Raw genomic sequence first — 288,358 nt, 5'->3', positions numbered from 1 at the left:
CCCCACAGCTTTCTCTGTCTGTCTGCCTTTGTCTTTCTTTGTGTTACCTGCTACTTTAAGGTGAAATGCTGGGTTTAGTAGATGAAAGTGTTTATTGATTTTGACCAGTTGTAGCAGTGGGAGTGTAAGCCCGTCCATTTAAATACTTCCTTTCTCTCGGGAGCGAGAGTATTTTCCGCACCACAGACATTGTGAATGTCCATACAGTACACGGTAGATCTTGGGCTCACACTAAATCCAGTTGGATATAGACTCAGATTAAGCTACTGGGGACCTACTTAGCTGTGAAATCAAGTCCTCAACTGGCCCACAATCATTTAGGAAAGCAGGTAATAGTCATATTCCAGAGGGTAGTGAGTCCAGACAGGCTTTTCAGCACACAGCATCTATACCAGATACTGTCTACTCAAAGCTAAAATATGAAACTCTCTACATGCTGTCACCATCTCCGGCAGCAGGAGGTGGTTGTTCAGACAACAGCAAAGATACTAGACTTGTTGTAGAAGGTTGTGTGGAAGGGCCACTGTGATACAGTACTACTAAGCTCCTGCTGTCAGTTTCTGTGCGTTAAAATACAAACTCGGAGTGAAACATTGCTTTGAGTGTGCTCACTTTGTCTTGAAGAGTTATTTGGCAATGTCAGCCTGGACAGGTGTAAATCGATAAGCACATCATCTTTTAGGAGAGTTTGGAGAGTGTCGCCAGCAATGGTAATAGTGCCAATTTTATACTGTATTTTACAATACTCAAATATACAGAGGGATTAATTCATTATAAGTTCTTAAAAAAAAAAAAACACCATAAATACATCCTTTGATATAGTGAAGCTGTTTGTGCTTTTTCTGTTTTTGCCATTTGAACAATTAAGACTTTTGCACAAATAGAAGCTATTGTCATCATAGATAAAGGAGCCAGACTTTTCTAAGCTTGGCACGTTAACTGATACTGTAGCACTTGCCATGTTTATGTACGCATGTTCAGAATCCTTAAACACTTTCTCACACACACAGAGACAACATGCATCACCAAAAGACAAATATACATCCCTTATAATTATTTAAAGCTGCACTAAACAAAACAGCTATCTGCTCATATATACAGTGCAAAACGGGCTTTTATTCCCTCACAGAGGACCCTGGGTTTCTGAATAAAAGAAATGGCCCATTTTGACTTGCTAAATGTTCGACTTAATTCACAAGTTACTGGTTTACTTTAGCCGTCTACTGTTACTTCTTGAGTTCACTGAATGGATGAAATAGAATTTGAGTCAGTGTTTAAAGATATTCCTTAATACTTCTAAAATATGTTTGTCAAACTTGGTTGTACTGTAGTTGTAGCTGAACTGTAGTTTACATTTACAGATTTCTATGTTGTTAATTTACTACAAGAGCTTCCTTCAAGATATGTCTGTAGCTTTTTGAATCTCTGATCCTGGATTTTACTTTTGAATGCAGAAGCACCGGTAGTAAACTGAATCGTTTAAAGCCTCTGTTTGAACAAATGAGAGTTGTTAAATAAACCTCACCACATTCATCATTGGCAAACTCAAACAAAGGCATGAATTAAGCTGTGATAAAGTGCCTTCATACAAAGTTTCGCCACAAAGTCCAAGTATTGTTCACACTGAACAACATTGTTATAAATGTAGAAACTGCTTATAGAGTAAAAAAAGGCCTCTGAATATGCCTCTATATGGTTTATACAGGTGTACATTTGTAGAGCAGTAATTTTCCTTGCTACAGCTGAAGAGCTGGTGGTGTAAATTATTCTCAAATGTGTGATGCGGAGTGAATCACTGCAGCTCTGATAGGAACTTAGCAGTAGATTTCTATTCATCTCAGTGCAAAGCATCTCAATTAGAACACTCCTCAATTTATTTCCAAGGTCAGCTTTTATGTTTTCTGATGGTGACTTTTGTGAGATTTACTGTACCTCAAACGTCATCTGCTTTTTTTGTTGAAGTATGTACAATAGTCGTCCTTTCAGACAGTCATAGAAAATATTACAGAACTGCCAAGGACATATGGAACTTGAATGGAGGACTCTGGAGTGGAAAGGTGTCAAGGAACAGCACAACATGAGAGACAATAGTTCCAGGTATATTAGATATTCGTTCTGCTCTCAGTAAGTAAGATCACAAATGGTTATAATTATGCATTTATTCAGTGAATTGAGTGGTGGTCAGTGAAGTCACCGTATGCACTTATATCTATATCACTTGTGTGTGTTGGAGAACTACAGCTGTTGCAGTTTCATCTGCATTATAAGCCATCTTAGTTTCTGACCGGCTGGACAGCTGTTGTTTTCCCCACAGTCACGTCAGGTAATGGCTCTGCAAAGTGCAAAGTACGACTCATGGGTAAACAAAACAGGACCTGAAATATGTCCAGGTGAAATCCTGGAGAGATGTGATGTTTGCTTTAGCTGCAGTCTGCTACTGGATGCTTCCTGTTGTTGTAATTAGTAAGGTGCACTTCACAGTGAGGTATTTGCTGTGTTGAAATATTTAGTTTGGAGGCTCATTAAGGTAAATTGAGTGTGTGGACTGGTGTTTGTCTGTGTAGACTCATCCGTGTGTATTACTGTATTACTACTGCGATGTTCATCTGTGACTGTCTGCCTCTCAGTCAGCATTGCCTTCCTGCAAAATTTTCATTACAGCTGGCATATCAACCTGAAGGTGATTTCATTTACTTTCCCCTTAATCAACTTGTCACTCTGCTTTGTCGTTAATCTTCATTTGTTGAGAAACAGCTACAGATCTTGTATGTTATCAGCGCTGGTCATCTCCCCCATTAAACACTGTACAGAGTGTTAAATGTCTTTTTGGATTTGGGTAGACACAAAGAAACTGCCACTGTATCTATGACAAGATAAACTAAGGCTCATCATTTATTTTGTATTTTGAGCAGTAAGTCTAGTAAACCAAGACCTCTACCCACAGAAATCTAATGCATTTTTAATTGTCACTAATTAAAAAGGACGTTAAAGAGGGGACACAATTCCTCACATTTGTATTTGCAGTCTGTCAGCTATACGGCTTAGTATAAGATTATCATCAAGAACTCATTAGTTGGATTGAATAACACTAAGATCATAGCCAAAATATTGCACATGCCTTGTTTATGATGCCATAACTTTTAATCTCAAGATGGCAGCCAGCTCCTCTCCAGTAATGGAAAATATTACTACATGCTCTTTGAATATAAGTGCAGTGCTGCTGTGCTACAGTTCAATCCTGTTCCAGTGGCAGCGGATTGGACGGTGTCCAATATCAGAGATATTAATGGGCACACGGAGAGTAAGAATGACAGGATGAAAGTGAAGAGAGTGTAGGAGAGAGCCAAATATATATGTGTGTGTGTGTGTCAGACAGAAGGTTGCGTTGACCGCTTTGAATGCAATATCTGACCTGCGTGTGAACATTAAAGTGCTTAATGTTCAGACACCGTGTAAATACAGAAGAGGAAGATATCTAATGACCATCCTTTACATGTGATTATGGAAGCACTTCTTGTCTTCCTTCTTTGCGTTGTGTATTTTAAGCTTCTGTAATGGATATGAGCCTTCAAACCGGAAGTACAATAATAATTAAAGGTTAACTAATGCAGTTTTGTGCTGACAAAGTACAAGGACGAGCATGAGGGTTAATGTTATCTACATGCTATAAGTTCTCTCCGTTCACATTTAGGTAAATGGTCCCAATCGTATCGTGTATACACACACTTAAACATGCACAACCACACAGAGATGAATAAATGAACTGCGGCCACAATCTTTCACATGTCAGATTTTCTCTTGATTTCAGATCATCTTGTATTGAATTGATGAGAAAGAATTAATGCACATATCCAAGACACAAATAATGTAAAACATGTTCCATAATGTTAGTGCTCAGAGAATTTAATCTGTCAAAGATTGTATACAACAGCTCATTATGCTTTAGATTCTGCACACAGTGGGTCATCTCCGTAAAACGAATGGTGGTTCAATGCCGATATAGCTACTAGCAAAACACATTATGCTGCCCTTGTGAGCTGGCTAAGAACAACACGGGGTGGGTGGGGTGATCTGTGCGCATATGTCTTTATTTGGGTGCATAGTGCTTTGTGGGATACGGGTGTGGCTGATCACAGCCAACTCTGTGAAAGTATGTTGAAGAAAGATAAAAGTTACCGCGCAATCTCATCCTCTACTTTGATAGCGGGCAGCCGTGATGGACCTATTTCAATAATGGCATCCATCTACTTGAGCTTATGCAAATGCAGGAAAATGAAACATAGGACATTTCAGGCAAAAGAATTATTTGTTCTGGAGAGCAGGACCATTTATCACATAAAACATGATGGAGTGGCTGTGAAAGACTTGGAGAGGTGGAGATTCCAATGAATTTCATTTGTGGGGTAGTCAGCAGAACGCCTCCACATCTGAGGTTGAGAAATTTTCTACAGACTGTTTTTAAATTTCAAACAGGAATGGAAAAGGCGGAGCGCCATTATCTCGTTCAATGCAATTACTGTGGTGGATTTGCTCAGGGAAGATTTGCTTTTATCATGTTTATTCAAATGTTTATTTTAATTTTTTGGTTTAAGTGTGCAGGTTGTTCTCGTTTCCGTTGTGTGTGTGTGTGTGTGTGTGTGTGTGTGTGTGTGTGTGTGTGTGTGTGTGTGTGTGTGTTCTGTGTTGATGTTGTTCTGTGTGGGTGTATGGTTAAAGTATGCAGACAAGTTAAAAAGAAAAATGCTATTTCATGTACACTGCCTTGGATGTTGTAGTTGCTGATTGATTTTGAAAGCTTCCATATGAATTCCCATGCGTTTAATCTTCCGAAAAACATATATATGTAACATGCTTAACAGTGAGATAAATTGAGTGGAATGCACTCCGTATTTAAATGTGATGGTGTAAAAGAAATGTAGCGTTGATCATTATGATAAACCTAAAGAACAGAAATTAGACAGAAGGGCTGTGTGGCGTTGTAAACACTCCAGAGCAGTGAATACGATGAAGACTGTAGCAATGATTTGCTGTATGCAGTGTTTCCGCGTGAGATAAAAGTCCGTTAAATGGGAGAGATGATAACGGTTCCAGTCACTTGGTTTGATTTCTTCCTTCATCAGCACTTTGATTTGAAGATGGACTGGCCTTGGCCTCACCCCACTTGGCAGATTTTTTTCTGTGTATCTCTCTCTCTCTCTCTCTCTTTCTTTCTTTCTTTCACTCACTCTCTCTATTTCTCTCTCTCTCACACACACACACACACACACACACACACACACACACACACACACACACACACACACACACCCTGGGTGAGGTTGACCATTACGACAATGTTAGCACTGTCTGTCTCGCCCTGCTTTCATAATTAGAAATCAGACCATGCTCCCCACTCAGCCGTTGTTGCTTGAGGCCACCTCTCTGTTTGGATGAAGGCTGATTAAATTCAAGTCACTGACTAGTCGCAACGGCTGTAACAGAGGAAAGGAAAGAAGAGCAGAGGAGACAAGGGCGGGGGGTGTGTGTGTGTGTGGGGGGGTGTTGCTGGGAGAACGGGCTTGGAGTGTGATGGCTGTCTCTCTTTGGGTGTCATCCCCTTTAATCACTAAAGTAGTAGCTCTGAAGAAGGACACTGCTGTTTCACTCAGCAGAAGAAGGGACTTGATTCGTATTTTGTGGATTTGATTTTATGCTTTTTACAAAGTGTACGGGGGAAATCATCCCTGTTTGAAGACATGACAAGTGGCACCCTCAGGCTCTGTGCCCATTCCATGTGTTAGAGTAATAGCAGGTGTTTTCAGATGTCCTGCTGTATTGAGGGCGCTCAGAAGACGTTGCATTCTGGCGAGCAGGAAAGGTGCCAGAGGCATACAGATGTATTTACTGCTGAGGTAGCCAGTTTCTCTTAACGAAAAAAAAAAAAAAATCTCAGGGTCGCATGTTGTATAATAAACTAAACCATCATGAACCAAACTGTACCAAACACAGAGTTCAATTTAAATTGATGGTTATCCTGCCAATAAACATCACCATGATTTTATGGTCGTCAAGGCTATAGTAGGGTGAAATCTTTGTTTTGGTTAAACCGGATCAAATTTTGGAAGCCATAGATTTAACAAGGCTTTTAAATTGTTCAGCTTTTAGCCCGAATTGTGTCTGAGTGTCACATTTTAAAAGTTATTATGTTCAAAATTTTCCTGAAGAAATGTCATTGGATTTGTCAACACAAGTGAATTGCAATGACTGGGAAAATGTTAGCCTCTAGTTAGTAAGATTACTAATTGCATCAGTTAGATCAATTAAGGTTTATTGCACACAAGATGTTCTGTATCATCACTGAGCCGATACCCACCAGCGCCATTGGGACTGCCATCATCTGAACGAGAGTGCACTTAGCGTGGTAAATGAAGATGTCAACAAGGATCATTAAAGAAAATATTTAGGGCAACTGAATGCAAAAAATATGAGGCTTGAACTGATGGGAAGAGAATCATTCCTGAGTCCATGTAACCCTTTGTAAACATGAGTATATAAAACCTAACCTCGAGGAGTAGACGGCGGAGATACGGGTGAAGAAAAGTGCATAGTGGGAGGTAAGACGAGCATGGGGAGAGGAAAGCAGCTGAGCAACCCATGATGGTGAAATCACTGCGTGGCCTGGGGTGAAATCACTAGGTGGCCCAGTGTGTGGCTGATCTATTTGAAGCCCTAGATCAGCCCTACCCCGGAGTGTGGAGGCAGAGATGACTGCCTATCTTAGTGGGAAGGTGATCGATGGAGACAGCCACACTTGGAAAGCAAATAAAAGGCATAGTCCTTTCATGCCAGACTACACAGAAATAGCTGTGCGAACCAACCACAAGCACGGCAGCTGAAAGTGCCTTTAATAGTTTGTTTTGTTTCTGGATTCCTGTTTCTGAGAGAAAAACACTAAAAAAAACTAAAAATAAAATGAAGCCGTCTCAGTCTTCTATATGGACATACTCTAGACAACTAGGCAGATTTATTTCAGCATCAGATTTGTAGGTCTTTTGTTAGTTTACTTTGTAACAGGTTCACTTATGGTGTAAGATAGCAAATATAACACAACACAAATAATGATATGCAGGATGTAACAAACAGCACGGAGTCCTGCCTTCAGCAGAATTATCAGTTCTCTAATTGTTTATCACTACTGCTAGATAAATTTTAATCCATGAACACCCCCTACTGCAGCTTTAAATAGGCCTGTCTAATTTCTGTATTTTCCTCCAACTTTATCATTTCATACTGTGCTCTTGTATATATCCACCAGATTTAAAATTCAGTGAACATCCGCTATGCACATCCGTTATCAGCACTTGTTCATCAAATTCATCATTCATGCCTTGTACCATGTTATTGATCTTGTTCTGTCAGCCTCTGTCAGTATTCTGTTTGACTGTGGATATTAAACACAGCTATTACATTCTCGATTGAATCAGCAGTGTGCCTTTAAGAGATGTTAAGAAGTGTTTGTAGTGTAAAATGAAACATTCATTAACTCTGTGTTGTGTTTTATCCGTTACTCCAACACTAATTTCCTGGTCCATGGTTTGCCCATACAAATTTCCTGGCCCATAGCTCTCATTTGTTTTCCGGGTGCATCAATAAAAGGGTGTTAGTTACAAGTAGACAAAATAGGAAATGAGCTCTGAAAATCTACTGTGCAATTTTTCAACATGTATTCAACATGTATTCAGTCAACTTTGAGCTGCAGATCACCGGCTTCTCTTGTGATTTCAGACTTCATTTTGCAGGAGGTAAATCAATTACTGCCAGACAATACGCAATTGAGATGATCAAATTAGTGGGGAGGCTGTGGGAGGATGGGTGTCATGAAGAGGTGGGTGGGATAGAAAGAGATACAGGAGAAGATGAAACAGGAAGCCTCTGCAGGGAAGCAGGTGACATTGAGGTGCAGGAAGGGATCCAGGTAGACAGATCAGATCAGGAGGATCACTTTTTTCCTGGGTTGATGATCAGCCTAACTTAATGTTTGTCACGTTAATCAAAGAAACTTGTCGACTTAAGACTTACTTCTGTGGCACCCACATGGCCTAAAGGTTAACATGCTGACTATGAACTGCAATGTCCTTAGCTCGAGTCTGACTGGGACCCTTTGTTGTATCTCTCTCTCTTCCCCTTTTATGTCATCTCTCTACTGGTGCTATCTAATGAATGCATGAAGTACCCACAAAAAGACTTATTTCTGTAAAGCAGCTTACAACAATTTATACAGCTGCTTCAGTGTCATCAGTCTCATATTTGTCATGAATGTAGCTAGATAGTTATCTAGCCATGTAGGAAGATGACATCCACATTCTTAATCTTATCTCCTAAGCTCTCATACAGATCTCAAACTGTTAATGAGCATAGTGTCTGACCTATTTGAATTACTGAACAAATCTGAGATGCTGGCAGTTGTTCAGAGGTCAGGAACCAAAGTGTATTTCTCCAACAAGACTGCAAAAAGAAATCTCTTATTGTGAGTCTTAATGGGTTCAGAAATCTTAAAACAAACTAAAAAACAAACAAACAAACAAATAAACAAAAAAACACTGGCAATAGAGTGAGATTATTTCATCTTTTCTTACCTACTTAAAGAATTTCCCAGATTCACATTCTGTTCTCTTTTTTATTCATGTACTGTCGGACTGTTTTAGGCAAAGTGTGCACTGTGCAGCTGTACTATGAAGGAGAATATATGGATTTCATTTCACTAAATTATCCAGTTGTCCTTACCAGGGCAACCTCATTCACAAACAACTAGTGTTTGCTTCATTATATGACTGGAAGTACATGGAGGAAAACAAATATCTTGTAGAAGTAAAAATTGTTTAAACCTGATAATGTGTGAACATTAAAAAGTTAGGTGTTTTGACATCTAGTACCTGTATGGATGCACCTAATACAGTACGTTGAGGAGAATCAAGATAGAGTCAGTGAGTAGTTCAGAAATGGAAATAACAAGCGGAAGCCCAGAAGCCTAAGTCTGAGACCACATTACTTGTTAGAATGGATGTTATTTTTGCAGTGTACTGTTGAGCCTATGCAAGCATCATTGGCCCACCTCATTTTACTGCAATAACCAGTCAGTAGGAGCCTTCTTTTGAAGGTCATTTTTGATATTTATGCAGAAAGAAAGCCATGATCATTAGAAACACAACATACACTGACCGGCTTATGTGTAATTTTATCTGCAGCATATAATTTCCTCCGGAGAGCAGGAGAGCTGCAAGTGCACAACTTGCAGATCATGGATCAATATGTTTGGATCTCGCTGTCTGTGTACTTGTTATAGGAACATCATGCAGGGAGAAAGAAGCCCTTTCTCTCTGCTTTCCATCAATCAAAAGATCTCAAAGTCACATGGAGATCAAAACTGTCAACAGCTTGAAGGATGAATCAGAGAGTTTCTCTGTCACTTGTGAACACATGACCATAATGGGTCAAAGGCATGGCTAAAGGATCATCAGTGGAACAAAACAGCAGATGCATGATTGCACTTAAAAACACATTGTCATTAACACACTTCATCAACGGTATTGATTGTAGCTAAGATTAGGACATACAATTTAAGCGTGCAGGTTCAAATCTTAATTAAGATGACGGTTTGTGTTGGGAAGAAGACAATTTTACCGAAAAGATAAGGTGAAAATTTAATGAATTAAAAGGAATAGATGAAATATTGCACCCTAAAGCCTTTATGATATTGTCTTCCTTCACACTGATCAATGATTTCTCTGCAGTGCTTGAAGAGAATGGAGGAAATATCTCATTTAACACTATAAGTACCAGCCTCTTTTTTTTTTTTTTAAGGTTAATTCAAAATAGAAATGTTTTCTTTCACTATGTTTTGTTCTTCTGTGTATTTTAAAGGTCTGATTTTAGAAAATTTAGCAAAATAGGCTGTAAACTGTACATACAATCTCTGTTAACATATTTAGAAGTATGAAATCATTCATTTGGTCACTGCACTGTCCTTAGAGCTGCCACATGGCGTGTGTGTGTGTGCATGCGCGCGCGCGCGTGTGTGTGTATGCGTTTGTGTATGTATTCATTGAAGATGGTGTTGATTTTATTTACAACCTAACGCTCAAGCAAATGTGAGGGCTTTTTGGCATTAAAACTTTTTATGTATTCATAAATTAAACTCTGAAATCACTTCAGCCACTGGCTCACACTGGTGTGTGTCTCTCAAGGCTCTTACTCAATGTCAGCTCGTCCTCATGGTCAAGCATCTCATCAAAATGTCATTAACGTGTGTTGTTGTCTGTGCGCGGCAGACTGCGGCTGGCTTTAATAGGCGAACAGGTTTAGTAGGAAACAGACTGCAAAATAAAACTGGAAGCATCTGGAGACTTGAATACGAGACGCAGACTCGGATCAATAGAGGCGATGGATACTTTATGAAGCGCTGAGGGCACGCAGCTCACTGCTTATGAGAGGAGAGATGAGACTGCGAGGAGGAGAGGAGGAAGATAATGAAATATATTCACCATAACAATTGAAATGAACTTCAGTCACAACTGAAATACTTTTATTATCGGTGTATATTTGACTATAAAAATTTGTCTGAATATTAGAAACATAATATAATAAATAAAATATTTGGTCATTTCCAGAATGTGCATAGTAAAAAACACAATACACTTTTGGTGAGCACCATTCATAGACAAACATGAAGGAATCCCTCTAATGTTTTCTGTCATGCTCTAGGTCACAAAATGGCAAATAAATCACTATTGCCACTGGTGAAATATGAAATAAAAAATACTCGAATAGAGTTAATGCAGCTTTAAAAGGAGTGTTAAGACACCGTGTTGTTCTTGTGGTAGTGCGGTAGTTGTAGTGAATGACGTGCTGAATTCTCAAGAGTAAAACCATGGCAACTGTCTGATTTTGAAAAAATATATGTGGTATATGACACATGTAAGATGTGGATGATTTGTCTTACCAGCACGATAACATTTGTGTTTATTTCTGCAGACGTGTTGTTACAGGGGAGGCTTCAGAAACAGACATACATACTCCTCGGTCAAAAACATTTGGGATGTAAAGGACAGTAAAAGCTCCGTCAGGATAAATCTTAAACTGACATGACATAATGGGAGAGAGACTGTCATTCCATTTCTTAAAACAGGACTTTTATGTATCTGAACAGAATATAGGTCATTTTCTGGTTTGTGAAAATAAGATTGGTGTTGCGTGATGCCCATAACGCAGCTGTCTTCTTGTCTCAGTGATGGATATAAGGAGGGAACTTGAATCTTGTTGAAATATTGAAATGCAGGTTTTTGGGGGTTTTTTTTGTTTGTTTTTTTTTTTTTTTTTTGCAAATCACTGGAATGGCAGTTGCCAGCAGTATTGTTATCAGCAGGATTTCCTGACAAAAAACATTCCTCCAGAGGTAGTGCTGTGTGCTGTCTGCTTTCATGGAATCTGTGGTAAATTATGCATATACCTGAGTACCCTCAGGGAAGAATATTGTTCTCCAGGTCATACATTATAAATGAACATGGACAACTGTAGGATACATGAACACCTGGCGTCCTCAGGTAAGGTTAAAACCCAACAGGATTCAAAGTCATGTTTTTTTTTCATAATTGTGGCCACCCAGGGGATAGAGGGAAGGACACACCAGCAGTGGAGGCCTGCCTCCGCTATTGCTCAGTATCGCTCACAGGCTGCCTGGATCAAAGAAGTCTTTCAGAAATCCTTCCCTTCTGGCAGGACAGTACACCCCAGGCCTACCTCATCAGTTTCTTGAATGTCCATAGCATTGCATCAGTTAGAGCTTTGTGAGGAACCTCCTAACTCATCTTCAGCACTGTCATATCTAGATGTCATTTTAGGACTCCCCATTGGCTGGTACCTCTTCACTCTGTTCCGTTACTAAATCTGTTCTTCTCTCTTGGATTTTGTCAAGTTCAAGGTCAATCCTGTCCTCTTAAGTCTCACCCTAGGGTCACAGTGAGCAAATGGGGCATCTCTGTTGGCCATGAGAGAGAGAGAGAGAGAGAGAGAGAGAGAAAAACAGTGGGAGAGAGTGTGTGTGCAGCTGCTCGTTGGTGTCTAGTGCAGAACTGATTTAAGGCCCCAGGCCACAGGAAGGAGGCTGCTCTACACTCTAGGCACGTCCCTGAAACCAGCAGCAGAGGAAGCACTATTGCCATTCAGCAGCCTCGACTGCAGACGCCTAAATGAGTCTGTTCTGTCCTGCAATGCCCAACGTGGCAGTCTGCCACTAACTCAACTTCTCTAGCTCCTAATATGCCCTCCCCCTCCTGCTTCTACTGCTCTATTCTCTCTTCCAGTTCATCCATTTTTTTTTTCTCTGCCTCTTTCATTCAGACCCTCTCGCATCTCCACCTTCAATCTCACTGTCTGTCTCTCCCCCACATTCATGCATTCCTTGTCTGTCCGTGCATTTTATCTTTCTGTTACCTTATCTTTACACTCGCAGTCCACCATGTCCATCTACTATGCTCTGATTGGTTGTTGTCCATTTACTGCAAGGTCTGAGCCAGACACGCCAACCTCATATGCTCAGAAACTGTAACAAAGCCTGCAAAATGTGTAGCCGCTCACCTAAATATGTAGCCATATAGCATTGGCAACAATAACAATAAAATATGTAAGCAAGGAAGCTCTGTAGGTTTTCTGTTTGCTTTGCTCTTCTAGGCGTCTTTGTGCTTTTTAATATAGTCAGAACCCTAGTGTGTGTGGCCATCCTCATGCATGATTTTCAACCCCATTAAAATCTTCACCACCATTGCATGACTGTGACTTATTAAGATCATACTTGTCAATCATAGTATCTGCCACTGACTGGCCAGTTACAGAAGGTCATAAACCATAAAATAAATCAATTCAAGTGTATCTTGCTGAAATGAAAATGCAGTACTTATAGTGTGTATGGTATGATCACGAAAACCTCACAAACTAGTTTCTAGTCCAACCCAATTTCCTTGAGACCATATGAAAATGCTTCCATTTTTAGTTCTGCTCACTGTCTATCACCCACTTTCCATTTGTTCTCTGTTCCTTTATTTTTTATAGCTTTTTCTTTCTTTACCTCTCCATGAGCCCCCTTTGTTTTACTCGCTGCACATTCTCTGTCCCTTGCAGATGTGGGTGTTGGTTTTTAACGGAAATACTCAAAAATTGTCAGTGAAAATGTTAACAGAAATGGTTCTGCAGCTAGATTAATAAACAATAGAGAGATTACTGCTTTGTTTTGATTAAATCTGTTAGCCTGTCAGAATATAATGTTTAATGTCCACTACCTTCTGTGTGGGTTTGGTAGAGAAAATGGTGAGGATTTGTTTCTTCATGCCTGCATATTTGTGGTGTCACTGTACACAACTTTTCACCTAATGTCCCTTTGCCACCTGGGGGTTGATGAAGGGGGAGCGGGGTGGGTTAGTATCAGGGACGGTGTGATGACAGCTCGTGAATTCTAAAAGCTTTATCGGTCCCCTGCAGCCTGCCTGGGCAGCTCACTGCTGCCTCTCATCTCTCCTGTGTGTTGCATTGAATATGGCTCTCCAATTGGGGTCACGGCACAGACTGATAGGAAGCTATATTCCCTCATAACTGGAGGCAGAGCTACAGAGTTCAGTATTAAGAACAGCAGCAGGAAGGATGGCAGGTCTGAACACAAGCTGACTGACAGACCAAGACGCCTTCAGATATAAACATTAGAAAACAAGAATTGCAACGGTGAGATGCATCATTCTCCAATTTTCCTTCTTTAAATTCAATCTATGATGTGCCAGTTTCAGAGCAATGCCCTCCAGTGGACAAAACCCTCTCCCAAATGAGCTCACACTTTAACTTTGAAAAGGTACTAAACAGAAGATAAGCAATCCACTTTTCGGTTTTGGCATTTATGGCCTCAGCTTCAGCTCGTCACAGTATTTTTGAGATAAGTGTGAGACCTTTTCTCAAGTTGATCAAGAAATCTCAGCTCCAGATCCATTTAGTAGCTGTTCTTGAGCTTTCAATCATATGGATGGACTTTACTGAGTGTCTTTCTTCAACTTCTGTTCACCAAAGTCAGGATTGAAAAACCAACTAAGGCTGCAATTAGCAATTATTTTCAATAATGATTTTCTGACGATTTTCTGGTCTGTAAAATGTCAGAAAAATAGGAAATATCTTCATCATTATTTTCCTTAAGTCCAATTTGATGTCCTCACAGTGCTTGTTTGGTATTTGTACTTGGAAAATGACTTCATCATTTGACAGAATAATTGCAGAAGAACCTTCCATCAGACAACCGATAATAATAATAATGTCTAGGCATTTCAGCAGTTGTCTCTTGGGGTAAAATAAATTTTTCCCCTTGTTTTTCCTCTGAAATATTCCTTGTTCATAAACACTGGATTAGTCACTCACACTGGATTAAATGTCTGATCTGATTTGAATCAGAAATATGAAGTCAAGTGTGATTTAGTAAAGAGTAGACAACCAAAGAAAGCTAAATAGCAATAAGTATGTGCTATTTTATCATATTAGCAAACTATCATACTGAATCAGCATTTGCTGTCGATGCAGCATTGGACAGTTATGTGGCTGACATGGTGGACACATGGTGATGATGATGATGTGTAGCTCCTAGGCTCAAATCGTGAGCATCTCAACTCTAATTTATGAATCAGTGGTAATGTGTGTCTGTCAAATGCAATATATTTAGATTCCCAGAGAAGACACTTAAGGCTTCTACTGCATGAGTGTGTCCTGAAATCTTTCAGTTAGATATTTCACTGGTAGTTGCAGTAATGGCAAATATTTATTTTACGGAAAGTGTGTTGGAGTGGTGAGTTGCTGTACTGCATTGTAAAGGGCAAATAAATCAAAACCTTCCTAACCCGTCACCTCAGCTGCAGCAGCTCGCAGCAGCTGTCTCGCTCATTCTCCCCTGTTTGTCCCTTTTCCCAGATTACCTATAGGGATTGATAGCCATGCCAAAGCAAAAACAGAAAAATCCATAACGCTCTCCTGCCCTTTCTATATTACATTGATTTCATGGTGAAATATCAATCTGCATATGTCATGTACTGTTGCTGCGCTTACAATAGTACAACACATGTTCAGAAGTAAATCAACATAAAGCTGCTTTAGGACAGCATTTTATCAAGTTGCTTTAGAAAACCTGTTTTTTTTTTTTTTCTTCCTTTCTCTTCTGCAGAAGCAATTAAGGAGGAAAGTCAAATGAAAAATCCATCCAATCTAAGTGCTGATGGATTTTATTCATGAAGTAAAAGCAAACTTTATGAGTGCACTTTAATTTGCAAGCACATACACACATGTATACAAGCACAAACATACATTCAGTACAAGCACACATACATTACAGTATACACACAAGCTCATGGAGTTCGTGCTGTGTTGACAGCTATGGAAAACAGAACATATAAGCATCAACAACAACATTCACTTTTCCTGGTTAGACGGTAAGCAGCCTGAGGTGGTATCAGTATCCTGGAGGACTTTGTGTCAAATCAGCTTCAACACTTGTATATATACAAGTTATACAACTGTCTTATTAGCCACATTTGTGTTCTGCTTCTCCTTTGAAAATAGCAGTTATCATTTAGATGTTAACTGAAAACTTAAAATGCGTAAACGACAAAGCACTAAGAGCATGTTTCTCTGTAAGGTCAATCAGACAAAAAGAAATCATAAATTTAGAGATGCAAGGGATGCATCACAGCGTCATTCACGTCGGGGCGTCGCCATGAGGCCCGTTAATGCAGCCATACATCAGCATGAGAGAACACACACACCAAACACGCATATAAATCTGTAATCCTGTATATAAAGTGTTGACCAGTCCATCACAATTTCATGTAAATCAAATGATGGTTGTAACTCAAGGGTTACTTCCTGTTTTCAGCAGGTGGCGCTATGACTATGACGTCATGTTAGTATGCAGAAGTCTAAAGTGATCAAATGTGAAATTTGGGGCAGATTGGACACTGTATTTTGGAGTTGCAACAAATTTCTGTTGTGAAATTTGCTCACAATTTTCACGACAGTGCATCATCAAGGTGTTTTCTTACCAAGTTTGAGGTGGGTGTGGTCAACCTGCAAGGAGGAGTACATCAAATTGTAAAACATGACATTTCCTGTTGCCATAAGGCGGCACTATGAGTATAACTGAATATTGGCATGGCGATGTCTTTAGACCGGGACTCTTATCAAACATATACAGTTTGGGGCAGTTTTGACAATGTCTGCGCGAGTTATTACAACTTCCTTTTTCATGGTGAAACAAAGAAATTCGCTGTGTTGCAATGGTATTAAGATCAGACTGATCAAATACGATGTTGATCTGATTCATTCTCTAAGAGGAGTTTGTCGGTGCTCAGGCTTTAAAAATATTCATAACATTCTAATCTGCATCTGTATCTGCATCAAACTACACATGATAGACAATCATAGGGTACTTGTGCCAGATCCTTAACACATTTCCTAAATCCAGATCTTTAGCAAAAACCATTGTCCTTTTTATCAATACATGCAGTGTTTCTTGGAATCAGTTAGAGGTCATTAGCCAAACTGCATCTTTTAGATGATTAGGGGCCCAGAATAACTATGTCCTTGCAGCCCAGAGTTATTTTGATGTTTTGAAACTTGGAAGTGGGTTGAAAACAAAATATCAGCAATGACTGTAATGTTACAGTATTAATAAAGGGTATATACCTTTAATGTTAAGAAATGCAATTCACATTTTTCAGTGCCTTTCAGGAAGTAGTAAACACTTATAGGCAGAATATTTTAAAAAAGATATAAGGAAATAAGAGAGAGTAGTGTAAAAATGTCATTAAATCATGGGCTCATCCTCAGCTTGTTTTTTATGTGTTTTCAAAACCTGTAAATCTGTAAACTACAGAGATAAAATACCTCCATACAAAATGTGACCTTACTTTTGTTTTACATTCTCCTCCCAAGTACACGTCGCAACTTTACAAGTAGCTTCACAACAGCACCAACAGTGAGACAAAAGTAACGAATGGCTATGGCTGGCATTCAGCCATGGGTGATTTTATTAATTACATCCGTGCCTTTGCCGCTGCGGCCAGTATTTTTTACAGTTACTGTACAATTTCTGTTGAGATTGTTTGAGAGTTTGCAGAAGAGTTGAAGCTTAAGGCAAATATTTTAATAATAATAATAATAATAAAATCATTTCTCAGATGCTGATGGTCCAAAATACATGAGAACAGTTTCATAAGGTCTTTTCAAAAATGTATTTATTTTTTAACAACATCATGAGCATACCAATAGCAGATATTTTTCAACCAAAGCATAATGGCTTATTTCTCTACCATACACAGTAATAATGCACAGATTGAGGTGTAGCTATTTGCAGATCTCTTCAGCACCTAGGATAATCATTGGTTTAAAAGGCAATTAGATTTTTCAAACCATCGTATAAATTGACTGCCAGGAAACTAAGCAGCATATGTCTGGCATTTTTACTTTCATGTCTACAGTTTTCAGAATGCGATTCTCTTTATTGCATTTCTGCAACTGTAAAATCCCAATCAGAGTCTACATGATGTGAAATAGATCCACATGATGACATTTAAGAGCAACAGCGCAATTTATTTGATGTGTTGAGGCTGCCCTTCAGGCTTGCCATGCAATGTCACTACTCAAAAGATGTGAATGTGCTGTATTTTTAATGGCACAGGCAAGCGGTACAATAGGGATTTTAGTCCTTTGGCCAGTGTTTGACAGGAAATAGAATCTGTACCTTTGGCTTATATACAGCAGCCTCAAGAAATGGAGGGAAGGAAGGAGAAAGAGGGGGGAAATGAGTTTGAGAGGAAAGCAGGCAGAAGGAACATTCAGCAACAATATCCTCTCTGCTGAAACTTTACATATGTCAGCACTTCAAAAGTTTCCCCATTATTATTTATCCCACAACCCCTCCAAGAACTTCAAATATTCATTTGATCTAACCTTTTATTCTATGCCTACTGTAAATTGTCTAAAAATTCTTTAAAACTCTTCTGATCTCTGAGTTCTTTCCCATTTCTTTCTTTTCTTCTTTTCTCTCTTTTTGGGGAGTTGGTTAAATGATGTTTAAACAGAAAGATCATTAAATTAGTATCCTGATTCCTGATAGAAATGTCAGTTCAGCAGCCAACAGCTCTAGTATAACCCTGGTTGAGGACAGTCAGCTAACCTATTCAGACAGCAGACAACATGGCCGTTATATCCAGGGACGAGATACGATAAATTATTTAAATATAGGATCAGCACACGAGAGAGAGGTTCAAACACTTTCAGTCTCACCTACATAAACCTGGCCAGTCAGTCACTGTATAATGTTGGCGTCCATATTGGATTGTTCCTTAACATTGGGGAAGAGTCACGCATTGATGACTATCAAACTGTTCTTTTTTGATACTACCACTGGATGATGCCCAAGTCAGGATATCGCACAGATAACGGCTTTAACATTCATAAAAGTCCAACTTTTGTTAAATCTTTGACCATCAAGCTGAGAGTTGAGTTTGATGTTAAGGAGGAGAATCTGCTTATGATTGAAGAAATAAGCACTTAACAATGTCACTTGGGTACGTCTGTATGTATGTGCATGCTTGTATGTTGTGCTGGTGTGTTTGATGTTCATATGTGACATAGCAGGTTTGGCATGTGCATCTGCTGCGAGGAGGGCTAGGACGCTGATTTCACCATGGTGCTAAGTGATTAGGTTGATCTCTGGGGAGAAGTTTAATTCTCCTCTGAGTAAGGATGCCATTAAAATGCAATGACATGAGATTAATGCTCATCTTGTAAGTGACATTTACTTTCTCATTTACTGTGGAAATTGTCTCACAATATTGTGCACTAGGCCTTGTTTTGAATGCTGATGAGTTTCAGAAGTATACACAGGGACAGTGTGAATGTTGGATGCTGAATGTTGCTATACAAAGAGGAAGGATATCTAGCTGAGTAAGGGACAAATAGTAAAAAAGGACCATCAGCAAAAAGGGATCAGGAACTTTGGTTTACTGTGCAGATTCCAAACTTACTGTATGTTGGATAAATGGCTGTCCTCAGTGTCCTCAGCAGTAGGGCTGCAGAAGATGATACCTGACCAGAAATAGGATTTATAATGCAATACCATTGTTCTGAAGTTGCTATCGAAAAATTATTGTTTACTAAGCAGGACATGTGTCTTTATTCATCTTTTGTTTTCCTTTATGCTTACATAAGGGCATCTACACACAGGAGAATTTCTTTATGTTTTTTATTACTAAAACAATGTACAAAGTGAAAATGATTGCGCTCCTTGATAATATGTTTGTGGCTCATAAAATCATATTCATGTGTGTGTTTTCTGACCCAGGTTTTCTATTTCTTTTGTCTTTTCTTCTTACAGTACAGAGCAGCGCAGCGTGCAGAGCCAAAACAGTGCGTGTGTGTGTGTGTATATATATACACACTGGTGCGAGAGCCGGGGGCACACGCTATATGTGTTTGTGAGATGAGGAGAAGCTAAGTGGCTACCACAACCACCCAGATCAGACAGCCTCCTGTGCTGCAAGATGGATTAGAGCCCCACACCTCAGGAGATCAAAGGTAGGGGAAGATGCTTGGTAATCAGCCGCCACTCACCTGCCCTGTTCAATGACGCATGCAGAGAGTGAAGACGAGAGTGAAGGAGAGAGAGGAAATAATGAATGACAATGAGTTTAGGCTAAGGTCTCTCTGCCTCCTGTGTGCTCTAGCCTTAGACACTGAGGCTTGTCACATGTATAAGACGGAGAAATGGAAGTAAAACGCGATTCATTATCCATGCAGATCAATTATCTACTGTATAGATATTACTAAAACGTTTTAAGTTAACATTAAATGAACAAATAAGTAAGATGTGCCTTACATTATTGAATGTATTCTGTGGATCAGCAGCCAAAATCTTAACTCATTTCAAGACATTTTTTTTTAGCACACCTAGAATTTAAGCATTTAAACTCTCTCCTCCCAAAGAACGCACATTCTGTAACTTCCTTTGTGTTGTGTGCAGTGAGTGAAATAAGTAGTCCCATTTTCCAAAGATACCTAATAGTAAGTCATGCTGAGATGGATGGAAATGCATAAGAAATGATGCACAAGATATTATATATAATATACAGACAGTTGTAATGATATACATACAAACATGGCATCATAGATTTGAATATTCCATTAAAAATGAGGCTCTAATACAATACCGCAGCATCTTTTAAACGAAGCAGTGGTACAGACAGAGAGAGAATCTAGTTTTGACACTGTTGTACTGTAGATCGTGGAAAAACCTTTTTTATAATGTTGATGCTACTTGAGGGGAATATCTAGGTTCAAGAGGTTAATGCGAGTGGAAAAATACCAGCAGCAGTGCAAAACATCACTAGTAAACATCAAGATAGATCTCTGAATTGCTGCCCACGTCTCCAATTTTGTCAGCAATTCCAGAAGGTCCGGTCCTGCTCTTGTGAGTTCGAGAAACAACCGAGCCAGGGAAAACACACACTTACTATTGTGATTAGTATGCTGTATTGCTCGCCACATCTATAAATAAAAGCTGTGGTGAAGGTAACAAGTCCAGGCAATTTCTCTGGGAGTTGTTGAAAGTAATTCTGGAAAATGCAGGAAAACGTTAACTGAATCAGAAGCAGATGAGACAGGTTAAAGAAAAAATAATGATGTCACACAAAATAAACTCTTGAAAACACTTAGCATTGCGGGCTGTTGATTATATTATATTAAAAAAACATAATGATAATAATTCCGAGGTCCGGTTTTCCTTTAACCTGCTTGAGACATACTTGCCGCTGCAGTAATGATTGTGGTCAATGTAATTAAAGGAATAAAAAGCTCTTTTCTGCAAGGCCAAATTAGTTCTATTTCCCTAGTTTGAAAAAATTAATTAAAAAAAAAAAAAAAGCAGACACATCGCTCCCTGCAACCTCACAGTGACACACACTCCGTCTTTTTTTGTGACCACTTTAATGCATAAAAGGAAAAGTGGACTTTTTTCCATCATCACCAAATGTTTTTACAGCACTTTTCTTGTGACAACAAAAGTTGCTTCTTGGACTGTAATTCAGCACTGTTTGCGTGAAAAGGGATTATTTTATTGAGATTTCTTCTGAGAAGTTTTTGTCAGTCCATGTAAAATGGGTCCATGAAAAATGCATTTCCTCTATACTTTACTGCCTCCCCCTGCTAAGTGGTCTTAACAAGCCTGGCGGATGAACTTTTACCTCCAGTTAACTTCTTCCATTTTCTAACCAACAATTTCAAGATGATTAATGTTTAGCAAGTGTCCCCATGCTTTTTAAAGAAGCACATATCCTTGATTTTTTAAAATTTTTTTCCTGACAACCATTGTGAGTGTCAGTCATACCACATTTTGCATAGCTAATGTGCATAATGCTTCTCTTTGCCTCCTCTTCAGCGCTATAGTTTGAAGGGAGAGCTTACATAGTATGTCAGGTTCAACAATGAGGGCAGACTCATTGTAGTCATCATGTAACTTTTTGGTCAACAAACTCATGGATTGCTTACATTCACACACACACACACACACACACTAGAAAATCCAGTAACCGTCAGCGACTGACAGACGACTAATAAAACACCACACAGTGACGGGTGATACTGCATGGACTGGTCAGAACTTATGTGTCCGCATATCAAACCTACTTGTAGTTTTAAAATTTTGTAGTTTTTCATGTTTAGACTTTGATGAATCGAATGAATTTGTAGAAGCGTTTGAGCAGAACGTCAGAGCCCTGCTTCTCTCAGGCTAATCTCCTAGTTCAAGCAATCAATAGAGATTTAAAAACAGCTATTTCAGTCTTTCTTACAGGATGTGATGATTGTGTGTGTGTGTGTGTGTGTGTGTGTGTGTGTGTGTGTGTGTGTGTACAAGTCAGCTGTAGGCATGTGGTTGGTTGTAGTTTGAAGATTCAGACCCAGACTAAATCAGCAAGAAAACAAAGTTTCAGATGACGATGTTCTGTCAACATGAATATAACCTTTTATCCTACAGCATAAAAACAGGCAGACAATTGGCGCATTCCTCTCAGAGCCACCTCTCTACTTTCTCTGTGACCTCCCTAACATGTATTTGTTGGTTTCTGACAAGAACAGCTCACAGAAGCTGCAGAAATTGTGTATTTTTAGATAAAGGTGCCAGACTAGACCCTATAGCAAATGGCTGAGTGTGTCACAGTTGTTTTTTTGTTTTTTTTAGTGCTATTTATTTAGAGGACAGGATACATTGTCATCTAGAGGCTTCCCTCCACCTGCCACCTGCTGTGATCTGAGACAAAAAACAGCAAGCGTCACAGGAGGCTTATAGGTGAATACCGAGAGGATATGGATTTTCCCAAATCATCCACATTCAACCCAGCGTGTTTTTATAGAATCAAACGAGGTGTTAGAAGCAGATGGTAGTATGCATATCCTAGTTTTTCGGAGCGCAGATATTTTACTGTGAATTCTTGTCTTTTCCACATTGGTCCTGAATTCTCCTTTAAATCCATATTAAATTGATTTGAAAGCTCCCAGATTGCATGTGTGACTTCTGGTCTTACACCAGATAGAATTGGTCAGCATGTACAAAGAATGATGGATAACATGTCTCCACCAGAAACTTTTCAATTACCGTGACAAAAGAAATCTTTACCATACACACACACACACACACACTCTCTCTCTCTCTCTCTCTCTCTCTCTCTCTCTCTCTCTCTCTCTCTCTCTCTCTCTCTCTCTCTCTCTCTCTCTCTCTCTCTCTCTCTCTCTCTCTCTCTCTCTCTCTCTCTCTCTCTCTCTCTCTCTCTCTCTCTCTCTCTCTCTCTATTCTGAAAATAAGACTACTTATTTAGCCCTTCTTATTTAGTCATATTAAAAACTCTTAAGTGAGACACTGATAGAAAAAAAACAATTCATATTCATATGGAGGATAACACGCTTTTCATATTTTTTAAGCCACCACATTCCCCCACAGGCAGCTCCAGTATGCTGTGAATACAAACACCAGAACACACAGTATGCTGTAAAGACATTGAGTTTCTCTGAGGCACCATTACCCTGTGAAATCTACTACTGACAGAATTTGAGTTTTTACTGACTTTGGCTCAAGGAAAGTGGTTTGAGGAGATGGTTTCAAATTCATTGCCCACATGTGCAATCTTGCATGAGATGCATGTATTGAATATCACTTTGGTACAGATGGTGTATTATAGCCTCTCAGTATGTGTCAACCACAGCAGTCAGTGTTGCCCCTGGGTAAATCCTTCTGCTCAGCCTTACTGGAAATGTTGAACTGGTTCTGGTATGTCACACTCATTAAAATCATCTTTGCTGCACTTTGTTTACTGCATCATTGACGCTCTTGCCACTGCCTGTAGCTAATTCTTCTTCACCTGCTTAGCAGAAACACAGTGCATATCTGATGAGCTCAGTCCCTTCTTTCCAGAGGAAGTTTGATGTTGTGTGGTGTGGGTTTGCGTAGTTTGAAATGTGTGTGCATGCATGTGTTTAATGAACTGTTTGTATTTTTGTGTTGACTGTATTCATGAGTCTGCCTCGGTCTGCTCCTCTCTGTGTTGCCGCTGGGCCACCTGCCTTTTTCCTGCCTCCTTCCCCGGCTGCTCCTGAGAAGTAGAGATAAGGCCCACTGATGTTTGTCTGCTCCCTGGCAGATTACTGAGGCAGACAGGTACAAGGACTCTGGCAGACAGCTACAGTATACTGGAGGCCAAAGGAGAACTTGCTTGGGATGCCTAAGCTGACCACAGCCCCGTTCCAGCCCGAATGCCATCTGGCTTCCTTGTGTGAGCTGCTGCTGCTGCACAGCTAATTACTGTTCAAAGAGAAACACATGTGAGTCAATGTGGGAAATATCGGCACATTTCTTTGAACTAAGATCTTTAAATGATATTGGATCAGCAAACATAATCTCCCCCATTTTCCTTTGATTTATAATCATTGAAATGTAATCAGGAAACCATAATTGCATAAATGATGAATCCAATTGAAGTCAGTAGGTCACCAACATACCAGAGATAAACAGGAAACCCATTGAACATACTGGAAAAACTCTCCATCTAAACATGTTATTTTGTATATTAAGTTCCTTGTATAAGATCTAAAATCTTAATTTTATTTTTTCTTTCTTGTTTCCAAATATTGTATTACAGAAATTTCCAGTTGATGATGATAATCAGTCTCATCGGTTTTTGATTTTCATGAGTAAATACAATACAGACAATAAGGAATAAATAATTGACAAAATTAGCCATAAAGATGAGATATTTTTCATAGTTGCCATCGCTGGAGTGCCGTGCTTCATTGCACTGTGAAATCAGTATAAATAAGGTTTACAGTTGTCATGTGTCTGTGCTGTGAAAGTCACAGTAGAAGCTTGATTATGTTGCTAATCATCACACTGGATGCTAATTTTTGTTGAAAAAGTGCTACTGGAATCTTGTTTCTCACTGCAACATCGTTCATTGATAGTCATGAGAAGACATTTCAAAAATAAAGAAGGAGGTATTTTAGTGTGTGTGTGTGTGTATGTTTTTATGTTTTCCCTTAGAGCATTAGGTTGTGAACATATGATTAAAGCACATGGTCAGTGTGAAGTGTGAAAGTGCCTGATTAGACCGTTCCTACTTCTATGAAAAACATTTCAGAGGCTTCTTGGAGAGAACATACTTGTTCCTCTTACTGTATCCACAGAGGTCAGAGGGGAGAGAAGGTAGAGAGCAAAGAGCCAAAGAGCCAGAGGTTTCACTGGGAGGCCTGGTCTGGTTGCTGAAGAGATCAGAGGTATCATCTGCATCATAAATTTGTGCCTCTGAACACTGTAGTAGTGTTTGTGAACAGAACAGAATTTTCCTGCTAAACGGTTCAGTTTAGGTTCAGTGGGTTGAGAGAGTTAAAAAAGAAAAAGAAAAAAGTATTTAAAGGTTGATGTGCAGCAGGAAATGGATCATAAAAAGGGGAGATAATGTAGCAGATGAGTTAGGTAAAAGTGAGAATATTGAGAAATGGGTCAGAGTGTAAAGAAGGGATTATAAGTGGATCATAGGGTTTTTAGAAGTTAATATGTATACTACAGACAAAGCTATTGCCATGCTTCGTCCCACTTATCAGACATTATGAACTCATTACAAAGTGACCAACTTCAGCTGTTGGTGTTATTTGAAACTGGGTTATTTGTTGGTTCATCACTGCTGCTTTGCTTAGCTCTCTGTATCTCTCTCATGCAGCTACATTTTTATTCTTTGCGCCCATTGTTTCTGACTGATTGACTCGTGTTTGATCAGAGCTGTTTAAATAGTTGTCTCAATATTTATGTGGCCATTTGTGAAGATGCCGATTATAAATTGTTCTTCGCTCCCCACACCATGTGGTAGACAGGTCCTTCCACGTGTCTGACAGCTCTACTGGAAAATGAAATTAGTGGAAAGGAGAGATGTACAGGCAGGAGCAGAGGACAAGGGATAATACATGATTCACATGCAGTAAGCCTTGGCTGTGTAGCACATCGAATATACATGCAGGAGAAAGCGTAGGGGGGATCTAAGGGTTTAGAAAGAGTTAAGAGGCAGACTTTTACAAGGTGAAGTATAGCTTATGAAGGGAGCTCAGACTGAATTAGACAGTGTAACAGCTACTGAGAGCCTCTGACTGACAGATTAGCAGAATGACTGATGAATGATTTATGGAAGAACACCTCTGAAATATGTGCATTTTAAAGTTGTGGACCCTTTACATGAAAAAACTGCTAAACTCCACCTTCATCCCGAAACATTCCTATCATTCAGTACGAATGATCACATGCTGTACCATATTGTTGAAAAGTACTTTATGGAAAAATACCTGTCTTATTGTGTTATAAATTTACTGTAATTAATAATGAACCATCTTAAATAGACTTAAGTAACATATGGTTGAAGGCAGGGGTCGCTTGTGGCGCTTTTTTCAGCTTGCAATCGGTGGCGGCATCTGGCTGGTGAGCAATAGTCAGAAGTAGCACCGTGTAGAGCTGCTGCAAGTGTTTCAATAGACTCTAATGGGAATGAGATGAGATATTTCAGTGTATACTCAGAAGAAACTGATAAGAATGGAGGCTGCAAAAATATTCTAAATTAAGCAAGCTTATGCCAAAATATGTGAGTTTGATTTGTTTTTTTAATTTTATTTTATTGCAGAATTGATGGTTGAAAAACAGCAAATTCAGCAGGTTACTTTTTCTAGACTATGATGATAGAGGCTCTGCATATCATTCAGTCACACATGCATTACTTTTTGTTAAAAAGGACCAGTGCAGAAGCAGTGCTTCTTCAAAATTCACCTTTAGCTATTGCTCTGTATTTCCTGCTGTGCAGCCTGCAAACATGGAGCAGTGATTTTTGTCAGCATTATTAACTGCTGTTGGGCTTTATCTGGGCACCGCAGTGCATAATTGGAAAATCCAAACCCATGAAACATAACCTCCATACCGTCTTCTTTGCCACCTGCATCGCTGTTATTTATGAATGTGCACTGTAATTTCTGCTATCTAGTCTTGGAAGTATATAAAAGATTAACTGTTAAACTCCGTGGCTTAAATCTACTGTTATAATTCACTGGTTTTGTTAGTTTTCTTCAGGTCGTATTTCTTTAAGTCGAGTCAATGGCCACGTCTTGCTTCACTGTGGACTACCGCACTGCCTGTTGAATGGCAATGGATATTCTCTACAGGTACTCTGGGATCACAAACAGAGAGAAAGGCAGGGAGAGATGGGTGAGTTTCAAGGAGAGGTAAAATAAGAGATCGAGAAGAAAGGAAGAACCGAGTGAGAGAAAAATTAAAGACCGTAGGTGCATGGCACAGCAGAAGAGAATAAGAGATAATAAGAGGTAGACAGAGGGGTTCCGAGAAAGAGAGAAGAGGAGACTGTCAGAGGATTTAGCAAGAGGAACTGAGGCAGGGAGAGAGACATGATACCTCAGATATTAGAAACGGCGTGAGAGGGAGAGAGGAAGCTCGATGAGTGAGTGCGATGGTCAAAGTCACCGCAGTATCTCCAGATAGGATCAGGGCAAGAAAGAAGGGCAGTGGCGGGTAGAGAGGCTAGACGCGACAGCTGGCTCCAGCGGTGTGTGGTGAGGGGTGGTATTGTTTCAGTCTTTGTCAATGCCCTCCAATCCCATTTACAAATTGGAAGGCCCACCAGTCACACTCACACAGAAACTGGCTGCTGTAAAGCTGGCTGATAGATGGCACCACTTTGCCTGGCGGATCTAATGATAATGGGGCAAAAGAGGTCAGAGTTGGATTATGATGGCATGAAGACAGTGGTTCTGACAGTACCCTGTCTACTTGATGAAGCCACTGTGTTTCATGCGATTCTGCTGATAATTGACTGTTTAAGGCTGGTTAGGGGTATTAATGGATCCAAAAATTGGATACACATCCTAAACCCAGGCCTATTCTGAAATGTCCAAAGGGTACACTGAGTAGGCTTTGTACGCAATAATGCCTATTTAACACTAGGTTAAACTTATTCACGTTCTAGCCGGGAAATTGCTGCTTTAGTAGAGAATATCATCTGTACTTGTCACCAATAAAACGCATTACGACAGAGGTGCAGGTTTAGCAAATCACTGCGTGATTTATAATTATTTGCCTAAATAACACATTTTGGAAAGCACCATTTGAAGCAGTCTCTTTTATACAATGAGACAACTGTGAACAGGGGATTTCAGTCGGCTGTGCTCCTCGCCGTAAGGGGAATGGAGCACACAGAGTAGCCAGGCACAGCTTAGTGCACACAAAGCAGCGAGAGGATTTGTCTTGCGACTTTGATTCTGTCTGAGGATGCATACTGTTAAAACTAGAGCAGATCTAGAGCTACACAGCTGATTCCTCTGGTATTGTAGGGAGCAGGTACTCCAAAGGCCCTTAGTCTGGTGTAAGATGGCACAGGAATCTGATGTGATTGAAAGTATCTGATGTAATTGCCTCTTTTTAATCACCTTTTTCAGCACTTAGGTTGTAACGCCATGCGCACAGTACTACTAGCTTTTACAGTGGCATAATATCAATAAGTAAAAAAGTAAGCAGCTGTCAACACATCTATAATACCCTATATTTATTTCAAATATTCAAAAATTTTCCATTAAGACGAGTGCAGCATATTTATCAATCAACAGTAAGCACAGCAGTTTATGGTTTTTGACATGCAAATCAACAGCTTTGATGATTTATTCCTCTAATTGGACAGGGCATACTGAACCAAAGAGAGTCGTGTGCCAACGTTAACAGTTTGGGTACCCTCATCCAGGGCCTCTAAAAATGTTATTCCCGTAGTTTTGTTGTTGCTTTCGCTTCTACCTCGCTCTCATAAAGTCCAAGACTCATGCCATTTCAAGACCAAATGAAACACAAAGCTCGTCTATGGAACTGCAAGCTAATGCTGTTACACGTTCATTTTGCCTCCAGAAATCTCTCGACTCTTAATAATCAAGGAGCATTTGTATTCAACTCTGTCACCGTCCACGCTGTCGTGAATAGAAAGCTGGGATGAATGAGCACAGCTCACGCGCCATATTTCCATTCTCGTTGGGCTTTTAGCTTTCACTGAGCCGTGAAAGGCTCTCCCATGACAGCACAGGTAGAGAGCATCAGCGAGTGGCAAAGAGACAATTTGCTGTTGAGTAACCCCGGTGTTTTGCATGTGAGTGACAGGTCCTTATCAGAGCCCCCGCTGGCTGATCAAAGTTGAAAGGGGGTCAGGCTGAATTAAAGACTAGCTAATTAAAATGTCCAGGGAACATGCCAGCCCTCATTTCATTTATCTCCTCGAGCACAGTTGGAGAGAGAGGAGAGATGTGGGAGAAGCAAGGAAAAAGAATAAATGTGTGTTATCCCACGAGTTGAACTATATCTCTGATACTGGAGGATAGATTATTTAACAGTGTCTCTGTGCGTTTGGTAACAATCAGAGATGTGCTGTTCTATGATATCTTGGTTTAAAAGTCCCACCTGTATGTGAGTAGATGGTTTTGGCAAGAGTTTGGCAGGAGTGTGTTCACCTCAGAGCAGATTGCTTTAGATGGATAGAACGAGGCCCCAGGCAAAGAAGCAAAGCATGTAATGGGACATTCATAAAAGGCCTATTCTGTTTTCAGCCTGCTCTCACTTTGTCTCTGTGGCATGGCCTTTTTCAAAGCTCCCATTTTCACAGCCTGTTGGAGAACAGACTCTCTGGGGATCGTGGTGTATGTTTTCGTTTGTGTGTGTGTGTGTGTGTGTGTGTGTGTGTGTGTGTTCATGTTTGCGAAGGACATAAAGGCTGTATCTTGGGTGGTACAAAGGTCACACTAAGATATACTGTGTAGACCCCACCATGTAGCTGAGGTTGTCTCTCAGGACGCAGTTGTCGTTTTGGGCGTTTTGGAACCAAATGATGCGTTCACACACAAGTCAGAATAAATCTAAGCCAAAGGGCATTTGACTCTGTTAGAATGAGATATGAAATATCTCAATGTTCTGTGGCATACGTCCTGTTTTTCTCTTTGGAAACGCAAGTGTAAGAAAATATTACAATTTTTATATTACAATTTCCATGATGTAGAGGCTACAGCTATTGTATCTGTCTTGTAAAGTTTCTAGTTCTTAGTCCCTAATTTCTCAAAAATAAATCTCCAATCTCATCAGTATAATGATGAAGAGGATATCGAACTACTATGAAGTACTGCTCAAAAATAGAAAATAACACTTGACCAATAACGCCGATGTACTGTAGGTGTGAGAGCCTGTGCCATCAGGTTGTCTAATAATCTAAGTGTATGTGTTCTTTCACACTGGAGTTTCGGTGGTGAAGGTGTCTGAGGCTGACTGACACTGAGAGCGAATCAGCCTAATGAGATGCCATGTAGCTCTGTGGAAATGATTACCTCAGGAGGAGAGGCATTAGATTGATGAGGGCAATCTTTTGCCTGTGTCCCTGAGCTACACCAGTGCCTCCACCACCACCACCACACCGTTTAGACAGAGACAAGTCACTCCCTCTCAGCCCAAATGACCCATGTCACTTCCTTGGAGAGTTAAAAAAAAAAAAAAAAAAAAAAAAAAGGGGGGGGGGGGGTGTCTCAGCTTGAAGTGACAAAATCAATTTAAGTATTGTGCTGCTCTCCTAAAAGTTCAATTTCTTAATGTCATCAGTCACTGCTTGCCTCTGCACATGCGTATCACCATGGCAACCCAGTGCTACCCAAGACCACTGGGGTAATTTTTGTATAGAACTTCTCCCTCTGAGCCCAGTTGTCTAAAACGTATTAAAAGGTCATTTTTTCTGAAAATGCATGCTGGGAATTTTAGGTGTACAATAAAGATGTGTCACACAACAGCAATTAAGGCATGTTTCTCCTCTAAAATTTTAATGCTGATTAATCGATAACTGAGGTTATTGATGCCATAAAGGATGATTGCTGAATGTTCCATTTGTTACTGTTTGGCCCAGCCTTCTGAGTGCGATTGCCTCCAAGGAGGCTTAGAGACCCATTAATCAGGACTTGGTTGATCGCCTCTCAGGTCAGCAGTGATCTGAGGGGGAAGCTCCTGGAGGTGAAGGCAGCAGCAGTTTAATAGCTCACAGTGGACAAGCCACGAAGCCAGCAGATTACAACAGAAGTAATAGTAGTACATGTGTGCAGCTCTGGAGTACTGGCACAATGCACGCAGACTGTGACAATTCTGATTTCATTTTTATATTTCAATGTATTCATACATTTTTTTTTAAACCTGGACACCCAAGGCACCCCTGTTTTACAATCAGACAAGTTCACAGATATAAAACAAATGAAAATAAAATGTAGATTTTAGATTCTTTGGTGCGTGAGCCTGATATTCAGTAACATTACCCTCAAGACTCATCACCACCTTGTTTCTAGATGGAGTCTGACGATGGCGGAGTGGGTGGAGGTTGGATGCTGGCATCACCTTCAGCAGCTGAAAGCAGAGCACAACAGAAGCAGCTAATTGGACTGATAACAGGGGATTGTGATTAGTGATTGAGATGAGTGGTGTCTTTGGGGTACAGCTAGACCATACATGGCAAGCAAGGTGAAGCTGCCGCCTCGCTGTCATTTTCTATTTCAAGTTGCGAATCGCTTGCGCGGAGCTTGACAAGATCACAGGTGGCGAGGGAACTGAGAGGCGGCATGGAGGGTAAAGTTCTCATGAGTGACCTATGACGCTGGGTGTAATTTAAATTTAACAGTGACATAAAACTTGTTCGTTTAAAACTGATTCACGCTTCCGCACCAGTCAACCATTATTTGTGAACTTAATCCGCAACAATTGAGTCAACAGCCTGTCAGCCTTGCAAAGGTTTGGCCTGGCTGTACTTTTAGATGCACTCAATGGTGTGAAGTGAAGCTATAAGGAGTTGCCTTTTAGATTTTAAAGTGATGGGATAATTGATGGAAACAGGGAAGTATATGAATGGATAAGAGCCAAGAGGAGTGGCAGAGAGGAAGTAATTAATGAAGGTGCAGAGGAGTGAATGAAGTCGTCTTCCGGACTGAACTTTTGCTAAGCTCCATTTACCAATTGCTGTACTTACCACTAGAGCATCAACAAAGCCACTCGCATCTGTTACTGATGGGCAAAGTGACTCTGTCACTAGAGTTTATCAACTGGATTGACTTCAGGGTAATAAAGTACCATCCTGCTGCAGAACTTTACCAAAAGTTTATACAGTGTGTGCGTTAATCCAAACATGGACACAGTTTGAATTAAACATGTTTTCTTAAAACAAAAAAAGAAGTCAGCATGATTTGTTTGAATTAACAATTTTGTGATAATGAGGTAAATAAAATCACTAAATGCTGATTTATTTATTATCTATAAGTCAAACTCAGATGATTATTGATGCAAAATATGCCCCTATTTATGTGTTGAGAGAAGTTCCTCTGTACTAGAATGCTTGTTTTTTTTTTCTGACCCATCAGTGGCTGAGTATGAAGTTAAACCCCGCTGTTGACTATTCACACAGGAGTGGACACTTAAGCTGCCTGTGTTCTAGTGGTTTCTATTCTGAGTGTACAGGATCTCACTTAGCATGCTGATCCAGCTCAGGAGCGGATCCTCGGGGAGACAGGAGGCAGTGCTTTGAGGCCAAGGCTTAACTCTGGGATTTGATGCTTCACCTTCTCTCAAGTGTGCCCACTCTCTATTGATACTTCATACAGTATATGTTTTGAAACGTTCTGCTTGAGGCCCTTATTAGTGTCAACATCCTTATCAAAGAAATGCGCTAATGTATCAGCCACCATCTTCTTTCTTCACACTAGCTCAGTGGGGAAGTAATCCATAATATATGACTTATCTTTCCAGGTTTCAGACTATATATTTGATAACAGCTTTTACTGCTGTGTCTTCTTTTTTAAAATCAATTCTGTGATACAGGTAGCATCACACTTTGTATGGAAACATCAAGATTCAAATTCAAAGACCTTGCAATCCAACAGTTCACACTAGTTATACTGTGTTTGTTTCAGCAGATTAGATTCATGCCATGAACCTGGAAGTGACATTTTTGTTGTCTGTACTCTTTTTACTTAACACTTTAGTATGCCACTCTTTTCAGAAAAGAGTGACAATAGCTTGGGCTTGAATAATAGAAGAGCATGGCACAATTAGATATATGATTTTCTCAGTTATTTATATGCAATATATTGTGAAATGAACCAGGGCAGAGTTGCCTCTCAGATTTTATTCTGATGGTATGAGAGAGAGAAATAGCAAAATGTATGAATGGATTGTAGCCATGAGCTATTGCTTATAGGGAGTAATAAAAGGAGCAGTTGGGGGAAAAAAATTTAGTCTTCCAATTGTAAGTTCCTGTAAGTTACATCAGAAAGTATTTGAAAAGTTGCTGTTCAGAGAGAGACAACTGACAAATATCCATCATTTCCAAAATTTCTATGCCTTCCATCAGCTTCACATTTTGTACATAATTGACGGAGCTTTTTCACTCCAGTTCTCCGACTGAATGAGTCGGTGCAAGATGCTGTATTGTGACAGTCAGATTAGCACTGGAGCCCATTTCATATTTTTCTGTTCAGATTTGAGTGTTTCCAGAAACAAGACAAGTCATCTCTTAAAAGTAGTTTTTCATTCCCATCAGTGTGTTTCCTGCCAAACAACACAGACACAATGTCCTTAAACTCCAAAGTTTCTCAGGTGAACAAAGGCAAGAGAGATCTCTCTGATACATTAGCCTTTGTATCCCCCTTCACTCTCTTTCTGACTCTTGTTGCCTCTCTCTCTCTCTCTCTCTCTCTCTCTCTCTCTCTCTCTCTCTCTCTCTCTCTGACACGTCGGGTCTCTTTTTTGTTCTTTTTTTGTTCTCTCCTGCGCAAACAGTGTTCTGTTTTCAAATTCAAGTGCTATTTATAGGGAATATGTGTTCCCAAAAAAGTTTCTCCAGTATGTTAAGCAGCGTTTAAAGGTTTCACTGTTACTTGGAGCATAACACATATCTAGCTAATAACCGACAGCACCTTGAGCTTCCAACAGCTCATATCTTTCCACAAATTTTAGATGCACAAGGTCATCCGCAGTAAATCTATTCATCAGTAAAATAACTGTATAATTATAATGTACCTTGGATGACAGTATTTTATAAAGTGCCTTTCAGCACTATCCGCAGTGTACTGTGTCTACAGTATTAAGCTGACAGAATGAATTAGGACCATTACATTTGTCACACCGCTTCTTTAGTGTTCAGTATCTAAACATTAGGGAATTGGCACTCTGATCACCACAGAGTACATTGGCACAAAGACCTGCCATTAATTCAGAACGCTGAGAGGATTTCTAATCCTTTATTGAGTATCTCCATTTTATTTAGTAACACACTTAATTTATTTTTACTACCACACATTTACAACATGCCAAAAGAACATTGCTTAAACCACATTTTCTTTTTACAATATAATAAAGAGGTCAGAAATGAACATTTGTCTCCATGACAACCCCCACTTCCCTGTTGTGGTGATCATTGATGATTATGCATGGTGGTCTGTTTACATCACTAAATGAAGATACATAAAAATATTGAAATGCATGCATCAAACACTCTGGCTTTATGTACTGTATATTCATAGGAAGGTGACTGTGCAGGCAGCTGACAGCAACTGCACTGCAAATTAACTTTTTTTTTTTCCAATTTTAGAGCGCTCTAAAATATTAGAATAATCTGTTCTGCCTAAAAATAGGAACTTTCTTCATATAATAAAAGAGAGGAGAGCTGTGAGCTTTAGCTGCACCTCTACCCTTAGACATCAAGAGAAAAATGTGTTTGTACAATGTTGGTCTGATTTTCATAGCTTTGGGCATCATTTCTATTGGTAATTATAACATGGCACCCATCAAATATTGCAGAGATCTGAGGATGTGGCGACAACATTAGACACAGCTTTAATTTTGGATTTCCCCCCGGAGAGCAACACGAGCAGCCAGACAACCAGACAGGTTTTAAACAAATTCCCTGTTCAGTCCAATTATCACAGTCATTTATTTGCAAAGGTGAATATAACCAAATTCAACTATTGCATTATAAAAACTACATGCACACATTACTACAGCAAGGACATAAACTTTGAAACATGAGGTAGATGTTCAAAATGTAACGGACAGGTTCAGTTTACTTTTGCTTGGTCTGTGAAAAAGGTAATAAAAGTTATATAAAATGATCAAAATATGGATTTGGTTAAACCTGTTTGTGGACACCTTCCCCTAATGATGTGTGCAGTGGAACTGCCACTCTCTTGGTTATGGCAACTTTACAAGTAATCTTTTTATTATTCTTTCTTTGTCCTCTTTGTTTGGAGCTATATAGGTCAAGCAAAAATCAGGAGGGAGTTTAAATTTTAAGAAGAAAGTTAATTGACCTTTCACCAAATGACATCAAACAAAATCTACAGTGGAAAGCTTAATAGTGTCATTCCTCACAATAAGAGGACCTCTGTGCCATTTAATCTTTTCATGACGGTTTTTAAACGTGTCGCTGATACCATTTACTGTTCTTACTGCGCCTTATGTCCTTCAGTCTATTCTTTTTTTAACTCAATGCATTTAGGCTGTACATGAATTCCTGCGTCCCATCTGTGTAATTTTGCTATTTTTTCTCAAAATAAAACCACAGTCAATTTTTCAGAGTAAAGAACAGATTATATTTTCAAGAACACCTGGTAAAATTAGAAAATGTTGTACTGTGGGATAAATCAGAAAGTCTAAATGAAGACATCCAGGGAGTGTTTTATGAACATTGCCTATGGTCATTACCTTCAGATCCGATCAAATTGATTCGGTGTGTCCAATCTAAACCCAATTTAAAAATTGATTGACTTTCTCTTCCTCCATATGTGAATCAGCAATTGTCATCTGTTTGAGCCATGCTATCTCTCCTCAAAGTACATGTCAGACTGCCACTGACCTTCAGACATGAAGAACTACATGAAAGATTGGGCAGTAGGTATGCCATTTATAAGAGGAAAGAAGTGTCCTGAAAGGAAATGAGGCCATAACAATGGAGTGTGGGAGCATGTGGGGCGGCACAGCGAAGGGACACGTCGAGAGACAAAGGGACGAAAAGGGGAGAGTGCTCTCCTTTCTCTGTGGCAAATAGATTCCATTCTCACTCTCACTGAGCAATAGTGTCCATGCTGTGGCAAACAAACTCCCATCTCTTTGTCCCTGTATCTCTGTGTAATTGCACCCCTGCCTCTTTTTCACACAGACCAGATGTATCCTGGCTGTAACTTTCACCAATGCAGCACCATCCACGAGTCTTACCAGCTCCCCTGACATCGTTCCCCCATCAGTGTGCCAGTGGCACTCCACTGTGGGGGAACTACCTCAGTTCCTACACACACATAGAAAAAAAAAGTTCAAGACCGGATATTATTAATATGACTTGGGTGGCTATGTAGTATGTGGCTATGTGGCTCAGTTGCATGGGACTGGATCAGTAGCCGGGGTTGCAGCTGGGCAACCTGGGTATGAGGGGTGTGCTTAGGCTGAGGCTGTAGTGAGAGGATGTGTTGGTCCCTGCACTGTGTCTGTTTACTCTGCTCTTCTGTTGAATGGTTGAGGGAAATGACGGAGGAGTGCTGTTTGACAGAGCACTGTCACGCCTCAGTTAGCACTTTGGGAACCCAGCAGGCACCGCACTGCAGTAGACCTACTGACAAGCAGTACATACTTGCTTTGAATTCTCTTATTTGAACTTAATGCTCACATTTAAACTTTGTTCAAACTGATTTAGTGTTTAGTTCTGAAGATGATGTGTCTGTCTGTTGGTGGATTCACCACTTTTGTCCAGACTGAGATATCTCGACAACTACTGGATGGATTGCCCTGACATTTAGCGCAGACATTCGTGATCCCCTGAAGATAAATCCCACTGACTTTCATACCCTTATCCTGTAAAATATCTTATCTCAATAACAGCAGGATGGATCGCCGTGAAATTTGATACACACATTCATGTTAGATGCCTATTTTTCTTCTGTAGTCCCTGGACAGAGGTCGCATAGTGACACTAAAAACAGGATATAACAATGTGAGATTAAAATTACAAAGTAACTGAGATCATTTATAAGAACGCACAGCAAAATTAAAAAGATAAGACAACATTAATGTTAGTAAAAAAAACATCATGTAGGACACCATTATACTATGTTCTCAAGTATTATTTAAAACACAGAAGTACTCAATACAAGGCATTCAAAGCAGTGAAATGGGGGAATATTAATGTTAATAGAAATTTGGGCTAAATTAGACAACAAAACAGCCCATACAGTACATAAAGTATATACCACTTCTACATGATGTTACAGTAGCCTCTCTGTTGGCCTCAATGGGTGTTTTGCTAGAAAGACCAACCACTGAAGTTAAGTATGGTTTTATAGAATTTAAATCATCCATCTGAATGTCTGTTTAGATGAAACCAGGTTGCATTATGCTGTTACTCCATTCCCACATTTCTTGTCCTGTTGGTTCTATACTTTATCTTTCCTTCTGACAGAAATACTTTACAGCTCCAATGCACCTAATTTATATAGTCAGTGGTATGGCGTTCATACATTTTCCATCTGAGTCTCTACCAATATTCTAAACTGATTTCCATGCTGCCCGGCAGAAACCTGTGCTACAGAGAAAGCACTGGCAGCTAGACCAAGACGGTTTGAGAAAATGAGTGTTCCATTATTTATGCTCCCCTCACTAACTTTATGATGCCGTTAGGTGGTCATGGTGTTGTCCTCTGTCTCCTTTTATTAGCTGTGGTGCACCGCTGCATTTTAATGGATACGTCAAAGAATGAAGTTTCCTTTTGGCAATGTAGCAAAGAGCCCCTTTCTCAGACTCAGTGAAACAAAAGGATGGATTCATATCATAAGATGAGAGTACAGTTTTAATGAGTTGGTTTTTCTGCCTGCCAGATTCCAACACTGAATGTGTAGCCTTTTACCAGCCAAGCACTTTTTCCCGTATTGGTCTGAAAGCCGCAGTGGTCTGATATTTAGTGGCCTCCACTGTGTATGTATAGTGATTTCTTTTATTTCATTTCAATATCCAATTTCCTCAAAAACTTGTTTTTATTTTTTATGGGCTCTCTATGTTCTTTGTGAAGTATTGATGTTAGTTTTCTTTGCAGCTTACACCAGTTTATATCATAGTCTTAATGAATACTGTTTGGCCAGAGGGTGTCCTTTAAACTCGCAGATAGTTTGTTTCAAGTGTGATCACTGTTATTGTGATGGGCTCTTTGCTTTGCTTGCTCTGTTTGCTGTTCTGAGATCTGTCTGCAGAGACTGGACCTGAAGGCAAGAAGTCCGGGCAACGGGACAAACCTGAGCCCAGTGTGCCCCACATACTGTATATGAGGCCAGAATAGTGATAAGCCTGGTGAGACCTCCTCTCCCCACACACTTCAATGTGTTGACTTTCTGTCTATTTATCTTTTGTCTTGCAACACAACACGCATGCAGCACATTTAAACACATCTACTCCCAGCACAATTAATGTTGCCTACAACCTTTGCAGCCCTGGGATTATACTGACAACTAAATCAAGTCCAGTAAATAAACAGACATGTTTTACTAGTTTCATAAATCTCATTCTGATGCAAATACTTTAATGAAAGTAACAAAAACAACCACCCCAACGTAAAGCAGGTGTTACAATGGTTATATTACTAGTATTATTACTCACATTCATTTTGTTTATTACTTATTTGCATGTAGGAATGGATAACTACTTTTATTATTATAATGAAAATGTAATGATTTCTTGTATGTTAGAGTGATATAAGTAGCACTGACTACCTTATAAAAAAAAAAAGAAATATGAGCTCTGGTGTCTAGCACACAAATCTACAGCAGTTGATAAGGAGTGGAAACAAATGACAAACTGAGAAATTACACTGCATTTCTATGGCCTTTAACAATTTATTATTATTTTTCTTTCCAGTGAGCAAGTGTCTCTTAAATTCTGCCCACTCTATACATCAATGGAACCATCCGATATCATAATAAAATATGAATTATACCCACCCCTTTAAGGCTGTTCCCCATGTCACATAAATTTTTTTCTTAAAAGGATTTGCCGTTTGGTATGTATGCTGTGCACGTACTACATTGCTGTATAGAGTCATCATACAGTGACATGGTTACTGCAGGTATTTGGGATCATAGAACCATCAGTGTTGCAATTTTAACATACTCTTGCCTATTATAATATTAAATACCCTCAATGTGTATGTACAACGTTATAGTAGCTGTGCTGGGTGTCTTTAGCAGCTGGAATTTCATACCTTCACGCAAACCTATATATTAGAGGCTTTCATTGTCTAATTAGAGATGTCAATTCAGATGTAGGTCATTGACAGATTATATCACAGCTGCAGGGAAATGAAGAGTGACATCCATTGTTTTGATTCTTCTGCTCTTACATACAGTATATATATACACATATATATATATATATATATATATATATATATATATAGAGACTCTTCACTGACAAGCATGTTTACAGATATTCTATGTCAATTCAGATGTAGGTCATTGACAGATTATATCACAGCTGCAGGGAAATGAAGAGTGACATACATTTTTTTGTTTTTTCTTCTCTTACATACAGTATATATATACACATATATATATATATATATATATATATATATATATATAGTGACTCTGGACTGGAAAACCTGTTTACAGAAATTCACTTTCATTTCCAGTCCATCTTCCCATGTCACATTGCACATGTGAATATGCAACACCTTGAGTAGAAGAGAGCACAATGCCATTATACACAGGTTACAAGCCACCTTTTGATATTTAAGTGGGATTATATTGGTATCATGCCCTGAAACCTTCAGCTTATTTTTCTAATATATTTCAGTCAAAGCGTGAAAGAGCACCAACTTTTGGAGCAGCAGTGACTGCTCATCTCACCTCCAATTCAAACATCAATATTGAATGTGTCTTAATCCTTGCTGTCTCAAGCATGCCCGTGGGTGGATCTCATATTAATGTCTCTGGTTTTGAACAGGTACTTAGCATTAGTCATTAAAAATAGATCAAGTTCCAAAAGGTAGAAAAAGAACTATGTGTGTGCAGCCAGTGGAGTTTTACCTCATGCAAGGTAATAATGATGATGATGAGAAGAATGGGCAAGAATGCTCTCCGGACGTCTAAATGCCACGCTTGGGAAGTGTTGACTTAGGCAAAATGCCATGGCTCTCTATTGACACTTTGAATGGAGTCTTTGTCTATTTTTTCAAGACCCTGTTTTTCTATTTTAACATGACAAAGACCAAAGAGGGAGTAAAATACAAGAGGACAATATAAAGTGTCATAAGACTAGACTGGTTCATTTCTGTGTACTATGTTCCAGTTCGTTTGTTTGTAATTGCTTGCATTTTATTTAAATAAAGGAGCAGCTATGATACTACCCTGATGGTTTGTATCCCTGATGCTGGCCCTGGCCCAAGGTGGTGCCCTAGGCGAGAGATCTCAACCCACTCTTGGTCTTAGAGTAGGTTGACTGGCAAGTGAGACGCACTGTGTATACAAATATCTCAACAACTTCGTTTTTATCTTTTTTATTTATATTCTTTCTGTTAAAATTTCAAATGAATATGACTGTTTTTGCATGTGTTTTGTTTTAGATTTTTCCATTGCAGTCTGTTGTGAAACATCCTGTACAACTTTCTCTAGACCCATCCCAATCTGTTTTTTTCTTTTGTTTTTTTTCATAGGCTTAGGGCTGATTGCAGGCTCTTCTTCTAGATGATGTCAGGTCAAGGATTGTTTACCACTTCAAGCTACCTTTCTTTCCCTCAGCCACATCCAAACTCTGAAAGGAGTTATTGTTGTGCTTGCACTCCTGTGTTCCTTCAGATGAGATGGGCTAGAAAATGTAGCAAACAAATAAATAGCTCTACATGCAGAGGAGTGCATGTGCAAACACTCCCACATAATGTGGTAACATGGTGTTTGAAGTAGGACTTCAATTGGACACCCCTGAACAATGTGCAACTCGGTATCCCACACAGCACATTCCTGCGCCTTCAGATCGGCATTCAAACGTTCTCCCATGTGGCCAGAGCTTGGAAGGAACGCAGAACAGTGATGTATCCATGCAGAGAGGGGCAAAGCTAACCATTTGGTTGTCAAAACAGGATGGTATCAGAGAGTAAAATGTGTTTAATCCCTTGGTATTTGTAAAGCCTTGGGATCATTTCTCAATCTATGATACCTCACAGTTCTTTTTTTCCCTTTATAATTTACTAAATAACAATAAACATTATTAATCATGTTACTCAAAGTGAATCATGTTACAAAAAGGAATTTGCACTGACAATTCTGTGTTTTGCTTTTCCATAAGAGTGTACTTATGGATGAATAGTGTAGTTGTACAGCTCATGACAGACTTTGACTTGAGTAAATGCAGTGAACAGAAATACCGTTTATACACACACACACACACACACACACACACACACACACACACACACAAACACAAACATTTCTATTAGATTCCACTTTTCAATAACCATATTATACACATGATGACCCAGAGGTCTTTACACACTATTATATACATGATGACAGGTTTTTCTTTCTGTCCTCATGAACTGAAGACATGATGACATGATTCTTTATTAAAACTACATCATATACTGTAAGTTCAATGTTAACAAACATCAATAACAACAATAACCTGTCTTGTCATACGTGGTGACACTGGAAAATTAGGCACCTAAAGCTTGTTGCTTTTTATCTGTGGTTTTGGAATTGGGACGATAGCTAGCATCAGAAGGTCGAAGAGACACACACCTTGTTCCCATTCCACTGAATGTGATCTGGTTCAGGTGCTGTAACTATTTTTTTGTGCTGCTACTTTTAGTGAATGGAGTTTTTTTTAAAATAAACTTTATACAACATGGTGGTCTGTTCTGTCAGACCTTGAAAAACGAAATTGTTTCCATATCACTGAAGTCACATGACTACCTTTCTTCGTTTTTTTTTTTTTTTTTCCTCATCATCCTCAGTGGCTCCTAGCTTGTTGTTGACCAGCAAAGCTCAGACGTGCAGGTGTCGGCATCGCTCAGCCCTAAATGATGTTGTCTGTATGTCCATGGGTACATTGCACAGTGTAATACAGACAGTTGGCTCAAGTTGTAGCTAACAGCGTAACTCACTGAATCCATGGCAACATCATTGTTCCTGGTGACAACTCCCAACGCAAAATGCAAACTGTAGTTTCAAAAAAAAGTTTTTGTCCTAATTTTGTTTTTGTTTCACTACAGTGAAATTCACACAAAAGCGGATACTGATTTTGACAGTCATAAATGAAACACAGCATGTGTAGTCAGATCTGTTTTAGTTGTGTCTGGCAGTATAAAAAAGCGTAATTATTAGCTCCTCAGTATAATATATGGATCAAGTTGCGTGATCCGTTTGTCGTATGGTTAGGTATCGTCATGATCAGTTTTGCTGGTTTTGAGTTATGTATGAAGATACATGTATTGTATATGTAAATAGGAGCTTGCTCTACTATTTGGCTTTCCATTTTCTCTTTTCTCTCCAAATTGATTACCATTTCTATATTAATTGCTAAATTAAGAACTGCTGTGACAATTACTTAATTGGTGTTCTATTAGATTAATGGTAGCCCAGGGCAAGTGGTTGTACCAGTAGTTTTATGCGTATAGTATTATGTGATTTCTAATACATATATTTTTTGTTTATTATTTGTGTCTAATGAATATAATGAGCTATATCCTCAGACTTAAAAAAAAAAAAAAAAAAAAGTGGAGGTGTATAGGTCCACATACGGACAAAAATCTGTGTGTACTTGTGAAAGCATATTATGCGTGTGGGTGAGAGAGACTGAGACTGAGAGGCAGGGAGTGATGCAGGTCATTGAAATGTAGACAAGCATTCAGCCAGATGCTGCAGAAATCAATCCCAGTGTAACAGATGGCAAGATCACTAGAAGCATGATTCTCTCACCTCTTTGTGCTGCACTACCCCATGGGATATTCAAGATGCCTGTCTTCTATAATGAGTGTATCCTATAGTACACACACATAATTTTTGCAGATGCATTCACACCTAGAAAGGAGATCTTTGTTTTGATATGCAGAGGTTTGGGGGGAATATTCCAGCATTCACTAAGATGTTTGGCCTAAAGGGGGTAAACATCCATAAAACAAGAATGAAATCAAGGTGCAAACTCTAACAGCACTGTAGTGAACCACAGTGCCTTCATCTTTTCTTCAGAGGAATTCTACTTGTCCTTGAAAAGATGATGAAGTTTCCCTAGTCACATTTTAGGGGTTGAATTGTAGTAAGTTTGTGTTTGTGTTTTTTAATGGTCTTTGAGACGAGCACATGCTTTATATTCCCTACCTATTTACAAAGTTACGAGCTACGTTACCAGTTACGTCCTTGCTTGAAGGGCTTCATGGACATGCAGAATCCTGGTGAAAAGAAGGCCTGAAATATTCAGAAAATGCTGCAGCTGCATTTTTTTTTTTTTTCAGTTGGATGAAAAAATATTCACAGAGCCTTTTCCCAGCCGCTTACTGATTTTCATATTGACTCAATCTGTAACTGAGCCAAGATTGGGTCTGGTTTCCCCCCTCTGTGCAAACCTTTGCTTAAATTGATCATTTCCCGTTCTAATGCAGACAGTTGCACAGATGTATCCTCGGAAACACACATCTCTGTTTTTCTCTGTCCCTCTCTATCTCTCTCTCTCACACACACTTTGACATGAACCTTTATAGTGTTTTTCCACCACGATAGCAACTTAACTCGACTCCACTCTACTCCACTCTACTTGCTTTCGGTACCAGGTACTTCTTTTTCCACCACAGATAGTACCCCCTCAATGCCGCGTTGTTACTATACCACGCACAAGGCTTCAATGCGACACAAACATGAACAGTCGAAGGGATACCACACGGAGAAACATCTGTGAATTTGCAGGTTGTCATACTAAAAGTATAGGACAATAACTAACAGAAATGTAACAGGCGGTGTTCAGATCGTCTTGTCTCGCACAATGATGACGCAGTGTTGGGGATTCTCTCTGACCAATCAGTAGCCTGAAGTGTCACCTTTTGTCATCGCCTCAGCTTGTTTGGAACCTCCACACAACTTTTGCCCGATGGAACACCATAAAAAGTCAAGTTGAGCGAAAATTTGAGTGGAAAAGAGCTTTTAGTGGTTGTTTTCGGAGCTGATTGACAGTCAGGGCTGTTGGACAGGCCACTTGGCCTGGCTGGTGAGATCTCATTTTCCAAGCCCTCTGTCCCTCTCTTGGCACAGCTTTTGATTTTGTCAAAATAACTGATAAATCTAATACACACAGTGGGACACGTTGCCAAGGATTTTGTTATGAATGAGGTTGCCCACTCATAGTGATGAATTGGATTTTAATTGCCTGAAGTTGGTATTGTTAATGACGATATAATATATCGCAGAGGGCTCCAGCCCACACACATTTTTGTTCTGCAGATGCCACAGCAACGACACTGTATTTGATTTGAACTCATATTCTCCTGCTGTGTATGGTCTTTTCTGTGTGACATAATATCCAAAGTCCCAGAGAGAGTATAACACCATCTATCCAATGGCTTTGTTCTTCAGACAAAAGAAAGTGTCTTGTAGGGAACTGTTATGTCAAGTTGCTCCTCGTTTTTTTTTTCTTTTTCTGCAGAGTGATATCTAATAAAGGGGCTACAGCTGCTGTGAATTCCCCCGTCGCCTCCTACACTACAATGCAACTGTACAGTACCTCTGGGGGAAAAGACACCGGTAGACAAAGCAAGTTCACCCTGGAGAGTTCGGGAATAGGAAAACAGACAGATATATGTGCAAGCAGACACACTGACACACACAGAGGCATAAATCCTACCTTAGTAAACACTATCTACAAAGAAACAGTGTTACGTAATGGTAAAGATACAGGCTTTTTACACATGGCTACCTCTTATTGCAGACAGGGGACAGAGATTAAATCAGCAGCTTGTTCTCAATTAAAATGTAGAGCACAGCAAGCTTCAACCTTCTGTCTCCTTTTCCGGCACAGTCATGCTTTAGTATGTTCTCTGTTCCCTCTTTGGTCTTATTATAGACAAATTACTTGGCTTATACTGCACAAGTGGTTAATCAAGAGCACTAATGGGCAATAGTTATCAGTCATGTTGCAGCAGCAAAACAGCTTCTATTTAAAGTATATCCTATAAAATGATACAGTATCTGATTTGCATATTTGCAATTTGCAAAATGTTCATCATATCAGCTACCCTAACATGTTCATTCCTGCAAAATATTAAACTAATATAACCCGAAACACAGTTTGCAGTCACAAGGAATCTTGTAGTTAAACAGTGCCACAACTATCTACAACTGGAGGACTGCTGCACCCCTCCTCCTACAATCTATTTGCCCCAAACTCATCCACCAGCCTGTGCCAAATATCATCTCATTTCACCTAATGATTTCTGGGCCTTGACTGACAAGCTTCATAAACGATTTGCAGTAACACTGGATGAAATCCTTAGATGTGATTTATTACATGATGCCAAATACTGTGTGTGCTGAGCTACAAAATAAAATCCAAAGGCTATGGTTGGTATTGGTTGGTGGACCTTCATGCCAACACACCTTGGGGAAATAATGTCACACTCGAAAAAATAACCCCCTGACCAACAGTCGTTTTAACCAACCACCGAGCCCACAGCCATTCAGATAAATATAATCCTCAATCAATTCAAGGTTTGGTTAAAATGGCTACTGAACAATTGATTTTTTAAAATCAGAAGGATCTTCAGTGTCGTGGGACCATGATCCAGGATCAAATAAAAAAGAATCAACATTACAATCCTCCGTGCCAAAACATAGACCTACTATTAAGGCAAGACAGGGATAGTGACATACCCTGAGATGAGGGAGAGAGCACTTGGTGATGGAAGCTGTGAGGGGGTGTGGAAGTGAGGCAGAAAGAAGTAGAGGCAGAAATCTGCAGTGTGTAGGTGGCACCCACACAGCTCAGCTTGGCTTAACTGGCCCTGCATTAGCTAGAAGGCTAGGGCCTGTTTGTCTGAAATCTCCTAGGAAGGGACAGATCAAAGGCAGGGCAAGGGGCCACAATACAGCTTACACACTTTCTGAGGCAGCACCACACATGTACGTTTATGCGCGAAGCACAAAGAAACACAGAACACACTTGCTCCCTTGGCTCCTATTGATTGCTTTCTATATCTCTCCTCTTTTCCTCCAGTTTCAGAATCCCTACAATAAAGGCCTGTCTTCACTGGCAAAGCATTTAGCATTTGGAAAAGTCAACTCCAGCCTGCAGCCAAATTTTGAGCACAATAAGCAAGAAAACACAGTGTACAAGCTTTTATAACAAAGGCATGTTTATATGGAGAATATAGGACTGTTGAGCAAATGGCAGTCCTTATGGTTGGATGGCCAAACTGCAAACCCCTCAGTCTTGGGAAAACAGGCTACTAGACCACTAGTCTTCTGCCAAGCGATCAGCTCAACAAATGCTGATAGTTTTTTTCCCATCCGATATTAACCAAAGGTGATGATGATCACTGGTAATCAGCGACTCTGCTCTTTAGTTTAAAGCAATGCATTTATGCTATGCCAACTGCCAATCCTGGCAAGTGCTCTGTGTAATCTGACAGTACCCCGCATCTCCATTCTCCATATGCCTGCTCACCCAAGCTTTTTGTGTGTGTCCACCGCGTCCGAGAGCCATGCATGACCCTGGCGCCGTTCCCCACGCTGCTCTCTATTTTTGCTGCATCTCTGAAGCATGGAATTCACTCGTGACCCATTCCCTATCCATTTCGTTTGTTGCTGACTTTGTCTGAGCACATTTGTAGCAAAACTAGATGTTGTGTTTGTAATTAGAGAGAAAGAGAGAAACTCTGTTTAGGAGTTGAAATTTTGTTCAGACATTCTCGGTCCCCAGAGGATATAACCAAGTGTCTTTGGTGATTCTCTGACTTTTCATCAAGCCCCATCGTCAGGTCAGCATAGCTGTAAACTCTTAGTCTTGTTAGTCAAAGAGCCGATTAAGTCTCCTAGGGGAAGCCATTGCATGCATCACATATTATCATGTCACAACTTGACACATCTTGCACATTTTAACATGACACCCACTCCTCATGTTGGCTTTTTGATCTCGACATAGATTAAACAAAATAGATGACAACCGACAAGACATGTGATTTGTATCGACTTCATTGAACTTTACTGGGGCGGTTCTTATTGCGTCATCTGCATGAACACTGGGATCATCCTTCCCTTCAGTGTGTGAAGAAATGTTGATTGCTTCATTTGTTCATGGTATTATGACCTCATGCGCACAGCTCTCTGTTTTCTATAGCTCTTTGTCAGTCTTTTTTATAATTGCTGTGTGCTAAATGTCATACTTAAACGTCTGGGTTTTAGGGTCAAGGACTATGGAGTATTGATTTTGGACAATGGCTTCAAGAGACTCATTGTGCAGTTTGTATAGGCTTTTGTCTCAGGAAGATTTATTCATACCACATATATGCATGCAGAATGCTGGCACTATTTTGTGTGTGCGCGGGAGGTTGGAATTTTACTTGTATTCATCTTTGATGATGTCTCTGATGTAGATGGTAGTTAATGTGGTGTTTTAATTATATGTGTCTGTGTGTGTGTGTGTGTGTGTGTGTGTGTGTGTGTGTGTCTGTGTGTGTCTATGTCTGTGTATGTCTGTGTCTGCATGTGTGCATGCCGGCCCACCTATGTGTGTCACATGTAATGAGGTAGCATGCCTCCTTCATGACCCTCCCTCTCTTGTCATCTCCTCTAAACCCTGACAAACATTAGGCTGACAGGTGGTGACAAAACATGTCAAATCCAATGATTAATACTTTTCCTTCCCATCTTTTTCACTTTGTCCATCTAGCCTCTAATCAGTTTCTGTCTTGTGTCAGGCTGGAGTGTGTGCGCGTCTGTGTTCATGTGCCACATGTGTGTGGGTCTGAGTCCTGTCACTTAACTACTCCATAGGGGTCTTCAAAATGTCCATCGGTCAAATATGACTGGTGGGAGACAGGATGAAAAGCAAATTGACCCAGAGAGGAAGCGTCTGTTTGCCTTTAGAAAAAAGGACACATAGACTCATCATTCAAAGCGCATCCTCCTTCAGGATCACAGTCAGCACAGGAGACATGGAAAAAGACTCGTTACCATCGATATTGTATTACATTTTTCATCATCTGTTTCTGTACTAAAGGTGGGATAACATGGATAACGTTGCTGCTTTGGTGCTGATAGAACAAAAGTGAATTTAAAATGAATAAATGATGTGGCATTAGCAGTTGCCTAGCAACTACTTTTGCTTTCCAGTGTTTTTCCTGAGGAAATAGTGTAACCTCCAATTACTTTAATGCTCAGAATTTACCACTGTAGCAGTATCTCTAAGCTATATAGTATATGAAGGTTTTGTATGGTGGAGGATATAGCTAATATACATGTACCCTTTCATTGTTTTGTAAAGGAAAAATGCAGATTAGAGGGCTTTAAAATGTGCTGGCATTATAGGCACTAGAACAAATAGAGACGCACAAGAGAAATTACTTGTGCTGCAACCCCACAAAAACATTTCTGATGCTCGGACATTTTTTTTTTCTGTACTTAGACAAGGGAATCCAAAGACTGAATGCCAGCCTTGTATTTGAAGGCATGGTAAAGAGCAATGTACAGATTATGGCCTTGTGTGTGTGCTTTCACTCTGTGATGCCATGAAATGCTCTGGCCAGCAGCCTCATGCCCTCTAGGCTGAGAACTGTGGGGGAAATATGAAGCTCATACATTCTCTGACACATCACACTGTGTAAACAAACACATACAGTACAATACACCTAGTTCAGACATTTCAGACAATACTTGGTTAAGACCGCAAACCATGTTCTGCCTCTCAGTGTGAATAATGGAAGGTATTTTTGGAAATAACACATTTAAAAAAAAAATTCTGAATCCCTCTAGTCCTATTAAAATCTATCAGCACATAAGAAAGTGATACAAACAACACCGGGACCCACTGATGTAAGACAGGGGCTTGAACCCAACCCAGTCTAAGATTTCATTTTCACTTCTGCTTACAAGATTGTTGAGGCCATGTAAACTGTTGCAATCCTTTGATTGTCAGAAAAGGTTTAAGCAGGTTAAGTACAGAAATATTCTTCTCACCTCCATTTTTAACTACTACTGAGGTCTCCTTGCACACAACACTTAACCCCAAACTGAAGCACTGAGAAATTTTTCAGTTATGAGTTTTGTGAAACAGCTCATGAAGCCAGTCATTTTTGCAAAATAACCTGCATGCCCAGTAAACAGTCACATTCCTTAGAAAGAAAGAAAAAAAAAACAAGTATTAGGGAACAGCATGAAAGCACTGTGTTAAGGCTTAGACAAGACTGTGAAAAGACTGCAAGAAAAAAATACTGAACCATAAATCCGTCTTTTCGACAGCCCAGTATGGGACCATTGTTGTTTTTTTTTCTGTTGTGTGTGTTTGTGTGTGTGTGTGTGTGTGTGTGTGTGTGTGTGTGTGTGTGTGTGTGTGCGCATGCGTGTATGTGTGCACATGCGTGTGTGTGTGTGTGTGTGTGTGTGTGTGTGTGTGTTTGTTTGTTATCAGCTTGTGTATGTTCAGCTACCTCATGTTTACAAGCTGTGGTCAAGATCAGCCTCCAGACTGGCTCATGGCCATTGACCAGTGTTATCCTAACAGCTTGAAAATGTCTGTTTTTTTGTGGGCTGTTGATATGAGTAACTCCACACTGGTTGTAGGTGGGCAGCAGTGCTCAGACAAGTCACTGAATTATCGTATTTATAGCCACTCAAACAAAGGGGTTCATAACAGATATTTTTAAACACAAGTGTATCTCATGATGGAAATATGTTTTCAGCACTTGAGCTGAAACACTGATTGCAACGCCGCCCCTGGCTTATAGAGAGTGTTTGTGATTCACAGATGAAACCACTAAATTCAGGCAAGCCATGCTAATTATGATGAGTTTTCATCCAAATTGAGATATCCATCTTTTAAAATACACAGTCACAGACTCTCCTGTATTGAGTGCTGGTACACATGTATATTTTTGTAATACTTCGTGACAGAACTGAAACTAGGGCTGCAACTAATGATTATTTTCATTATCATGTCACAGGCACAGGGAGTATTGGTGAAATGATTTGTTGTCAGGTCTAGGGGATTTAATTACCACTGAGCTTTATGGCTGAAATCCCAGTGAGTTCTGCTCGCTTTCCACAATCGCTCCACTCTTCCCTCGCAGCGCTGCTCACCCTCGCCGTGTGGTTGGGACCAGCTTGCTCTTGTCCTGTTTTTGTGTCGCCAACAGTGTACTGAGTTTGGCGTTAGGTTAAGAAAGAAATACAGACAAAAACTAAACCAAAATGCAATAATCGTTGTCCATCACGCTGTTATCTGCAGCACAGCAATTTTCTGGTGTTCATATCTCCTTCCCTTGCATCTTTCTCTCTCTTCTTGGTACCTGCCCTCTGACAGGCTCATGTCAGATAAGATCTGTCCTCTTGAAGCTTGGCAACCAGTGAAAACACAAATGACAACACCAATGGCCATGACAATCTATTCATCGATTTTATAGTTTAGTCTATAAAATATCAGAAAGCAATTAAAAAAAATGCAGATTGCAATTTCACAGAGCCCAAGGTGATGTCTGCAAATTGCTTGTTTTGTCAGAGCAACAGGCGAAAATCCAAACTGTTTTCATTTGCAATGATAAAACAAACGATTAAATCTGTCCTCAATTTTCACAAGAAATAATGGGAGATTATTTTGGCATCTTTGCTTGGTAACTGCGAAATTCCTGCTTAATCAGTTAGTTGATTGTCAGAAAAACAATCAACAATTCTTTTGGTAAATGATTTATCTTTTTATTACAAAGTTGCCTAACATTCTCTGAACTGTACCAACCAAAAAATCATAACCATTGTTTTCTTACATTTTTTAATTTCTTAAGTATTCTTCCAAAGAGAGCTGTTACTGGTTACCTTAATGAAGTGGAATTGCATAACAGAGTGAAAGTTTACTTTCGAGACATGGGAAAATTTCAGAGCCCTGCCACAGCTTTGCTCGCATACAAAAGCGTCTCTGACCGGCAAAAGACAACATAAAAGCTGTCTCTCCGAAGCCAGCAAAATTGGTGGACTGCATGGAGTGTGAGCTACTGATTGAGAGGTAACGCCGCTTGAAGAGAAGATTGAAACTGCATAAAGGACGAGAGGGTGAGCAATTCATTGACTACTGCAGTAGGTGCCGAGCCACCAAATGCTAACGGACAGACAGAGATTTTCATACATGGGATTACATCGACAACACGGCCTTGTCTGACACTATCCCACTGGATTAGCTGCAGAGGCTCCCAAACTAGCCTTCCTTAATGACGCTTCTTACTGGCACAGCCTCAGCGCAAGACCAAAAACATCAACTCGGAGCTAGGACTTGATCTCATTTGCTGTAGATGCAAATCCGGCAGGAAATCAAATAAAAGTGCATCAACGTTGACTCCACAGTTGGAACTCACTTCAAAACAGGTATGATCCACTGACTCTGAACCAAAGGTGTGATAATACTACGTTTGAAACTATGAAAGCTTCAAGCTTTCAAACTCCACACCTGATGAACCAGACACTATTCTTATTGGAGACTCTATAACCAAGTGTGTAAGAATGGCAAAGACCGAAAATCTAACTATGGCTGGCACATCTCTCAGGGAGCTAACAGGGCTGTTGCCAGTTATCTACACATCCATGTAGTATGAGGATTATTACTAACGCTGCGTCTTATGACATCCTACGAGGAAAAACTGGCTCTGAGAAGAAAGAAAGAAAGAAAGAAAGAAAAAGAAGAAAGAAAGAAACTTGTCCCTGCCACTGGAGAAATTGAGTGACTGTCAGTCATCTCCTTTCCAACTTTGGAGAAGGGAATCAAATCTTTTAGCAGAATCCTTGGCCTGAATACATGGCTCTCATCGGCGTGCCTCACCCATAGGATGAAGTTTATTGATAACTTTAATATCTTTTGGAACTGTAAACACTGTTTTAAATGTGATGGGGACTAGTCAGTGCCAACCTACGTCATGCTCTTGGGATGCCATTCACAAACAAACAGCCAGTGCACAGAGACAAACAGTCTGGCATTCAGAGGATGTCTCTGTCCCAGTAAGGGACCCAACGACCACACTCACCAATTGAGGAGTTAGTTAAATTGTCAAATTGATGAATTACTAAACAACCATAACCACAGACATCATCAGGTGTCCACTAATGAAGAGACAGACCACATGTCACTTCCTTAGTCATACTGTCGATCTTTAACAGCCGTTGGCATGGTCGATCCAAACACATTGTAGCAGTCACAGACCATCTGGTACCTATCTCAGTCATCTTAAATCTGCCAGTGTTGAGCTGAAATGATCTCTTTTTGATTGGCCGAGAACCGTTTTTGGTTAATGGTCTGTTAATTGGAAAGACTGTGCATTGTATGAGATCCGGCTAAACAGAGGCTTGTCAGACAAAACAGGAGAGGAGGAGGGATTGCAGCAATTTTCTCTACACAGTTTGTGTGTAATGAAACTGACCTGGGTGAATTCATATTATTTGAATACCTTGCTCTTGAGCTCAAAGCAGGATTATCAGTGCTCATCGTTACATTATATCGGCCACCGAGATATTCATCACTATTTCTTCATGAATTCTCAGACCTGATCTCACTTGGTGTCACTAGATAGGATAGATTAATCCTGAATGGAGAACCGAATATTCGTATTAATAAAAGGAATGACTCTAAAGCTATGGAGCTTTCTGACCATCACCATAACTAAAGACTAAAAGGGAATTTTTGGTGATTCCTAGATGGTAAAGCTGAATCAAAGTTCAGACTGTTTGAGCCATACAGTTATGACTGCCTTTAAATGACATGGTTGGAAAACTTAAACAACACCATGTCATCTGTCACCAAGTGCTGCTGCTCCGCTAAAGAAGTCAACCGTCAGAATCTCACCATGGTTAAACCAATCCAACCAATAACAATATTATTGAGAGTAAGAGAAGGCAGCAGAAAGAAAATGGTGGAAAACTAGGCACATAGTTCACTGTAACATATAAAAAGAAGCCATGGCTACCTATAACAAAGAAATACACCTGGTAAGAAAGGGTTATGCCTCTAAGATTAATAAACAGAATACTGGAAACTCTGTAATATTATCTCTCCGCTATTGACCGACTACTTAAAAACCCTTACAAAAGAATCCCAACCTAGATGGTAATGCACTGACCAGCTATAGACTGAAATCCAACCTTTCAATCATTAGTGAGGTACTTGAAAATATAGTTCCAGTGCAAATAAACTCATGTCTTACAAAAAAACAATGTCCTAGAGGAATTTCAGGGATGTCAGCTCCTCCAAAACTGTGCAGCTCGGCTATTAACCAGAACCAAGAGGAGAGAGCATTTAGCCGCTCTGCACTGGCTTCCTGTAACATTAAGAATTGCTTTTAAGGTCCTTCTCCTTATATACAAATCATCTACTCAATATGAGATAGGAACAAGCTACATTGCTAAATCTTTGATGTTGATGACTTGCCTTCAAGGATGCTGCGATCATCTGCTGCTTGATTATTGGAAGTTCCCAGTCAACAGTCAAAAAAAAAAAGGGGAGGAATGCTTGATTTCATAAATTGTGCTGTTGTCTTTCGGCTGCTCCCATGAGGGATTACAATGGCGGATCACTATCTACACATTTGATTTGGCAGAGATTTTCTGCCGGATGCCCTTCCTGGCGCAACCTTGGTCCAGGGGAACTGGGGATTGAATCATGAACCCATGGATCAGCCGCCAACCTGCTCTACCACTGGAGCCATGGCTCCCCTTCTTGATTTTACAATTTATATGTATTCTATTTTCATCTTTATTTTTATCAGATTTTCATTGTTATCATTAAGTGGGTTTTATTTTCCATCTTATTTTCCATTAAGTATTACATGCTATCCCTGTTATTATGACCACTCTACGTATATTCTCATGCGAAGAACTTGCATATAATTTCTTTAAAAGCAATTTCAGCTGCATTTCTTATATAAACACTGTTACAAATAAAGTTCATTATTATTATTATTATTATTAAGTTAGTTGCAGTAGTCCTACTTTCTGAAAAATTCACTTTATTCTCCAAAGAAATTATATATTGTCTTCATGCATGTGCTATATTTGAAGCAGTCGTGTATCACATCTGTTGTTGTCCACTTCTTTGTGGAAACACACCAAGGCACCATCTGTGAGACTGTTTTATACCTTTTGCACAAGTGCTCTATAGCCCATAGGAGGCTGTTGGCCAGTGATGTTCTGTCAATGAAGAGTGTCAAGGATGTTGTAGTTTCCTCTCTGGGCTGTTGTCGTTCTGCTAGGTCAGGCAGTGTGTCTTACATGACATTGCTATCCTGGGTGGTGGATGTGAACAAGAGGAGCATAGAAGAGAGGAAGGGATTTAGGGGAATAAAAGAGCTGAGGGAAGGGAGAAATGAGGTAAGGGTTGGGGGTGAGGATAGAGGTGTGTGAAGGGAACAGGAGAGGAGAGGCAAGAAGTCCGACGATGCAGGGAGAGAAATAAAAGAGGATAGGTGGCATGCTTTGATATTCTCCTGGTGCCTGGTCTAAGCATGTATCAGCGCTTCAGCTTCTCTGACTCCTATTGGGTGATGAAACCCCAGTTGCAGTAAATGAAATTTAATCAGAAAAAATTTCCACACAGGCGAGCTGTGAAATTTCATAATAAGTCTTGGTGTGTGTGTGTGTGTGTGTGTGTGGTGTGTGTGTGTGTGTGTGTGTGTGTGTGTGCGTGCGTGTGCGTGCGTGTGCGTGCGTGTGCGTGTGTAAGTACATGTATAAGCATGTGTGTTTTTTTGTATGTGTTTGTGTATGTGCATCTGCATCTGTGTCTGCATGCTGATGAATGCACATACAGAAAAATTATATAATTTTGGGCTCAAGTCAATAATAAAATGCAAAGTAGCAGCTAAGGGGTTAAGACATCACCATTGAAACCACTCGCAGTTCCCCATTGCCACTGTGTTTATCTATTTTTCATAACCTTATTGAATGGTTTTAGTTTCACTTCATAGCAGTACCTTTGACAGGCTTTAATTTCACACTGAGGAAATTGTCACTTGCAGGAAAGAGGTTTTTGGTGTGAGTAATTTTGGGTACTTGACACACGAGCCTTACCAGTTGATAAAAGGGTTTCACGACCTTGTGATCAGGGGTTAAAGTGGGATTTGTTATGTTCAAAGAAATTGTTCATTTAGGGTTCAAGAAATATCCACTATATGCAGTGATAATGGCTTGCTGTTTACAGTCTCAGATTATCAGTTGTGTTGATTAGGGCCAGTAAATGTGCATTGTCATGTCTTTCCCTGCAGTCTTTCCAAAGCTCCTCAAAAGCAGGAGCAACTGTGTCATAAATTTAATTTCCAATCGCTTGTGATTTAAGCAGTGGTGTGACATTATTCATTTCTCAGAAATATTCTATCTTCATATTCTGCAAAATGGGTCTGAAATAATTAATGGCCCTCTCCCTCCTTACTTTTCCCACAAACAGAAAAATTAATTTATAGAGTTCATAGATTTGATGTTGATGACAGGCATATCTGGGTTTGATTGATGTTTGGAAGCTTAGATAGCTCTGCTTAATTAAAAGTAATCACTCTGCATATATTTACACAAACTCATTACCATCAATTATTACATCAGAAACAAGTCAACCACTAGTGAAGTAAAACTGTCTGTAGGTACTGATGTTTTCCATTTTTAAAATGTGTACATCTGCATTTGCCTGGAGGTTCTGTCATAATTTTAGACTTTGTACCTCTCCTTAAACAGGTAAAGCTCTGATAAGTGTAGGCAGGATTAAACCTCTTCATCCTGCCTTCCAGGATTAAATTCCATAATCCTTCCTCGCATTATCAATGGCCCTTAATCAAGATGTAGGTTTCTGTGTGTTTGAAGAATGCAAGTAAAATCTTATTCCATGTTTTCCTTACTAGCCTGTTACCCTGTCCCATATAGTGCGAGATATTAACTCCTTCATACTCGTTAGTATCCGCATGAATTACACATCTGACAACAAAAATTATTTTCAATAGTTTAATTCATATTCAGTCAAAAAATGTTACTTGAGAATTATACACAGAAATACTCAAACTATCTCATGTGGTTTATCGTCTAGTTACCAGCCCAAAGGGGGGGCTTTTTGCACACACCTTGGCCTGAGATTAGGAGATTTGTTTGGAGTTTGAAGAACTATATCATCTGCATGAAGCAATAATATGATCCTGAGATCACCAGAATGGACGCCCTCCACTCCTCACTGTTCTGTTCTGTCCATGAAAATCACAACCACAGAGTCCATCACCCACCGAGAATACTCAGTAATGTGGGCGTTGCACCGGACTGTCGTGTTGAATAGGGAGCTCGTCCTCATTTCAACCTACACCTATGGTCATGAGCTTTCAGTGCTGACTGAACATGGGACATCTTATAGCCGTGTTTCATGCAAACATGTTGATCAGAATAAACTGGCCCATGTCAAGACGAAAGACCAGATAAAACCTTTATAAAAACCCATTAAAGGGTGAAAACACTATACTTCAACGTGCTTGCTAACTTAAATAAAATAAATTCTCCTGGGTAAATGCACCACTCTCTTCCATTGTTTGACATTTAAAAAACACACTCTACCTTCTTTCGATGTGGTGTATCTTTCTCAGGAGAGCCGTATTGAAAAGGTGATTTTTGCTAATTTCAGTAGAGAATTGCGTTCAACAGCTTGTGTACAGAGTTGTCCACAAGGACACACATACCAACTTTGCATTCCTGAATTTGATATTCATGTTAAGAATCGAAATCCAATGAGGCCGTATTGCAGAAAGAAACTCAATTAGCTTCCTCTCTGAGCATAGTGAGGCTAGACTGGCCTTGATTTACTGCTGCTCTCTAGGGTTAAAGAGAATACGACCTGGCATTTTACCTACATAATGAAAACCATAGCATGGTTTGCATGAATATTGTTACTCTGGAAAAGATGAATGTGGAGAGGGAGATCTACTGTAGAGCTAAGTGCCTCATCATCATTTTTTTGACAAAGGGCCAGGATTAGGTTGTAGAGAGAGATTGTACTTTCCATGTTAATGATCCTGTTCGCCTGAAGTGCATGTGTACTGTGAGACCGTGGTGCACGCAGATGTTTCTCTTGCATCTATAAACAACTGCTTCAGGCATAACAGTGCGCATTTGTTTGCATCTTTCTATCGTTCCCCTTCTCACTCTGGAATGCAAAATGGATGTGCTGTTTTTCTCAACTCAGTTGGGAGATTTTGGGCCAATATATTAGACGGCAGTCTCCATCACCATCATTAAAACACCAATAGGAATTCAAAGAAATACACATTTTGTGTTGTTTTTTTGTGTCTCAGTATTTTGGACTGCACTATGTATACATTAAAAAAATATATATAGGGGGTGGGGGGGGTGAAAATGACTGTAACAACAGTATTGACCGTCCATTAAGGCCATTATATTAATTTCTATGTACAGTTTGTCAGTGATTGCCCTCTAATTGTATTACCTTGTTATTATAGTTTGGCCTGGTGATTTCACCCACTTACCAACATATTCAGCAGAAGCAGCAGCAACAGTAAATGTGACGCACAGCTCTTTCAGTTAAGGCACTTTCTCACCTTTTGCACCCAATTGCTGCAATTTGCATCAAAAATAACAATCCTTCCTCTCAGTTCATAACTCAGCTGAAATCTGAACATGATTCATATATTTTTAGATTCAGTGCGACTTGCACTTTCCAAGGATAACATTAGGATTAGGGTTGGGATTTATGGACATTTAAATCCTTGAATTCATCTAGGAATCATTGAAAAAAAAAAAGACTCCTTATAATTCCAATTTACCTGCGAATCAGCATTTTTCATTTCTAAGGTAGGAAGGTAATCCATGGGTACACTGCAAACAGGAACTGCTAATAGCTAATTCTGCATACTGAAGTTGTAGCCCACAGTGTAACGCACTCAAACCCCTGCTCTGTTGAGTGTGGCAGCTCTCTCTCTCTCTCTCTCTCTCTCTTTCACCGATGACATCCATCAAACGTTAAACATCTTCAATCACCTGAATGTCTGCTTATAAGGCGTGACTAGTACAACAGTACAAGACATGCTGCAGAGAATACAGGATAGGAAGCCAGCAGCACCTGATGACACTCTCTGCTCGTTGTGTCAGGCCTGTAAATTGCCTAGAATCAGGTCTTAATCGGGGCAGTGGGATCAAATTAGCTAAAATTCAATTGCGCCCAATTATATCATCAGTGTTATTAAAGACCTTGCTAAACTGACAACATGGTGCTGATGTAAGATTTTGACCCTGAAGGCGATTTGCTGACTGCTCACTCAGGTGGCAACAGCAAAAAGCCTTGCACATACATGAGACTGGAGCCGCTGTCACTCTCCTCGCTTTTTTTTCAGTTGTAATGGGCCACCCGTATGAGCTAGACTGTGTAGACAAGCTCACTTAGATGTAGATGGCGATGGAGGCACAGCAGCGGAAGAGTTGGAAAAGAGATGGAGCCGCCCATCATAGCTCTTGACAGTCTCTGTCTCTTGACAGGATCTGCACAGGTATTTCTGCGTCTGTGCGTATCTGGAGGTGTGTGTTAGGGAGGGGCCGTATGGACCAAAAAGTCATATCTCGGTATTCTTAGGCTGAATGGCGATACATGATTTATATCTCTGTGTTTTCTACGAAGTGGGCTAAATGTCCAGTTGTAAGTCAAAGCCACATGTAAGATGTCACAAGCACTGTAATAAAATGCGAAGACAAGGTTTCCTTCCCTGTTTGAAAATATACAGCTACAAAATGTAAACGGTCAATTATATAATTTAGTTCAACAACAATAACAGACTGACTAAAATAGAGGATTTCCTCTCCTGCTTAACAAAACACACAGCTGGGCAAATAAGATAAAAATGTAAACATAACTGCTCATCTGATCTTTTAACTCTCAGCTATCTCCAAATATTTCAACCATTATTTTTCTCTTTACGATTCAGGTCTTCATTGTTTCCCACAGGTTGAGAATTTGCTTGTGGTGATGAGTGGCGTGGCGCGGCGTGTGACTGATGTGCAATGCAGAGAGTTGTGTAGTTTAGAGGGGCAGAATGCCGCTCATGTTATTTTCTGTAGCTACAATTTTACAGATGCCTCCTGAACCGGGGCCGGCGCTGCGTCGCCCTCCGCGCTGCAGGAGAACTTGTGAGCGACTGTTGCTGGGTTTGCGTGCAGACGCAGAAGGAGAGTCGGGGCGGGATTGCGCGGACAGTGTGCAGAGAGGAGATGCAAACACTGCCACAGTGTTACAGAAAAAACAACATCGACATCAAACTATGTCGGTATAAATGGTATTGTCTCATCCTTGTTTGAAAATACATTGATATACAGTACCTTATCAAAAAGGCGATATACCACCCAGCCCTGCCCGAGTGTGTGTGCAATATGGAAAAAGCTTTGTCTTCACTAAGGCTAGGCTGTCTTCATTTCTCCAGGCTGTGCGAGACTCGAGAGAAATCACCCCCACTTTTACCCTTCATCCTCTTCTTCTCCTCCATTTCCCTTAACACCTCCTCCGCCTTTATCATCACCTCTCCTCTCCTTTTGTCTTTCCTTCATCCAAGCCTTCCTCCACCTCCTTCCATCCTGTTTTGTTTTGCCACCCGCACACATAGCCTTGGACTCCCACTGATCCATCTGATCTCTTCACAAGTCTCATCTACACACTCCACAGTCTTCTCACCCCTCAACCACCTCTTTGTTCACCCCCCCCCTCCTCCCTTCTCAACTTTTCAACTTCCCTGAACCCTGCTCAGCCCCACAGTATTTCCCCACACTAATGTCCTAACACCCTCAGCGCTGATTCATCAAGATGCCTCTGCCCTGCAGTTACCTAACCGCAAGCAACTGCACTATATATGAAATAGACATGACCTTTCTTGCTTTTTCAACAAGCAATTATGTTAGTCACGTTCACGATGTACTCTTGAATTACGTCAGCGATAGTGGTAAAAGATGTGTTGTGTCAGAGCAGTGCAGGCCTAGTCATATGTATCTTCTGGTAAGACCTTTCCACATGAACATTTACCCTTTCCAAGTTATAATAAGAGGCGGTCCGGGAAATGCAAATTTTGTGAAGTAAAGCTGCTTGAGACACATAATATCCATTTTCAGGCCAAGTACAGATTTCATAAAATGTAATCTTGAGAATCACGAGGCAAGCATCCTGATGAAATGGCAAAAAGAAAAAAAAAAAAACTCCATTGAAATCTAAAATTAATTTGGCTGGATTCAAGTTAAAATAAATATACACAAATCTTACACAAAAACCCAACCCACATGTCTCACACTTTTTTATTGAATTTTTGTGTTTGTTCACATGGGTTGGAAAGTTGGTCTTTATATTAGTTTTAACCTGAGTGCAACCAAATTAATTTGAGATTTCACTCTCACTTGGATATGCTCATGCACCATTGGACTTTTTACAATGTTTGCCACTGGCAATGGTTTCTAATGTGAAGGCAGCTTGATTATACAGCCATGGATGATTCCCTGCCGTTTGCATGTCATCAGACTTGGTAGTGTTAGCTACTTGTGTTAGCGTGTGTGTAACGACTAAAATAAATTAGGTGGAGAGGTTGACAAAGGCCAAAAGGCCCCCTTACCAGTTCCATTTAATGGAAATAAGTTATTCACAGGGCTGGATCAAGGTTACATGTCAGTGCCATGTATATTGCAGAATCATTTTTTTTCAGCGGTTATATTCCAAGGTCAGAGCATAGCACATTGAATAGTCATAAAAGATGAAATGACAGTGGGTTCTGATTATTGTTATCTGCAGTCCTTCAGTATACCCTCCTTTGTGGAAACAGACTTCCAATGTGTTTTTGTCCCTGAAATACAGCTATATATCTCTTAAAATATGTGGAACCAAGGCAACCTTGAAATTCTCTTCTCTTCTCTCCTCTTCTCTTTTGTTTGATTCTTTCTTTTCTTTGGGGCTGAACCAACAACACTACCATTGCCCAGCATCATTGACTCCGGCATGCACAGAGCAGTAATTAAGCAGAGTAATCCTGTTTCAGCAACAATAAACTATAGCAACCACAGATCACATATCCTCATGAAATGAATCACTGTGAAAAGTATTCTTACACCACCAGCGGCTTTTGCAGAGGAGCAGTACACTGTAGCTACACAAAGATTATGTACATAGCCTCTAGAATCTATTCTTCTAAACCATGTACGCTCTTGCAGAGGCGTACTTCATTAATCAGAATGTTTATCTTCCTTTTGGTTAAATTGGGTGATAAAGGGCTAAAGCTCAAAGTTGTATACATACCACTGTGCACGTCTATTTGCGCATAAATGTGCGGGTGTTTCCAAATGTTTAAATGCACCGACTGATGTCAGTTTCCAGAGTAATAATTATGCAGCCTTGACAACAGGCTGTGGGCACTCTCTGTTCATCAGAAAACTCATTATCTTTCCATCTCTCAGGTAGATTGAGTGAGATTTAGTGAGAGAGAGGGCATTTGTACAACAATAGCAAAAAAAGTTTTGAATTATGTTGTCTTAACATTTTTTTTATTTTTTTTTATCATTTTTAACACTTAAAGCCACAACACAACCAATGTCCACAGTCTCAGGTGTTCTCACTGATGTCTTCTCAGGGCTCTGTGGGCATGTACAAACTGTGCTTTACGGACACTTCCCTGCACCTTACAGGTCAGGACAATTTACCCCTCATTTATATTAGATGTACGGAGATATTACATTGGTGACATCACATAGTACCGCTCAAAACATAGTGCCACTCATAAGTACCATCAACAGAGGTTTAATCATCCACAGTATCTGTGTGTGCAGGGCCTTTAATTTTAGCTTGACTATAAATGCTGCTGTTTTGCATTTAAAACGGAAACAGTAATAACTTGGGTCTGATAAGGTGTTTACAAAAAAATGTTCAATTATCTAGTTAGAAATAATTAAAGAATCCATTGTCGGTGAATGTGCCCTGGAGGTTTAAGGGGTCCACATCGCACTTGTGTAAGGTGGATGCTGAACCGCGATTGGCTCCGAAGTGGTTGCGATGTCACAATATCTTGTTCGTACGTACACGCCTGAAACTCACTTTTAAGGTGGAGAAAAACCTTCTAGTGTCTGCACGTACATCATTCATTTATCCAAATGAAAAAAAAAAGTGAAAAAGGCAAAACACATCTTTGAGTGGATTTATTTTCATATATAATTTAAATAATATTTCAGAAAAAAATCCCACCCAGTGTGTATCCTCATGTGTCCTCGTGTAGGAGTGAGAACTTAAAGACAAAGAGAGGAAGAAAGGTAACTTGGAAGTGAAAGCCTTTTCTTAAACCTAAAAGCTCTGTTTTCCTCTGTGGGCACAATCTCTAACCTCCCTGACTGTGCTTTATGAATAAGTATTGAATGCAATTCTGCACACTGTCTGTTTTTACTGTAGGAACGGGAATCATATCTAGGTTACACTGGAGATCACGGAAAACAAGAAGCCCTTTCTGATATGCTTTATCTTTGTGCTCCTCTCTCTGCCGTAATATACTGCTTTAATTAGTATGCTCAGGAGTGCAGCATGAAGATAAGCAAAACACCTTTCAAAATTACAATTAATTTCAGAAGGTTGTTTTTTCATTTTTTTTCTGTTTTGCTGGATGTTTTTTTTCGTCCGGTCGTTCATCTGTCAATGTTTTCTAAACTTGTTTGTCTTTTTCCTTTTTCACTTTCTCTTCTCTAATCAGATCTGGTCTCACTGACACGCAGCTGCCCTCCTTCTGCCGTCCAATACTATTTTTAATGTTCGATGTCAACTGGCTTGTGTTTCAGCGGCTGAATTGCCTGAACACTTGTATACTTGTGTACAGCCCGGAATGGAGCAAGTGGGCAAAGCAAGCATGACAGCAGTGGTTGTTTGTTCAAGTACTTAGACTAATAAGTTTACTTTACCTGACATGTGACCTCTTGTGGCCGTGCAAATTATGATGGAAGTAGTCTGATGCTGTTGTACTGCCACAAAAACTCTTAGGATGGAGGTCATAGTGAATGCCAGGGCAGACAAAGCTTGTAACTCCTGACAAATGCATGCGTTATCTTGCTTACCAACAGTCAAGCTAGATTTCTTCTAGCACAGAAGCCTGATTTTAATTTCTCTAACCTTTGCCAAGTATTTTTAGATGCCTTAACATAACTACAGTATATCTTAACCATAGAGGCGGCAGACCAGAAACTGCTATGACTTTAAACGATTTGTTCATGGATGGTCACATCGGTCATTTTGGAAGGTAACCAGTCTTTTTTGAGGACTTGTTGTCATGCCTGTCTAAACTGTATGCACACCCTTTCTGTCCGTGTTTGATTTGCTGCTCTGCAAATTGGAAAGCAGTGTGAAGAATTGAGGGGATATAACTGTAGGAGGTGAAGAGTTCTGAGTATTGTGAGCACAAAAATCTCATTCACATCAGCACTGATCTGGATGGAAAACAACCTGGCTGTTGATCAGTAGTGCTTTTGTTCCACTAAAATTGCTCCGCCATGACATTTTGATTAAAGAGAAACATGTTTAATAACTGGCCGTGGAAACAGGAACTGGTTTGGCTGTTGGAAGCAAATTAATTCGTCAAGGTGGTAACATGATTCTTTTCTTGTTTTTGTATATTGTTTAGGCTCATGCACCTTACTTTGTCCTTTTGGTTAATGAGTTTTTTTACCTTCAGGCCGCATTTGTTTATAAGTGTTATTGTATAGAACTGTATTTTAACTGAGCAGCTATTTCCATCTAACACAAGTTGTTTTTCTTATCCAAGTCACGCCTGACCAAGGTCTCAACCGACTTTGGGAGGCAGATAGAGTAAGAGGATTTTCAGATTAATCTAAAGTAGAAACATTCACATTTGCATTTTCTTGTTTATGTAAGTGATTACTCTAATTATTCACTCAAAATTTCTTCAGGCCTCAGTTAGGAAATGGATTCTTCAATAGAATTTGACTGCTGTTTATGAGTATCACAAATTCTTTGTTTCATTATTGGAGATTTTCTCTCAAAATGCTGTTTTTCACAGGTTTTTTTTTTTTTTTATCATAACAAATTTCTTGACAGACTTATTAAAACAAACTCCCTCACCATTCAACCAAACACATGCGCTTAACCTTAGCCATACAACCATGGCTTACCACTCTGCACCTACCAGGCAACATTATTTTTCTCCTCAGAAAGGCTGCCGCTCCAGTGGGTGAGCCATTTTGGTCATGTTTTACTCTTGTGACCAGCAGAGATGATGAGATGATTAATAACCATTGTGGTGTCCTATCTATTGTATATATGCAAAGAAAAATAAGTGCGCTTATAGGACCTCTCTGCCATTGTGCACATGAACTAGAGCTGTGTCCTTGTTGTTGCAAAAGTAGAGCACAGTGATTTTTGTCTGAATCTAAAGCAGCCCTCAGAACCACTTGCGCTGCTTTAGTATCTGAATCAAAAAGTTTGCTTTCACATAGCTTTTATTGATGTGTACAGGGTTCTTGAATAATTTCAGAGGTGGTTGGGTTTGGGACAGATACTGAGCCGCTGCTGAAGCACTGTTTGCTGTCTTGCCTCCATTATCCACCACCCTGCAGGTACAAGCCATTTCTCTCACCGGCTGTGCACTGCCACAGAGGCAAGTTAAATCTGTGATTGTTTTCTAGCCAGGCTTCCATGATGGATGACTAGCATGGCTGGTTAATATGATGCCTACACACCATAGCTACAGTACCTCTAAGAACTGTGTGCGGATACGCTGTACTTACTGCTTGGGCTGGTTTCCATCCTCCATTCAGCTCAGTGATGGGTGACGTACTGAGTGGATTCAATTTAATGTTGGGCATTAAATTGACTGATATTGCAAGAGACATGTAACCTAAGGTATATAGTCACAAAACGTGTCTACATCTGGAATGTGTCAGATAATGGCTGTTAGGGCAGATTCAGCAGAACTGGCTGCAGCAGCCTCTGCTGATATCTCATATTCCTCGGGGGGTGTTGTTCTGCTCTGCCATCACACATACTAGTTAGGGCTTACTTCATTGGCTGCTCAGACCAACTCCAAATTGATTAATTGAGCTAATTAAGACACAATCTAAGACCCTTTAAGTAGATGTGTGTCTTTTTTTTCTAACAATCCAAAAACTAAACTTTCACCTCTCCTTCTTCCCGAGCACATTATTAATGGTACCCTTGAAAAATGAATTCACAGTGGACATTAGCGTGGCAGTATCTTATTAGAAGAATCAGGCATTCTGCCACTGACTCATGTCATTACAGTTTCAGCTGCAGCTACAGAGTAATTAACTGTGGGTCCAAGTGCCAAGACAAACAGCCTTTAGTTAATTACATAAGATACTTGACCCACATCGGCATCATGGTTTAAACCTATTGAATTAATTAATGGACAACAAAATCTACATTCAAAACATTCTTGATCCCATAAGCAAGCTGACTGCAGCAATGACCACCATCCGTCACTGCTTTCATGCAAGAGCTGGCGAATGGATTTCATGCACCTCTGCTCACCACTTCATGATCGGTCATCTCTGTGCCTTATTACAAACACGGATATGGTTATTGAACTAGAGGAAATGTTGCTGAGGATTATGTGGCTGTGATGATATAATAGTTATCTTATTTCATAGTGCTCTACACCTCATTAAATATTAACAATGTTCACCAGTTTGAGGAGAGCTACATGATTTTGTTCACAATACTGGAATATATGAGGATCTTATGGATGTATAGGTCATTTTGTAAATGCATACATAAGAAGATTTTAAAAGACAAACAAAAGCCCCACATACTGAATATGTGCTCAAAATGGATTAACCAGCCAGTGGTTGAGTGTGAGCAGGGTGGCCTGTCAGCCGACTGATATTAATGGGTGTAATTTTGATGTGTTTGTCATGGGAAAGTGCTGGGGTAAGAGCAGTGTGTCCTTTATGGCTGTGGCTTTACTCAGCAAAGAAAACAACCCAAGAGCCCATAGATATGCCTATAATTGTGGCATTAGAAGGAGGTCTGGCTTGTACCTCATTAGGAGAAGAGCACAGAGGGCCTTGGGGCCTTTCAGGACAGGCGGCGAAGAGACAGACTGACATACAGACAGAGGACAGAGAGACTGACTTCTTAGTCACGTTGGGGATGAAAGTACACTGCAGCTATTTAACTACATAAAACATAGACACCAACACACCAATTAACACCAAATAACGCGCATGCAGTAGAAATATACATTTGTCCTATATTTGTATGCTACAAATGTACTGATAGTCAGTTTTTTATTTGCCTCCAGATGCAGTTCAGTTAAAGGACCAGCTGTTTAATTAACAATAGCTATGTTCTGGCTCCTGCTGATTATGACTGAATTTTAGCGTGTATGTTTTTGCATTCACAGTGTAAATTTGACAAAATTAAGTGTGGCTTAAAATGTCATTATGCTAAATTTTCATTGTTGATGGACACTATTGACCCACAGTGCAGTGCACACGAGAAACTGAGAAGCTACTCAGAGCAGGAGAACAAAATCTCGTCAGTAGAAAAAGATCAAGTCTGTAACTCGCTCCACTTTTAAAGGAACACAGCAGCTACTGTGATTTGCTAGTGCTGGTGCCACCTCTCCTCTTAATATACAGTATCCTATCTAAAAAAAAACATATCTAAGTGTACGCAAACCTGATTCAGATTCTGGAATAGAAAGTGAGTTAGTGAACAGGTGTAATTCACAATGGCTTCTTTAAATTTCATCTCATTAAAATGTTGGTGAGGAGGACCAGTTTCAGTCTCTAATGCATCTTGTGACGGCACAGTTCACTATAAGATTGCACCATTCTTGTCTCTGTGATACTCCCTTTTCAATAGATAAGCAGCCATCTTTAGAACAAAAGAGCCTTTCAGTTACGTTTCTTTTACCTTCCATTATGCCTCCCTCCCCTTGCAGGGACACATTACTTCACTTTCTACAGGGAAAGGACAGTACTATTAATAGAGCGTCTTTTTTAATCTTTGTTTCTCCAGGGGCTGGTAATGAGCACCACTTTCCCATCCCTCATTTCCACCACGGGATATGTCCTTGAGCAAGGCATTTAACTTCCTCGACTGCTCAAATGGAGCTGCTCAGGGGCCAGAAGTTAAAACCTGTGGTAGTACAGGGCAGTTTTCCTGCTTTGAATTTGGAGCAGGGTTCACTAACAAAAGGATCAACGCTCAGCGACTGCGGTGTGCTACTAAGTTTATTTTCTGTACGATGCCTGTAGGTCTGAAACATAATTTCCTTGTCTGAGGTCACTGTAGTGTTTGCCCTGAAACATTATTCGTTGAATTGAGCTGAGATTTTGCCACAACTGGAAGGCTGCAGGTTCACTAACTGCTAAAGAAGATGTTTTTATCAGCAGCCTGTCTGTGTATCATTTATAAATCCTGAATAATACCATCAATTTAATGTTTGCATGAAGGTTGGATGATCACAAGGGAAAACACGTAGAATTATTATTATTATAATTTCACTTACGTGGTGTCTGTCCATGCGGACTCTTAAGCAACAATGAAACAAGTTATCTGCGAGTGCACACATTCGTTTGTGTGCGCCACATTTGTGAAGTTAAACTAATCACAGACATAGAACACGTATGCAACAAATGCACCTCGCCACTTGACCCTTACAGCTGTTTAACCCGAGTGACAAGCTGTTACAATTTGGAGGGACATCGATTTTGAAATCAAGTTTGTTTACCTCAGTGCGTTTCGCCAGCTGGGGATCCGTAGCTACCAGAGTCTGCCAAGGAACTGATTTTCAGGCTACACCGCCTGTCTGCTTATGACTTGTGTTTCTGCTTCTCTCTCTTTCTTTCTCTCTCTCTGTTGCCCTCGCTGTCACAGTGTTGTACAGTATGATTGAGAGTGTATATCCCCCTGGAGCATTCTGTGAGTCTTAGTCATTTAGTACTGAGTGTGAAGGGCATCATACACACACAACACACACACACACACACAGGTTAGGGTCAACCACATACCAGTTCGACCTCTGTGCTGTACACGCTGATGTAAGTAACAAGACAGTAAAATCTGTGGTATACCAGTATAGCGGTGGAGCACTCTGGGAGTGGGAGACACTTGAGAAGAGATAGATCAGATGAGCATTTGTTCCACATCCATTCATCTTTGAATCGGCCCTGCCCTTTTCCCTCTCATTCTCTCTTCTTTCATTTCTCCTCTTACGCTTCATGAAACAACACTGATTTCTGCCTCTCCACAGGCCACTTGTAAGGTTACCCTGCCAGTGTAATTCTACAGGGCACCTCCAGGAAATTTAAACCACTGCACTAATCAGACACAATTGTCGGTTTGATCGCAAGAATTCATTATAGCTGATTGTGGCTTGTGCTCTTTTGGTTCATTGAAGTCTTACATGCCTAAAAATTATGCAGTTAATTTAGATGGAGTGTAAGCGATTGATAAATTATTGGCATTATTGACTTATTAATTATTGGCATTATTGAATTATTAAATTATTGTTATTTGAAGGAGCTATTTGTATGTTTTGCTGTTGCTACATAGCCAACGTTAGCATTAACAGCTGTTTACTTACCAGTCTAGAAGACACGTTCGCCCGGAGGAAAGAAATGCTGATTTTTTGGTAGTTTTGCTTCGATTTCTATCACTTATTTTCTCTTCACTGTAGCATCGAGTCTGCCCTGAAGAAGTAGCACTGCTGAGAGGGCCTGTTATAACATCTTGTCTTGTAAATATGATTCATACTGAACTTGCCACATTTCTTCTAGACTGGTATTAAACAGCTGTTAATGCTAACGTTGCATGTGTAGTGATATTAAAATCTTTCATATGGCACCTTTTTAAAGACTGACTTTAAATGTGAAGTCATTTGCCATATACTATATTAAGTGCTTATATACTGCATAGCCTATGTATGTTTTCCTAATTGGGTGTGTGTTACTTGAGCAGAGCTTGTGTGCCATATTTCATGTCAGTGTCTCAATTGTTTTTTACATAAAATGAACACAAAGCAAATCAAGTTCATTTCTGGCAGGTTTTCCTCGTTTCATTAACACGAGAGAAAGAACAGACTCTTCAGTATTTAAGCACTTAGTGTTGATTCCTGCTGTTGAAGCTGTGGAAGATTTTTTTTTTAATTTTTAAAAAAAAATTTAGTATGAAAAATAAACACACCTTTTTAACCTTTTTTTTCCTGATGGTACATAGACTTTTTGGCATCATCTAAAAATGTTTTACAGAATATTATGAGTTGTGGTGATGGAAGTGGAATGGGAATGTTTGTGGATCCTGGGAAGAGCAGCATTACGTCTGTACATTTCCCCTCATTGAGATAGCTATCGATTAGCAATTTATTACCTGCCTGAGTTATTCCCATCTGCTTGTGGTGTGACTGGCAATAAGCGAGCAAGAGAAAATGGGCGGATGCTCTTGATAGCCTGCTCCTCTCCTCTCCTCTCCTCTCCTCTCCTCTCACTGCTTTAGATGGGTCATCCTTGCAGGCTGTATGAAGAATGTATAAATTCACTGTGGTACAGGGCTGATGGGTTAAAAAAAATGGTGCGCATACTGTAATGACAGCTTGTCAACATATTCTCATAACTGATTAACAGATTCACTGGTCCTGCAGTATGATAACAATGAGTTTGAAGACAATGTTGGCAGGCCTGAGGTTGCAGTTTTTTGTCTACTGAAAGTAACACTGCAGTGTTTAAGTAGCTTGAAGACGGTGCTCACTTTGACACTTATTTATGTGGGGAGATTATTGAAGCTGGGACTTTTCAACCTGCAATTAACACAAACATCTCACATCATCATTTAATTAGAACTTCAAATTATCGTTCTTTAGGGATGATTCCACTTTACCCTCCTGTCATTATAATGGGGAACCATTCATTGCTAAACCCTGAACAGCCTGTTGGAAAAAAAAGTTTTACACCTCCTATCAAAATGCTGTTAAATATTAATGGGCTGGGCTCACCTGAGATCCTTCTTGACTAGGCTTTTTTTTCTGCTCCTGGATCTGTGAAGGTCATTGCATCAGTTTTTGCCATATTTTCACTTTCTTCTCCTTTCATTTTCAACTTTGCTCACCATTTTACCATCACTGTCATCATACTGCTTTAAGAATCGCTTTCCCATTTTCAGACTGATTTTACCGATACACAATTCTGTTGTCTTGGACTTTCTACCCACATGAGTTCCACAGCTGAATGAAAATGATATGTTTTATATATTTAATGCCAGCTCTTGTTCAGCGTCTTGTAAGCAAAGTAGAGTGCAACAGTCATAATGTGTAGATGAGAGTATAGTGCTGTACAACACTGTAAATGGGCATTATGGGTGAGTTAATTATCGTGTGTCTGAAAAGTGTGTTTGTCAACTGCACATTAAATCTTGACACGGTCACTGTCTGTAGAGGACAAAGGTTGGAGGCTCCTCCTGTTTACCTCCCACAGTTAAAAACAGGCAAATTAACTGACTTTGAGACTGTAAGGAGTCTGTGTCTAGTACAGTAATGCAGTGTTGGACTTGCATGCAGAGTAAGACTCCAGTTCTTTCATGATCTTGAGTTGCTGGTATGTAAAATGAATTAATAATGTCTATGAATTGGCCAGTCAGTTTCTATGCTATAGTACTAGCGAGTTTCTCTCTCATGGTGAGCTGGAAGTGCTGATGTAGAGCTGCAGGATGGAAGGGTTGATTCAGCTACTGTAACAAAGATAGCAAGTGTAGTGACAGACAGAACAATGGTTGCCTGCGCCTCAGATGAAGACACTGGGGACAATTGTACACTTATTGTTATACATGTTTAAACCCAGCAAAATATGGATGGGTGAGCCATATTTTCAAAATCATACAGTAGTATTAACGGTAGTTACTGTGTTTTTCCTTCCAGCCTATCATATCTGCATCGCATCACTTGACTGCCTGGTTCTTTTTTCTAAACACACTATGTCTACTGCCTTGTTGTTATATTTGCGTTCAGTTACTCTCACCCTGTAGCCTAAAATCTTGGACCAAAAGTTTGTGCTTCTGGAGGAGCGGGGTTTTCTAAGGTGGAAACCAATTCCGGTACAGTTACTGTTCAAAGTTTAAATACTGCAGAAAAACGTAGAAAAACTCGCAAAGCATAGTTCAAGTCTTCACTAAAAGATTGCTAAATAAACCACCTCTGCAAATTCTACAAAAAGCCCCGGACTCCTCACCAGTCAGCAGATTTGAGGAAGCCTCTTAGATTACTGTACTGTAAGCGTAGTTTTCTTGGACTTACTACTCTTAGATATTCTGATTCAATTTCATGAGCTGCTGCAACAACAGACCAGACCAGTTTCCATCAGCCTTGTATTGCCCCCAACAGGGATTCCGCAGAGATTTGCTGTTAATAAAAAGCGTGTTTACTGCTGGGAGATGCTGGTCAGCCTCGTGCTGGCTGCGAAAGTCCAGTTCATTCCAAAGCGAAAACTCTCAGGTTGTTTCACAGAACTGAACAATGGAGCTGTAACCGATATTTTCCATACACAAATACCTCCACCTTCTTCTTTGTTGACTTCATTATTTTACCTCGTGTCTAGACATTTCAAACAGACAGACAGACATTTGCTTTGAACTGACTGCAGATATTCACCCGAGGAGTACACATACCACATGCATATTAATTTTCTGCAGCTTGTGACAGTCTCTCAAACCTCCTTGAACATCGGTCACACATCACTTATTTCCATCTACAAGTTGCTTTTGTGCCAGTTCCGAGACTCCCAATGCAACAGTACATGAATATATGCAAATATGCGAGTCTCATTATGCATTTGACTTGCCTTTGGTTCAAACTGTCAGCTTTAATGGGCCATTTGCAATTGAATTACACAACGTTTGATGTGTGATTGACAGTTTTGATATTTGGATTGTGTAAACTGTTGCTCTGACAGGCAAGTCAAACAGCTGTCAGACCATCCTGTTCTGTCAATCGCTGAGCTTCCTCATCTTTGCCCGTTGACACAGCGCAGACAACCTCACGATCTTGATTGTCAAACCAAGCCGAGACCTCTTATTGTATTGTCTGACAGGATGCTCTTATTGGGCGAGGAGTGGTTATTTTGGGCTTTGTTGATTGGGCTAAATAAGAATATGAGATTTGGTTAGAAAATAATAAAACGTTGAGAAGTTGAAGGTGCGCCGACACAATTCCTCGGGAGCAGATTTGATCAGTTTGAAAAATGGTACTTGCACTCTTAGCTCAAGTTTTGACCAACGGACCTTCAGCTAACTAGTTAACATTCACCAGAACATTAAAGCAGGTGTCAAAGCAGGTATTGTGCTTTTGCAAACCATGGAAAGAAGTGCAGCAGCAGTTTTTCAGTTTGTGTAATTTGGTTTTGGTGATGTCTGATTTTGCCTCTCTATCTGTCAAGGGATGATAAAGTCAGGAAAGAGACTATAAAATGATTCTATTGTTGCAGCAGATTTTTACTGTCTGCAATTTCTGCTGAATGAAATTATAATCAAACAGTCTTTTTTTTTACTGAATTCTTGCACTATTTTCCAAGAATTCAGTTTTTGCAAACGTATGAGATGAGAATCAGTATTAAAACCAGACTGGTGTCACGGGACGCAGAACGAATTGATGCTGTTGCCAGAAAGTCAACATGATTAATATTTAAGGTCAGCCTTGGTGCCAGTTAGTCAGTCAGTGAGCCATTACCCCCTATCAGTATGTGTGAAGTGAGGGTCAGAGCAGAAACGGATGTATTTATAGCCCTTTGCTCTCCTCTGAAGTCACAGCTGCTCTCCCTTTATATTAGTTTACTCCTGTGCAGATCTGGATACCCACCTGTAATAAAACATGGCCACTATATTTGTACGTCTTACTGCTCCAACGGTGTATCACAGCTCGCTGCCAAAACCATATGCTTTGTAATAAGGTGTCTGTGAGGCTTTGATCTCCAGGGGTGTGTGTTCGTGTGTGCGGGTGTGTCATGTAGTGCAGTGGTTTGATCCATACGCTATAAATCTTTCTCACACTTTGTTTTCTTTTTCAAGCAGTTTTCATCTATAGATGCAAATATGCTGTATATACCGCACATTTCACAGTCACACCGTGACAACAGAGAGCAGAAGGCTGAGAATTGAGAATGAGATCGAGGAAAAATTGTTGTATTGCTTGAGAGTGTCTGTTTTCCTCCGCACGCTGTACAGACACAAAGGCCTATTTGTCAAGTATGACACTGATACTTAGCAGCAGGCTGTGCTGCAAGACTGTCGATGTCACCCTGTGGCTTTTATGAAAATGGGATTTAAGCAAAAATTATACTCTGTGTGTGGACCAGTTCAAGTGGTGTAAGGCATATAAATAATTTGTATAAGGGAAAAATTGCCAAACATTGTTGTTTTCTTCTGAACCAAAAAAAACCTCCATTATCAGTCCTTCCAATATTTGCCAGTCTTTCAGCTGAGAAAGAATGACTGCAAATTTGACCAATCCCCACGTTATTCCTACATAATTACTACCATCTCTAACCTATTTATGTCTTTTGCTTATCGTTACAGTTTTTTATTTATGACACTAACTGCACTAAAATATTAGTTTTGAAGATTTAGTTTGTTTCTCTCTGCAGCTAATTACATGTTTTGAGCATTGTGAGGTCTTTAAAGCTTTCTAATATTGACTGACTTTGGGCCACCAGGGGAGGGAAGAAGCATAAAAACAAGCTTTGGCTATGGCTAATGTGCTAGCAAACAGTTGCCTACACACACATCCAACAAACATGGAGTAATATTATTATCACATTCTTCAGTATCTGTCAGCAGATTTGCAATAACACATGTTCAGATTCACTTTGTGTTTTTCCCCCTCCACCATATTTTGTCAAAGTCTGATAAAGTCTTTCAAGGGACTGACTTACTAGCCTTAATTTAAATGAAGAAATTACAGTATGCACTCGTTATTATACTGTATACTTCATCTGAAACCTTTCAACTCTTTTCAAAACCATGTTAGGAACACACTGAAATTGCACTGCAGTCTTCGTTTCAATGAGTTCATCTCTCCATCTCAGCCTCCACTGGTTTTTCTGTGCGCAAAGAAACAAAAGGAGAGTTACAATAGCAGGCATTATCTTTCACAATCCTCAGCCTATTCAGTATTCAGAAGAGGCTTATAGTGAAAATGCAATGGGTACAACTCTATACAGTATGATTGCCTGTCTGTCTACCTATTCATATCAACTCACTGTAAAGGTAATCTGTGCTATTGTGCTCTTCATTCCCCCACAATCCAGTCTCTGCACGAGGACTTTAAAGTTATAGATTTTGATGCTCAGAAAGGATCATCACAGCTTTATATTGTCGTGAAGTTTCTGTCCAGTGTGTTAGCGTCGTGAGGACTAAAAATATGTAGAAGATACTGCAGCTGTCGCCGGTCCGAACCTAGCGCCTAAGGTTTATTTATTAGGTGTTAGGTGGGATGCAATGTATGGACAGAAAAACCTGTCTTACAGGGAAACAAAATAGTTAAATAAACTGTTGGCAGGGATGTTTGGACTTGAGGCTTGAAGGCAGTGAGTTTAAAGAGGAAGACTTTTCTGGGATAGAAAGCCTAAAGAAAAAACTGAGAGAGGAGATCTGGAAACTCAGATCATGTTATGCGTCCACATCCCTGCACAAAATGGGAGAAATTTCAGTGGAAAGTTAGAATGTGATGAAATTTAATTAAAAATAAATCAAACATACATGCCGAGTGTGCTCTCAATTGATTTGCAACACACATTGTTGCTACATATAAGCTCTTTACTGGCACATATTTATAGAAATGTATAGATACCTGCTGCTATACCTTCTGTTTTTCTTTCTTAGACTCACAGATTTTACTCATTTGTCTCGCAAACATAACATGTTTTGAAGGGACAGATTGATTTTCAGGCCATTGTGTTACAGTGCAGTGGCAATACAGTAGTAGAGCTATTCAACATTTTGTGTTCATGTTTCCCAGATCTGATGCTAAACTCAGATTCATGTCATAGATTCAGGAGTGGTGAAAAACAAGGACAATCATTTAACTCAATTTTCATTTTGCCTGTGTATTGAGCGTATTGGAAATTCTGTTGAACTCTAACACAAACAAGCTGATCTCACTGAAGAGCCATTAGTGTTACAGATTGCAGTGACTATCAGTCTGAAGCCTGCCAAGGCTTTTGTCTACACTCAGTGGTGATTTCTCCTGTGAAGCCTGCTGCTACATATCTGAGCTACGATTGGCATTGATTTGCCATAGTTACCTTCAAGGGTATCGAATCGGCTTTGTGTATGCTTTTTTTTTTCAGTTCCCAAAGCTGTATAAAAGAAATAGGGTCCCATTTGTAGAAGTGGTAAAGCTTTCAACTGCTATCTCAGTGATGCGCTATCTGAGTCCATCAACCGTGCTGCAGTTCTGTGTGTTGGGTATCAAGCTAGTTTCAAGAAATCTGTTCCGGTTGACTCTTCCCTGTGCTTCTGCACTAAAACATGTACTCTGGGTTATCAGTTGTTATTTGTACGAAAGCATTTTACATTGTCTAAAACACACCGCTCTCGAGTCAGGCTAATTGAACAATAAACGCAGTAACCCACCTGTGTACGTAATGATATAAGCTGCAAGGAATTTTCAGTACACAATTAATTTCAGAACAGGCCTCTCATTTGATGCTGTTTTTCTGTTTTTCTCCTCTTCTCAGAACCTTGGGGGAAGAGTTTTGACAGCTGTTATTTGCATAGTTTTACTAGAAAATGTCTGTGAAATGATCTTGATGTGTTGACAGTCCTATCCCACTGTTCCGCGGGCTCTCTCCGGAGCAATATATTAGTAAAGTGGTGTGAGAACTCACAGTATCCGTCTCATTGCCAGTCACAGGCAGTGAGGCGCCAAACGTTACCTATAAACCAACAAAATAAACGGTAGGCAGATGAGATTCTGATGTAACCACTTATTTCACATGGCCGGTTCTTTGATGCTCACATTGCAGAGGTTCGGGGTTTGATTTCCTCTTGCTAATGTGGGTCATTAATGCTGAAACAATCTCCATTGCCAGAAAAATCTGTCAAATATTTATCCGAGACAGATGTGAGACAGTTGTGTTACTGCTGCTTTATTTTTATTCCTTTTAGTTAGTGCTGCAGTGGTGCAATAGCAGCCTGGGTGAATCATTCCAGAGTGGATGGATGATTACAGACAAAAACACAAGACACAGGGTAAAACAAGGACACGGGCTCAGGACAGAGTGCATGTCTTCATTTCCCCATCCACATTTACATATTCAAATTAGTTAGTTGAAGTGATAGTCTTGCCGATATTATGTTTACAAAATATACCATCACAGCTACAGTGCACAGCAGACATTATCTGAGCCTATTCATCACATGGGATGCTGCTTTAGCTGTATAGATGTAGTCACTGATAAAGCATTTGGTCCATTTATTACATGGATTCTACCTTCAATGGACATAAGTGACATCAAACACATTTTCCCCTGACAGATAAGTGATTCAGGAGATATAGAGAGATGCTTGGTCATGTTGTTCATCAAAACGTAACAACAACAAATAGGTTTTCTGCTGAGCTTGTGACGTCCTCTGCGTTACTGATCTGCTGCTGAGACTCAGTCGGTACAAGTACACACTAAAACCTATGAAGGCATATCAAAATTAAATTAAACAAACCCAAACATTTGGTTCCGCAGCTCAAGAGAGGCTGAACACTTTGTGAAGTCCAGATGGCCAGCTGAGACTCTCCAGGTAAACACTACTCCAAATCCAGAGACCACCTCCTACCTCAAGAAACAAACGTGCCAACATTTCTGAAATAACCAAACAGGTGCAAACACAAAACTTCCTCCTGATGAAAATGACTTTGTGGCTACATTTGCACCTCTGCTGGCTTTGTGCCTGTATGAAAATAGAATCCCTGGACTATTGAGCCTGGCTGCACTAACCTTCCTGTCTGCCATCGTCACAGGTGTACTGTCTGACATTTGGATGCTTTGTCCTCCAAGCACCTAACATATCAAAGTGGCTCACTATATTTGGCAGGATGAGTCTAAAGAGGGTCTTTGTTTGTCCTGTCCAAAGTAAAGTCTTTAATACAGTTCCATTCTACTTGCCAGTACAATATAGTCACTCCGGTTGCACTGACATTGTCACTGACCCCTCTCAGCTTCTTAGTAGAGTCTCTCTACCTTGAGAACACTGACGAAAGACAAGACACTGCCCTCTATCTTTTACCAGAACCACCTGCTCCTTCGCTGCAGTACATAAAGCGGCGAAACCTCGATGAACAGAGAATAGGACATGCATTTATAAGTCATGTAAGAATCACTTCAAGGAATCCTGATAAGTTAAAATAGGAACAAAAAAATATGATGAATGACAACACTGTTTTTCTGTTTTGCACTCAAAATCGTGTAGTCAACTTAATGACAGTACCCTGTGCTTCTGGTATGCATTCAGCGCATGCAAAAGACTGCCAGACTGATCTGTGGCAATGCTAGATTGCCAAGCAACACTAAAAAATAAGTTTACCTAAACTGATATTGAATGACACAGTTTCTCATCTTAAATCTGCAAATTGGCCATTTGGGGGTCACATAAACAGGTTGTGAACATTGACAAATCATCACCTTTTAAGTTAGTATGGTAACTTGTTAGCAAACACTTGCTTATTTATACATCCAGCGGTTATGGAGCATTTGGAGTCATGTTGCTGTCCACCTGGTAAATGCTAGTCCAATATGTACTTGGGATTAGCTCAGTTTTTGGTCTCTACCAGTTCCTGATGGAAATATCTGAGGGGAGCTGCAGATATGGGCGATAACTTTCCGCAGCTTCCTCACTACAAGCGTCTCCTTTTACATCGTCACTTTGTTTTTACATTGTCTTTTGATACATTGTTATTATAAAAAAAAAGTTAATTTCAAACTTCACATTGGTTTATCACTAAGACTAACACTGTATAAATGTAAATATGCCATAGCTCCACTCTAGTTATTGAATTTGCATGTTAGTGGAATTTTTGAGTGCAATGAATGGAATCACAACCACTACCAAATCAACCAAATGTTGAAGCTCTATTTCCTTGTTTTCAATTAAGCATGAAATGAAAGAGCTCTGTGGTGTGAGCCCAGGTTTTATTGTATATTGAGCAATTATCCTGAACAAAGACAAAATCAGTCAAAAGACATTTCAATCCAGTCATCATGTTTGAAGAAGCTTGGTCTTAAAAATTAAACACTCTTTGTATTTCCACACCTGGAGAATATGTGCATGTTTGTCCTATCCTCCTCATTTCTCTTCTAAATCCTAGAGGGGAGTTTTTTTTCAGTTTTATAGATGAGATGCTTTTACTCTTCTACTGAAAGTAGGACCAATACATGTATCCATCATGGGTTGAATTGTGGGTCAGTTAGGACTGCGGAGGACTGATTTCCCTCTCTGAAATCTGTGATAAATACAGCACCTGCACTTAAAGTATTACCACGACTAAGAGCATAATGCACCCCCTCCAAAGTCCCCAGTGTACCTCATTATCCTCAGTGCTGTGGGTCTATTGAAGGAGATCTAGAACCAACTTCTCTCTGATTTACCATCCCTACAGCACGTTCTCTTTTCCCTCCCACCATTAATGTTTAAACTCCATGCTCTTAAACTCATCATAGTATGACCGAAATGAATAAGCAGAAGAGGAATCACTGAGTCAATTCATTACAGGAAGTTAAGAATTGACACATGGGACACATTATCATATTAATACCTTTTACATATTGTACTTCTTGACATTTTTCAGCGTTTTAAGCCTTGGGCAGCTTTTTGAAAGAACTGACATGTTTTTGAAGCTAACCCTCTTTGTTTTGTCCAGAAGAGCATGAAGTGCAGAGCAGCATATGATCTGATATGTTGGTTAAATTTGGAAACAGAGCTCAACAGTTGCCCTGCTGCCTTGGGCAACCAGATTTGGACCACAATCAAATATTTTTTGTGCGGTCTGTTTCCCCCTGTTGGTCAATCATTTTTACTACGAAAAAAAAAAAGGGGGGGGGGCTGCTTTCTTACAATCCTCCACCTGAGTGAAAGAGAGGCTGCTGTCACATTGATTTACTCAGATGGAAAGAATGAAACAGGTGAAATAAAGGGTGGGATAAAAAGAAAGTCAAAACAATGACCCATCAACATTACTGAATAACCCACAGCAGTAGATCAGACACTGATGCTGCTGAACAGGGGAGAGGCACCTGGAAAAACAGGGCACAGAGGACACCACGCTTCAGAGTATGGACGCAGCAAGCAGCAGCCTTGTTTTTCTATCTCAATATACACTCTAGGACAATGGAGGCCTAAAAGTTGGAGAAGCAGCTTGTGACTGGAAAGTTACCACTTTGATCCCTGCACTGCCAGCATAAATCTGGGTAGAAGTGTGAGAGTAATGCATGCCACTCCCAAATTACCACTACTGAAGAACCCTTAAGCAAGATAAGAAACAGATGAAGAGAGGGAAGGCTTGGTAATTGACTCAAGTTCAATGCAAGGATTTAAAATAAAGTCTAGTTTCAAGACTTTAATCTGGGCAACTTTTCGGGTCCAAATACAGCACACTAGCAATATGTTATTGCAATTGCAATAATGCAATTCAGAAGTCATATTATTTGTGTTTCGGCTCCATGCAGGAGAGACTAAGGGGATGCCTCGGAGATTAACGTCTTTCCATCTCTCACACAAACAACTGAACACCAGGAAGCAGATTCACTCTGGCCCAGTAATACAGAAAAAAACTGAAATGAGGGAAAAAAAGTCGTCAAAAGTCCCGTGGGCCTCACATTCACTTAGCAGCAGTTTCACACTCTCACACTAACAGACTCCCAGCATGCAACAAGAGAGACAGATAGACAGAGCAAAGGAGAGAGAGAGAGAGAGAGAGTGCTGTGTGTCTGTAGGTTTATCAGTATGCTGCACAGTTTTGGCTTACGTATGTCCCTCTTGATGTTGGTTGATGTATAAACGGTGTGCTCTCCTTTGTATGTTTTTCAGGTGGCTGTGACAGGGGCACCCCCGGGGCAGGACCCATGAGGAGTCAAAGAAGATGCTCACAGCCTGGGCGCTTCTGCTCTTCTTAGCCATGTGGGTGAGAAGCACCTCTGGTGGCCCGCTCTCCTTCAGAATAGGTAAATCGCAAGAATAAACCGAAATAATGCACAAAACTTACTGCCTACACATGTTGACCCTGGAAGTCTTCTTTCTTATTGGTTTAGAGACATTACGACTCTCACTTGCAGGAAATTCATATGGATAAAAGGATTTTCTCATTCATATTAACTAAATGAATAAATTTCAATTTTTAATCATCAAGTTTGAGTTTGAATGTAATTACTATTGAAATGTCAGCTCCAATTCAAAGAACAGTCGAACTTCACGGGCTGTCAGGGGAAAATTGGCTGAAGAAATTCAATCAAAGTGTTGAGAAATACCGACGTTTCCCCAGTCACATATGGCTTTAGGTATCAACAGGCTAAAAGAAAGTCACAGTACCAACTGGCTCGGAAATACTCTCGGCCAAGCTGAGACAATAAATGATCCTCATTTGTTCCAAGCAGTGTTGCAGAGAGAAATTCATGAACTATCTGTTTGTGTAGAGTTTTATCATTTTAGGCTATGCTACAATAGACATTGATAACACCCAGTCAGTTTGTGAATTTAAAAAAAAAGCTACCTGTTTATTATAACTTAGAATGGCTGGATGGAGAAGTTTAATAATGTACTGTACATACTGTACGTTTTAGTGCATATTCATTCGTAGACAGTGGTACAGCTTTGACTGAAAATTAAACCATAATTAGCTTGAAACATTCGGTTATCTGACAGACTCTTACTGAACATGGAAATGCAAAATATTTAATACAAGTTTCCATCAGAAGACCGTGTGGTTTGGATATGATAGGTCAGCTGATAAGTAGAGTTCTCTGTAAGTCACTTTGTTCTTTAATTAGCTGTAAGGTTTTCATGTTTCACTCTCATGTAATTAATCTTCCTGTCTTTTTTTTTTTTTCACCATATATTATCACAGAACTGTTAATTATAACAACACTTTTTTTCTCAAAAGTCTAATAGAGATTAATAATTTTTACCAGTAGCGCAATTTGTTGCCAACCCATTGAATATGTAACCATAACCATGATCTCAGACTAACCGCATTACTACCCCTAAACTGACTCTTTTAATCATAACAATTGCCTTAATATATTATCTTTAACCCACATGTTCAAAAATCAGTATGCTGAAAGTCAGTTTCACTGCCACAATATACCATTGTAGCATATATCAAGATTGTAAGTTGAGTATCATCACTGGGCTGTTTTAAATACCGTATGATCAGTATAATTTGGGGGCTAAATGAATGCCTGCCTTTATTATGCAAGCAGCTAAAACATTTCATACAGTGACGGACACAAAGTCAGGCAGAAACCACAGTGATATTCTGCTTCTGGAAATAGTGGCAGATCGGTGGACCAAGGTTGAGACTGACTGTACTTTGCATCTTAGAGAGCATGGTTCAAAAGTCTCATAACCTGGCAGAGTCTGCTGGGAACCAATGGGAGTTGTTCCTTCTTGTTAATATTCTCTTACAGTCAGCAGGTCTCTGACTCGCTGTCACGAGCTCCCCGTCTACCAAAAGTTTGACTGACTGTCTCTTCATTTATGCATAGACCCCTCGTCTCAGGTGGGAAAACTGTGTGTTTGTGTGTGCGTGTGTGTGTGTGTGTGTGTGTGTGTGTGTGTGTGTGTGTGTGTATGTGTCTATCTATAGAGGTAAGGATAGAGATTGATAATGAGATTGATTCTCCCATCGTTGTCTCTCAGTGGCTGGCTTTAAATTTACATCACGGTTGTCAACTTTCAGAAACAGCTGAGAGTGAGATTTCTCATCGGGGGGAAAAGGGTGCAAGTTAATGACACAAAAGCAGTAACAAATCCCCATGTGATTATTGTAACCATTAAGCAAACCCAAACAGTGCGTTAAAAATGTGAACATTTCTTGATACAGAGCAGAAGTGAAGTTTTAATTATAGAAAACAAAGGATAAAATAATAAATATATAAAACGAATAGTTTGCCTTTGTGAAAACTAGTCTCTTCTGCTGTGATGGATTCTGTTCTCAATGTGACAAAACTACAATGCGCATTTTCTGGAAAAATAAGTTCCAGTAGTGATGAAAAAAATTGTTTACTTTAACTGAGAACAAGTCCCAGTTTTACAAGCTCATAAATGCATATTGGAACTTTAATGCAGCATCTCTCTGATCTTCCCCTCCTCTTCTTTCCTTCTGTGTGAGAGCAATAAGTCTTTTTATCCTCCCAGTGTTTTAAACCTTGACAAAACTCAGCGTTAGTTCAAACTGTCATCTTTGAACAGTATCAACATTTCTTATTTTTGAACAAGACGGTTTTTCTTTTTGTTTCCTCTGCTGTCTGCTCCCTGTCTCACAGCTCTGCTACAGCACAGCCACGGTTTGCAGAATTTGTTTGGTGGTTTGGCATATGATGCCCCACACAATCTTCTGTACTTTGAAAACACAGCTTCAGAGTTTATGGTAACAACAATCACGACCAAGAACAAATTATTTTTTTCTGTGGACTAACAGCCCCAGGTCTCTGCTTTCTGTCTGGATCCTTTACCACCCTCCACCTGATTATACAAAAGCACCTTCACAGCGGTGGTGGTTTATATTTATCTCAGTCATGTTGCATCATTGATGGATAATTAGGCGCTTGGTCTGTTAATTCTAATGTCATCTGTGCACAGAACCAGTCTCTTTGCCAGTGTACTTTCAGTATGCGTTTGTGTGTGCTCTATTTGTGTGTGTGTGTGTGTGTGTGTGTGTGTGTGTGTGTGCTGTACAGGGCATGGATATGCACAAGCACAAGCACAGGCACACACACATTTCAAAGCACACTAAGGCACGCAAACAAACACATACCCCCAAACACCACCACAAACTCCCTGCCATTTGCACTCCAGGAGATGGTATTTAACATGGCTGTCCCTTGAGTCCTGCCTGGCTGGCATAATGTCACTGTCTGGCCTTCTCTGAATGTATCAGGGCCAAAAACAACCTCCCACCCCTGCCACATTCCCCGCCAGGACCAGCCAGCAGCCAGCAGCAAGCTTAGCGTAGGTGAACTGAGAAACTTCTCTTTGTCTCTGCTTTGTTGTTTGCAAATCCGTGGAATAAAATGGACTTAAATTTGCAAATTAGTTCAGCCAGATGATGGCATGCATGCTAGGTCTACATGCCATCTTATGACATGAAGGAAAGACGGGAAGATGGGTGCGTTGCAACAGTGGAACAATCTGTAAGTTGCCATGTTGTTAGAAGCTGTTGTAATGAAAGATTAATTGCGGAGGTGTTGACCTGAGAAAGTATAAATAACTGAATTAGCTTCAGTTTTGCTTCTCAAACACCACACAGACAAATGCAGCTTTAATTAATCATGAGCAGCATAATTCAGTAGATGAGATCAAAGAGAAAAACACATAATATGTCAAACACAGTACGTTATGTAAAGTCAATTCACAAAATACCATAATGGAAGAACCTGTTGTTTAGAAGATCTCTTCAGACATGGGACTGCAGTATATAGGTAAAACATTTAAACATAAGAGATAGTGCACAATATTACATGAAAATCCCTGTTCACAACCATATGGTGCAGGTTGTTGTTGTGGGTGGTATTCCCTCATTAGTTAAGTGAAAGAGCGTCTCGTCAACAAGCTGCCGCTTATGCTAACTCTGAGAAATCATCTTCCAGATTCGCATAATCACTGCTATAAGCTGATGTCTGTTTCTGTTAATTCAGGGAGCGAAAGTCTCGGAAAAAAACCACATGATCCTTCATTAGAGCTAAATTCATGAACACAGCCAACTTTGTCTTACACCGCAGAGCCCTCGCCCTCCACTACATAAACGCCTCACACACACACACACACACACACACACACACACACACACACACACACACACACTCTGCCTCTGTCTAGTTCAGCATCAGTATATAAAAGCCAATTATCTGCTATCTGTAAATCAAAGGCAGTAGAAGGCTTTACAGGAGGTGCATTGCTTTTCTGTCTTATAGCCCCCTATTGAAATGAACTTCGTAAGAAAATTTGTAGGAGCAGATCAAAATAATGCAAAGCGATCACTATGAAAATGTCTTCACTATCGGTATATTTCAGCGTCTCCTTAGCACGATCAACGAGAAATTCCAGTGAAGTGACTCTTGATAAACTGTATTAATCAGTGACAGACAATTAGAAGATGCGTCCAGACAGACACATCAGGTTCTCTTAACTCTCTGAAGCCCTCAAAATGTTTCCTAGCAATGGGCTTCACCACAGTGAAGGCCTCCTGCTATGAGACCAACACCAAATTTAGTTGTTGGCACCCACTGGGTGTTGGCTCACTCAAGTACTGAGGAATTCCCTCAACAGATATCCTTTAGCTCACTTTAAATGTGTGTGCTATACTGCAAGAGAGCGTGCTTCGGATTTCATTTTTAGAGCATGTGTGGTCCCTCTTTAACCAGAGAGTAAGGATTAATATTGATTGTTATGGAAATCTGTTGTAAGCTGCACACAATATCACCAGCACCAGCATTTTTTGTCGTTCATAATGGATTTGGGGTGGCAAAAACTTCTGTGGTCTTGTTTTGTGTTGCATTACAATGCCCTTGAACAGACAAATAAAATGTACTTTGAATGTTTTTTCATGTTGCTTCAACCTGTGTTTAAGAAGAAAACTGCTGTCTGCGTTTTCCCATAGCAGCCTTTGTAAAAAGAAAAAAAACATGAATAATATAAATCATTTCTTGAGCTTTTATAGAGAGACAGTGTTCACAAGCCTTTGAGGTTGCAAAATATTTATATATGGATCATCAGTGTCTGTATTAACTGTGTGCATGTTATTCTGATATTCAATCTATACACATGTAGTTTGTTTCATTGATTATCATTGAATCTAATTTCAAGACATGTATTCATTGTCAATATACAACACTTTACTTGAAATGAGTTATGCGAAGGGTGACAGGGGAATGTATTGAAACAGATATCTCACTGCCACTGACAGTGTGAATAATCACTTTTATTATTATTGGGTCTTTATGGATGGAAGTCAAGAGCCAGGTTGTCTATGCTTGTTGGTTTTATTTGCTCATTCATTCATTTATTCTCCAGTCAGGGTCACAGTGGCAACAGGATATGCAAAGAAGCTTTTTTAACATTATTTTCCTCAGGAACTTCCTCCAGCTGTCTCAGTGATCCTCAAGTGCTCACAGGCCAGCTGGGAGATAATAATCCCTGCAGCATGTCCTGGGTCTGAAGAATCAATAGTTTCATACTATGGTCATCCCAAATTGCTTAACTTCACACTGTACCACATGGAATGAACTATATATAATATCATTTTTTTGCCTTCTGTATCCATGATCTCTTTCTTGTTGTCATTTCCCAAAGCTTATGACCATGGATACGGTGCAGTAGAGCCAGAAAGTGCAATCTCCCACATTTATGCTCCATCAAGTTTAAGCACACTTCACTAAAGAAAAACTGACCACTCAGATTCTTGTGTTGACTGGTTGGTTTGTTAAATCTCTTCTGAGACAATGATAACAGTAATGTTACAATGTTCCATGGTTGACCTGCAGCCATAGCAACCTGAGCCATACTCTGTTTTGTGTGACATGTTTACTTTAAGCATGTCATGTCAGATCTTGTGAGTCTACCAGCATATAATAGAAATACCCTCCACAACCCTGGCATTAAACGATCGTCACATTTCCCATGCCTTGAAGTAGAAATCAAAATGTTAGCACATAATACTGCAATTGCTCTGTTTTTGAGTGAGGTGTTTATAGTCATCATTTTCCATCAATACAATGCACAAGAGAGAAAACGAAGCCCAACAGCTGTCAGAGATTACAGAAGCTGGTGTGATGGCTTCTTTTAGTGCAAATACAGCATAAGATAGTCTTGGTTAAACATTTTTTAATTGTTTAAATTTATGGGTTAGTTAGAAGTTTTCATTGACAGTACAGCAGCATTTTACTGTCACTTTTTTTTCTTGACATTCACTGGTACACATTGTAATTTCTGTTAGTACAAAAGGGTAAAGTGCATTGATTTCTTTCATACTAAATGCCACACTAGGACATTGTCAACATTATTTATGGTAATAATATATTACATGGCTCAGCTGTAGTTTGCCATATCCACACAACAGGAAGTAGTTCTGACTTTTCTTTTTTATCCAGCAGATAAGTCAAATTTTATTATTTTTAAAGTTGTTGACTTCTATTTTGTAGCTCTGACAAAACAATATTATCATAGCACCTTGAGAAATCAGCTTGATTTTTTTATAGCAGCATGTCAACATTGTATCAGATGCTGCAACATCTGACAAATAACAGCCTGTTAATTAACTATGAACTTAATGAAGTCTTCATTAGTTCAGTCATCAGCTGACAATCAGCTGATTTATGGAAATGATCTCTAGTTAGAATTTGACACCTCATTAAGTCAACACCTAACGGTATCAAAACTAAATACTGGGGCTTGCGCACTGTACAGTATGCAACCTGCTGCTGTACTCACAAACACACACACACACACACACACACACACACACACACACACTGCACAAGATCCAGCCTGAGGCTTGTTAAACACAAAACGTTCAGATTTCTTTACCTTACTCCCAAAAACAGTTACATAGCATCCCTGAGTACTGTTGGAGCAGCAACCAGACTAGCTCTGCAGGAAGAAGTCAGTCAAATCCTTCTTTGCCTCTTTACTCCCTTTTCCACACTCAGTGGGAGAACACGATTGAGGATTCTCGGTGGGCTAAATTCAATTGGCTCCACTTTCTCAGCAGCCCGAGTCTGTGTCGGCACCATCTTTACTCAGCCTCCCAAGACCAGGCATCACCGGAGCTGTTAGTCAGGGTGGCACACAGTTTGTTCTGAGATAGATGTAAGGAAGGCGGAACGCGCCGAGCTTGATGTAGTGATCCTCAGTGAAGGGGACCTCTGTTTAGGAAATATAGAAGAACTGCATACACTTATCCTCTGTAAGTTGTAGCCACAGGGGAAGTCCTGATGAATATGAATTTGCGTGTACTACCAAGAACCACAAACACCTTGTAGCAGTAGCTCACACACAAAACCATATTAGTCTTTGTGGTTGTGTGATTTGTGATTTTGTACTTTTCACTCTGTTTTGATACTCTGTTTTCAAAAAAAAGATTTATTATCGAATTATTTATTATACAAAGTTCATGCTCAGAAAGTATGTCCGGACAGTTTGTCTCAGCACTGGTGAAGAAGTTCCCACAAATGTGTTGCAATCATAGTTTGCTTTACTTTCTGTCCACTTCATCCAGTGGTGCTCTTCCATCATGTGAAGCCACCATCTGGTTCTTTTTTTATAATGTTTTGGGTCATTATCCAGTTGTAGGATGAAGCCCTGACCAACCAGTGTGTTTTTCTCTGTTACCGGCCTTTTTCTCACCATTCTGACACCAAGACACACTGCTACTTCCTGCAGTGCAGTATTGCTCTAATAATGCAGTCTGTTCCAACACTGTCTTTAATGCAGAAAGAGGGTTTGTAAATAACAAACAAAAGTTGGGGCACCCGCAGGAATTGTTTGAATTAGCTTTCAAGGCTTCATTTACTTCCATTGCTGCATGAAAGCTGTAAATTAACCAATTTCTTAATCCCCGAAAAAGGCCTGTTTTCTATGAAATGTACATGATTTTTCAGGTTTTTGTGACCAAACAATTTTTTTCCTTGAGCAGTTTACCTCTTAGCTTTGTACCATTTAAGGTTATTAACCGGACATAAACTGCTTAGATTTCAATAAGAACTGGAAAAAATGGTGGCATTGTAAAACTTTTGACTGCTAATATATGCACTTACACATATGTACTGTATGGGTGTCGAGGCGCTCAGGACCTGTAGGCTGGATCAGTGAAACTGAAGCCCACAGGTGGAGTCTAATAGCATAATTAGCCCTGCTGAGCTAATACCCACAAGTCAGGAGCACCATACTGTCAATTCCCTGGGCTCAACCCCATTTATACTCACAGAGACTTATTTGAGCAGGCTGCTAGAACCACCATGGTTGAATCATCGTGCCCTTGCCTCCAGTCAGGTTCATTCTGCCCTCATACACTCTGACTTCAGTCGGCACCTATGAACTCATTTAACTCACTGTTACTGGAAGAGCAAAGGGAGCAGAGAAGACAGCATGCTGGGAGGGAAGGGGAATAAATAACTGTGAGGGAAGTACCCTGCTTTGCTTTGAAATATCCTTTGAATTGTAACCTTAGTTCCTCTGTAGTGAATCTTTCACACGTTCCTCATGAATGGAGGCGAAAACAAAGACTGATGTCCAGCTGAGGAGCCACGTGAGGAGACTTCATGATTAATCTCCCTACTTTTAATTACTCAACCATGTACTTTGTGAGTCATTAGGTTAATGACAATCAGACATGTGTACTCACAGACCTGAAGCTACAGGGCAGCCCTGAGCTAAGCCCCTTTTAGCTGACCACCTGTTACAAGAGCCAACTGCCCAGCTCTCTCTGTTTCACTCAGACGCCAGCAAAGGTAATGAGGACATATTGGAAAGAAAAGGGAGCTTAATTACAGAACAGTGTGTGTGCCTGGAGGCAACCATGTTCTTTGTTACGAGATATGTTTCCTCAAAAGCCAGACACCTAATTTGAAAATGTGTGTTTGGGATTTTTTGGGGAGAAAATAATGTGATTTGCATACACGGGGAGACAAATCTCAACCTCAGGCCTGGACTGAAAAGGGGTAGAGTTTATGATTAATCTCTGAGGTTTTAATTACCAGGGCAGGTGCTGGGACCAATCGTTTAGTTAATAGCAAGAATGGCAGATAGGAGTGATGTTATGCAATTATGCACACTGCTTTGCTCCTGAGCTTACCACATAAATTATTCAGTATATCTGATCAAGTCACAGTGCACAGGCATGTGGAGTGTGTGTACTTTTAAATCACACACGGACACACAAAACAGACTCTCTCGAATTAATGTATCCTCACTGGGATTTCTAAAGACAAATTCAAATGAATGTTTACTCATTTGCCTATGCACATGTGCACATACTTTATATGCACTCATGGAAAATGCTATGCCACAATCCTCAGCCACACGCAAACATGAAAACATTGGTTCTTAAATTATCAACAACTAATTAAAAGCTGCAGGGTGATGTTTATGGATGTGTAATGGAGCTTGCCACATGCTGAGATGGAAGGCACGAGCATAGCTCATATAAAATAGTGTGAGATCACGAACAGTATCGCCGTATTCTTTACAGTCCTGTGCTGCTGTAGAGTGAAGGTCATAACCAGGACATTGTACACCAGCATCATGGAATGAGATAAACGCTCATGTGGAAAAGTCACATTATTCTTATTAACCTATAGCCTACTGATCATCCATTAAATATTACATATGGCTGCGTATGAATTTTTTTACACTGAATGGTTGAAGCAGTGTGATCTGGAGTGTGCACAGTACAGTCAGTATCAGTGAGACAAGCACAGTGGATATGATAGGATACGTGCATAATTAAATTAAGTCATGTTCAGTAGCACTACAACAAATGCTGCTTGTGAAAGTTAAGACGTGGCGAAGGCTTTTTCATTGTGTGGTGCTGTCTCTCCCCATCTACATGGTGTAACGTCTTTGTTTCAATATTTTTTGTTCGTATTACAGTAGTTGTGAGGCAAGACATGCAACATCTAGTTTACAAAGGCATAGCCGATATAACGAGCAACACAACATATTTTCTACAGACAAAATTAGACAAAAGAAGACATGAAAAAATATACAAGACAAAACAAAAACAGCAACAACAAAAAAAGAAGAAAAAAAAACCTCCCTTTGAGCTAACAACTGAAAAAAGAAAATGTTCTAGTAAATGTACCCGGGCTAACATAAACTGTTAACATTTCATATGATCACCATCTAAATAAGTCAGGAAGGGATTCTGAGTTTCAACAAAGTCCTCCTGTTTATTTCTCAGAGTGTATCTGCGTTATTGTAGGTATTCCAGTTTGTTCCCACAGTCCAAATCTTTTATTTTTTGTCTCTAATTAAAATGTATCATATTCTCAGAAACTCACAATATTATAAATGTTTGCTCTGGTGTCCGTGCTTACTAAGCGTGTTTGATACTGCACAAAAAATATCTCACCAGAAACATTGTTTGAGGCAGAGTGTGTGACTGTTACATAGTGTATTATCAAAAGAAAAATTTCGTTTTTTTCAACCTGAACCAAAACCTTTGTGGTGCGCCCTTCCACTAGATCTATCTGAGAGAAAACCCCAATGCCAGTCAGGTTGTATCTACTCTTTTACAGATATCCACTCATCCATGTTTCTAAGCCTTAAAGGATACGTTCACATTTTTGCCTTAACAATACACATGCCTGTATGTAGAGTTAAACAGTTTTTGCTGATGCCTTCCGTTTGTCCTCCAACACTTACATTGGAAGTGCATTAGGAATAGATTTTTATAAAGGCCAGTACGAACGGCTGTAGTGATTACAGCAAGTAAAACCAGTTTCAGTGTTCAGATGGACACATGATTGTTTTAAGAGAGGCTTGAAAAAAAATACAAACCTATCCTTTAAAATGTCAACAAAATAGCAAGTGACATGATTTATGTGTAGAATTAATAATGTATCAATAATTTGGCTGCAAAGGTTTTTTTTTTTGATCCCAAAGATGAAGGAAAGCATGGCTTCTCTTTCATCATCTGTCACATTTTACCCCAGAAACTCGGGTGGCACATTTAACCAGCAGGTCAGAACGTTTGATTCATTCCTGTTTTTCCAGATGAAAAACATAGATATGACATTTTATCTCAACATGAGATGGATATGATCACTCCTTGCGTTCATTTCATCCCACTTTCATCCAACTCCCTTTTCACTTGCCTCAGCAACACATAGCTGGATCGCTTACAAGTGGTCTCGAATGCCACTGCCAGGGCATGTCCTTTTTATTGTGGCTCCTTATAAAAGTCACAATCCAATTGGAGACCCATGTGATTACTTTTCGAGGCCTGCATGTTTAGGTACCTACTGACATCAGTGAGCTATCGTTCTGTTTCTGCTGCATGCTAAGTTTTTTTTTAAATCTATAATAACTAGCGGTTAATACTTTGCCCTGCATTTTCTACAGGAAAAAGCAGCAAGTTTTTCCACTGTTAATTTTTATTCACCCCACATTTGCACCTTACAGCGCTGCATCTCCCAGACAAGGACATCAATTTCCTCTTTGCAGTAGCTGTTTTTGTGCAGCGGCTCTTGACTCTCCTCATCCATTACAGTCAGTGTATTGTGGAGAGAGCCCTGCTTTTAAAAGGAATTAGAGGAGATGATTTGATTAGTTATGATTGATGCCAACCAAACACTTATTGTAATTCATTCCCTCTGTTCTAAACCATTTTACACCTGCAGCACGTGTGCACCGCTGCTGTACTAAAGCCTTTCATCCAAAAAAAAAAAAAAAAAATCACTAAATATGTGTTGCCACGGCCAGCCATGCAGGTTCCATGAACTTCTGCCAGTGCTTGCACTTCTGCCTTGATACATGAAAATGTAGCTGTAAATGCTGAAAATGCTCTGCTTTTCCTCCTGTGGGGAGCTATTATCTCTTGGCAGCTAGCAGGGGAAAACAGCTTTTGTTGACTGGGTTTTGATTAGGGCAGAACAACACAACATCAGTCCCAGGTACACACGCATGCATAGACTGGCTCATGCATATACAGTATGTAAGCGTTCACAGGGAGTGGTACTTCCTGTCCCTCTCTCTCGCTTTCTCTCTCTCTCTCTCTCTCTGGATATTTTTCGACTACGCTGCTATTAAACTTTAACTTTCCTAATGTCCTCTCACTTAGCTCCTTGTCACTTTGCTGCAGTGACAAGGTCTTTATGCTCAGATGGCTGCAGCAGCTGTCGCAATATGTTCTGTACATACACCTCATGGCCACAACATTGCTCATGAAAAGCAGAGCCTCATCCCCGTATTATTAATTTACTGCCTGCCTTTCAAGAAGGGTACAATGGTACAATGGTTTCATTTTCACATCTTGTCATTACCATAAAAATCATCCCTCCTACAATAAAATTAAAGACTTGTGGTGATACGGCTTTTGAGGCCGCAGCACATAAGTTGTTGAATGCTCTGCCTGCATCTCAAAGGTTTGCCGAGTGAAGTCATTTAAAGGCATTTAAAGACTTACCTGTTTAAACAGGATCTGTTTCTTTTACCTGAGACTGTATTGTATTCCTTTGTTGTGGGTTTTCTATTTTTATTTTTATTTTTTTGCATTTTGATTGATTTTAACTGTTTATGGCTCTGCAAAGCACTTTGTGACTCATGTCTGTGAAAAGTGCTGTGAACTTTACTAACTTACTCAGAATAAAGTGTACTGTAGGGTAACAAGACAACATTTGTGTATGAATGGGGGAATATATTGAACTTACACTGTGTTGTATTTCCTATTTAGAAACAAACTAAAGAAAGACAGAAAATGTCCCACCAGTTATAACCAGTCACGTTTTTTGAGTGGAGAAATGACAGACACCTTGTTTGTATGTTGTCTTGTAAATAGACTGTTTCATAGCCTGTGTAGATTACTGGTGCTGTTTAACTACAAAAGCAATCAGATTTGAACCATGAACCATTTTTGCATATTTTTTTCCCTGGCCACGCACAATACTTTTTTTTCCCTTTGCATCTGTGTAATGACACCTATAAAATGGGAAGTAATGATAGTACTCTACTTAATAGTGCTCGGAGAGTAGGAGGGCAGGATGATTATGTGTGATTTTGATGATAATTTTGGACAAATGAAAGTGTCAGAAACCGGTCAAACTGAGCATAATTCAGAACAAAAGATCATGGACGTCCCATCATGCTTTGCTGTTGGAAAATGTTGAAAGTTCATTGACTCGCAGGTCCATAGATAACTGCGAGCAACTACCCGACCACTCACACAACCACTCACACACAGCCAAGACCATATCTTTCTCTTTGTCCTCCCTCCAGCACTGTTGCTAGGGGGTAAAGAAGATCACAAATAGCTGCCATTACAGGAAACTGTCCCTGTCCAATTCATTCCAGATAAGAAGCTTCACACACACACACACACACACACACACACACACACACTTGCAGCACATGTACTCATTGTCCTTGCAGTACAAGAGAGAAGCAAGTCTTCATACAGGCAGAGAAGCATCTACGGCTCTATAGCTGAGATTGATGGCAGCTATGCTGAAGCTAATGGGTGTGAGCTTGGATCATCACAGACAGTTTGTATGGGATTTGGTCGATTACAGCAGGAAAACAGCAGTAATGGCTGATATTGGCCAGAAGGCTTCATTGACCGATCATAGCAGTTGTTTTTTTCGCTCCTGGTATCTTTGTCTCACTTTAGTCTCTGAGGGCTGTGAGTCAGAGCAGATGAAAATTTGTATTCATTGTCTGTAAAGTGTAAATCCCTTTCCCCCCCATTGATTTATTAATTTTTTTCCTCAACTTTTCCCTTTTTTTTTTCTCCCAATTCAGATTAGCCCGTTCCTCTTGCACTGCGGTGCTTGTCACTGTTGACCTGCAGAGGGTAAAGACCGTCAAGTGTCTCCTCCAATACATGTGGAGTCACCAGCTGCTGCTTTTCACCTGACAGCTATGAGCTTCATAAAGGTTCACTGTATCCCCCTGGGTCCAAGCCACCTCTACACCACCATTGACCAAGTAGTAGAAATCCAAGATAGTGCAACAACAGGGACATAATCCCTCTCAGGGTCTTGTGAAGGTGGGAGAGTGCTGTAATCCCTGGGCCACCTAGGTGTCCTGGGCAGTGTAAAAAACATTTTTGGGCCAATGTCCAATATTTTCTGGCAGTGCTGCCACAAACGGAAATGTGTAAATTAAATACTATCATTTTAAAAGTGTTAATCCTTGACATAATTTTTGATTCCACATCTGATATCCAGACAAAACAAACAATTTTATTTTTTTTAAGGAAAGATAACATGACAGTACAAAGATAAATTATTGAACAAGTGCACTTCTAAAACCTCTAAAATACTACTATTTTCAAAACAGCTATTTGAGTCGACAAACTTCAGAAGCTAAGGCTTGCTATTTAATAAATACAGGATTCATTCAATTATTGATGTGCCAAGGCCATTTTCTAAAATGTTTTACAGTGTCTTCAGGCGACTTTAAGGCTTCAGAAATGGGTGTTGGCCCAACAACATCACAACACAAAATAGCAAAACAGTCTTCTGGGTAATGTTGTTTGCTGGATTAGAAATATTGAAAAAGAAGCAAAACTAACCACTAAAAATTCTTTGCAGAAATCAGCCCACCACTCTCTTTGGTGGTTTACTGTATTTGGTTAAAAAAAAAAAGCTTTTTTTTGGTGTGTATAGCTTGCTGTCAAAAGAAAGAGGGAGCAGGGAAACACAAATGATGTGGATGAAAAGAGTCAGTATGTACTACTTGCTGGCTTTAACATTTACCAACAAATGTTTAGATATACACCTTACAATGCATCAGTCCTAGTAGCAGCCTCTCACATAACCAGGTGGTGTATTTGCACACTGATTTGGTGCCCTTGCCCCGGTGTCAAATGCCTTTCTTATCTCATCCATCCATTTTAGACCTGCATGAGCAAATTATCAACACGCACTCACACACATGCACATATGGAGACCCCTCTCGCATGGCTCATATACACACTCCTCCCTTGACACCCCATTCTGCCAGTCCCACTCCATTATGCCACATCTTTGATCATGACTCTCAGTGAAGAGTTTGGCGAGTCCTCAGAGCCCCCCTCCCCAGCTGTCGCCAGGCCCGCTGCCATTACAATCAGTTGGCGCAGCCATCGGCAGCTGCCACCCGGGCCTTGAGCACCACCTCTGGCTACACAGATGTGTGTAAGTTTGCTCATGCAGCTACCTGTGACTGTGTGTTAACACGGATGTGTGCACTCACCTGCACATATGCCCTCATCCATCTTCTTATCCGTGTTTATGTCTGTGGCATTGCCTGCTGTTTTATTTGAAATTCTTTGCCATGTTTTAATGGTTAATTTACAAGGCCCTTCTCCATGAGGCATGGGGTGGCTGCTTGCCTAATGGCTAGCTAACCCTGGGAGGGACTTGTAGTTGGCTTGTTCTCAGCTCCAGGTAGGCTACATACCAGATATGTATCTGGTTGTGAGGACACGGGCAACAGCAAAGCTCACCACTAATGATGCTGCCACAGAAAATGCGTGGTGTATTTCACAATGTGGTATATTTAACGATTCCGCTCATGCAGGTCAGGCTGATAAATGAGATCAAGGGACAGAATTTTAGTCAAGAGGGATGGGGGTGGTGAGATATGAGAAATAAACTGGCTGCTGTAAGGCAACACAGCATCTTTCTTTCCAAAAAAAAGATCCTTTGCTGCCATGTTGTAGTTTGAACGCTCCTCATTTAATCAGGCCTCTTTGAACGTTGCCTACTAAAAACATTCAAGTCTTTCTTGTGCAGTTACATGAGAAAAGGTCAAACTGAAAACAGACTAACAAAAGAAAATGGCTGAATAATAATGAAAGAAGTCCCATTTAAAAAAAAACACATTGAAGTTGCAATAAGAGTTGAAGGTTAGAGGAAAGAGAAGGTAGGGATATTGATAATAAGAAGGGGGGAAAAAGGATGTGGAGGTTTCTTTTATGTAAAACAGCATTAACATAAGTGAAACATAAATGAGGGCTGCAGTAAATGGCTTGATAGCGGTTGACAATATTTTCTTATTACCTGAGATACAAGCACAATAGATAAAAAACAAAGGAAAAAACAGTTGGACTAAAAAAAGACAGGCTCATAGATTACAATGAAAACAATGAAAATGATTTTGACCAATTCTCAAACTGTGTGATTGCTTTTTCAGGTACAATATTTAAATTAGCTTGGTATTTTTGGCTGATGCACAGGAGTGCTGTCATGGGTCTATTCTTCTCTTCAGAACATTAAAAATGTTCAGTGAACCAATTTACAGAAGTTTATTTACATCTGATTATTTGGACTCAGAGCAGTAGCTTTGTGCAACACCAAACACACATTGCGTCCACTGAATATGCAGTTGCATATTAATTAAAAAACCTCTGAGGTCATTGTTACAATGATGATAAATCAATGATAAATCAAAGTAAATCAAGTTAACATCATAATGTATTTAATGAAAGTGAAGTTGAAGAAAGACATCTTATTTTGATGTATAAAAACTATTCTAATATTTTGATTTGCTCTGTTTTCACAATAAAACCGTATGGGACAGAGGCAGTGATTATAAATATGGTGTAACAGTACACAGGATAGCACCCATTCATGTAAATGTAAATGTAAATCTATATTAAATGGGCCATTGCATTGTGCTTTGAGTCATAACATAATCTAGTCATCACACACCCAATGAGGAGAAAAATGCATGAGTAGAGGTGGAAGTAGGGAAACAGAGGATCAGATTGATTAACAAGGTACAGGTAGTGGAGAAATGACAAATTTCATGGCAGGACTTAATGGACATTGTTGATAAGATAAGCACGAGCACAATTAAACACAGAAACATACTGGGACTGGGACTCTAGGGCAACGTGGCAGTCTATTAACTGTGTACAGACAGGTAGGCTATTTTCGCTGTGCAGCCGACTGTGTTATTAACTCGCTCTGCACTGAATCAATTGACAGGTCTCCAGGTGTCAGTGTGTATGTAAGCGTGTGTGTTTGCGTGGCTTTTTCTCCTTTCCTCTTTTGCTTCTGCAGTCTCCATCACCGGCTCCCTGACTGCTCAGGGTCAGTGGATGATTGTCCCTCTTGTATTTCTCCTATCTCCTTACCTCAGATTACACAGAGTGCAGTCCTGTAGGGAAGTGCCGTGGATTACCGTCCACTCCCGCTCACCTGTATCCTGCCCTGTCCTGTCCCCGGATCCCTCACCTTATCAGCTGGATACACGCTCCAGCAGGGAATCCCATGCGGATACTTCTATTACAACCCAAATGACAAAAGCATATTGTCCTCTTTGCTTCTTGCTCACATACACTGGAGCAGAGGTACATGTAAATACATACACACACCCATTCACAAACAGAGCGTGTTCTTAGCATCAAACTTAACCACACAGTGCTCACCCTGGCAGATCCCTCGGGGTCTTCCAGTTACATTGTTAACCATCCTATTCTGTTCACTGGGGAAACCTCTAGAGGTCTGTAGTCTGCATGATAACATCCCACACCTCTTCAACATTCAGGCCTCGTTCATGGAGCCACGTGTCTGCATGCGTGTGTGAACGAGAAAGGTGCTGTGGTGGCATTCAGTAGCCTCCAGGGTCCTGACTAGCCATCTGGGTCCCATGCACTGTTTAGGTGCGGGTATAATGAGGCAAAAGTGGCCCTCAGTTGGAGAACCAGACGGTAGAAACAGTAAGGGAGAGACCAAAACTGCTGCCTATAGGGTGCTGTGGCTAGGAACAAGAGAGGTCAAGCTCCCTGGAGGAACAGCGGTGGCTGTGAGAGGATGATGACGACACACATATGTATGCAGGCACAGACCAACACACTGTACCTGTCACTGGGTTGACAAGTACATGGTTGTTCTCCCTGGAGCTTTATTAGGCTAGGCTACAAGAACTTTGGATGCCCTCAGATACATTCTGCCTCTTCTCAACTCCCCAACACTCACAAATGATTTGTCTTGCTCTCCCTCCCTCTGTGCATCTCTCCACACCTTTTCTCCACACGTCTTCATGTTCCCTTCCATCTTATTATCTGTGTAGTCTTTTCAAAAGTGCTTTAAGTCTCTTGAGGAGAGCCGAGTTTCCCCGAGGACCAGTTCGAATCTCTCACACCATTCCGTTCACTGCGGAGACAAACACAGCCTCACCAGTATCTGTCTTTCAAACCAAGCTTAATCCAGCCTGATGCTTCTTAATGCTGAATGTAGATAGTCTATAAAAGGATAAATTAAGCTACAGTTCCCTCTTCTCTTTGTATCTTTCATTTGATTCTCGTTTTCTTTTGAATTGTATTTTAGCTGGTTAAATCACTAAATGTTGATCTATTTTAATTCTATGGAAATAAGTATCTCAGTTAATTTCTCTTATTTCATTCAAGCCATGCGACCCCGTTCTCTTCCGAATCTTTCATTTGAAGGTCCTCAAAAATATCTGTCCCGTTTTCATTCAAGAACTTTCACTTAATAACTTAATGCATGTTGGTCGGAGAAGATTAGGGGCAAAAAAATTTGGTCATGAAGCATCTTTTTCTCTTTCTTTTTTTTCTCTTCTTGAACGCGTAAAGGGAAAGGAGATCAAGAGAGAGGGTGAGGGAAAGAGAAATATGACTGTGAGTTATAGTATCAGGGGATATCCAGTACATATCAGTTCTGATACTGTTGAAGGGCCTAAGGAGCTTTGGTTTTGTCTCTTCGGGTGATGGATACTCGCAGAGTCCATGACTTTAGCTGTGTCCCTGCCTGCCCTGTTGAAATGGTGATAAAAATTCGATACTTCATGTGCCGTGGCCATCGCTCAGAGTGTGAGCATATGACTACATGCCAGTGCGTGTGAGTGTGAGTGTGTGTGTGTGAGAGAGAAAAAGAAATAAAGAGGAAAAGAATGGGACAGAGCAAGATGGAGAGAGAGGGGGGGGAGTGATTGAGAGCAAGGTTACTAATGTCCTTTTCATGTGGTGGATTATACTGTAGCATTGCCCTAAAGCGACAGGATGAGCATTGGCCCCCACGGGTGCTCTCAACCCATTGGAGTGGCTGAATGTCTGTCCATTTCCCCCAGACTGTCACATCAAAGGCTGTCACAGATTCAGGAAACGGCTATGTGGTAATAACAGATAACGGGGGAACGGCACAGTGTTGCCATTTTCTTTCCCTTTAAAACTTTTATTCACCTGGAGTTGTGTGTGGCTTTATGAGTCCGGCACATCTGTCCATTCTATGGACAAGCCTCTTTTTCCTATGTCAAACCACTGTTGACATGTTATGTATGGAGTCAGCCTACAGCTTTGTAGCTTTGTAAACCTTTTTTTTTTTTTTTTCTTTTTCTTTTTACGACAGTATCATTGTTGCCCAGTTCCTCTGGCGTGTCCAAATGTCAACAGTGGCACCCTTTGCTTGTAGATCTGTCGGCCACTGGGGTCTCTTCTGTTGGCCAACATGCTGTCTGATTTGTGTCAAACTAGCTGAGCATGAAGCTATGCACAGTATGGCCCCATTGTAGTGTCAGCATATAACTATAGTGCCGGAATATGTAGTCTGTATGAATTGAGTTCTGATTTTGAGATATTGCCATTCATTTGCAGCCCACAACAGTGTGCCACAGTTATTTGCAATTTTTAAATTTTAAACAAAATTCTCCCAGCGGTGTCTGAAATATTACATTCAAGCTCAGTTTTCATTTTAGTTTACTGATCAGGCCAATCAGTGCCACAGGATGATGCAGCAAAGAGCAAAGGTGCTTCATCCATCCGCAACGAGTTCAGAGAGATACCGCCTCTTCTACAGCTGGATGGTAGATAGCAAACATAGACTGTAACGTAAAGTCTCAGATGATTGTCTTTTATCACTCATTTGCTTTTTGCTGTGAATATCAGTTTTCATTTTGGACAGCTGTTAACCTATGTGAGCACAGTAAACAGATGTTGACATGCTGGCAAATAAATTCAATCCTTTTGGCATCTGGGTCACGATCAGTCATTTATTGTCCTCAGTCTCACCAACTAACACATCTTATTTTTGATTAATCGTTTTGTCTATAAAATTTCATTAAATGGCAAAAATGCCTTTAATTTCCACAGACTAAACTGAAGTCATCATATGTCATATTCACTTTACCATCATATGTGACCAAGAAAAGGTTCAAATCATCACAACTGAGATGGTGGGAAAAGCAAATGTTCTGCATTTTTTCTAAAAAAAAAAAAAAATTCAATCAAAATAAGTTATTTTCTGTAGGTAAACTAATTGATTAATTGTCTAATGGTTGCAGCTTTAAATGCATCAGTATTGCACAGGACTGGAATCTGCATTGACCTTTCCATGAATGAGGTTTGTCTGAGGTCGGTCCATCAGACTGTTGTGAAAGAAGTGCCACTGTCATCAACTGTCAGGCATCGTCCTGAATAATAAAGGTCAGTTTACCGCAGATTAAACTACCATGTCAATATGCCAAAGGCTCCTCTCAGGCTGCACGTGGCTTTTTATGGCCAGCAGACTGTTTTAGTGTGTCTCTGAGGTCACATCAGATATCAAATGCTATTACAGTTCAAACAAATGCAGGACACTAGGGCTGAACAATTAATGGCAACATTATTGATCTCGCAGGAACTGCAGGCTTTGGATGAAGATAAAAAATGTGTCACAACATACCATTATGTGCATATTGCTCAGTCCTAAAGGACACCATGTTACTTTAGGCTATGACTGTATGTACAGTCTCTATTAACAGTTTCACAGGAGGTGACAAACATTTGGTTTCATTCTCTCTCACTACCTTTTTTCATAAAAGCTTCCTTCTTTTCTTTCTGTCATCACCACAACTGTTCTCTCTTTCCTCCTTCTCAACCTTTCCCACCTTTTCCACTCATCAAACCGTCCGCTGGTCTGCCTTGACCTTCCACACAATTACATGCCAGTGGCTCTGTCTGTAGGCCAGGCCTGTTGAGGGAGATATGCTGACTGACAGGTAATGACACCCACTGAGAGCTGGAATTCCCCCAGGACCCGCTGTCTCCTTGCCTGCCTGCCTGCCTGCCTGCCTGCCTGCCTGAAATCCCTTGGGTGCAGAAGTTGAACTACAAGTGCCACATCAACATTGTTTTCATCATAATAACCATCCTCCTCTTCATCACCATCATCATCTGCATCGTCGAGATTATCCTTGCGCCACAGACATCGCACTACCGATAGTCCGTCAGCCGTCTCACTGTCTTTCTCTGCCACCATCTGTCTGCCCAGGGTTTTCCCTCTGTCACCATCTCTTCCTGTCACTTTCTCCCTCTTTTTCTATTTCTCTCAGTCTTTAACTCGCTCTTTAAATCTCATTCCTCCTCCCCGTGTCCGTCACTCTGCCTCAGTACAAACTATCATTCATCTTCACTCATTTAGACTGAAAGACCTAATAGTGAAGATGAACTTTTGGCATTCATTTCCAGCTTTCCACCTCCCGTCCCTTTCGTTTTAGTTGGAAAGGCCTATTAGGTTGACTTTAATTCCTCCTTTGGCACCAAGACTGAAGAGGACGTGGTGGCTTAAAGGAGTAGCAAATGTCTGTGTGGATGTATGAGTGTGCGTGCGTGCGTGCGTGCGTGCGTGTGTGTGTGTTTGAGAGATGGGGAAGGAGGCTGTGTCATAATTCATTGAATATGTCCTGAGAATTGATGGGGAGCTGAACCATGGGCTGTGCACCAGGTGCTGCCATTTCCTCTCAAGTGATGGAGTTAAAGTTTTTCTCTGCTCCCATCAGAGAACGATACAGAGACTTGTTGTATACTACGAGATGGAGCAGTGAGGGGACTGTGGGGCCGTTCGCTGCAGAGAGAGAAACAACTTAAAGGCTCGTTAACACTCTCACATACAAACACATGTACTTTTATAACTTTAGCGTCTTTATTCACAAACCGTGCTTTCATTCTCTGTCGTTTATCAGATGTAACCAGCACTATTAAGTTTCACTGTTCGCATGTTTTTTTTCCTTCAGCTTTAGTCGGTCTGTGACTTGGAAAACCTCTGCCCCTGGACATTTTTTTATTAGTTCCATCAAATTTTTAATCACCTATAATAAAAAGAAAACATAAACATGTATTCATTTTTATATTTTGACACATTTATTACTTCAATCTACATATTCAGACACTACAAGAATTCATAAAGTGGTGGAGTGAGGATTTGTCCGTGATGTCTGTTTGTGTTACCAACTGTTGTCGTGGCCCTCCGGAGACTCTCCAGCTTCTGAAGAATGATCTCCTCCGTCGTGTCCAGCTTTGACAGGAGCTGGCAACACACCACACAATGCATATTTCTATTTCTGTCATCATGTTTGACCCAGGGGGAGTCATCCTTCCATGAAGGAACGAATGTTCTTTTTTTTTTTTCTCATAGCTTTCTTTCGCTGCTACCTCTTTCATTTTTTCCTTAAATCCTGATTCCTGAGTAAAATTGGAGCGTCGTGGCAGTGACAGTGACAGAGCTGTCAACCAGCTTATGATCGGTTGGCTTCCGCAGCTCTCTGTCGAGGGGAGTCAGGTGTTATGGGCCGGCTGGAGGCAGCAAAGGCTAAATGTAATGCTGTATTTGTCTTCAGGACTGAGCCAGTCAAGATGGTGAGCTCTTAAATTTACTGTCACAATTTGACTTTCTGCTGGACCTTGGCCATGTGGCATCTGTTACTGTTAATGTTCACAATCCACTCACGTCATCCCTTGTGAGTGATTGGCCATCATCTTGTCAATTAAAACTCTGCTGTGAATGTCACACCTACAGTTATCAGGACAGACACAAATTGCTATTAAGTGTGGGGGCACAAGAAGTTATTTAGTGCGCTTTTAAGGTGACAGTGTGTAATGAACTGTAACACCATGTTCAGACTGACATCAGCACTGCATGAAAAAACATAGCCCCCTCATTCATTTCAATGAGGCCACTGCACTGGCACAGTGGAGGTGCAGACGCAAAAATACACAGGGGTTTCCAACAAAAGAGAGCCTGTCTTTTGTTGTAACACAATGCTCTGTCATCCAGCTAGGCGCCGCAGTGGCCAATCAAATATGTGCAATTCCTATTTTCAACGCAGTGCTGTCTGAATGCATGGTAAGCCACGAGTGTGATGTTTTTTAAAAGTGCATTGTCCCCTGGCATTCAGTAAACATGTAAAGTGCTGTGTAGGCCGAGCTGAAAGTCTGTCTAATTTAATGAAAATTAAATGTAATTTGTGCTTGAGAGATCTAGAGTGTTGGCCTTTGTTTTCAATTAACACAAAAGCGATGTGCTAAAGTTACAAATTTCCTCTACTCTGCCAATTTTAAAACACTTCTGCAAATGCCAACAGTGAGGCAATAGCTACTTCACTACAAGGTCAGCTCCAGCTCATGAACCTCAGACTCTGGGTGCAAAGAATAGACACCCAGTGTGCCTGTGCTGCTGGAGACAAGCCCACACCAGTGTGGCCTGGGTACAATGAATCATACGCCCTGCTGTCTTTCCATGACAACCGTTGCTCATTCTCTATCACCATGCTGTCAAAAATAACCCATCTTTTCTAAAGTTGAAATGTTTGCCAACAGCCACTGAGAATAGGCAGCCATTAGTTGGCATGAAGACATTAGGATTTGAAGTGTTGGTCTGAGCTCAGCTGATTCAAGAGAGAGAGAGAGAGAGAGAGAGAGAGAAGGAGGTAGGCTGCTTTGCACTGATGAATTGCTTTCAGACTTTTCCAACCCAGTGGGAATGAAATTCAGCAAATAGCAACATCAGTCTGTCATGAAATAAAAGTTCAGACTGTACTGTATACACACAGGAGGATGACCTTATGGCCCAACATGTTAATACCAAGCCAGCCATTCAGATTACTTGTTTTTGTGGTTATCCCCCATAATTTCTCTCCTTTGACATCCGCCACTCCCTAACCCACCTAGACATGTCCATTTTCATCAATCTGAGTGCTCCTGTGACAGGTTTCCACTGACTCCATTTTATGCTCTGTGGATGTCTTGTAATCATGCTGAAATTGGCAGGGTCTGGTAGGTGGAACCCTTCCGCAAACAACTTCTGTGCTTTCAGTTTGTCTGATGTCATTGTCTGTTGGTGCTAATGTATTAACAATAGCAGGCAGGAAATCTTGTTGAGTGCATCCATTGGATCTTAACTGCTTCAGATCAACATCTGCAGCATTTTGACCATCTGCTCTTCTTATATGTTTGTGCCAAACATACTGTTTGCCAGATATTCACTTTTTTTTCTTCTAGCTGTTAGTATAAAAACTCAAGGCTGCCACACGCAACAGTTCCTTGTTAAGTGAAGTATTACTGCTTTTCAAACTACTTTTTTTGCAGCTGTTTTCATTGCAATTAAGAAAAGTATGAGTTAGGGAAGAGCTATTTAAATGAAGGTAACTTTTTGTTTATTATATAGTTTTTTTTTTTGTTGTTTTTTTTTGCAGGATCTTGGGGTTTAATTGGACTTCGGGTCAAATTTTGTGTCAGTAAAAGAGGCTGTTAAAAGTTACAGCTGCTGCTCCTGATTGTTTTTGCATGAAGCTCAGCAGATTCTGCAGCTTCTAAAGCCTCTGTGGTACTGCATCAGCTAGTTGTGTATTTGCACTTGGCTAGCTGTTGTTTAAAAGCTGCGTGGCTCTGCAGTGGTGCCAGGTAATAAGCTGAAGTGGAGCAGAAATTCAATAGAGAGTGGCACTATATAAACAGCTATTCCCGAGACACATATGCATACAATGCGCACACACACACACACACACACACACACACACACACACACATACACACATACACACACATGCACTATGTTTCCCATGAGTCCTGTCTCACAGACATGCTGGATGAGACCCTCTGCTCATTATTCCCCCGAGTAAAATGAGCCTGCAGTATTAACTCAGATCATAAATATATACTGTGTGAAGATACATCTGGCAAACAAACAACCAAGAGTGTACACATGCAACAAGACATGTAGAGTGCACAGGAGAGAATACATGATACAGTAACTCTTGCATATTAGACATACAATCAGCGATTATTATCTGAGACAGCTATCATCACCCTGTCTCTGTCATCCACAACCACAGTGCGGTGTATTCCAGGTCACAGACTTGCAGTGTGTTCTCTCTTCCCCACGACTCTCTCTTTTTCAGTAATATAACCTTGTTTATTTTTTTTTTTGAGAAACTGTAAATAGACGAACCAAGGATCCTGATGAGTTCATAGTACATACAACAATGTATGGCAGAGTATTTGAACTTTGCTTTATTTTGCAGTTCATCTTACAGCCACAGTGGTCAGTTTCATAGGGCAGCATTGGTGCATTGGTATTTAAACAATCCATTTACCGTAATGTTGTCATTAACATGTTGCTCACATTGATGTAATAGTTTAATTATATGGTAATTACTTGACTTAGCTACTGTGAGAGCAACATCAGAAGCTTTTTTTCTCTGATGTCCCTATTGTTTCCGCCAATATGGCAAAGGGCGGTCTGCAGAGAATTGCTGCCAGAAACCATCAACAAGAACTATAAGATTACAGCTTTCTAATTATCTTGTCTTTATATCAATGTTGCCATTCGCTATCCGCATAAGGAAGTGCTTGAAAACAAAGGCAGTGCTCCCTCATCAGCTTCTCTGTCAATGGTTTTTACATTCACAGTCCCAGAGGGACTCTATTAAAGGTTTCCCTTTAAACACAAAAATGGTGATTTCAACACCAATTATCATAATTATAGACTTCATCCCATTGATATCTACATTTATGGTTCTATCTATTTCCCCCATTGGCCACCAGTGACAACAGAAGATGTATGAACTTCTGCCTGAATATACATTAATAAAGAAATGATTGTCAAACTTTTAACAGGCTGGTAGAGTCAGCCTTAACATTCAGTCTCGGATTAATGAGACTTAACACATCAGTCCACTTGCACACATTATGATATGTGTATGTGGGCTATAATTATATTATGTGACACCAGGAAATCAGTTTCTTGTCGCCAGGTCTTCCGTGAGCGAGATTTTCTAATTATGTAAGATAGCACCTCCGCTTCCTTCGGTTGTGCACACCACAGGGCTTGCGAATGAGATTGATTAAAGTGTGGAACTAGCAATTCCATTTGCCATGCAGTCAGACAAGCAGGCAGATTGGCTGTGGTATAGTTCGCAGTCATGCTGCTCCAAGTGAATAAAACAGCTATTAGACAAGCATGAGGCACGGCATTTTCTTCTGCTGACATACACAAGTGCATGGGTACATGCACATACACATTCACACCCTCACAAATAAACAGGGAATATCTGACGCTGAAAAGGCTGTGATAGCTGTCTAGTGTCTCATCTAATTAATGTCAAAGCAACCATCAAATAAATGAGAAATGTTGTTTATAGAATGTTGAAAATACCAAATTAGTTGAGTTTTTGATTTACAAGCGTTTACATGGAGAAAAAAAGAAAAAAAATCGTTGTATGAATCAGGCTCCTCAAATGATGCCTGTGAAATGAAAGGGAGAAGCTTTTTTTTTTTTTTTTAATTCCATGACTTTTTAACAGCTTTATATGTGTATTGTGTGTAACTCCCTGCGATGGGGGTGTAGAGAGTGACCCTTGAGTTAAAAATAAAAAAAGACAATATGAAGTAGAATCTACTGGTATAACCTTGACTCTATGCGCATGCCATTGCTGGAAGTAAATTTAAAAAAATAAACCTTTCATTTTAATCACCTTTCCAAGAGCCTTTGGCCTCCCTCTGTGAAAAGAGGGCAAAATGCACAAACCCATTTGACTAAGAGGCAGCTGGATGGAGGTGATGAGAGAGGGCAGTGCTTCGCACTTTCAAATTGTGGGGTCCTCGACCTTCACATTTACTGTTCTGCACGTCTCATATAAAGGTTTTTATTTGAATTGCACCTTTTGTTTGAGTGGTATGGTTTCGGTTTAAATCAGACACGTTTTCCATATAAATGTGTAAGGCTTAGGTTAGAATTTTCCAGCAATTCACATATGAAGCAATGAGTCAAACAAAGTATATTAAAGCTATATTTAAGAATAATGTATTAAAGCAAAAAAAAAGAAAAAAAAGAAAGGATGGCAGTGACTATGATAAGGAGAGAGCTAGAGTCAGTGGCCCACAACAGAGTTTGATTAGCTAATTAGCTGCTTTGTTATTTTGTGTTTTCAAAAGGCATCCAAGTGCACGGCCTGGTCCACAGTGGCTTCTTAGTTGAAGCTGTCATTAAAAGCGCTCTCCAAACCTGCATTAGTACACAGCTCTGTTTCTCTGTGCTGGCCTGTTTTCAGGAAAAAACTAATGTGATCCCTCCTGACCACATGATAGGGTGGACTAATCAACCAGCTACAACAAAACAAGCAGACCTCTGATGAAGTTGCTAAAGAAGAAGTCGATGCCAGAATATGAGGGGAAAGGAATGCAATGCAATGAATAATCTCAAGGCCCAATATGCCTTTTGCTAAAATAAGGAGAGCACTTGAGGTGATCCATTTGTGAAGCAAACAGTGTTCGTCTTAACATCAGAAAATCCAGGCTCAAATCAGTTTGAAGGCACGTTGTCAGTTTGCCTTGCTCTCCTGTCAGTTTCCAGACGTACAACAACAACATTTGTGCATATTTTCACATCACGCAAGGTTGAGGGCCACATGTTGCCATGAATAATTCAAGGATAAGGGACCTGATGTACTTTGAAGTTGTAAGTCTAATGTCTGTCAGTTAAAACGTTAAATAGCAATTTCCACTGCAATTTTTGTTTGCAAGACATTTGGGAGCAGGATTTGAGCAAAAAGACGCAAAAAGTGAAAAGTGGGAGTCTTGGTTTTTCCATCATATAAAAGAGAAGAACAGAGGTGCCGCGGTCGTGAATAAAACATATGCACAGTCTTAGACATGGCCAAAATCCTCAGTGTATGCTGTAAGTAGATTCTGTAGATGGATGACTTGTTTTACAAGAGAAAGCCTGAAACAAGTCTGAATAGAAACAGGCCAAACATGCACATGTTGGCTCATGTAATACTTAAACGCTTTTCATCATCTGAATTGGGTCATAGAGTAGCAGAAGTTTAACTCCCTGAGTTTTCTTGACCTGCTGGGCAACTAAGCATTACTTTATGTCAATACTTAAACAATTCATTACATTTGCTTCTATGAAAGTGAGTGAATTCTCACTTCTCATTTACCTGAGGCAAGAAGAGCAGAAGTTACTCAAGGTAATAATATCTACTGAGAGCACATATATGTGCAATGGTAGCTCAGCAAAGTGCATGATTTTAAATAGAAACCATTGCTTTACAATTCAAATGAAAGCCATGTTAAATCACTCACTACAGAATCTATATTCTTTAAAAGCATTTATTTGATCAAAGGCCGAGTCCCTCTGAACTCTTGCCCCCCTTTCCTTATCAGGTAATGGCTTTTCCCCCGATCAAACCCCACGACTTGGACAGCACATTACCATTAATTACCTCGTACAGTAGGTGAAGAGCTAGTTCATTTGATCTGCATTTAGCACTTGGTCTGAGGGAAAAGGAGATGCAGCCATTGAGTTAATAGAGAAGCCAGCAGATCTTTCAAAAGGATAATGAGTTTTACCCTTGACTGCCGCTTTCCAGTGACACTTCAAGCTTCTGTATTCTTACATTACAAAAGTATCACTCCTGTAGCAATGCGAGCCTGTTTTTGTGTACGACAAGGGCTCTGTTTAGTAATTTTCTCACACAGGTTGCAGCCCATATGCCTTGATTCTTTTTAAATTTTAACAGCAGTTCCCAAAACACACACTTCACAGACCTCCCGGTCTCTTGGGGTTTCTCTCTAGAAGGAATAAGCAGAGAGAAGGATCGGAGATTGCACTAAATGAAGCTAAAAGTTGTAAACGTGTTGCAGCTTTGGTTTAAATCCCATGTTCAGGATGGATAACTCCCAGCTCTAAATGCCAGACTCAAAGTGACAGAAACTTTAATAGCAGTGTGTGTATGTGTGCGCAGTGTGAGTGTGTATGTGCATCTGCAACAATAGCTGCATAGTTTTTTCTTGTGTTTTTAACAGAGGTGATAAAACTGCATTGCTTCATTTAATAAGGGTTCTCAGTCTTTTAGACAGCACTATTATTATGAATGACAAGGTTAGAAGAATTTGTACAGTTTGTACAAAATGGTTTGGTGCTTTTAGTCTTAAATGTTCCAGGGGTGTTGCGATTAAAATAATCAGGGTTAGCGTGTTTACTAAAGGATCACGTCTGTGAAAGATGCTAAAAGACCTCAGGAGATCACTTTCCTGAGCTACCCACCTTTATCTCACAGGAATTCTCATTTCATACCTACTATTCGCTGAGCCTCAGCATACCTCCGGGCTGTTCATTGATTGGATGCGATGGATCAAGCCTGAGCTCATGTTTTCCCTGTGTGAAAACAGCCTTGCTTGTTTGCCAGCTGTCATGTATTGACCACTCCCAGGTGTCAACTCCTAGACCAAGACATGTCAGAATTATACGTTTCATTCACTACTGTAGGTGTAAACGTACTGGTGTGGATAGAGTTTCACTGAATAAGGCATTTAGCTTGGTTTAATGCTTAGCCACTGCATTTTATTGACATTTGTATTTTTCTGCGGCCTTGGCAAAGGAGATAATCTTTCTTTTTCTTGACAAGGGAAACTGTCACATTTTATGAAATACAGGAGGATTGAGGCTGAAAGTTACAGTATAGAAAGACAGCGGAGGGAAGACAGACATCATAGCTAAAACACTACACTTTTTATGACAGCAGACACAAAAACTTTTAATAAAGTAGTTCTTTTGCTCATGAGACATGTTTCCATCAACAGTATTGTGTATTATGAAGCATTACATTCAAAATTTTATATGAGAATAATATAATACAAAAGTTTTTGCACTCACTTAAGATTTTTTCTATTTTCACACCCCTGACATACTAGATATTCTCGGTTGTGGCTAATACAAGTGTAACAACTTGGTCAATTGAAAACAATGTCTGATGACCTCTGTCTATCCCTGTTTTGCTGTAGAGTCATTGCTATTCAAGTGGTTATTTTTAATTTGGTCCAACCAAACGTTGATTATTAAAATCGAAGCCCATAGGTCGTTTGTGCAGCAGGTTATTATGACCCATAGTTATGTTTTTTTTGTCAGGCGACATCTAGCAGCCATAGTAATTATAACAAGAGTAAAAGGAAAAGTGCGGGGACGTGGTATATAGAGCGACATAGTCTGTTTTTGGAGGAGGTTGTAGTGGATGGATGGGTCAACAAAACACGGGACTGTGAGATAGGAGAGTGGTGTTTGATTCCCATGTGGAAGTAGCTATGACCGTTCCACACACTTAACCATGTTAGTATTATAGTATTGTAGGACAACTTTGTGTGTCTGCTGCTTGGTGTTGAACAGGTAGCGTATATTGGTGTTTGTAGAAGTTTTTGCTAAAAACAGAAGCTGCCTACTGCATCTGAAAACAATGCTGATAAGAGCAGAGAGAGTGAACCAAAATGGTAAATTTGTAGGCCACAAAAACTAAAACAGCATTCATCAAGTGCTCCACAGAGCTGAGGGGGACTACAGCATCAGTTTATAATCCTCTGTGGGTTTGTCATTACAAGCAAACTTTTCATATATTGTGTTTGATCCATTATTGATATCAAAGTACCGAAAGTAGCAGCTTTAAAGTCCAAGGATGTAACACTGCTCTGTTTGGATGTAAGACAGCAATGGTCAAATTACACACCAGAGTGGATAATATCTTTAATCACGATCCTGTCAAGGAATCATGGTGAAACCATTAATTTTAAACTTTAAACACCGCTGTGTTGACATAAACCTCCATCACAGGATTTGAAGTGTCAATCCTCAGACAGAGAGGAGTCTAGAGAGCTGAGTGATGAATATTGATGGAGCCGGGCTTTATATTTAAGGAACTGTGCTCAGTGATGATTGGATTGAATGCTGAAGCCATTTATGGTGTTAAGATGTTTGGTCAGAGTCAATAACAAAGACATTTTCTCTAGAAAAGCCATGAACAACAATCTATACTCTAAAACTTTCAAACCATAATGAAAGCTTACCTTTCACACTCTTAACACAACACATAAACTGCAACTCAAGTTCACTGCTGATAGCAGATGAATGTCCCGTGTCTCCTGCAACAGAAAATGTGATTTTAAAATTAAAGTAGTTTGATTTTTATTAAACTATCCAAGTAATATGCCAGTGATCATATTAAGCTGTACACGATCAAAAGGGAGTCAGTTAAGCGCGTAAACATGTTAATGTGTTTGTCACCAGCTTTTCAATCAGACAGCGATGAGCACAACCTTGGATGACCTTTCACTGCTGCTATCTGCTTCTCAGCAAAGCATTTTTATTGGTTGTTGATTTTGGCTTGCTGTGACTCAGCCCCGTGGTGATATCAGATGAGTGGATATGTCTCATTTTTGCTAGTCAGAGTTAGTTGTTGTTTGTTCAGCTGCGTGATCGGCAGAGAAAAGGTCACTTCAAACATGCTCTGGCTCTGTATGCAGCCCTGCACATCTCATTCTGTTATGATTAGCCTTGAAGTTACAATCTACGGTTTTTCCCTCTAATGGATAATCTACAGTGCATTTACCTTTCAGCCAAGTTGTACTTGATTCTTTTTTTTTTCTTTTTTGTTTGCCTTTTTAATTTCACACTTTTCTTGGTAGGTTACTTTTATCTCCTGCCTCTGTTTTGTGCTAAAACTGTATAATTACATTAATTAGAAATCCTAGTTTCAGACATTTGCTGCTCATTTTATTGTTTATTTGAAGTATTTTATATTTCATATAAATGTTGGTTGTTCATACGCCTGCTGATGTAGTTGGGCTGAAACACGATTAAGTTGTCGATGTGAGATGTTTGAATTATGATATTTCTGAAATGGTTTGTTCAGTGGTATTGGAAATTTTATTGGTTTCTTGTGGCTGAGTATTGGTGCAGTATGGCGTTGTTGGGGTCAAACATCACACCTTCATGGAAAAAGTGAATTCATGGTGAGACTAATAATCAACAATATAACATTTATTGCCATTATTCAGTATAAATTCAGTTACCATTTTATTAGGAACACCTAGCTAAAAGGAATGCAGTCTCATAAATCAGAGCTGCAATAAATCCTTCCCTTCATAAAGGCTAAAATCTTCAGTTTTTGTTGAATTTATGTTAAAGAGGTGTTGATTCAACTGTGTGATCTCTTCAGATGCTGCTGTAGGTGGTACTGATGAATGTTATCGTGTTGACAGGTGTTCTTATTACTATTTCCACCTCATTAAAATCAGTGAGAACAGGCTGATCAACGGACGCACCTCTTTGTGTAATGCAACACAGTTCAACAGCACCGCACAAATTGCAGCCCCCGAAATCATTACACAGTTGAATCAACACCTCTTAAACACAGTTTCAACAAAAACTGACCATTATCACTTAAATGAAAGTGGGATTTTCAGCTCTGCTGTATGACTGCATTACTTTTACCAAGGTTTTATATAGTGTGTCATTTAAGTTCCTTCCTGACAATTTGTCTGTTTAATCAGCCATGATAACACTTGACATCTGTGCTATTAGATGTCATGAAATCAATTTATAATCTTATTTAAATGAAATATCCACAAAAAAGAATACAATTACAGTGTGTAGTCCTAAAAAAAAAAAAGCATCTGTCTTAAGGTAAATGTTACGATGTTGCTGCTGTTTTGCTTGAATATGTGTCATTATTGCTGTAGTGTATTTGGCAAAGCCATACAAATACACCCTTCCTCAATTATCATGAGATATGGAATGATGAAAATCCTTTTTTAATAACCCGTCTCATCAGTGTTGTTGTGGTTGAACTGCATAACTTTTTTTCTGCATAAGAAACGAGAAAAGTGGATTATCTACATCCAGTTTCTGTATAATTGGCTCAGCTAAGCCATGTATAAGACAGTCATCAGTTAGCCGCATTATAATGCTACAATACAACCGATACATTATTGCAAACAGAATGTATATAAATCATTTCTTTGTGACATGTTGTCTCATCATTCTTTAATTCTCCTGTGGCAAACTGATTTTATTTTATGGTGGACTTACACAGCATGGCATCTCTGAAAAGCTACTGCAGTGACTGAAGTTTGAAGTTCCCATTGTGCCTTTATGAAAGCTAAACAACTAGCAGATGTTGTGAATACTTCTGATGCCTTAACAATATGCTGTGTGATGTATTTATATGTTTGCAGTGTTCCTGAAAATGCCATCAAACAGGTGCAAGATTTTAAAGCTTTTAAGCTTTCAAGCTTTTATCATACAGATCAGATATATACAATAGCACTCACTCTTTTAAAAGCAGATTCCGAGCAGTAAAAGCTGCTCCCGAAGTGTGTGGATTTATTAAGAACAATACTGTGCCTTTGTAGGCAGTCTAGATTAATGGAGAGCAGTGTGCACAAAATGTCACCTAAGTATTGGTGCTAATAAATCCATACACCTTGGGACCAGCTTCCAGTGGAGTGAACTTTTATGTTAGACCTAAAAAAAAAAAAAAGGCTTTAAATACATGATCTGTCTTTACAGGTTCTCAGATTGAATGATCATTGCCCATATGGGCAGCTCTGGCCATGGAAAAAATAGCAGTTACCATTGTAGATAGTTATTTATCTCCTTTACAATCACAACCCTTTGCTACCCCCCCCCTCTTTTCTCCTCAGCTGCCATCCTTGATGACCCTATGGAGTGCAGCAGAGGAGAGCGTCTGGCCATCACTCTGGCCAAAGACAGCATCAACAGGAACACAAACCGCTCCACCACTGGCAAGCTGGAGGTGGACATCTTTGAACTGCTGAGAGACAGTGAATATGAGATGGGGGAAACAAGTAAGTAATACAGGGAAGAAATGCCAATTAATTGGTGAGGAGAAGATAGTGTTTCTGTGTGTGTGTTTGCTCATTTGGGTGTAAGTCTGTTGGTCAATATGCGTGTGCGTGCTGAGTAGGAGAAAAGAAGGTTGAAAGTAATAAATCTGAGGCACTGCTGGATCCAGTGAGCAATCGCACCAGCAAAGATCGTCTGTCTATTTGAAATCAGCAAGCCTGTCATTTCAATTCAGGCCCACTGTCTTCTTTTCACTCAGTCTCTCACACTCGTCCCCCAAGTGCAGAGATATGTCTGTCTGGTTTAACAATATTTTGGTCAAACAGAAGCAAACAAATTATTGAAAATAGATGACATACTGATGTGGCGCAGAAACGCAAAATGAGCTGTCATGTTTTGATAGCTGCAGGAGTCAAAAGGTGTTTTATGCCTGCTTGCTGGGTTCTGTTTTGTCTGTACTTTTGTTTCCACTGCGGTAGAGCAGAGCAAAACAACATCTTCTGTGCAGTGTAATGTGACTTCATCTGTGTCGAAACAGAGATGACCTTCAACAGAAAGGCTTATGGACTTTTTTAAGTAGCCCGTCATGATATTTTCTGTAACTTGTCGCACAGTTGTGACAAATGTTACAACTGAGGGTGACTCCATTAACACTTGATGGAATACCTATTTTTCATTGATCCATTGTATCAATGCACCTACTCCACAGCTACCACACACCTTAGTAATTATTGGTTAGATTATTTTATTTAATATTTCAACGAAAAATATCCAAAATCAATACAGCACAGTACGCGCCTGCAGAAAACGACATGTGAGGATTGATTTTCAATACCACACATTCCCACTTTCACAAACCCAAGAGCTTCAGTTGGGGCCACTTAATCCATGGAAACACCGCTTCACTTACCACAACAACAAGAAACTGTATTACTCTCTCTGCCTGGTTAACTACAAACCCTTCCTAAATGTGGTTCCTCCTGTGTGTCTGTGTGCGTGTGTTGCTCTGTGCGCGTTGGTGGTGTGCGAATGCTGGCTTGTGTGTATGTTGTGCAAATGTTATGTGTGTGAAAGTGTGATTGTGTGTGTAATTAGAGGCAGGAATTGGATTAGGGACGGCTCAGCGGCCGCAGTTAGATGGAAATATCACAGAGGGAGCGCTACCTGCCCAGGAAAGTCCCACCCCAACCTTTCAAACACCCACTCCTGTGGCGTATACGGCTCCTAAACGGATGCCTCCTTGGACTTGCTGCTTGTAAAGGCAGAAACAACACATGACAAGACTCCAGTTCACAAACAGGCGTTCTTTCAGTTACTCTATTGCGTACAAAGCCGCAGAACACATAAATGGTTTGCTTTAGTTCTGCCATGTGTTTACCTGAGGAAACTGAGAATGTTTCAACCACATGAAAATTGAATTTAGTAAGATCTGAAAGGAAACCAAAAGCGTTTTTCAACTTAGAAGCACCTTGATCTGCAGCTGGAGGAGTTCAGTTGATGTAGCGGCCATGTGTGTGTATCTGTGTACACAGCCATGTTGTGTCATTTGGTGTTTCTGGTTCTACTGTTTGCCATGTTTTTGCTGCATGTCCATCTCTTCTTCCTCTTTTACCCAGCAAACCTGTCAAGTATTTCTCTGGTCTAACTCATTACAGCGCTAATCATTCCAAGGTTCCAATAGCTTGTATTGATCAGTGAAAATCAATGTTAAGCAGGGAAAATAGACTTTAGTCGATCTCTTGTGACCTTCTGACCATAATTTGACCGCAGTTAGCAGCACAGTACTGTTCTGACAATTCATGGCGCAAATGGACACCACGACACCAACGCCAATGTCCAGGGGGCAAAGAATAAATTGTGATGAGGAGGCAGAGAGTCTGTCTTGTTGACAAAGAGTTTATATACCTGTTCTTTTTCTCACACACACACACACGTACACACACACACATACACACACACACACACACACACACACACAATGCTTCCTATGCATAAAGGGGGCAAATGAAAGTGTTACAGGGGCCAGGAGCATGTTGGCTGACAGTCAAATCATTCAGCTTTATAATTTGATGAATCCGTGCAGGCAGGCAGGTGTGTGTGTGTGTGTGTGTGTGTGTGTGTGTGTGTGTGTGATGTGTGTGTGTGTGTGTGTGTGTGTGTGTGTGTGTGTGTGTGTGTGTGTGTGTGTGTGGAGGTGGGTGTTTCTGTACAGTGTCCGTGTGTTCATGTCTCACAACCCCCATGGGGGACTAAGGGATTACTTATTAATCATTCGATTCACTGCCTTTGGATTCGCTGTGCGGGTCAGAAAACGTTTCCCCTTTGCCTCTTCCACATGTAGCTGATTAATGCCCTGCATTTGCCCCAATAATAATAATAATAATGATGCTTGTGTCTTCCTCACATCATTGACTGTAGAGGTTTAATTAGAGGCCAAGGATTAATAAAATTACAAGAAATGGCATTCTGTTTTTCAGTATGGTAGATTAAAGCATATGGCCCGTGTCCATGGGAGAAGAGTAAAACTCACATTCTCTAAAATGTTTCAGTCTAAAGATTTGTTTTCATCCCCAAAGGTAAAGCCTTTAAATCAGTCCTTGTAAATGTAGAAAGTGGAAAACAAGATGAGATGTGTGTGTCACTTTTGGGGATATTATTGCATTCATGTGCAAATGTTCAAATGCCAGATTTTATGTTTTAAGCCTCTAGATATCACTGCCTGTCACTTTTTCTGGCTCTCTGCCTTTCTCACTGTCTGTCTGCTATATGAGTATCAGCTTCTCATGCAAACTATGAAACTCTCATGGGATTTTTTTTTTTTTGTACGTATGTATGTACATCACGTTCTGCATATTAAACATCGACAAATGCATTCGGCCTTGCACAATTCACCAACACGCGTAGGTTCAGGTTCCCTTGGGACAGTAGAAGCGCTGGCTCAGGTTGCTATCTGTTTAGAGGTTGAGATAGTCAGCATGTGCATCCATTAACATCTGACTGAGGGGGGCCTTTTTTACATGCCTTGCCTCAGATTCTTAAAGAAATCCTGTACTTTACTTTTTTGGATAGCACCGACTGACTTGCTTTGTCTCTCCTCCTCTCCATTCCCTCCTCACCCCTTAATCCTTATTTTCCCCTCCACCCCCCTCTTTGTGTTCTCTCAGTGTGCCAGATCATGTCTAAAGGGGTGGTGGCGGTCCTCGGCCCCTCTGCCAGTCCGGCCTCCAACTCCATCATCAGCAATATCTGTGGCGAGAAGGAGGTGAGTTTATGCACCCAAATGGCCCGTGGCTGCGGGCCCATGTCAGGCAGCCTGTTCATAGTCCCACCACAAATACAGAGTTTGGAGCAATGATGCCCATTAGTGGCTGCGTGGCTTTTGTGGGAGACTGAGGGGGAATGAAATCTAACTTGTTAGTGAAAATGATGAAATACCTCAACAGTGTCATAACTCTCCATTCTAGTCCCACTCCAATCAAAGCTCCGCTGGACATTTTATTTCCTCCTTTCCCCTCATTATCTCGGAGCCGTTTGGCCCACTGAGGCTTTCTAGCCACTGTTTTGACATTTTTATTGAAACAAACACAAACAAACAAAAGTTTTGTTGTTTTGCCCCAAATTGTGTGTGTTGAGAACCACCAGCGCCTGCCATTTCTACGGTACATGTGGTGTTTGACATCAGGATATTTACCTCGGAGATGATATGATGGATGATAGTATCATTGATATTATTTTTGATAAAACAAGTCAACAGCCATATTTTCTTTTCTGAACAGTGAAGAAAAACATGTTTTTCACAATTTAAACATGACTGAGTGGATTTAGGGCTTTAGAGCTTGACTGCATGCAAACCAGCCCCAGTTGGATGCTAATTGGCTTGTCTGAACTCTGACACGGTGTGCTTTGCTGTCTGATGTCAAGACACGGAGCGCCTTTGAATTATACAAAACCATAAACTAGATCAAAATCAATTATAAATAAGAAAAGAAACATATATTCCCAGATTTGATGTGTGATGGCTTTACTGCCACACTTTGTTGCATTTACTGAATTTGATACTGTTTTGTTTTATTCTATTTGTAGAAAACTGTTTAGATTATTACTAGTGTCTATATTATCTACTGTATGCTCACTACAGATTTTAAAAACTACATGTCAGCTTTCTTCCACTTCATCAGTCACTTGTGTGTTCTGGTGTGCTCCCCGCCATAATTGGATTTGGTCCACAGAGAAGCCGCCTTTTTAACTGCATGAATTTGATCAGCATGACTATTAAAAGACATCCCATTACCATCCCTTTCTCTATAATGTCCGCTGGTTCAGTACAGCCTGTCTTTCTAATGAGACATCAGTCTGTTATAGTGTGAGACAGACCAGGACTCCCTGCTGTTAAAAATCTATGGTGGCATTGACTGGCTGGGCGGACTGCTTTGAGAAACTGACTGTGATAATACCACTGTATGAATATTAAAGACCCCATAAAGTGAAAAGTGCCATTTTTGAGCTGTTAACTGATACATACAATATAGTCATAAAATACTTTCAGGAGTTGATACTAGCCCAAATCATTCACAGACTCCCCACACTTTCCCAAATTTAATCTCTACTTGTCCCCTCTTATTGTACTCTTGCATGTGCAGGGCAATAATCATGACCATGATACTTTGAAGCTCTGCCAAATTGCAATGTTTGACACAGAAAGTAGGATTTATAGAATCTGCTGTCATGATATTGAAATAATCTTTGTCCTTTCCTCCTTCAGCACTTGATTTTAAGCAGTCGTTTCCATCAGGTCTTCTTACTGTTACACTTCACAACTAATAATTCAGTACAACTACGGTAGTATTGGATTATTCCATTGTCAGGAAAAAAATATGCAGTGTGTTCCCACATATGACAGCTTCACAGAAACATTTTGATATGCATGTCCAATTAAATACTACATCCATATATCACCCTTGGTGATTCTGTTCTCCCAGCCGCACTAGGTGAACTTGATAGAGCTGTGCAACTCTACATCTGTACTTATTCTTCGGTTCTAATCCATGTTTTGTTAAAGAGTGAATTTAGCCTTTTTTCAGTATTTACTTAAGGAAACGTGCTGACAGCATACTGGATTACTCATGAATGTGTAAGTAGCATTTTACTGTTTGTTAGCATTGTGGAATAGAGGTTTAAAGAGGTTTAAAATGGAAATATTCAAGTAAAGTGATTGTACCTCAAATTTATACTACACACATACAAATGAACAGCTCTCATAAAAATCCATTAAACCTTTTAAATATACTAAGCACATTTTACTAGTATAAATGATTTCATATGGTTCTCATCTTAACATCAAGAACTTTATTTTTGAGTCTATGGTGTTGAAGAGAGCATGTAGTGGTTTGTTTTGTAGATCTGCAGCTTATATATATAAAAAGATGGTTTCTGTAGCGGCCCTGAAAATGTATAATCACATTATTAGAAGCAGTTTTGTGTCCACCCCCAGTGCAGGATGAGTCATGAAAAATATTCAGTCAGTTAACAAGACGAGATGAGGGATTTTGATATAAAAATGCACACAAAAGCATTTTTGGACACATAGTTGAAATGACAATAGACAACAGATTAATACACCCAGGGGGAAACCTATTTCCTTGGGAATACTTTGATCCTCTTATCCCATTCTGTGTTATATGAAATGCATAAATAACTATTTTAAGGTTGTCTAACAATGAAGCCCATTGGCTCTCATTTGTGGTCATCACAACTCTGCTGCTGGTTTTTTATTTTAGTCATAAAATCAAAGACGACTCCATGCCTCGAGTGCACAGCTGGAAAACCGAAAAAACAGCAATCATAGCAGTTTGGTTCCTAAGGGTCAGGGTTAAAAACAATGGTGTTAACTCAGTGGTTCCTCCCCGGATGCTAGCAAGACCCAAGAGTGTGCAGAGTTTTTATTCCAATCAAACACTACGCCAGCGGATTTCACTGATTAGGTCTCATGGCTTGAGGTCTGCAAATCAGCAAAGTCAGCTGCTGTAGTGTGTGTGTGTGTGTGTGTGTGTGTGTGTGTGTGTGTGTGTGTGTGTGTCTGTGTGTGTCTAGCAGAGAAGGTCACATTACTCATGTCATGATCACTCTGAAGGGGATGACAGGCTAATGGACTTCATCAGCACAGCCTTATCTCAGTGGTGGGCAGTGGGTGGGTGGTGTTGTAACTAACCCATTACCCTCAATAAGGTACAGGAGATACTGTAATACAGCATGTAAAGCATGTACAGCAGCAAGTAACTAAGGACTATGGAGGAAAACATGCCCTTGAATGATAAAGTATTTTCATTCATTTCTTATGAAGTGATTTTACTTCAAAGGTCAATGACCTTTGGCAAAATATGCTGGGTTATTTAGGGTTATTTACTTTACCAATTGTTGACATCTCAGATTCTGATAAGATTAAGAACAAAGAAGACCTCTGCAATTATTACCATACAGAAGAGGACCGTGAACAGGACTAAAGAACTTTTTCAGTTCTGAGCACATTAAATGTCTGTCACGGTGCAAAATTTTACAGTAAGAAAATGCTTCCCTGCTGAGTCAGAAGGTTGAGCTGAAGCTATATTATTGTACCAAGATGGTTAAGTTATTCTTGATGAGATGAGCAGCACAAATTTTGCAGTATTTTATCCTTTGGGAAATGTAAACCTTTATTCTAGCTACACTTGGCAGCCAAATAGTCTGCAGCGCACCTTTGAGGACTGCTCAGTAGGTATGGGTAGATTGGCTGGTGGATGTAAGCAGGTGGTCATGCCTAATATTACCTTTTCACTCAAACATCCCACCATCTGCCCCCCAAAAAGCCTTCACATGATTAGAAGATTTATGAGCAAAACGGTTTTTTGCATTTATGCATTTTTATAAAGAAACCATAGATACATATCTTTCTTCACTGGATATGACCAAAGTGGGTCTTTTATGAGATGACCCACAATAGCAAATGACAGCTAAGCATAAACAAATCAAAACTGCAATGCATGAGTCATTGTATCAATAATTTATCAATTGTGTTAAATAAACTGTAATAAAAGTCAATTGAAAATGTAATGTATATAATAATTGTTACATCCTTAACTAATATGAGCAGGTGATGTTTGTCTGTGACACTCAACCTCCAAAAGGTGAGAGCAGGTCACCCTGATCCTTAGGTGCTAGAGAAAAGGGTGTGTGTGTGTGTGTGTGTGTGTGTGTGTGTGTGTGTGTGTGTCCATGCACACACACACACACACACACACACACACAACTCTGAACACCTAATCCCTCATTGTGATGGTAAGGACACAGATGCTGGCGATCCAGCAGCTGGTTGCCTGGGACACTGGCAGCAATATTGTGGCTGACAGACCCCACAAGGTGATCAGCACATCATCTACTCATCTCTATCAATCACTCCCCGGGTTCCACTGCTGCTGCCGCGGCAACTTCCACTGGGCCAACAGAGGAGTGGAACTGAGCCCATCTGGGTTTCGCACTAATAGTGACTTATAGAAAAACAGCTACTGCAGAGGGGCTGACTGTGTGCATCATGTTGGTAGTTTGTTTCCATCTTAGGCAGCGTGCAAACAAACCTTGGGGTCAGGATTTAGAGGAAGGGCAGATTAATATCAACTAATGGGAAACATTAACTGGGGTTTTGGATAAGAGGCTCCTGCTGCTTTACAGGTGCTTATCTGCTGGCTGCTGCAGCCAGCCAGAATAGGTGGAGCATGCAATGCAGTATTCTTGTTGTTGCTTTGTTCCCTGTGAATCTCAAGGATAACAAATCTGATTCTTATTTAAAAGTGGTGACTTAGATATAAAATAATAGACTCAAGGACTTTTCATTTCCCATTCAGATTTGCACCAGGCCCCATTTACATTCCCCCATGTTGCACTGTTATTTTCATACAGACTTTGGACTAAGGTCATTTTGCTATTAGCCACAGGAAGCTTTCAAACTAAATTGAATAAATGTTAGTGATTAAATTTTTAGGTGGCAAATAGTCTGTCAAAAAAAAGTTTTTTCATCCCACTGCTCTGTCACCTTCAGCTCAGTTTAAATGTTCTTACTGCCTTTTTTTTTTTTTTTTAACCCAAACATCCTCTCCTCTACCATAAGCGATGCAATGTGCAATATCCCTGTGTCTGCTCAAGAGGGGAAACATATTCCTCTATGATTCAAACATGTGTCAGAAGTAGTCATGAATATTAATGTCCAGTCCGATGTCCAGGGGTTGCTTTGGGCTTGCAAAACCATCTGGTTGTAGAAGTATAGAGGGATTACACCACTTCATTTAGGTTGGGTGTTGCTCAGGTTGGATTTAGAGGTGAACCTGAGGTCCGCTGGGCAAACAAAGAGCACACAGGATTGAGGTTTGGGGTCACTGGTATAGCTCAAGCCCTGAAGATAGGTAATAATGACAGAATTGTGCTTTCAAACACACTCAGACACATACACAAGAACATTTGCAAACACAATTCTGACTCACTGTTATACAACCACCCAGAAAAAGCTTTAAATAATCTGGAAATTGCTTGCAACTTGAGTGTCATTTATTCGCAGATGTTCAAGTACTAGCTTATTTTTCAGGTTCTCTGTGTCTTTCTCTCACCCTCTCTCTGTCAGAGACGCTCTCCTCATCTCATTTTCTGCCTCTTTCTCTGCTGTCTCATGTGATACAGTGCTTTGCTGAACCGTGAGCACTGGTGTTGAGGTAATTCTGAAAAACTCATTCAGTGCCAGTAAAAATGAATCCTTCCTTCTTTTCCTTTCTAAGTTTAATTCCAAGATAGTTTGGAGTCAAACATATTTCTCAAGATTACGTTATTAGTAGTCAAATGAACTGTAAGATTCCTGCACATGGCCAGACAGGAGCAATTGTTTAACAGGACCACAGACAAAGTGAACAGACAAAGCTGAGGCACAGTTCATTGCTCATGAATGGATGTTGAACGAATTTGAAAATTCGTCCACTTTCTAACCAGAGAAAGGTTTTGCAGGTCTAGTGCTTCATTTGTGTCATTGTGGAGCTTCCATAAGAAATTCACTCACTTAATAGTTGCCATAGTTCTGAGTGCGTGTTCGTTCATTTGTCCGTTCACATGTTCAGATACTCATCCTGCTGTGTTGTGTTCAGTGTGTGCAAGGCTGTCCAAACTGATTTAAATGGGTGAGTTGTCCAGCAGCTCAGTGCAGCACAAGGTGTGGAATTGCTTTTTGTGACATGATAAGCCAGCTAGCCAACCCAGCAAATCCTCTCTGGCCTGAGACCGTTTATACGGTAGCTATGCTCACATTAGACCGTCTCCCTGCCAGACGCTGCGCCACAGTTGGTCATAGCAAAGCCAGCACACCACATCTCCTGTTTTTGTACAGCCAACCTCTAGTCAGCTTTGCTCTCACACATGTCGACACCAGTATCATCCAAAAATTGTAATACACACAGGGATAGGGTTTATTTCTACCTTAATGACCATGGTTTGCTCTTATTGTGATAACCATTTAGATTGTAGAAAAACCCTGCGTGGTTTGACTGAGTAAACAAATTTGCACCAATGTCAAGATCACAAGAATAAGATAATAGTGATGGTCGCAATTTTCTTTAAATAAAACCCGTATTCATAATTGCTGCATCTATAAATTGTGATGAAAATGATTAACTAATAAATGACTGTCAGTGGATAAGTCCTTTGATTTTTAGATATGTTGATAGTCATTAGTTACAAATTTCACACACACTGTTACACATCGCTGCATAATATATTTTGTGTCTTTTAATCATAGCAATGATTGTGTTTAAAGTTTAATCATCTTTAGAGCAGCTTTGATCTGTTGGAGGCGATGCAATCCCCAACAGTAAGAGATAAAGTGAGTGTGTTTCAAATAACCAGAATTATCCTTTAACACTTCCTGGTGCTCTGTTGAAAAGTGTGAAGCCAACATCTGGTTGCATGGATGAGCAAGACAATATTGTTAAACTGTGTAGTGCTTAAACAAAGTTCATTTTTGACCTTCACTCAAGATCTTTCAGCTTTTTCTAGAGCTTTTATGCATTTCAGTCTTCACTAGTAGATTTAGTTTGCTAAGTTGTCATCCCCGGCATTTAATAACAGAGTCCTTTCCCTGACAACTGTACGACTGTGAGATGTCATTTAAAGCTCAGGTAAAAGCTAGAAAGTGGACCTTTAATTACATTTCCCATGGAGTGCTGTTTCTGCAAATGTCTGTGTTCATTTTGGCAAACAGAAGATTAAACACCATTTTCTCGCCTTTCGTGGTCATTTAAGGTCCAAGTAGAGTGCAGAGCAGAAGGTCCTGAGAGCACCAACTATATGGGCATCTTGAAGCGCACCAGTCATTTTGGTTCAGCAGCACAAATTGCAAACAGGCTGAGTGAAGGTGAATATAGATCAAGGGCTGTGGTGTTAGATAAATTAGCTCTTAGCCATTCGTATCACTGGCCTGATTGCTGTGAAAACAGTTGTGCCACTCACAGTAATACATGACAACAACAGCTCAACAGTTGGAAAGAGGCTTCTCCGGTAAATTATCTTGTTGTCTGGATGGTGTAGAGTGGCACAATCTGAGGGCACAGCACCTTAAATCTGCAGCCAGAGGCAGATGGTGTGGGTTTTATTATTATTATTTATAAATAATACAAAATGTTGATGACGCTGTTCACATGACCACAGTTCAGCGGGTACTTTTATCTTACGCCACAAATGCGAACATCATACCATAAAATGTGAACATCATTTTCACTGTAATGCATTTCAGGAACAAAACATGAAATGGTTCTTTTGCTAAAAAGAAAGTTGGAAAGGAGGCGATGACACAATTAGCCGCCAACAGAATACCAAGTCACTGCCACTGATATCTGCAGCCTCCCATTTAAACAACAGAATACCAAGTCACAACGGAGAGTCGGATGTGTGGGATTACTTTGTCGCAGCCTGTGCCAATTATTATACCCTCTTAAACTCTTTTACTGGTTGAAGAGTGATTCGTTAAAATGATTTATTAATATTATAAACATTATGTTGTGCTGCCTCATTTGAGTGAAACTCTCAGTTGTTTGCACCTCTCCTAAAATAAGTGTGGCACTGAAATACCACACAGACACAAATGGCAATTTTACAAGTTCAGGAAAATACCAAACAGTTGGAGTGCTGGTCTCTCTGGTCGTTTTTGCTGCCATGAAAATGGTGCCCTTTACCTTTTCTCATTGCCACATTGTGTAGCTACACTACATAGGTAGGTAGCTTGTAGCATCAGATACTGCAAATTAACCTTTCCAGCTGTGGGGATAGATTTTTGTTGTTTTGATGGGGGAGTTGAGAATTCTTCCTACACTTCAACCAGACCTGCCCTTGTGCACACTTGTCTCTCTCCTCCTCTGCTCATCCAGCGCAAAGTCCACTTTCATTCATTCATTCATTTTCTACCGCTTATCCTCTAGTAGGGTCGCGGGGGTGCTGGAGCCTATCCCAGCATCCTTTCGGGCGAGAGGCGGGGTACACCCCTGGACAGGTCGCCAGTCCATTGCAGGGCACACAGAGACAAACAACCATTCACTCTCACATTCATACCTATGGTCAATTTGGAGTAACCAAACAGCCTAGTCCCCATTTGCATGTCTTTGGACTGTGGGAGGAAGCCGGAGTACCCGGAGAGAACCCACACAAGCACGGGGAGAACATGCAAACTCCACACAGCAAGACCCCGCGTCCGAGCCGGGACTCGAACCCGGAACCTCCTTGCTGTGAGGCGACAGCGCTAAAGTCCACTTTGTGTCCCAAAAAATTAGATGACAGTCAGAGCTCTGGTCTGTTGGCTGACTTGGTTAAGGTGTTCGGACTGCCAAAACCAGTAGTATTCCATGGACCACTGTCTGTGTTGAAGAGCTCCAGTATAGTTCATAGTTAGCTTTGGTAAAGTGCCTCACACAGCCCATGCCTGCCTGCGTGAGCCCCTCGAGCTTAGGTCTTGGTCTCTATTCTTTCAGATATTTCCTTTTTTATCTTGAAAACTTTGCCTGGAAAATAGACTCTGAAGCAAATCGGACACAATGTCAATTTCATCGTTAGCTGCCATTCATCTCAGTTCCCAACAGTCGCAGGCTAGCTGGACAGCATTGTGTGCCCCACAGCGCCAAGAAATACGTACACATGTTGGTTGATTATGATTACAACACCTTGGGGTCCCAGCCATCATGAATCAGATATGTTAATTTTATTGTCAGTCTTTATTGCCAAGTACATTTTCTATGAACAGAGCCTGCAACCGAGGACACAGCAGGCCCCAGTGGCGCTGGCAGCCGTGATGCTGTACGCCCTGGTAACTAACTTAAAATAGTTATATATACACAAATCAATCTCTCTCTCTCTCTCTTGCTCGTTCACTCGTTCAGTGGGTAGACATAAGTGCGTGTGTCGGACTGGCTCATGTTCGTACTATGAAATATAATTACTGTACTGTATGAAGAAGCACAGTCAGAGGCAAACACATCTAGTTCCAGCTCCAAATAGTGGGTTTATGGTTATGATAGTAACTGAAATCGAACCAAAATAATGCTTTTAAAACTAAATAATTTGTATCACATATAAATTAATTAAACAGTAACATCATTATAGTCATTTCTAATATTTTATCATTTAAAAATACACCCCTCAAAAATGGAAGGGCCTGTAGAGAAGGCCCTGACAGACCACCTCTGATCTTGACACAGATTCAGTGAACACCTCTGTCCTTTGCTGCTTTGATTTACACTGTTCTCCTCTTAGTCATTGCCCCATTTCTCCTTTATTTTTCTTCTTTCCTTTCACCCAACCATAGTTTTAACCAATTTTCACCTCTCTGCCTTTCTGCCTTTGTCCCTCCTCTAATGTCTGCTATTACTGCCCTCACACAAGCCTCAGCTCCTGTCACTCTCTTGTCCTTATTCTCACCTTTTTCTTTTTTTTTCTCTCCTGTCCTTTCTTGTTCCCTATTTTCTCATCTCACCTCTTCCACCTGTCTCTTTCCTGCCATTTCCCCTCTACCTCAGACATCATCTATAAATGACTACCTAGTCAAGATTCAACATTTTTACCAAAACTAATAGAAAGAAACTGAGGTAGTATTCAAAAGCCAGCTCCCACTCTGTCTGCCTCCGCCTAATCACCCTCCATCAGTCTCTCCAATCTCTCCAATCTCTCAATCTCTCCAATCGCTGACTCTGTGTCTGAGTGCATAGCGGTATTAGTTCTGCTGTGTCGGTCTTGTTCTGCTCGGGGGGGTCAGTTTATGGTTCATCTCTCCACTGTAATTGGGCTTTAAAATCGCTATATGTAAAGTCAAAGGCTCTCCAGCCAAATGCAACGTTGTTTTGGCAGCAAGTGACACATTGTTGGTCACAACCAGTAATCAGATCTGATTAAGCGGAGCTGAGCTGCATTTTTTCTCAGTGCAGCAGTATGACCAGCTGGGGGAAGAGCCACATCACTGCGATGTATGTAATATGAATTTGAAAAGTTTAACCGCAGCTTACTTATTCATCACAGTGCAGGAACAACAAGATTTGTGTATTTAGACACTACTTTTTCTTTCACTATATGTAATACAATATCACGTGTCATTCCACAGCTGAATGTAATACACATTCCAACATTCAGGTTTTCATCCATTCCTCTTGTTTTAGGCTCTCCATTCAACATTCGTTACCAACATTAGGATTTATTAGGATCTAATGAAAGAAATGATCAAACTTATCCTCCAGAGTTTCTAAAAGGCACATCAAGAAATAGAATAAGAGAAATCCTACGAAGACTTTTTTTTTCTTCAGATTCAATTGAAATTTTAGTTTTGTTTATTTGTGTCCGTCTGTCTGAGTCAGTGTGTCTCAGAAAGTCTCAGGAATTAAATCTTTGACTCAGGAGTGAAAGTAAAAAGGGTTTAATGGCAGGTGCTCAACTGAAGAAGTCTCAGAAGTAGAGCTGCATCATCCTTCACACATTTATTTCCCTTTTTGGGCTTCTAAAGAGCTTTACTGTTTCCCTCAAACTGCAGTTTAAAAAACCTCTAGTGCTACATAGTGACAGATAGTCTATAGCTGTTCCATTTAGTGCCATTTCAGCATCGTCCTATAGTGTTAGTGTATTCGATGATTTCATTATGTTTATTATTCGAGTGCACCATCCGAGAAATAAATGTATTGGGTCCATTGACTGTGTTGAGGATAGTGAACTGAAATGAGTTGCTCGCAGGTTGTGTGTTGGAATACCTTCTCCATAGCTTTCACAGGAAACCAGGCACTTTGCATTCGTTGTTAATATTGCCAGTTAAAAGAGGCGTCTTAGATTTGTATTTAGAATCCATCAAGTTCTGCCACTCGCTGGCTTGTTAGCAGCTCGTCGGCATTAATTTGTCAGTAGCTAAAAGGGTCAAGTTAGCCTCGCCATTACTGTACCTGTTTGAGATGCTTACTATATTGCATCCCAATGGATGCATTTTGCACAGCTATTGTCCTTTGCTATAAAGTACATGTGGTTGCTAGTTTATTAGCTAATGCAGTCTGATACAGCAGTCCTGCAGTAAATCTTCCTTCTTCAAGTTTCTGTTTCTGTTCTGATCTTCTTCAGTTTTTGTTGAAACTGGTTTGGAGAGTTTATACTGGTTTGTTTCACCTGTATGTTCATTTAACTTTCCCTCACTGGTATAAATGGCTTTGACAAAATAATAAAAACACTGGATGTTGTGTCGTTGTTAACGTTGTGTGAACCTTGTTTTCAGTAAGTACTATTTAATAAAGTTTATATTATTTTTACCGCTCAACTAATACTGGATTATTGAGGCTGATGTTTGATATATTTGATATTTGATTCAAATTCTGGCAATAGCTATGAGCTGATATGAGTCATTTTGATATGGATGCCTTAAATTTGTTTTTTGTTGACACAATGAAAACAAATTACTTGCTGTGTTCTTTGGTGAACAAACTGTAATGGAGGCAGTGTTTCTGAACTTCCTCAAACTTATCTTTGATATTTCTGTGCTGCATTTAGTTGTTACTTACTTGCGGACATGTACATGGTTACACATATGCCAACATTATTGTAATAAGCTAATATTGGACAATTTACTGGTCGAGCTATAATTATACGTATACACATACACATAGAAAGCTAAATCTGAATCTCTGTATCTCATAGGGACTGTCATACACTAAGTGGCAACATTTATTTGAAAATGAACATGATTTACAGTAAATGATATAAATATATATACAGTAAATGGTACATTTATCCAGTATTATACAAGTAAAACCTTTTAACCTTTTGTCGTTATTCTCGTAGCTGCTCACGCTACAGAAAGCACAGTCATTTAATTAGTAATTTCTTAATTCAATTGAAATGATGAATAATACATAATGATACCATAATTCATTTCTCTGAGGTTTGTCTGTGTGCAAACGACCGCACAAATCTGTAGGAAGATTCTCTTAAAGAACGGGGATGTTAAGCTGGATGTCACTCTCTGCAGGATTCCTCTGTGTAGTCTGCTTGCAAACAAAACGCAGGTGCTTCCTCTGTCTCTGCCTGATCATAATTAGAGGAGCACAGCTGCCGTCTGCACCTCTGCTGACCCTTTTCTCACAACACTATTGATCTGCCTTGTCAAGGCCTCACCAGCAGAACCGCCATGTGCATATCCAAATCCACTATCTTGTCATCAGGAAGAGCAGTCTCTTGATTTGATCACTGAGATGAAAGCCAGGAAAAACAGAGTGACTCCCAGGTGAGCAGCAAGCAAAATGGATTTCAATTAAGCTGATTGTTGTCATCAAGGCTGTGAAAAGGGACTCTGCTCCTTATTACAATGTTGTTTTTGTTTTGTCTTAGTCAGCTGTGTCAAGTCATGGTGCTTTTGTCTTGTGAGGAAGGAGCCGGTACTCAACCCAGCTGATACTGCTCAGCTTGCTGCCAGCTGCTCACTCAGTTGATGTACTGTCGTTCTCACTCTGTGAACTGAAACTCACCAAGAACATTTGAGTCTTTTGTCTCTCCATCAACATGTTTGTGTTTTACTCAAAGGCCAGGTTCTCAAAGATTTGTTGGCCAACTGTTTGCCAATTTTGTTGTGTAAAGTTGAGCCGTGCTTTGTTTGGTGGTGTAAGTCAAACATTTGGCTAGATGCCCAGAACTGGATTAAGCCCACTGTTAGATTAGAAAAAACACTTTTCCAATCAAAGCTCCCCATAGAAAATTTTGGATTCAGCAATACAAACATGTTTTCCCATGCTTGATAATCACAGATAGACTTACAGTGGGCATTTAAGACCGTATTTACTGGTAAATGTTACTTCATTTTATCAGGTAGGAGAATTGAGAAAGCTCCCAAAATGAATGAAATTAGTGGTTTCTTTTTTTATCCTCGCAGCTTACAATAATACTAACACAACTGGTCGCCGACAGGGGAGTTTAAAAGCATGTCTGTCTTTTTCACGAAGACATTTTGCTCTGAAATAGGGCAGTGGAGTGAGGAACAGGCATCTCTGGAGGAAAGGAACTTTTTTTCTCTCTGAACTGGCTGATCAATGAGATAGAGATCTCGTGGTCAATGTTCCACTCTCCTAAAAGGCACCATGGGATCCGCAGCCCACTTCATCTTTATCACTGGTCTGCTTCTGCGATTACCACAGGGACCTGATGCAGGCTCATTACTACCACAAATAGAGATCTGGCTGCACGGCCTGAGACTGGAATGAGCTGGCGATCGGGGATGGAGATTGTTGGTAAGGCGGAGATGACACGCGGACTTCTCCTAACTCTGGTGTTTTATTTTCCTTTTCTCTCAAGATTTTTATTTGCTTTTTGAATGCCAGCAGCTGGTCTCCCAAATCCCCCATAAACCTTTTGGTTCAAAAGGGGATCAGGTAGCCGTAATAGACTACCACCTGCCCTCCTCCATCGCCTGCCACCCTGCAACACCGTCCTCGCCAACTCCACTCTGGCATTCCAGCCTTTGGCATTACATTTGCTGACTGATGGACAATGTCTCCAACAGCATCTGTTCTCCGACGCTTAGTGGCCAACATAATTCTCTGGCTTACAATATGGCAGCAACCAGCCAGACTTCATACTCTGTGTCCTGCTGTTGGTCGGTTTCCTACAACGATGATCTCCAAACTGATTAGCTCAGTCCACTTTCTAACAGTAAATGAACTGTTCTCCGTGTGGCTTAAATAAACCTTGTATTCTGCTCAGTGAGACCGAGCGGCTGCCGTCCACTTGGCTGCATTGCGAAGTGTTTTCAAGGATGGTCCAATCTTTCTGCCAAGAATGTCTTGTATGCTAATTTATAGCCAGGTCAATGTGTGGTAATGTAAATGAGTTACTTCAAACATCACTGATGAACATCTCCAGTGCTAACTTTCCTACAACCGTGCCTGACACATTCCAAGACCCATAAAAGGGTAGTAATACTTTATTAAACAGAGTTTTGTTCTGCCATCCCTCTGAGTGCAAGCCAACAGATGTAGTTGCTCATTATGTCTCTGCTCTCCATATGGCACTGCTGCACATCCACCTCCTCTTCACCTCCCCTCACTCGGACCCCCTCCCGGCAGGCAAGGTTCACAGCAGACAGGTAGCAGAATGACTTGGGCACTTGTCAGCTTAACAGCCGAGGCAACCCAGAGCTTGTTGAACTGGACGGAAGGGAAATTAGCTTTCAGCTTCACTCCAGCTCAGAGCACCGGTTTCCTCACTAATGCCCGGTCAGATTTGAAACTCCCTGACTCGAATGTAACCTTGAATTTTCCATTGAAGAGGGGTTATGAGAAGCTATTGGTAATCTTCATACAAAGCAACGGAAAACCCCTGGCTGTGTCCAACAAACATCCAACAGCGCATGACTGGTTTGGCAGTTTGAGAACGTGCTGGTTCAGTTTATTCTTTGTTTTAATAGGTAATCTGAGCAGATCAGTGTGCAATCTCAGTGTAATTAAGGAAAGTATATTACAAACACATTGTAATTAGGTTGAGGTGTTTTTGCTGCCAAACAAAGGTGCCTTCTTTTCCCTACTGCTTACTATGTGTGCAAGAGTGCATGTGTATGTGTGTGTGTTACTTGTGCAAAGCCTGTGTCCTGTGAGAGCTTCCTCATTAAACGCCTGTCAAACCTCTGTCTGCGGACCTGCCAGCCGTTCTGTCACACTGCAGGAAACACACACACGCACGCACACGCACATATATATGAACAAGCGTACACATCGAAGCAAAGTGAGTGGACTCCGTTTCTGTGTCATACACACACACCCTGGTTGGGCTGTAAGAGAAGGTACAACTCTGTACAGTGTTGTCTGTGTTAGGGCTTCTTTTGGCTTGTCATTGCTGGGGCTGGGTTGCCTCATTTGAAATTGTTCATTCTTGTGAAAAAACCCAGATCAAATCAATATTTGATACAGCCTCTTTGCCTTTTAAAATAGTATCAGGTGCACTTGCACACAGCTACTTTTCAAAGATTCCTTGACAGGAAGGTTGTTGCAAGCATTTTGGAGACCTTGCCACAGGTCTGTGGATGTTTAGCGTCAGTGTCTTCTGACTCCATGATGTTGATCTGTTTCAGGTGTCCTTCTTGTCTCTGAAGATTGGTCTTTATGACTTACGGCTGTATGTTTGGACTGTCATGCTGCGCAATTAATTTTAATCAAATGTCTCCGTGATGGTAGTGTGCGATGGATAAGAGTCTAAGCATCGTACCTAAAACGTTTTCACAGTTCTGTATTTCGGTTGGCATCCGAAAAATATTAAAGTCCAATGCACGGCTCTAGTCATTACATAATGAACACAACATAAACAACTTTTATGACTTCCTGTTCTATTACCCAATGAGTACTGCATCTTCTAAATAATTAATGAGAGCCACAATAGTCTGCTTTAACTTTGAATGTATACGTAGCCCACAGAGACCAAACAATAACAAAGCTAAATGCTGATGTTGTTATTGAATCCCATGAAACGGTGTGTCTTGAGTAATGAACCAATAAAGAGGAGAACATGAGACAGATTGCCTTTGACAACGGCCTCAAATCTCACACCACTAAATTCAGTGACACCATTTAATGAGTACTGATTGCAGCTCCTTCACCGCTCCTCACTCTGTTTATATCTGTTACGTGTGTTTGTGTTTCCTCCTCTTCCTGTCCTCTAGTCTGTTTCCCCTGTCTCAGCCTCTCCGTCGTTCTCTTCATTGCTCTCTTCTTCTGTCAGTCAGGCTGTCGTCTGCTCTCTACCCCTCTCTCCGTTCTCTCCCCTTTTCCTGTCTTTCACTTCCATGCTCCCTCTCCCTCTCCTCACCTGCCCGTCATTCCCCTGACACACGCCTGTCTTACTCCGCAGCAGTCATCATGGTCTTTAGTTCTATTTACAGTGAAGCTACCGGATTATTAAAAACTTAGCAGTTACCTTGGGCTTCATTGTTTGCCTGAGATTTTCTTCCCTTCACAATTTTCAGATGTAATTAGTTTCACTCCCACACCAATAGCGCTGCAGCCCTGAGCAGATGCTTTTAAAAGACACTTAGATCTAATTTTGAGTTACAGCTTGCTTACTAGGATCTACAAGTTGTTTACATTGCTTTTAATAATAATTTTCTGTGCCCTAGCCAAGGAGATTCATATTTGCAAAGCTTGTTTAAATTTTACTACTGCCTCTACTTATGATATTGCAATGTATAATAGTTTGTGAAAAGAAGATGTTTAAACCATACAATGGAGTTTATAGTTTCTGCAAGATAATTCAGTTTCACCTTTTGAGTGAAAGCGAAATGTTTGTTTTTACATCTGTGAGATGAAGATGACTCTGCATTCTGACTGAAAGCTTTCAACTAGGCCACATGCATGTAGATTACCAACCGGTAAACATTACTCTGATATGCTGTATGGAGTTATTGTGCTGAACATGACAGCAAACCGCAGGATCTCATAAGCTTTCATTTGGGGTCATGTTTCTGGTGACCTTATGAATGTAAGCACAATATTCACTCTCCTCTTTGCTCTGTTCTCGCCCCACCAGCTCCTGAGGAAAACATCTGACAGCAGCTAAAATGCTACATTATGTTAACAAAGTAGTTGCTGATTTTTGTCTATTTGACATTTAGTGCTGGGCAGATAGCATACGGTGGGGTTTATCAAAACTTTTGAACTGGAAACAAGGTTGATGAAAGTGCTGAGACTTTATTAAATTAAGTTGTAGGACATAAAACCGAAACAATGAAATGAAAAAGAAAATCCTAAAATGCTCCATAAAGCTTAAAAAAGACACAACGGACTCTGTAGGTTTGTCCCAATGACCGACTCCTTACACATCACGCTTTAATTTTTACCATAAACCTCAACAAAGAGTGGCATTGTCCAATACAGTCAATCAACAAACGATAAGATTTGCCACTTCGGCAATAAACTGACTCACTCTAATTTCCTCCTGCAGAACTAAACTGAAAGTGATGCAGCTGTGAGGTTCACAGAGTCTTTGAAGCTGTGCCCCGCTAAGACACATGTAGGAATGATTTTTCTGTTTTTATTTTTGGGATTAATCGACCAGCAGAGTGACTGATACTAGCTGTTGGTTGCAGATAAGAGGTCTGGCAAGCGACTTTGATGTGGCTGACAACTTGCTGTTAGTAATGCGAAGATTGATTTTCTTTGCTTGGAGTACCCCTGTTTTAACTCTAGTCCTGATTCAAAACACTTTGTCACTCCACACCATGAGGAGGATAGAGACTGCTATAGATTTACAACCAATTAATCATGTTGCTCTAACCAGGAGGAAATGTATTCAGGCATGATGCATAGGCAAGGTATTCTTTCAGCAGGCGTTGCTGTAAGATACCTTTAGCCTACAGCTCCCTTGTGGAAGCTAAGTGCAAAAAAAGGAAATAGTTTTAAACACAGTGAAAAATATTGCAGAAAAATGAATTTTTCAGTAGAAAAAAATGCATTTTAATGAAATGTTTCCAGTAGCCATAATATGGGAAAACGGTCGAGATTATTAGTTAGATATATTCAGTGTGAGTCAAGGCTGGATGCTGCGGAATTTGATGATGAATCAAGACTCAGACCCAAGAAGTTCCCCTGAGATGCCAGTGTTTCTAGCAATAGGGTCCACTGTGCCAATTCGATGGAAAAAGACAAAGTGGTATCTGGTGTCTTTGTGTGTGTGTGTGTGTGTTTGTGTATGCATGTGAATATGTGTGTGTGTGATTGTGTGAGCGTGTGTGTGTAAGCAGCTTTCTAAACCCCCGCTGCCTCAGATACAGCCTATTGAAGCGTATCAGGTTTCTAAATGAAAGAGGTCGGGCACCAGCACCAGTCCGCAGAGCTGAGGAGGAAAGAAAGAACGGATGGAAAAAGGGACAAGTGGAAAAAAAAAAAAGAGCAAACAATCTGGGGTACGCAGAGAAACAGGAGGGAAAGGGACAGAAATGAGAAAAGGGCAGTGAGAAATTGTACAAATGCAACAGGGAAAGATGAAGGACACACCTGAAGAGGGGTACATTTCCCCAGTGTGGTGTACAGCTATTACCCAGGTTTTAGGGCTCCTTGAGAGGAATGAATGGCGTTCCGGCGGCGGCTGTCAGTAGTAGCCGCACCTCCATCCATCCAGACACCCAGGGGACTCCATTACACCCTGATGGGCAGGGATGGAAAACCAATCGAGGGGATACGGGGACGAAGGGGAGAGCAATGTATGGGCGCTGGGAGCCGCACAGACAGGCAATCTGCCATGATGTAGAGGCTCCCTTCCCAGTTCCTCCTCTCGGACCCAGCACGTCGTCCGGCATCCCCTTCAAGCCCTGCTGCGCTCTAACACAGTAGCTTGCCAGCTGACCGACCCGACACCTGCCACACTCATTCGCACTCTCCCTCTGCACCCCCCACCCCTCCTTTTCCTCCCAGGCCTCACTAGCCCCTTTTACACAGTCTGTTCAAGGTGGAAATGTTGCGCCTTTATCTGCCTCGTCATTCTGTATAAAAGGTGTGAACACGGAATGGGGTGGGGGCATTGTTGGCCTGTCTTTAAGCCAGCAGCGTTGAAAGTCACAGAGCCGGATCGACGTCTGTGTAGAAGGGAGAGCCGGCATGACGGAACAGACACCGACGTTCTTGTGTTTCATGTCAGGCCTCTGACTCTTGAACGATGGCGTGCTATCTGAAACACACCGGGACGGCTTTATTTGATTCGGTGTAAACAATCAAAGGCGCCTTAACAGCAATGGAGTGGGATGTCTGTGTAAAAGGGGCTACTGCAAGCCCCTGGCAGCATGTATTTGTTCACATCATCACGTGGAGAACCCAGGGAAATAGATGTGGGAGATGTGTTTGAACTGAGGTGGAATGTAATTTATGATTTTCCTGAAGTTCAGCAGATTTGTAGGGAGCTCTGGTCCGGATTTGTTTGCTGTGTTCAGGGAACGTTGAAGGCTGCAGGGTTAGCTGCAGTATACTTAACCTTCCTTCTGACAGTGGAGATGAGCCTGTGTTAGACAGATCAGTTAGTACAGTGGGGGTGGTATGATAAATTCATTAGGGGCAGATATTTATATAGCTACAGCAAATCAACGCTGTGAAAGTATAGCAGTCATTCTCACTGAAGGTTGTATACCTCACAGTGGAGCTGGGATGGGAGCATTGTGTATTTATTGATTCTTACTAAATGCTTGGCTGGCTTTGCTTTACTTAGCCCTGGTGTCTGATCCTTGTTCTGACTACTGGCACCTGAGTATATATGTTATTGCTCTTTAATGCTAATTTTCAGTCTCATTTTAAGTGTATTGAGGATGTGAGGACACGGTTTTTCAGACATTCCTTGTAGTCTGTCTTTATGTTTCTGGACTGTGATAGATTTCCTACTGTTTTTGGTGGTCCAGCTGCACATTAGATTTAAACAGTGACTATGTTTTGGTCTGTTCACATCCATTTTGAGCAAATGGTGTAGAAAATGAAGCATATTTTACACACAGTTCCCAAATTATAGGACAGTGCAGTAGAACAGTGATCCTCCATACACAGTATATGCATTTTTATGGCCAAACAGTGGAAATATGGTGTTTGTTGATGTTCTATTGGGTGAAGAGTTTGTTAATGTTTAAAAAAGACTACAATTTCTACACTGTCCATCTTATGTGGATGTAATCACCCTCAAGTTAAAGCTGACACTGTTGTATATCATACAATACAAAGCCAAAACCAAACAGATATGTCACTGTTCAAATACTGATGGTCTAAACTGTAATTCTCCTAATTAGGTTAGCAATTAGGTTAGAACAGTGTTTAAAATGTATCCCTAACACTTTTATATGTTTTCTTTTATTACATTACTCCAGATGTTTGGTTAATAAGGGTGTGGTATTTAATGTGTGTTTCTAAAAGCTTCACCTGAAACACACAGTTGAGCTGCTCCACCGTGAGCGTGATAAACGGATGTTTCATAACATTGGGTGAAAGGGTGTTATCCTGATGATTTCTCTAACAAGAGCTTGTTTATGTGGGTGGAACAAAAATAAGTTTATACATCCATATTTGTACTTTACATCAGCGTCTGTGCCTCATTCACTGAAAAATATGTCTATTCTGAATATGCACATTACCACAGATCCCTGGGTTATCGTTGCTCTCAGTTTATCATAACAGATTAACCCGATTTTCCTCAGAGCTATTCTTTTTTTCTGGCATTTGTACTATTTTCGTTCTGCAGTTCACACACCCATTTTCTCTTGTTTTTATCTTGTGAGGTTGCCCTGTCTGCAGATGTCTGCTGCATTTTTAAACATAAATTGTGAAATGTCAAAATCAAGTGCAACATATAGCCTGACATCAATATATCTGTGCAGGTGCCCTATGTCAAGGTGGCTCCAGAAGACATTCTGAAGGTTCAGTTCCCCCGGTTCACCACTCTGGACCTGAGGCCAACCAACACCGACATCAGCCTGGCTGTGGCCGGCCTTCTCACCTTCTTTAACAGCACCACCGCCTGCCTCATCTGTGCCCAGGCTGACTGTGAGTACAGCGTTCACACCCTCACGACAAAATACACGCTCATGCACACCTGCGGAGGATGCCCACACGCTGCCTTCCCTACATCTGCCAACAAAGTGCAAACATTTTTGTTTAATGTCTGCTATCCTTTAACACGTGTTAGCACACATAAGCTTCTCGCACACACGCCAACTGTGTTCTGACAACAGATGCAGCGCTTATCAACATCTCACCCTGTGACACGCTCCCTTCTGAGGCAGCTGCTGCACTCCACAGCTAGAACTCCTTCACAGCAGCACGCCCGACGTGCGCATCCCAAAATAAATTACATTTACTGCAAAATCCTTTCTCATTTTCAATGTCATCATCACGGTTAAATTAAAATAATGATAATTAACGCTACACTCTGTCATGTGTAATCTGTCTTAAAACTTCAATCTCAGTTTGATGTCTCTTAGACTGTGTACACTCTTAAATCACTGCCTGCTGATGATCAAAATGCATCTTTAAGACAAAAGAGAGTGCGGGTTTCATTTGCAGCTGTATCCACCAGCGATCTGACCGCCCCTTTGTCAAAGGCACTCGTTAAATTCTAAAGATACTAAACTGAATGACCTTAAAAAAGCTTGAAAATCTCCTAGAGGGAAGTTATTTTTGTAAATAGAGGAGAAGATTAAATCATGGCCTGTTCCCACCCTCTTGTAGTCCAGCAAGCAGTAATTACAACTCCCTAGACAAAGGCACCGTGACCCTGAGTGGCACCCACTAACCTTTTTCCTAATCAGCACAAGGCTTTGAAGAAAGGAAATAGGCTTGAGACATCAACGATGTGTCAGACAGTCTAGAGATGGCAATGAGCCACTGTGAGCCGCCCACCCCATCTATCTCGATTCTCAGTTCTTCTGCCTTTCAACTTCCTCTTTGACTGTCTCGTGGTCTTTACTTTGGAGTTACCTTTTATTTATAACCTTTAAGATTTGTCCCTCAAAGCACCATGTGTCCCAAATTAAACCACACTTGTATGTTTTCAGAGCTTTTTACACAAATTCCATTACAGTAAATGAATGCAAATGTAAGGGGACTTCTTTAAAACAAGTTCTTTTATTCCTCTTCTATACTATTTGCCAAAGACGGATTTTAATTATGCAGACATTGGAAACTCTTGCTGGGAAGAATTAATTAAACTTGCTAAAAGAAAATACCATACATCTATTCGTAGTTTAACCCAGCCCTACTACATAACCCATTATAACTGCCGGGGTCAAAAATGTATCATTACTTGTTTTTCCTTCAGTGTTCCTGTACCTGCCAGTCATTTTTCTAATTTAGGGCTCAGATCCTGTTTCTGTGACATTTATTCCACAGAGAGTTGATGAATACAGTTCCGGCGAGAGCAGTGATAACAAGTGAACCTTTTAGGTACCCTCTGACTTTAATATTGGCAAGTTTGGAGAGAAGAAACTCATTTTAACATTACTTTTCTTCTTCCCCCTGGTTGTGTGTGGATGTGCAGGTTGCTGGGGAGGTTCTTATTCTGTGTCTGACAGAGGAAAGGAAATTGAATGAAATGAGGGGAGATGAGAGTTAGATAGAAGAAAAGGAGAGGAGAGGAGAGAAAAGGAGAGGAGAGGAGAGGCTATTTGGCAAATGTGGGAGAGGTGAAATTTAGTGATTGGGGTGATGGAAGGGGAGGAGACAACCATGCTGGAATTATACATTAGCAACAAGAGGGAGACAGTCCAGGAAATGACGTGGCTGTATTGATAGCTCCCTCTCATGTGACCCTCATTCATTCGATGAAAAATGCAGCCAGTGGCAGCATGCCTGGATTTGTGTATGTGTTTGTATTTGTTTATGTGTGTGTAAAGGTCCATGTTCCGCAGCAGCAGCAGCAGCATCAGCATCAGCTGAAAGCCATTCGACTTTGGCTCCGGCTCCACCAGCTCCACCCCTCTCAGTCAGCTCACGCAGTCAGTTGGTCGGTTGGCAGCCCTCCTGTCGGTGGCTCATCCACATGTGCCAGCCCCATTAATCACCCAAGCCAGTGACAGCCTAATAGACCGTGGCCAATTCATGAATATTTTCTAGCCATGGCTGAGGAGGCAGGAGCGGAAGGGGAGCTGTGCCCAAAGGCATGGTGCACACCAGGACGGACATTAATCTAGCTAACCTCCACTATTGATGGCAGTGTGAGCAGTAGCAGCTGCAGCACTGTAACTCTGGGCAGAATACTGTCCATGTGGTTGAATGTTTTGCGGCTGTGGCCTTTGGTAATTGAAAGGAGGCACACATAAAGATGCATGCACAGAATTCGCCTGCATGCGTACACCCACACACATTCACATGCGTGCCGTCACATTCCCGCACTCAAAAGGCATTGTGCTACAGCAGTGCACTTTCATTAGTGAGCTGATTGGTGTACCTGTCGGTAAGCTGAGAGAGAACATCCAATAAGCTGTGGAATTTAACTAGAGCTGCAGTGCAGGTACAGAATGTCTAAGTCCAACAAAACAGTAGGCCTCAAATGCTTGCAGAGCATTTTTCCACCTTTGATAGGCACAGTAGGAGAGCAGAGAGTTTGCCATTTTAACTCACTGCCTTGTTCCACTGCAGCTACAGTAGAAAACAACACTTCCGCTACTTGTTGTATCAAGGTTTCCACTATCATCTGCTCAGTAATACAACATGTCATATGGTAATTTTATTTTGGTGATTATTAGATCCCTCAAGGGCCGACCGACTGACTCTCTATGTTTCACACTCTATGTGATAATGCCATCAGTAACCTGTAATCAGCGTTAGTCGGGTGGAAGAGGTGCCTCAATGGTTTGTGAAACGGAATGTATACAAAGGTGTAAGGATGACAGCAACATAGTAATTACAAGGGGATGGTATTTATGACTTTGATAATAGTAATTATACTGTGGCTAATATTGATCCTGATGTGGAGTGCACCAGTGTCAGTATTCAAAGTGATGGCAGTGGAGCTAGTAGTAGTTTACACTTGGTAGTTTTAAAAGCTTCTTGTTGAATAGATGGAAGGCAATGGGCATTAAACTCCCTTTTTGTAAAAAATATCAGATGATTCAGAATAATTTCTGCACATATGTGCAAATGTGCAGTGTTTGTTTTTGCTACTGTTAAAGGCAAAGCATGTGCAAATGCAAAGGGATTTCTCACCTGTGTCAAAGAAATATTGACGACTCCATCAAAAGACATCAAGTGGCTTCTATTGACAGCCATGTGTCTAGAGGGGGGTTGTCACAAGACAGGTTTCTGTACAAATGTTGCATAAAATTTCAAGAAGATGGACAAAAGACGATCCTTATTGGCGCATTTCCATTCATTACTGTTATGTAAATATTAGGAGTTGGGCGCATCAAAATACACAGCTGGTGGCGCTCATTCTCCAGTTGGGCGGTATTAAACTGTTGCAGAGGAAGAGGCACAACAATGTAATGTAATTTTAAATTGAATGAGCTCCAGTCAAACCTCAAACAGTGAAGAGAAATGTAAACATCATGATCAAAATATGAAGTTTATATTGTATGTAAGTCACATGCGTCATGTACAGTACATCATGATTTATTTGCTAAGCCTGTCACCATTCCACCTTGTCGCCCTTTGTGTTCATTGATACACTTTTCTACCTCAGCCAAATGTTTTTATGCAATACTTTGATTTTCTTTCTTTCTTTCTTTTTTTTTCTTCTTTTTTTTAGATTTTCAGCATTTACACATTTATGTGGAAATTGAAAATGCGCATAAAAACAGTTGGATGGAAACCCACTGTGTGACATTCTGGGTATAAATCCAACAGGGGGCTTTTGTGCATTTCCTTGTGCCTTCCTTTCTCCCTCTGTAATTTATTTCACTGTTATCTAGCCTTAAAAGACAAAATCAAAACCCAGAGTCATTTCAAATAGAAACATCCCTTGTGAATCACCCTATGAAGGGCATTTTTCACCTGAACTCTGCATTCTTTGCCTTTTTGCCATAATTCAAGTCATCTACAGTGAACTTATTGGAATTATCTGCATTTATGAATAAATGTGTCCTAAAATATCATCCAAGTTACAATCATGAACAAACACAATCTATTTTAACTAATAACACACAAATGGTTGTATTGTTTTTGTCCACATTGAAAACATCATTTGAACGTTCACACCCCTCGGCTAATGGCATTAACTAAAACTAACTGGAGTCAGGAGTTATCTAACCTGGAGTCCAATCACTGAAACCCAATTGGAGGTGTGGGTTGGAGCTACTTTGGCTTATAAAAACCACTTAAACATCTTGTGTTCACTAGCCTCAAGAAACATCTGCTGATATGAACCATGCCTGGAATTGTTGTTTTGTATGAACGATATTCATTAGTCCACCGTCAAATTGTCTATAAATGGAGACGACTCAGTTCTGTGGCTACTCTCCCTACGAGTGGGCGTCCAGCTAAGATGACTCCAAGAGCACAACACAGAATGCTCAGTAATGTAACAAAGAAGCTCAGAGTAATAGCTAAAGGCTTAAAGGAATCTTTGGAGCTGATTCTGCCCTGCTCATGAGTCTACCATATGCAAATCACAGTGCATGGTCCCATGGAGCATGTCCAGTCTGTGGACTGATGAAAATAAGCTTAAATTGTTTGAAGGAACATGCAGCACAATACAGTGGAGTAAGATGTATGGCTTTTTTGCTGCCTCTGGGCCTGGGCAGTTCATCTTCATCGGGGGGGAAAGTGAATTCCCAAGTTTATCAAGGTACAGGTCTTACAGGATAATGGTTATATGTAAATAAAGGTTATTGGTGCCAAAGGAGCTTCCACCAGTTATTAAATCCCAGGGTTCACTTACTTTTTCCACCAGCACTATGAATGTTTAATGGGTGTGTTCAATAAAGACACAGAAAATTGCAATTGTTTGTGTGATAGTAGCTAAGGGACGCTGTGTTTGTCCACATTTGTGACTTAGATGAAGATCAGATCACATTTTATGACCAAATGATGCAGAAAACCGGCAATTCCAAAGGGTCCCCATACTTCTTCTTGCCACTGTATCTTGGGCCTTTTTTTTTTTTTTTTTTTTTTAGCAATTAAGCTCTTCCACTTCTCTTGCATTAATATCACACTCGAGTTCGATGATCTTGTCAACAACATTTTAAAGCGATGGCCCCAGTGGTCGTAAAGTCATAAAACTATGTCTTATTCTCTGCTCAAGGCTAAATGATGAGTCATCACAATGTACAGCTGTCATCAAGGCTTTTGGGTCTATGTTAAAAGCTTCATCTGTGACAAAGGTTTCATTAAGTATTATTCACCTACACCTGTGAGGGAAATCACACTCAGCTGCGTTGTTATATTCACAGGTTAATGTTTTTACACTGCCTATGCTCCTTTGGTGTGGCAGTATTTTCTTTTTGGTATTTTGTGTTTCTGCACAAGGGTGTGTGTGCATGTGTGTGTGCATGTGTGTGTGCGATCTTGCAGGCACCCAGTATGTGAAAGGTAAATGAGTGTATGCCTAAGTTGAATGTCAGCGCTCACCTTTATCTGTGCGCCTGAGAGAGAGTCGGAGCCATGTGTCGTCCATGCCAATGAGGGAGTTCAGTCTCACTAACACACACATAGGTGTGTACTTCTACACTTGTGAGGACCCTCTTTTATATCCCCTAGATTCAAATACTTGCTCAACCACAACTCTTACTCCCATCTTAAACTTAGAAAGAGTAATACCTGCTCTGATGGGTGTGGTTGGGTATAGTCATAAGTGTGCATTGCTGTATCTGTAGCCACACCCAACAGTGATGTCATGGGTACCTGGAGCACACCTGTACCATGCAGCAAAAATAAGATTTTCAGTGGAAGGGTTTTTCTGAAGTTACTTGTTTAGATTTCAGTCCTGACACCTGTGGTTACTGGTAATAACATTTCCTGTGCCTGCTTCACAGTAAAAGCCATCTTGCTTTTTGCTAACCTTTATGAAGCAACAGCAATGGGAAATGTTCTTTTCTCCATTAGCAGTATATTATCACATTTCCAGTCCTGCTGCAGGGAGGCCATCAGTTAACCGTGAGGCTGATGGCAATTAGATACAGTTATGAACAGTAAAGCTGGTGTACATGCATGCATCATTTCCTGTAAATCAGACATTGCCCGTAACAATAAAAAACTATTTTACTAAACAATTAATACATTTGCATTCATTTAATTAAAATGTTAACTTGATTCTAAGCTTTATTATGAAACCAATTAAAAAACAGTCAAACAATCGTGAAGATGAGGCATCCAGCCAAAAACATCCTCACTTTTCTAAAATGCTCTGACTCTCAATGTCTTAACCTTGGTCCTCATAAAGAGAGAAGTACAAGAACACACACACACACACACAAAATCCCACAGGACTTGTTTTCTCTCTACACGGACTTTTACAAGTCAAACTGAAGAAGAGCAAATTTTTCATTCAGCTGCATGTTTTTCATTTGATTGAAACTGGTTCACCAGAAGCAGTGAGGGAACAACATGGCTGCTGTAAAGCACCCTGGTGAAAAAAGGCTCTGACTCCACTTTGAATCCCGTGCAGCCAGAACACTAAAGAGAATATGAGCTTTTCTTCTGTGTCACTCTCTATGTATCTAGTACAGTGCACCGTCTAATGTCATGAACTCGACGTGAAATTGCATTTGATGCTCTGCAAGAAGTTATAGAGAGTGGATGCAGGAGGCAGACAAGGAGGGCAGTTCAGCAGAAGCTATTTCAAGCTCATCAAAGTTATTCTGCGTTATACCACCGAGGAAGCTGATCTGACAGGTTTGAGACACAGGCAGGCGAGCAAGCAGCAGCCGGGAATGATGTCTCATGAGTGCACAGACACAGGGAGCCAGGTACAGGAAGACAAACACACACACTGTAATATACTTCCATACAGCCAGGCTGAAAGACAGGCTGACACTGAGACATAATTATAGAAGCTATTAGACATGATGCTGGTGGCTGGGGCCGCACTGTACCGTGTGTTAATGTGCTGTGGAGAAGCTAAAGGAGCCAGCTTGATAACTAATGCTACACCAGAATTGGTCTCCATGTGACAGATGAACTACAGTGCTGTCACCATGGCAAATATAAAATATCTGTGGACACAAAGTCTAGAGGGCCATTTTATTATTACTTGATAATGACAATAGTAGGTAGGGGCTCTGCCTTCTCCACAAAGTTACGTCCTTCTCATATGACTCTCTTTGCCAATAGTGTGTGATATGAGTGCAATGAGATTGAGCCAAATTGCCGAAGCGAGACCAATGTCACTGAAGCATCATCATGCTGTGGTTTCATTCAGGTTGTAGTTTTCTCACTCTAACCGACCTCACAAGTTAGTTTCATCTCCTGTATGGAAAATTACCCCAATAACCTCTCAGAGTCTGCTAATATATGGATGCAAAGTGACTGGTGAAAAGCTGCTGGGAGCATTTTGATTAAGTCGGCTATGGTTTAATTAGGGCAAATCCCACTTACCTCGCTGGAGTCAAACGGTCTATTACCATGGGATAGAATACAAGAGATGTTGCTGAAATGCCCCTTTGTGTTTGATGGCTTTACAATAATTGTAATTCAAGGTAATCAGTCCCGTTGTTGAACATGGAAAATTTTTGTGGATTCATTGTTGTCAAATGTGGCAGAAAACAAATGGAGTATTGTATTTTAGGACAATGAACTCCTGTTGAGTTTATACTGAGTTTTCTCAGATTTGCTTGACTTTCCTTAACTTTTTTGCTTGTGTATTTTCTTAACTTTTAAAAAAGACTATTACAGTGAAGCTCCCTCTCCTTGGAAGAGTCTTCCCTTCATTACAAGCAACCTCCTTATGTGTTTTTTTTGTGTGTGTGTGTGTGTGTGTGTGTCTCTCCGGCAGGCTTATTGAACCTGGAGCAGCTCCTCAGGCAGTTCCTCATCTCCAAGGAGACTCTGTCAGTGCGCATGCTTGATGACAGCCAGGACCCGACCCCGCTCCTGAAGGAGATAAGAGATGACAAGACTGCCACTATTATAGTTGATGCCAACGCCACCATGTCACATATCATTTTGGAACGGGTTAGTATGGTTTAAATGATAGCCATGTTTTTTTTTATTCCATATACGTATATATATAATATAGAGTCTTAACTTTATTCTGTTGAAAAAAAATTCCCAAGACCCATATTTATATAATTCTCATACATCTCAAAAAGCAAAAGTAACGGAAAAATGCCAGGGGCAAAAAGTGTTCAAGGCTAAAAGTAATTGTGTATGTTGAGAGTGATTTTCATTTTAACTGGAAGAAAAAGTTGATTAGTCTTTTTTTTTGACCTGTAAGGATAGAGGTTGTATTCCCCACACAGCTCAAAGAATAGCATGCAGAACATATAAAAAAAAAAGAAATACCTTTTTCACCAGCATTAACTCTTTTCTGTCTTGAATCACAAGCTAGATGGCATGAATTTATACACTTTTTGACAGTGCGCACAGCTTTTAAAGAGGGAGGGGTTGCAGAGCCTAAAGACAAAGAAGTGTACCAAATAAAATGAAGCAATCTTGTCAAACAGTCCTGTTACATTAAATGATATGGATGAGTTGTGTTGCAGTGATTCATCATTCATAAGCGAGTGTGAGTAAGAGCAGACTCATGAAATGAAGGAATCCTTTTGTCTAATTTCTAATACAGTCCATGTTATGGATTAAAACAAGTCAGCGAAGAAAATTAAGTGCATCGATTCTTTCATGCCCTTCTTATCTATTATCCATCTGTTGCTTCTCTTCTTTTTTTACATAATAATGTAACTATAAATTTAATATGCAAAATTCATCCAGCAAGAAAACTTTCTGACAATGTTAGTGAGTGTCTCTGTCAGTAGCATAACAGTATGACCTTTACTGTTTGTGCTTTCTTCACAAATGGCACATACAAATATTAATTAACATCTCAGAACATTATTAAGACCTTGGACACTTTGACTGCAGCATAATGCTGAAGCGTCTCCTGATTGGAGACTTATTGTGTGTTTGTAAAGAGCCTTTATGGCATCAATAAAGGTGAGTGTTGGAGCAGAGGAAGCGAGGGTGTTTGGCAGCAGCATATGGTCTCTTAGTAATTAATATACACCTCATTATTTCGCGAAGACGATGGATGGATGGCTAGAGTGGAGGTGACAATAACTGGAGACAGAGGGGGTTGGGAGGAGAGGGAAGAAGAAGGAGAGATGTTTCTCTCGCTTTCCACCTCTTCCGCCCTCATTCTCCACGTTATACTCTCCCTCTTTCTATCTCACAGTCGTCTTCAATCTCAATCTCTCACCTTAGTCAAGTGTTCATGGCGGCCATCAGTGGTCATCCAGTCACCATGGCAACCCTGGGCCACAGAGCAGCAGGAAGCCGCAGTGGGATGACTCTTCTCTGTTCCCATTTCTCCTTCCGTCTGTCTCTTCGTTTTCAATACGGAGTTGCTCTGTTTTTCACTCTTTGCTCTCTGCCCGAATGCAAAGACGATAATTCCACTTAATATCTTCACACCTCTCTCCCCGTGTGGTCTTGTGTATCCATCCCTCTATCTGTCGCTCTTTTGTCTCCTTGATGTGTCCCTCTGTTTGTCTCTCTGTCTGTCAAGAGACAATCCTGCAGCAGGGTAGTTGGGAAATTGGAAGTCCCGCCCCTCATGTTGAGTGCTTAGCTGCCAAACATATCAAAGCTGTGCGCCGGCATATTTGCCAGTCGCAGATGATGATAAGAGTGCCCGGCTTGTCTAAAGGGACGGATTCGTCCTTTGTCATGCAAGACGTCGCCGCTTATTTCTCTGTTTGCATCTTACATCAAACCATCGTCACACAAAGGTCCCGCTCTCTGAGGTTTAGGAATTCAGAGGGGTTTAGGTCAGCAGTGTTAGCGGTCTGAATGTAATCTCGTTCAGTCAGGCCTCCACTGTTGTGCACAGCTGTACAGTAAGCCCAGCATATAGGGGTGGTGCAAACCGTGTGCACTCTGACCAGCCGCCGCAGTAGAACAAGAAGGAGATCAAAAAAAATGGGCAGGGAAGCTTATTTTGAAGGCAGTGAAAGGAGATGTTTTGGTGTGTCTTCTGAATGGGATGTGGGCAGAAAATAAGAGGTTCTAATGTCACTGTCTGTTTGGTAATATTAAAGGCACAAGTCACCTAAGGCAAAGATTCAGTGCTTTGAAGTATTACTTTCCATATTCTGCGTAAAGAGGAAAAAAATCTCAACCACCTCGTGCCATTATCTGATTATCTAGCTTTATCCGCTGTGTGAAATCCCAGGGCAGATGCTAACAAACAACTTCCCTGAAGCGTAATAATTACCTTACACAGTCGTCACGCTTATGGTAGTTTCACTGTAATAACGTGCTAAATATACTGAATGGGGAAAGCTTCATAAAGACATCATGAGAGGTTGTTCCGAGTTTAGAAATGAAAGATGTATTTGGATGAAATTACTGTTATTATTTCACCTGCAGAACACACTTGAATATTGATTAACAGAGTGACGTTTGGTCCTAATGCCACAGAAGCACCCACACAGATATGACAGCCAAATATCTGTTATTAAACTGTTTCTGATGACGCACAGCCTTAGAATAATGACAGTGTGGAAACTATTTATTATGGAAAAATGTACATTTGAGTAAAGCCAGGTGTGGTAAAGATACTCGCTGAGTAGCGCCTCAAAAAAGAGGGATGAGGATTAATCCATACTCATAAAGAATTTCACTCAGGATTAAAAGATGATTTGTGAAATGACTTTCTTGGTTAAAGAGGTTCTTTGAAACACCCTCTTTGGGTTGATGTGTACAACTACATGATATGTATTGATTTTAATCATTATGTGCATTTCAGCGTGATTAAACAGAAGTCTATAGCTCGATGGTTTTCTCTTTTTGCTGATGACTTTAATGAAATGAAACTGAAAAGTTCACGCTGTCCTTCACAACTGCTTCTCTCTGTGACTTTATTTTAATCAAATTGTAAGACAGTGTTGAGCAGCATACTAATGCACCTCAGAAATTAATTGCTCCATTGAGAGCCATCGTCAGATAAGAATGTGTCTGGTCTTATCAAGATGTGGATTTGATCAGTTTTCTGTGGAGAGTGGAGTTTCACTGAATCACTGACCTTTCAACTTCTCTCTGCACCCCTTTATTCTTCACTCTCTCTGCTCTCTGGTTTGGTTTCCCCGTCACTCCTCTCTTCCTCTGACCCTCCGGCTTGACATCTTTTTGTTCACCAATCTTCAAATTTCTGCTTTGTGCCTTTTGTACCTTCTTTCTCTTACATTTTGTTTTATCTTGCCCCTCTTGTCTTTTGCTCTGCAGGCATCAGAGCTGGGAATGCTGTCCGTCTACTACACATACATCTTCACCTCTCTGGTAAGGAAATGGGTAGATGGTGCGGGTATTTAGAGGCAATATTGATTCCACACCTACGGGAGCACATCAGTACTGCTGTGCTGCTGTAGTTTATAAAAATGTAGCACTTTAATTTGTACTCACTTGAATGAATGATTGACACAAACACATAAATAATAAGAATGATTTAATTGCTACATGTAATATTGTTGCTGTTTCTGCTGCCGCGGCACCTGTGGCCGTCCGTCCCATTCTTGTGAACGCAAGATGTCAGGAACACCTTGAAGGAATTTTGTGTCTTAAATGTTCGCTTGGAGTCAATGATGATCTGATTTGAATTTAGTGGCTAAAGGTCAAAGGTCAAGCTCACTATGACCCCACAAAACAAATTTTTGGCCATAATTCAATAACTCACTAATTATGACTAAATTCCACACAAATGTCTGTAGGATAAAATGTGACAGAGTGGTGCCATTTTATATCCAAAAGGTCAAAGGTCAACTTCACTGTGACATCATAATGTTTTTCAAAAACCCTTTTGTGGCCATTATTCATCACTCTAACGCAGGAACAGAAGAGGACTGTGATCATATTTCACATTTGGTCATCATTGGTCTGTGCTGCCAGGTCGTACACACTAATGCAGTGAGCATTCAGCAGAAAAGGAACAACACAGCTTAACAAAGTCAAATCACATCAATAAATAGTCTTTATACCTTTTAATGAATTCCTCCAAAGTTTTCACCACGTACATGAATCTGCACAGACATTGATGTAAACCGAGCCATACAACCACGAGTAATTCTAGTTCGTATAATTATGATTTTGGAAAGTCTGCCAAGCTTCAGCGAATGAGTCATGAGCTCATCTTCTTGAGAGTCAGCATTTCTTTCTTTCTTTCTTTCTTTCTTTCTTTCTTTCTTTCTTTCTTTCTTGCTTTCTTTCTTCCTTTCTTTCTTTCTGTTTGAATGAACTCATTGTACATGTTTAATCAGTATTTTGCGGGTGATTTGCAAACTAAGCTTATACAGTATAATGTTTCCTTCTTGATTGGTTCTCATTGCTCAGTTAATTGGCACAGAGTGCACCTCATGATGATTCTTGCTTGTTTCCAACTGTTAGCCTTGAACCCTTGTAATGCGAATTAACACTTGGGAAGTGTTCATCCATTATGTAATGTCTTTTCATTCATGCCCATAAACATAGTTAATCTTAATGTAGCTTTGTAATGGATGCTTCATACTAGATGTTGTATATTGTTTACAGGGACAGTGTCTTCAAAAGAGGTGACAGAGGCAGAAAGAGAAAGAGCTGAGAGAGGCAGCTAAAGGGAGTGCTTCTTGCAAAGTTGCTTTCAAAGCAGAAGCAGGCCAATCGCTGAATCATGACCACTGAAATATAAAAGCCACTTCTTAAATGCTTTATCTCCAGTAGGTATCCACCGAAGTTACCAAAACAATGTTTGTTAAAATTGAAGCTACAAGTTCAAGTTTTTATCAACTTGCTGGGTTTGGTAAATACTACATTAATATTAGGAGTGTTTTACTTATCATTTCATATGAGCTACTGTATCAATATTAGGATGAAGATATGGGAAAAGAACAGTTAGAGAGGAGATCCTTCATTATGTGTATTTTGTGTGTGTGTGTGTGTGTGTGTGTGTGTGTGTGTGTGTGTGTGTGTGTGTGTGTGTGTGTGTGTGTGCGTGTGCGTGTGCGTGTGCGTGTGTGTGTGCGTGTGCGTGTGTGTGCGTGCATGTGTGTGCGCTAGTGTTCGTGCGTATCACGGCAAAATGTGGTCCTGGAGACACCCACTGGAGCAAGAACTACCAATAAGGCAGTTTTGAGAGGCAGTTACTTTGGCAGGTGTTTATATGTGTGTCTGTCCGTCCATCAGTTGATCTCAACTACACATCTGTATGTGTAGTTGAGATCAAAATGAAGGCCGGGCTCAAAGGTGGGTGTGGTTCTTCCCTCGAGTGTTGAGTGCACTCATGTAATAGTGTAGTAATATCTACTGAGTACTCCTGGGTGGGAAACGTCAACAGGTTGGCGGCTGTTGAGGTTTGTCTGATCCCATCTAGAGATGATCTCTAGTTTGAAATGAGTCACTGCAATTGTCTGCACACATAACTTCTGGACATGAAAGGTATTGACCTCAAATTTGAGAATAATGGGGTTTAGGCACATAGAGGCGATGGGATATGTGAGAGCTATTGTAAGATCTTAGGAGAAAATCTGATGCAATAGTAAACTTACCAGATAGCTGCTCCCTAATGGAAATTAATGAGGTTTGAAACACTTTGCTCTAATAGCACTGTAGAGATGATTCATATCAAGCTGATTTATGACTCATTAAGAGTGGGCTGCTGCCATCTTCATGTTTTCCTCCACAGCCCTTGACATAGTCACTTCTCTTATTGTATCTCTCTTTTCTCTTCCCGCTTTTCTCCACTGAGCTTGTCTTTCCTTTGTGTCTACACCTAAATAAGCTCACTCATCACTCTTCTCTGCTGTTGCTGTGCAGGTCTGCTGGAGGGCACAGCATAGCACGCAGATTCATGGTAGATACTAGATGATGACCCCCTAACCCCCTCCCCTCCCCCACCTACCCCTCCTGCTACCATCACCACCATTTTCTTAAAATCCAGCCATTTCTCAGTGACAGCATCGTTAATAGCTTCAGCTAACATCATTAAAATGGTTAGCAGTGTGCCCCCGGCAGCCGTGGACATAATGCAGAAGCTGTGAGAGGAAGAATAGAAGCGCTGTTGTCTCCTTAGTCGTTGTAGTATGTGATTCATCCTATTTATTGTGTTTTTAAATGGGTCTGCGGCTTGTGCAAAATGCTCACCACACACTCGTATGCATAAATACACCCAAACACAAAAGAGGATTGGAACAAGTTTCCATTATGTTCTCTCACAGTTTGGTTCATTGTTCGGCCATTTTCCAAACTCACTGTGATGTGTGTGTGCATATCTGGCAAGAATACACTTGAATGCTTGGATCACTTATTCATGCTCTCATTAAAGTACACTATGCCATTTCATGGGACTGCCCTGTGCAGAAAAATGACACAGCACTGGCCATTTGTTCAAATACTGTAAAACACTTGAGCACATTCAGTGCCAAAGCAGGACGTTATGCCATGTTCTCACTGTGCAGCGAAAAGTTTAAACTTCCCTAAAATTTAATGAAGAACAGGACGCAGGCGCTAACATTATCCTGTATTCTGACACAGTAGCATCCAGGACTGACCTCCAGACAGTGGGGAAATACTAAACAGTGGTTGTGCTTCTGTGAACAGGGCTTTTTTTTTTTTTTTTAAGATTAACCTCCATAGCTCCATAAAATAAAGTAATATAAAATACTCCACTGACCTTCATGGTAATGCTTGGTAACCACTTTGGGCAGTAGCCTATCCTTGCGAGCCAGACATTAACCAGACACAAGTTTAGAAAGAGTATTGGTGAATTATGGATATGGGCAAAACTTAGTTATGATGGTGCAAGTACACCACGCTGCTGTGCTTATAGTTTTTGATGGGAGCCCTAGTTTTGCAAAGTAAACACTGTTTAACTGCCAACCCTGTCTCTAATAGAAATTATACAATTCAACTAAACTGCAAAAGCAAATACATTTAGTAAGAAATGTAACTTTGAACAGATTACGTTTTCTAATATAACTGATGGTCTTGTACCCTCTCCAGTCTTCTCACAGAGAAGTCTCACAATCTGCTTTTCTTACGTGTACAGGCAGCTCCATGTGTAGCCATGTTGCATTGTACACAACCGGGGCCAAAACTGAGGAAGCTGTGGTGTTCATGGGTTATTTTATAACCTTGCTCATGCAGTTGGCCTTAATTGGAAATCACAGGTATAATCAAATTTGTTGCAGTGGTCACAGGTAAACTCATTTTTGTTGGATTGAGGTTGTGCCTTGGGGCAATGTAGTTCAATGTAGTCTCCCTAATCTGTTTGTTTTTAATTAAATATCCCACACTTCAGCTTCAGCTGTCATTTTTTAAGAACTTCACCACCAACTTCACGCCAACACCTCTCCTTTGCCTCTCAGAGGTCTTCAGAGTGACTCTTGAGCCACAGAAAGCAAGATAGTTTATAGAGAAGATTATTCTGTATTTTGTGTGTGTGTGTGTGTGTGTGTGTATGTGTGTGTGTGCGTGCACTCTAAATGATGTCGGTTGTTCCAGTCCAGATATTTCTATTATCTCAGGGAGCAAATAACATTCCTGAAGTCTGTGTAAAGGTCACGCTTATCACTTAGTCCCTCACCTTTCGTTCTGAAAGAGCTTTTGAATTAGGCGACCTGTGACCTGATACATTTGCTTCTTCCTGACAGTCTTCTTTATGAACATGATTAATTAAACTACATAGGAAGACACTGTGGGGCAAAAAGAAATTCTGCACCACTTTTAGAGAATATGGATTTAAAAATGTCTGGGATGTTCAGGAGGATGAATGTGAAATGAGCAACTAACTGCATGTGTTTATCTTGTTCTTATGACATGATGAGCTTATATTAAAGAAAGGCAGCAGTAATTTGCTGTAATTGCCTGATGTGTTTTCTCAGTGTGGTGTCCTGAGGAGCTGGTGCTGAGGATTTGCTGTAACACGATTGTTCGTGCTTTGACATTAGTTTGACTTTATTAGGCTTCAAGGCGTTTCTGTATGGAGACAGCGCTCCCATTGCCGCAGAGAATTAAAGTGTTTTTCGGGTAGCAACCAGTTTTTTTCAGAAATGTAATTGATAGTTTTCCTTCCCAGAAAGTTATTTAAGCTATTTATCCTTTTTCTGAAGCACCTTAGTCTTTAACTTGTTTGCTTGTACTTTTAAAGGACAGTTGGCAGCATACATAATTTCTGTTTCAGTATATATAGACATTGTGAAAATAAAGAGGTAGACGGAGCACATAAAGCTCAGGGGTGCGGGTCCTAATTCTTCACTCAGCCTTCTGTGGGAACATTTTTCTGATATTTATTTGACAGTGCCACAAAGTTCATGGCTTGTGATGTTTTCTTGTTATCTTACATAAATCTGAATTCTGCTGTCTGCTGTAATTTGAACTAGTTTTTTGGGGAGTTTGCCTTCCACAGCCTCTCATTAGTTGAATAGATACAGAACTGGTACCAACATGCAGATAATTCGTTTGCAGATCTCCTTGTATCTGCTATCATTAAAACACTGTCACTTGTACCAATTTAAATGTCTGTGTGGTGAGGAGAGCTGGCCTTACGATTGGACCTAATGAAACCTACACATCTAATAATAATAGTTATATTTTGAGGTTCAGATAAGAGTCACTAACGATGTAAAACTATGGATCTTCGAACCTTCACTGTGTATTCTGATCAAAAGAGCATCTAATCAATCCAAATTGCTGGCAAGAGTTTTCAGTTTATGGTTAAAATTGCATGGTGGAACAAGTGAGAGTTAATCCTCAGGGTTAGAAAAAGCAGGTGCTGAGTCAGAAGATTAATATATAATGTTAAGTTTTAAGTTACTATGGGTAGCCACAGTGTTAGAAACACTTTTAATATAACCAACAAACAGAACACAGACTCAATGGAGCAAGTTGAACTGAATTTATTGTAAAGAGAGAGTGTGGCAGGGCAGGTGAAGGCTGAGGAGAATTGAGAGGCTGGCAGACGACGAATGGCGGAGCGAATCCGGGATGAGGAAAACAGGGCTGGCGAGGTGGCTGAGGGACAGGCAGACGGTGAGTGGCTGAATGCAGAGTCTGTCAGTGAGGGACGGCAGGCAGACACAGGGAGTATGATCCTGAGGCACAGGGAGATAAAGGTTGGTCAGAAGCAAAAACACGAGGAAGCAAAACCAGAATTCACTACAAGGCCCAGACGTTGTATCACACTGGTAGACTGAACGATCTGGTGAAGAGTGACTGGAGAACCGGGGCTGATGAGATGATGAGATGATGAGATGCCGGTGTGCTGGCTGAAGCAATCGGGAGGAGGGGTTGAGTGGAGCAGGTGAACAGCCGGAAGTAACGCCACGCCCAGAGACACACAAGGACACACACACACACACACACAAACTGACAGACAACACAGGAAACATAAGGCAAGGGGAACAAACCTGAGGCCTGTACTACGAAGCAGGATTTTTGGGTTAGCAAGGTAACTTTAGGTTTAGCCCTGGGTTTTTAGGGTTATGATGGTGGTTCACTTGTTACCGAGGTAAATCACCGTGCTGAACTCCTAACCTGCTCCGGAGCAGGTTTACTTTCGAGGTTCAGATCGAAGCCTGTCAACAGCCCAACTACTGACCAATCAGATCACTGGAAAAACTGAGTCATCATTCCCACGGTATCCCGACAGGAACAAAAGAGTTCACAATCAAGTGACAAATAACGATGAGCAGTAGATATTTTTATAAATCAGTCAAATCGTTTTGCTCGTTGAGTCTTTGCACGTGTTCACTATGGCATTAAAACAGATCTTCTAACAAACAAAGGAGAGTTTATCACACTAAATAACTACATAATAACTATTATAGCTTCATTATTAATTGAACAAATATACTTTAAGAATTCCTCACACTGTTGATGCTCTTACTCTTCTTCCATCACTGCAGCTCAGAATAACAAGAGGATGTGATAACTGGAATTAAAAACTAAAACCTCTGATGTCTTTTATTAGAAAAATGATCCACACAGTGTTAACTATTTCTCATAATTAAATGAACATTTTAGTCAGATTGACCTCATCAGACATAAACTACTTCTCTACTCTCCTCTCCACTTGAGCAGCAGATACTGTATGACATTACTTGAACTCTTTTTCCTGCATCACATGCTCATAATAGCCTGTTCATCATGAGACAAAAGAATGAAAAATACTCATCAGTGACTTAATAATAATTCCTGTGCTTTCTATTTACTGTATATCTCGAGCCTGACTGTAATAATTGCAAATTATTTGTACTGTTTCTTTTCTGTTCTAGTTATGTGATCATATTGTTTACATTTCATCTTGGTAAATAGCACTTTTGGATGTAGCACCCAATTTACGAGCAGGAATCACAGTTTCGTCTCATATCATATTAAGTACTTTATTCATGGTTCTGACGATGTTGCGTATAATTAACAACTCCACCTCTTTCATATGAACGTTCTCGTAGCCAGATAGGTAAACCCAGAGTTAACTGAGCCAGTTGATAACCAGCGTTGTGGTACAGGTTATCTTGGAAGTCAAATGTTAGGTTCAGTTGAGCCAGATAACGAAAAGATATCCTGGGTAAGTTGAACTTGCTGCGTAGCGCCGGCCTGTGGAGCCCTGACCAGGATCATGACACTTTACACTATAATATACACAAAACTAGTTTGATATACTTTACAGTATAATGTGCAGTTTTGTTAAAATGGGCATTTTTAGATGGCAATAACTCACGTAATTCAGTTTGGATGTAAACGGTAATAACACCATATATTACCTGGCTCATTCAAATTGGCTGCTCATTGAGTTGGACGTTTTTGTTCCTAGTTTGACCTCCAGCTCCGCTCATACTCTCTCTTCACTTTTGCTGTATACATTTTTTTTGTTCGTAGTCGCAAGTTGTACGTCCGTCTTTTCTCATTGTTGGGATGTAGTTGAGGTAGGATTCTTTAATTGAGGGTGACATTAATAAAATGGTGAATGTGGATAAAGCGCAACATTGTTACTATGTTTAAATTTGTCTTGATTGAAATGACTGGAGTAGAGTAAATGTCTCAGGGTTGAATCTGATATAAGATGTCATCACCCTCTCTCAGTGTCTTACCCAGCTCCCCTGGCTGATGAAGATAAAAATAAGTATAATTTCAAAATAGCCTGGATATAATTTTAGCACTTTCATAAAAGATTAGTAACACTTCAAACAAGGGAAAACATGTCAGACACCTGTTTGCTTCACAATCGATGACACATGATTGTACAAAGTGCACAGTTTGTATTCACACCAAAGGATGCAGAAACAGTGTTGTTGATCAAACACATACACTGTCAAATTTGTAATACATGAAAATTACTTAGTGTTCTTTTATGAATAATTTATGAAGAATTTAAGCTGCAACTGGTAATAATCAATCATACGGCATCATTAAAAGTGATGATAAATAACAGGACTTTCTTAAGAGACCGACTTAAGATTAATTATGCATGCATTAACACGAGATAATGTACTTGTGATTCCCTGATGAATCAAAGGAAACCTGTAGTTAATGTAATTGCTCCTGATGTACAACCCCTTTGCAAATCGTAATCTGTGTAATTTATTGCTCTGAAATTCCACAATTACCTTACAAATTGTTGAGATTTACAAACCTTAATTATCATTAAAATCTCTATCCTTTCTGTATCGACTCGCTCCTCCTTCTCCGTCACTCTGTTCTCTCTTTTGTTTCCACCTATTCTCTCCAACCGTTCCCTTCTTCTGTCCCCCTCCTCTGCTGACACTTCATTTATCTCTGATCTTGACATCTCTGACTAACGATCTGCCAGACTGCTCCCCTGCCTAATCTGTTTCCCCTGAATCATCTCAAGACGCTCATCAACGTCCTCACTCAGCTACCCGTCTTGAGTAAGGCTTTTTGTCATGCCCACTTATGGATGTGACTGCTTTCAGTCTTCATTTCGGTTTTGTTTTGTTTACGGCGCGTGTGTGTTGATCTTATAAATCTGTTGTCAAAAATTAGGGAAGGAAGAAGAGGCAGAGATGCTCCCTTTTTCTGCCATCATCATCATTATCATCGAGCAGAATGTTTGCACTGCTTTCCAGTGAATGTGGTCTGATGTTTCAAACTGCGAGATATATAATTCGAGTATATCATAGCTATACTGTATGAGTTGTTTGCATTCTCTCTCTCAGCTCCCCATAATTTATCCATTTTGTGTGTGTGTGTGAGTGTGAGTGTGTGTGTGTGTGTGTGTGTGTGTGTGTGTGTGTGTGTGTGTTTGTGTTTTTGTCTGTGTTTGAATAAGTGGTACAAAAGTAAGTGATAAACTGCCAAAGGTAAACAAAAAAAAAAAAAATTTAAGTAACAAAAAACTGAAAAAGCGTGTAAATTTCATAGAAAACAGGGATTAAGAAACTGGTTAACTCACAGTTCTCCTGCAGCAAATAAATGAAGCCTTGAAAATCAATGCAAACAATTCCTACAGGTGCCCATCTTCTGTTAACTTTTAAACACTCCGCTTGTACAAAGGCCATGTTGGAACAAACCGTGTTTCTACACCCTCTGATGCAATATCACAACAATACTGTACTGCAGGAAGTAATAGTGAAAATAATAATATGCTTTTTTATAGCACTTTTCTTTACAAAGTTCCAAAGTGTTTCACAAAAGAGTAAAACAACAGTCAAACAACAATATACTGTAGTATTGTGTACTGCTCCCAGAATGCAGAGAAAAAGGCAGGTAACAAAGGAAGACAGGCTGGTTGTTCAGGGGTTTGTCCTGCAGCAAGATAATGACCCAAAACGTTAGAAGCAAAGACGGTGACTTCACGTGATGGAAGAGCAGCAGAGAAACCCCGTGGAGTTGGTTTGGGATGAACTGGACAGAAGGTGAAAGCAAAGCAAACTACAGGCGCAACACATTTGTGGAAACTTCTACAACAGTGTCGGGACGAAGTTCCTGAACAATGTTTGATTTCCATTGTTGAAAGAACGTCACAAGTGTGTTTAGCTTGCTGAGTCAAATGTTTAGATTAAATTTAGGATTTTAGATTCCATGTTTTTAAAATCTTGAGTTTATTTTTCTGGGCTTCAATTTCACAAAACAATGAGACCTTGAGTTATTTAAATTTAAGTAACAGCCGGCGAGATGGTGCTGTTCCGAAACCTTTGACCATTCAATGACCATAATTAGAGCTAATGATCTTCAGTGGATGCTGCCTGGGGTTAAGACAGATTTTTTTTTTTTTTTTTTTTTTGCCTGCATCTCCATTAAAAGCCATTTAATTCAGGTTGTTGCACCTTGTAACAGTCTCTGATACCTGCTATTGTGTTTCTCGCTACACTAATTCTGCTGTGTGATTTCCAAGGCACTGGTCCTTGGTAATGTAATTCTTAATCTAGATACAAGTATTCCCTTTAGTCAATGGTGCTGATCAGAATTAGACACGCAGGTGATGGGGAGGGAAAGGAGCCCAGCGGCATCACTCAGATTGTATCAAACATTGTTTCTTTTATTCTATGTGATAAAGCTCTCAGCACTGGTTTATTTTCCTCTCTCCTATTAAGTCCACTTAATACCAGCCGTTAATATCCTGGGCTTTAATTGTAAGATCTAATAGAAATCTTGGCCCTTGGGTCACAGTGAGTGAGAGATTTAAAACAAAAACACAGCTTCGTTGAAGAGCAAGAAATCTGAACAGCTCCACGGGGGCTTTTACAGCTTCTCTCTGTGAAGACAACTTTGTTTTTGTGGATGTGAGTCGCCGACATCACGCTGCTTCCTCAGCTTTAACTCAATCCAACAGGCGCGCACGAGAGGCAGGCACATATATGAGTGTCAGATGGATGCATACACACGGAGGATCAAAACAAACAGGGAACACACATACACTCACATAGGCACACATGCACTCAGCCCCCCCAACCCCACCCCATCCTCACTCCTCGGCTTCCATCTAAGTGATTTGTATCCCCCGATCCAAGCTACTCAGCAGGATTGAATAAATCACATCAGGTTGGCAGTGACTCATCATATGTTGATGGGACGCCTAATGTCGTTTGAAGGTTAGGTGAGCGCGGGATTGGGCCTAGTAGCGCCTCGCATGCCACGCTTTCACTTTGTGATGTCATTTTGAGTCTTGGTAAAAGCGTGCAGGCCCGCTTTCCCTCTCTCTCTCACACACACACACACACACACACACACACACACACACACACACACACACACACAGTCGCATTCCACACAAAACAATCAAAAACAGGCTTTGACACACAGTGCTGGCTGACATATTATCCCTCTGCAAAGCGGGGGCCATCAGTTCAACCCCCCCCACACACACACACACACACACACACACACCCCTCCGCCTGTTTGTTTTGTTCTTCATGTTCCATTTCCCCTCCACACACCCGTGATCCCTCTTGTCGCTGCAGTCATTGTCATGCATCCGTGCCTGAAGAGCTGCCAGCCCTTTCTGACTGTCACATGCATGCACGCGCGCACGCACACACACACACACACACACAAACACACTCACACACACACATACACACACACACACACACACAGCAACACGAATGATGAAACTCAAATAAATAAACTCATGTACATGCTCACCCACACGGCATCCCGTCCCTCACACTCACACATACATACAGTCGTAACATCTTGGCCTGCTTATCTACCTGCCTGTCTGTCTGATTCCCGGAAATAAGCTGTGTGTATTTTTTGTCTTCTGGTGCTGCTGTCGTAAACCAGCTCTGGTGATACAGAAACAACCGGCTGCATATTCGCATTCAAACGCACAAAACACACTGATCTCAACTCCTTTGCCCCTCCCTTTTTCTCCATTCATATTAGTCAGAGCTGATTGGCAGGTTCGTATGAAAGGGTGATGATGAGAGTTGGGTTTTACTTCTGAAGCATGGCTGATGCTCTTATTCGCTAGTTAATCTCTATTATTTCCCAGACACTGACCTGCTCCCTGCCATTTGTTCTTTGCCAGTTGGGGTTCCGGGCTCGACATGCTCCATGCTTTTAATTATTCCTCCCAACACTGTATGTTAAAATGCTTTATGATTCAATGTGCCACTGAACAACAGATGAAACTTCTGCTTGCCTCCCCCGACCTGCACAAACATCATTTTCATTTTGGTCCCCTATTTAAAATTTTTTTTTTTTTTTTTCTTTCACTAAACTTGTAGCGCTTGTTTTGTCCTCTGTAACTCTGTGCTTATAAAGCATAGATATTCGTTGCTGTCTGGCCTTGTCCTTGTTATTTCACCTCTTTCTTGTACTGCCAAAACCTGCATCCCTTCCGTCTGTCTTTCTCACTCCGTCTATTCCTTTCACCATCTCTCTCTCTCTCTCTCTCTCTCTCTCTCTCTCTCTCTCTCTCTCTCTCTCTCTCCCTCTCTCTCTCTCTCTCTCTCTCTCTCTCACTCTGTATTACTCTCTGGGTGTGCCTGGCCTTGATAACAATATTGTCTAGGTGATACAGAATTCAATTTCACAAGTTTATTGTTCTGGTAAAAATTTCTTGTCCCATATCTGTGAATGTGAATGAATGGTGGGAACATTCCAATGAAAAAAAAAAAAAAAAAAAAAAAAAAACACTTCACATCAACCTCGCCCGACATCTCCGGTGTGCACTGTGGTACAGAAGATTTATAAATCCCCAAAAAAAAAAAAAGTCTTGTCAGTCAAACTGCTTTAGAGGGCAGCCACTGTGACTGTGAAAATGATTGGGATTTAATTAATTCCCCTCCACGGCTTATGTAAAGTTCATATTTGCCTGTTTAGACACAGAGTTTGAGAATCAATCAACTGAGTAATAGAAAAGGTAATAGGCTACGTGGACGGTGACAACAGAGAGCTGCATCCAGCCAGAATATAAACTATGTGATTATTATGTCACAACAAGTGTGTTTCGTCAAATAATGTCTTTGAGCGACTCGTTTGTAATGCAAAGATGCCAACTTACTTTGCTAAGAATTGAATTTATTGTGTCGGTGCTGTAGGGAGACGTATAAATATTAACACAACTAGACCCCAGATAGAAGGACAAATTCCTCTGAGGGTGTCATTTATGCACTCCCACTCTCCACATTTGTCTCGATGTGAGCTTCTGATTTGGCTGTTTCAGAGTGTTTTCATTATCAAGCTAAGCATCAACAAGTTGAAGGAAACTTTAGTACTGTTATTATCTCAGATTTAGGTTTATATCTATCTGAGTGGGTTAAGACCAGTCCGAACAGTTCAGCATCCAAACAGGCTGTATTCTGCTTTAATTACATTCCACTGGGATTAAGATTACATTGCTTAATTAACTTTGCCATATAGGACAACTGTGGGTCACTTACGTAAACTGGAGTGACAACCAGGTAACTTGTGTTTCACTGTGTCTCATTAATGAACAGAGGGCTGCCGCTGTAGCGTGGCCGTATTGACGCTGTTTCATTCACTGCGATAAAGAGCGATGATCGCCGCGAGCAGAAAGTTTGCTGCGTCAGTGTCAGTGCTACATGTGTGCTACTGAAAAAGCAACAGAACTCTTTTCAACTTCCTTAACATTTTCTTCACTGTAAGAGATCTCTGCTGACCTCAGAAACATACGTAAGCCCAAGCAGCCCAATCGTAGGTCACGGCCGCCATAGCTCTGACATATGGTTATGTTTTTGAAAAGACACACATAGACTGTGACGGTGTAGCTTAAGGTCAGTGCCTATGTGCATAGGGACAATTTCTATGCCGCAACTCCTCAATGCAGGGCTATAAATCCAGCTTTATAGTGGGAATAGGTCAGGGCCTTCCCGATGGCTTAGTTGGATGAGGTGTGTACACTCTCCCCTGCCATTCTGCTTTTGATTGAGATGATATTTGATTAAGACCACCACCCATCTTCCAACTCTGTCTCATTCATTCTGTCTCTCTACACCATTAACTATCTGATAAAGTCATCAGAGGAAGAGATCATGGCTCTACTGTGAATAGTTGCAGAGGAAATTTCATAAAAAGGTTTGTAAGAACAACATTTGTTGTGGGGGCACGGCTCTGCTGCTGGCTCACTTCACCTGCCAAGTTTGTTTATACATTTACAAAAGATGGATAATATAAGTCTGGATTTGAATATAAAAAAGAAAAGAAAAAAAGCTCATCTGCTAGGTCCATTCTGAAAGACATCACCCACTGGTAAACCAATAGCAGTTACCTTTGTTAGACGACCCTTAGTCCCTACTGTCAACCTATATGTCTGAGTTTCTAAATCACATACATATGACATGCTGGCATCATGTTGTAGGAGTTGGAGTAGATTTTCTATCTGATTATCCAGTAATGTTGCAGGTTCCTTATATGAAAATGGCTTGAAAACAATTTTGATGTCTGAATACTGCTTTGACATGGAAGCTGAGTAAAATGCTCTATTGACACTTCCATTAAGCTCATTATGCTCCATATCAGATTGCACAGACAATTAATAATCTCAGTCTCATTCATGTCATGATAAATTTATTTATTGGCTTGAAGTCAGTCTACTTTATTAAAACATCATCTGTCTATTGTGGGCTCACATGTGTCCCAGTTTATTTCCTGCAAATAAGCAACTATTGAAAGTGAAAAGCACATGTCAGGGCTTGACATTATGATGCATTATGATGCATTGTTGCTGGTACTATAGGGTGCATAGGGCCAGCCACACAGACATCCGCTCCAGCCACCTTTTCATCACTGATTGAACTTATTGTCTGATATTTCAGGTCAGGAAAAAAAAAAACGAGTCTTCTAAGCTTGCAGTTTCCTGCATGTGTTTCCACTCAAAGCAAAGAAATGCAAAATGTAGAACAATTGGTTTCCTTAAATCATTAAAAAGGCACATGTAGAATACTCACCCACCTCAAAAAAAGGGAAATGTCTCTTTTAAGTCTTGCGCTCTGACTCCGCCATTTCCTCACACAAAGAGAGAAGAATGACAAATGCATTGACATTCATATCAGTACTCATAAAGGGCATTCATTAATCATTTATGGCTAATTTCGAGGGCTAACAGGTTGGGGTGCAAGGTCTGTTCATGTTCAAAAGATTATAAATCGATTAGGATTCATAAAGAGAACCTGCGTGATCGAAAGCATTCTGATTTTTAAATAGCACTGACATTAATGGAAGCCACAGCCTAGCTTTAAAGAAGGAAAAATACGTAGTACGAGTAGTGTTTGACGGCCTTATGATGATAGTGGAGGGAATGGAGTCTGTTTGAGAGGCTATCAACGACCTGGTATGTTTAATATTTGAGTCAAACCTCTTTCCCTTATCACCCTAAACATAGCTTTTCAATGATATTAAAAAACACACTGTTTACCATAAAATTGAAGACCTCCCAGTCTCTCTTTATCTTTACAGATTAGCCCTCCGGCGGCTAGATGTTTTTGTAAATGAAAGTAAACAATTTAGTGCAGTGTTCCACCTCTCAGACTCAGACCTCTGTATGTGTGAGGAGTTCTGGCGTATTGATTACTTTGTGTCAGCCCTATTACCACCACCTCTCCCTCTGAGCCCCATGTCTGGATGACTCAGTGTTGACAATTGTATTACAGCCTATTACCTTCCAAATCCCAGGCACTGAGTCACAGTTTACTGTTGGTTCCTCTTTGGAAAGTTGAAATTACTTGCTGACTTCATACCTGACTTCATTTCTGTGCTCTATAACTTTCTTCCCACCGTCGTCCCACAATCTAGTGTTCACCATGGCTACCGCTGCCCTCCCTTCACTTCCTCTTTCCCTTTCCCTCTCCTTTCCTTTCCGCTTCATTGCACACCTACTTTCGTTTATACTCCTTTCCTCTTCCTATTTCCATCCCTGCCCAGTGTTTCTCCATCTCCTCGTTCACCTATCTCAAACCTGTCACGTACTGTATAATAAGCTGTAAACCTGCCAACACAAAGTCACCACGAGTCAGGATTCATTGTACTTTTCGCACCACTTCTTGTGACATTCATCAAAGACCTTACATGCATGCTTTGCTAAGAATGCCTCTATTTAAGTAGGAATTCATCACTATTATGCTTCTAAAATACCTCGGTGACTTCTGAGGTGCAGACACAACAATTAACACTAATGAACTTGTGAATTGCTAATTAACAAAAAGAAAGTCTTTTTTTTTTTTTAAACTGTGTACATTTCTCCTCACTTAGTTAATTATTTTTCAGCTATTCATCTGCAGCAGGAAGCTCATGTGGTTGTTGGTCGGTGACCCCACTTAGCCTGACTGTCTAATTCAAGTGTGTATGTTCATGTGTTTTTAAATCCAAGTGTGACATTGGTTGTGCCAGTGCCTTTGTATTCTAACAACTGACATCTACCATGGACCCGGTTCGTGATATTTGGAGCAATTATCACAAACAGGCTGTTTTAATCAGCCTGATGGAGCTTTCATTTTGATGAAGGGCATAACTGTTATTGTATTCTGATTATCACTCCACCAAGACAAAGAAATCCAGACAGAAAGTTCGATACACGGTCAAGCTGTGCCGATCGTGTCCAATCGGGATTAGTGAGGGGCAATGAAAGAAGGTGTTTGTCAACCTGCAGTTTGTCTTTGATAATCTGTTGTACACGCAGGTGAAGTTTCATTAGATTTTTAACCATCTTTGAACACTGAGACCTCAATTAACTTTGCATTATGTTAATGAAGACGCACCTGAGCGAGATGCTTGTAAGGTGAAGTTCTTCTTCTTCTTAAGCTTCTGTGCTGCATGTGACAGAGGAATAACATTGAATTTATCTGTGCCATTATCACAATATGAGAGTGATTTCCTAAGCAGATGGATGTAATTTCGTTTTTTTTTTTTTAGCTGTTTATGATGCCTGCGTAAACTGTATGCTTAACAGCTCTCATTCCCAACACAATGCAGAACACCCTGCTTATGCCGTTTAATTGGTTGCAAATTGTGCTGCGTTTTTCACTGGGCTGAGACTAGCACAAAGAAGTTATAGGAAAACACCAAAACAAAATGAGGCAAATCAAGATAAAGAGGCAAATAAAGCAAAGCTCACTTACACAGTAAAGGAAGTAAATCTAAAGGATTTCAAAAACAGCTCTGAAAGGCATTCACATTGATGGCCACTGAGGACAGACGGCAGCTACACAAAGATATCTTGCATCAAAGCCAGGGAATGCTCTGTGATATGACGTAGCAGAAAATTAAGTAGAAAACAGAAACAAAATGCTTATTCAAAACAAAATCTGAAAGAAGCAGCAAAATCTCCTCCTTTCTGGTACAAAAGACCACAGTGAGCCCCTGTCACTATCAATTCACCAACTACAGCGCTGAGCCAGCAAGGCTCAAATCACCTTAGCGAGTCAGCATAGATTAAATGTGGTTCGGGTTTTGTTTTGACCGGAGAGCACAAAATCCTGTGAGCTGCTTTCCCTTTGCATCTCCCTCAGACTGAATTCATTCCACTTCAAAAATAAAAACATGGGAAGTGTGTGATAGGAAACAGGAAACAGACCTGAATGACCGTTTGAAGCCGTACGCGAACTGTGTATAGTTAGTATATGCTTGTTCTTGCCGTGGCGCCTCTAACAGAGACAGAACATCTAGTCCCAAAGCTGAGAGGTTACTTGGTCCAGATGCAAAACATACAGGTGATCAATGTGAAACACTCAGGGCTCCGCTGAGATGAGTTTAGATTAGAGTCTTATCTCAACTATCTGCTGCTTCTCCCTCTGTATTTTTTTCTCTGTCTCAGTATTTCAGTCACCCAGTCCTCCAGCCCACTGCCGACTCTGCCGCCTCAGAGGTCCAGGAACCATTTTCTGTTTCCCAGAAAAATAATCTGCTCTTTGGATGCAAAGCTTTTAAATTAGAGGAAGCATTCATAAGTAATTTGAAGAAATTTTCAGACTTTGAAGGCTTTTTCTTGTTTGAAATTTCATTTTCTTTTTGTGCTTTCAGCTGTTATGTTCCTTTGTAAAATCCGGCTGGGATTTGAATGAATAGCTTACTGGAAAAGATATACTGCTTCAGATTCCAAACATATGCTAGTGTTTGCAATATTCATGATGTTTTTGGCCTCCACCAGCCTAAGAATTATTCTGGGCATAAGGTCTCTGCCTCACAAATAGGTTGTTACTGTTGCAGGTCAGACATAATTCTATGAATAATGGAATAAAATTGGTAATTTGTTCCCAACACTCTGCAGGAACGCTGCCAGATTGTTTTGATGTATGTGGCCATTAAATGCTTTGAAACAAAGCTAATGTATCAACCCCAGCATGCTGCACTAAAATATATGGTATGTTAATTTCATGGTTATCTCGCAGTGAATGAAACAGCCTGGCCACCGGGGATGATGTAAGTGACAAGTTAGTGACCCTACTCAAGAGGAATGACTTCGACTCAGTCCGTACACACACAGCAACGTATCCAGACAGCAACTCGGAGGAGCTGTAATTACAGTTCTCATGTCCAGTTGCAGTGGACTATTGAATGAACAGAGCAGTTTCATGAACAGAAAATTCAGCAAATCATTTAGCCAATTTTGCTATCACATCCCAGGTTCATAACAAGTCTCTGGGAAGGACATTTGGTAATGCTCCCTCTCCCCTCCCTCTCTATTCCCATCCCACGCTCACTGAGAACATCGTAATTAAGAGGCTGCAGGAGGCTTTAGAGCTCAGCCTGAATTTGCGTGGCAATTGATACAAGCATGAAATGACTTATTGCCGAAAACACTGCATGAACATTCCAGCTATTAGAGAATAATCAGTGTGCCACTAGAAATGGATTTCATTGCACAGTGAAGACCGGACTCAGGCCTGAAGGTTTTAGCCTGTTATTCCCTTCCCCCAGTATAAAAGGAGGGATGTCATTAATTAGTATTTCATCATTAGGAAAATCAGTATATCATTTACAGAAACGTTACTCAATCATAGGTTACGGGAGATGATTTTTCTTTCTTGTTCAAATTGTCAATGGGGATTATCACCACTGACGGTTCTGTTTTGATCTGAGGCACATTTTACAGAGTGAAAAATAATGTCTTTACCATCTGAGGATTCAGCAACCTAAGGACATGCCATATGCCTGTGTGTCCTTTAAGCTGCACTAATCAACAGTTTTATATCAAAAATGTGTCAAACGACTTCATAATGACAGTGTAATGCGAAAGAGGTCATTCAGCTTGTTGCACTGCACCCAAGTGGCCCAAAATCAATTAATGCCGCGTAATCTGTACTTCTGCTTATGATAAGTATTAGCAAAAAATATAAAACATTACATATACTTGTGCAACAGTCCTTAATACTCATTCAATTTATGCAAAAATTATGCCCATGAGTCATTCAATGTGCAAGTTAAATTCATTGTTCTGGCTCATTTGACATTATTGCATTGTGGTGACCGGTGGTTCTCAACTTCAGCAAACTCCATTAATTTTAATGCCACTTTAACAAAGTTTTTCAAATAGACAAAATGTTAAGATGACTCAGACTCATTGAAATACTGAGTCTATTCATATTCACAATGTGAGAAAAGTGATAGTATGAAATCAGCATTCAAATACATGAATGCATGCATATTACGAAACTCCCGGTACAGTCTAGCTTGCATCTAAAAGGCTTATCTATTAACAGAACATTTCTGGTTGAGATATGCGAGTTTCAGTTATAGGATGTTGTACCATGCATGCAGCAAAAGTGCAGCCTGATTCAGTAGATGCCCTTGGAACCTAGAGAATCACTTTAATCTCCGCATTTCTATCCTGTTTAGTGAGGTGAGATCAATAGACAAAAAGAAGAGCTGAAAGAGGCTGCTAGATCTGAAGAGGGTTTTGCTTCATTTTGGATATCCTGTTTAGGATGGTGGATTTATAGAGGCTTACACCACGGCAATGTAATATGTCTGTGTGTGTTTCTGGATGGGAAAGGGGTGTGTAGAGGGTACAGGGGAAGGGTTCATGACAAGGTATCCCACTATCAGCAGCATCAGTCCTCCTGGGATCTCATTATTCACTGCTCAAGCTGACAACATCATAACAAACACCAAGTGGTCGCACAGTCGGTCATTTGTGTCAGTGAGTGCACATGTGTGCATGCACGAATGGTCTATTATGTGAGAAGTAAGATCCGTCACTGAAAGCTAAATGATAGAAGTCCATGTAATATGATGAAAGAGATACTGAGAGATTGAGGAAGGAGACAGAAATAAAGAATAGATAAAACAGAGACTTCCAGATTGTGAGGGTTTTTTTGGGGGGGAAAGGGCAAGAACTGAGGAGTTGAAGCAACAGTTTTTGGTTGGTTGGCTCGGGTCCCGGCTGCTGATTGATCTCCAGGTGACAGCCGGTGTCGGGGGCCCTCGGCCAGGCTGTCATTCCCTCGTGCTCTCCCACCCTCCCGCCCCCTCTCATCTTCGCTCTGTCGCTCTCTCTCTTTCTCCCCCACTGCTTTTTAAGCTCGCAGTCGTGCCAACTAATCTCTCACCTTCTCCTCTCACCATTGATTCAACTTCTAGCTCTCTCTCAGGCGTTCCCTCTGTCTGTCTCTCTCTCTCTCTCTCTCTCTCTCTCTCTGTCTCTCATCTCTCTCTTCTCTCTCTCTCTCCTCCTCTCTCTCTCTGTCCTCCTCATCATCATTCTGCTCCTCCGCCCTTTTCACCCTTTCACTGGTGACAGTTGGTTTCTCTGCTGCTCTCTTCTACCCTCCAACTCTGCCTTTTCATTCCCCGACTGCTGGGAACCAACTGTCCTCTGCTAAGTACTGTCCATTTCACACCACCTATTTAGTATGCAAGAGAGCATAATTGCTCATGTGGAGGGATTTTGTCTGTGTTTGTGTCTGCGCATGTGTGTGAGTGTGTGTGTGTTTGTGTGTTTGAATCTGAATGTATTTGAATCTGCGTGTGCGTCAGTGTCTGTGCCCTGAAAGCCCACAAATGCAGCACATTAGTTTTCTTCAGACATAGCCTGAGGATATTTTGGTGACCTTGGTCTTCAGTAAGTATTTGCATGTGTTGCTCAATTATAGGGATTTCATGTTCCTGTGTGTGCACACGCACTCTACAGTTTGTGTTTGTGCGTGTGCTTGCGTGCGTATGCACATGCATACATACAGGCACCCTTGAGGGGCATGCTTAATGATAGGCTCGTTTGCACAGCTCTTCCTTTAATGATCTATTAAAGTACACTTAGCCAGTAATTATATGGCCAGTCCCAAAAGGCTTAGGAGGCCCCGTAAGGGATAGCCAAAGATACAAGGAGACTATAGAAAAAGAGTTGTGTTAAATGTAATTTACAAGAATCAATAATATTATGGCCTCAACCTTTGCTTAAAATGTATGATAAAATAAGTGCGTACACAGAGGATGTCGGAAAATTCGATTTTTCTGCTGACATGATCACACAGGTTAAATTTATGATATGTGGGAACATGTAATCCCTCTCTTAGCTCTCCTCTTCATCCACACTCATTGTACTGCATATTTAGCTCCAGGGCTGCAATTACATCCACTGTTACTGTATGCTGACTTTTTAAAGAGCCAGGCTATCAATTCCACTGAATTATGTTTTTCAAATTCAATAGAATAGTAACAAAGAACAGACAGCCTCTTCTCTAACGAGACCATTAAACCATTGTCTTTGTCATTAACAGAAGTTCTAGAGCTGCTAGCAGCCCCTCAGATGTCAGGGCCTCAATTTCTAATCAGCCAATACTTATTCTCATTAAATGTGTTTTACAGTTCTTTTCTTCCTCAAATCAGGACAAGCTTTGTATAAAAACATTTTCAGGCGCAAAATTAGTTTTCTCACAAACCTTCAAGACAAAACTTGCAAACTTATTCATTTTTTAATAAAAATAATAATAAGAATAATCTTTATTTATAGAGCACTTTTAAAAACTTAGTTACAAAGTGTTTAACAATAGCAGAAACAAAATAGAATCAATTAAATCAATACATTTTTGTCAACTCTCTGACTCATCTCTTCTTTTGTGGTTAAAACAGACTCGGGTGCAAACACAGCGCTGGTGCAGCACAATCCAATTGGAGCAGGATGAATAACAATCCAGACAGACATATGGGTTTCGACAGATGAAATTTACTCACCTATTGTGACGAATAGCGGGCGCAACAGGGAATAGAGTGGGTAGGATTGGAAGCATAAACTGGGGGAGCTAGCGTAGCCAACATGGAGCAACATTGTTATTTTGCATATCAAATTTCAGTCAGCTTGAAATCTATACAAAGTGAAAGGGGCGTGGTCAGATTGCAACTGAAAGCAAATGTCCCACCGTTTTACTAATAGAAATGAATAGGAGGAAAACATCGTCAGCACCGACAAATCAGATGCCCTCATCCTCTTTGAGGGCACCAGACCGTTTTCTAATAGATGAGGGGGAGTTTCTTACTGGAGAAGACTTTTTGTCTGTGCAGTGCAGAGTCCCTAAGCACAAATATGCATGACGCTGGTGTCATTCAAAAGTGCACTGCTTCCAGAAACACAGCACTTATCATTCCTGTTCAAGAGTCTGAACTGCTATCTAGGACAGATATTATTCATATATCTCATGCATATCTTTCCACTTCCTTTGCAACTCTGTAACCCTCTGTCCATAACTCTCCCTCTCGCCTCTCTTGTGATGTCCTAGTAGCTCATCTTTGAGTCCAGTGTTGGCCTTTTCTGCACTTACTTGTGTTTTAGTTCAACAGAGTTGCTTTTTTTTAACATGCAGCAGCGGCGTCCTGCTTCTCGCTAGCGTAACTAAACTTTTGGGGTTTCTGGAAGGTTGGGCACTGGGGATGATAGGCCTCCCACTCAAAGTCAATATCCACTGCTTCCTCCTGCCCTGCTTTGCTCCGAGTTTGTATCAGTGCAGTCAGCCACTGGTGTCTTCACAGTGGAGTGACTCATGCTTGGACTCCTCTTGGTCTGAGAGCTTTTTCTACCTACCTGCTTATCAGTTATTTAATTCTCTGACCTATTCACTCTTTTCGTCGGAACGTCCATTATCTGATTTGCATAATCCCCTCTCATCCGTTTTCCTGTTACAGATGAATAAGGCCATTTTTCTGCTTTCATTTTCCTGCTGCGACATAGCTGTGCCTCAGACTTTGTAAGCTTTGATATCTCCAGGAACCAGTCAAGATTTCCCTTCACCTGACTAAAATAGTTTTTTGGTTTGTTTGTTTTGTTTTGCTTCTTTTTTTTTTTTTGTTATAAGATTTTGACCTAATCCTTCAGGCTGGTACCACGCATGAGGTGGGTTGGCAGGAGGTCTAGAGGAGTGCAGGAGCAGCTTTGATCATTGCTTTTGATTTGAAACAGTTTTGGTTCCACACATTTACATACACATCTAACTCTTTTACTTGTCTTGTCCCAGTTTCACCTGCCAACTCTTTCCTCCCACACCACACCTTTTTATTTTTTACCTGAGTCTTCCCTCTACCACTCACCATCCCCTCCAAGCTCTCTTATCTTCAAAGTCCCTGGCCTTGGTGACAGACAGATAGGTAGACTGGGCTTGGTCTGGCTGTCAAAAGTTAGATGGCACAACGGGCTGCCGGGCGAAGGCTGCCACCTGAGGGGGTACTGGGTTCTGACACCTCTATTAACCTTCAGGAATACGTCCATCCCCCGTCACACCCCCGCATCCTCTTTTTCCTGCTTTTCCCTCATCTCTATCTACACCTGTCCCCTGTCTGCTGCTCCCCAGGCGGAGGTAGACCTGCTTGTAAAAAAAGAGCCAAATAACAAATATCTGTATTTTTTATTTTTATTTTCTCTCCTCCCAACCTGGAGCATTTCAATATGCCATGTATTTCAAATCTCACTTCGTCAATTATCTATCGTCTCAGTATCCTTGTTTTTTCCCCATTTCCTGACCTGCCCCTCTCTCTAATTCTGGCCCCTGAGCTTCCACTGTTCATTACATTGACCTGTAAGTCAGAAAATGCATATGGCCAGGGCAAAATGCAGTTGGTGCAGCGATGCATAGCTAATTAGCGAGAATGAGCAAATTGTTGCAGCTTTCTCGTGTCAATCAGACAGAATAATGGAGGTTAATGAAAACTAAATGAGACAGATTAAATCGGATGTAAATGCATTTGATTAACAAATGCCCTTTTTTTTACCTTGACAGTAATTCAACATATCATTTTGTGTTATTTAAGGCAGATTATGGTAGATCATGGCAGACTATGACAGCTCCCATCAAAGCCAACTGCGTTCACTCAATAATCTTTCCCTGTCTCTCTGCCTGTCTCCCTCTCTCTCTCATTGTGCCCTGCAGGAGTTCTCTTTACTCCGACTGGATGATGTGGCGGACCAACGAGTCAACATACTTGGTTTTTCAGTCTTCAACAAAACTCATCCCTTCTTCCAGGATTTTGTGCTAAGCCTCAACCGCTCCTGGCAAGAGAACTGTGACCATGCACCCTTCGCTGGCACCCCGGTTAGTCCAAACATCACACACACACACACACACACACACACACACACACCACACACACTGAAGACAGGTTTACCCATGTAAGAATAATGGATGAACCTTCTTTACTTATTTCCTCACCAAGTGCAAACAGGGCCTTCCAAGGGATTACTCTACCAGTATACTGCTGCATCTGAAACTCACCAGCTATAACACCGAAGTCACTTAGACACAAAGATACCTGTGAAATAGACAAGGATGACATTTATCCTGTTAACTGCTGCAATTGCAGGTGCCGCTGTAGGCAGTTGTTGTTTCCCAGGCAGCTCATTAGCAGTGTTTGGCACCCTCCTTATTACATTTATAACGGCATCTTCCTTGTTAAATTTGCTTCTGAGGAAATGCAAAGCAAAAGAGCGGCTTACCTTCACAGCCCCCTCCCTCAAATCATCCACTGTTCTCATTTAAACAGTACGTAGCTCAACATTTAACATACTGTGCTCTGAATATTTGAGCGAGAGACTTCAAAACAGCCTCAAATCACCGAGCTGCTGTTTGCATACCAATGACTGAAGACTGTTGCAGGTTTGTACTTTAAGAATCCTGAATTAGGAGTTTATTTAAGTCTCCTGCTGGCTCAACACTTTTTTGAATTTGAGCCAACCATACTAGACAGAAATACTGGTCCTCATGCGAGAACATTTTGTATTCTCATCACAACACTCTCATACCTACTTTGTGAGAAAGGCTTATCTGAGTTTTCTATGTCAAATTCAGCAAATAAAATGTTGTAAATTACCTGCGTAGACATGACGAGTGCCAACTATTTGTAAATGACTGCTTGTTTATGAGATGAAAATTTACGGATAGCCCAATAATCCCTCTGAAGGCAAAGCACTCTCGCCCATTTGTCCTGAAGTGTCATAAAATCATAAAATCATAAAATCAGCATCTGAGAGCAACAAGAAGAGCTCCACCAGCTATTAGATAGAGTTCCTGCACTCAGAGACCAGTAAACACAAGCAAACTGTATCATTTCTTAATAGTGTAATGAACTTTCTCTCATCACTTCTCATATTAAATGTTGTTTTCTGACGTGTATGCTGAAGCGCAGTATGAGCACAGAACAGTGTCATTTTTACATATCTTTATATATACTTTCATATATGGAAATTGACATGCTTAATGAATATAACAGTTGATGGTAGAGTGCCTACACGATTATACATAAATATAAAGTTGCAACTTCTTCAAAGTAATAAAGGTAGTAATTTTCTTCCTTTGGAGTTCTATTTTTTCAAAACATGTTGTGAATAATTAGAATAATAACAAATACAACAAAGAACCAACAAGATCAACACTCAACACAAAAAAAAAAAAACAGCCAGTGTCGCAAATCTTTGTTGTCTTGAGGGCTTCATTAGAAGCAAGAAATCCAGTAAAGTCAATTAACGAAGGAATCTTCTCTCTGTTTGAAGTCAAGGGAAATTAAAAAAAATGAAACAAATATGCTCATACATGCACCCATCACCCCCTTCTGCTTCACACAAGCTGGGTGGTGAAACAGGTTAAGAATAGTATGAATACAGCATGAAAAAATGCTGTGTTCTGTGCACAGCAGGTCACTCGGATTCTTCTGAGCCTGCAGCAATTAGGACTTGTGACTAATTAGCTAATAACTAGAGAGAATAAAGGCTGATGATGGCAGAGCAAGAAAGTGATTAACTCATTTAGACATGCACATAGATAATATGCTGTCTTTTCATTAACAGTAATTAGGTCTGGAGGAAATGTAACTGTGGGGCTCACATATACAAGAGATGCATACAAGTGACCTCTTTGCATGTGTCGAGCTGAGGCATTTACTGTGTCAAAGATAAAGACTTTGCGCCATGCCAACTGATCATGAAAGTTCATCAGAGAAAATGGAGGTTGTGACATTTAAATTCATGGGCGACATAGTCAAGTGCATAGGAGAGGAAGTTTTACAGGAGACAAATTATTAATTATAGCTATTATTAACTATTAAATAATATACGCAATTCTGTGGTGATATTTGTTTTGTTAAATTAGCATCAAGCGAAGCAACCACACAGATACACAGAGATTATCCTTATCTTCATCTGAGACTAAAATACCAGTAGGCACACAGGCCGTTACTGTATTTGTCTTAGAGAACATCAAACAAAACTTCTGTCTGAAAGGTTTGAGAGAGAATATTATCTCAGACTATTTCAGGCCTAAAATAGTGAGTGCAACCCATGTTAGACACACAAATAGAGTGCAACTGTGACAGAGGAGCTGCTGTGGCAAGCGAAGATGACTACAGGTCACTTACGTATGTTTATTAAAAAACAGCTGTCACAATAACATCAGGGAGCCAGACTTTGAGACCACAAAACTTCCCCTTGAATAGTTACAGATTTAGATTTTCAGACCAAACACAGTAGCCTGTCCTGTTTATAGTCTGGAGCTGTCATATGCGTTAATGTACAACAGCTTCTAAAGTACACAGACACTAGTTGTGCGCTGGTGTTTTTGTAAGCAGACTGTACTCAGTGCAATTTTGCACGTCACCGTATGTCTGCATATCATCCGCTGAGACAGTGGGTCTCAGGCAACAGCCACTGAATTCAACAACTCTGCCCATACAAAGAAATTTTCTTTTATCCAAAAATTAAAGTGCGATACAAACTAAGATCACAAAAGGTCCAGACCTGTTGTATGAGTCATATGATATTAATTTACTGATACAAGCTACTCCATATGCTACAGTGAAAGTCAGTGAACCGAGAAAGAAACTTCCAGAGTGAAACGAAGATGAGTAAATGCCATGACATCATTAGCGTCACATCGCGGATATTTATAGATACCAGTGGAACATAATAGGAAATACTGCTGTAACATTCTGTCCTTCAGTTTTTAATGCTAGCTTAACAACTTGACTTTGTGCGTTGACTCATGGTTGTAATGTCTTCATGGGCTGTTTTTGTACACCATATTGCTCTTAATGTGCAATCCACTAATTATGTTAGCCAATTCAAGGTTGTAATAGATCACAGTTTTGCAGTTTAATGCCCCATTGTAATTCTCTTTGGTCTCCAGAATTTACTATCCATCACAATTCCTTTCAGCCCCTGTATCAATATCCACAAAAACATCAAGGCCATTTCATCTCTAGTTCCATTACACAGATGTACAGCAGTGAATATCAGACTCTCCCCTACCTTCTAATGTGGGGCATCATGCATTTTAATCAGATGTACATAGCAGGATGCAGTGGTAGTGACGATGAGGCTGTTTGTACAGGGGAGATGAGAGGAAAAGCTGCCTCTCCCACTGTTTTCTGGCCCTCACTGAGAGAGGCAGGCGGTAATTGGAATAGTCAGGGTGTGCCAGCTTCAGTGGGGATAAGAGTAGGAAGGACAGAGTCTCGCAGAGAGACGGAGAGAGAGAGAGAGAGAGATGGTTTTCAACGCTGTCAGCAGATCAGAGTCTCTCTAATGATCTAATGGAATAATCTCACTGCCACTCCAGGGATGGGTTAACCCCTCACTGACCGCTAACCACTGACATGTTACACTTGCAGATGGTGTGCTTTCGCAGAGAGACGTTCTGATTTGTGTGTGTGCGTGTGTGTGTGTGTGTGCGCGCGCGCGCGTGTGCGTGCGTAGTCCTCATGGGGACCAAAGCCTGGTCCAAATAAGGTCAGATGTTAGGTCTGTGGTCCTGGTCAGGATTAGAGGTATGGTGTGAGGTGAGGTTAGGGTTTCAGATAGGCTACAATGAATGGAAATCAATGCAATGTCCTCACAAGGATAGCTACACAAATGTGTTGTGTGCGTGCATGCATGTGTTCGTTCATTTGTGAGTGAGTGTGTTCGTGTGTGTGTGTGTGTGTGTGTGCGTGCGTGCGCGTGCGTGCGTGCATGTGCATAATGTATTCACCTTTTCCCTCCCCTCTTCCTCTCTGCAGCTCTCTTCAGCTCTGCTCTTTGATGCGGTATACGCGGTGGTGGCGGCGGTCCAGGAGTTGAACCGTAGCCAGAACGTCGGCGCCACTCAGCTTTCCTGCAAGTCCTCCAAGATCTGGGAGCACGGCACCAGCCTCATGAATTACCTGAGGATGGTAAGATTGCCTCTGCTGGATGTGATGGAAACAGACGAGAGTAATGGCTTCCACCATCCTTAAAGGAATAGTATGACGTTTTGGGAAATATGGTTATTTGCTTTCTTCAGTTAGATGAGAACATCGATATCACTGTCATCTCTGTACAGTAAACATGAAGCTGGAGCCAGCAGTCGTTTAGCTTAGCCTAGTATAAATACTGGAAACAAGGAGAAACAGATAGCCTGGTTCTGTCCAAAGATAACAAAATCTGTCTACCAGCTCCTCTAAAGCCCACTTAATAGCATTTTATGTCTCACTATATCTCACATTATTATCTGATGTCAGTAAAAATATCTGGGTTGTAAAATACAAATTAACACACAGAAAGTAAAGCAGCAAAGAAGATCTCTATGATCTTGACAATCTGACATCATCTAGTTAATGCTGTTTCCTGCACTACTTCTTGCTGCAAGTCAGAGTCAGAAAACAGAGTAAACCACAACACACAAAAAACCTCAAATATATCTGTGTGCTACATATGGAGCCTCTTCTAGCAGCCAGTTAGCTTAGCTTAGCATAGTGACTGGAAACACTGGGAAACAGCTAGCCAAGCATGAATTAAAAATGCATGGCCACAAACAATGACTTCCTGCTCTTCTTACCCTGAGGTTGCAAGGCAAGCAAAAACATTTTTACACTTTACTTTTTTATCCAGATCAAACAAATGTGATATAAATTAATTATTGAGCTTTACAGGTGTTGGTAGACGGACTATGTTTGTATGTTACCTTTGGACAGAGCCAGGCTGCTCTTTCCCCCTGTTTCTTCACAAGGATCCTCACATCCAATAACACAATAACACTTTTTAGCAGTTTGAGATTTTTCATGTCTTTGTGTGGTTTTTATTCTTTTTTTTGACTCTCTGGTTGGTAACAACAAGAAAGACAGGAAGTAGCATTAAAAAGATGTGATCAGATAGTCAAGCTTGTTGAGATCTTCATTGTTGCATTATTGCTTCACTCTGTGCATGTTAATTGGTTATTCTAGAGCCTAGATATTTTCAGTGACAGTAGATAACAATGTGTACTCTATGCTCCCATCTTCTTTAAAGATATACTCCCTATCCGCAAGGTCAGTTTATCTCGATTCTACATTATACTGAGACAATGAGGGAGGAGAGATAAAGATGAGCTGTCAGTGAATAAAATGTTATTTCCTATTAGGAACAAATGGCTGTAAGTGATCGGGCTATCAAAATACTTGAATGTGACGTGTTCGATATCAGACTTGTTTGTGTTTCTCTCTTGGAGAAAGAAGAGGTGATAAATGGCCCTCCTATTTTTCTGTAAATTGAAGATATTACAACCTCTTCTTCATATTATTATTCTAAATCTGACATTATTTGTAAAGGCTGGTAGTGAGCCAGTAGTGCTAATGTCGCCTCCAGTCATATCCATAATAGGTGCTGCTGAGAGGGAAGCAGGCATGATTTCAGGTGACGTCTTTTAACATGTTGCTGTCTCTGTGTTGGATAGGTAGAATTGGAAGGTCTAACAGGCCACATTGAATTCAACAGCAAAGGCCAGCGGTCTAACTACGCCCTGAGGATCATGCAGAACAGCAAGGATGGCCTAAGGCAGGTAAAGTAACTCCCGGTCTTACAAATCTGATGTTGTTATTATCTGTCTTCAAACTAATCACATGCCATAGATTCAGGCAACATCAGCACAGCCTTGCTACTGCATAGAGTTCATGTGATTGGTTCGAAAGAATTTACATATAAATTGTCTGGTATTTCTGAAGTGACCCGCACATATTCTTCCATTTTCTCTTTAGATAGACACTGGCCATAATAAAACCGTTATTTCTGAACACAAAGCACTCCAGCACAGTTCTGATCCCAGTAGGGCACTACTTCTGTTACAGTTGTATTTATGACAGTGATGTAACGCGAGCCGGATCATACAGCAGGGAGCCGTGATAACGCTTGTTCAACTGACGTCTTTTGATACAGACACTCCCCATTATCCTACTAGCAGAAGTGTCAAAATTTTAATATTAGACTCTTTGAAGGTTAAAAAAAGCTTCTTTTTTTTTCTTTTTTCACAGAAAATAAATTTAGGTTAAAAAGAAGTCAATCAGTTTTGGTGCTGCTGCTGCTATTGTTGGTTTTACAGATACCTCTGTAACTTTGGGTAAAAATCAGGTCCACACTTCAGGTTGTGATTCTTTATGCAACAAAGAATCACTGAGGTAATATTTTACCATAGTAATATTCACTGACTTGTTTCACTAAATGGCTAGAATATACCAGCAGGGATTTGTGGGTGGCATTGATCAATACCAATCATTCCTGTGTTGCCTCAATGGATGCTGGGATTTCAAGCTTCCTACACAAACAGCCTTGTTTTGCTTTCATTTAGTGAAAACACTCTACATGCACTGCCAGGCATTTCAGCCTACGCCCTGAACTACCGTGCGCAATCTCTGACTGGCTGGTCTCTCCTGACATCTCTTTGCCTCAGCTTCACATCAGGGAACAAATTAGTTGACTATTTTTTATACATTAAACACATTTACAAGGATTACAAAGACGTGAAAGTAGTCAATAATGAAACGTATTTGACAAGAGGTTTTGAACAGCTTCGAGTTATGTCTGTTAATGAATGGATGGAAGAACTACTGGTGCTGTATCTGTTGTTCAGGGCTTGGTGACATTACAGCAGAGGTTTGCAATACTTCATGTCAAGCTTTCATTAATTGACAAGTTATAAGCCCTCAGATCTGTAGTATCTGATTTCAAGAAACCCTGTCTGAAAACACTGTATGATCTACATAAAACCCACAATCAAAACAGTCACAAGTGACGTTGTCTAAATATAGAAACACCTGCAAAATTCAAGTTGTGTATGTATTTCTGATGGAGGGCCAGTGACCAGGAGTTCAGCGAGGCAGGTAGAGACAGGAATATTGCTTAAAATCCAAGGCTGGCTGGGGGAAAATCTGTTTGGGCAAAGTGATTACCTAATACTCTCCCATCCATCAACAGTATCTCCAAATGCTCCAGTGGAGCTGAGCCGTCACCAGCGGTAAAAATCTGTGGCTGATCTCCCAGGTAAAAAGTATAGGTTGTATGTGAGTGATGGCTGGAAAGGCGAAGAGGATTCAAAGGTAAACATCAGCAGAAAAGTAACAGAAGCTTTGAGTAGCTGAGTGATAGAGGTGTAGATCAAGATGAATAATCTGGCGGTGGTCGGGTTGACTTTTATGGTAATAGCTGGGTAACCCTGGGTTTTAAAATATTTATAAAGATAGCATCTTTCATATGAGTCACAAAACAGCTAAAGTTTCCATTTTGTACACTGATTTATTTTGACGGATATCTCAGTCTGTGCAATATTGAGGAATTGGGGGATGAATAAGAATATATTGGTGAATCAAGTGATAAGGAAAATGCACAAATTAAAGTAAAAAAGGGGAATGTATATGGATGAGATATATACATACAAATACTATTTCAGTTTTTTTTATACCAGCCCTGTTTTAAGAAAGAGTGAGTTTTTCATGCCAGCACAGTTTTTGATATTGTCTATGACATTACAGAATTCTACAGGTGCTATACTTAACAATGGCAGTTGTGCCTCGCAACATGTTTTTCAAAAGAAAATGGTTTCGTCCTAAAGACTACTGTTTACTACTGAGGGATTTGAGCAACCAAGCATAGATTAAGCTTCAGTGTGGCCCTGAGCCTTAGACTAGAAACATACAGAACTAGGAGGGTGAAGTGCTTTGGACTGCATGTGTCAGTGCAGACATAAGCATTCATTTATTTCAAATACAGACCACACATGCACAGTATGTACTGTATGATATGACCTACTTCATACATTCACCATTCTTTAATGGGAAACATTGGGTATGGGTAATGGGTATCATTCTGTACTGACTATAACATTTCATACTGTCATCTTGTGAACTGTGTAAGAAAAACATCAGTAAATAGACTGGTGGGCGTAGGATTGAATATATGCATATACATCCGCAGTGACATGATTAAAGAACATTTTCAGTGTAATTTTCCTCATGCATTTCATGATACCTTCACGCGGTATGGCCTTTTTGCGGAGCACACATCGAATGTGATTTGTTCACTCCAGTTATGGATGCCAAAGTGAAGGAAGACACAATAAGCATGCACTCTCCATATGGGGTTTTGTGGCCAGTAAATGCTCATCTACAAACACACATAGACGCAAATAATCAGACAAACATCTGCAACTATGCTTTTGTCCAACTAAACTGCATACAGTAGTTATTCCTCTTTTTTCGCTGTTCCCGTTATTGTCTCTGCCTCTTTCTCACTCCCATTCAGCACATACAATGAAAGGATTACACCTGACTATCTGCCGGCATCTTTACTTGTTATGTGTCCTATTATGAGTGAATAGCACAGACTGCTCTGAATGCCATCGTCTTTCATCCAGTAGCTGATACTGTGTGCTAGTTTTACACAGCTTACTCATAAAACCGTGTTTTCTATAAATGCCAGGACTCAATATTTCACATTTCATCCTAAAGTCTGATGCTTGATGTAAAGCGATAACTGTAATCCCTTAAGTTTATGCTTTCTCATGGTGCTGTACCAACCTATGCATAGTATTTCCCCCTGGAAATACCTGTCTTTCACCCTGACAGCTGCAGTGTGCATATCTCCATTGCCCTAAGTGTTGTGTTTTTCTGCCATTGCTGCATTATGTATTCAGCTTTATTAACTTATCTATAATCCAACAAACTGTCACCACTCTACTGCAGCAGATAGCTGTATTTGTGCTTTCTTATCTACAACATTTTAAGTAGTTGTTATTGCATCATGACACAGCCGAGACACAGACAGACAGTTCAGAGGGGAATAACTGAGTTTCGTTCCTCTGTTTTAAAACATTTGATCTCTTCAGTCGGGATGGTCTCCGTGAAAGAGGGGGTGCAGCTCCAGCTTGAGTGTGAGAAAAATCTTACCTAAGTAACCCGTAAAAGAGTCAGACAGCGGCCCATCTGCCGTTATTAACCTTGTCTGTGTCTCCCCATGTCCCCTCTTTATACTGGCACTGGGCCAGCCTAGCAGAAGGATAATGCTATCAGGCCTAATGTGATGATTTCAACCAAAAGTATTATAAAGCAGCCCTGCCAGTTATGTTAATGAAGAGAGGCAAGGTGTTAGATGGGGGACCGGAATGGGGGTGGTGTTTGTTTTGTTGACTAACACCTCCCACATGCTGTTTGGTTGGGGCTGCTTCAGCTAGGCAGACACTGGAGGTGCCAGGGCCTTGGCAGAGAGGAAGATTGTGGCTCACTGCCCACATGCACACACACACACACACACACACACACACACACACACACACACACACACACACTTACAGTACACCTTCACACACAGAGTTAAGTAGAATATTTGCAAATCAGCACATCAAGTCAAGTCAAGTTATGCTTATGTCTTTTGTTTGGTTAAGATAGAGTAGTAGCATCATAGTCTGCAACGCCCACTCTGTGTCTCACCAGTAAATGCACATCTTTCATTCAAAATGCAACCTGAAAAGAGAAAAGAACGTCTTCATTAGCTTCCATCCAACACTTTCTGGAGATAGAAAGCAATGAGGCGTGTTTTAATGCAGCTTCCAACCTCCATTTCTCCACCCCACTCGTGGTTGCGCTATAGATCGCCTCGCATGTGTGACCATCAGCTCCTCGGGGGTTCAACACTCTACAGCCAATCAAAGTCGCAAATTGAATTTCTCTAGCAGGTATTTTCACACACCACACACTCTATTTTATCTAGCTATCTGTCCATGCATCTATTGAGGCAGCATCACGGGTCGTTTTCTGTCTTACTTTATAACCTAATGAGTAATGAGCACCAGTCATTGGATGCACTTTCCCTTCTCTTTGATGCAGCTATCAGCTCTGATTAGAATATTAATCACTGATTGTGCCTGAGCGCTAAGGATTCGGAGAAATTCATGCATGCTTTATTTTTAAATCAAACCTCCACATTTGTAGTAGTCAGTAATACTTAGTCCTCTCTGGTTCTGTTCCCGTTAGTTCAGGAGGATCTTATGAAAACAAAATAAAGGATCAATATCACACTAGTTCTACAATTTAAGAAATGATTTAGTGTAAAATTTTAATTTTGGCGTTTGGTGTTAACCTGTCATAAAGTGTGGTTATAGTCTAATTTCCCTATTTCAGCTGTGCAGATTTGTTATTAATCCTTTGCATTTAGAACTTTAACCAGAAAACTAGATAATGTTTTTTTTTCTCTTTTGTTTTGTTTAATAATTAATTATTGAATTATTCTGATGCAAAATTCCTCACAGTGAGGGATGCTTTAATATCATCTGAAAATGACTCATTAAGCATAACATAAAAGCAAAATAACAGTAATCACGTTAAGCTTGAAAACCACCATGTCAAATCACTGTTTGGTTAGCCTACCTTATTTCCAGAGTATGATGTGGCTGCATTATGTAATGATCTTTACTTGTTCAATTTTGGCAGGCAAAGTAAATTAGCTGTAAAAACAGCTGCCCCTGTGCTGACAGCCAGGTAGGCCAATGGTGATGGTGTAAGAAGTTGGCATGGCATTGTCCGTGCTGTGGCTGAGGAACCACTGGCACCTGTTACCAACAAAAGCTCACAGAGGAGGAGAGTGTGGCAGGTGGAGAGAGAGAGAGAGAGAGAGAGAGAGAGAGAGGGAAGAGGACAAAAGTAAATGAGACAGAAAGGGCGTGTGATAGAAAAATAGAAAGTAAAGGAAAGAGGTTAAGACGAAGCTATAAAACTAAAAACAATATTACTGCATATCAAATAACAGCTGGGGCCCTTTTTTTGTACCTGCACTATTTCAGCTGTCACCACTCCTAATACTTAAGCAACAACAATGACCTTTACCCCTATTCCTTCTCGGAGTGACTAATCATATTATTTTAAGAGCATTGACTGTAATCCTCTGTATCCTTTTTCTACGTCCTTTCATGGGCCAGTGTAATGAGCTAGATAAAAAAAAGGGTGTAATAGGAAGAACTATCTTGGCTGGTGTGTGTGTGAATGTGAACATGTTTCTGAGTATATATTCTCCAGATGGTGAGAACACCAGGGGTACGCTGTTAGACGGTATCATTCTAGATATATACAAATGACTAATATAACTCAACCTGTTCCTCTGCACACGCAGACTGCTCTCTCCTCTCCAAGAACATCAAAAGACGGAGCAGTTTCCTAACTCACACCCTTGTTGCTAGAATGGATTACATCATGGGAAGATCAGAAACATGGGAGCGGTCATCACTTTATTGTGACACTGGGCTGTGGCAACTGCAGAACCGCTGACCGATCTCTCTGACATCAGTTCACAGTGTGTATGTGCTGTCGTGTGGCTGTGTGTTCTTTTTTGCATGCGTGACTTTTATGTTTGTAGTGTGCGTGTGTGTGTGTGTGTGTGTGTGTGTGTGTGTGTGTGTGTGTGTGTCACTGCTTTTGTGTGAACACTGATGGGGTTGGTGCCAGCCCCCCACTGCCTGCTTCTTGGCTCTGCAAGACAATCACACACAACGAGCACACGCGCCATCTTTGCGTGTTTTAGCAGAGGCCCAAGTCTTTTCCAAAACAAACGCACTGCAGCCTGCCAGCCAACCGCACCACAGCACACCCCATACTGACGGAGCAGTCCAGCCTCTCTCCAGCCCCCTGGCCTCAGTAGACTGGCCCTCATTTTGTGCACGGAGCTCACTGACAGCAGCACGCCTGTTAATTGGAGGAAGCTGTAAAATGAGTAATTATTGCAGTTTGGGTTAGGCAAGCTGTTGCCTGTTACAGCACGAGGCTCTGATGTGTGAGAGTGCAGAAGAAAGGGCGCTATGAAAGCTGTATCCATCTATTTGTCTATGTCGGTTAGCATATTTGCGTGTGTGTGTGTGTGTGTGTGTGTGTGCGCATGTTCATCTCTGTGCATGGCAGCCAATTTCTGGAGAGAAGAGAATCACTAATTGAGTTTTATGATGTAGGCACTTAATCGCGGCTTTGGTATAGAAACAATCTGAGAAAGAAACAAACATATTTTGCGTCACTGGGCTGGCGAGGCGAGGGAGCAGGGAGTGGGTTTGAGTGGGTCACAACGGGACACACAGGCCAGAAGTGGAAGAAGGCGAAAGGCAGACGCTAGCCTGACTCCAAGCAAATTGTTCTTATTATCAAGTACACAGGTGCTTTGCAAAAGTTGATGCGCAAAAACAGATTTAGCTCAGACATTCTAGCACATTCATAATGTGTTTCTATGAAGCTTGCAGGATTGAACTGAGCTGAACCGCCACAGATGTAAAACAAATGTCAAAGAAGCACGAAAGAATTTGAGGCTTTCTTTTCGTGGCAGGGGCTTACCGTAGATGTACCAGTTGTCCCTGAAACTGCACATTTTCTTTCACTTTGTTTTATGCCATCTTCAAATTCTGCTCCCTTAATCCCATCAATATAACTTGAAAATGTTTTGTTTTTTTTTCTCCACCAAGTTCTTTTTTTTTTTTTTTTCCACTACTTCCAGTGAAATAATAGATATCCCTCCCTAGGCGAATGCACAAGCTGCCCAAACAACCCCCTGGCAGATTTACTGAAATAGAAAGCAAGTGTCCCAACTCATTCTTTTTTATCAGGGTAGATTACATTTGCTGCAGCATTAAGAGTGAATTACCTTAACACAAAGAACTGATTAGGTTTCTCGCTCAGGTAGAGAATACTCTAGCCGTGTTCGACACCGCAATCAAATTCATTTTGATTATTTTGCCTCATTTGCTATATTACATCTGTTCAGGAGCAGCAGCCACAGCTCAAACCATTTGTTCATCTTATGTAAATAAGCACGGTCCTTGATTGCACTACACCTTCTTTAATCTCGGATATTGATTTTTTTTTAACAGTGTCTTCCTCCCACATGTTTTAGTCCTATGTTCTCCTTTCTGTGCTTTTGTATGTCCCCATAGTGGATCTTTGTGAAGAGATCATCAATAAACTGTTTGATCATCCGGACCTGCCCTAGTACATCCTTTCCAATTTCCTAAATTAACATGTGAACATTTACCACCAGATTGCTTTTTATGCCTCTGCGCTGGTGACAGCCATGGCCGAAGGGTATTATGTTTTCAGGTTGCCGTCCGTCCGTCCTTCTGTCCGTCCCATTCTTGTGAACGCCATATCTCAGGAATGCCAAGCGGGAATTTCTTCGAATTTGTCACAAAAGTTCACTTGGACTCAAGCATAAACTAATTAAATTTTGGTGGTCAAAGGTCAAAAGTGAAGGTCAATGAGACCTGAAATCCGTGCCATTCTTGTGAACATGGCATTTCAGGAACGCCCTGGCAGAATTCCATTACATCTGACACAAACATTCACTCGGACTCAAGCATGATCTGATTAAAAATTGATGGTCAAAGGTCAAGGTCGACGGCCATAGCACAAGAATTCATATGGTAATTGACACAATTTTTATATAAATGTCTACTAGGATAAAAATAATGAAGTGAACATTTTATATCCAAAAGGTCAAATGTCAACTTCACTTTGACATCATAATATTCTGCAAGTACACCAAATATCTTTTAATAAAGTCTTCACAAGATATATTATGCGAGTAAGGACAGACAAGGATGTAAACTGTAACATCACCGGATGGCAGACACCACTTTACAACCGCAAGGTGCTAATTCCATTATATTGATAAACTTTAGTCCCCAGGTGTCCTTGTGCCAAGGTCCTCAGAGGTGCAGCCAAGGAATGGAGGTGGTGAAGTAAGAGCAGACCCCTTTTTATCCTCATCTGCTTCCCTGTATCTGAGGGAATACTGAGTACCTGGAAGATCATAAACACCCACAGACACATGCGGCCACACTCTCGGCCACACATACATACTGAACGGGCACCACTTCAATCTGCATGAAATGATTTGAGCTGTGTTATTTACACAAGACTTCCTCCAGTTAAAAGGTGAATGTGCTCATTCAATTTCCCTCTCTTTTCTGTTGGATTTATTTATTTCCTGTCAGTGCTGCTCCTATGTTTATTACGGCAATCTGCTTTTTTTCTTCCCCTCCCCTTGTCTTTGCTCCCACCCTGTCTTTGAGAACACTATTACTCCAGCTGCCCTCACTGCTGTGGATGCAGATGCACTCAATTCATTTTTTCTCTGCTGCTGCAATGTGAAGGAAGGAGGGAGGGAATGGACAGGTACAGTGAGGTAGAGGGGGGAAAAAGGGAAAATGTATGGGAGTGAGAGGTGTGGGTTGGTGCACAGCAGGTTGACAGATTCAAGGCGGCCTCCACCCTTTTTCCTTGCTTTGAAGGACATTATCATAGGAGCCCGGTGCAGCACAGCACATCACAACATGGCTTGGATCTCTTTCTCTGCCTCAGGCTCCAGCAGAGATGAGTATGTCTTAACCAGGTCTGTTAGAAATACAGGGGCTAATACACAGGAGCTGCTGGTTCAGCTACTGCCGTTAAGGTTCGACTAAGTTCAGAGACTGAGGCGGCCCTCTGATCTCCTCCAGCTGTGCAGTTTAAACATATTTCAATCAAGTCGGTGTCTGTGTTATAGCTGTGTAATTGCAAACAATAATTACAACAAGTTTTACATCGCAAGAGGTGACGGTTTTAATCAGAGGCAGAGGTGCTCCAGATGGCCTCCTAAAACAAGGTGTTCTGGTGTTATACATAAATTTCTGACCTGCAAATTGAGTTTAACCATGAATCATTTTATGCGTGCCTTTATCAGGGTCAGAACTTAATAGGGGCTCAGAGTGAAATTGTCCTGCAGAATTCATAAAACACTTGTGAAATTTAAAACCTGTGAAGCAAAAAGTCCCCTGGTACCCAATCTGATAGTCAACAAAGAAAGTATACAATATTGACTATTAGGGGACAAAGACTAGAATTGAAAGCTGCAATTTGCCAGCAGGGGAAAGGAAATAGTAGTGGTATAAATCCAGTGTTTATTTGCCAGTATGCAATGCAGCTGTATTATTTCACAGTTAAATAAAATTGTCCCCGAAAAGTTGCAGAGCATCTCTGAGGATCAGATCAAGGAACTATAAAGCCTGCAGGGAAAAAATAGAGTTCTTCTCTTTCCTGGGTTTTTTATATTTGTATTTCGTTTTATTGAATATTTTATCCATTGCAAGCCACATCCCAATAACAGTATTCAGAAGTGCACCAGGACTGAGCATTACAGTGAGATTTTGTTGTCAGTATTGTGCTGTCGTAGATGGTGTGTGTTTCTGTTTGTTTGCGTGTGAAGTTCATGTTTGGAGACACTGGAACTGCAGCATGTTGCAGCAGCATGTCAGACCACATTAACTTCCAAAGATCATCCATTAAACACGGTTTCTCTTTCACCTTGTTTATGTGCCATCTTTTTTTCCATCTATTTCTGCACATTTCATTGTGAAGACTGAAGGTGCTCTGTGTTTTTCCCGCTGGGAATTTAGATTTTGGAATCAACTGCCTGGAAGCTCAAATTAAAAGTGTGAATTCAGTATCGTCTTTTCTATCACTTCCTCTATCAACATTTTGCACGCTCACCTCATTTTTTATGTTCAGTCCTCCCTGGCGTAGCTCCTTCTTTTATGTTGCTTTAATCTCTCTGGTGTTAGTGATGCTCTCTCTCTTCAGTGTACACTGAATTTTTTTATTTTTTTTATCATATCACCGTCTAAACCTTGTTAGGGAAAAAGTTTCTGATGTGGGAAACCGTTACATAAAGTTTGTTACAGTGTAAAAGCCACATGCTCCTAATCTCAGTATTGTTCAGTCGCAAAACCGTGGATCGGTTTATGAGCGGCTTGGTCTCCTCCAGCACACAAAGCTGTCGCTGTCGTGATTTAAATGAGCGCTGCAGACAGTCCTGGAGGTCAGAGAAGCTATGAATTTTGAGAAGAAACAACTTGTCTGCTAGCAAAAGACTCAAGTCCCTTTTATTAGATTTCTTTTCATTTCATTTTCTCAAATGTGGATGAATAATAATCACAAGTCATAAATGTAATCTAATGTATTGCTTTTGAAGTATTATTAGAATGTCTGGCCTGACATGAATATGTTTGATTCTAATTATAAGGCTTTGTACAACACGTGCATGCATATATAGGATAATACAATGTGACTTTGAGTTGTTTTTTTTTCTCCCAGACACACCGACACATAAACACACAGAGTCATTTTTAGCAGGGGGTGTAACAGTGGTGGAGACTGTGTCAGCGGCACGATACAGCTGTTGATTTAAATGCATGGGACTAGGGGACAGCTGGGCAGTATTGTTTACAAATCATATCAGTCGTCTTTTGACATATTCTCAAGGCGATTCTGCATTTTGCTTTTTTTCTTGCATCTCGACCAAAACCCATTCATCTTGGAGGAACTGTAAGCTGTTCAAAGACGAGGTTTGATGCAACTGCCTTCTCCTGAGCGTATACAAATCACATCCGTGTTACACATATTAGAGGCAGTATGGAAATGTCGTGCACATTTTATGGCACCCAGTAAAGCAAACCATACTGAATTGCAACCAATCACGTTTTATGAGATCAAATAAGAAATTAAATGTGATGCTACTAAATCATCAACCTGCTAAAGTTATCTTCCCTGTGCCGAATCTGTGGCTTCATATTGAAATTCATATTGAATTTGTTGATGCAGAGACTCGCATCTCTAGTCAACACACACCGGCATCCTCTGTGTGTCTCCCATTCTCTCCTTTGTTTGGTCTCTCAGAGACATACAGCAGTCCCCTTTCCTCTTTTGTTTTTCTCAGTTTGCACTTTGCAGGCTGGAGATGGGGAATAGATCAAAAGCAGAATGGATGAGCTGTTTTGCAAGATCCCCCAGTCTTAACGGATTTCAAGGCTGGGTGAGACTCCGTATGTGTTGCTTGGCTGGGTGTGTGTGTGTGTGTGTGTGTGTGTGTGTGTGTGTGTGTGTGAGAGTGTGTGTGTGTGTGTGTGTGTGTGTGTGAGTGTGTGTGAGTGTGAGAGAGAAAGAGAGGGTTTGTGTGTGTGTGTGTGTGTGTGTGTGTGTGTGTGTGTGTGTGTGTGTGTGTGTGTGTGTGTGTGTGTGTGTGTGTGTGAGTGTGAGTGTGTAGTATGCCTGTACATGCAAATTTATGTGTATGTGCCTGAGTGCCTCTGTGCCCGTGTGCCTGCAAGTTTGCCTCTGTGTCTCTGTTTTTATCAGGCTGCGCAGTGCCAAGACTCCCGATATAATGTAGCTACAGAACAACCATAGATGCATGGCAACCTTATAGGTATTCTTCCACTTGTTCCACTTGTGGGTAAAGATGGGTTCATACTTGCACTCTGTTCTCCCAGCAGTCGTTATTGGATACTTTAAAGGATCCCACTTGATATCGCATTTATAGTGAGCATTATTGTTGTTTTTATTATTTTAAAACTTGACAGAGATCAGCAAAACACTCGAAATGTGATCTACTGTAAACAATGCACAGTATATACTGCACAGTGTTTAGGGTAGACAGTGCAGTATAAACTGTACAGGCTTGCCTCAAGAGGAGTAATAGGAACAAAACACAATCTGTGTATGGACAAAGTAAAAACATATAAAAGAGAAGCAAAATTTCAATAAATAAGCCCATATAATGCTATCATCAAGCAAAAAAAAAGATTCTTCTAGCTGAACCCATTCATGGGCCCTACACTCCATCCCAGAGGGACCCGAGTATGTCATTATAGAAATGAGTTGATCTTTATGAATACTCCCCAGAATTCTGTGTTGGAGCTTTTAAGCACTGCACATTCTTGTGGTGGAGCCTTGGAGATATCCAGAGATGAAAGAAGGTGTTTGTGTTTGGACAGTGTGATGGAGTCCATCTACACAGTCATTATTTAGCTGCTGTAAGTGTTGTCACATCATCATGTCACATAAGCAATGCTCCCTAATCTACTTGCACTTCATATCACAGATCTCTATACTACACTTTCAGAGGAGTGAAGAGCTGGAATAAAGTAGGAATAGATGGAGCTCATGAGCAAGTTGGGTTCGGTCTGTCCCCAGTGGTTAGAATATGTCTCCGCTTACTTGGTCGCCATAGATGAAGACATTTGGACTGTCAGAAGAGGACAGGCTGAGCAGGGACTGCGACTGTGAGGGCATCTATTGTTTGCTGCCTGCTCTGTGGGGATGCGGCACTGGGAGAACATGCAGCGCTGCTTTGAAGAGCCACTCTGACTGAAAGACCTTCTCTTCAACTCCGAGCTTGTGTCTCATTACGACGCTTGAACAAGCAATTCCATTATTCACCATGCTGCCAAATGATGAGTGTGCTGCCTCGCTTTGGAATGATTTACCAAATCTACAGTAGCATGAGGCATTTGCGTGTGTGTGTGTGTTCAGAAGTAACAAACACAGCTCAAGTCACATTTTCGACTGTTATGAAACAACAGATTTTGGGAGTGTAACCGGGTTAGCTGTTTCACGCTTTCCCCACTGCCAGGGATTAGAGACTTAACCAGCGGGAAATAATAGCAAGAATACCACCAGTCTGGAGCTCCTTTTTTCTTCTCTGCACTAGAGTCTTATCTGTGTGCAAACATCTCTTCACTGTATGGCAGTCTCAACCACCTACACCACCTGTGCATGTCTAGCCCCCGAACTTTGCCTAAGGCGCCACCCTGATTAGCCTCATTCCTGCTGATGATGAGTCGTACCAGAGAGAGCTTATGTAAAAGAAGATAGCCCATTTTTCCCACTCACTATTCCATGGAGAGCACATGCATAACAGTTACACACAAACACACTCTAGAAAGCATTATGAGGCAGAGTGGGCGCACTTAAAATGTAACTGTCCTCTGTTTAGTTTTAACCTGGCACTAGCTGCTGATTCAACCAGTTGTAATCTCCACTGATGGCTAGAAGCTGCATCTACTTCAGCAGATTTTCCTCAAGCTGAAATAACATAATGTTGCTATAACAGCAATAAAAGTCCATCCTCAGAGGCCCATGAGGATATTTTGCTTCTGCCATATACAGACAGCTACAAACAGGCATGCACACGTGCAGGCATGCAGCCAGAAACACACACACACACACACACACACACACACACACACACACACACACACACACTTTGACTCAGACTCATTTGCCCTGCCGTGACACCTGAATGCTTTAGCCTCAGTGTAAGTGTGCTGTATGACATTATGTTTGATAATGGTAGCTATTGCGTCCCTCATATATGATGGATGCGTCTGTCACAGCACAGTCTCGCCACACCCTATTGGATGCGGCATTTTTTGACAGGAAAATCAGCCAATCCTGACGCTTCAGTGAGCAGCCTCCTTAATCTTTTCCTCGTGCTGTAATTCCAGGTTGCAGAATGAACCCTGGGTAATCCCTCACAGGGTGCGCCGTTCCACTTGTTGTCCCTGTCTCCCCGTCTCTCTCTCCTTTCCTCACTCTCTCACTCCTTCTCTTTATTTTGCAGTCGCATAGATTCTCTCTCTCTCCCTCTCTGACTTTTCTGTCTCTCAGTTGCTGTCTCTTTCTCTTGTTCTCTCCGCCTTATGTTCTCCCTCCCTAGCTGGCTGCTCCTCATACTTTCTCATTGATTTTCTTTTCGTTTGCCAGCCTCACCGTGCCTACTCAGTAAGTGATTGACATTCCCCTGCATCTTTTTATTCCTCTCCCAGTCTTTTCCTTTTGCTCTTCTCCTATTCCCTTCTCTCCCATTATACCTTATTCTTCTTCCTGCCTCCCTGCTTCTCTGGAAAATAAATAGTGCACAGTATTTGTAGTCTGGACTATGTCTGAATTTGTTTCTTACATTCAGTGGCTGTACTGCACGGTTGTTATTCATTGTAATTGCAGTGTAAATACTAAATTAATGACACTGCAAATGAGAAAACATCAAGTTACAGCTATTTATATCATTGTACACAAACACAGTCTGGTATATGGCAATATGCAGCTTCTTCTCTCTATGATAAAAGCTTCTGAGGCTAATAGATTCTCGGGTTGTGCTGTGTGTATAATGAGGTTCTATGCAATGGCTCAATGCTCTTGCTTCACCAGGAAAAACGCCATGGTTAGAGTCCCCTTCGATTTAGAGTTTGCACAACCTACAGAATTAATATAAAACTATGTTTCAAGGGATAATGACATGTAAAATTACTGATGTTCTTTCCTGGCTCACAGATTGATGGCAAACTGTGTTGTGCCCTCATTACTATTTCATCAATTTAATTAGTTGCGTATTGGTGCCTCTCCAAATTTTAAACACTCTATTGTCATCTTTTCATCCCATTTGTGCTATATAATCCATATCCACCTTTTTTATTGCACAGATCAATAGTGAAAGGTGTAATTTATTGTCTTACAGAGAATAAATTCAACATTAAAGGTTGCACGTTGAGAAATGTCACAGTGTGTTTGCTCCCCAGCGTGCATTTCTGCTTACACAAGCTGATGTATACATCTTCCTTCCTGTTAGTCGAAGTGACTCACAGACAGTGCAGCTCTATTTTCTCCCCCTCCCAGCTCAAACAGAGTTGACGGCTGGGCCACCAAAAGGGCCAGTTCCTCCCCCGCCAGCATATGCTTCTTCTCCCTTCCTGCTCGGAGCTGCCTCATCTCCCCTCTCTCTCCACCTCCTCTTCCTGGGCCGGCGTCACGGTGCCACCCCATCCTATTATCCTCTCAGTCACCCCCTCGCTCAGACCTTTGGTGACACCTGCTGAGCCCAGACAGGCCACAGATTCCCACCTCCCGCCACCTCCACAGGGTCTGACAACTGATTGTGTACGCTGATTGCCGAACACCATATTTCACAGGTCCTTTTTTGGTCGTGCTACACTATGTTCACATTTTCTCCCTCTCTGTTTCTTGAGGCCGTCATCAGCAGAGTGTGGAAGGTGTTGTAAAAGGGGGGGTTTTGGGGAGCTGTAGTCTATTTGCGTGAGCAAGGTGCTGTTTCTTCCAACAAGTACACCAGCGGAAATGGAATGCGAAATCTTTTTGATCACACACTCTCAAAGGAAATCTTTGATTCTTGGAGCTCTCTTCACTTTTTTGTATCTCACATCAGGTTTCCCCGTCAGTGTTTGGAGAATGGTTAAACAGCTTCCAAAAGTAGGCGCTGATCAACACGAATAGGTTGAAATGTCTTGAGAACTTTGGCAATTTAGTCTTGAAACAGTCTATGGCCAAGCCTGGAAAGCTTTGTTTACTGTAGCTTTCCTTTTCTTTTTCTTTTTTTGTTGATCAATCTTTAGTCACTGATTAACAGTTCATCCAGTGTGATTCCAACCAACATGAATATTCCCAAAGGTTTTTTAGCATGTAATCAAAGAACTCGTGACATGCATTGAATCACACCAGCAAAGTATCAAGGCTAAATTAGATGCTAGATTTTCTCATTACACCTCCTGTATAGTATTCATAATGGAGGGAAGTTGATTTTTCTGATAAGGTATATCATTTCTTTGAGATCGAGGTAGTTATGTTTACATAATGAGGTAGATTACAGAGATTGAATGTAAATGACTAAAAAAAATGTTTAGTCTACATTTAATTTCTCAGTGAGATTCCCAGAGTTTTTACATACTGAGACTATATATATATATATATATATATATATATACATACAGTATATATATATACACATATGTATACATATACCTCCTGCATCTCTCCCCTCACTGTCATATGCATGTGCTTCATACATGCACAGCAAAACACCCGCCACCGTGAGCCTTTGGCTACAATTAGCAGAAGGTTAAATTGTTAAAGATTCAACATAGCAACTCATTGCCCGCTTTCATGGTAAATCTACCCACACAACCAACCACTACAACACATTTAGAAAGATTGATGTCTGAAAAGCTCGAGCGAATATGCACTGCATTTGTAGAACAGCCTATAGGAATGCTCTTTTTCTCTTAAAAGACTTGTGTGATTGGTCAAAGTCTCCCATCACAGGCCAGATTTTCTAAAGTCTGAAAACAGAGCCAAGAGGAGCTGCAGATGTCTTGTTTCCTCTCAGGCCATTTGAATTACACTATGCTGAAAGGTGATTATGGAATTTTTGCCCATTGACGCCCAAAAATTACTGCCTACCTCAGCTTTAATTAAATGCTCAATGTGCTGTCTTTTTTTAAAACTAGTTTCCATAGCAATAAGACACTGTAATCTTCATAGGAACACAGTGGGCTGGATAACCTCAAATTCTGAAAATACTCCAGGTATATTACATCTAAACAGGACATTAAGTTACATCAGTGAAGATTACACAAACTAATGAAAAGACTTTGCATGTGTCGTCTTGATTTATCTTGAGGTTATCTTCGGTGCCAACACACACAGCAGTTCATTATTGACATTGACACGATCAAATCGTCAGTGACCTGCATCAGCAGCATAAATGAAATAATAGCTTGTGAAATGAAAATGCCATGATAAGGAAAAGAAAATGGCTTTGCTGATAGTTGCCTGTGTCGTGTCACCAATGCCACATAACTCTTACTATGTAATCACCAGCAAAGGTGTACTGCAGTTTTGAATGTGACTGATAAAGAAGAAGAACGCACTACAGCACATTCAGAGAGCACATTAGAAGTCAGCAGAAAAGTCAAAGCTTTGTCGTCATGTCAAAACTAAGAAAAACACTCTTTTTTTTTTTTCCTTTTTTTTGCTGGACCACTTTGCATTTTTCACTTTATCCACTACTTGAACAGATTTTAATAAGCTTCAGGGTTGCAGAATTTTCCTAACCATTAGGGGAGCGATGTAACTCCTTCAAGGTCAGAGCATACAAATCACCAAGGTGTTTTTTTCCTATCAATGCCATTATGGTAAAATAAAGGTGAGTAAGAGTAATGTGTACCTGAAAGTAGCAAGAGGCAAAGTATATTTACGAAATGCTTGTGTTTACTCAGAGTGTTATCAGTGAGGCTTGACAAACTTGAGCAAATAAATGAATGAAACAGGAGATGGCAGAGACAGATTGAAAGGGGAGGGGAGGAAAGACACCATGTGAGGTGGAGTTGTGAATCCCCCACTCGAGCTGTAATGAGAATGGGAATGCGGCTCTGCGCCACAGGATTTGCCGGTAATTGGTTTAATGAATGCATTCTGTTGCCTCTGATTGAACACATGCCCTGTGTTCACTCCTCAAGGAGCCACACACATGTTGTCTTTGTTTCCTCCTGCAGCCCTGCTAACTTCCACTCTCACCTTGTCTCACACCACGGTGATCTGTCCACCGCCGTCTCTCTGTCCTACACTGTCTTCTGTGAAGGTCATGCTGATTCTCCTTAGAGGATAGGGAGGCAATTAAGCAAAGATTGTTTCTATTGGCCTTTTCCAGCTGATGGACTTACTGACTGATCTGTTTGTGTGTGTGTATGTGTGTGCGTGCGTGCGTGCGCGCGCGTGCGTGTGTGTGTGCGTGTGTGCGTGCCTTATTTGCAGATTGGCCTGTGGCACTCTGAACATGGACTGTCCATGGAGAGAAAACTTCCATCAATCAATGTGACGGACACCCTCTTCAACACTACTCTCACCATCACGACAATATTGGTAAGTACCACTGTATACACACTGTACGCACACATCAACTGAAGTCCATTCTGTTTCATTAGCTCATCTTCTCGGCTGATCTACATGTGGCTGACATTCTGCGGTTGACAGACAATTACCATATCAAAAACCCATTTTGTGTTCTCAGATCCAAACTCAGTCCTCTTGGGATCAGAGAAACTGATGCTGTGCGATTGTTTTGCCCCGAGTACTTCAGACGAGGCTACATCACAGTGCATCAGCAGGAGCTAATAATTCACCATGTCAGCCATTCTCAGCCTCTGTTGTAAATATGGATCCTGCGAGCGCCAGTTCTCACCACCCTCTCTGTGCTACCTGTTACAAGTGATGCAGTTTTTAAGCAATTTACTTAATTGCCTGCCATGTTAATGATTAATAATCTATGACTCCTTAAAAGCTTATAAAATACAAAAAGCATGCTTCTCCTCAATTTCGTTTTAACAATTGGCATGGTCAGTTTGTGCAGCAGAAGCAAAATAAATTAGACATCTGAGTCATTAAATAATTAAACCCAATTGAATTTTTTAAATAAGATTTAAAAAAAAAAGAAAAAAAAAAGGAAATAATACTTTCACTCAATAGCTCCTGCTCTGCTCTGTCATTATTGTCAAAATGACTAATTATGAATGCAACTGAAAGGTTTTATTGGAAATTGCAAATTAGACAAGTTTGAACATACAAGGCACCTAAAACAGCCTGTCATTCTTGTATTAATGAAAAGGGCTATAGATGTTCAGTATGCTGAAACAAAAAATGTTTATAGCTGTTCCGAATGGCCACACTTAAAAACAAAAAAAAACCTGATGTCTTCGCCTCCTGGCTGCATCCCGCTGCCTTCCCAATCTCTCTCCGAGAGTTCTCTTCCTTTTGTATGTTCTGGTAGGCTCAACACACTGAATTGTAAATACAGTGGGGATAACAGCAAACACTTTGTGACAGTCTCTCCTCAAAAGTGTTTATGTTGTTGCACTCAGATGTCTATAACAAAGGGATGGGAGTAGCTGTGGAAAGAATAAAAGGGACCTTCAGAGAGAAGTTCACAGGCTCTGCGCTGATCGCTGCATGAAGTGGACTTGCTTGTCGGATTGTTGCTTTCAGAAAGTGACAAACACTATCGTATGCAGTCCAGCACATCCCAACTAAGGAAAGGTGTGTGGGGAGGAGGCTTCAGACGCTGTTTGACAATTTGACAAGTACTTTGTTTGAAGCATCCTGACCGCTGTAATCTGTGAATGCACACAGATATAGCTACCTAGAGCTCATTGTTATTATTTATTTATCAGGACATCAGTATGTGAGTCATGAGCTGTTGACATATCAGTTCACAGTAACTCCTAATATTGCAAAGGAGGAAAGGCGAACTGCTCAGATCAAAAGCTGAATGAGCTCTAACCTCTAATAGGAGAAAATAGCAAAACAGCACCTTTTATTGTGCCATTCATGTCATACACATAACCAGTCATACTGTGCTGCGTCACAGCTGATCACACAGCTCATGTCCCAGCTGTAGAAATTAAGTCCAGCGACTGAACACGTGCCCAAATAATGCACAAATACGCTGTTGCAGCTGTCAGTTAATACATTCAAATACTTAACAGTGATGAATTAATCATCAATTACTCACCTACCTGTTTTAATCAGTAGAGCACAGGTGTCCAAAGCTTGTGAGAAGAATAGAAAGCTCTTGATATTTTCTCAACATGTTCTGTTTTACAGTAGCTTTGATATTGCTCCTGTATATTGGTTTGCTGCTGTAAATCATCAAAGGTGATACATGGATTAACTTTGGAGCTGTGTAAAATCATTCACATTCTCAGTCAGCTGTGTGTGTTTCACGCCTTTGTTCATCACTTACACATACACGCACACACACGCACACACACAGTCATAAACACAAACCCGTCACTCGCCCAGCTCCTCCTCCTCCTCCGATGATGAATCAGACGATAAGACACAAAGTAGGTTGTAAGCAGAGGCAATTGTCCCAGTGCGTTACTCTCAGTGGCTGGCTTATCAGCGGCGAGCCGTGAGAATGAGCGAACGACATATTGCCATATTTCGCCACTGAACAACTCATTGACACTGATTGGGATTCAGATGGAATGGTTCATTTCACACAGGAGGGGGGGGAGGACACAGGGGAGGATGGAGATGTGTGTGCGTGTGTGTGTGTGCGTGTTTGGGTTGAGTACAAATGAGACAATGTTTTTACAACAGAAATAGGGTGTGAAAGAATGAATTGGCCGAGCACAGAGCTTTGATTTCACTTTGGAGATACAGAGTCCCTGGACCAAACTTCGGAAGCCACCAAGGAGCAATTTTCAGTGCCTATCACAGCTCATTCATCATGGTGTGATTGCTGTGTCGCCGTTATCTCGCTTGTGGGCGGCAGACGAGCTGCAGCTGAAAGCCTCCATAAGAATTCCTTACCTGTACCACTGGCCTGAGGGGGGGGGGCATATGTGCTTGTGTGTGGCTGCACTAGCACCCACAGTATTCATGGATGCTCTCTCACAAGCATGTATGTGTGTATCTTCAGTGTTTGTGTGTTCGTGTGTCCCCTTGACATGTTCACCTGGCATTTACAAAGCAGTTTCATTACATCCACACGTTGACGTCACCTTCCCACTTCGATTTCACAAACAGCTCCAGAAAAAAACTAATGTCACAGAATTGATGATCATTTTACTGCACAGTCACAAGCCATGTGTTTCCCATCACTGATTGAGTTTGTCAGAGGCACTGTTTAGGTCTTAGTGAAATAATGTCTTTATACCCTCACTAGCTACGCTGATGTAATAGAAAAAGCCCATTCTTTGCTTGCTTGCTTGGGTGTGTTGTTCTAAGTCGTGTCTGTTGTGGCTGCTCTCTGTTCTGGAATACAGTGGTAGAGCAGCAGTCAAGCAGTAGAAAGAGTAATCTGTGTTCATTTCTGAGTTCTCAGGTCTTTCTGGTCTCAGCTGATTTGCATTGAAGTTGTAACTGCTTGTATTTTTCTCAGTAAAACATAAAGGCACAGGGAGCCTGTCACTTTTTGAGCAGACCGCTCACCCAATTTATGATTCCAAGGTTAAATGACGAGCAATAACAAATGACTACACTTGCAGGCAAATATACCAGGGTCCAAGCAACCCAGAACCAAAGGCTCTGAAGCTGTGAGCCTCACTGAGCACGGCTCAAACAGACAGTGTAATTAGTTTGTCTTTGCGGGCTCAGACGCTCACACACCTTGAATCTCTTTAGTTTCATTCCACCTGTCTCGTCCTGCTCATATGTGCGGCTGACCGCCATCAACCACCACCATGTCCTCCTAAAGACACACTTAGAATACATCCCACATCTAAACCAATTCACCCAGATACACACATAGCACCACCAACCCTCTCCTTCTATGCACACACACAGACAGGTGGTCAATTTAAAACAACTTCATTTATTTCTTATGAAGCTACAACAGCCTAGAGGATAGATATAAGAAAATACAAAAAAAAAAAAAAAGCATGAAGCCACCAATATATGTAGTGTGTACCTCCACCCAGTCCACAAACACACACACAAGCTTATGTCACACGTTTGAGTGAGAGAGTCTTTTTTTCATCGGTTTGATGTAAATACATGTGGTTATTATGCCACCAGCAAATCATTAAACAGCCGTTAGTGTTAACGTATCACCCGTTTAATTAGGCTCTTAAATAGCACCCATGCTCTGTGCTCACAGTATTCAAGTCTCTGTGTTATTCCTCGTTTCTGGAAGAAATCAAATGGAGCAGAGCTTTACCTGTAGGGACATCGCTCTTTGGTGCCAGCTTTCTGCCATTGTTAGGGAATCATGCCGTCTCAATATTTAAATCCCAGCTCAAGACCCATTTTTCCTGTTAGTGCCTGAAACCTGCTTTAAGTCCCTGCTGTAAGAGCCATTTTCTGCCTTTGTCATCCACCACTCTCGCGGTCATTCACTCAGTTCTCCCGCAGACTACCCTTGTGTCACTGAGTGCTCTCATATCCACTCACATACGTAATGGGGAAAATTCAACAGTGCACATAGTGTCGTCCGATAAAAGCAGACACAGCAGCAGATTTGCTGGCACACAGGCGTTGAAGCACTGAGGCACATGCACATGAATTTGCCCACATGGACACAAGATCTGTCCTCATTTTTCAAAGTTTGTGTTTGCTTGTTCTCTCTCAGTTTTCACTTCATTTGTATTTGACTATTCTGGCATTTTGTTTACAGTGAAGCGCAAAGCTGTTATAAAAGAAAATTAACTTGACCTAGCCCCTGCTCTAAGCACCTAATATTTTAGTATTAGTATTAAAGTATCAGAGCTTACGTGGCTCCTCCTCAGACAGGACTACAGAGCCCTGTGAGAGAATTGCACCTCAGATGCCAGTTTGCTCGGCTCTGGAGAGCAAGTTCTTAGGGATAAGAATACAGTTGAAGAAAGCGAGGAGGTGTGTGAAGACATCTTGAACACCTTGAGGTTTTAAAAGGGGGGGAAACTCCACTGTGGTGTGTGAAGATGGATATGAACAACACCCACAGGTGCACCTGGCTGTGTCAGTGTGTGTGTGTGTGTGTGTGTGTGTGTGTGTGTGTGTGTGTGTATGTGTGTGTGCGTGCGCACGCGTGCATGTACTTGCTCGTGCATATGTAAGCGTGCTTCCTCCTCCAAAGTTATCAGTCCACAACCAGACTCCTCATGGCCTGGGAATAAGAGGCTGCTTTAAAAGTCTGCATTTCTTTATAGCTTCAAACTCATAGCTTTTATTGCTGTTTTGCTGTGGTGTGCAAAAGAAGGGAGATGGAATTTCCTTGTGATTTAGCCTTCATGGAAGACAGCGCTTTCATACCCCTGTATAGACTTTTCATACCTTTATATACTTATTTTCATATGATTTTGTTCTCAGCTTCACAGAGGCTTCTAGTGGGAGCGGTGTCAGTGTGTGGTGGAAGTTTTTGGATGAGTATGAAGTGCAGCAGATATATCAACTTTTAATAGCAGTTGTCTTTCCATCTCTGCAACTCAGGTCTGGTTAATAGACAGTTTTGACAGTATATTTTTATGGAACAACTGGAGCTCAGAGAGAGAGAGAGAGAGAGAGAGAGCTTGAAATTCAGAAAAAATGAAAAAGAGGAGTAAAAGCATTTTGGCGTAATAACAGTCAACCGGTCTCTGTGTTATTGATTGCTGTTCGGCTTTTACTGGTGTGATTGATGTTTGCCAGGCCTAGTTTTATCAGTCTGTACTTAACCCGGGTCAACACGGTGGGACAGAGGGAAGACAAGATTCAAAGGCAATATTTTCTAGCCTTATTTCAAGGGATTGAGCTTCCTGATGATGGGGGCTATTTGTCATAGGCCTGAATATAGAAAGCTTTTCACACACATAAATCAACAACAAGATGGAAAGCGAATTATTATTGTTTTTGCTTAATTACAGGTTGTATGCGCACGGAAGCATACATCATTCATCCAGGCACATCTTACGCTTTTTAGTTGAGAAGAGCTGCTACGTGACTGTAGCAGGTTTGTGTCTAACTTCATTTCTTCCCTGCCGCCCTCCCCACCCCTCCCCCCAGTCCAGCTTGTGTTGTATACACAACGCCTATCAAGCCAACCTCTGTAATAATGTTGCGGAAATTGGAAGGAGAGTGAAAACGTCTGACTCCGTCTGGTTTGAGTACAAGTTGGCGCTTGAAAAGCTTCAGCAGTCTGTGAGCTGTGAAATTAGCATTTATATTGTGCTTGATGCAAGCTGAAACATAGGCATGCATAGATGTTATGTGAAGCCAGTGAGGTGACATGTGTGACTGTTTGAGGGAGTTAATGAACAGACTGACAGATTTGCTTTCACAGTGTGGTACATATAGTCACTAACTGGCTGTAAGCTTGACTGACTCTGAGCTAAGACACATTTTGTTTTCTCTTCTACTTTTTAAAGAACATAGCTGACAATATTCAGTAGTTTCATTGTCAGTAGCTCATCTTTCAGTATTTTCTGATTTCCCCAGCCTGTCTGTGGGCCTCAGTCCCAAGCCAGGTCAGTCCTACTGAAGTTATGTTAAGTTATGTTTCCTCAAAGAGCTGGGTCCTTTAGGTTTTAGCATATGTTGCTAAAACTGGAGCATCAGGTGTTTCAGCAAATGCCTCAAAATGAAATATGTTTCAAAGCCAAAGGAACTATGACTGTTCTCTATCTGGAGCAAAGGAGGAAGTAGTGTGGCATTAATCCACACAACAAGGAGGTCAGGGTGAACGGATGGGTCAACAAAATGTTGGACTTGACCACACGAGACTTCTGTTTTCCAGTTTCCTGTACTGACAGTCAACATTGGTTTATTTTAACCATGACAATCATGGTTAAGGGGCCATTTCCTAATCTTAACCAAGTAGTTATTTTTACTCATGATTCCAGACCCTGACCAGGTCGGTTTTCTGCCCAGATCTAACCAAACCTTAGTGGTGTGAGATCAGGAAACATTTTTATTATTTAACGGTAATTTTGGCCTGTTGATAGGCTTTGTATGAACAGACAATACTTAGCATCAGTTATGTGCCTATCCAATCCCAGTAACTTAGGATCAGTTAACTTTTGCTTTTGGTCTTTTCAGTGGCTTTGGAATTGACAATAAGAAAAATAAAGAATAAAAACAAACTTCACCAGTTATTTAACATAAACATGTCCAGTTCCCTTACTCTCACATGATCGTATCTTGTAATCTGGTCTTTGTCAACTACCTCTCTTTTTGCTTCTGTAATATAGGCTATTGCCACTACAGCAGGTCTGATTACTATGAGAATGGTTAGATAAATTGAATCCATATGTTTCTAGGTGCAGAGTTACCCGGACAGAGAGTGGGTTTGTAGTCATTTTATTATCTTTCTTATCACAGCAGAGCAGCAGGCTGTTGGTTCTACTGCGCAGTGATGCAGCAAGAAAGGGGCAAAAGCCGCCCAGTCCAGTGTCAGAGTGATCTGAACCCCCCTTTACATACAGCTACAGGTGGAACCAAACAGTTGCTATGAGAACAGGGCAAGTCACAGTAACAGTTGTGCCACCTGCTGTGTCCAATTTCAGTGTAACTTCTATTTTTGTGGGTTTCTCTGAGAAGCAAATCAATCAGCAGCCAACCAGTTACTGCACAACTAAGTATTTCCTACTGTGTCGATGACAAAACAATTTCACTTCTATTCCAGTTCTCAAAATACAGCTCCACAACATTACTGCTTCTGCTTTACCCCACTGAAAGAAGAAACACAGGCTTTGAATGGCTCAGCCACATGACCCTGCGGTGAATTAAACAGACTCCGCCGAAGGCAGCTGTGTTGAAATTAGTAACTGACAGTCTCTTTAACAAGCTCATGGTTGTCTAAAGAAAAACACTTAATGAAACTTCTACAACGAAGAAAAGAGAACTTTTTTTTTACTTTTGCTTAATTTTTTTTTTTTTCTAAATGTAGAGTGCCAGCACAAGAAAACACTTAGACTTGTTAATCTTAGTTATCTGATGTCATGTTGCCAAAGTGAGTTAGTTTTAGCTGGATTCACGAGCTGAGTGCAGGGATAGTGCAACAGCAAAGTGGTACATAACGCTGTCTTTTTTATGATGTAGTGGAGCCTGAGCACACCGTTTTGACAGTTGCATTATTTGAAAAACAGCACAATAAGGGTGGCTCCAAAATACATCACTGTGGGGATCTTTAAATCTTCCTACAACATCACCTACATGACAAAACAAGACATAAATAAACAGACAGCCAAACAGAGAGTTGGTTCTCTAAAAGACAGGCTGTAAATAGGCGTGTTTGGGTGTGTGAGTGTGCGTGTTGCTTTTGTTTCTTATCTACTTTTTGCTGGATATAACAGATTAGTGAACGCCTGTCTGTTCCCGATTTTAGTGTTTGGCACTGCTTCAAATCCACAAATCTCAGTTTTCATTGAAAGCAATAAACATGATGTGAACTATGACCTCCAATGGACGTAGGGGATGCCTCCGCCATTCTTCCTGACTGTGAAATCTTTGGTTAGGTTCTGTAAAGCAGTAATATTAAACTTTAAAGGGGCACTCCAGTGATTTAGTATTATACTTACATAAAGTTGTGAGGGCTTTCAAGAGATAGGTTTTCAAAAAGAATCATCAAAGTCTAAGTAACACAGTCAAAGAAAGCCTCACTTTTAGTCTCAAGTATAGGTCAAGCTACAAAAAACACTGAATTCTATATTTCCCATAACGTAACTCCATGTCCATGTCTTTCAATGTCCATATCAAGCCAAGATTAAATAACCTGATGGCATTATCAGAGTTACTTTTCAGACTTGGACACACTCAGCCACACTCACAGAGGCCTGTTTTTTATTTTCACAGACTGACTCTGTGAGTTTAATGTGTAAAATCGGTGTGGTGCCCCTTTGAAATGCAGATCCAGTGCCTAGTAGATTTGCCTTTTCTCATGACTGTACAATATGTCAGTATCACTGCACTGTCTAAATTGCAAACCATGTGTGTTTTTCAGGAGAATCCATATGTAATGCTGCGGCAGAACCACCAAGAACTGGAGGGAAATGACCGCTACGAAGGCTTCTGTGTGGACATGCTGAAGGAGCTGGCAGACATTCTCAAGTTCAAGTATCGCATCCGGCTGGTGGGGGACGGACTGTACGGGGTCCCTGGAGCTAATGGAACATGGACCGGCATGGTCGGAGAGCTCATCTCAAGGGTATGTAAATATATACACATAAATGCACAAACGCAAAAGTGTATCGCTCAGATCTCATACAGTTACTGCAAGCAGCTTTCCGTCATGTCATACACTCTTTTTTTTTTTTTTTTGTCATTCAGGAGTTGGCCTTTTCAGCTTAACCACTGTATTTTCCAAAACAGTCACGGCTTGTTGGTGCCTTGTTCCCTGTCAGCTCCTTTCCTTAAGCCTTCTGAACTGACCTTAACAGACTTTCCCCCTGAATCAGTCTGTGTTGTTGATGTTAAATCTCTGAGTGAGGTCTTACACTCTCCCAGCTATTCTGTATGTAGCTGTTAACAGGCAGATAAGGTTATATAAGAGAGCTGAGGGGAGACAAGGGGGAGGAAAAGAAGTGAAACAAGCCTAAAAAAACAAAAAAAACAAATGAGGAGGACCGCTGGGGTGAGGAGGAGGAGAGGGGAATGAAGTTGAGAGGGACTGAGTCGATCCTAAGTGGTGATCTGTCTTAATTCCGTGGGCTAATGGAGGGCAAAGTCATTAAGTATGTAAAGCAAGGAGTGCCTGCTCTTGTTATTGTCATAGCCCGCCACTGCCCTCGTCCCCTTCTAAGTTGCCTCTGGAAGGCTGACCTTCAGCAGAGCTGTGGCTGAATGCGACATGTGTCTCCGATAGCAGCTTGAACTGTGGAGTGGCAAAGTGGGCGGACAAAAAGTCGAGACGTGCTTGAGAGGGATTTGTCGTGGGACGGGGGATGTCTGGAGGGATGTTCCACAGTGGACAGAAAGGCTTGAGCTTGTTTGGTTAAAGGCTTAGAAAGGAATGGGGAAGATGGCAGAGTAAAAAAAATTGTGAATGAAAACAGAGGAACAGCCATGTTGGCAAGTTTAATGGATAAACCGAAAGGATTTGAAATATACATTGGGAGCAGCAGAGGAGGACAGCCTGAGGTTATTCCAGACAACAGATACCTGTATCCCTGCCAGAACCATTCAGACTGGACAATATTTCACAGTATGATGGCGATCAGTTTGATGGGTGTGAGACAGCCTGAGCTAACAATGAGTCGGGCCAGGAGGAACCCAGACACCAAAGTATAAGTGCAATATGTTCCTCAATCCACAGTGCTGCGGTTAGAGAACAGAGGTGTACAGCATCTCCAAAGACTGAACTCTTGAAGTCAAACGCATCCTAGAGGGTAATGTTTAATTCATCACTCACATTCACAAGTTTTATTTTGTCCTTTTTTACTGGGTTAGCATGACATGATGGAATGCAAGGGGAAACAGGTATGATGCAATATTGAACAGCCAGCATTACACTGTTTTTTTGGGGGTTTTTTTCAGTTGTACTAGAAGGCATAACAGCAGGCAGGCAGAGGAATCCAGTAATCAATATTAATATTCCATTGTCACATAAATATTTCAGTGGCTGTTACGACTGTGTGTTCATTTTTCAAAGGATCAGTGACTTTCTTTGTTGAAATTGCCTGGATGGTCGTTCCCTGCGCGTGGCTTCCTTCCGGCGCTGGGAGCAGGCAATCAGACTTTCAAACGACGGAGGGAAAAAAAAAAAGATGAGTCGGAGGCTGGGGACATCTGATGATGAAGGGTCAAAGCCTGCGGGCTGAGGATAGGGTGGCGTCAGCGTGGAGTGTAAGCTGGGGCGCGGTCACAGAGGTGGAAATTTTGAGTGTAATGCACTAATTGAAGCACAGACAAAGCGGGACTGGGGCTTTTAGGTGAGTATTCAAATGTCTAAAGGTCAGAATAATTATGGGGAAAATTACACATCGCATCACGACAAATTGGATGTTGTAGCAAAAACCCGTGTATGTCTGATGCCCCCCTCTCTTTGTCTCTCTCTCCTTGACGTAGAAACAGTGTTTGTGGATTTTGAGTGGCATCTGCGGCGCTGCTGCAGAGCTCCCCTCTCCTCACTCTCATCCTCCCATTCCTCTCCGTCTCCCCAATCCTCTTAGTTCTCCTGCAGCAGACAAAGAGCAACGCGTTGCTGCTTTTACTCTTCGCTCCTCAGGGAGATGAAAAATCCCTTGCAGTTGCACTTTGCTGGCCTGTATTATTAGTGGGGAGCCATCCAGTATTCAGCGTACATTGACCATTTCTACGTGTGTGTGTGTGTCTGTGTGTGTGTGTGTGTGTGTGTGTGTGTGTGTCTGTGTGTGTGTGTGTGTGTGTGTGTGTGTGTGTGTGTGTGTGTGTGTGTGTGTGTGTGTGTGTGTGTGTGTGTGTTGTAAAGTGTGTGTTTCACAAGCAAATGCTTTGTCAAGTGATTTGTCTTGACAGTGCTCCCTTGGTCAGCCACAATGGTTACACTGAGCTCTTGTGCCCTACACACACACACACACACATATATAGACACACACAGACACACAGTGCCAATGCTGGATTATCCTCGCCACAGATAGTGCTATTGGCGGACAAAAGGGCTGTGGGATACAAAAGGGCATTATAAGGGAATTAGCAACTAGTTGCCCACCTCTTATGTCATCCTCGTCTTCTATTCAAGCTCTGACATCATTGGTTTATGTCATATACTTATGTTACGTCCCCACCGCTGTGTTCAGTGTTCCTTTAAGTATATTTCTTTGACTGTGTGATACCACAGGATGTGAAACTACTTGCGGTCTGCGTTTCAGAAAGCTGACCTGGCAGTCGCCGGCCTCACCATCACAGCAGAGCGTGAAAAGGTCATTGACTTCTCCAAGCCTTTTATGACCCTTGGCATCAGCATCATGTACCGCGTCCACCTGGTGAGTTACCTCCCACCGGCCCTCCCACATCCTCCACCCCCAACACCCACTCTAACCAGTCACCCTGGCTCCAGTAGCAGCTTGCGGCAGACCACAGAAGGCTCAGCTATGTCTAATGCCTGAGAAGGAACTACTAGCACTTTTGGTCTGTAGAGTCTCTCTCACTTAGTCTGCCATAATCCCTTCACACTCTCCTCCTCCTCACCTCCCAGCTACTCCATTTCCCAATCACCTGTGTGTTTTCATGGCGACACTCTACATCCTCTACCTGCTTTCATCCTCTCCTCCAACCTTTAGTCTTGTTTCATTGCTTCTTCTTAATCTTCCAAACATCTTTCCCCTTCTGTCCCTGCAGTCTCAGCTTTTTAACGGTGTCCAGTTCTTTTCACTTCTCTCGTGTTTACTCATTTCCTCCTTCTGTTGCCACCCCCTCCCCCCAATCCTCCTAGCACCAGATGGCCTGTTTTATAGTGTGAACTTCCTGATGAATGTAGCAGTTTCACAGTTGTGTTCTCCTTGCCCTCTGATTGGGTTTGGTCATCTTATTCACACAAGCAACACGCTCCACGCTCCATAGAGAGCAAGACCAAGCAAGAAACAGTGAAACAACAGCAGGGCAGGTGGAAATGAGCCAGTGTTTGCAGAGTCAGTGGCCCATTAATCATCAGTCCTCCCCCCAAAACCCAAGGTGACACAGCAGGGCCCAGTATGGCTCTGGCCACGGGCCGCACTGAGGTGCTCTGGCACATGCACGAGCTAACATTAGTATAGTATCCCAAAGGGGCGTTTACTCACATTCCATCTTTCTTGTAATCCTCACTGTTTTTCACCCTCCCATAGTCTGCGCACAGCGCTAATAGGTGTAGCAGTGAGGGACTCAATTGAGCGCCAACAGTTGGGGAGAATCAATCGATGCTCGCTGCAGGTGCAGTGTTAAATGGGCTACTCTGTAGCGTATCGCCTCTGAAATGGGAGGCAAGCTGGCGGGTGGCAGCATGAGGAGGCGATATGGAGCTGATGTCCCTCAGGGCTGGCACACGGAGTCACAGAGTTGAATTAACACAGACTTGACCCAGTTGGCTCTGAAATCCTGGGTAAGAGGTCAATAAGAGAGAAGCGAAGAAAGCAGTTATTATTCTGATTCTGGTGAAAATTACCTGCAAAACACTCAGCACAGATAAAATAAACACAAACCATTCAAAAGTTCAAGGTTAGAATATATTTTATACAATATAGAAGACAAAACTTATCACTAAAAATCTGAAGGAAAAGTCTCCCCGAAGTGAAAATAAAATTCACTTTATACTGTTCCAAGGACAAAGAATTGTGACTGACTGTCTGCCCAACAAGAATCAGATCTCTTCATGCACTAATGTACCCTAAAAGCATGTACAGGAATTCTGGGAAAGAGGCCTTCTTGATATGAAAACACACAACATCTAGTTACACTTCACATGATATGTCCTCACATTCCTCAGCTACATGAATCCCAAAGGCACACAGTATCGTGGTAGTTTACCTTCACAGGATAAAGTATGTGGAGTTCTTGAAGAATAGAGAAAGGAAAGGTACATGGTAAAAGAAACACAGAAGACAGGTGTCCCCTGTCTTTGTCTCTCTCTCTCATTCGCTCTTTAATTTTTCATTGCCCCTTGGTATTTTCTCAAATCAGACTCAGAGCAGCCCCTCAGCAATTCGATATTTGAATTTCTGTGACTGCACTTGTTTAGTTCTAATCCACTGACTATTGATCTGAGGCACAGTGATTTCTACAAGGAGGTTTGCTGCTTATTTCAAACTTTAAATGAAAATTTCTGTTTAATCAATAAGAATGGCGAATGCAATAAAATAAAGGCTCCTGTTGGGTATTAATTACCCTCAGACTATCAGCTATTTAATCTCCATTTCTCCTCTTTGTATGTTTTCTATGTCTGTCTCTCTCTCGCACACACACACACACACACACACACACACACACACACACACACACACACACACTGTTTTTCTCTTTTATCGGTATCCTTTTTGTTTTGTCATTAATTTATATTTATTAAAGCTGCGATAGTCCTTCACATTCTGAGCCAAACAAAATGGACAATATTTTTTTTTAGTAACAACAATATAGCAAAAGGTATAATCCTGTTTGGGCAAAAATTACTTGAGTATTGCAAAGCTATCTCACTGCCTTTAAACCCAGTTCAGACCAAAAACAGCAAAACTAAATAAATGTATTTCCTGTATGAAACAGCAGAAAGAAGCAACAACCCTGGACTGAACCTCTACAGGTTTCTCCACTCTAAAAACTCTCATCTGTCACAGTCAAGTTTTCCACGGGGTGTTCAGAACAGTGGCAAATCTCAGCACTTAATTACCTGTCGCATGGTTTTGTGACAGTGGTTTACATTACACAAAAAGACAGGGGATCGGATTCCCTCGAGGGATCGCCGTTGCCTTGTGCCTTGTGCCTTGTGCCTTGTGCCTTGTCTACCGATTCTGTTTTGATTTCTGAAGCACCAGACTGAAATAAAAAATATAGGAACAAATCTCAGACAGCTTGCAGCTCGCCGGGAGAAGAGGAGCTCTGCCTGTCAAGGTCCTCCAGAGGTCTCTTGTGCCTGGTTAAGGATTTGTAGTTATGTACTGCACACAGTCACGTAGTAGTGTATATTATAAGGTGTGCTTTCTGTCCTTTGACATGCATGTGGTTTTGAGGCCGTATAAATAAATTTGATTTGCTTTTATACGCAAATCAAAAAGGACACCTTCACCTCAGCAGCTGGTACAATTTATGTCAGTGCTCGCCTGAAAAAGGGCGTCAGAGTTATGAACCCAGACATAACCTAAAGCTACTGTCAACCTCTGCTCATAAAAGCCTTCCCTCCCATTACATTCATCACCTGTACAACAAAAAGGCCATATGCCGTAACCCAAGATCCCAATGCTCCAAGGTATTTAATATCTGTGCCAATTCCATCATTTAAACGATTCCTTCATTTAGGAGACTGTGCAACAAAGTCAGCATGTGTGCGCGTGTGTATATAAGAGGATGAGAGAGAGGCGCTTAATTAGACATAGGAGTTAATTAGGGGCGTGTGGAAGCCGTGTCAGATGCGGCAGCTGCCCCAAGGGTAGAGCACGACATACGGAGCTTTATTGACTCTGTGGCCACACACGACCTCAGACAAAATTACACACAAACACATGCGGCCCTGTGTATATTGATATACACACCCACATGCACTCACCGAGCACTTTATCGGGAGCAGCATACTAATACTGGGCAGAGCCTCCTTTCTCTCTCAAAACAGCCTCGATGCTTCGGGTCATGGATTCAACCAGATGTTGGAAACATTCCTCTGACATTCTGCTCCATGTTTACACGATTGCGTCACATCATTTCTGCAGATCTGTCAGCTTCACATTCACTTGTCTATCCGCTGTTCTACCACATCGCAGAGGTGTTCTACCGGATACAGATCTGGTGACTGGGGAGACCATTGAAGTCCACTGAACTCACTGTCATGTTCATGATTTGCTTTGTGATGTGGTGCATTATCATAGTGGAAGTAGCCATTAGAATATGGTAAATTGTGGTTATAAAGGGAAGCACATGTTCAGCAACAGTACTCAGATCAGCTGTTTCATTCAACTCATGATCGACTGTTATTAAGGGACCCAAAGTGTGACTGAAAAATATTCCCCACACCATTACACCACCTGGCCTGATGACACAAGGCAGGTCAGGCCCATGGATTCATGCTTTCGATGCCAAACTCTGATTCTACCATCTGCTGCCTCAGCAGAAATCCAGATTCGTCAGGCCAGGCTATGTTTTTTTCCAGTCTTCAACTGTCGAGTTTTGGTGAGTCTGTGTCCTCTGCAGCTTCTGTTTTCTGTTCTTAGCTGACAAGAATGGGTCCTTGTCCTCCCCAAGATCGACATGTTGTTGGTTCTTAGAAGCTTTTCTGCTCACCACAGTTGTAAAGAGTAGTTATCTGAGGTACTGTAGCCTTTCTATCAGCTCCAACCAGTCTGCCCATTCTTCTCTGACCTCTCTCATCAACAAGGTGTTACCATCTGCAGAACTGCTGCTCAGTTCTGCTTTTTTTTCCACATCATCCTGAGTAAAAACTCTAAAGACTGTTGTGTTTGAAAATCTCAGGAGATCAGCAGTGTCAGAAATACTCAAATCAGCCCGTCTGGCACCAACAATCATGCCACGGTCAAAGTCACTGAGATCACATCTTCTCTCCATTCTGATGTTTGATGTGAACATTAACTAAAACTCCAGCAGGCCTGTATCTGCAGGATTTTTTGCACTGCACTGCTGCCACATGATTGGCTGACTGGATAATTGTATGAATAGGCAGGTGAAAAGGTGTTCCTAGTAAAGTACTCCGTGCATGCTCTCACACATACGACACAAAAACACGCACTGCAACACACAGGTGTATGCATGCACAAAACACACAGACATAAAGCCCAAGAGTCAGCAGCATGTTGTTGTGAAAATGACCCTGTGACCCCAACCAAATCAACTGCTCTCCAGACGGAGACCCTGCGGCCATCTCAACAACCGTAACAGCTGACAGCGTCCGCTCTGACACGATTAGAAATGCACACACTATCAGAGAGCCGAGAAAAAAAAAAGGCAGAAGGTAGGGAGACACGGCGATGAGAGAGGGAGACAGCCAACATAAAAGAGAATGAGCAAGAAACAGGTAAAAAAGAGAAGAAGACGGGGTGGAGAGAACATGGAGAAATGGGAGCAGAGAAGCAAGCCGGAGAAAGTAGAGAGTTGAAATGACAGTGGAAAGTCTCCTTCAGTGAGTCGGTATTCAGGCAGGCAGCCTCGGGGGGCAACACCATGGTATGAATACCAAGAGGGAGGATGACTAGGTGAAATCCTTGACTGGATAACCTCACCAGCTCCTTCAGCCACCCTCCTGGCAGGCAGGCAATCCCCCGAGAGAGACAGAGGTGGGGAAGAGAGGGGAATGAAGGTGGGACAGTAGGAAGAGAACAAGGGCAGTGCAAGGTAAAATGAATGAGTTCTTCATCTGTGTGTTAAGAGGAAGAAGGGATATACACACATATCATTATAGGCAGCAATTCTTCGCTTTTCTATTTGTTTAGATGTACTCATAAAAACAGGTCATAAAGGATGTTTCGCCCTCTGCGCCGCATCTGCATTCTCTCTGGTCTTTTGATTTGCCTCGTGCCCCCTTCTCATCTTAACATGACGATAAACCTCTATAAAATGATTCCCCTGCCGCTAATAAAAATTATTTAAACACAGCAGCAAATGTTTATGTGTGAAGAGCGAGGGCAACCTGTGGCTGTAATGTAGACTCATATACTGACATTTGGTGCTTGTTCCGCTCTGTAATCTCTTCATTGCAACAGATTTACTTTTGATACCTAACTCATGCACCAAGGCAACTAAGAATGTTAAGTACTACTAGTTTGTAAGGGCTTTTTGGCAGAGTTTTGGAGTCTTCTGCCTCTTCCAAGTGCATATCTCCCATTAAACAGTAACTACCAAACTAGCCATGGTTGATGTGTTTTTCCCAACCAGACGTGAACTACCTGCTGCCTCTGTGTTCAGCACTGGTGCCTCCTGTGCACTGGATTGCCCAAGCACAGATGACTGACAGCCTAGACAGCTGCTGACAAGCTTTGAAACACAAACACATACACACCAATACACATCTACTGACAGTCTGTCTTGCACACACAGACTTAGCTTCCAAAATGAAGAGAGAGCAGACCACCTATATGGGCTCACTGTTTAAACATTAATCCAAGGGCATTTAGATGGACTGGGAGGTACTTGGGGTTTCTTTAATTGCTCTCTCAAGTCAGTTTATCTACGAGAACTTGTGAATTGCCAAAGACGCTAGATATTTGAATACATAAGTTATTTATAATGAATGTCTCTGACAGTTTCAGAGATTAATCGAGTAAACCTCTGTGAAGGACAAATGCACTGTTTCATAAGTACATAACAGGAAGCAGGAGTTAGTCCACCTGTCCTATGGGCCACCTCCACAGTTAGTTAGTGTACTGACTGCACTCTGAAGCTGTGGCAAAACAAATGTAAACATGGCATAAACATATTTTTTGGCAGCGCAAGCTATAAACACAGCATTGGCACATTAGCACCTTTGTAAAGCTGTTATGGCTAACATGTTATCCAACAGTTGCTTGATATATTCAGCAGACAAGGAGAAACATTAGCATTCATTTGGATTCATTTTTTCAGGAACCTGACACATGTAAATCCAATATTTACTTTCAGCTCTGTTTTTGGTCTCCACCAACTCTTGAGGGAAATATCTTGCTCTTTCACTGCTAAATGTTCCACTATGTTCACCGGCATATCACTCACTTTGTCTGTCTGCTGTTTGGTCCTGGGCAATGTGCTGTACAGTGGGGTTATTGGAGCAGGAGTAGATAAGAGCAGTGAGAGTAGTAAAATGATTCATAGAGAGAAGAGGAATTGCAAAGTCAGTTAATTCTGTTGTTTTGTCACTATCGGCCCTTTTTACATTACACATAATTATTTGATTTATTGTTAATATATCAATGTTGATTAGACCAGACATCACAGTACCAACAATTATGTTATTTGTCGTCACAAGATGCTCATTAAAGAGTTTCATTTAGCCTGTTCTTTCTATCTGAAATGTTTGTGAAATGGAAAAAAAAGTGTTTCCAGATAAAAATATCTTGACACATTTTGGAAATGTGCACACAGATTTTGAATACATTTTGTGCAGTTCTCATTTAGCCTCTCGGAATCTCTGTATGCTCATTAGTGTGTCTGCTGCAGCCTCACTGTGGATAATTTCAACTCCTGAAAACATGACTTTGTCGCTGAGTCTTAAAACACACATATTACAGCACCAGCGTCAGGATTCCTCAGCAGCACAACTCCTACTGGTTTCCTGTTTTCCTTTTTCTCTCCATCTCTATTTCCGATCTGCTCTCCTGCACCTTCACTTCTCCACCATTTGTTAGCACGAGAGTCCTGCGTCTCTGCAGCTCTCTTCATCTTAATAATAGCACCTTAGTGGGAGCTTAAGATGTGGACAAGCGGGCCAAGCAGTTAACAAAACGTTGGTTCAGCATGCACCAAACTGGACCAGCAAACAGGACTCATGTCAGCACATACTGCTGTTACCCCACTAATGCCAGTGCCAACTAGAAGCAGCTATGGCAGTGGTTGTCACTTTGCATCAGTACTCTACCTCTGAGATGGCAATTGTGTGTTTCACTACTCCACTGTTCTATTTTCAGACAGCTATCATCATCATCATAAGCATTACCCTCTATAGATAGACTGACAGACATTAAGTCTGGCAAGCTGATTTGAATCATGCTAAAAAATTAGAAGCTCACTCCCCTCTCCTGCTTTCTGCACCGCTCCTATTTTACTCAGTCAGGCTAATATGCAAGTGATTACAGACACATTAATGAATTTTCATCTCTGTGCAAGTCTAAATGGGGGTTCGTTTATCATAACAAATGCCCACCGAAAATAATTTCACCCTCTTGCTGCAAATTTAATTTTCAAGGGCCTCGCAAATGTATTACTGCAGTGTTTTGGCATCTGTGATGTCCCCTAGGAGTACCTAATAGAGTATTTTTGCATAAAAACGATTTGGGGTTGCTCAGGTGGGCTCCACTGTGCTGCCTTTTGACGCAGATATTGAAGATAAATCTTTTCATTTTTTACTCATTTTTTGGGGCATTTTTATTCCTTCATTTCCCACGGACAGCGAAGACAGACAGGAAATGCTGGAAGGAGAGTGTGGAGAATGCCACGCAGTGAATGGTGCAGCTGGTCGGTAGTCGAATCCTAGACTTTCTGCTCAAGGCATTTATGCCCATGTGGGTATATACCCTAACCACTCAGCCATCAGGTGGCCCCCAAGATGAGACAGTTGGTAGTTTGATCGCCTCCACTATTTAACTGTCCTGCTGGCTTGAGCAACCACCTCCATTTCATAGTCATTACCAGATGGTGGATGTGCATCTGTATGTAAATGGCCCATATTCCCACGCTGATGTTCGGTCAGCCTGGCTATACACTGAATATGCACATAAGAAATATGATGTGCACAAATACACACAGACACACGGACACACACATAAATAAGCCCACACAATCACTCTGATACTTGGCCCTGGTTCACCAGTAATTGGTTTCATTTAGAGGACAATAGCCGTTGACGCAGGATAATGAAACATTCGAAATTAGACCCTATATTCCCATCGCTCTACAAGCTGCCAACCTTATTTCAGCCATTTTATCTCCTCGGCTACTGGTTACCAATCCAAACCAATACATAACAGCCCATAGCTGCTTTGGCACAGCTAGCCGTTTGTCCAAGCAAAAGCTATTAATCTCTTTCACTTTTTTCCTCCGAGCTGGGACACTGTGCACTCCCAGTCATACAGGAAGTCAACTATAGGTCACAGAAATGAATTTCTGTTTAATGTGGCTGTAATGGTTTAGTTGATTATTTGACCTTTCTCCCTCTGCCACATACAACCTTGAGCAGAGCACAAATGGTGGCTGTTGTCTTTATCTCTGTTAATTATTTTGACCTCTAATTGTTCTTCATGAATACTGTATCTTATGTAATTTCATGTAAAAACATACTGTATACCAATTAACGGGAAATAGTTGTCGGTTAATTTGATTATTTTTTTGTTTTTCAGCGGCACAATTTGGGATAGAAACCCTCTTATCTGTGGTGTTGTATCAGTATACAGGCCTGTGCCACTCTGTTGACAATTCATGGGAGACTGAGTTTGTGCTTTCATACAGTGTTGATCTGAATGTTTACATGCAAATGAGATTCATATAATTATAGTGCTATCAGTTTAGGACAGGGAAATCTATGCTTATCACATCAAAATCCCTTTATTTACTGTCCCAGTCACCTTTTCCATCTTTTCCAAATTACACAGACTGAAGCAAATGTTGGTTAACAGCGACCAAATTGGGCCTGGGGAAAACGAATCAACATTGAAACTCAGTAACATTTCTCTTTTATTAATCTTGGCATTCACTGCATGGAGGTGACATGTTAGAAATTCGTAAACTTCATCTGCTGCTAATTACTTAGTCTTCACCATGACAAGTAAGTATATAATGTCTCACTTCCTTGTTTGACTGAAGCCTTTCTTGGGTTGGCTTGAGTGATTTGAACATGGGATCAAACTGTTTCTTCACCTGAGCAGGCTGTAATGATTTTAACTCTGTACACTATGCATGTGTTTTGTTTTTTTAGGGAAGAAGGCCAGGCTACTTCTCCTTCCTGGATCCCTTCTCCCCTGGCGTCTGGCTCTTCATGCTTCTGGCCTACTTGGCTGTCAGCTGCGTCCTCTTTCTGGTGGCCAGGTGAAGAGCTCACTAGTATACGCTCTGTACAGGTGACAGAGAGGAAACAAAGAGAGACAAACAAAAGGGGGTAGAGTGCAGAGAGTGATAAGACAAAAGGGTTTGTTTGGGGGTGATACGGAGGAGGAAACAGGTGTCTGTTCTCTCGCTTCTCTCTTCCGTTGATCTTCCACATCACAGTGAAAGAGAAGTTTCTCCTCCCAGTGGCGGGTCTCCAGCGTCACAGTGACACCTGCTGGACATGCTGGGAACTGGCACAACTGCTGTTCAAAACACGATTGTGTATACATTTAAAACATTGTTAATACGCACTGATCCTATGAAGAAACTATCAAAAATTGAAATTGTATGTCTAATGTAACTCCCTCTGTAAACAATCTAATTTGCCATATGAACAACATCTGCGGAAGGCGAGGAATGTCATTTGTTCATGTCAGTCATGTAGATACTATGTATTAACCAAGTTTTGCCAAGAACAGTATTTCCTTTATAATCATACAGGGAATTATGCCTTATAGGATAGGTTCAATAGGTTCACATTTATTCAGGTCTGTCCTAAAACAATACTCACATGCTGAACTGTACATTGACAAAGTTGTCAGTCACTGCAAAAACACATTCCAAAGTTCAGCTGGAGAAGCTTAGATGAGGTTTCAGGGGTCCAAAACAAATCAAGTGGGTATTTACCAGAGATGCAGTCTTTGTAGCATCAAATTCCTTCTTTGAGTTACTGTCCTCCAGCAAGAGCTCAGCAAGTAAACACTTTAGAAGATACCCACTGGATTGAGGAATAGATCTTTTCAAAGCCAGTATGAACAGGACAAGTAATTACAGCAACCAATAACTCTTTCAGTGTACTTATGGGCATGTGAGTATTGTATTAAGATAGACTTATAAATGTGAGTTTAAATCTTTATTGATTCTGACAGATCAGATGGGAATTACACTCTAGTTTTGAGAAAAAGACAACACTGCTGTCTCAATCTAGCACATGACAGAGTTGTCACATGACTTTAGCTTCATGCAACAGCATTTGAACATACCAATTACCTTGCCGTCACCCCACTGCTTAAGTAGGCAGCACATGGGGAATAAGAAGCAGGTTGGTTCTCTCTCTAGAGAGCCAAGGTTACTTTGTGCTCAGTTGACTGTTAGAGTTGTTTTGTTCCTCGTCTTTCACCACTTCTTTCTCCGTTTCGCTCTCTCCCTGTCTCTTGAGTTTTGCTCTCATCAGAATACCTAATCCAGCTCTCATTCCTACTCTTGTTGGCTGTGTTCCTCCTCTGACTCTCTCCGTTGTCTAACTGCATTGTCTTGTTCTCCCCAGATTGACGCCTTATGAGTGGTACAACCCCCACCCGTGTCTAAAGGGTCGCTGTAACCTGCTGATCAACCAGTACTCGCTTGGCAACAGTTTCTGGTTCCCTGTTGGAGGCTTCATGCAGCAAGGATCCACCATTGCTCCCAGAGCTCTGTCCACACGTTGTGTCAGCGGAGTGTGGTTAGTATTGTCTGCAGAGACAAACATGAGTGCATTTGCATGTTTTCAGCTTTTCCATTCAATCCTGTCCTGTTTTAATTTTGTGCATAATGCTCCATCATGGAATGCGTTACATCTCTGATGTGAGCTTAAAGCGTCATTCCCGATTTCAGGGACATCAGGGTTCAAGATGAGACAGTGATGGCATTTGTGCATGTTCATATGTGAGATATTGTCTGTGTATGTCTGCCTTTGCAGCTAAAACTTCACTTCCTTTCATCCCAACCGAGCATTGTCACCTTTATCCATTCACACCCACCCATTCATCCATCCACCTCTTCATCCGCTGAAAATCCTGCAGTGTCTCCTTCTCTCAGGTGCGCAGTTATTTTAAACCTCCTACACTTTCACCTAGACAATCTATCTTCATCCACTAGTCTGCCCATTTACATATTTTTTATAGGTGAATACATATGTTCTTGTCCTCTGCCTTTCCTCCACAGGTGGGCCTTCACATTAATCATAATCTCATCCTACACCGCCAACCTGGCTGCCTTCCTAACAGTCCAGAGGATGGAGGTGCCGATAGAGTCAGTAGACGACCTGGCAGATCAGACGGCGATAGAGTATGGCACCATGCACGGAGGATCCACAATGACCTTCTTCCAGGTCAGAGGTTACACATATAATTGCATATGAAACGTTGTTTATGCTCCTAGATCACAGCCACATACACACACTCACAACCACAGAGCCCCCTGTGATCAATGGCCCATCAGTGATGTTATCCTCCTCATCACCTTCCTGTCCTTCCTGTCTCCCTCCTCTAACCACACGTTTTATTTGTTTCCTGTCTGTTCTTTGCCACAATCATTCAATATCTTTCTCCTCAGGGAGATGGGGCAATGTCCAGGCTCCTAAGAGAGACACACACTATCTTCTTTCATCCTCTCAAGAGTTGACCTTAGAGAAAGAGAAAAAACAGAGAGAAACAGAGAAAGAGTGTGTTACAGGGGTGAGAGACAGTGAAGGATGATATAAGGGGAGTAAAGAGAGATATTAGCCTCTTCTTTCTTAGTGCTTTTACATCCACTGGACCTTGAATAACTCAGGGAAGACAGGCCAAGAGAAAGTAGAGGACAGGTGGGGATGTTAAATGAAGTTTCTGTTGTGGACACTGAAGCTATTGAAATGGAAAAAGGTGTGCTAAAAGAAAAGAAAAATTCACATTTAACAGCTGCACTGCCTTCAGAGAATCAGAGAGCTCGAATAAAACCATCAGTCAAGAAAACAAAAAAAGAAAAACAAATGAAAATCAATCTCCGCTTCTGCAAAAGTCGAAAATATGTATCTACGACTGATAGACTTTTGTTTACCCTGTGGGTTTTGTCTCCGTTTCTCATATCTCATCTCTCACCACTCTGCAGAACTCTCGCTACCAGACTTACCAGCGAATGTGGAACTTCATGCACTCAAAGCAGCCAAGTGTGTTCGTGAAGAGCACCGAGGAGGGGATCGCCCGTGTCCTCAACTCCAACTATGCCTACTTGCTAGAGAGCACCATGAACGAGTACTACCGCCAGAGGAACTGCAACCTGACGCAGATCGGAGGACTGCTGGACACCAAGGGCTATGGCATCGGCATGCCACTGGGTGAGTGGAGAAACAAAGGGGGCGGGGTGGGGATTAAAAGTAAGGGAAGAGAAAAGGAGAATTGATAGACAGAGAGAGGTAGATAGATAGATCGACAGATAGATACTTCTTGGCGTGAAGTGAAGGCAACAGAGGACAAAAGCTTTTGCTTGAATACGCTATGATTCATGTTGAAGCTATGAAGAAAGAATGACGAGCAGGGGCGTTAGTTGAAGGATACAGTATAAACGTCACATTGGAAAGTTAAATTGAAAAGTAAAGCCTCAACAAAGCCAAACCATTAGCTTCTATCAAGAGGGAAAAATGATGCAAAAAGTGAGAAACTAAAAGAGACTTACTGCTAGACTTCAATCGAGCCGCTTTTTCCACACTGTGATGGGAGAAGTGAGAATTTGAAATATTGTTCCTGTAGAATGGGGAGCTGTTGCTGAGTTACTCAATTGCTGCTCTGAGAGTATAAACACAGGGTTTATTTACACTTTGATCTCAAGTTGAGTCAAACCGCAGATTGGGGAAAACGCACCTTAAAGTAAACAAGATTAATATCAATCCTTTTGATGTTTAAATGTGGCGGATGTTCCATACTGCACACTGTGAAGTGACCCGTAGAACACTGCGAAATCATAGTAAGCCCTTCAATCTTATATATTTGAAATCTTATTTTTGTTGAAACAAATTCTTCTAATGGGGTGACATAATTTCACACAGAGGAAAAAGTAATAGAAATGTGTGTTGTACTGGAAACAAGATGATTTTCTTTTTTCCCTGAAGGTACAGCTGTAAGGTTAATACCTTGTCTGGACTTTTCTTTTTTTTTTTTTTGCACTGTGCATCTGTGAGCTGTGCCCCTCTCTTCCCCCCTAGGGTCAGTGTACCGTGATGAGTTTGACCTGGCCATTCTCAAACTGCAGGAGGACAATCGTTTGGAGATCCTCAAGAGGAAGTGGTGGGATGGTGGCAAGTGTCCAAAGGAGGAGGACCACCGCGCCAAAGGTTTGTCACGGATTAATCTTCATCTTGTTCTCGTTCTTCAGCTCCACGTCAACTTGTGGAGCAGTACTTTGTCTGCATTAATGTTTCCTTCTTCTACGAATCCCTCTTCCCGTCATCTCTCTCCTCCCTCACTCACGCGTCTCCCGCTGCATCTTGTCGTCACTCCAGGTCTGGGTATGGAGAACATCGGCGGCATCTTCGTGGTGCTGGTGTGTGGCCTGCTGGTGGCTATCTTCATGGCAGTGCTGGAGTTTGTCTGGATGTTAAGGCAGACGCCGGGAAATGAGGTGAGAGAGGGCTATCTAACCTGCATCTGCTTTGTCTCCCTCTCCCCTCCCTGGCACCCACCCCCTCGTGGAGCAGCTAGGCTTTCCAACAGTGCGCAGCTTTGACAGGAAGTGTAGCAGGTGTCTTCTTCTTCTTCTTCTTCTTCTTTCGGGTTCCACTTGACACCCAGCCTTCCTCCGACCAGCCTTTGACACATAATCAGCACAAAACCAAAGATATACCTCACTTATACCTCACTCAGAGTACACACATATATACGGATTATTTTCTATTTATAGCGGTAGAAGATTCATACATATATATTACATTGAATATTGCACATAATATAGAATATTGAATGTAGTTAGATCTTACTGCTGGTGACTACATGCTTACTGGGTGCTGCCAATGAGAGTTTCCTCATAAAAAATAATTGTGATTGTTTTATCTTAGCCTTAATCCAGTTATCTTTTCAGTGAAAAAGATGTCTGGCATTGTGTGCACATCTTCACTCAAAATGCACTTGTCAGAGACCAGAGGTCATTCATTCCATCATAGGGTAAAATGATGGACAGTGTTGGACTAGCTGTTGCTGTCATCCAGAAATTTAATACCTGACCGCCAACACAACCGGATGTGGGAAGTAGAAGCGTTTGTAAATAAAAGGTTTCTACTTCAGGAAAGCAAGTATAAGTATTTTTCACTGTGAAAAGTTTAAAGTGGTTTACACTTATAGTGTGTGATTATTATTATCCTATCCTGTACAATATAAATGATAAATCAAAAATATTTATATAATTATATAAATTTCATGATTGCTTCATCTGTAGTAAGGAGTAGAAAGCAATATGAGGAGTGTGTCCGTTCTTGTCACAGCACTCCTGCTGTTTGGAGAGACGTCTTCTTCCAGACAAAGGCCAGTTTAAACTTCCAGAAAATGATCACTGCTGTTAGTGAGGAATCTGCTGCTGTGCTATCCCTGAGGCGTGGACACCATTAAAATGGTTGAGTAATATATGCGAGAAAGATGTGCATGCAGTGTTCTAATTATTTCTGATGTGATTCCTTTAAACGATACCTGATAATTGTCTTCTTGGACTCCACACTGTGATTTTAATTCAATAAACATTCAGAATGTGAAAGTCGAAAACCAACTCATGTGATTTCTTCTTTTTGAGCAGCATCCATTTACATTTCACTCTAACTTCTGTGCATGTGTGTGTGTGTGTGTGTGTGTGTGTGTGTGTGTGTGTGTGTGTGTGTGTGTGTGTGTGTGTGTGTGTGTGTGGTGTGGTGGGGTGGGGTGGGGTGGGGGGGTTACCTGTGTGTTACTATGCTCATGTGCAGCATGAATTGATCGGCAGCCTCTCCTGACTTTAGCTGCATCTTGATCATCAGTCTAGGAGACTAAATGTGTGTGTTGCATGTCTGTATGTGTAAGTTTAGGATTCCATATGTACTATATGTGTTGTTATTTTTATTGCTGATTTTTCAAACTACACTGGCCATCTCTCTGTTGTCCCCACTATTCAGTGATTATAAAGATAACCATGAAATGTGTGTGTGTGTTTGTGTGTGTGTGTGTGTATATGTGTGTGTTATGTGTCTGTGATGTCCATCAGTCTGTCCTGATCTAGTCAGTCAGTCAGTCAGTTGTCTGGCCTCTCTCCCTTTCTCTCCCTCTCTTATCCCCCTCTTCCCTATCTTTTTCTCCCTGTGTGTGTGTTTGCAGCAGTCAGTGTGTGAGGAGATGCTGCGGGAGCTCCAGGGCATCATCCTGTGTCGCGACAGCCTGCAGGTGAGGCGCCGGCGAGCGGCTTCGATGCTGCGGCCACGGCCCTTACCCCTGGAGGAGCGCCGGGCGCGGGCTGCCGCTGTGAGCCTCAGCAATGGCAAGCTGTGCGGGGGCACCGGACTGCCTGAACCCCTCTCCCACAGACTGGCGCAGGAGGCTGCCCTGGTTGCGAGGGGGTGCAGCCACATCCGTATTTGCCCCGAGTGCCGACGGTTCCAGGGACTGAGGATGCGTCCAGCAGGGGCCACTGGGGCCCTTCCATCTCCCACACACAGTGAGGAGAGCATAGAGTGGGACAAGACCACAAATAGCAGTGAACCTGAATAACGCCCAGTGATTCCAACAGGACTGACTTTCCCAGCAGCCACCTCTCTACTTTCCAGGGATCAAAGATTACGTGGTATTTTGATACAGCCATTCGGAGTTTGGTCTTCAAGGGCAGGACAATTCTGTGACTTTTTTTTTTGCCCTAGAGGCAACAGCCAGCAGTCAGTTTTTGGAATCTCCTTGGGTGAATTTTTTCCTTGGTCATAGGAAAAACTGATGAGTCTGTCTCGTTGTGGTCTGTCCCTGTTGGCCCTCTGTACCGTGTAAAACAGGACGGGCAAAAACAGCTACGGGGCATTTGTACTATGCAGTATTTTCAGTCATTTATCTTTGTGCTGTTTCTTTCTTTTTCATTTTTAAATTATTTCTGTCCTCTGTTGGATTATCAGTACTGAATATTGTTATTCTATTGTTCTTAAAAAAAAAAAAACCTTCAAACAAGTTCCTTTTTTTTTATCTGACAATTTACTGTATGAGCGTGTATTGCCTCGGAAGAGCTGCAAAGATAAACGGACTGATGCAAGGTCATCCTTCAAATCCTTTTATTTTGAAAGTGCCAAAAACCATAAGTATTACCTTGTGGCTGAAGAAAGCACCACAGCCTTGAGAAGACAACAAACTCAACTCAACCCACAAAACAAACAGAGACATAAAGACCCACGGACTTCTTTCATAGTAGTGATATTCTATTAAAAAATGTTTTAACTGTTGGTATCTCTGAAAGACAACGATGCATGTCCAGGAGTGTTGGCAGGTGCTCATTGAATTGATAAATTAATTGCTAAAGTAGTGGCTGAGTAGCTGAAAGAATGAACCCCCCCCCCCGTTTTGAATACCTGCTCAAAAACATGATGGCTATACACACAAACACACACATTCACAAAAACATCCATTGATTTCCTCGCTCCTCTGTCCTGACATCGCTTCTACTCCATCTGTCCTACATCTTTGACACCATGACACATTTGTTGTCGCAGCACCTGTTCTCTTTATGATCTCTCACTTAAAAATGTGTACACAGTCTCCTGCGCCATACACACTCTCTGTTGGCGTTATCAGGGGGCATTTTCTCCGTCTCGCAAATTCAAGAATGATTCAGGTTTCATCGGGGCAAGCCTGTGTATGAATGAAACCCAGCATATATCAGAACAGGACAAAAAACATCAAGCCCCTGGTTAAAAAACAACAAAAAAAAACGGGGGGGTATGAGCAGATGACTTGTGTGCTTTTAAATGTCAAGGCAGTTAAACTGAATGTGATGTTTTACACACAGCTTAGAGGAGATTTTCAGTTGAGATCAGCTGTGATGCTGTCTGACATGTTCATGCTTTTACTCTTGAAAAACCCCAAACCAAACTTAGAATATATTAAAGACTGATTTTTAATGCAAACTGATCCAGAGAAAAACAGACTTATCATATAATCATCTGTGTATCAGTTCAAATTTGGTGATTACAGGAAGCCTATTTGAAGTTTAGTAAAATCAAATGAATAGAAGTTGATCTGAAGTTTTTTTATCACTGTTTGAAATATATAAATCCAGTTTGTCTGTGTTTATTGGAAGAAACTCTTTCTTTATTTGCATCGTATCAACAATACCTCCAGAAGTGAAAAAGTGAGAACAAACTACCAGCAACCGGATTCTTAGGATCCAGTTACTTTCATAGACTGTGACACGAGTCGTTTTTTTCCCAAAGAACCGACTAGTTCGAAGGTGTTACTGTACGATAGCCCGACTGTTGCACAGTGGGAATCAGTGGTCGTCCACCTGTCTTTACTGCTTCTTGTTTATCTCTGATGTGTCCAACATTTTAAATCTGCCCATCAGGTTCTGTCAGTCTCCTTCCCTCAGAACTAGGCCACCAGCTCCACATGGCTTGAAGGTAACGCTGCAGTGTCTCTTTCATACTTTATTTGCATCCTTGTCATTTTTCACCTGCGTGTTGTTGTGGTTAGAAATTCTTTGCGTATGCTCTTTAAAGTAGCAACCTGGAGAAGGGGTGATTGTTTAAAGGAGGTCTCCATCTCACTGATCATTCACTATGTTTAAATGTGTTTATGTTCATGTAAAATCACTTAGGCATAACATATAGTTTTGACCCATAGACATTACCTTACCTACATTACCGTCACCTTGTTGTTGAATCGTTCTGTCATTTCTTTTACCATTTCATATGCACAGCAACATTATTTCCTCTAGATTTTTTAAGCACCTTTAATTGCATTAATGGTGATGATTGGTGGCTGTTTCAGACGCTGGTGAACATGTGATGCTGTGGTAGATCAACCACTGACCGACCTGGAGTGAACTGTAATATTAGCACAATAGTACTAATAGAGAGTTTTCAGTGAACTGATGGTGCTGAACATTTTGGGTGACCGGAATCACAAATGAGTGGAATTTCTATTTGAAGGGGCTCCCCACCCCAACCCAAACCCCCTCAACCCCTTCTCTATTTTTTTTTTTTCGATGTCAGCTCAATCAGTTGATGAAAAATGTTTCAGGACTTCAAATGGCTTTTTGACTCAGGTCTGCAGTTTGTCTGAACTCCCACAAGAACACACTGGTGTTTGAAACGGCACTGAGTCTGTTTGATTTGATACGCCATAGCAATGAAAGGGGTCGGCAGAGGTGTTACGTTATCATCTGCAGAACAGCCAATCACGCCAGTGAATCTTGTCCTCCAGTAATGAGCTACTATTGTCCCACAGAGGGTGTGTAAATACAGTATGATCAGCAGGGTTCCCCAGTAATGGTCCAAAGTGTTCTTTTTTATATGTTAATAGAGTAGAGAGATACAGACCTACATGCGTAAAATGTTTATATGGACACATTATGCCATTTAGACACACTTACAGTATCAGTCGCAGATTGTGAGCATAATGATGAAAAAAACTACTTACAGACAGTTAATGTAAACTTTCTATTTCTTTATATAATAATTTGTTAAAGGCAAATTGCCAAGCAAATGGCAAAGAAAAAAAAGACCCACATTTCATTACCAGTTTTATAAAAGAAGTTTCTATCCATTTGCTGAATGTCACTAAGGAACTCATGAGAGCAAGAAGGCTCTCGCCGCACCTGATGCTAACTTCTCAAACACTAAAAACATTTACAGGGGTGCTAAATCAAGCGTAGTTGGAATGAGATTGCCAATTACCTTGAAGGCATGAAGAGCAGTAGGGTAAGAATTAAAACAAATCCCTCTGAAACACTGGGAGACCTTCGCTGGGAGACCACTGAGAGAGATGGCAGGGTTTGGCTGCTATATTTTATATGCTTTATTTTCTTATGTTGATATTTTTAATCCATTATAAATACATTTCTTAAAACAACCTCCGCTCTGTGGGGTTCTGCTTTTGTCTCTTCTTTGCTCTGATTTATTTGACCTTCTGAGCTGTTCAGATCTGTCATGCTAAATAGCCTGTGAATGCACTTTGCGTTTCGAGTTTTATTATTCAACCGGGAGGAGTACTCAGACGTTGCACCTGTTTTGTTGTGACATGAACACATGCAGAGAAGCAGTATGAGGATATATGGGTTTCTAGTTGGGTAAACATGACAATTGTTGAGTGAACCAGGAGGAACTGATGCATATAATGTATCTCTCATTTCTCTCCCATAACTACATTAACGTCTGCACACTTGTGAATCCTGCGTGGGTGGGAAGTCTAAGGGAGGCTAATGAGTTTAACAACTCACTCATGTGCTATATACGCATCTTCTCCCCTGTAGTCCATCTATCACTGTGATTTTTAGTGGATACTTCTGTCTCCTAAGGATAGTGAGTGAACACCACACAACACCCTGCATCTGATTTACAGTTTAATTCAGACTGCCTCTCTCTATCTCTCTCTCTCTCTCTCTCTCTCTCCTTTCTGAGTGCCTGTCTCACAATCTTTCCACTGCAGCATTAGAGATGACACATTTTTCAGTACGTCACCAACCTGCATATCGCACTGCATATCCACACACACACACACACATGCCCACCAACATAACTCTTACAAGAGTGACACACACATACAAACGCTCTCCGCCACCTGTATGTCACTGCTCTGTCAAGTTTATTTCATCGCGCTCATGCTTCTCCTTCTGCCTCTGGTGCTCCAGGTCCATAAATTAAATGCATCTCTACCCACCACTGCCTAGCTGCTTTTGGATTTATGGAGCCCATGATGAGCATTGAGTGCCTGCAGAGGTGTGTGAAAATCTACTTCACTCCTCGAGCTTACCCAGTTGTAGCACATAGCAATACCATTCTCCCTGTAGATGTTTGTTATTCTGCAAGGATTTAGGAATTATGGTGTACTGAGTCTGATGCATTTTGCCACGCTAACAGCTCACATCCCATACACTTGAAGAGTGACTTTTATTATCAGTGCATTCCACAAAATACATGTTTTGTTTTTTTTTACATTTTACTCACATAAAATTCACACAAAATAAAACTTTTGAGTGCGTAACAAGCTCTATGCCCAGTTCTGGGAAACCAAAACATGAAACCTGAGACATTTAGACATTTTCAGAACATCGTGGCTCTATAACACTGCATTCAGTATTATTTTATTGCCTTCCAATAGCAATTGCTGAATCTGTTCGTCCCATTTCCACTGTCAAAATTGCATCTCTTTGTCAAACAATTGCTTCCTCTTCTCTTGACAGCAGATTTCCCAAGGTTAACAGCGTGCATGTATACATCCGCCCCATAACAGCCACTAATGAGCACTGGATCCAAGGATACTGATTGAAAGACATAACAGACTATCAGAGGAAACTACCTAATACACAGTGAGGCTGGTGCACATTTTTAAGTGAGAGCTTTCCTATTGATTTGCTGGCAATTAATTGCAAAAGGCTTGTTGTTGTTGTTGTGTGCTCAAAGAAAAGGTATTCAGAGTGCAAGAATTCTCTCCAAGGTGAGATGCTGTCAAGGCTGTTATACAGCCTTTTGTTCACTGACAGTTGTTGTTGAACATATTGACCAAAACATCTTTACATTGTTTGTCTTTCAGAGAAATAAAATTGAGCTTCATTTACTTTGTGTTTCGTTCCCTCACTATTCATTCCTGCTTTGACTGATGGCCAACAGATGGGATAGCACTGATTACCTAGTTGTGTGTGTGGGTGGGTTTGAGTGGGTTTGAGTGAGTGTGTGTGCGTGTGTGTGTGCGTGCATGCGTGTGTATTTGTATGTGATCTCCCTCATGCACTTGCCTCCATGGGAAATCACAATGTGGGCATCTTGATTCATCAGCTGGGGGCCATCTCGTTGAATCATTACAAAAAAGCTGAACAGACGCAGTAGATGGCCAAGTCAAATTCCAGTTGAGGTGCAGCAGCCAGCATTCCTCGTCAGGTATTCACCACAAAAATGAAAGTAGTCAGCTTTAATGGTGGAAAATCGGTCAATGCAAAGCCACAGAAGTTGTTTTTCTTTTTCTATTTTATTTACATATAAAATAGTCATAAAACTCGGTTGTGTTGAATGTGTGCACGGAAAGTCTTTGATGACTTTGGATTAAAGTTCTAAAGATTAAAGCACACTTCAGTCACTTTCCATTATGATGCCATCTTTTTTATAGAGGATCATCTATCTCTGAGCAGATGCTTCGATGACAGCAGACAAACATTTTTAGGGTTCAAATTAGAATCAGTTCATTAATCATGTGCAACACGGACAGAACAGCATCTTACATGATTTTCTGCCTGCTAGTTGTGCAAAGAAAGTAAACCTGCAGGAAAAAGGTTTATATACTGTACCTTAGGTATATACTTAGTAGGTATACTTTGTTACCAGGTATGGTACCATTTCATGTTACTTTATACTTTTACTTCACAACAATATGTTGCAGTGTATAGAAATATTGTAGTTTTTTTTCTCCATTATAATTATTTGATAGCTATAATTACTGGTCTACTTTTCAGATTAATATTTTACAGAAAAACATATTGTGCTTATAAACCAAATTGTTAAAGCTTAAAGCAGTGGGTCCTATTGGCTTGTTATACCATAAAAGAAAGCAGTGTCTACAGACCTACAGTGTTTAGTTGGAGCCCTTTGTAATATTTCAGATGTGACTTTCAGTTCCCCGAAGACATTTCCCCTTTAAACCTTTCAGATGGTTTCATTTAATAACTGTTCAAGGCCCACCGAGGTAAAATTATCCAATATTTTACAAAAAAGTAGAAGTTAGAGGAAAGTAAAAGAAATTACACATTTTAGTAGCTTTTACTTCTATCTTCTTTCTTACCTGATTAATTATCTCATGAAACCTCAGATTTATCTTGTGACCCTTTGGAAGGGGGCCCGACCCTATGAGTTGGAAACCACTGGACTAAAATAACTCGTTGAATTGAAGCTGGAGTATTATATACAGTTATTTGTATTATCTGTATACAGATATACTGTATACAACCAGCCGCAACAGTAAAATGCTACATGCACATTGATGCATTAGAATTAACAGTGTAATAATGTCATATATAATAAGATCAGTCACAGGGGCCGTTTTCCTGCAGAACAAAAACTTTTACTTTTGATACTTGAAGTACATCTGGCTGATAATATGTCAGTACTTTACTGTAATATGCAGGACTTTTACTTGGAAAGAACTATTTTTACATTGCTGTATTGGTACTTTTAGGCTTACTGGGTACTTTTTCCACCACAGGTATTTTTATATTCATTTTGTGTTCCCCTACTAACAGGTACATTATGCATATCTCAGTTTTGGGATGACTGCAGTCAACCCCATTAAACCCTTTAAGCAAACAGACACATACCCTCTGAAGGCAACAGCTCCTTGTGGTTTGAGGAGAAAATGTCGGTTTTCAGATAAGGCCTCTTGAGTTCCTGTGTTAATTGGTCGTTAGAGCACAGAATTATCTTAATCCCTGAGTAAATGATTCATTACCTCGCAGATGAGAGGCCATGAAAAAGACACACAAATGACAGCTTTGGAAGTAAAATCTGTTTATCTGCCTCCCTGCAGGGGAAGTCAGGTTTTATTGATGCTGGGCAGCTAAATCATATTTCCTGGATCATTAACTGTTATTTTGCCTTTCTCTTGTTGCTCTCTATTGTTAGTCTACCTCACGCTAAGCATTACTTTTTGTTTACTGTTTAATATTTTCCTTCCTTGTGTTTTCTTTTTTTGTCATAGTTGTGGGTTGAATGACACCACTGTGGTGTAGTAGTATTACAGTTCAGCAGTGCTGGTAACGCTGTCTCTTACGTCTCTGTGGCTCATGTGGCCAGTTTCGCCTTCCACCTGTTACCATATTTAGCCTCTGGTCGACTGACACAGCATAAAGCATAGCCTGAGAAATTGTATTTACATTGCTATTCTTGCTACCGTGCCTACGTGTTGTAAGATCATGATCGTCTTTACTGGTAAATGTTATGTTATGTTCAGTACAGTACACTCTTTCCCAATTTCACTCATTTCACACCATGTTAGTGTAATCCTTATCCTCACATACTTTTATTCATCTTAAAAAATATCTTGCCTCAAAAAGTATATCACCTGTTTATACAAATACAAAATACACACAAATACAACCTAAGAACGCCTGGGTAACTAATAAATACTGGCCACCATCTCCCCAACTATAAACAGTCATTTGCTACATCTAGTGGGCATTACACAACATTACAGACACTACACGGTGAACTGCTGAATGCATGCATAGATAACTCAGCCTATTTTGTACCCTTGATGGTGAAATATTATATAATAGCAACATTCATCTGTGTGTTAGGCACTCTAAATTGTGAGTTGCAAATTGATGCTGTCGCCGACGCTGCTTTCAATCGAGCCAAACACAGATGCAACAATCAAATCAAATAGAACCAAGTTGTAGAGACCACATTAAACAAATGTGTCCCACTGATAAGATCAGCTGCTTTCATTGGTATGGAGCCTATCTTTCAGATGTCCACTGCATTCAGGCCAAATTCAGAGAGCAGTCCCTTGTAATTTTGATGAAGGGCTGTGCTGTTGTCCTCCCACTTCTGTCGAGCCACAGACAGCTGGGAACTCAGGCTGTCCAGAGTATCCTGCAGAAAACATATGTAAAAATGAGATGCAAGCTAAAATTTTCACTTAGAATCACCCAGTTGTCTGACTTTATACCACCCCCACCCCCCACCCTCCACCTTTAACTGTGATTAGTTTCAGGAGAGCTGATGAAGAAGAGACATAATTAGATTCTGTGTCATACCGAAAGAGAGAATGTTACATATTAACATCCTTGTGCTATAATCACAGGTTGAGTCCTCTAACAGGGCTCTAGGCTTGATCACTTATTTTTAAAGATCTGTGCACTAAAATTTTGCATGTACTTTCTGTGCTCAGCCAACTTGGGCCAATACTGACCCCGTTCCTCATCCACTGTGCTCTAATGGAAAATTCTGCTATTTCACAACCTGTGTCTTATTTTCCTGGTTTGACACAATATAATGTGCCTAAAGGTTAGCATAACACTGTATGACATTATTGTGGATATCATAGCCTAAAAACCATGTATACCCACAACAGAGCCCAGTAGAACAGTTGGGTGAGGCCTAAACTGTTTAAAAACTGTCTGTCCAGCAACTGTTATCTCCAAAGTGATGGTAGTGAGTACAACAACGTTATGTTAACGTATAGATTTATTGGACAAAACTCTGACCCGGGTCATAAACAAAGGATTCTCCTTCATGTGAGTAGTGGAGCAGCAGGAATGCTAATTACAACATTTTATGTACGTATATACATATAGTTATGTCTCTGTTTGACACAAGCTTCTGAAACAGCAAATTCTGATGACCCCCTGCTGTGCCCTTAAAGTCCCCTATATGTAGATAAATTATGTGTAGATTTTAGAATTTCTGACTTGTTGAAAGCGACTGTTAGTGGTATCAAAAAAAGAAATCGACTGGAACAATATTGATCTGGAGTGCACAATTCTACAGACAAAAAGCCATCTAAAGTCTTGAAAGAAGACGTTGAAAGAAGAAAAAGCAACTGGTATCAGACTGGTCTGGCATTTTAGACCAAGTCATCTGCTCAGCATAATGCAATTGAACAGTCACAACTAAGTCAGGCCTAAATAAAAAACACAGCCCACCTGTCTTGGCCAGTTGACACAGGGCTGGTCTCAGTGCCCTGCTCTGTGAGACCCAAGCACTTTTCAAGTTTTCATACCCTAATGTTCGCACAGCACCACACACCCAGGCACAGACCTGACCATTATGGGGAAAGGCTACTCCCTGTCCATCATTTCTGCTGAGCAAAAACCTTCAGATCACACAAGCCTGATCTCTCTGCACAGACATGGGGAAGCACCACACCACATTAAGTCACCCTAGAAAAGTGAACAAGGAACAGAGACTGAGGGAATGGCGTCTATCCTAATTGGCTTAGATCATGCAAGTTTACAGTGCAAGGGGCGTCAAGTAAAACCTGTGATGTTTGTGGCTACTTCTTCAAAGCTTTCTTTTAATCACTATGTATTCGTTTTCAATTGAATTGGCTTGTGTTTCTACTCACATGCAGGACCTTCTCGTAGTGCATTTCCATGTTGTCCAGCTTGTGTAGGAGGTCAGCGATGGTGGCGTCCTTGTCCCGTTCCATCTTCTCACGCTCTCTTTTTTCTTTCCTCAGTTCCTCCTGACACAGGGCTAGGCAGACAAATGTATACAGACATGCCTTCACTTTTAATTTGGGAATTAACTGCCACTCCTATGTTTTTATTCATTGAAGTATATACTTTGAAATTAGATGTATTCATACCAAGTTCTTCATTCAGTTGGCTGACCTCCTTCTCCAGTCTCTTCACCTTGTTGGTCAGCTCTGTCTGCATGGTTTTGAACTGGCGACTAAGGGCTGAGAATGACATTTGTGTCAATGATGTTGGACTTAGCCTTCTTTGCTGATTCACTTTGTAAGGCTAAAGCAGCAATCAGCTTAGGCACTCGACTAATTAGACTTTTTGTTCCTCAAAAATTAGCCTAACCTTGGCAAACACACCCCTTGTCCTCACTCCCAACGGGTTCCACACTTTATCTCAGGTTATTAAAAGAGAGACTAATTGTTGATTCATGCCGTCTGTACCGTACCAGAGTTGACGTCCCTGTGGTCCTGTCTCTCGTGCTGCAGCTTCTGCTCCATGTCTCTCATGCGTGTGCTCAGGTCAATTCTATCAGACTGGATCTTTCTTACAGACTCACACTGTAAAGCTGTGTTGATCACACAAACACATGCATGAATGAATGTACAGATGAGTGGTAGAATTTAGATTGTCTCAAGCAGAAGTAGAAATAGCCCGTAAAAACTACTCCAATTACAGTTATGTTGATAAACAAAAGCCTCATAGTAAAACATGCACAAGTATATAATTATGCTTTAACATGTAAGCGGTAATTGACAAGTCTTGCTCCCACTGGTCAGCAAATTAACAAGACCTACTTTACTTCAGTAATAGTGAATCTACAACAATGTAAAAATACTCCATTCCACATGAAAGTCCTGCATTCAAAATCTTACCCAAAGTACAGCAAAATATATTCAAGTACTAATGCAGAACCATGTTTACTTTGACTGGATTATTATTACTGATTTAATAAATGCTTTAAATGACATTTTACTGTTGTAGCTGGGCAAGGTGGAGCTTAACAATGGATTTATCTATTAAATATCATTATCATATTAGTAACTGTTAACTATGACTGTCAGAAAGTACAATATTGCCCTCTGAAATGTAATGGAGTAGAAGTAGAAAGTAGCATACAATAGATATATTTAAGTAGTTTAATTATCAATTAATTCGTTTATCAAGAGAGAATTAATCAAATGTTATTTTGATAATTAAATAATTGTATAAGTCATATAAAATGCAAATGCCAAAAGCTTGCTGGTTCCAATTTCCAACAGGATGTGGTGTTTTTTTTCTGTTTTATATAAAAATAAATTTGATATTTTTGAGTTTGGGGATGTTGCTCAACACAAGCAATTTGAAGCAATCCATGAAACTGACAGATCACATACAAACACACTAAATGATCAATAAGTTAACTGAAAAATGAACTGCAGCCCTAGAACATGGAACATCAGGCATTTTTAAGACAGAAGAGCGCAAGTATTTGTGCACTTTAAACTGAAATAGGTTATTTATGCTTAACAAAAGTCACCTTCAGTTTGACCCTGTAAGTAATGCATAGTAGTTTGGACTGTTTATAAATTAAAGCACACTCTATAGAAGAACTTAAAATAGCTGCTCACCAATTCGATCCTGTAGGATGGCTATATCCAGCATACTGCGCCTATACTTTGTCTCTAAGTCATTTTCACCTGCAACAAGACAATAATACTTAAAATTTAGTTTAGCAGCACAAAAGCAAGAAAAAAAATCCAAATCATTTGAGAAGAAAAGTTACTTTTTTCTGGACTCTTTTTTGTGGTCTTTTTTGTCTTTTTCTTTGGAGGCATGTTTGCTTGCTGTGAGGCTGCCCTGCTAGTCCTTTCGAGGCACACACACACAAACACACACACACACACACACACACAAGGCCTTCACTAAACACAGACAGGGATGAGTCTTTGTTGCTGGGCACTGGTTGCCAAAGTGAGTTGCCATGGCACTAACTGTCCAGCTTGGTTGAAAGCTGATTGACTTAGATAACGGCCAATCACAACATGACTGGGGTATCTCTGCCTTTTTAACTCATGCACACGGGCCATGAAATTGGATCCTTACTTTGAGAGAGACATGTCAAAGCGTCCTTTGTTGTCAGGGGTGACCATGGCCCGCACTGGGAGAATTCAGGGCTGCATTCAGCATCTCTTGAACGTTTTATGAATGCTGCACAGGCAGAGGCGCGCACCCGAGTACATTCATGGATCATGAACGCGCACAAGGAAGGCGTGGAATTTGGGTTTTGAGGGGGGGAGAGAGGGGGTAGCGAACGGAAGGGGACGTACAGGAAAGGAAAGGGCCGCACATACACGTCACGGGGGGAAACAGAAAAATACAAGGCAATGTTTAATTCCCACAATTATTTATTCTCCCTTGTTCTCGTAAGTGTGTGTCTGAGAGGCTTTCGCAGTTTTAAGCGCAACTTCCTCTCAGTCATCGGTGAGTGCTCTCTGTCGTCAGCCTCAGCCCGCAGAGGAGGGCTGACACTGTCACAGCCACTGAACTTCCCGTCAAGACACAGCACAGGCGAGAAGAGCTGCCGCTGACAAAAAAAGGGGAACGACATCGGGGCTTGTCGAGAGGAAAGGACGCACTCCGGTCTACAAGGCTTCTGGGCAGAGAAACTGTGCCATTGTCCTCCAGCTGAGGGCGAGTGGAGACAGGTCTGGTGCTCTGCTAATTAGCCTGCGTGGGTCCCTGCAGAGAGAGACAGCAGCGCAGCTAGCTGCAGCACAGAGCGACTTGCACAGGGTGTGAGTGATTGAGGGGCTTGTTTTAGCCACAATCGGGACATTTATCTGGCAAACTGATGGTAGGTTTACTAATGGGAGCATTTATCCGATAGTCATCCCTCCTTACGTCTACCCCCCGTCGAACCCTGGCTCGGATTCGCTACTCGGGCGCTGTCCTCGCCGGGGGGTGCCGGATCACCATCGCCCGGTCCAGCTAACTCCAGGCGGCGGTTCGGTCCCCCTCACCCCTGCCCTGTATCGCCTGTCTGCCGCTCTGGCCGACCCTAGCCGAGCCCGAACATGGCAGGGAACTTGAAGAAAGGCGGGGGGCTCATCGGAATGATGAAGGATGCCTTTCAGCCACACCACCACCACCTCCACTCCCATCACCAGCCTGGGGCCGTGGACAAAAAGACGGTGGAGAAATGCTGGAAACTGATGGACAAGGTTTGTGGTGATCGCCGTTAACGTTAGCCACAGCATTGGGTGCCTAGGGCGACTGCTAGCTAACCGCAGCTAACTAGCGATAAGCTAGCTAATCTTCGGCTGCTGCAGGTCTGGCGTTGCTAACGTTAAGTTAGCTAGTCAGCTGAGACGAAGAGTTAGTTAGCCAACGTTAGCTAATTTCCCAACCTGAACTATATTATGTTGTACCTTAAGTCTCACTCTACCTCGCACCACTTTAGAGACAGAGACTTTTATGACAGGGTAACATTAACGTTAGCCCACGGACAGAAAGGCTTTCTACAACACATATGCTTGCTAGTGCTGTGCCACTCTCTGCTAAATAGTTGTCATATCGTCTTACATCCAACTTGTTGGACCACGTTAAATACTATCGTAACCATTAACAAAGAAAACAGACGTGAATTAAGCGAATTTATGGCAATGTCCTGAAATTACAGGGGCTGCTAGCACAGTAACAGTCTCTCCTGTACATTGTTGCTGAAATGTCTACAGTCAACTGTCTGTCAGCTCTTGGAAACTGTAACAAAGCATTGAGGAAAAAATAAAGGAAACGCGCCCATTTAACTAGGCCAATTATTCTCTTTCGCAGGGAAGACTCATTTCACAGCTTCACTTCTCAGAAAAAAAACCTAGCTTTTTGACCCCCAGTTTCCTGTGAGATTCACACAGCAATATTAGTGTGAATAGGAAGACAAGACACTCTTTTGTGTCTCCTCTTCCTCTTTGAGGCCTTAGCGTAGAGCTCTGATGTTAAGTTCTTTTACAAAGCTATTATTAAGAAACCACATTCCAGTTTATTTTGCTCCATTAGCATCTGTGGTAGATTGTCCAGCTGGACTGTTGTCCACATTTTAGGAGGTGCTGTACCAAACACTTTTTTTTTTGTTTTTTGCTTTTTTTTGTTACAAGTGAATGTTCCACACTCTTCAGAAAGTTTGTGTCTGTCTGTCTGTACACCCTGAAGGGCAATCCAGTCAAGATGACTGTACAGATAACCTTTTGCCACTTAAACCACTTGCACAGTCAGGTTAGTTTTTGCACTTTACAGTATGAGAATAATTCACCACATTCATCTGACCCAGTCAAACAGTTGAGGGGCAGCACCAGCGAGGCAAAAAAAGAGTATCTTACCTTTTGAGGGCTATAAGACCAAAAGTATTTTTACAGCAGCAGATTATTTAAAATAGCAGCAGAAATATTGTTCAGCACTGTCTTAAGGACCTCACAGCCCAGCGTAAAGTAAAATAAAAAAAATTTCAGAAGCATGAGGTTAATTTCTCTCTTCAGAGTTGCCTACCTTGCCTATTCTTGAAGTGCTCGGCATAACAAAACTTAATGTTGAATCCTTGTGTTTAAGCATTTGACTTAATCACTAAATTTGTGATGCCCTGACCAAAGGTGTGGTTTTGGCAACCTGAATGAAGTTTAAACTGAAAATTAAACTTTATAGCATTAAAAGTTTAACCATTAGGTGTTGCATTACTGTCTCTGTTGTTGGGTTGCTAAATGCCTGAGGTCAATTAGCTATTTTGTAATCAAAAAACTGAAGTTGTATGTGGAAAATCGTCACCATCAGCCAAACTAGGAAATAGTGGCAATGATTAGTTTGCATATTTAACCAGACACTATGGCAGATTACCACCAGTGAATTTCAGTTCATCTCCTGTTCTAAGATGATGATGATGATGATGATATCAGTTTGGAGCTCTAGTACAGCTCAATGACACCAATTTCTAGGCTTGTCTGACCATGATAGCTCGGTGAAACTAGCTATACCTCTACCTGTTAATCATCATACCCACATTGGTGACGTTTTTCTCAAAAATCACCAAGATCTCCCGTCTTCATGTCGTGTCATGTCGATATGGGGGTGTATAGTTTTCATTGTTTCTCTTTCATTTTGAATTGCGTTACAGTTGCTGTGACTGGTTACAGTGTCTGGTAGACAAAATTGACATTCTGCCCTTTTGTGTAACCGCACTGATTTTTTTTTTGCCTTTTTATGTCTTTTGTGCCTAAACAAGTGTAGTAAGACAGCAGTCATTGCTGTGTCAAAAACATGGCTTTAATCTAATGACTTTTTTGACAGAAACATCACCAAACAGAACCGCAGTGGTACTGTTGAAGTGGTATCATGCAGTTATGAACTTTATGGAAGATAAATAGATAATTCAGTTGCATAAAATAGTTTATCATCAGACTTATCCATATTGTGAAAGTGAAAACTTTCAGGGGATTGAACAAATATTTGTTTGTCGATTTGCTAGACAGACGGCAGAATATATTTTCCAGGATCTGTCTCTGAGCTCTACAGAAACAAGGAAGCACAAAATTGCCTGTTTACAGCTAAAGTCTAACCATATTCAACCACGGCCAAATTTTCTTCAAGCTGGTTAACCTTTAAACAATTTGAACTTGATGTGGAAAAACCACCAGGTTCGTGCCAGGTGCAGAATCAGCCAGGAGAGACTGAGAGAAGAGAGAAAAAGATGAGTGGAATGTAGTTTTGCTTGGAGGCACTCAACATATTACTTCAAGGCGGTAGCCTTGATATACACTGTACACGAGTGCTCAGTTGTTGTGGCCTTGCATGCATGTACATGTGCTTGGCTGAAGTTTGGGTACAAGTGTTAGCGAGGTAGATGCTCTCAGACATAACCAGTGTAAACCTTCTGCACTTGGATGCCCGAAGAAGCGTAAGGAATGAAGGCACAGTGTTTGTTAATGACACTGTGGGCATTAGTTTTCAGTGCAGTTACCAATGTATTCAAATGAAAAATCGGCTCTTATCCAGATATCTACCACAAGCAAATTATCCAAAATACGCAAAGGGTACAAAGGGTACTATTCTTTTAGTGGCCCGCACACAATTCAGTAGAAGTTCTTCCAAGGCATCTTTAAGCTCTTCTTTCTCATTTTGTTGCATTTTAAAAGTTAAAAATATTTGATAAAGACTAAATGTAATTGCTGATCAATTTACCCTCAGTGTCGGTTGGAAGCTGACCTTTAATTTTCACAAACCAATGAAGCCCAACATGCTAAAAACAACATGCATGTTGTGAAAGCAATACTGCTTAAAATATCCTACCAGTCAAGTGTGACCTCATTCTTTTCGAGAGGCATTTGATACAGTGATGATGAACCGACTGGTCTGAGCGCAGTGGCCCATTTACTAACTGGGATCAAATATTCCTAATATGTTGCGCTCTCACTCTCTATATTTAGTGTGGTTTCCTTATGTCAGGTATCTTTTAATGTCGGGTACCTTAGATATGAATTGGAAGGGAATACTCTGTATGAGATTAATGACCAAAAATTAGATATAGGCCTACAACGATTGATTATTTTCATTACTGGCTCATCTGCCGTTCATTTTTTTTTAGATAAATTGGTTAATATTTTGGTTTATATGATGTCAAAAACTTGTTAAAAATGCCAAACACAATTTCCGAAGGGTTTAGAAAATGACATCAAATAGCTTATTTTGTCAGAATAAAAACAATACTATCACATAAAACAAAGAAGATCAGTAAAAATCCAAACAAATGAGAAGCTGTACCTAATGAATGTTTTTTTTCCTTCAAAAATGACTTTATGTATCATCAGAATTTTTTATTATTTTTCCATCCACGTGCTGATCGATTAATCTCTAATTGGACATAAATCCATGAATGGTCAAGAAATTTAGTAGAACTGAAATCTTATTTTCCTGTAATGACAAACCGATGGCTTCCAAAAAAGAATAGGCAAGGAAATTCAAACCGACATTCTTGTAATGCTATTCCTGCCATATTTCTTTCTAACACTCAGACATGATTAGTAGACAATAATTTGGCCTGGTCTACAAAAGAATGAGCCATGTCCTGTTGTTGACATGCAATTGTTTGGTCACCATTGAGGCTGACAGCCCAGCTCCATATCAGCACTGGTTCAAATCAGGACATGAGGTACCATGAGACCCCCGAATTTTTGAATGGAAGTGTAGGTCTTTGCCGCTGTGATCAGACAAGTTAGACTTGAATCCAGTGGTAAATATGACAGCAACCATGTCCATACAGAGCTTAATGACAGAGTGTTCTAGGCTCCCCGCCAGTGTCTTTTGTAATGGTCAACGAAGTGACTCAGACGCAGTGCAGCAGTACAGTGAGATGGGTGAGGAAAGGTTGAACATTACAGAGGATGAAGCATGCATTCATACAGTCTGACTCGAGCATGTAGTTGATTTCCGCATGAACTGACCATCAACAGGGGTGGTCCAAATTTACATGTTTTATAAAGCTATCTAATAGAAGATTATCCCCTTGCCCACCAAATACAATAGTCTCCTTCTGTTGAGTCAATGATTGATGTTAGTTAAGCTTTTTGCCTGGTAGTATTTTAGTCTCTTTTAGTCTTTAGTTTATTTTGCGGTATGTCTCTGTAGTTGAAGCTCATACACACATCATTATCACAGCCAGTGCTTCAGCTGCTCAAACGTGCAAAGTGATCATATTCAAATGTTGAGTAAACAGAATTGAGGTAGAAGTGATCTCGGATGTGCAGACTGAAATGGGGAAGTGTAAACATATCAACAGCTTCTCTAAACATGCGAAAGGAGTGGCGAATTGGACTGTGGTGAGCCATGGTTATTGACAAGTTAGTCGCATAATAAGTTGCAAGCATTCCTGTGCACATCTACAAAAAGATGTCTGTGTGCTAAATTAATAAGAAATGGAGATTATTTACCGACATTCATTCCCGCTTCATCCCCGCTGGGATGAATGTCGGTATGCCGTTGTCCTCTTTCACGTCCATCTTTAGGTAAAGGAAGTAGTATGACAATAGTGGAATAAAGCAAGATGCTATAAGGGATTGAGTCAGTGATACTCCATTACATAATGTGTAGACTTGCCACACTCTGAAAGCTCCAAGCTTGACAGAGCTTTTAAGGTCCTACATGTACTTTCTTTCAGTCTTAAACTTTGTTGGCATTTTCCATTTTGCATGTGTCCTATCAGGGCTCACAGACAATATTCTGCACTGACGATAAGTGGTTTAATACGGAAAAGAGCCATATCATGCAAAGCTCTGTCTTACTAGCGTACAGAATGAAAACGCATAGTGACACTTAAGACAATTCTCAGATTTTTTTTCTGTTGCTTTCCTTTAACCCTTCTCTCACCACTTTCTTTCTTACACATCTGTCTTGCTTTTCTCTCATCTGCCTTCCCTCGTGCACCCACCTCTTGTCTGTAACTGTATCTTGTCTCCTCGCTCACATCTTCCCTTTCTGCAGGTGGTGCGCCTGTGCCAAAACCCCAAATTGGCTCTGAAGAACAGCCCCCCTTACATCCTGGATCTGCTGCCAGACACCTACCAGCACCTGCGCACCATCTTGTCTCGCTACGAAGGCAAAATGGAAACATTGGGGGACAACGAGTACTTCCGGGTTTTCATGGAGAACCTAACCAAGAAGACCAAGCAGACCATCAGCTTGTTCAAGGAGGGCAAAGAACGCATGTATGAAGAGAACTCACAACCCAGGTGAGTCAAGTGGATAAAAACTGTGGCATTGAGCTTAATATTAATTGAGTGGATATGATTCTACATGTGACTGATGTGAAGAATGGCGCAATTTGGTTTCTCTGTTCTCTTCCTGAGCCGTTGAGTTGATTTCCCTTAATGAAATGGTCTCATACAGGTGAATTGGAGGTGTGAAATCTTCATAATACAGCAGTTCATTCTTAATAACTATGACTGCACAGGCACAGAGTGAACAACTGCACTCATTCCTAACACCCAGGGTGGTTGTAGCTCAAGATGTATGAAAACAAGAGGAGAGAGGTGTTGTGGTTTGAGCATGTGAGCCTATGTGGTCAGAATGGCGCTTAATCTACAGCTGCCTGACTGCATGTCACTTTGTTTTTGTGCCTTACTATCTTTACCATCTACTTGAACATTTTCTCTTTTCTTAGCTGTCTTACTGTTGTGCTTTCTTTTTTGAAATCGCACATTTCCTCCTTTTCTGTCTTTCTTTCCTCTTACGTTTAGTAATCTTTATCTGTCCCACTGAAAACAGCCACAAGTGTACAGTCTGTAATAAAAATAAGTAGCTTTCTGTTTTAATGTGTGGAGAGACTTGTGTAAGCGTATAAGATGTTCCTCTTGTTTCCCTTGTTTAAAAAAACAGCAAATAAGAAAGGGCATATTTTTGAAGACAAAAGATACCACAGAAGACCCCAAGACAAAATGGAGCTTTTTAAGTTACTGTTGTGTTAATGTTAATGAGGTCTAGACTAGCTGCTGGATGGAGCTGTTCTTACCTCCTTGTCTATATCCCTACAGATGCCCTTTATTTCACCGTATGCTTTGAGCAAATGCTTTCAATCATAGTTGAAACAGGAATCATGAACAGCATTTAATGAAATAGTGTGACAGCCTTCATTATGTGTCTGTAGCTTGGGAGTGTTTCATATAAGATGTGAGCCAGTATTAAATACCATCCCAGTAAGGGCTTTCTTCAGAATTGCCCCTGGATCAGTTGTTTCTCTTGCTGGCACTGAACAAGATGACGTGCAAATGATTTTTAAAAACCCTTTGTGTTGTCCAGACGGTCCACACTTTATGTCTGGCTGCTGCTAGTTGCTGCTCTGCAGGAGCTTTTAGATTGGTTTGTTGGACAATGACACTGAGCGGATGTGGAAATGGGTGGACAGAAACTATTGCCTGAGGGTAGAATTTTATAGCAAAATAAGAACGTAAAATTGGGTTCATTCATGTGACAAGTGTAATTACTTTATTTTTTTCTTCATTTAATGTATATTTTTTTTTTCAGTGACATCCTTAACAAACCTGATCAAAAGCAGTTTACTCAGCTTAGTTATTTGAGCTACCATGTGGTCTTTGGAATATACATATATATATATATATATATATAGGTATAGATTAGGCCTGCATTGGAAAAAACTAACATTGTAGCATGACATGTTTGAGTTCATTTGTCCTACTTGACACTGCACATCCAGTGATATGACTATTGTGCATGTTCAAATTGCAATGATGTTGCTGAAATGATATATTATAATGGGCCAGTCTTACAGACTCATCTGAAAATTCAAGTATACTTTGACTAGCAGGATAAGTGTACAAGACTAAATTGAACCAGTGTAGTCTAAATTTCTACCTCTTGAAGTTGGCACCCCCATATGATTAAAGTTTTAAGCGTAGGCGTCAGCACCCAATTAACGTCCAAGTGACTCCAAAGTGGTGACTCATTTGTTTGGCCATCGTTTGTGCAAGCAAAACAAACCTTTCTGCTTCATTGATTCTCAAGTTATGAGCATTACACGTCAGCTAAATAAATTGCAGTGATTTGAGAAATAATGAAGCACAGGTTTTGTTTTGCCTGCACAAATGTGCACAAGTTATGTACAAACGAGTGAGACCAGTTTGGAGTCATTTGGGTGTTAATGGAGTGCTGACATAACAGGGCTATGCTTAAAATTTATATTATTGTAAATTTATATATTTATGTATATAAATTATACATATAATAAATATTTAATTTCTCAAAAAAACCTCTCAATCAATCTTTACACAAGTACAGATGTCAGTTATTCTGTACACAGTCATTCTAAATGTGTGTGAAACTAATTGTTTAATTACACATCCAGCCCGAGTAATTAATGTGAAATATGTAGGTATTACGGCAGTGTATGGAATAGGCTGCACAGCTGTGTTAATGCATAGCCTAACAGGATTAACAAGTAACTGTTTAGCTTGGCTTATTACATTCACTTCACCATGGGCATTTGGAAACTTTCACTTTCTTTAACTCAATTTTGGTACTTATGTTCATTTCTGCTGCCTTTGGCAAAGAAGTTAGTAAAAGACTTTCCATTAGGAGAGGTAGGTGGGTTTAACTCATCATTATATGCCACTCCTCTCAAGTGAATTGGCCAGCTGCTACACACACACTAGTAAACGGCCTAGGACTGCTAAATGGTGACATCACTGTGCATGCGTACATGTATTTGTTTGTGGGTGTGTGGCAGGGGGGTTTTTGTTTCATACCAGCCCCAGTCGGCATGAAACAGTATGGAAAGTATAAATTGCACTGGTTTTACTTGTTGTTGTGAATATTAATGAAACGTGAAATTTCATCATCAGCTGTTTGAGCAGCCAAAATAAGAGTGATCACGGCCAAATATGACCAGGGAGTTTACCTATGAGGGCAAATCATTGAAGAAGAACATGGTTGACCTCTAGTTTTTAAAGCACTAGAGCCTCAACTTTGCGACAATACAAGAGTCAGCATGCAGTAGATTAGCTCACAAAATAGTCCTCTGTGGATTAACACTTTCTGGTGTTGATGTGTGTCCTCTTACAGACTGATGTCATGACATGGATATTTATCTCAAGTCTTTTCAAAAAAATGTTGAAAAGCCTACAGTTCTTTTTGTTTAACCTGAATGACAAAATTAGTTCATAGTTTTATCTAGCCAGTTTTAAGTAATACCTCCTTGTGTTGTTGCTCAGTTCCTCAGTGTGACTGTTCTTTCTCAGCTACCATGACGGTAATCTTGCAGACAGAAAAACCCCACTAAGGCAACCTGAAAGAAGAGGAAGCATATATCTCATCACCCCCTGTATCTACCATGATAAAGTTTTTTTTAAATCCATTTTAACCATTTTTTCTGTGAAACTCATTTTCATCATCACTTCATTGCACCATGAGGCTGTGCAGAAACAAAGTCTTGGTTAAAGCAGAGGAAACACACACACACACACACACACACACACACAGTAGCCAGACATTACACACAAAGACTGCTTTTGTCTGTGTGGAGAAGGCAGTGGCAGTGACACTAACCAATGGGTATTAGGCCCACTTAAGAATGCTATAGAATCAACCAATGACGTTGAGCCACTAGAGAGACTAGTATGTGGTTAGGCTGCAGCTGAGCTCAGCACATGGCTTAGACGGAAAAGTTCAACTGTAAGGATAAAGATAATCTGCCTGAATGCAGAAAGAATAGTTTGATAGAACACTGCTTTCACTGTGTTCTTCACTTCAGCCTGAATTAAAATGTGAGCCTACTGACACTTATTATTTCCACCGCTGTGACTTCAATCAGTATCAGTACTTGATAATTATTCACTTAAATTAAGATAAATGGCTATTTTCAAGTCAGAGTGAAAGATCCGAGTGTGTCATGAGAGCCCTGAATACAGCGTGGGTGTATATGCTATATTGTGATGTCATACAGACTTCTCCACGTGGTCTTCCCCAGAGATTTAGATCCTCTATTTATCCAGCCCCCCTCTCCCATATGAATCACACAGATTGTTTAGCTTGAGAAATGAAGTAGAGTTGAGGTAGTGCAATATAACCCTGGGTTTATTTTTGTTGAGCAACAATTAAAAGCTTGGTCTTGACTGGTGTAAGGTGTAATGTATTTACTGTGTTTTTACAAACTTAAAGAGAGAGAGAGGAAGAAGAGTGCATATGAAAGTGACTATTGTGAGCAAGATTTAATTATTAACACTGACAGCCCATATTCAGTCAGAATCAACACACACAGTCAGCACTTCCTTCTTGTTTGCTTCACTTACTTCCTCTTCTGGCTTACACAGCACAGGCGAGACACTTTCTGGCCTCAGAGCTGGTGAAGATCCACACAGGAATGAGTTAGTTTTAATCAACACTTTTTTTTACTCATCACCAAAGCATTGCCTATTCTGAGAATAGAGTGAGTAATCTCAAAAAGAGGTTCAAATCTAAACCAATTTACCCTATAAAATTGTTCACTTTAGTTAGGCCAGAGCTCGAACTGAAACAATTAATGGATTCATTGATTAGTTGATCAACATTTTCACACAAAAGTGTAAGTATTTTCTGCTTTTGTCAGTTTCATATCACTCTTAACCGAATATATTCAGGTTTTGAACTATTAGTTAGACATAACATGTCATTTGAAGATATGTATTTTTTATTATTTTTTTTTTACAATTTTCTGTCATTTTTACAAAATAGCAGCTTAATCACCAATGAAAATGATCACGTTTGAAGGGATACATCAAACAATTATTTTCATTACTAAATAATCTTCCAGTTATGTTTCTTGATTTGAGTAATTATTATAACTCCAACCAAATTACATTTTTTTTTTTTTTTTTTACTGTTTCTGTGGTCTATTAATGTTTTGCAGTTTTCCAGAGTCAAAGGTGATGTTTTGTCCAACCCATCGTCCAGAATCCAAAGATACTCTATTTACTATCATATATGATGAAGAAGAAAAAATCAGTCCAGCTCTAGACATTTTCACATGGCACACACTAAATCCTGGCAGGCATTTAGTTATGGCTGGCTCACTTGTCTACTACTCTATAAGCCTCATAGTAGAGATGGATGGTTGTTCAATGCAAGATTTTATTTGACCTCTGCATTAACTGAATCGACCAGTGAGTTGTGAATGTGGTCTCTTGATGAAAAGGTTTGCTAATTAGGTTTGGTTAATTGTTCTGTGTTGAGAAATTAGTCCTGTTCTTCTGAGCTTCTTGGTTTTAACACAGCTGCTTTGTCTTATGAATTTACTTATGGTCCAATACGAAACCTGTATGTTAAACATTGCATAAAGTGCCTGAGCAGAGTAATACAGTAGAACGGTTGATCAATGTGTCCTGAGAAAAGCCCTTTAACCCCCCTCCTCCATGGTTCTAACCGGATATGGCTTTGACCTCTCTGTGAGTCTGTTTGATCATCTTCCTGAGCTAAGCTGTCATTGCATCCTGACCACCGTTGATAGGTCCAGCTGGTCACAGGAAGTGGTGGGCTTATATATCTGCAGGGTGATGCATTTGCACTGTGGGACAGCCCACACTGCAGAAAGTCATAAACTCAGAGGCTAATAATATGGTGTAAATGGTATTTGTAGTAAGGGTGTATATCTCTTATGGTCTAATTTGTCTCACATCTTATCTTTACACACCTAAGCTGTTTCTTGTGAAAGGCATTACGGCTGTTGGCTTTTGTTTTAAAGCCCTATAAGCATGCTTCACTGAGCGCAGTGTAGTGTCAACATTTTCACATCCTGAATTTTAGGTTCAGGATAAAACAGTCTAGAACTGGCTGAGAACAGCTAGATAAACAAATAGGTTCTCTGATGCCTTAAAATTGATCAATACTGCAGTTATCATGATGCAATGTTGAACTTCTGAGAATTTAATATTAATGGTAACATTTTTGCATGGTGTTACTCCTTCTGAGCTGTTGAATGTGAATTTACTGCTGTTTTCTGTATTATATTATTGTAAAATCATTATCTTTGATGGATATTTTTCACTGCTGACATTTTTAAAACCGAATGATTAACTGATCAGTGAATTAAATGAGACAAAAAGCAGACTAACTGATAATGAAATTATTTATTAGTTGCAGCCCTTAGGTATGGTTAATTAAGAGTTTAATCCACACATCTTTTAGCGCTACACATCACTGCTTACCCCTGCTTCTCAACTTGCTTCCATCATCCCTACCTTTCTTCACTGACAGAATATTACTCCAGTCCTTTGCACAGTAGAGAAATGCATTCCACACATGCTTCAGTGATATTATTACAATGGTTGGTAGAAACAACTTCCTCAAGCTTTGACTCATTCAGCCTTCCCTGCAGCTGAACTACTGTTCAGGCTTCAGTTGCAGGTGCCATCAAGAGCCTTTCACTCAACAATGGCGTGGATCTATTTCTCTTTATTTTTCATGACAACATTCAGTTGTTTTATGAATGTTTCAGTAGTGCTGTTTTATAAAATGTGCATGCTAGTGAAGTTGTGAAGTAGTGAAGTAGAGATTTGAGTGCACAACAAAAACTGATGAACAATGGAGTGTTGTGTTTTTCCCCTTTGTTACTTTATACTTTGTACAAATAAATAATGAAATTAAAAATTCTAAAATGTTTATTATTATCATCAAAGATTTATCCATATTTTTAGTTTATGTGTATTACACGTCACTTTTATTTTAATTCCTTGTTTAGAAAAGGCCAGAACTGTTTTTGCATCTTTATCTGAAGCATAGTGGAGGTGAAGCGTGCACACTTTGCATGAGGTCCTCTCTTCAGTGGGTCAGGACAGGTGCTTAGCATTGTTGTGTCCAATGTAACTACATTATTTCTGGCTGCTGTACCTACTTCTTGTCACAACATCTGGTTGTCTGTACATTTTTGTTTTGGACATATTAGTCAGTTTTAAAGTTCATTTTTTTTGTTGCATAGTCCACATTTTGTTAATGTTATCAAACCTGGATAAAAAAGATCACAACAGGAGATGCATTCTGCGGCTGTTTACAGTAAAGTGCATCTGTGTTGTCAGTGATTGATGTAGTCAAGCCTTTGTGGACAAAGAAAAACATGTAATTGTACGGTACACTACCTCTGGTATTTGCAAATGTCATTTGCACCCATTCCTATTTTGGTTCACCAAGACAGCCCTGTCCTAAAATATGACTTCCTATTTTCTGTAAATGTACCTGACATCCATGTGAAACAAAAGTTTATCTCTGAGAGCACTGATCCTGACTTTGACTATCTGAAAACCCATCTTATCACTGTGGCTATGACACTGTAGGAAAGCTTTGTGTTTGTAGTATTGGATGAAGTCATGAGGAAATGCAGCGGTGCATTACACCGGTGTACAATGATAAGATTGATTACAGGAGAAGGTTTGCATGAATATCATTCATTATCAGTAGCTGCTCAGCTAAGTTTAGTTACTCCCACTCCAATATGTTTTTAAAACAGAAATATACACTAATGGGTTATTTGATATTAAAGATTAAACTTGGTGCTACATTTAGACATGGACAACTTCATGTGTATATCGTACATAGTACAGCAATGGGAAATATGTACCACTAAACTGATAGTTTTGTTTTGTTGATTGCCTGGTAGGAAAAGGGTTTTAACATTGTACCCAGAGAGTGGTCTGCTTCATGTGTTTCACTGCTGGTCTAGGATTGGGTTGAACCAGAACTCTTTTGTTTCCCTACAGACTGTGTCCTCTCTTATCAACATTTGAAATAAAAAAAAATAAAAAAAAATTGAAGGTGGCAATAGGTGAAATAGTTAATGTGTTTTCTTTCCAATGGAAATGAAACCCCCACTTTTGCTAACTAAGTTTGAGTCACGTATCTGTTGTTTACTTGTGCACTTTTCCGGGAAAGAAATGAGTAAGAATCAAATCCTTTTGATCTGCAACTAAACTGAACTTCACCCTGAGATCTCCTAATGTAACTCAGGTTGACTTAAATGAGGTTTAGATGTTATGCTTACTCTGAACTGACTTTTATCTGCAGTGTCTCATTCTTGTAATAAGTTATTGTAGCGTAGTTCTCAGAACCAAAACAGCCACAGTTTTATTTCACACCACTGCTGGTCATGGCTGCATTCACTTTTAGATGTGAATCAAACTGAGTGCACTGCCTTTGTGTCTCATCTCTCTGTACAAACCCAGTTTAACTAAGGAAAAGTTTTGCCTGCCTCTGCATTGCCACAGCAGGGATTCTTGGTGGTTAACTAGTTTGTTATGATTTAGTTGGGAGTAAAGTAAGGGAAGCTTTTAGGGTTAGCCTAGCAGCTAAAGGGCTATCAGTGCTGGGAATGGAAAACACAGTTCACACTTAAGAGGCTGCGGGTGTTTCTGCTTCAATTACATTTTCCTACACTTGTAGCTTGGGGCTCTATGTACAGATATATATGTATACAGACACACAAATAGCAGAGGGTCATGGTTATTTATGTTGTGCACTGAGCAGCCGACTCATGTAGTCCTCACAGTATTAGATTATGGTGATTAGCATGACGCAACCCACTAGCTTCTCTGCCCCTCAGGGTACAACAAGTACTTGCTGTTTATCCACACAGAGATAAATGAGCTTTGATATGCAATAAGATATGGCTATTCAACTGTATTGAGAGGATTATGCTGTTTTCTGTTGTTTTGCTATCTTTTATTTCTCTGTTACAATAATCTTAAATTTAAGCCTCTCTACCTGTGATTAAAGTTTTGAGAGGGAAATGAAATAAAAATTAAAATACACATTTGAAAAAGTTGATTTAGATTTTGCACAGGTGCATGTCTGTTTCTTTTTTATTTAGGGTTATCATATTTTTGAGTTTGTGTCAGGAAGCAGTAAAAACGTGGTTGGATAATTGCTTAAGCGTGCGTGCGTGCGTGCGTGCGTGCGTGCGTGCATGCGTGCGTGCATGTGAGTGTGTGTGGGGCCATGGCTGTTTCCTGATGAAGATCTGGAATGAAGCCAGTTCCGGACAGTTAAATTTATAAAGTGATGACTTGAGCAAAATGGTAAGACAGAATTTCAACACATAATCCACTGTGTTTTGCAGAAAGCAACTACATTAATTTAAAAAAAAAATGTATTTACTTTTTTTAAATTTTTCTCCAGAAAACACGTAGAAGTAGCCAGTACAAATTGCTAGATCCCGAAATCATGCCATCAAATGTCATCTTTTGTCCTCCCAACAGTCCAAAAGCAAAAGATATTCTAGTTACTAAAATGTAAAACCAAGACAAGTGCCAACATTTTGACATTTATGCTTAAAAATTGGAACGATTGATCGATTCTCTATATAGTTGCTGATTATGCGATGAATCTGTGGTTCCAGGAAGGGTGAGTTTGAGCTTCACCAGATGGAGTTGTAATGGCTTTTCTGTTTTCTTAAAATGGTAATAATTTACGTGAGTGTCAGAAATGTCTTTGTCTTGTGGTGTAATACTGTGTTTTTGCAAGTTATCTTGCCATATTTTTGGGGATAATTGTCCTGTTATCTACCATGAACAGAGCCTGTGAGAGGCATAGTGCTGAGTGTTTTGCATATGACTGAATCGGCACAACAAAAATGACTCTTGTGTTAACTGATGGAAGTCTCAGGTTGTTATCTGTAGTAAAAGCCTGTTCACATGCAACTTCTGAAGGAAGTGATCCACTGAAAAAAAAGTGATGAAAAATTGCTTTAATGTTTTTAAAGATATCATGATGATAGACTGGGTGTTGTGTGGTGTAAATATGACAGATAGTTACATTAGTGCCCATATTTCTTCAAAGGAGTTTTGCAAACGTTATGTAATTTATTGCAATCAATTCAGTGATTTCCTAAAAATCCTCTGATTGCATAAAAATGGAATCCATAGAACTGCAGAGGTCAAAAACGGTAATGAAAATGAATTGTTTTTTTGTTTGTCTCCAAGTATATTTATCTTCGAGATCCTGATCTAGTTTTAATTCATCTTATAAATTGTTGTCAACAACTTTTGGTAGCATTTTTGCAGGTCTCAGTTCATGCCTGATCAGAATTTCCCTTTTAGCCTTCAGCAGAAAAGATAATACAGCTGCATGATGATATTACAGCTACTTGTGACTCCGCCAATCCAGACAGACTCTCATTCTGTAAGGTTGACCCTTGCTGGCTGTGCTGCGGTGCATTAACGCAGCGCAGTGCGGTGCTGGCTGGCTAGCTGCGCTACTTTATCACAGCCAGCAGGAAACAGGAAGGGAGCAGCCAGCTGCAAGGTCAGAGGTCAGTCTATAGCATGAGGGGGATGGTGGACAAAAACCTAGTGTTCAGAAAAAAGGTTTGGCTTTTTGCTGTGGTCGTGGTTAAGAATGATAGATGAGAGACTGAAAAAGAAAACACCATAGACATATGACAATCCAGAGTTAGGTCACCAAATCATTCTCTGTACATCTGAATCCCACTTGTCAGGGTTGGCATAGCATCTTAAATAGCAGTAACAGTTGTAGGGGTAGGCTATTGGAGCACTGGCTGCTGCTCAGTATACACACACACACACACACACACACACACACACACACACACACACACACACACTTGCACATGCAGGACAGAGCTGGTATTGTAGAGAGGGACAAGGACAGAGTGAGATGGGGAGATGCTAAAACAGATATCAGCTTGTTCTGCCACATACGAGATTAGATTTCAACCTGTATCTTACTTAGAGTTTCAAAATAATACTAATTATGCCTTTGATAATGCTGTCTCTGCCATAAAAACAAAAGTACACAATGAAGTGTCATTCACTGGGCAAAACTTGTGCCAGAGACAGCTGTACCACCCTGCAAGCCTGATGCCAGTCAGACCAGAGTTCACTTTCACATCCACTCTCTCTGCCTTGGATTCACACATTCTATGTTTGCTGTTAGACTCATCGCGTGAGCCGAAACCTAGACAGATGCATATCAAACTTTTTGGTTGTCTGTCCCAAAAAATCTTGAGCTGAAGCGAAAGGTAATGTCACATATTTCCATGCATCAACATTTAGCAATATCAATAAATATATTATAAATCAAAGGGTGATTGCGGTTGTTTGCCTATGTTGCCAGCACTATAAATTTGATCAAATGACACCCACTTAATCCTGATAAAGCAGATTAGCTGAGATGAGTTTTTGAATGTTGAACTCTACAGAATGCTTCAGGGATTGTAGGCCAACCCAGAAGTTAGCATCACCCTGGTTCCCTTGACAAAAAGCCAGTAGGATTTTTCCATTGGTTTTTGGATTACTGCAGAAAATAAACTCTGTGACAAACAAGAGTTTATGATACTTACACATTTTTATCAGCAGGATAATCTTCACAAATGTCACCACTCTATGATTCTTGAAACCTAAATACAATCGGCATAAGTAAAATCTATTGCTAGTTTATAAACAAACTACACCACGGTCATATGACTTCATATGACGTGACCACCAACAAACTTTGAACTTGTCGTTTTATTTAGCTAGCTAACCTATTCTACAAAAGCCTTTCCTCTATCATAGTTAGTAACAGATTACAAAAGTGCGAGTATAAACACAACAAGGCTGTAAAGACAGTTTGTGTTTCATTACATGTGGCATAAACATTCACTTGGACTAAAGGATGAACTGATTAGAATTTGGTGGTCAAAGGTCAACATCCCTGTTCATACTTGACAACATGTGGAAAAAGAAATTTAAAAGCTCGTCTCGCCTCTCATCTCACCATGTGTATCTCCCTATCTGACTTGAGTCACACAGATTGGCTGAGTAGCATCACGTGACCAGTGCCATAAAGGCTAGAAAAGCTATAAACTGTAAAGTTTATCAATACATTATGTGTTATCGGATCAGACGAGTTGGAACAACCACACCTGAATCAGTTGCTCTTCAATACATGTAAAATCCACCCGAGCATTAGCCTCTTCAGTTCGCGTTATTTCAGTGCATATTGTGCACATAGAAATTGTGTCCCCAAGTGAGCTTCTTCAAAGATATCATTTGCATTTGAGGGTGAATTGGAAATGAAATGAAATGGTGGGCTTGAAGAGAGGACTTTATAAGCTTAAAGTCTTAAATAGCCTCCATGAATGTTTCACGTTCAGAGATGAGGGGAGTAGATAAGTGTATTCATAAAATGGCAAACTAACCTAGATGTGGAAATGAAGGCTTTGAGTGAGAAGAGATTAATTCCACACATAAACTTAAGAGAAACAGGGTACTGTCCTCATATGATTATGTTGTAGATGAAAGAGCAGGAGGGGGACTTGTAACTTAAATAAAAGCACAGGGTAGAGAGAGTTTGACAGAAGAATGGATGAGGCTTCAGCTTTAAGGCTCAGTAGGCCAGTAGGGCCAGGAAGCAGGAGAAACACAGGAGAACCCCCTGCTGAGATGATAGCTGCTGAAGAAAAAACACACAGAAATGCAGTGTCAAACATGCCTGCTTTTTCCTGAAATGACACTGGAAAGGGTTCACGATTATGGCTGACTGAGGTCTTCAGGGAAATGCGGGGAGTAGTTGAAGGTCTCATTTTCCACATTGCATCACTGATGAGGACAGCCCTGACATCAAAGACATACGGTCGATGCGTCTGCCTTCAAGTCTTTGCTGTGGATTTAAAGTGGGCAGTGCAGTGAAAGATTAGACATCCAGCTATAAGAGTGTTCACTGTTTGAGGATCATTTACTGCTGAGAGGGTATAAATATAACGCTTTATCGCAGTTTGCGAGCATTGCATTTTCTCTTTCAGATTTGTGTCTGTTCTTCTGAGGTTAACTATCACACTAACAAGCACTGGTCTATTTTGGCAGGTTCTCAATGTACACTAATCTTATTCATCTATCTTCAGTCACTATCCTTCCTCATTCACTCTTTCCACTCCCCCCTCTCTGCGCTCATAGGGTGCGTAGTGTAGTGTGGGGCAGCTGCAGTGTAGCCACGCTTTCATTGCTGTCTCTCTCGTGCATCTCAATTCACCCTGCCCAGCAGCCAAGCACAATCTCGCTCTGTGCTGCCTCGTAAATCATGGCTTTCTCAGCATAACACTTCTAACGCTGTGATGGGGTGCAGGGGTATGGTGACATTGTGCAGCTTCGTTCTCTCATTTCGAAGTCTCCGTTTTTTGTATCATCCCCTCTCACTTTTGTCTTCCACAATTATACTCTTCTCCACATCTTCCTTATTTTTGGCTCTCCTACTCTTTAGCCCTCTCCTCTTCTCTGCGCTTGTCGACCACCCATTTGCGACTGGAACCAAAGCTCTATACTAAAATGTACTAGCCTCTACATCACGGTCACTCTGATTGTGTATGTGTGTGTCCTTGAACACTGCTATGTTGTCTCCATGGACCTGTGGCTATTTCTGTATTGTGGAAGCAGCTAAGGACAATTCTCAGTGGAAGAAAACACCAAGCAGAAACCAGGCCTTGAGTAAAACGTCTTTATTTCCACCCTCAACCCTCCTCTGTTAACTACCATCCGTCTTACTGCATATTTTACAAACTGTAACCTGTTATTCTTATGGAAGTGTACAGTCTACCCTCAAATTTCATGTTTTTTGAGAGGTAAGGCTAAGCATTCACGTTGCCTCCTCATGTGTGTGTCTGAACTGAATTTAAGGGTCACTTGAGTTTCCCTCAGTAACTTTATAAGTGAAAACAAATTTAATGTTACTTGCCTGTCACATTGGGGGGTTTTTTTCTCGGCCCAGTATGAAACTGAATCACTTGCACGTTGAAAATGTGCTACACCAAGGCGAAACTACTACCTTCCATAACATCAATAACATCTACAAACTTTCACACATCAATCTATCCAACAGTGGTGGCCACAGATCTACATGCATTGTTCTCAACTGCTTTTGTTTTATCTTGTAAAATGAAGTAAATGATCATATACCACAAGAAAATCTCACTTTGTGGTGATAACAGTTTCATCTGTGTTTTTCTGATATGGTATGTTTATGTCCAGTGACTGCCAACAGTTGAGCTTTGGTCAAACTGTTCTGTCAACAGCTGGACACTGGACTTCCTTTGTCATGTTGATCAGCTCGATAGAGGTAAAATAAATTTGTGGCAAGTAGTTGACACAGACACAGTCTGATCATCTTCCCAAGCTACCAGTGGAACATGAGTAGTGATATATTCCAGAGAATTGTTAGATTTGAGATGGCACTGGTGTCAAGACTAAATTCCTACTGGATTAATTAAGAAAGAAACTAATAAGTAAATGGGAGAAGATGGATGTTATCAGAAAACATGCACAAGGAGAGAAGGCTCCATGTCTCACTAGAGTCGTCTTTTCTATTTGCTGATGTGTTCCTTCTGCACATTTTGCTTCACATATTTTCATCATCCACCACTGTTACTAGGGGTGTGTTTATCAGCCAGTGAACTACCAAGGGATTTCAATGTTGCCTCTGCACTATTTAGATCAGACATGCTTTGGAAAGAAAGTGTTAAAAAATGATATATAAATGTATTAAACATGTAATACATACTTGAATGCAAGAATTAATCAGATGTTCCTTTTTTTCTGTCATTGACAGTCATTGGATTTTGTTTTGCATTGTCACAGATGGCAAAACCAACAAGAATGCTAAACAGGTTACTATTTATAGTTGCCTGAGAAAGTTGCACATTTGACACACATTTGAATATTGAAATGTGTGTGTGTGTATATATATATATATATATATATATATGTGTGTGTGTGTGTGTGTAAATTCCTTTATTATCTTGTAAACTAATCATTGTTATCAGAACTCACCAGGATTAGGATTGATACATTCCATCAATAATACATAAAGTCTATTCAGTATTACGGTTCAAATGATGACGCTGTAACCACATTGCAATGATAAAGACGTGTAATCTCACACACTCTTGACTTGTCTACTCTTGACTTCCACAGACGGAACCTCACCAAGCTGTCGTTGATCTTCAGCCACATGCTGGCTGAGCTGAAGGCCATCTTCCCCAATGGTCTGTTTCAGGGTGACAACTTCCGCATCACAAAGGCAGATGCCGCAGAGTTCTGGAGGCGCGCCTTCGGGGACAAGTGAGTCCAATTATATATTACTTTACACAATAGAATATTATATTTCTCCAGTGGTTCCACACTGGAATCCTGGAGCCCTATGGGGTCCCTTACAGGATTTTCCCAAGAAAATGAGTTCAATTCAGCACATAATTAGAAGTTACAACACTAAGAGAATGTATAAGTGACATCTGAGAGAAATTGTTTCAGCCTCCTTGCTCTTTTTTTTTTTTACAGTAGTTACAGACAATAAATATTTTTTCTGAGGCTCATGTTGGGTATCCAAAATATCCAGAGAGGTCTGATGACTACTACATTCTTTTATGGCGTCCTTGATAAGTAAATGTGTGAAGTCATGTAATATATCATCACACACATTTGAGTTAACCAGTCCCCAAATGCACACAGCTAAGTCGAATTGTAACTGAAAACAGTACAGAAATAAATGAGATGTGGAACTACAAGGACATTTTAAATGCTGGGTTTTCCCAATACTACGTAATGATACATTAATTTCCCTATTCATCAGATAACTGTGTGGTTTATGTATCTTACCTCTATAGCAGGAACTGAACAAAGAATGTGACCACTATATGGGAAAGCTAAGTTCTGTATTTTTCAAATGTTGACCTGAGTGCATTTAAATTAATCTGCCAGCTCTTTTATCAAAACATCACATCACGTTAACTGTCATGACCACTGACCCTCAAAACTGTATTTGGGAGTGCTCAAACAGTCTGTTCAGAAAATAGCATTTCCTCTTTATCACGTATGAATCACTAGAATTCAACGTCCTGACGGGAAATGTGGTTCATATCTGTATTTAGAAGAGCTACTGTGTACTAACTTAAGTGCTCATGATGCACACAAGAATCATGTAACACACCAGGTAAGACTAAGTTCAAATCAAGACTGTCACCACACCTTTATGCACCTTGGGAACGCCACAAGGCAGAATGCAGGTAGTCTACACTTATTATTTATGGTGTCTTGATGTTTGTTTTATTTCAGTTTGCTGTTTTACAGGACCATAGTGCCTTGGAAGGTGTTCCGTCAGTCTCTTCATGAGTTTCATCCCATCAGCTCCGGACTGGAGGCCATGGCCCTGAAGTCCACCATAGACCTCACCTGCAACGACTACATCTCTGTCTTTGAGTTTGACATCTTCACCAGGCTATTTCAGGTAGGGAACACACATACACACACTGCACCTTTCTTCTTGTCTTATCATTTCCTTTTGAGTTATTGAGAGAAGAAATGTACAAAGGAAGAGAGTGACAGAGAAGACAGAGACAGAGAAAGAGAGAGAGAGAGAGAGAGAGACTAATACAGCAGTCTGTTAGCCTTGGTAAAGGAAACAAATTTAATTTGAGCAGCACATAATGAACTTAAACTAATCTGCCACATCTTTTTTTGGCTAACGCTATCAACCTTTTAGCAGGATGCCTGCTGACATATTCACACTGTCAGATGGGACTGAAGTTGAAACCTTCCTCTTCTCTGCTCACGCAGTACATATAGAGATGTTTGGCAATTATTTTGTCCTTTTTAAGGGGCAACTGTTGCTGCTTTACAAGGCCCAGTCAGTGTTTTTTTCCAGCTAGAATCACACTGAGATCCTCCTCAAGGACAGTCTTTATTATATGTCCTCCCTTCAGGTTGTACTGTCTTACTGCTAGATGAATAATAAACAACAAGAATGAAAATTAGTGGAATAAATCCCTAGACGGGAATCTAACTAAGCATGCACTTACATTGACAGTTTATGAGTTGTTTTACTATGCCAAACACTGACTCAACTTCGTAATAGATAGACCACACTAGCAGCACACTGCTCATGCACTGGGAGTTGTGGTGAGGTAAAGGGCTAAATGTAGCCAACCATTTATATTTTTCAATCATATACATGGGGCAGCAGGAAAAAGCACATTTATTGTTTTCTTTTTCATCAACATAGAATGAAGCAGCGAGAGAAAGGAGCATGTATAAAAAGAAAAACTACAAAGGATAGAGGAAGGGGAGGGCAGAGGGTGGGTTTATCAGGAATCATCTTCAGAGCTTATCTATAGTATGTAGTGCAAGCATTTTGTATCAGCATTGTGATTAACACAGCACCAAATGAAATCTGTTGACGTTTTATCACATTTCATATCTAAACCTAATCACAGACACAGTTCTAATTTACATTACCTAAAACCTCTTGCATCATATTTCATATGCATCAGTGTATGTTGTTTATTCCCTCCGTGACATTATCCCAGGCTACTTGCATGGTGCAGGGTACCGACAGGCTTAATGAAAACTAAACAGATTACAGACATTTCCTATGACACTCCCTCAAACAGAAGTGAAGTCCTCCTCTAAATGTCCTCAAACCCAGAAGAGGAAGTGAGCCTGAGGCCATTTTAAGCTTTGTCCTTGATATGCAGTAGACTGGGGGTGATTATGCTGTGTTTTTATTACGTTAAGAGCACTTGAAATGTGTTATTTCTTGCCGTATCTTTAGGCTGAGTGATGTGGTGGTGATTATAAACCAATATATTAAGCAAAGTTTGCTTGCTGTGCTCAGTTAAGTGTAAAGTCGATCTAGGTTGAATTGATGTCCAAATGGCAAAGAGGTGACTAAAAAATAAATGTACACTTACTGGATATTACATTACTGAGCACCCTTTTGTTTACTAATGCAGCCAGTTGGTGATCACATTACACTAAAGGGAATAAGAGAAATGAGATACAATAGATCTAACACCGAGTCCAGCAGAGGAGACAGTTTTGACTTGTCACTTCCTGTGTGTAAAAAGTCTAATTTTAATTTGGGCAAATACCACAAAGAGACAAATGGATAGGACAATCCCTTTTTTGTCATTTAGCCAAATTACGTATTAATTGTTGTGTAGCTTTAACTTTCGCTGTGACCTCTGCAGCTCATTTTCAGTGTTGCGTTAAATCTACTTCCTTTCACACACAAGACAGACTGGTGAGAGCAATTGTGGAACCTCCTACTCACTACTGCACTCCCATCAGCGTGCTATAGAGCTCTATGAATTATTATATATTTTTTGCTTCAATCTTCAACCCTTACTGTTAGGCTGGCTTGACTTGATTTGGGTCAAGTAGTCTTTAAAGAAAGAAACACCTGTAAAGTTGTCTCACACCTGCTGTATATATAGTGTGGGAAGCAGTCTGCTCATGTTCATTTCATCCTCCTCATCCTGCGGCTCCAGATGGTATCAAACGAGTTGCATGCTGACTTAAGTGTTGCAAATTAAGCTTAAAGGACTGTTTTACATTGCTTGACCCAGATTGAAATGGCCATTGTAAATAACACTTCAGTAAACAGTTTTTTTAGCTTCAACCATGATATATTTCTCCATCACTCTACTTGTACTGTTATTGCTGTGTCAATGCCCTCACACATCAGATGAGTCACTCTGTTCTCTCTTTTTCGTGTGTGTGTCTGTGTGTCTGTGTGTCTGTGTGTCTGTGTGTCTGTGTGTCTGTGTGTCTGTGTGTGTGTAGCCTTGGTCATCCCTGCTGCGGAACTGGAACAGCTTGGCAGTTACTCACCCGGGGTACATGGCCTTCCTCACCTACGATGAGGTCAAAGCACGGCTGCAGAAGTTCATTCACAAGCCTGGCAGGTGAGACATGTAAAAACATGTATGCACATGTACACACAACCTACAATGCAACCTAAATCAACCTCATGTCTGAACACAAGATGGGGTCTCATTAGGTGCTTCTTGATGTGACTGCAGTGATACGGTCATAACTGCACATTTTTGAGCACAGTACATATCTGAATTCACATGGCCCTCACAGTCAACTCACATTGACGTTTTAGTAGCATACGTTTAAGGCAGTGTGAGTAACACAACTTAATAAGACACATGTGACCATGTTCATGTGTTTCCACAGCAACAGTACGGTTGTGGGTTTACTGTAGCTCTCAAGACCTATTTTCATCCCTGCTCGGGAGATAATATATGTGTATGTTAATGTCTGTGTTTGTGTGAGTGTGTAGTATTGTTGTTACATAAGTGACTCGTGCTTTCACTCTGCATGCAAACACAGATGCACATAAATGCAAATTTTGGCTTTGCATCAATACAATGGCAGACAGGGCACAAGTTCAGTCTTGGTCTCACATTCCATTTATGCTGTGTGTGTGCGTGTGCGTGTGTGCGTGCGTGCGTGTGTGCGTGTGTGCGTGTGTGCGTGTGTGCGTGTGTGCGTGTGTGTGTGTGTGCGTGTGTGTGTGTGTGTGTGAGGGCTTGTGTGCAAAGGACCCAGGGCAGCGTGGCACTGGTACCTAGCATCAATGGTCTGATTGTACACTGAAAGCTGATGTCACTGTTTAGGCCGGGCCTGTGTAGGGCCACGTTGACATCTGAGCAGTTATTGGTCTGTTTGAGTGCAGCATTTTATAAATTACAGCTTACTGTCAGGACTGATCTGTTTGTATTATGGGTAAAGCACTCGTTCCACTTCAAAACTAAACATCAAGGCCATCACCAAGAATCCTTTTCTCCACTTGTGCAGTATTGCTAAACTCAGTCCTGTCCTGTCAGGAAATCCTAATACATGCATTTGTGTCATCTACGATCGATTAATGGGCTACTCTTGTTTTTTCTGGCCTACCTAAATCACGTAGTCTCCACCCTCAGCTGGAGTACTTACAAAGACGGGCTGCTTTGCACAGATACTCAATACCCCCTAGAGCTTATTTTTAATTTGGTCATTTCCTGTACAAATTTGTGAAACTTGTACATTGAAGCAAGCAGCCAGGAAATGTTCGATTCTGTGGTGAGTGGCTCATTTTCTTGTCAGACTCATTTGGCCTCTCATAGCCACACTTACTTTTGCACTGCAGCAAGGGGCAACTAAGTCCCCTCAGTCCCATTGTGCACCACACCATGCATTTGGTTGATCTTGGCTATTTACCTTGGAACTTATGCTTTAATGAGCAGTGATGTTTTAATTTTTTGTTCTTATGCAACTCATGTTAAGTCCTCCTCAACCAGGTTGAGTGATAACTATGATGATATAACTGTAGCTGTTTTCCTCTATCTATATATATATATATATATATATACACACAGACATTAATTTGTGTAATATATAATTATATATATAATATAATTAATTTGTGTAATATACATGTAATGTAATGTACAACATATAATCAAATTTTTATGTGGTTAATGTATTTTTATGTATATAGCATGCATGTAGAATGCATTTGATGTCATTTACTTTTATGTGCTTGCTTATCTTTGGACGGGACATCTTATCTTTTTGAACTTTTTATGTGAAGTATGTTCAGACCTTTTTCAGTGATCAGACATTAGTTTAAATTGCCAAGGGGCTATTTCCATGCATAGATCAGCCTACATACTTACACATACTTAATTTATTTCATAAAAAGTTATGTGCAAACTTGAAGAACATGTTTCTTCATGTGCACAGTTTGTCGAACATATTTGCAGTCCTAACTATTTGATCACTTTTTTTTCAGTGTAATAAATTGGAACCCTTTGACACTACTTAAGTATGTCTTATTTCTCATGTCTCTCTCCCCAGTTACATCTTCCGCCTGAGTTGCACACGGCTGGGTCAGTGGGCAATCGGTTATGTGACAGCAGATGGAAACATACTCCAAACCATTCCCCACAATAAACCCCTCTTCCAGGCCCTCATAGATGGCTTCAGGGAAGGATTGTAAGTCCACTGGCATTTTGTTTGGCACAGTCATATCCGTTATTGTCTTGGGGGGGTTACATCTAGACTTCTGATCTGCCATTTTTTGGCTGGGTCTTGGTCTTCATTTGATGCAGTTTTAATAAATGATTTAAAAGTCAAACTTCCTGTCATATGTAGGACTCTTTTTCTATCATTTCCCCTTCTTTCTCCTCTTCCCTTCCCACAAAGCATGCATCACTGCATGCTATGGAGCTCTGTTTTGCATCCCACGACTGAATCTGCCTTTCAGCTTTAAACCAATCCAGCCATATCATATTGCTTGTTCCCATCATTCCAGTGTTATCATAACCAGAATAGAACTGTTGGTTTCTAAGTGCAGCTCAGTCAGTGGTTTTTAGCTGGCTGGCGTGAAACTCATCTTTTTATGCCAGCGTTGATTCCTTTGTTTAATGAAAGCTATGGTTGGCCTGCCCCAACCTGTAATCAAGTGCTTATTTAAACTGGGAAAGCCTTTACAGTATATCGCCTGCATCTACAAAACATTTGTCAAACGGTAATTACAGCATCTGACCCATTTGTAAATTAGTCACATACTGTACATGCATCATATTGGTGGTGATATTAAAACATGTTGCCAGATTGAATGAATGCATTGAACAGATGTTTTTGTTACCGCAGCCTGTTAGGTATACATGCATTATAATCATACTAACTAATGATGATGATAACTTTAAAAGGAAAATGCCTGTGGAAATACCCAAGGATACTTCAAGGGAACCTCTGTGCGTACCCTCTAAGTTTATGTGCCTCTGCTTCTCCAGCTATTTATTCCCTGACGGCCGGACCCAAAACCCTGACCTGACAGGACTGTGTGAGCCTTCGCCTCAAGACCACATCAAAGTCACACAGGTCAGAGCAATGGGCTTCTGAGACTGCATCCTCAGTCATTTATATCTCATACTTTCTTGTTTGTCTTTGGCATTTTATTGTAATTTTGTAATAAAATTTTTGTCCTTTTTTGGTGGACACACAGTCCAGGAAATATCTCAGTTGAAAAAAATGATGCGACAGAGCAGTGCACATCCAGAAGGAGAAGTAAAAGACATGAAAACTGATCCCAGAGGAACTGATCTATCTTATTTTCAACTTTTAAATACAGTTACAAATAAATTGACATTTCAAAGTTTATGTTTTATAGTTAAAGGAAATTGGCCCTCTTTCAGTGCAGGCATTGTTAAGCATTGCAGGAAATGCATATCTGTCCTGCAGTATTTCATACTGTCAGGACACTGAACATTGGGCTCAACATGTTAAATAAGCAAGATACATAATTCTGAATTTGGAAGTATTGTTAAAGAATATCCACCCTGGTGTATCCAGTCTCCGTCTTGTTTGGCTTGCATATCTGCTCAGAGTTTGGTAAAGGTGTTCATGAACAGACTCATTTTGTGTGAGCACAGGACTGAAACTAAAAACACGCCCCCGCATTTTGACTTTGCTCCAGATACTTCTAGGCTCTTTCAAAATGATCTCAGGTGATGTTAGTGCCGTATGATGTTACCCTGTGTTTAGGAACTGAGAGCTCATAGTTGTCTCATTCTTTTCCCCCCTCAGGAGCAATATGAGCTGTACTGTGAGATGGGCTCCACTTTCCAGCTGTGTAAGATCTGTGCCGAGAATGACAAGGATGTGAAGATTGAGCCCTGTGGTCATCTCATGTGCACCTCGTGTCTGACTGCTTGGCAGGTACGAGAGTGGGTGGATGGGAAAGGTTTTCTGTGGGTTGGTTGCTCCATGTTAAGTGTCATAACTCATACCTGTTGAGAGGAGAATATCACTGTCGCAGTGTTTTTTTCTGTACGGCCGTAACAGGCATATAATAGCACATCACCTCCTGTCATCTCTGTGTGCCATTACATCTGCCTTTCTGCGTGTGTTACAGGAGTCAGAGGGTCAGGGAACGGGATGTCCCTTCTGTCGCTGTGAGATTAAGGGTACAGAGCCCATTGTTGTGGATCCTTTTGACCCCAAGGACAACAGCGGGGGCTCCTGCAGGGGCACATTTGGGGCTGAGGGTGCTCCGTCACCCAGCTATGACGATGATGATGACGACAGACTTGAAGACCCCCACCTCATGATGAGCAAACTTGCCTGTACAAAGGTAAGATTGTGGAAAGACCTTGACTTAATTCAACTAAAGTTATCCCAGTTTGCTCAAAGTTTCCAGTCGTGGCACTGGGCACACCCTGTTTTAGTATTTCCCACTGATAAAACATTGAGGGTCTTGGCTTAGTTGGTTTGATAACCCTGGGTGCACCTCATGGGTTTCTACTGTCCTCTTCTCTTCTCTGTGTTTCTGAGAGACCCATCTCTGTACAGATGAAACACTCCCTGCTTTTTCCTTTTTCACTTCTCGTGTGCTTCAAGCTCACGGCTCATATCTAAAGTCTTTCATCTCCATCTTTCATGGTGCCAAGGTAGCAGCTTTTTGTGCTTCTCAGTATTTGATATGTGGGGCATTCTCCTATCCTACATCTTTTATGTGCCTCAGAGAAGCTCTGTGTGCATTAGTCTGCTTATAGAGTAGGCGAATACCTCAGATCACACACACTTTGATGTGGTCCCTGGAATTTTGGCTTTGATTGCTGACCCAGCCTCCGTCTCATCCTTGTCTATTTCTTTAAATGTACTTGTACACTGTGAAGTATTTGGCTGTACTTCATAAATATTTTGTGTTGATTTGTATTAGTTTGAAGTGTTTCATGTTAAACAAAACATGTTTTGGATATTTTTTTTTTTTTTTCTTTGGAAAAACTGAGCAAAATAAGGCTCTGCCATTGGAGGGTGCAGTAAAATTTAAAGGCCTAGTTACTGTTCTACTAACATTTCATTCATTACAGTGTCAGTCTGTACAATTCATCAAAATATCAAAATTGGAACATGTAACATGAAAAATGAGAACTTAACTGAAATGCCACACACAAAATAAAATAATGTTATTGCATGGCATTATGTGATATGATTAGAAAAGAAATCATAACATTTTCAGCACTGTCATCCTGCTCTAGACAGAGATAACCTCAGACCATTCAAAGAAATAGGATGAGAACTATAGTGTTGTGTATTCCCTTTAATCCATACACAACACGGCTAGGCTTACATTAGAAAACAATGTGGGTGGGTAATACTAGCTGCAGTTTGGATTGGCAGCAGCATCATGATGTGTATCATGTACAGAGCAAAAGCTGATTGTGTAAAAATGTTTCCCATGTAGCAGAATTTGATCACGTGTTGTGCTCTGCTGTAAATGTGATCCAGGTGGAGCGCCCCCCATCACCCATGTCCATGGCTCCTCAGTCCTCTCTTCCCCCTGTGCCACCCAGACTAGACCTGCTACCGCACAGACCTCCCAATCCCCCCGGCGCCTCCAGTCCGGGGGTCACCACAAAGGTAACTGAAAATACACAGTCAAGTTTAGATTATTACAATAAAAGTTCATTCACACAACGTCTTCAATATGGGGTTTGATTGTCCAGTTTATCTGGAAGTGTGTGTCATAGCCTGCAAGTAAACAGGAAATGGTACTGTCATAGGAGAATGGGGGGACTTTGTTGATATTTGTTTTTATGCAGAGATGGAAGTGAAACATAATTTTAATGCAAGCTCTACTGCTGTACCTGCGATGTTTGTTATAACATTTCAGTGTTGTCCCAGAATTTGGTTGCTTCAGTTTACCGCCCAAATTAATCAAATATTCTGCTGTGCTTTTGTGGTGCATCAGCAAAGTTGACGCAGAGAGCAAAACCTAGACTAAAATTTAAGAATAATTTAACATGTAAACCAGCTCTGTTATTGAAATTACACTTACTCCTATTACCCCATTAACACAAGTAAGGTGTTGAAATGACGGTTACGGTAATCGATGTATTTAACATTCTGCATATGGCTCATTTTAGGGTGTATTTCCACTCTCTGACACTTTCATATTACTACATACACATACATTTATGTTTAAAGTGTAGATAAATGGAAACTGTAGATAGGAATCTGAAAGTGTCTGCAGCTGAGAAACATTTTACCTTTGTGTTATTCATCTAGATGATGTATATGGTTGATTATGATGATGAATTCCTACACCACGGTCTTGTTGCTAAATGGATTATTTCTGACAGCACAGAGTTTTCTTGGATTGCACATCAATATTGTATGTAGTCTAAATGGGCTCCCTCAATCTCTGTTTCTCCCCTTCAGGCAGCATCTCACCACAAAGACAAGCCTCTTCCCCTCCCCCCAGCACTGAGGGATCTTCCCCCTCCTCCTCCTCCGGACCGGCCCCACACAGCTGGGACAGCCCCCGATGGACGGCTGCAGAGACGGCCCTTACCGTGCACTCCCGGGGAGCCCCCTCGAGATAAGCTCCCTCCTACACCTCCAAACCGGCCCCTGGCTGACTGGAACTCTAGGCCTGTTCCCAAGGCCCCCACCTCCTCTTCATCATCCTCGTCCTCATCTTCCTCGTCCTCCCAAGTGTCTAGTCTGGGAGGGGACATTCGAGCAGGTGTCAGGGAACTTTCCAACCGACACTCCCTCCCCTTGGCGCTGCCCTCTGCTCTGGACACCCGCTCCGACTCGCAGAAGAACAACAGCTCCCTCAGTCTGGATCACCAGCTGGTCAGAGAAACCACAAAACACCACACACTAAACTACCATTTGGTTTGATGTGTATTCATTGGCTGCAGTTACAAGCACACAGTATTCAAGTTAGTTGTCATTGTCCAAGAAAAATAAATGAAAGAATCCAGTATGTGGGTTTGAGCTATCGTTGGTTCTTAGCAGGGCATTCCCGACAGATCACTACACCACACAACTGCTGTTTGATCACATTTACAACAGGGACATGAAATAAAAGTGTATTTGTTACTTCTATTACTATTTGTAAAATCCATGTTGTTAATTTTGGGAAATACACTTATTCACTCTCTTGCTGAGAGTTAGATAGAACCAGCTTCATATTTACTGACATGACAGTCGTGTCAATCTTGTCATTTTAGCACTAAACCAAGTAAGCGTATAGATGTAGAACTATCCCTTTAACGTGATTGGTATTTGGTGTCTAGATTTTGATTGTGTAAATATTCTTCACATTAAAGTTTCTAAGATTTCTTCTTCTGCGTATTTTCCAGAATTTTGCCGCAGCCGGTCAAGATTATGACAACCCCAAAGTCAAGCCCTCAGCCTCAGCCAACGCCATCTATTCACTGGCAAGCAGGTACGTTGTACTGGCACTCACTGTGACATTAGGTCTGACAAGACAATGATTTTTAGCTCACTTGCAGATCACAATGTGTTAAAGACATTCATACAAAGCATTTTATTTCATTTCAAACACCTTCAGTGTTTTAGGTTTTATAAATCCAGTTGTGTCATAAATATTCCTTGGTTGTTCTCAGACCGTCTCAAGCCCTGAGGGCAGTGACAGGAGAGGAGGCACGGGACAGCGAGGAGGAGTCGGAGTACATGATCCCCTCCTCGCGCCCTGTCCTGCCCCCTATCACGGCTCCACCTGTAGGGGAGACCCCACCAGTTCCTAGGCCGTCACAACCTCAGCCTTCATCAGCGCTCCAGGCACAGAGCCAAGCCTCCACACTCAACTCAAGGTATTAAACACTTTCAGTGAATCCACCTTCAGGAGCACAAAAATGACTTTTCATTCTTTGGTGATATTGTTTTGTTAGTATTTGCAGGGTTGTGTGTGTCAGTGTTATTTTATTATTGTTGTTTTCTGCTGTAGGCTGGCACTAGCTGAACTAGAGGATGGACCTCAAATGTATGAAGCTATGTACAACATCCAGGCCAGGTCACAACAAGCCAGAGATTCAGGTATTTTGATTCACTAACCTTTCACTAACTAGAATAAGCTGAACGAGGGAATTCGAGGTAGGCAGCATGAGTCGCTTTCATATCCTGTTTTAGAATTTGTACCTTTGTGCAGACCTTTCTGCCTACCACCCTGCAAGGATTTATTTGTGTTATCCGTGCTTTACAGTTAACAGCTGGTGGGGAAAAAAACTGACTGAAACCAGTCAATCTGAATGTCTGAATATTAGTTTAACTCCAAAACACCATCCCCACCATCTGGAAAAAACTACACCTACTCTGTGTTGGCATGACTGTGAATTATAATTCTGTTCACAGTGAGTCATCTGAAGCTGTTTCAGAGGATATAAGGATCTGTGTATATGAATGAAACCAGGCATATGCTAAGTCTGTATTTAACTTCATGTAGTTCTGTCTCCGAGTCTGTAGTGCTAACAAATTGTTTCCCATCCCTCCAGACTATTCAGAGTTGCCCCCTCTGGCGATGGCCAACGGTCCCAGAGACCACACAGCTGAGGACAGGGAAGAAGAGGAAAATGGCTATGACTTCCCAAAACCCCGGCTGCCGATGCCCCCCGCCCGACGGACCTTTTCAGAACTGGGGGGGTCGTCTTCCTCCTCTTCATCCTCCTCATCATGCTCATCCTCCTTGGCTGCTTTCAGCCGCCTTTCCTTAGATTCAGATGCTGGAGCTGCAGCACGTAAGTGTACTTGGCCCTGCTGAGCCAGAGCTGTTTTTTAATACATGATAAATCTTCATAAAATAATTGCTCCGTGATTGTGATAAATACACAGCCTACACAGTCAAATCTTTGAACACTCTACTTTGATAGTTTACAAGCGAATCCCAAGCAATGTAATTGTAAACTAAATGTACAGATACCCCCAAATTATGGGGTATTAAACAATGAGCCATGTTATGAAAGAGAGGTTTGATACTGTAGCATATGACCCACACAATCCAAGTTTACAGATGACTTTGTCAGTTTTGTTGCCTCAACTTGCACGTGCTAGATAAGGTTATGTCTGGCTGTCAGAAAGAGTGAAATGAAAATTAAACTACCTCAATAGCTAAATACCTTTAGGGTAAGCAAGAAATACCTTTCGTTACTTTAAAACTTGGGCTCTTATATTAAGAGTTTAAAAGTTGAAATTTTACATTAATGCTGGCTTATATGGTAACTGGTTGGCAAGAATGGAAAATGGTACATCTGTTTTATAAAATCACTTGGATGTAAAAATTTATAACAGCTGCCTCTTCAGGTCCCTGTCTGCCAAGATGAATTAAAATTGCTGATGAATCAATATCTTGAAGTAGTACAAAAGTTGCGTGACTGAGTGAGCAGCCTGAAAAGTCGACTTAAGTGTTTTGCTGCTACCTGGTATGGGGCCAGACATAATACAGATTTTCCAGAAGCTCTCTGAAGTTAATGCTAGACTCCATTTTGGACTTTGATAAATTGCCATGAATCGATTGCCAGACATCATTTTCTCCAGTATGTGCAATCACTGTGCAAAGAAGGGTAAAGACCAGTAATTACAGAGAGCTGTTCACTTACATCAGTGACCGTAAACCTAGAAAAACAGTAAGGGATGCCTCCAGGATTTTGGATCTGATCAAACCTGATGGTGGAATAACCATCTGTATCTCATACTCAGCACAGAGGTGTCCTCCATCGCAGACAGCAAGGTTGTGTAGAGGTTTTACTAATGCAGCATTAGTGACCTTAGCAGACCTCAAATGTAAAGCAGGTGCAGGAGGAACCATGGAGAGCTGGAGCAGAGCAGGACTCAAAGGCAACATGGGCGGATTGTTTGAGAGGATTTTAGTAGAGTCACTGACAAGCTTAATGAAGGAGTTGCTGGTGCTAATATGGAGCCTTTCAGTGGTGAAAGCCACAGTACTAAAAGTTCATCTTCATGTGACAATCTTTAATTTCTCTCTCTTAGTCTCTGCGGCAAGCTGACATTTAACCACTGCGTCTTGCTGTGTGTCTGAGTATTCCACCAGTGCCCTGAATCTTTGTTGTTGAGGACCAATTAAGTTGCTCTCAAACACTGACAAGCTCTCACATTATAATTCGACTCTTTATGAGGGCCTTGTTAAATGTCACAGCTGTGGAAAGGTCAACCAGTTCACCATATGTACTTAATGATAAAAATGTGCAGTTTACTTCACAGACAATCCACATGTTGCCTTCTACAAATCACAGTGATCAAGATTTTTTATTAATTTTAATTAATAAAATAATTATATTATGATTATTATTAATTCTTAGATTAAATCTAAATTATTGCAGCAAAGTAAATCGTTATTCACATTGACCAATATGGACTTTTGTTTTTTTTTAAAAAGGTATTTATTTCATTGTTTCAGATTTAACAAAACTAGAGAGTGTCTCAGACCTTGTGGCTCTAAAGGCGTATACACTCACTGTCCCCATTTCTTCAGCCTTCTCAGAGTCAGTGGAAGCACCAGAGAGACCTCCAAAGCCCCTGCCCAGACGAATCAATTCGGAGCGCCGACCCAGCCCTGTCCCGCCCATCCCTGCTCCACCCAGTAGTGGAGCAATGGGAGGAGAAGCCAACCCTCAAATAAGTAGCGAGATAGAGCACCTCATGAGTCAGGGATACTCTTACCAGGACATCCAGAAAGCACTGATGATTGCACAGAACAATATTGAAATGGCCAAGAATATCCTACGCGAGTTTGTCTCCATTCCCTCCAACGCTCATATTCTTACATAGCACACTCCTTGTGCCTCTCTTTCGTGTTTGCTCTCTCGCCCTCGCTTGGCCCAGCCTGGTTGGGTTTAGATTGGCACAGGCCAGCCCAAAGCCCAAAGCCCATTGCCTGCAGCACTGCCTCTGGTGCTGGCTGATGCCCTACGCCCCTGTGGATTTTAACTGGCTGTGACTCCAGCGAGCTCACAGCATCTCTGGGACTCTGCGCCCTGCACTCCATGCGCTTTCAACAGTGTCTGGCCTTCTTAAAACTGTTATACAGCAGGCCTCTTCGTTTTCAAGAACATCTCCGTGGGACTGACTGAGCACATGTGGAGCAATGACGGGACGCCACATAACGCAAGACTTTGGTAGGAATCCTGGGAAGAGAGATTCTTATCTTTCATGTCGAAGCCTCTTGCTGAAAATGTAACCAACACCTCACAAATAAAACTAAAAATGTATGTCTATATGAAAATTTAATATATGAGTAAATATATATTAAATGTGTGTAATATATACAGTACGTGCATATACAGTATGTGAAAATGATTTCAGCTTTGAGGGTCGCTGTTGGTACAAGCGATATGGGTAGACAGGGACCAGATAAAAGGGGGGTTTGGCCCTCTGTCAGACTAAGGGATGTGACAGTGTGGAGAAGTACATGTGAGGAAGAGTCGGGGTGTCTTCCTCACCAGGATGCGTCGGTCAGCAGCAGCTTAGAAGACATGCAGCAGAGCTTTTCCGTGATGAATTCAGTCTGTTATGGCCTTTGATTAACAACTTTGCTTTGGTACTTTTTTTTTTTTTTTTTTTAAAAAAAAATCCTCTTTTTTCTTTTTTTTTTTTTTTTTTTTTAAGTAGCATGATGATGGTTTCAGGTCTGGACTGTTGTCTGGCAGTGTGTGTGTCCATGTGTAAGTGTGTGTTTGTGTATGTGAGCATGCATGTGCGCGTGTCTGCCAGACCTACTCCTCATGACCTGCTCTCAAATGAACCCCTGTTCCTGTACAACATGAATGTGGAATTACAGTCAGTATACTCAGACTCGTGCTCTGTAAACTTACTACTGCTCTAACTCATATGGCAGGGCTAATGCGTAGCTGTAGAGTCTGGCAGTGAGATTATTAGAGGACGTACTAATGTCGACAACCCTGCAGTACCAGACAGGCAAGTGTTGTGTGATCCGTGGCGGCTGAAATGTTTTCGTTCTGTCTTCGTCTAACTTCATTGGCTGGCTGATTCGGGTTTCTGCCTCCAGCTAAGTCCAGTGTTATGAAACAAACAAAAAAATTTTTTATTGATTTACTTTGGTAATATATTATTGTAATATGATCATAAATATTGTTATTATAATTAATTCAGAAGTGCTTCACTGCTGCTACTATTGTTAGTGCTAAACAATTAAGCCTTAAATGTACATTTGTGAATATTGTGTTTAACCGTCGTCCTGTTTCTTTAAAGTGACAGTATCACCTGTGTTTCTCCAGTCCGTAATGTAGCATACTTGAAAGTACAAACGGCTTGTGAGATTGCAGCCCTCTCAAGCTGTCAACTCTTCAGTGTTTTAAAATCTTTTTTTTTTCATTGTTTTTTTTTGTTTGTTTGTTTTGTTTTTTTTTTAGGTGGACTCTGTATAGCATCAGTAATAAAGCAAACAAAATGCTTTGGGTATGGAAACCAGCCATTTTGTAATAGATTCAGGCTTCTCTTTCACATCAGCTTCCTTTCTCCGTGGAGTTCGCCCCACTGAAAGGGAATGAGGCTTTTTTAAAAAGTAGGCTCATGGGTTTGCTGGCCCACCCCCAAGTCTACTTTGAAATCAGTATTTGGGCCGACTGTAAGAACTAACTCAGGAATAATGTTTTATCTGAACACGTGGCGTTCACCCTGGCTGTCAAAAAAAAAAATGGAGGAGATTCATTGGCATAGACAGCAGCTCATCTGTTAGCTGTCTGTTCATCCAGGTGACATGTAGCCAAATGTATCCGCTTAATGAAGTCACACAAGTAGCCTATTACTTATTCTTTTTTTGTCACATTATAACTTGCACATTTTTCGTATAATTTCCAATATTTACAGGACTAGAGACAGCAGCTTCATTTCCAGGTACTATGAATGAATAAGAAATGAATGCCAGGAGCTTTTAGGTACATTGACTTGAACCTCTCCCAGCATATGAAGAATGTTGTTTTTTGGGAGGGTGTACATGACATGTCAATAGCTAATCAGCCATAGCTCATTCTGGGTAATGCTATGTATTGACTGGAACCTATCTCCACACTGTCTGGCCATCCTCTAGTTCTTTTGTTTCTGTTCCTAGTTGCCTTGAGAAACTTCTTGAATGATAGGTAATGGATTGGGAGGTCCCCGATCCTCAATACTGTACCAATGTTTTGTTGATGTTTTTGAGGACAGCCTTATCGTGTATTATTTACCTTTTTATTTTTGTTCGTTTTTTCGCACAGTACACCAATTTGTGCTTTGATACTGTCACTCTAAAGAAAAGCACATTGTATAAAGTTAGTAATATGAAAAGAAAAAAATTGCTGTTTTATTTCATTTTGCATTCCTGTACATGTATTTTGTTCCAAAGGTTTTGTTTACTTATGTGAATAATTCTCTGTGAGCAGTGCCATATGTTTAGAGATCCTCACCATGTTTAGAATAAGGCCTTGTTTTTGAAGAGAGTTTGTAGGTATTGTAGGTATATGTACCTGTTGATCTCTGAAGGCAAGATTGTGCAGTATTGCTTGTATTAATCTGTCCCCTCTGAATCGTCAGCCGCATCTTAGAGAACAAGCACTGGTCTGTGTCCCAGGTCAGTTCTCAGCCTCAGTGATGCTAGATGTGTACCAGCACCCAGTTGTGTTAAGTCCCTCTGCTGGGGTACTTCAACTTTCTGCCAGAAGAGGGAGCTGTTGTTCCATGTAGCTGTGTTGCTTCTCATCAGTAAAAGGCATTCATTAACTTTTTGATGGTTTTTAAAGCTCATATCACTTTGGAAGTATGCACAGTGCTGTTAATAAAAATGATAAGCAAAAGACATCTCTCTCCTTTACATACTTATTCAAGAATGTTTGGCTTGTAGATGACATCAGAACTATCCAATGTAAAAACTAAATTTCTTCTGCTTATTTTAAAATCAGGATACATAAGACATTGTTATTATTATTATTATTATTATTATTATTCAGTAATTCACTTATTGAACAGTGAATTCACTGAAGTAATTCATACACTGACTTTATGCTGCATTAATTACGTAAAATTGAAAAACATTACAGTGACTATTCACTTTGATACTTTGGTGTATTTCACTACAAATACTTTTATGCTAAGCTTGCTTAGATTGCAGTAGCATTATTTCACAGCAAATATTTTGACATTAAAGATGGCTGAATTCAGTTTAGGGACAGGCTCACTCCCTGACAGGGCTTCCCGGCACACTTAACAGAATGGAGCCATCATTAATGTTGTTTACACCTGTGCTTTTCCTGCTTTGAAAAGTCTAAATGTGCCGTGAACATGGTCTGCTGAAGTGAAGCAGGAGGACAGGTGAGGCACTGTACAGGAGCACATATGACTGTGGAAACAGTCCAAAGGCAGATTTGATGAATCTCTGTTTTGAGGGGGATGCAACAAAGTGTGCTTAACAGTACATGACAGTATATATTCAGGAAACAACACAGGTTCTTGCACAGACCTGCAGGCAGGTTCAGGTCTTCGGTTCTGTTTCTGTTTATGTCTTGTAGCTGATGGTCTTGAAAGTTCAGTAATGCATTTGTTAACTGTATTAAAAAGCAAAATCTCATTTGACTGCCTGATCAAATCAGCATCATATCTGAGCCATTTTTAAAACTCTTACATAACTTAATAAATCTGTACTCTGTGCACCAACAGACTAATAAAGATATCATATGCTTATTTATGTCTGCAGGAGCGAGATGATAACATGTTTTAGGTGTCTGCATGTTGCTTGCATGAACACTTCATTTACAGGCCAGTCATCGCCAAATAAGATTTTCCTAGAAAGTTGGTACTAATTATAGGAAAAATAGATATTTCATTGAAATAACTGCAGTAGTAAATACTCATCCACATAAATCTCCATATAATTTTAAGGGTATGCCTTTAGAAAAATTTCACATTCCTCATACTGACCTGGCCTGTAGTGCATTGACAATAAGTCATGCTACATTAAGCTATTATTAATAATTATAGTAATTAGAGTTGTTTACTGCCTATTATGAAGCTCACTGTCTAACTTCAACAGACACATTTTCAGTTCCTCTTTTCTTTTAAGTCAATCTTTATTTGGTATAATTTTCAAAAACAACAAACAATGAATTTGTTGGTAAATTGGTTTGAATGCCATCACTGACATTAATTTTACAAGGCATTAAAAGGCATTTTACCAAACAATTTAACATGGGTAGTAAACAGCAGAAACAGATGACAGACTAAGAGAGGATAGGTTGGGTAAGTATGACAGCTGCACAGAGCACCTTGATTTGTCTTCCAACTTGATTTGCATATGTGGAGTCACAGTCATTCCCCCCTCAGCAGAAGTCATGGAACAATGTTAATAATGTGTCGACATGAAACTACATTTAAATGTGGAGTGGGTGTCAATTTAAGGCAAATGACCTCTGAGGGGGATTCTGTATGTGTCTCTGATCCAACAGATTATTAGTGTCAGTCAACACATGAATTAATTCATTCATTCAACAGAGATGTGTCTTTTCCTTTAAAGAGGTCGACTTCATGCTGTGAACCATATTTACCATGGACCAATAATCTGTTCTACCCCAAAAAAAGAAATAAAAGTCACAACAGAAATACTTTTCATTCCACAAACAGTCACATGAAAAGAAACAATGGTTTCACATTAGAGAAACAAAACAACTCAACTGCATGAAGAGTAACAACAGAGAAATCAGTGCACTGAACATTAAATATAACCACAACTAAGTACAAAATGTGGAGTTCCAACATGAATGTAATTTAAGGCAACTGCAGCTTTTTAATCTGACTGTTGGCAAAACTTGAACTCAAACACACACATTATATCAAAACTAGACTGTGAAGGACAGAAACGGTAAAGTAATGAGAACTACAAATAATGTTAACCCTTCTATGTCAAATCCTGAACAGATTATTCACCCGTCTCGCAAAAATATTTTCTTTAATATTCACAAACAGGGGAGTGTGAAGACAGGGGTGTTAGCTGTAGAGAAAAAAAAAACAAACGTGAATAACGTGATTAAATGACCTAAAAGTCTGTGTTCAGAGCTAAAGGGCAAAATTTTTGGCCAAGGCTGGAACTGGCTGTAGAGGGAGGCATCGTTGCGTCCCAATAATTTCAGTGTACAGACTTAAGCAAAACAGAAAACAGACAAAAAAAGAAATATATATATATATATATATATATATATATAGAAACAAGATAGCTAAAACTACCTAACTCTTCCTGCTCTCTATAAAGAGCACCAGAACAAAATATAACACTATCTGGTCATTTATTTTTGGTTGGTTTTTTTAATTGTGTTATTTTAAATAAAGAAATATATACACAGATTATAATATATACACTTAATAAAGAGCTGTTTCATACTTCTCTTCAGTGATTGCTTTGCCTGAGGTGATGCTTAATCAGGTATAAAAAAAAAGTCCCTGGTCAACTTTGTGCTCTAATAATTGTTCTACAGACGATCAGCAGTTTACAAGGCTCTTTGGTTTGAAGGTGAATGATTAATTAGCAGAATTATGTCATAGAGAGATCACTCCTAATTAAAGCTTGAGGTGCATTCCAAGAGATGTGTGCTGGGACGTAAAGGACAGTAAGCAAAAGCTGCAGCATGGAATGATCTGAGTCTCAGCCGTCCATCAGGACATTAACTGACAGACAACTGAGCTTCTCCATGACATAACGCTGGGATAAGGAGCTCTGGTGGAGGTTCGAAGGCTTCAGCAAGGTCTGAGGCTGAGAGGGAAGAACAGGAGCAGCTGTTGTGTGTCTGAAGTCACCTCGTCACTTTTGCACGACCAGGTCCTCACCACCCTTTACTCCAGGGTGCAAACATAAACATTACAACACACAGAGAGAGAGAGAGAGAGAGAGAGAGAGATAGAGAGAGGTGGGGTGGAGGATGTGTAAAAATGTTAATGGTGTAATCAGATCAGCAGAAAAACAATATTATCTTCAGCCTGAGCCAGTTCAGTTTAAGATTAGGTATCTACCTGGTCGCTGGGAGGTTGTTTTTCTCCGTTGACCCCGAGGAGAATCGCTTCCTCTGTGTTGTCGCTCTTCATCTCCACCACGATGTTATCTTTGTTGGACTTCTCTTTGGTGCTGCAAAACCAGGGACATGCTCACATTAGAAACATGCATATTGCAATATGCTGTTTGGCCATAATGAGTGATGATTAGAGCTGGAAAATTGTATGATATTATTGCATATCAACTTTCAGAGGAAGCATGCTCAGTTATATGCTCAGTTATACTATACACAAAATTATTTATGTAGAGGATTTTATGTAATTATGCACATATTTCATCCAGTGTTTTGATGACTCAATTTTTACTTTTTAAGGGTTAGTCAGTTTGCACAGTGAAACTCTGTTGTGATGAGCCCTTGTAAAATGCTAGAAAACTGTGATATAGATTTTAACCATATCTCAGAGCCCTAGTAATGATTATGATTTTTTTCATATTTAAAGACACATCATATGTTTTTGCATCATGTCGCTCTCATTGCACTTACAGGTCCTGCTTGCCAGATCGGCCACAGATCTTGCCCTTTTTGTAGAGGAAGTAGAGCACACTCCCCAAGATGGCCAGCAGCAGGATGCAGATAATGATGACTGCAATGATAACACCACTGCCCTCTGGTGGAGAAGAAGCACAAGGACAAGCACAGGATTACCAGCTGTAACTGGAATGTGAATGAGACGACGGCATGAAGCTGGAGAGTCGGATTCAGGATTGTGTTGAGCGGGCTGTGCAGCATTCAGTGTGTAGGAACAGTAGGCAGCATTTTACAGTGCGACTAAAAAGAGTGAAGCACTAGCATCATTCATTTGACCTAAACCTGGCAACCTAAAATCATTCAGGAGTTTAGGAGGAGAGGTGTGCTTATACAACAGCCAGACAACATGCACAGGAAGAGGTGAAGATTAACTATTCAGCGATAGTTTGATGTTTTGCTCATCGAGCGGTGGGGTGGGGGGGAGGGGGTTCTGATGAAAGGGAGGTGCTTTGGAGGAGAAGTGGAAGGAAGCTTTTTGCCTTTGAGCTTGAGAGGTGCAGCAGCGTATCATACAAACCTTTTTTGATTTTCTCTGGTGGGACAACTGTTTCTGTTTTAACTGACAAAAACCACAAAAGCACAGTTATCAGTGGGTGGCTGGATGTATTGAATAGACACAGTTTAGATCTTTAGCACAGGCGTGAACTTAATTTGAAATGATCTTATCTGGTATTTGAAACTAAACATCTACTCTAACTGTGGTCAGTAGCACAGCAGTCATTTCCCAGAGCAGCGGGGCCAAGCGGCCCTGTTTAATCTCATTTAACCAGCCTTTTGTGAGAAACAACAACCCAGAACAGTTTTCCTCTTAGGGGCTGGATATTTCCTGGCATGATGTAGAAAACAGAAAGGACACAGAAGGAGGGAGAAAACACAAGGCAGGAGGCGTAATGGGAGTCAGGAGACTCGCTCTGAGTGCATTTAAAGCATCAGCTGCTTTCTAGAGTCACACTGATTTCACGTGTGTTTGTGGTTGTGTGCTGTGTATGTAACTGCACGCCATAGTGCTAACAGGAATGCTCATTACTCATAACGCTCCTCTTTGCAGAAGGTGAACCATGCCAGTCATTTTTTTATCTAGTTTAACTGATTACTTTTCTGGGATAGAAACTTCGTCTCATGCTGTCAAGTTTTCATTTTCACATAATTTGTAAAATGAAGTTTAATTATATATTAACGGAACAGGCAGAAAATCGTCAGGGCTGTGGCAACACATTAGTCAATAAGACACCTTGCAGCGATAACAGGCCTCAGTAATATTACCCGTTTAAAACTATAAAACAGAGGTTTAATCAGAGCAATCACTCCTCAACACTGCTGTAATGACCTTTCAGTGATGCCAGTATGGTAATTGCTGCAGCCTTCACGTGCATTCTAGTTTTCCTTTTTCTCACTCTCATTCTTTCTGCCTGACTCACCAGGAAATGGCACAGCTTTTTTTTAAGTGATTTTTTCATTTTGATTTAGTGATGTTGTAAACTTCCTCTAGTTTGAGTCTTGACTGCAGTGCAGCCGGCCTGTGGTCTTACCTGTGGCAGAGGAAATGGAAGTGCTAGTAGTAGTGGATGTGGTGGCTTGTGTGGTGGTCTGTGTAGCTGAAAACAGGTTGGGGTTAGGACACTGGGGGAGGAGGGGTGAACACTGAAAAGCCACACAACTTCACGTCCGAAACAACAACGACAACAACACTGATTGAAAGGTCCAAAATCACAGGCAAGACATTACAGCACATGACAGAGCTCGAGGCCTTCAGACAAAGTAAAAATAAACGAAGAAGTGACAAAGACAGAAGGAACAGAAGGAAACGGGGGAAGCGAGAAGGGCAACAGATGGAGACATACACACAGAAAAACACAGGGCAGGGACAGGAAAGGCAGGCAGTGGGGGACTCACTGGCTTTGATGCTGAAGGTCATCGCGTCAGTACCGAACTTGTTGGAGGCACTGCAGACAACAGTGAGGTCAGAGGTGACCTTGACTCTGACCACACTCTGAACACTGTCCTCCATCTGTTTTTGGGGTTCTGCCTTCAGGACCTGGCGTAAAAACACACAGTTAAAGAAAAACAGATCAACCAGCAGAAAAGGTTTCCCTGTCTTCTGCATGGCAACGGTTGCAGAGTCGAATGCAGCTCTGAGACATCCTGTCACAGACTGAAGCAGCTCACAGCACGGCTCTCTGGGATTTCTTTTCAATGGAGAAGGGAGGAATAATCCATTGAGTTTTGTCAAAGTCAGACCAACGGCGTTGAAGATATTACACTTAAATCAACAAGACAGCCATGCTAGCAGCTCTGTAAGGCTGTAGTTAGAGATGAGCTGAATGCTAATGCTAGCATTCTACTATGCTTACAGTTACAATGCTGAGGTTTAGCGGATGTAATGTTTACCATGTTCACCATTTTGTTTTGTTTTTTAGATATTTAGTCATGAAAGAAACATTTGGACCTGATTATGATGCTGCCTAGTGAAAAGATCTAATCTAATGAGTACACATTTGGCAAAAGTGCATTTCTGTTGCAGCTGATCCAACGACGTGAAGCTTCCCTCTGCAGTACCTTTCCATCAGATGTGGTCCAGGTAATGCTGGGAGCTGGGAAACCTCTGGCAAGGCAGCTCAGTTCCACGGACTTCTCAAAACTCTCCTCTATCTCCGTGTTATCTGGCTTCACGATCTCTGGTGTGCCTGGAGAGAGAGGAGCGAGAAAATAACCTTAAAAATGTTCCTTCATGACCATAACTGCTATAAAGTACCTGTTGCAAACACACAAATACTGTAAAAGTTTCTTTAAAAACTAGACATAAAACCAATATAAACTCATACTGAAACTATACATATATTATATTTCTTCAAGAGTGTAGCAGTGTAATTATTCAGTGCCTGTGAACAGACTCACCCATAACATTAACACGAAGTGTGCCACTGGTCTCCATCCCCTTGATCTCAGGAACAGTAACCATACACACGTACGTCCCTGCTGTGTGTAATGTAACGTCCTTCACGATCAAAGTGTGACCTTTCAATACCTCCTCTCCATTCTGCACACACCAGGGCAGAAAAAGGCATATTTAACACACACATGTAAACAGTGGTTAAGTAAGTACGTTTTTTTACACAAATTTGTGCTGGGAAATTTCAGACAATCTCCACAAAGTCCTTTTTTTAACTTAATGGTCTTTGGGTGTTGATTATTCTTTACTTTAACTGATGTGCGGCATTGCAATAATTATATTATAAATAATAATGAGAAAATAATATTCAGTTGTATTTTTTGGGTGTTCAAAACTTTTAGGCAAGCTGCTGCCAACAAAAAAATCAATGAATGTTTTCACAGACTTCCTGGTTGTCACACTGGCTTGGTTCTACACAAATGTTAACTTTTAGATTCACTGACATCTGCATGATAAACTCCCACAATAGTGGTTGAAACTTAAACTCTAGTCTGCACATCCTAAAAATGAGCCATGAGCTAAATGATGAGCAAGTGTTCTGAGTGTCAGGATAAGACAAAATGACCTGAAAGACGTGGGGCACCAGAAAATGAGCGTTGGCTGTGACAATTTTATCCTGTGTAGTATTTGTCATAGTGGAAGACGGGAGAAGTACTGTGTGTGTGTGTGTGTGTGTGTGTGTCTGTGTCTGTGAGACCTTAAACCAGGCTGTGTGTGTCTGAAGAGAAGAGAGGGCGTTGCAGGTGGCCTTCAGCTCCTCTCCTTGATCCACCACAACAGTATCTTCAGGAATCACCACAGCAGGATCAAGATCTACACACACAGCAAAGAGATAGAAACGGCAAGAAAAAAGTTTAAGCCGGGGACATACAGTTGTTCTGCTGGTAAAATGTATTCGTTGTCAACGTCACAAATCAGATCTGTGCAGATTCCTTACAGTTGACGAATACTGTGATATTTCTCGAGATGGTTTCAAAAGTTTCCAGGTCCAGAGAGTTGCACTGGTAAACTCCACTGTTCAGACGGGTCACATTATTCAACACCAACATATTGGAGTCTAAAGTCTGTTCAACCTACAAAGAGCCAAGGTAATCTGATCAACACATAAGCATAAAACTTTTAACTCAACATAGAAAAAAGGTTGTTAAATGTAAGCTCTTGGAAGCTCTTGAAGACCTATTAATGTAGGCCTGAACTACAGTATGCTGCTAACTCAGGGTGCATGAATCATGAGCACATAGGTCTTGATTTTCTTACGCCTGCATGCGTGATTGACATGGAGGATTCAGTATTTCCATTTCCATGGCAGTGAAGCTCGACTGAGTCCCCTTCCTTGATTTTGCCCTTTGGTGACTCCACCCACACACTTACGGCTGTAGAGGGGTCTGAAACAGAGAGAGGAATACAAGTTAAGAGCACAAACTTCAACTTTAAGTTGTAAAAGTGTCGTGTGATGGCACAACCATCACTACACTCAATCTGCAGCTGCAGCGCTTCGGACTACGTGGTCCTGACAATGTTTACCCCAAATTCATTTAGATTAAGACCAAAGGCATAAGTAGGAAAATGTCTCCCAATATGTTGGGAGGTTACTGTACTGTGACTTTTATGCCTTGCTATAGTATGACATTTAAATGACGTTTTTTATGCCTTACTTTGATATGATGTTCTTTATTTCATACTATATTATGACTATTTAATGATTCTTTATGCCTTACTAAAATATGACATTTTAAGAAAATTTTATGCCTCCCTAAACTATGACATTTGTTGACGTTCTTATGCCTTACTATACTATGATGCTTTAAGACAATTTTATATCTTAGTATACTATGACGTTTTTTGATACAATACTATAGTATGATGTTTTTTGAAATTTTTTGCATTACTATACTATGAAGTTTTTTTTATGTTTTTATGCCTTACTATGCTATGATGTTGTATGCCTTCCTATAATATGACATTTTTGGATATTTTTATGCAATACTATGATATGAAGGTCTTTGACATTTTTAAGACTTACTATATATGAGGTTTTTAAATATTTTAATGCCTAACTATACTGTGACGTTGTTTGATGTTTTCATGCAACACTATTCTATGTTTTTTGACATTTTTAGGCCATACTATTCTATGATGTTTTTAAATATTTTTATGCCTTACTATACTATGACATTGTTTGACGATTTTATGCCATACTTTACTATGACATTTTTTTGATATTTTAATGCCTTACTATACTATGACGTTTTATGCCATACCATACTATGAAGTTTTTTGATGTTTTTTCACCTTACTATATTGTGACGTTTTTTGACGTTTTATGCCTTACTATACGATGACGTTTTATGCCATACTATACTATGATGTTTTTTGACGTTTTAATACCAGACAATGTTATAACGATTTTGGACATTTTTGTACCATACTATACGATGACATTTTTGTATATGTTTATGCCATAATATAGTATGTAGTATATTTTTTGATGCTTTTATGCCTTATTATACTATGACGTTTTTGACGTTTTATGCCTTACTATACTATGACGTTTTTGTATATGTTTATGTCATAATGTAGTATAACGTTTTTTGATGTTTTTATGCCTTATTATACTATGACGTTTGATGCCATACTATACTATGACATTTTATGTCATACAATACTATGATGATTTTTGACATTTTTGTGCGATACTATACTATGACGATTATTGACGTTTTTATGCCATACTATAGTATGACGATTTTTGACATTTTTTGTGCCATACTATACAATGATGATTATTGGATATTTTTATGCTATAAAATACTATGATGTTTTTTGATGTTTTTATGCCGTATTATACTATGACGTTTTATGCCATGCTATACTATGACGTTTTTTGATGGTTTTATGCCTTTCTATACTATGACATTTTCTGATGTTTTTATGCCATACTATGTCATGAAGATTTTTGACATTTGACATTTTTGGATAATTTTATGCTATAATATAGTATGATGTTTTTTAATGTTTTTATGCCTTATTATACTATGACGTTTTATGCCATACTATACTATGACGTTTTTTGACGTTTTTATGCCGTACTATACTATGACGTTTTTGGATATTTTTATGGCATAACATAGTATGATGTTTTTTGATGTTTTTATGCCATACTATAGCATGACGATTTTTGACATTTTTATGTCATACTGTACTATGATGTTTTTGGATATTTTTATGCTATAACATAATTTGATGTTTTTTGATGTTTTTATTCCTTATTATGCTATGACGTTTTATGCCATACTATACTATGACATTCTTTGACGTTTTTATGCTATACTATGTTATCACAATTTTGACATTTTTATGCCATACTATACTATGACGTTTTTGGATATTTTTATGCTAAAACATAATATGATGTTTTTTGATGTTTTTATGCCTTATTATACTATGATGTTTAATGCGATACTATACTATAACGTTTTTTGATGTTTTTATGCTAGAGTATGTTATCACAATTTTTGACATTTTTATGCCATACTATACTATGACGTTTTTGGATATTTTTATGCTAAAACATAATATGATGTTTTTTGATGTTTTTATGCCTTATTATACTATGATGTTTAATGCGATACTATACTATAACGTTTTTTGATGTTTTTATGCTAGAGTATGTTATCACAATTTTTGACATTTTTATGCCATACTATACTACAATGTTTTTGGATATTTTTATGCTAAAACATGATATGATGTTTTTTGATGTTTTTATGCCTTATTATACTATGACGTTTAATGCGATACTATACTATTACGTTTTTTGACGTTTTTGAGCTATAATATGTTATTACAATTTTTGACATTTTTATGCCATACTATGCTATGATATTTTTGGATATTTTTATACTATACATACTATGATGTTTTTTCATGTTTTATATTCCTTATTATGCTATTACATTTTATGCTATACTATACTATAACGTTTTTTGACGTTTTTATGCCATACTATACTATGACGTTTTTGGATATTTTTATGCTAAAACATAATATGATGTTTTTTGATGTTTTTATGCCTTATTATACCATGACTTTTCACTCTAAACTATACTATAACGTTTTTCGACAGTTTTATGCTATAATATGTTATTATAATTTTTAACAATTTTATGCCATACTATACTATGACGTTTTTGGATATTTTTATGCTAAAACATAATATGATGTTTTTTGATGTTTTTATGCCTTATTATACCATGACTTTTCACTCTAAACTATACTATAACGTTTTTCGACAGTTTTATGCTATAATATGTTATTATAATTTTTAACAATTTTATGCCATACTATACTATGACGTTTTTGGATATTTTTATGCTAAAACATAATATGATGTTTTTTGATGTTTTTATGCCTTATTATACCATGACTTTTCACTCTAAACTATACTATAACGTTTTTCGACAGTTTTATGCTATAATATGTTATTATAATTTTTAACAATTTTATGCCATACTATACTATGACGTTTTTGGATATTTTTATGCTAAAACATAATATGATGTTTTTTGATGTTTTTATGCCTTATTATACCATGACTTTTCACTCTAAACTATACTATAACGTTTTTCGACAGTTTTATGCTATAATATGTTATTATAATTTTTAACAATTTTATGCCATACTATACTATGACGTTTTTGGATATTTTTATGCTAAAACATAATATGATGTTTTTTGATGTTTTTATGCCTTATTATACCATGACTTTTCACTCTAAACTATACTATAACGTTTTTCGACAGTTTTATGCTATAATATGTTATTATAATTTTTAACAATTTTATGCCATACTATACTATGACGTTTTTGGATATTTTTATGCTAAAACATAATATGATGTTTTTTGATGTTTTTATGCCTTATTATACCATGACTTTTCACTCTAAACTATACTATAACGTTTTTCGACAGTTTTATGCTATAATATGTTATTATAATTTTTAACAATTTTATGCCATACTATACTATGACGTTTTTGGATATTTTTATGCTAAAACATAATATGATGTTTTTTGATGTTTTTATGCCTTATTATACCATGACTTTTCACTCTAAACTATACTATAACGTTTTTCGACAGTTTTATGCTATAATATGTTATTATAATTTTTAACAATTTTATGCCATACTATACTATGACGTTTTTGGATATTTTTATGCTAAAACATAATATGATGTTTTTTGATGTTTTTATGCCTTATTATACCATGACTTTTCACTCTAAACTATACTATAACGTTTTTCGACAGTTTTATGCTATAATATGTTATTATAATTTTTAACAATTTTATGCCATACTATACTATGACGTTTTTGGATATTTTTATGCTAAAACATAATATGATGTTTTTTGATGTTTTTATGCCTTATTATACCATGACTTTTCACTCTAAACTATACTATAACGTTTTTCGACAGTTTTATGCTATAATATGTTATTATAATTTTTAACAATTTTATGCCATACTATACTATGACGTTTTTGGATATTTTTATGCTAAAACATAATATGATGTTTTTTGATGTTTTTATGCCTTATTATACCATGACTTTTCACTCTAAACTATACTATAACGTTTTTCGACAGTTTTATGCTATAATATGTTATTATAATTTTTAACAATTTTATGCCATACTATACTATGACGTTTTTGGATATTTTTATGCTAAAACATAATATGATGTTTTTTGATGTTTTTATGCCTTATTATACCATGACTTTTCACTCTAAACTATACTATAACGTTTTTCGACAGTTTTATGCTATAATATGTTATTATAATTTTTAACAATTTTATGCCATACTATACTATGACGTTTTTGGATATTTTTATGCTAAAACATAATATGATGTTTTTTGATGTTTTTATGCCTTATTATACCATGACTTTTCACTCTAAACTATACTATAACGTTTTTCGACAGTTTTATGCTATAATATGTTATTATAATTTTTAACAATTTTATGCCATACTATACTATGACGTTTTTGGATATTTTTATGCTAAAACATAATATGATGTTTTTTGATGTTTTTATGCCTTATTATACCATGACTTTTCACTCTAAACTATACTATAACGTTTTTCGACAGTTTTATGCTATAATATGTTATTATAATTTTTAACAATTTTATGCCATACTATACTATGACGTTTTTGGATATTTTTATGCTAAAACATAATATGATGTTTTTTGATGTTTTTATGCCTTATTATACCATGACTTTTCACTCTAAACTATACTATAACGTTTTTCGACAGTTTTATGCTATAATATGTTATTATAATTTTTAACAATTTTATGCCATACTATACTATGACGTTTTTGGATATTTTTATGCTAAAACATAATATGATGTTTTTTGATGTTTTTATGCCTTATTATACCATGACTTTTCACTCTAAACTATACTATAACGTTTTTCGACAGTTTTATGCTATAATATGTTATTATAATTTTTAACAATTTTATGCCATACTATACTATGACGTTTTTGGATATTTTTATGCTAAAACATAATATGATGTTTTTTGATGTTTTTATGCCTTATTATACCATGACTTTTCACTCTAAACTATACTATAACGTTTTTCGACAGTT

The 288,358-nt window shown here is 40.5% G+C and overlaps 4 protein-coding genes across 9 annotated transcripts in view; 2 read left to right on the top strand and 2 right to left on the bottom strand.

Moving 5' to 3' along the window:
- The first annotated feature begins 80,006 nt into the window (after nucleotides 1-80,006).
- On the top strand, nucleotides 80,007-224,546 carry grik4 (glutamate ionotropic receptor kainate type subunit 4). Its single transcript, XM_022753799.1, has 19 exons — nucleotides 80,007-80,088; nucleotides 113,532-113,696; nucleotides 116,859-116,956; nucleotides 137,585-137,750; nucleotides 145,633-145,811; nucleotides 149,079-149,132; nucleotides 173,096-173,257; nucleotides 177,210-177,362; nucleotides 178,880-178,984; nucleotides 196,860-196,967; nucleotides 205,504-205,707; nucleotides 208,349-208,462; nucleotides 217,768-217,877; nucleotides 219,205-219,378; nucleotides 219,861-220,026; nucleotides 220,785-221,010; nucleotides 221,875-222,003; nucleotides 222,172-222,290; nucleotides 224,003-224,546. Exons 1-19 carry the CDS (start codon nucleotides 80,007-80,009, stop codon nucleotides 224,390-224,392), a joined length of 2,904 nt encoding a protein of 967 aa, XP_022609520.1. The 3' UTR covers nucleotides 224,393-224,546.
- A 7,306-nt stretch (nucleotides 224,547-231,852) lies between these two features.
- Nucleotides 231,853-238,678, bottom strand: ccdc153 (coiled-coil domain containing 153). 3 transcript variants are annotated; one of them, XM_022753796.1, is made up of 6 exons: nucleotides 238,572-238,678; nucleotides 235,661-235,729; nucleotides 234,499-234,618; nucleotides 234,173-234,265; nucleotides 233,930-234,060; nucleotides 231,853-232,455 (listed from the first exon to the last, which is right to left on the bottom strand). In XM_022753796.1, exons 2-6 carry the CDS (start codon nucleotides 235,692-235,694, stop codon nucleotides 232,327-232,329), a joined length of 507 nt encoding a protein of 168 aa, XP_022609517.1. In that variant the 5' UTR covers nucleotides 235,695-235,729; nucleotides 238,572-238,678; the 3' UTR covers nucleotides 231,853-232,326. The 3 variants fall into 3 exon arrangements, with proteins under 3 accessions (XP_022609517.1, XP_022609519.1, XP_022609516.1); XM_022753798.1 differs by lacking the exon at nucleotides 238,572-238,678 and adding an exon at nucleotides 238,406-238,518; XM_022753795.1 differs by lacking the exon at nucleotides 238,572-238,678 and adding an exon at nucleotides 235,816-235,893.
- Nucleotides 236,416-274,977, top strand: cbl (Cbl proto-oncogene). 2 transcript variants are annotated; one of them, XM_022753794.1, is made up of 16 exons: nucleotides 236,416-237,253; nucleotides 242,550-242,797; nucleotides 257,504-257,650; nucleotides 258,656-258,812; nucleotides 261,149-261,270; nucleotides 263,213-263,350; nucleotides 264,154-264,241; nucleotides 264,947-265,078; nucleotides 265,275-265,493; nucleotides 266,651-266,782; nucleotides 267,584-268,003; nucleotides 268,516-268,601; nucleotides 268,783-268,989; nucleotides 269,124-269,212; nucleotides 269,668-269,910; nucleotides 271,662-274,977. In XM_022753794.1, the coding sequence occupies exons 1-16, from the start codon at nucleotides 237,107-237,109 to the stop codon at nucleotides 271,955-271,957; spliced, it is 2,871 nt and encodes a 956-aa protein (XP_022609515.1). In that variant the 5' UTR covers nucleotides 236,416-237,106; the 3' UTR covers nucleotides 271,958-274,977. The 2 variants fall into 2 exon arrangements, with proteins under 2 accessions (XP_022609515.1, XP_022609514.1); XM_022753793.1 differs by having other exon boundaries at nucleotides 258,641-258,812.
- A 1,250-nt stretch (nucleotides 274,978-276,227) lies between these two features.
- Nucleotides 276,228-288,358, bottom strand: part of mcam (melanoma cell adhesion molecule) — a 53,986-nt gene continuing 41,855 nt past the window's right edge. The window contains exons 7-17 of one of the 3 annotated variants that reach the window (XM_022753838.1): nucleotides 282,953-283,080; nucleotides 282,633-282,768; nucleotides 282,393-282,508; nucleotides 281,641-281,782; nucleotides 281,302-281,429; nucleotides 280,639-280,780; nucleotides 280,275-280,340; nucleotides 279,263-279,304; nucleotides 278,701-278,824; nucleotides 278,177-278,288; nucleotides 276,228-278,002 (exon numbers count right to left, since the gene is read on the bottom strand). In XM_022753838.1, coding sequence (XP_022609559.1) covers nucleotides 278,000-278,002; nucleotides 278,177-278,288; nucleotides 278,701-278,824; nucleotides 279,263-279,304; nucleotides 280,275-280,340; nucleotides 280,639-280,780; nucleotides 281,302-281,429; nucleotides 281,641-281,782; nucleotides 282,393-282,508; nucleotides 282,633-282,768; nucleotides 282,953-283,080 — 1,139 coding nt within the window. In that variant the 3' untranslated portion in view covers nucleotides 276,228-277,999. The remainder of the gene's footprint in view (nucleotides 278,003-278,176; nucleotides 278,289-278,700; nucleotides 278,825-279,262; nucleotides 279,305-280,274; nucleotides 280,341-280,638; nucleotides 280,781-281,301; nucleotides 281,430-281,640; nucleotides 281,783-282,392; nucleotides 282,509-282,632; nucleotides 282,769-282,952; nucleotides 283,081-288,358) is intronic. The other 2 variants (XM_022753839.1, XM_022753840.1) reach the window with 2 other exon arrangements.

Source organism: Seriola dumerili, unplaced genomic scaffold, assembly GCF_002260705.1.
Source record: "Seriola dumerili isolate Sdu_G_001 unplaced genomic scaffold, Sdu_1.0 BDQW01000199.1, whole genome shotgun sequence".
NCBI classification, from domain to species: domain Eukaryota; kingdom Metazoa; phylum Chordata; class Actinopteri; order Carangiformes; family Carangidae; genus Seriola; species Seriola dumerili.
This window is presented reverse-complemented; position numbering and strand designations above follow the sequence as displayed.

Excerpts from the sequence above, each read along its gene's own strand:
- grik4 (XM_022753799.1), top strand. The coding sequence starts at position 80,007 with ATGCTCACAGCCTGGGCGCTTCTGCTCTTCTTAGCCATGTGGGTGAGA. Across the intron at positions 113,697-116,858 it reads ATATGAGATGGGGGAAACAA|TGTGCCAGATCATGTCTAAA; the intron begins GTAAGTAATACA and ends GTGTTCTCTCAG. Across the intron at positions 173,258-177,209 it reads CACCCTTCGCTGGCACCCCG|CTCTCTTCAGCTCTGCTCTT; the intron begins GTTAGTCCAAAC and ends TCCTCTCTGCAG.
- cbl (XM_022753793.1), top strand. The coding sequence starts at position 237,107 with ATGGCAGGGAACTTGAAGAAAGGCGGGGGGCTCATCGGAATGATGAAG. Across the intron at positions 258,813-261,148 it reads TCTTCACCAGGCTATTTCAG|CCTTGGTCATCCCTGCTGCG; the intron begins GTAGGGAACACA and ends GTGTGTGTGTAG. Across the intron at positions 268,004-268,515 it reads TCAGTCTGGATCACCAGCTG|AATTTTGCCGCAGCCGGTCA; the intron begins GTCAGAGAAACC and ends CGTATTTTCCAG.
- ccdc153 (XM_022753795.1), bottom strand. The coding sequence starts at position 235,867 with ATGCCTCCAAAGAAAAAGACAAAAAAGACCACAAAAAAGAGTCCAGAA. Across the intron at positions 234,619-235,660 it reads CATCCTACAGGATCGAATTG|CTTTACAGTGTGAGTCTGTA; the intron begins GTGAGCAGCTAT and ends TGATCAACACAG. Across the intron at positions 234,266-234,498 it reads CCACAGGGACGTCAACTCTG|CCCTTAGTCGCCAGTTCAAA; the intron begins GTACGGTACAGA and ends TGTCATTCTCAG.